The sequence below is a fragment of the Bos taurus genome, chromosome 18 (assembly GCF_002263795.3).
Source record: "Bos taurus isolate L1 Dominette 01449 registration number 42190680 breed Hereford chromosome 18, ARS-UCD2.0, whole genome shotgun sequence".
Classification (NCBI taxonomy): Eukaryota; Metazoa; Chordata; class Mammalia; order Artiodactyla; family Bovidae; genus Bos; species Bos taurus.
Genome location: NC_037345.1, coordinates 24794422 through 25007179, shown reverse-complemented (window position 1 = coordinate 25007179; position 212758 = coordinate 24794422). Strand labels below are relative to the sequence as shown.

At 46.9% G+C, this 212758-nt stretch overlaps 3 protein-coding genes and 1 non-coding gene across 11 annotated transcripts; all 4 read right to left on the bottom strand.

Annotated features, from left to right (window-relative positions):
• Positions 1–29384: 29384 nt before the first annotated feature.
• HERPUD1 (homocysteine inducible ER protein with ubiquitin like domain 1) lies at positions 29385–40812 on the bottom strand. 3 transcript variants are annotated; one of them, XM_024978471.2, is made up of 9 exons: positions 40310–40372; positions 39083–39267; positions 37344–37421; positions 37180–37254; positions 36115–36245; positions 33264–33386; positions 32366–32716; positions 30960–31065; positions 29385–30150 (listed from the first exon to the last, which is right to left on the bottom strand). In XM_024978471.2, exons 2-9 carry the CDS (start codon positions 39125–39127, stop codon positions 29986–29988), a joined length of 1074 nt encoding a protein of 357 aa, XP_024834239.1. In that variant the 5' UTR covers positions 39128–39267; positions 40310–40372; the 3' UTR covers positions 29385–29985.
• An 11641-nt stretch (positions 40813–52453) lies between these two features.
• Positions 52454–92792, bottom strand: SLC12A3 (solute carrier family 12 member 3). 4 transcript variants are annotated; one of them, XM_005218465.5, is made up of 26 exons: positions 92297–92792; positions 91702–91848; positions 90228–90303; positions 89481–89576; positions 89040–89179; positions 88540–88650; positions 87406–87517; positions 86486–86616; positions 81407–81491; positions 80315–80469; positions 79926–80033; positions 79336–79459; positions 77700–77801; positions 76642–76797; positions 75880–75979; positions 74391–74502; positions 73685–73825; positions 72562–72668; positions 70656–70738; positions 69520–69576; positions 68784–68885; positions 66581–66692; positions 63818–63904; positions 60747–60882; positions 59257–59324; positions 52454–53603 (listed from the first exon to the last, which is right to left on the bottom strand). In XM_005218465.5, the coding sequence occupies exons 1-26, from the start codon at positions 92576–92578 to the stop codon at positions 53462–53464; spliced, it is 3072 nt and encodes a 1023-aa protein (XP_005218522.1). In that variant the 5' UTR covers positions 92579–92792; the 3' UTR covers positions 52454–53461. The 4 variants fall into 4 exon arrangements, with proteins under 4 accessions (XP_005218522.1, XP_015331192.1, XP_005218521.1 ...); XM_015475706.3 differs by having other exon boundaries at positions 69520–69573; XM_005218464.5 differs by having other exon boundaries at positions 69520–69597; positions 91702–91845.
• A 3731-nt stretch (positions 92793–96523) lies between these two features.
• Positions 96524–96606, bottom strand: MIR138-2 (microRNA mir-138-2). Its single transcript, NR_031375.1, has one exon. It is a non-coding gene; the product is annotated as a microRNA mir-138-2 (primary transcript).
• Positions 96607–108186: 11580 nt separating this feature from the next.
• NUP93 (nucleoporin 93) lies at positions 108187–211143 on the bottom strand. Of its 3 annotated transcripts, none has more exons than XM_059876612.1 (22): positions 201458–211143; positions 195360–195552; positions 182958–183075; positions 145336–145398; positions 140056–140184; positions 128884–128958; positions 126651–126740; positions 125004–125143; positions 121114–121246; positions 119633–119790; positions 118436–118601; positions 117962–118055; positions 117053–117244; positions 116325–116451; positions 116137–116209; positions 115861–115905; positions 114053–114169; positions 112965–113083; positions 112135–112252; positions 111607–111690; positions 110047–110175; positions 108187–108457 (listed from the first exon to the last, which is right to left on the bottom strand). In XM_059876612.1, the coding sequence occupies exons 2-22, from the start codon at positions 195536–195538 to the stop codon at positions 108347–108349; spliced, it is 2460 nt and encodes an 819-aa protein (XP_059732595.1). In that variant the 5' UTR covers positions 195539–195552; positions 201458–211143; the 3' UTR covers positions 108187–108346. The 3 variants fall into 3 exon arrangements, with proteins under 3 accessions (XP_059732595.1, XP_005218580.1, NP_001092391.1); XM_005218523.5 differs by having other exon boundaries at positions 118472–118601; positions 211058–211143; NM_001098921.1 differs by having other exon boundaries at positions 211058–211080.
• Between the last annotated feature and the right edge of the window lie 1615 nt (positions 211144–212758).

Here is a 212758-nt window from a genome sequence, read left to right as displayed (position 1 = left end):
TGCACTTTCCTGGAGTAGAAATGAGCCCCGGGGCCTTGTGGGCTTCTGGCTGGGCTGTGGTCCACATGAGGCAGAGCTCCAAGCAAGCTCTCTGGCACTTGTGATGGTGAAAGTTTCTGTTTTGGGGAAGGAGCTGCCTGGTTATCCTCATACTGTCCTTGGGGCATCAATGTGGGGGCCTGGGCTTCCCAACCCCCTCGGGGGTGCTGTCTCGGGTACAGTGAGTCTCCCAGCTGGTGTCACTACCCACAGAGGCTTACATCCCAAGGCCTGTAATTTCCATGTTGGACTCAGGACTTGGGAACTGGTGAGACCACATTGACTCCTCTGCCAGGAGCCCTGCCTGCCAGCCTGCATGAGCGCTCCTGGTCAGCTTCCTGGGTCAGACCTTGCTTTGGACCCCAAGAGAAGAGAAACAGGCCCAAGAGAGCATTTGGAGGGGAGAGAGGAGGAAAGAACCTGGCTCAGAAGATGGTGCTGTCCCCTCAAGTCTTCCTAAACTCTAAGTAGTGTCCCTCTGCCAAGTTCCACTCTGGCCCTTGCCCCTGGCCATCTCTCCTGCTCATCAAAGTAAAGGCCAGGCCCCCTCTGCACCTTCACAGCGTGGACCCAGGCCTCCCCTCTCTCCCTCTCCTCCCTGCTACATCGACCTCCTTTCAGGTTCTTGACTCTTTCGTGTTCCCTTCTACCCCAGGGACTTTGCACATGCCAGTGTCTTCCTGTGCCATTTCCCCATTCCATTTGGCCAATGTGGCAGTGAGGGATTTTCTTCACACAGCTTCTCAGGAGCCTGGTACCTCCCAAGACTGAGATGGCAGAAAGAAACCTCTTGTATTCTAGCCTGAGGTGGGAAGAAGACATATGCTTTGAGCATCATAAAGTGGTCTGGCTGAGGCTCATCAGAGTTTCTCTTCCATGTTAAAGTCTGATTTGCTTTTTAGAGGCTCCACCCTCCCCCTCTTCCATGAGAAACTGGACCTTGGTGCCATCCCCTTACCCTCCCTGCTGTCGTCTGAATCTGAAGCCCCCACAGTCCCGTATTTCCTGCCCAACGCTGGAACCACATGGGACAGAAATGAGTGACAGCTCATGCAGGAAGCAGGTCAGGAAATGGGACTTCTGCTGGTAGCTGGGGAAGGGGGTCAAAGGCGGAGAGAAGAGAGATTGTCTGAGAGATGCTCTCTGCTGACCAAGGAGGAGGCTGGGAAACCCAGCCAGGGTAATTCTAGCTCCTGCTCCCTTCCTCTCTACCAAAGCCATATGCACAGGCAGATATTCAAAAAGACTGCAGGGCCAGCTCAACTTGTCCTGTGGGGAAGGCAGCAGAACGCGCTAGGCAGGGCCTTCTCCAAAATACCTCCTGCTCACCCCAGTAATGGTGCCTGAGATTCCGCCATTAGAGTCATGTCATGTGGACAAATATCTTACAAGGTCAGCATCAAAAGGGAACTTGGGGATCATCAGGTCTAACCCTCTCATTTTACAGGAGGGGAAAATGAGGCCCAGGGCTGGGCAGGAACCAAGCCTCAGCCTCCCAGCCCAGGGCTCTTGCTGCCACTTGAAGTGCCACTGCAAGGCCTGTGTGGACTTCCCTGGTGGTCCAGGGGATTAGAATCCGCCTGCCAATGCAGGGGACGCAGGTTTGATCCCTGGTCCAGGAAGGTCTCACATGCCGCGGGCAACCAAAGCCTGAGTGCCACAGCTGCTGGGCCAGCACTCTAGAGCCCCTCCACAAGAGAAGCCACCACAGTGAGAAGTCCGAGCACCGCAGCTGGAGAGTAGCCCCGGCTCACTGCAACTAGAGAGCCGGCACATGGCAGCGAAGACCCAGCACAACTGAAAAAAAAAAAAGATGGGTTGAGCCAGACACGATATTCTCCACTGAACCAGGAGCCAGGGTCCGTGCTCTGGCCGGGTTGTGGGTGTGCATTGCCACCTGCGGGGAATGGCACCTTGAGAGTGGGGACCCAGGACCACTAAGCTTCGATGACTGAGAGTCAGGGGCACTTGCAGCTCTGTCTGGGAAGAGTCTAGAAGGTGAGCAAGAGCCTTGGTCTCAGGAATGTGTCCCCAAACCCTCCTCTAGACCACACGTTGGAGACGCGACCTCAAAGGGCACCCATAGTGGTGACGCTCATCCACAGGAAGTTCTGGGCAGACTCAACACTGCTCCGCAGGTCACAGGCCCACGGTGAACCTCCCCGGGCACAAAGTGACCCATGGGACAGACGGCCCCATGGCCTGCAGGGCATTCATCCACATGTCCATGAAAAACTACATCCTAACCCATCCTCTCTTCCTGTCCCCCACCCCCCAAGTGGTACATCTCCCAAGTGGTCCCTCCTAGGCCCTGGGGTGGGGGCATATATGTGCTGGGACTATCGTCCCATCCACAGAGGGGATCCAAGGCCCAGGGAGCTCTCCTGCCCTCCCTACCCCCTTAACTGACATCACCAGGATCCCATTTCTCCAATCTCATTGTCTGCCCAACACAAACACAGGCAGAAGGGCCGTGAGATTAGGGAAGGATCATCTGATCCTGTTGCAGACAGACATCAGGGCCCTTTGTTTTTTTTTTTTTTTTTTAAGACATGAGATACTTTGGGGCTTATTTCTCCAGGTCTGCCAAGACCACCTACATTGGTCAATGTGGAAAAAAGTCAGTTTAATCCTGAAGTCAAAAAGAGATGCAGGGCTTTCCTGGTTGCTCAGTGGTATAGAATCCGCCTGCCAATGCAGAGACATAGATAGGTTCCATCCAAGATCTGGGAAGATCCCATATGCCTCGGGGCAAACAAAGCCCATGTGCCACCACAATTGCGCCTGTGCTCTAGAGCCCGGGAGCCACAACAGGAGAAACCACCGCAATGAGAAGCCCACGCACCCTACCAGGGAGTAGGCCCCACTCACTGCAGCTAGAGAAAAGCCAGCATAGCAACGAAGACCCAGCACAACAAAAAATAAATAAATAAAAATTAGTTTTAAAATCACAATGATTTTTAAAAGTATACTTTAAAAAAAGGAGAGAGATGCAAATTTGGCCCTGTGCTCCCATCCCCCAGAAAAGAAACTCTAGGAATTATTCCAAGTGCTTCTGTCTATATTTAGGGCACTCTGCAGAGAGACTTTTTGAGCACTCTCAAGGGATTTGCCATGCCAGCTGCTAGGCCTTTGCTCGGGCAGGCCCTTCCGGTTTATGCCCTCCCAACCCCCACCTCCCCTCACCCTTGCTTCCAACGTTCATGGTGCCTCTTCCTCGCAATCACGACTCTGGAGTCTTCTCCCTTACCAGAAGTCAGGTCACAAGTCCTGGACGAAAGGAACAGCATTTCCCCACCAATATTCTATGCTTGACATCAGAGGGACGAGGGTGGGATTTGCTGAGTCAACCACTCACCCCACTGCAGAATCCAAGAGGTTTAAGAAAATCTCCTTCCTGGAGTAGGAGGCGTGGATGGTAGGGATGGTGTCTGATCAGGCTACTCTACAAGTTCACTTGCTTTGTACACCCCCCGTTCGAGGACTCTCTGCTTCACCTACCCCCAACTCACAGGAATACCTTTGCCCTGGGGCCCCCGGTTAGGGATTGACTGTTCTAATCCTGAGGTCAGAATGGCTCCACCTGCTAGTTTATTAAAGGGAAACACCTGCCCTCAAAGTGATTCAGATAGTCGTGGTCCTTAACCTGAAGGGTGGCGAGGGACACGCCCTAGCTGCTGGTTTCCCTGGTAACTGATAAGACCCACGGTGATGTTAGTTATTCTATAAATAGTAGCCTCCTCCTCCCCTTCTGCCACATTCTGTCTAGGATAGCCAGTCACTCCAGGACCTCCTGCTTAAGATCTCCTGTCTAATAAACCATTGATGTCTCTGTTGCTGTTTCCTGGCCCGTCTTTGGTCTCAAGGCTGGGTAACTACAAGGCTCAGAGGCCTGCAGACAGCAGCCCAATAGATATATCTCCAGGGCAGTGGGGGTAGAGGGGAAGAAACCAGGTTCACTGTGAGAGGGGGCCCTCCTCAGAGCAGACAGCAACCCGCAAGCCCAGGACCCTTGACTCTTCATGCTGAGTGATGGGAGTGGTGTGCGGAGCAGTGGGCCCCAGGGACTCTTGGAGACAGCCTAGCACCAGTCATCTGAAAACAGAAGGGAGTTCCCCAGGACCTGCAGCTGGGGGATCACGTGGCTCTTCCTCTCCTGAATTCTCACTTATCCACATTCTCAACAGCTTCTTTCAGGTTTGAACGGGTATCAGGACTTCCCCGCATGGCTCACTTCCTCCACCTCTGAAATGAAACCATCGGCAAAGCCAAGTGATACGTCATCTGCTAGCCATGGATCTAACTGCATTTTTATACTCCGGAGACCAAGCGTGGCCCCTCAACCAGCAGCATTGGCACCACCTGGGAGAGAGCTTGTTGGAGATGCAGACCCTAGGCACCACGCTCGGCCCACCAAGGTAGAAACTGAGCCTGAGCCAGGAATCTGTTTTAACCACCCCTGCAGGTAATTCTGATGTAGGCCAAAGTCCAAGACCCAGAGCACTAGATAACTTTCAAATAGCCTCCTAATTTGGGGTTATGAGTTGTATAAGCCCCTTCTCTGACCACCTGGCTTTAATTCATAGCTCCAGGCACAATGAGTGGTTACATAGTCTTTTGTTTGGCTAGTTAGGTATTATCTATCACTGTCCATGCCCTCTAAGCTTTATGATTCATGAAGTCAGGAGCTATGTGGGCCTGGCCCAGAGTAAGAACGAAACAGCTGTTGTTGGAAACCCATCCATACTTACATAAAAATGCTGGGGCCACAGTCACGGACTCTGATGTGAATGTGACCCGTGACCTTGAACAAGCATCCTGGTTCTCGGCCTCTGGAGCTCCCTGTGTGCAATGAAGGACGCTTGAGGGCCACTCCTCTTATCACTTTAACACAGGTTCAGGCTGACGCCTCCCCAGTCCAGCCGTTCTGCACCAGTGGCAAACCAAGGAACGTCCTTCCACACCCCACGCCAAAGCCGTCTATGTGCTGCTACTCCTTTCTTCGGGCCTTTAAGTCTCCTTGACGTGATCTCGACCTAACTCCTGGCCTGATTTGCAAGTCCTTTACCCACCTCCCAGAAAACAACCCCTCCCTCAGCCACCCTGGGATTCCTCCCCCTGCAGGCTGCCCCCCACCCCCACTCCCACCCTGGTCCTGGAACTGCTCTTCCCTGGCCAGGACACATCTGCTTGGCACTCTCTCTGCCCCTGAAGAGCTGCTTCAAACTGATTTCTGGAAGCACTCCAGCACGCCCAAGTCTTGGTTAACAGTTTCCTAAAAAGCATGATGTCCATAGTTAGACTCAAATGCAAGAAGGGAAGTCCTCAGGAACCAGAAATAAGAGGGGGCTCCGAGAAAAGGCAGGGGAGGAGGAAAGAAGAAGGGCACTCCGGGAGACGGGGTTTATAGCTGGTTGTTAGAGGACTCTGAACTTTTCAGATTAAAAAAAAAACTAAATAATATAAATTTTTTTAAGATTTTTTAAAAAAACCTAAAGGCAATGTGCTAACCTGGATTGGGTCCTAGGACAGAAAAAGTATATCAGTGAAAAAACTTGTGAAATTCAAAGTCTGGAATGTGGTTAATAGCAACGAACCCACATTGATCTCTTAGTTATGGCAAATGGGTGATGGCCGTGAATGAGCAGGGTGAGTTTGTTTCTTTATGCTTTTCTCTGTTTTCCACCATGTGCCTACATTACAGTTGGCTGTCATTTTCACGCATGAAGAGATATTGAAGGGACTTCCCTGGTGGTCCAGTGGCTAAGACTCTGTGCTCCGAATGGAGAGGGCCTGGGTTCAATCCCTGGTCAGGGCACCAGACAATGCTTGCCGCAACTAAAACTCCTTCACGCTGCAGTGAAGATCACAGATCTCACTTGCCACCACTAAGACTGTCAATCCCATTTGCAAGACAAAATCAAACAAGCTCTGAAGGCTGCAAGATTTTTTTACATTTTGTCAGCAAACGTGACCGCTTGGATGGAAGGCTGTTAATAATATTAACACAGTACTTATCTTGCTTCATGTGATCATTCATATGCCGAGAAATATCAGTGGGCTTGACTGCAGGGCATCACCGTGATCCCACGGGCGTGTCCTGTAACGTACCTAGTGTGCACGCACCCTGTACTACCTTCTAAAATCCACAGAATTCTGGATTTGGAAAGCCATGTGGCCCTGATAGAGACGGGCAGTGGTTTGGGGATCTGTGTTACAAACACCCCTGCCCTTCCACTCAGCTTAAGAAATCTAATATTACTAAAACTGTCAACTCCCCTCCCACCCCCTGCCAGGGGTACCCCATCCATAACTTGCACGATTTTGATGATCAAGAGGACAGCCATGTTTTAGAAACACAACCAGTCACAGCAGGGGCAGTGAGAAGAACTTGGAGGTTTCAGAGGCCCATCTGTGTGGGTGGAATTCCCACCCTCCAGCCTCCCCGCCTCCCTCTACCTCTACGCACCCACCTCAACTTTCCTGAAGTGAAAGCCACAAAAAGTTGCCTGCCTGGGTGTCGGGAGGGGACTTATACAATCATGGTGGAACCATGATACTCTTCCTCTCATAGGAGAGCTTGAGCATCTGGAGGCTGAAGACAGCTACCTGGGCCGGTTTGACAGGACATTGTGGGAAAGTAGAGGGAGACTCAGAGGGGGTCCCATGGCCTGGATGGGGGCCCATCAGAACCACTGTGGTCATCTGCCTCTGGAGATGGAAGGGCCAAAGCTGACCCAGCGTTCCCAGGCTGAGAAAAAAGGAAGCTGCTGAGCAATGCCTGGGGCCCAGGTCACCCCATGGCTAATTTGCCAATGATGTGGGCACCCTCTTACTCTCTTTGGCCCTTGGTTTTCTCGCCTGTGTGATAGGGAAGTAATCCCTTGCCTTGTCCGCCTCTCTCATCTAGGAAAAGGCCTCCTGAGCCTCGCCTTCTTCATCTGTAAAATGGGGATGATAATATTGGCTACCTCCAAGGGTTGTGGCAAAGATTAAATGAGGAAATCCACATAAAGAGAAGGAATTGCGCTTGGTTACTCTCCAAAAGATGCTGCCATTGCTTTTGTCTAACAATATTCATGACGTGGTGACCATGCTTCATTCCTGGGAGAAGAGGTGGGGGACAGTGCAGAGCTCAATACACTTGGTTTCTACCTTCAAGAGGCTCAAGGTTTCTCAGATAATCCCAGACCTAAATGTAAAATGGCCCCTGAGGAGTGTCTTAAACGACAGATGCACCAGGCTGTGGTTTGGGAGTCTTAGAGAGAAAACCTCACCTAGTTAGGGTGTGGGGAGGCCCTCCCCGAGGAGAAGGAAAATCAGATGGAGCAAGGAAGAGGGAGAGGACTTCTGGACTGGGGGAACAGCATGTGCAAAAGCCCTGTGGTGGGAACAGGGCCAAGGCACGGGATGGGTAGGTGGCCAGGGACTGGGATGTCTGGGCTCAGGGAGATCTCTCCCCATCAAAAAATTGAACCAATAGGTACTTTTTTTTTAAGTGGCTCAGACAGTAAAGAATCCACCTGCAATGCAGGAGACCTGGATTCAATCCCTGAGTTGGGAAGATCACCTGGAGGAGGACATGGCAACCCACTCCAGGATTCTTGCCTAGAGAATTCCATGGACAGAGGAGCCTGGCGGGCTACAGTCCATGGGGTCGCAAAGAGTTGGACATGACTGAGTGATAAGCATAGCACATAAAGTCTCTGTTGAATTTGTCAGGCTTCCATGGAGGCACAGCGGTAAAGAACTAGCTTGCAATGCAGGAGACACTGGTTTGATCCCTGGGTCAGGAAGATCCCCTGGAGGAGGGCAAGGCAACACACTAGTATTCTTGCCTGGAGAATCCCATGGACAGAGGAGTCTGGTGGGCTACAGTCCATGGGGTTGCAAAGAGCGACTTAGTGACCAAGAAACAATTGAATTTGTTACAATATTGCTTCTGTTTTGTATGGTGTTGTTTTTTTTTTTCCCCAGGAGGAATGTGGGATCTTAGTTCCCTGACCTCTTTATCTTTAGTATCTGTGATTATCCCTTTCTTTTGTTTGAACGCAGCTGTATATTAAATAAAACCATGGAACCTGTGCCCCTTTACTGGAAGGTGATGTCTTAACCACTGGACCACCAGGGAAATCCCAAACCAATAGGCACCTTGCAACAAAAGGTTTTATTTAATACACAGCTGAGCTCAAACAAAAGAAAGGGACAATCCCAGATACTAAAGATGAGGAGGGAAATGATAGCTAAAGCTGTAATTAAGATGACCCAAAGAGATGAGCATCAGGTTGTGGGTTTGAGAGCAAACTGGGTTGGGGTTTTAACACTGTCTGAGGGAGAGAAGTGACACAAGATGGGGAGTGAAAATACTTCCTCTTGGTGAAGCGGAGACCAAATGACTTCATCCACCAAAGCAAGCCACAGGAAGTTTTGGGGTGGGTCTGAGCGGGAACAAATTGAGAACCTGAGCCCATGCACATGCCTTTCTGAAGCGTGTATGCATGTATATTACCAGCATGGTGCAGGACTTCCTGAGCTGAGAAATGGACCTACAAAGACAGGAATGAAAGAATGATGTAACCTTGGGGGTCCCTGGCAGGTCAAAGTGCAAAATTATTCTCCAAGGAAATGTAGGTGATTCAGGGAGCAGAGTCTGTCCACAGAAAAACCAAATTCCACTAAAGGTGAGCTTCTAAGAAAATAAATTTCACAAACAAAGGAAACCATTCACCCCAAGAGAGAACTAGCAAACACAGTTAATAAGAGGATTAGCACCCAAGGCTCTGATATAATAGAGCGACCTGGAAGACGCCACGCAGGAACTAACTGTTCAGTGATGAAAGAAATAGCGCCACATGAAATCATAGGACTCCACGGGGGGAGGCAAGGATGGATGGATTTGAAAAACGAAAATTTGGAAATGAACTCAAGGATGTGGAGAAAAGAGAACCCTTGCACAGTGTGGTGGGAATGTAAATTGACATAGTTCAGTTCAGTTCAGCGGCCATTCGTGTCCAACTCTTTGCTACCCCATGGATTGCAGCATGCCCCGGCTTCCCTGTCCATCACTGACTCCGGAGCTTGTTCAAACTCATGTCCATCGAGTCAGTGACACCATCCAACCATCCTAGCCTCTGTCATCCGCTTCTCCACTATGGAAAACAGTATGGAGATTCCTCTAAAGTTAAAAGTAGAACTACCATATGACCCAGCAATTCCATCTCTGGGTATTTTTTCCAAAGAAAAACACTAATTCAAAAAATATGCACCCCCATGTTCGCTGCGGTGTTATCTGCAACAGCCAAGATATGGAAGAGGTTAACTGCCAATCGACTGTTGAATGGATGAAGAAGATGTGATTTGAATATTTTTTATTGCTTCTGTTCACTGAGCACTTACTATGTGCCAGGGTCCAATGAGCCAGGCACATCTCTCAGCCTGGCCACCCCCTGCTCTGCCAGCCAACCATAGAGATTTCATGTGGGAGCAGTCATGATGTAGTAGGAACAGGGACCTGGAATATTTAGATGGTTCAGGCTCAAATTATGCTCTTCTGCTTTTCAGCTCAGGGTGAGGGAGTCCCCCTTGACTCTCTGAATTTTAGTTTCTTCAGCCATAAAATGGGGGTGTTGGCAGCATCTTCTTTGCTGGGTGATTGTGAGGATTCCACAGTTAATCTAAGTCAAGTAGCTGATTAGTAGCAAGTTCTGCAAACATTGACTTGTATTTGTATTAGGATTGGGACAGGATAGTGCTTCCTACCTCTCAGATCACCTTCTCCTCCAGTCTTGGTGCTCAGTTGCTCAGTTCTGTCAGACTCTCTGTGACCCCATGGACTGTAGCTTGTCCTTGGAATTTTCCAGGTGAGAATACTGGAGCAAGTTGTCATTTCCTACTCCAGGAGAGCTTGCCGACGCAGGGATCTTAACTGCTTCTCTTGCACCTCCTGCATTGGCAGGTGGGTTCTTTACCACTGCACCATCTGGCCCAGGTTCTGAGTTCCTCTCAATGGCCTAGTGATGTCGCTGTTGGGCAGATGAGAAACTGAGTCCTGAGTAGTTTTTTCTTCACTGCACAGCCTTGTGGGTTCAGTTCAGTTCAGACGCTCAGTCATGTCCAACTCTTTTCGACCCCTTGGACTGCAGCACACCAGGCCTCCCTGTCCATCACCAACTCCCGGAGTTTACTCAAACTCATGTCCATTGAGTCGGTGATGCCATCCAACCATCTCATCCTCTGTCATCCCCTTCTCCTCCCGCCTTCAATCTTGAAGGCCTTGTGGGAGATCCATCCCCCTTAACCCAAGGCTGCATGGGAAGGAAGGGAAGTGACCCTAGGAAAGGTGGAGGAGTCCTAGATCTCCAAACCGCTTTCTTCCTTCTTAGCTTTCACTTGATGTTTGCTGCTGCTTGAAAAGTACTTGAGTATGCTCATGCTGGGGGGTACCAGGGTGGTCACAGCAGTAGTAATAATAAGGACCAGCTGAGCCGAGTTTAATCTTAAGAATTTTACACACAGTTTTTTCACTCAAATCTCACAACCACCATATGGGCCGGTTGCTATTATCACTCTCATCCTACAGATGAGAAAACTGAGATTCAGTGAGGTTAGGTGGAGTGCCCAAGGTCACACAGCCTGCCGGGCTGCAGCCCTGATGGGAAGCTACTTGCCATAGCCTAACCATAACCAATCGCTAAATGTCAGAGCCACACAGCGGCCATGGAGTCCAGCCTCCCTGCCTTCACAGAGGGAGTAGGACACATATTCAGTTGTGTGTTGGTCAACAGAGGGGTCGATTTCAAAATCTATAGACTGATTAACTCAGCGTACAAAGAGCCAGGGACCTTCATTCTGCCCTCAGCCCAGAGAGGGCCAGGGAGCTGTGGTCAGCCTGGGAAAGCTTACCCCCCGGCACCTAGAGACCCCTTGAAGATCACAGACATGTTCTGAATGGAGACACCCATGGACTTGTTTTCCACCAGCTCTACCTGGCTGCTGGCGATGGGAGGTGGCTGCTCTGGATGCTGGGAGAACAAAGAGAAAAAAGGAAGGGTGTCATGGGGCTGGGATGAGGCCAGTGGGTGTCTTTGTCACCTCTCCACTCTTTGCCATCCTGCGCTGCTCAGGGATGCAGTGGGCAAAGCCCCGTCCTGTCCTCCCGGAGCTGAGTGCAGCTTCACCTAATATCAATCATGGTTAATTACATGTAAGCTCTGCTCCACCCATGTTTACTTTGGCTAGGTTGCATATTAACGAAATTTATTCTGTGGAAGTCTGGCCTTATTGAATTGCTTGTGATTTATTCCAGGTAATCTCTCTTAACATCTGTGGGCAACTTTGCCAGCTCTCACCCTTTGTGCTGTAGGTCTAGGATGCCTTTATCCTCCTTTTGCAGAAGGGAAACTGAAGCCCGAGGTCACACAGAGAATGAGGGGCTGGGGCAGCCCCGCTGGATCCCCCTCCCCACTAGGTCTGGGACACCCACCCGCTCTCCAACTGCTGGTGGCAGGTGCTTTCCTCACAAAAGACACAGTGGCATTCAGCATCGCCCCCTAGTGGTAGTAAAATGATCACACCGATTCCAGCACCTGGACATCCAGGTGCTGGTTTTCCGAATCCACCTTTGTTGAGCCTATTTTTGGCATGGGAGGGGCGGGGTTAGTTTTAGGACAAAACTAAGGCCTCAGAATAGTACCTTCCCCACCCCCTGAGGCCTCATACACACAGACGTGGACCCAAGCTCCAGTGTAGCCTGAGGGGCCCAGAAGGTGGATGTATTGTGTTCCAGGGGCCAAGTCTAGTGCTCAGACCTGGGTTAGAACCCAAACCTGCCACTGCCAGCCTTGCTGTGTGAGCTCCGAGCTGCTTAGCCTCTCTGAGCTCCTGTTTCTTTGTTCAGTAAGCAGGGCCAGCAGTGGGATGTGCTGAAGATAAAAGGAGGCGTCGTTTGTAAAGGTGCCTGGCCCAGAGCACACCCTCGGCCCAGGTAAATCTAGGAGACTCATTTTACCAAGAGATCTCACAACCCTGCCTCCTGCTACCCCCAAAAGACCCCGTCTGTAGGCGAGAGAAAGGGTCTTTCTAAGGTCTGAATCTTATTGGGTCTGTTGGAGAGATCAATACACTACAATATATCCGCATTAGGGGTACTTGAGGGGAGGGGTGGTGAATAGGTTGAAAAAGCTAGGTGGGGGTAGGGGATTGCAATTCCAAGCTTCTGCCCCCAAGTCGGGTGGGGAAGCCTGAGTTCTCCTGACTGCCCTTCCTCTCTGGGGGCTGGGGGCTAGTCTCAGGCTTCACCCCACCAATCCCCAACTGTGCACACCCCAGGTCTGATTCACTTGTGCAGACCTTACCTGACTTGGCCAAGGGTCGTCATGGCCCTTTGCCCTTGATATCTGGGCAGCTGGCTTGCTGGAGGCTGTCTGGACCCCCTTGGTGGTCTCCTCGTTCATGAGAAGGGATGGCAGTGGAGAGGGGTTACAGGGGGTTCTTGGCCATGGCTCAGCCTCTCTGGGATGAGGGTTTGGACTGGGCCCCACTCTGGCCTAAGTTAGATGGCTATGCTCAGGGCACGTAGAGAGAGCCCTGACCTCTGACCCTGGCCAGAGATCCTGGTCATACCCTAGCTTCAGGATCCCACCCACTGGAACCCCATGATCCTAGTCAAATGCAGCCTCTGAATCAACCACGCACTGAGTCCAGCCTCACCTGTCCCTCCGCTGGGACACTCCCTGCCCGAAGTTCAAAGTCAATCTATAGTCTTGGGATGCAAACTTTAGAGATCATTGCATTTAGCCTCCTTATGCCTTTATTGTTTTGAGCAAGATGTTGAGGCCCAGAGAAGGTAGGGGAGCTGACCAAGGTCACACAGCAGTCAGTGACAGAGCCTCTCCAGCTTGGGCTCATGCCAATGCCTGATCCTACCAAATACACACTGACCTCCTAACCTTCACCCCCTAACCTGACCCTCCACTTGGCCCTGCTCCAAACTTCACTGGAAGCAAAACCCTGGGTTCCGGTCAAACACAAACTCCCACATCTGGCTGTTTACAGCCCCTAGGGGACCTTCTCCCCAAAGAGCTTGACTTAAAAGTGAGGTCAGGAGAAAGAGGGCTGTCCTCTCTCTGGGCTACAGTATGGCAGCCCCTGCCTCGGAGCCGGGACTCTCCTTCTCAGTGGGTGCCCCCCAGAGGAGCCCTGGATGGACAGACAGATGGGTGGACAGGCAGACGCAAGCACAGAGCAATGGTAGTGGCACTTACATCCCAAGAAAGCAGGCTTGCCAACTCGGCACATGATGCCCACCTGCAAAGTGCCTTTGGGCAGGTGCGGACACTGCACAGCAGAGCTGGCGGCAGGAGAGCGGCAGGAGCAGGCAGACCCACCTGGAGTTGGTGTCCACATAACGCCATGGGATGTGATGCGCTTCTGAAGCCGAGCCTCTTGACCTCCTCTCAGGTTCAGAGGCAGACCTCCACCCAGAGTCCCCACCTTCTGCTCGTTTCCCCATCTGCACTATGTCTCCTATCTCCTTTGTACCTGGATAACTCCTGTGGCTGTTCACTCACTCAGTCATGTCCGACTCTTCGCGACCCCATGGACTGCAGCACACCAGACTTCCCTGTTCTTCACCATCTCCCTGAGTTTACTCAAACTCATGCCCATTGAGTCAGGGATGCCATCCAACCATCTCATCCTCTCTCGTCCCCTTCTCCTGCCCTCAGTCTTTCCCAGCATCAGGGTCTTTTCCAATGAGCTGGCTTTTTGCATCAGGTGACCAAAGTATAGGAGCTTCAGCTTCAGCACCAGTCCTTCCAATAAATCTTCAGGGTTGATTTCCTTTAGGATTGACTGGTTTGATCTCCTTGCAGTCCAAGGATAATTGCTTAATATTTTTTTTTAAAATCCATTCTTTTTTACTTAAATGTATGTAAAAATAAACTTTATCTCTTATTTGCAAAGAGGTCAACATATAATGATAATAAAGATATTTAATTCTTGCCAGATACTCTTGCTTGACAATGACCCTAGCTTTGAAGCATGCTATTGGATGTAAATTAAAACAGTTGAAAAAGTGAGACAGCTTCGTGGGTTTTCAAGATACTCTAGCACTGAGACCTTTTTCCTCGATGTAGTTGGAATGTGTTGTTGAGTCGCTAAGTCGTGTCTGACTCTTTGTGACCTCATGGGCTGTAGCCCGCCAGCCTCCTCTGCCCATCAGATTTCCCAGGCAAAATTACTGGAGTGGGTTGCCATTTCCTTCTCCAGGGGATCTTCCTGATCCAGGGATCAAAACCGGGTCTCCTGCATTGCCAGGAGGATTTTTAACCATCCGAGTCACCAGGAAAGACTGTGATTTGGAATATAGGGTATTTAATGCTGTATCTGTGTATCGGACGGCATTCTCTTGCATCCCCCCAGAGGTACGTGTCTCACACTTTGGTATTCTGCTTTAGAGACCACGGTATTTAGCCTCCCTTATTGAATTCTGCAAGAAGCTGAGGCCCAGAGATGGGAGGCTCAAGGCCACACAGCAGCCAGTGGGAGGGCCTCCCCACCCCGGGCTCTTGCTTCGCCCCTGCTGACCTGCCCTCCTTGGAGATTCCCAAACCTCCTCCATCACCGACAGCCTGTTTCTGGGGCAGGCACTGTCCTGGAGTGGACCCCCATCCCCTTGCCTTGAAGGGTACCACCCTTCAAGTTCTCTTTGCCATTAGAGTAGCCTGGAATCAGGTTTTGGGGGGTGTCTGGACCACTCCTGCCAGTTGGGTTCCCATGTCCTTGGCTTCCAGAGGATTAAGAGATAGGAAGGGAACAAGTCTGAATGTTTTGAGTGAATACCTGCCACACCCAGGCCTGGCAGCACACCCATCATCCCAGTGCCCCCAGCCTCCACCGCCAGCAGCTCTATGGGCCCGTGAACACATGGAGGGAGGTGCTGGCACTCACCTGGCACCTTGCAGTTGCAGCTCAGAAAGTCTGGGATGTCTAGGTCCTGCGAGGACAGGAGGCCCGGGACACACTGAGAGAAGGGTGTTCTGCCCCACTGAGCTTAACCGCACATCCTCGATGGCAACAGGAGCCAGGGTGACAACAATCGGGGCTCCTTGTGCCAACATCTCAGTCTCCATGACCACCCTCTATAGGACGCCTTCCCGGGCGCCTCGTCCTTGCCAGCCCCTCCCCTTCTGAATTCTCACCTGCACCAGTCACTGGACACATAACAGCGTTCAGCATGGATGAGCTCTTGTGCCATTCAACTTTTCAATATTAATCACATTAATTTTATAAATATAGGGGCTTCTCTGGTGGTTCAGTGGCTAAGATTCTGTGCTCCCAATGCAGGGAGCCTGTGTTTGACCTCTGGTCAGGGAACTAGATCCCACATGCCTCAACTAAGAGTTCACACGGCACAGCTAAAGATCCTGCACGCTGCAAAGATCAAAGATCAAAGACCCTAAGTGCCGCAACTAAGATCCTGTGCAGCCAAAATGGCTGTCTGAATAGTCAAAAGTCATAGAAAAGGAGATCACATCACTTGTTCATCCCCCCATCCTAGAGCAATCTTAGTGTTTGTGTTGGGGGGATGGGCTTTCCTCTCCCAAGTCTTTTTACCTTTGCACATTCATTCCACAATTATGTGCTGAGCATCTGGTCACCAGTGTGAGCCCTGGCAGGCACACAGAGGGTGGGGAACAAGATGCTGGCCACTCCTCTCACAGTTCCACGTTCCGCTGGGAGATACAGACTCCGGGGGAGACTTGGGTACAGCCGTCTCACCCCCACTTCGCAGAACCAGGAGGAGAGGTGACTATTTGCTGGATAATAACACCCGCATATCCTGAGCTCTTATTATGGATCTGCTAGGCTGTGAGCTCCCTGAGCCAGGACTGGCTGCACTGGATCTGCACATAGTAGGTGCTCGGCACACAGTAGGCCTGCAACAAGTGTTCTACTCTCTTGTTGAAGAGAGTAGAGAAGACAGGTGTTGTGCTGAGGTCTTTACATGCTTTATATTATTCAGTTCTTATGATAAACCTGTAAGGAGCTATCAAATATCTCCATTTTATAGGCAAGGGATCTGAGCTCAGAGAGGTACAGCAACATATTCTAGATGTTCAAACAGATGGACATCAGAGGCAGGACTTAAACAGTAAGGCCTGTATTCTTTTCACAGGGCTTTTACAAGTTCCCAAGCCCTGAGTGGGGGTGGGGTAGGAGCACACATCGGGAGTCAGAGACGGGGTCCAGCTGGCCCCCGACTCACTCGGTGTCACCGTGGTGGTCACTAGCTCTCTCTGAACCTCAGTTTCCTCATCTGTCAAATGGGGGAGGGATGATTGTCGCCCTTTGCAGCCAAGGAGATAATGGCGGTGGACCCCATAAGGACCCCTGTATATCGGCTTTCACTTGATAGGCACAAATTACCTCTGCGTGGGTCACAAGATGCTAAAAACATGGGCTGCCTCTGGGAGGAACTGGGTGGCTGGGAGAAGAGGGTAGGGGAATTCCATGCCTCTTGAATTCTGAGTCACATGAATGTGTTTTCCAAAAAAGAAAACCTATAACACAGTGTTTTAATCAGAGCTGGGACCAAGAATTCCCCTTCGCACTTGAGACCAAATGACCAATTCCTCCTTCTCAGAGTCCTCAGGCAGGGAGCCAGGGCTGCAAGGATGTGACGGGACCCTGTCCCCAAAGGGAGGGCTTGCCCGGCCCCCCTCTCGGGCCTTACTGATTCCCAAGGCATCTCTCTCCCTTGGGCATCAGGCCCTTGGGGGTACATACCCACAGTCACCATTAGAGTATGATGAGGAGTCGTGTGCCAGACTCACCAGACTCACCCTCACTGGCCTCACCAGAGCAGGGTCAGAGGGCAGAGATTTTGCCCAGGACACCCCAGCGCCCCAAACACGGCTGGGCCCGGGGAGCTGCATTAATTGGCTCCATTTCCCAGGAAGGGAAGACTTCCTGGTGTGCTATTGTTCTGGCTGATGCTCATTTTCCATTCCTGGGGTGGGTGGAGGGCAGTGACCGCTGGCCTGGGTGGTGACAGCTGAGGCTGTGCCTGCAGTGGAGAGAGAGGCGTGCCCATCTCTAGGGCAGCCGGCTGCTGAGGGGCCTGGCAGGGGAGCGTGAGAGGCCCGGAGATAACGGATGAGAAAGCAAAATAAAACAAATGGAACCAACCAACCAACACCAAAACCAAAGCCAAAAAAAAAAAATCTGTCTTTGAAGGAGAGGGATTAAATTAGGAATTTGGGATTCACACATTTTTGGTTACCTGATGCGAAGAACTGACTCCTTAGAAAAGACCCTGATGCTGGGAAAGATTGAAGGCGGAAGGAGAAGGGGACATCAGAGGATGAGATGGTTGGATGGCATCACTGACTCTATGGACATGAGTTTGAGCAAGCTCAGGGAGCTGGTGATGGACAGGGAAGCCTGGCATGCTGCAGTCCATGGGGTCCCAGAGTTGAACATGACTGAGCGAATGAATTGACTGACTACTCACAGTACTATATATATAGAATGGGCTTCCCTGGTTGCTCAGCTGATTATCTACCTGCAATACAGGATACCCCGGTTCGATTCCTGGGTTGGGAAGATCCCCTGGAGAAGGGATAGGCTACCCACTCCAGTATTTTTGCCTGGAGAATCCACATGGACAGAGGAGCTGGTGGGCTATAGTCCATGGGGTCGTAAAGAGTTGGACACGACTGAATGACTAAGACATATAAAATAGATAGGACTTTCCTGACGGCCCACTGGTTAAGAATCTGCCTGCCAATGCAAAGGACATGGGTTTGATCCCTGGTTCAGGAAGATTCCATGTTGCCATGGAGCAACTAAGCCTGTGCCACAACTACTGAGTCTGTGCTCTTGAACAAGAGAAGGCACCACAATGAGAAATCCAGGCACCCCAGTGAAGAGTAGCCCCCACTCACCGCAACTAGAGAAAGCCTATGCATAGCAGTGAAGACCCAGCACAGCCAAAAATAAATAAATAAAATAATAATAAACAACAAGGACCTACTGTATAGCACAGGGAACTATACTCAATATTTTGTAATAACATATAAAGGAAAAGAATCTGAAAAATAATATACGTCAATATACACATATATGTAATACATATATATGTAAAGGTAACTGAATCACTGTGCTGTACACCTGAACTCACACAGCATTTTAAGTCAACTATATTTTAATTGGAAAAATCTAGCCCTTCAAACTTAGAATCCTGCATCTTAAACTCTTAATAATCATCATAATACCAGCTATATTTTTGAGTTATATGCTTTTTTGCATGATCTCACTTAATCCTCCTTGTTTTTATCCTATAAAACACACACCATTTTGAAACGTACAGTTCAAGGATGTTCAGAACCATCACAGTGTTGGGTTTGCAAACATCACATTGCGGACCATTTTTAGCAACACACCCAATACGCAGTCGGCCCCCCAGCCCCTGGAAGCACAGATGTGCTCTGGGCCTTCTGTATAAATGGAATCATGCGTCGTGCTGATTGTGTCAGTGCAAAAAGTCAGCCCGGGGTTAGGACGGGAATATTTTTTTGGTGGAGAGAAGGGGGCGGGGGGCTTTACTGTTTGTCACAGTGTCATTGAGGGAGAAAAGTGTCTATAAACCAGACATGATGACAGCCCCGGACCTTGATTATGTATGGATATATGTAGGTCCATATGGGATTATTGGAAGGACACACACGAGATTGTTAACTTGGTCACTTGTGGTAGGGTCAAGGGCAAGGACGGGGGAGACAGTCACCCTTGAGTCCCGGGAGAATGACTCGCTCCTTCATATTCCATCACAAAGTCTGTGTCTACAGGGATGCCTAAAGAAACGGAACTTCTGAACGTGAGCAAACTACTTGAATGTGGCTCCCAGGGTGGGCTACTCATCATTGTGCAACTTGGGTAAATCACTCACCCTCTCAAAGCCTCAGTTTCTTCAACCATAAAATGGGCACATTGCACCTATCTCCTAGAGTTGGTGGGAGAATTAGAGGCGGTACTGCTTGCCTGGCCCACAGTCGGCTGTTTTCTCATCATGGCTCCTCCTCTTCCTCGTCAGACTGGGAGGAAAGCTGCTGGGCATGAATACACTCTGGTCCAGCGAGGTCTCAGTCCTCAGGGCTGGCAGGGAAGAAGCCGCCCATCACTAGGAGGTGTCTCTGAAGCTGTGCCCAGCACATAGTAGGACCTCACTACATATCTGTGGACAGAAGGACTGTGAGGAGGATGGGGGATTTGGGTTAGTCACTGCCACCACTGGGCTGACCTGGGCTGCTCTTCCTGTTAGTGAGGGTGGTGGCCCTGGATGCGGGGCAGAGCTGAAGGGCTCTAGGGTCCAGTCGCCCCTGTGATGCCCACTTGGAAGCCTCAGAATGACCTACTTCCCACAAAGCCAGGGGCGAGCCCAAGGATTAAACAGTAGCTGAACAAGCTTGGGGCTGAAAATAGGAGAGACAGCTACAGAGCACCCCTGAAAGAGACCAGAGCCCAGACTGCAGAAGAGCCAGCTGTGCCCCAGAAATTGGATGCCAGCCACTCAGGGACCCAGGCCAGCTGGGTCCCTTCCCCTATGACCCCACGAGTCCCACACCACCCACAACAGCTCTCCTTTCTGAGTCCTAGTCTTTCAGAAAGCCTCTGCACCAGGGCCACTGGGGCTATCAGGGGACGTGGGGACAGGGCAGAGAAGGACTTCAGAGGACCTCACGTGCCAGACAGAGGGGACCCGGCCTGACGAAGGCCCTGTCCGGCTACCGGCTGCCCCCTGGTGGCTGCTGGCCAGCCAGCCCCAGGCTTCCGGCCCAGCCCAGTGCCGCAACTGTAACTCGATGTGCACACATTTGTACACTTGTATCCACACACCCACCCAGATAAATCAATCTGCTGGCACACGAAAATAACCATGTGTGCATGCGCACGTGGCTGTGAACACCCCAGCCACCTACACGCAGGCTGATACCACCCCCAGCTACATCCTCCTCTGAGATGCACACGCACCCATGGGAGCCACCCAATACAGACAAACGCATGTGCTGGGATTCAAGTCTTTTCTTTTTTTTAATATTTTTTTAAACATTAAAAAAATATTTTTTTTTCCTTAAAAACATTTTTTTTTCCCATGGGCTGTATGTCACAAAGCTTTTAGTATTTCCTGGCCTCCATCATTCAACTGCCATGATTTCTGTCTTCTCTGCACAGGCTTTAGACTATTATTTACTTAACCTTTTAAATGGAATTTTTTAAGTTAAAAGTATTTCAAAAGGGAAATTCATATCCCTATTTAAGTGGAAAAATGCACTTATCTAATATATTGAAAAATAACACTGTTACCAAGATCATTAGTGGGACAGGCCCTCTAGATTAGTTCCGCACACCCGTCCAGGGGCATCTTTGCCACTTCGGGGAGGCATGATTTTGAGCTTGATAGCCCCCATGTGGTGGGCAGAGCAGTTTTATATGTCCCTGGGGGCTTATGTTATGGATGAAGAAAAGCAGGGGTTCCAGTTGTAGAGGCCCTAGGGCTCAAACCAGCCCTCTTGCCCTTGCAGCCTCTGCCCTTCCCTGGGACGACCTCTGCGGCCTCAGCCTTGCAAACACCTGTTTGCCTCCAGCGCCACCTAGCGGCGGAGTCTTGCATCAGCCCACGCAGAGACCCCCTCCGCAGCTCCCTGCCGCCCTCAGGCACCCTCTCTCTAGTCCTCCCAGTCCCCATATCCTTCCACCTGCTTCCATCATCATGGGCGCTCTGCTCCATGCCCTCACCTCCTTGCTCTGACCTTGGGTTTGCGGCTCTCAGTGGAGCAGCCTTCCCTCCTATACCCCTTGTATGTCTATCATTTCTCCTCCCTCTTTCTCCGTAAAATTCCAGCTCCTTGAACTGTAAGCCATCAGACCATACTGTTCCTCCCCTTGTGACTCCTCCAGTGGATCCCATCTCACTTTGGCTAGAACACATATTCCTTATGAAGGCCTAGGAGGCCCTATGTGACCCGTCCCCCCGCTTCTGGATCCCTTCTCCCACCATCCCCCTTCACTCAATGTCAGCCACCTGCCACCTTCTAAGACAGTGGCTTTGCCGACTTTGTTCCTGCCTCAGGGCCTTTGCACTTGCCTTTCTTGCCACTTGGACAACTCTTCCCCAAATCTTTGCTTGGTTTGCTCCAGCTCGTCATTCAGGTATCACCTCTCAGAGGCCTTCCCTGACCACTGTCTAACCACTTGACCTTCTCCAAACACACCACTCTCTAAAATATCCCTCACCCCATTATTCTTTCTTTCTATGCTTCCCCTGCCCCAATCCTTGTTGTTTTGCATCCACTGGTTTCCTTGTTTAGTCTTTGTGGTCCTGCCAGGATGTAAGCTCCATGAGGGCAGGCACACCTGCCACCAGGAAGGTCCTGAGGGCATCACTGGGTGTTGACCCCGTGACATGTGCCTGCCTGCGTGCTTGTTGGCCAGCTACGCAGCAGGAAACACAAGCTTTTGCACACTCAGGGCTGCGTGAATACAAGAGGCAGCACAAAGTCAGCTGCCGCTGGATCCCTGGGTACCACTGTGGGCAAAGTCACTCTTAGAGGTGCCAAGTTGGAGACAGCTACCATTTATCTCCCACCCCTTCCACCCTAAGGACCTGCTTCCAGTGGAGAACTTGCTTCTATCTTTTCCCACAAGCCTGCCCTGCCACTTTGGGAATAGGAAACCTTCCTGGCAAGGCACAGAGCAAAGCCTGTAAGGAGCTGCCCCCACTTGTGTTTGGTCTCAGGCAGAGCCTAGGGGGGCACCCGATTCTAAACAAGCGACACAGCCCGCTGGCAGCAACCCCCATTGGCCAGTATGGTGCCTAAGGCTGAGGAGTGGGGCCCCTAACCTCCAGAGCTGGGACCCTTTATCAGCCAGGGTTCTAGCAGAGAAACAGAATTCATAGGAGATTAATTATTTGCTTGTTTCTATCTTTCAAGGAACGGGCTTATGTGATTGTAGAGGCTGGTTGGGTGAGCCTGACATTTTAGGACAGGCCAGTAGGCTGGAAACTTGAGAAGCAGCTGATGCTGCGGGCCTCAGGCTTAATGGAAACCTCAGTTTGGCTATTCTGATCTTTTCACCTAGTTGGATGAGGCCAACTCAGATGTAGAGCATAATCGCCTTTACTTAAAGTCTGCTGATTGTAGGTGTTAATAATATCTGCAAGATAACCCCCCAGCAACACCTAGATTAGTGTTTGAATAACTGGGCCTAGCCCAGTCCACCATCTATCAGCTAGGTACCCTCACACTCTTAAACCACACTTACCTCCAGATAAAGTCAGTAACAAAGCCTTGCTTCCACTGAATATGATGTGACTATCCCGCCCATAATCCAAACACACTGATCCTTTCCCCAGGAGAGGATGCCAAGTCCTTGGTTGGACACTCTTCTCTATGAGATCTTGTAACTTAAATCCTATGATGCAGGGGGCTTCCCTGGTGGTCTGGTGGTTAGGACTCTGTGATTCCACTGCAGGGAATCCTGCTGATCCTTGGTCAGGGAATTAGGACCCCACATGCCACGTGGCTAAAGAAAGAAAACATTCTGTGATGTAAAGCTAACTATTTTTAATTCATTTCATGTTACATGACAAGGAGATAAGACAAAAATATTTACTTTATATGTACTATATATCTATCCATAATGTACAAGTTTGTGTATGAAGTTACCAACACAGCGCAACAAATTGAGGAAGAAATACTCATAATCACAGGCCTCATTTCTGCAACTGGTCACGCAGATGCAGTTGCTGTTTACAACTACTGTCTTTCACTACCCATTCCACACCCTCAGCAGCCACCTCAGCTGGTCAGGGCTGCTGGGGTGACCGAACCTTCATTTCTGAAGTCAGGGCCATTAGTAGTCCTGCCTTCATTGGATTTTCCTACAGGCAGGGTAGCCTTAGGGATCTCCTGTATTCCCATGTTCTTCCTTATCTTCATTTGTGTAGTAGCAGCCCAATCTCCTCTTGATAGTCATTTCAACCAGCCAAGCCAATAGGATAACACCCTTCTCTGCCTGTTGATTCTGGAGGCATGAGAGCCTGAAGCGGCCGGGGAGCTGAGCTCCGAGTTTGATGGAGTCATCGTTGTGTCTCCTGGAAGCGCTGCTCTCTGTTGTGGGTTGAATTGCATCCCAAGTTTGTGCCCATCCAGAACCTCGGGATGTGAACTTCTTTGGAAATAGGGTCATTGCAGGTGTAAATCCAATGGCTCAGCAGTTACTTAGAAGGGAAGGGATTTATCTGCAGCAAATAGCAGGTGCCAATTTTTCTCTTGCTCTGGGCCCCACTCAAAACAGGCAGCTTTTCAGGTCACTTGGGCCTGAAAGTAAATAAGCCAGAGTGACACACCCAAATGAGGACTACATTGCTCCAAAATCCAGAGGACAATTATATGTTGTGCCTGGTTTTTTGGCTGTAGGAGGGGCAGGATGCCAATAACTTGTCTGAAAAAACCTATCTTGACATGGACCCAACCATTGCATCACTAGAAATTTAACTGAGGTGGAAGGCCTCTGACTCTTTTTGGAATTTATTTCCCACCATTTGACAATGCAAATGTCTTAATCGTCACTACTTCTTGGTCGCTAGATGGAATTCCCATTTATCATCAGTGTTCAGCCGGTGGGATATTTTGTGGAAGGAAAAGGTGATCAAGGTCCCTGCAGACCAAATTGTAATTACATTGGGCGGCAGAGTTGATACACCCGAGGCAGGACAGTGAATGAGTATTTTTGGTCTGGCCAAGTGAAAGCAAACTGCTTCTCATGGTTTTAACTAACAGGTATTAAGGAAAAAGCACTTGTTGGATCAGTAGCTGTAAACCAGGAACCAGGGGATGTGTAATTTGCTCAAGTAATGAGACCACATGGAAAAGCAGCTGCAATTGGAGTCACCACCTCCAGTCACCAGTGAAAATCAATTTATGATCACCCATGTCCGCACATTTCAAAAAACGAAGATCATGGCATCCGGTTCCATCACTTCATGGCAAATGGATGGGGAAACAATGGAAACAGTGAGAGACTTTCTTGGGCTCTAAAATCACTGCAGATAGTGACTGCAGCCATGAAATTAAAGACACTTGCTCCTTGGAAGAAAAGCTATGACAAACCTAGACAGTATATTTAAAAACAGTATGTTAAAAGTATATCACTTTGCTGACAAAGGTCCGTATAGTCAAAGCTATGATTTTTCCAGTAAAGTACGGATGTGAGAGTTGAACCATAAAGAAGGTTGAGTGCCAAAGAATCGATGCCTTTGAACTGTGGCATTGGAGAAGACTCTTGAGAATCCCTTGGACTGCAAAGACATCAAACCAGTCAATCCTAAAGGAAATCAACCCCGAATATTCATTGGAAAGACTGATACTGAAGTTGAAGTTCCAATACTTTGGCCATCTGATGCAAAGAGCTGGCTCATTGGAAAAGACCCTAATGGTGGGAAAGATTGAAGGCAGCAACAGAAGGGGATGACAGAGGAGGAGATGGTTGAAGTGCATCACGGATGTAATGGACATGAGTTTGAGCAAGCTCTGGGAGATGGAGGACAAGGAAGCCTGGTGTGCTGCAGTCCATGGGGTTGTAAACAGTCGGACACGACAGAGTGACTGAACAACAAAAGTCATCCTCTATGACCCACCTGTCTTCTGCAGAGAATGAGGGGTGAACAGAGGTGTGGGGTCAGCACCGCCGCATCTCTTAAGTCCTTGATGGTGGCGCTGATCTCTACAGTCTTTTTCCTGGGTGCAGTCAGTTCTTGTGACTTCCACTTGGTTTTCCATAATAAGCCTCACTCCACAAGTGAGGGAACCAGTGTGGGGATTCTGCCTATTGCTAAGTAAGGCACACCTCGGAGATACTGTGGGTTCAGTCCCAGGCCCCTGCAGTAAAGCAAATATTGTAATAAAGTGAGTCATACGAACTTTTTGGTTTCCCAAAGCCCATAAAAGTTATGTTTACATTATACCGTAGTCTATTAAGTGTGGAATAACGTTATGTCTAATAAAACAGTACATACCTTAATTTAAAAATGCTGTAGGGACTTCCCTGGTCCAGTGGCTGGTTGGGCATCTGTGCTTCCAGTGCAGGGGTGGGTGTAGGTTCGATCCTGGTTGGGGGCACTAAGATCCCACATGCCACAGGGGGTGGCCAAGACATTCAAAAATAAATAAAACACATCATGCTGACAAAATATAAAATAAAAAAAAAATTAAAGTACTGTATTACTACCCTGAAGAAGGAAATGGCAACCCACTCCAGTCTTCTTGCCTGGGAAATCCCATGGAGAGAGGAGCCCGGTGGGCTACAGGTGAAAGGTGTGCCCTCTGGACCCTCCCAGGGTGGGTGAGCAGGTCTGACATGATAAATTCACACTCAACATTGCAATCTCCCTATGATGAATACCTTCTACATATACCAAGGTAGTTCTGTCATTTCAGCTTCCCTAGTGTGGGCTGCCCTTCAGTCTATGTTTCAGCCAACTTAACTATCAGAACCATTTCTCATTTTTCACGCTGAAACAAAACAGAATCTCTGCTTAATGGGAGGGAGGTGGGAGGGGGGTTCAGGATGGGGAACGCATGTACACCCATGGCTGATTCATGTCAATGTATGGCAAAAACCACTACAATATTGTGAAGTAATTAAGCTCCAATTAAAAAAAAAAAAAGAATCTGTACTCAGCGGGCTGTTAGTAAATCCAGCCTGGGCTTCCCTGGTGGCTCAGTGGCAAAGAGTCTGCCTGCCAAGGCAGGGGACATAGGTTTGATCCCTGGTGTGGGAAGACCCCATATGCCACAGGGCAACTACTGAGCCCGCAAGCCTAGAGCCTGGGCTCTACAGTAAGAGAAGCCACCACAATGGGGAGCCTCAGCACTGCAGCTGCAGGGTAGCCCCCACTCACCGCAACCAGAGAAAGCCCGCAGCAACGAAGAACGAGCATAGCCAAAAATAAACTTAAAAAAATTAACAAAAAATAAATCCATCCTGATCCAACTTGCTGTTGCTTCCACCACTAGCCCACACCCATTAATAATACCCATTCTCACCCCACCCTGGAATTGGCCGTATAAGTCGGAAAAATCATGCAGTTCTTTAGGTGTACCACACAGAGCTGTTCACTTCTTGAGACCTGCTGGGACTTGAGTCTGATAGTAGATGTAGAAGCAAAGGGAGGTGAGGGAGGTGTAGGTTTTGAGAAGACTCAGCCGCTTCTCTCAAAGGAACGCCCTCAGGGAGGCTGTTACAGTTTCTTCACCCAAAGGGTTAACTCCCTTAGAAATGGGTGAGAGAGCTTCTTCTGACAAAGATGACTTGGACCCTTTCTCTATTAGCCAGACCATAGATCCGCTTGGCTTCTGATCCCCTCCCTAGCCATCTAGAGTATTTACCTCCATTGCTCATTATGGATGTATAACGTCACTTCTCACCAAGCACCTATTTGCTGCATAGAATGCCAAACAAATTGTCCATTAACAGTAACTTAACTGCATTTCCCAGAGAAGGCAATGGCACCCCACTCCAGTACTCTTGCCTGGAAAATCCCATGGATGGAGGAGCCTAGAAGGCTGCAGTCCATGGGGTCGCTGAGGGTTGAACACGACTGAGCAACTTCACTTTCACTTTTCACTTTCATGCATTGGAGAAGGAAATGGCAACCCACTCCAGCGTTCTTGCCTGGAGAATCCCAGGGACGGAGGAGCCTGGTGGGCTGCCGTCTGTGGGGTGGCACAGAGTTGGACACGACTGAAGCGACTTGGCAGCAGCAGCAACTGCATTTCCTCAGCCGTGGCACATTTTTCAGTCCTGGGCAGGTCCACAGAAGGGAGAGGCCACAGACCACACACCCTCTTTCGAATGCACATCAGTATGTTAAATGCCCTAGGAGCCCTGCAGTGCAGGAACCCACCAGCTTGTGTCGACTTGAGGCTTCCAGGTTTACCCGGCTGTGAGATCATTTTCCTGAGGCCTCCCAGGTGGCTCAGTGGTCAAGAATCCACCTGCCAACGCAGGAGACGCCAGTTCAATCCCTGGGTGGTAAAGATCCCCCAGAGAAGGAAATGGCAATCCACTCCAGCCTTCCTGTCTGGAAAATCCCTTGGACAGAGGAGCCTGGTGGGCACAGTCCATGGGGTTGCAAAGACTTGGACACAACTGAGCGACTGAGGACGAGCTCATTTTCTGGAATGTTCCTTCTATAGAACTGGGGTTCAAGAAAACACACCCTGGAAAAGACACACTTAAAAAGCAATGACGGCCTGAGCTAACACTTGGGAATTTTTTTGGTTTATGCTTTCAGCTTTTTAATTGCTACTTAACAACAGAGACTCAAACCAACAATTTCCAAAGTATTAACAGTGGTATGCAGTACATTCTTGTGAGTGCACATTTAGTAACTGTCGTAGAAACAGTTCTGCCATATCTCACACCCATCAGAAGTCTTTAAACCTTGACTCTTGTCTGAAGGCTCCTCTCTTAATGTGGCTAGGGACAATCTGAACCCTTGTCAGCTGTCCTTAGGAGCACCTTCCTGGAACTATTCTGGGCCTGTGGAATCCAGAGTTTAACTGATGCAACAGGACACCACAGGGAGAGTGAGTGGCCTCACCACTTCAAAAGCAGGAGCCCAGCACTGCCAGCTGCCTGGGGTTCCGGGTGTCTTTTCCAAGCGATGCTGCTCCTGCTCCATAAGACGATAGGCTTCTCCACTAGGGATTTTTAAAATGACCTCGTATCAACTCTTAATGACCGCTTTGATCAATGGCCAAGTACGCCAGGATCCAGCTCCATGGTGGGCGGGGGCCTCACCTCTGCGCTCTCGTTTCGGCGGGGACCCCTCTCTGCGGCTCCTCAGTCTCCTCGCATCACCCACTTCTCACTCATAAAACTACAGAACCTCCAGTCTTGAGTTGCTTCTTCCTTCAGGCAAATATTGCCTTTGTAACTCGTTAATCATCGGTGGCTTCTGACTGGTCAGTCCTCTGGTTCCAGAGGTCTGGTGTTATTTCAAACTCTATGCTATTTTATTTTACTCCTTACATGATTATCTTGGTTAGCTTTTTAAAGCACAGTCATAGATAAAACTGGAGTCCTTTCCAGGTTGTGATAGTGGTTAAGAATCCACCTGCCAGTGTAGGAGACACCAGTTCGAACCCTGGGTTGGGAAGATCCCATGGACAGAAGAGCCTGATGGGCTACAGTCAATGGGTTGCAAAGAGTCAGACACGACTTAGTGACTGACCATGCGTGCTCACGCACAAACACATACATAAAACAGCTTTGCCTCTACCCAGCATCTGGCTATGAATTGTTCAGGGAATGTTTACTGGATGTCAATGATGTTTCCAGTCATCATTGTAAACAGTGATGTTTACATGAACATGACCAAGACTTCCCTAGTGGCGCAGTGGATAAGAATCTGCCTGTCAGTGCCGGGGACACAGGTTTGATGCCTGATTTGGGAAGGTTCCACATGCCACGGAGCAACTAAGCCCATGAACCACAACTACTGAGCCTGTGAGCTGCACTTACTGAAACCCGAAAGCTCTAGGGCCCATGAGCCGCAACTGCCGAGGCTGCATGCTGCAACTACTAAAGCCTGCGAGCCTAGAGCCTGCGCTCCACGAGAGAAGCCACCTCAGAAGAAGCCTCGCACCGCAGCGAAAAGCAGCCCCGCGAGCCTAGAGCCTGCGCTCCACGAGAGAAGCCACCTCAGGAAGAAGCCTCGCACCACAGCGAAGAGCAGCCCCGCTGCCGCAGCCAGAGAAAGCCTGTGCAAAAAAAAGCGACAAAGATCTAGTTCAGCCGTAAATAAATGATCATGACCATGACACAAGAAGCTGATTTACTTTGCTGAAAACAACAGTCCCAGGCCTTTAGCATTCTACTTACAGCATCATTCATGTGAAAAATACACAGCACTTTACTTTTCAGATTAGTCTCAAAAATACTACTTAAAGTCCAAGAGTAAAGCTCAGCATGACATGTGAGCAGGTGAAAAGTACTTAAAGCCACTAACTTTAAATCAGGGGAATTTAATGCTGATGGGTTACTATATAAGCCAATATTATTTAAATCAGGAAATGGGGAGTGCAGGGCAAACACAAGCATAATCTCAGTAAGTTGAAACTTCCATGGCTTTACCTTATCTTCTTAATCAGTACAAACAGTCCTCTTATAAAAAGAAGCAAAATATTCAGTTACTTAAAAATCGGCAGCTCAACTGCTGACCACCCAGTGACGACAGGCACAGAGTAAACAACTAAGATGACAGGAGTCTCTGCCAGGGTCATTCATAGTAAAACTTTATTGAACAGAAAATCCAGCAAAGGTTTTCACCTCTGCAAAGCTCCTCTTGGTGTAAAGTAAAGCACTGCATTTTAAAAAGCAATTATACATAAGTCTTTCCTAGAAAAGTCCTGCTAAAACATGTCTAGCAATTTCATTGATTATATAAAGTAGTACACTTAGTGTAATTTAAACATTCCAACAGGAATCAAATCGTACCAGCAGAACCGTTTCTGCGTCTATGACATCTATGTACAAACACTCATGCAGACACACACATCTGGAAAAGTTCCTCAGGCATAAACATGCGAAACTAACGCCTTCTACTTACAATGCCTATTAAACTACAACAGTATATATTAAAGCTCTTCAGAATAAAGACATGAGAAGCCTGTAGGCATTTTTTGTTCATCAATTTGTATCATGGCTTCATGTCTTACTTTCCGCTTTTGCGTAATCACAAAAGCATATCATCCTCTCTGTAGATTCTTATACTATTTCTGTGCCACTGCCACGTCCAGGTAAGGAAATCGAGCCAGAATCAGATGACCCAGTCCACTCCTGTCAAAGCCTCCAGCAGCCAGAGGGGAAACGCCGTCAGTTTGCTATGGCTGGAGGGCCCTCTGGAAGGAGAGAGGCAAAGAAAGTCTTGAAGACAAGCCAGGCTGTGCTCATAAATGAAGGGCTGGTCTGCTCGTCACCCCGTACATCCCTGTCTGGAGGGAGGTGGCTGGGATCTTCACTTTCAGGATCAGGGTCCCCCTGTAGGGAATAAACCACAAGGAGAAAACAATTAGGACTGTGACAAGCACCCAATAACATTGGGCGAGGGCAGAGTGACTCCCTGCGTCCCCGCCCATAAGCCAAGCGATGCAGGCACAACCCCAGGGATGATGTCCCACGCTGGACGGAGCTCCTCCTCCAGCCTCCACAGCACAACTGTGCTGAACACTCTCATGGTTTTCAGTATCCCTGGCCACAGTATCAAATGAAGTAACTAGATCTTCAACTATTATTAAGTTAGTAATTAAGCTTGACACTTCATTAAACATGGATATTTTTCTAATTTTGGCAGTGTTCCGAGTTAAAAAAAAAAAAAAAAAGCAACTAAAACTGGATTCTAAAAACAGATACTACAGTGTACTTTATATTAAAAAGAATCTCCTTTAGGATTGTGCATTAAATTGCCTTATAGAAATCCTATTTCTGTATGTTATTTTCCAAGAAATCTATTCTGTGAGAGACAGGCATATGTTCCCAAGTCTTAATTAGAATAACTCTCCATTAGCAGTTTCCATGGTATAATACATTGTTACTGAGCATGAACACTCAAAATAGTGAGCTTCAAAAACCATTTACATATGCCAAAATGCAAATTGCCACATAACAAAAATACCTGACAGATTTTGTGACAGTGTTTTAAAAATAGCTACTGCTCTAAGAATAAATTTGAAAAAATCTTGAAATATTTAGTCTAATAAAATGGAAAAACCACAAGGTATTTAGAGATGAAGGACTCCAGGGCCTGGCTCTTCACACCGGGCTCGCCGGGCTCCATGGGAGCTCCATACCTGGAAGTTATTGTTGGGGTCTTGATTCACAGCCTCCTGAGGACCACCATCATTCGGGAAGTTCTGAACTGGCCTCTGCCGAAATGGAAACCACCCGACGTGATGCCTTCGAAGGAAGCACATTAAGTCCATCTTAGTGAACAGAGTGAGATGTACTCAAGAATTTAAGGGCCCTCTTGATGAGATGAAGTCCCCCCGCTCCCCTCCTCTCATCAGAACAGGACCCGATTAGAAGCTTGCAACCAGACCCATCTGCAGACACATTCTAGCAGGCCAGGTGGGATGTGAGGTGCTTGATGGTCACTATGGAAACTATGCCTTTTTCATCATCGTGTGCCCAGCAGCATAAAGAGCACTTGGCACACAGTGTGTGCACGATACATACTTGCTCACCTGAACTAAACCTTACACTTGAAAACTTGAACAGAGAGGAAAAGAGGAAATACACACACAGCTGTGACTATATGTCATAACATACTAATAAGACCGAGATTTAGTCACCTAAATATATGATTCTACAGACTATAGAATTCAAAAAATTACCTAAAAGTTTTATCTGGAAAATCCACTTAAATCCAAGTATTGAAGCAAACATGACAAAATATTAACCATGATTAATACTGGGTGTGAGTACTGAATGCATTTTTCTAAATATTTCTTTTTTAAGATTTTCAAAAACTAAAACAATCCATTTTTCCTATAGAGGAAAAATGTCTTCAGTCAGTTTCACCACAAGTAAGGCTGTATCACTCCAGGCCAGGGCTTCCCCACTTTGGCACTGCCGATGTCCCAGGCTGGGTGTTTACTGAGGGGCTGAACCGTGTACTGCAGTAGTTTAGCAGCTATCAACTAGATGCCAGTAGACCACCTCCCCCCATCATCCCCGCTGTGAGAGTGAATAACGTCCCCAAATACTGCCAAATGTCTTGAGGGTAAGGGTTAGGGTTAGAGGGAGATGTAAAACCATTCTGGTTGAGAACTAGCACCATGGATACAGCCAAACGTCAGGCCGGCAACAGTTCCCTGACCCTTTAAGACTATGCCACAGCCAGTGGCCTTCATCCTAGAAGGCAGCTGTAGCCTGGTAAAAGAGAAATATGTTCTTATTCAACACAGACACAATTTTTCTTTCCATGCCTCCGTATGGAAAGAAGCCTGGCAGGTAGCTTAACTAGAGGAAAAGAAGAGAATGTTGTTCTTGTATCAACACAGATGTAATTGTATTGTCGGCAATGCACAACCAAGCCATCGATTCTTTACACTGAAAATGCCAGAATGACTTATTAAATATACCTCCTTAAATATTGACTGAAACTGCTCAGAAGAGGAAAGTCTGTACTTGGTTTGAGTCACCACATAGTGTAATTTGTAGTAGAGAGGGAATAAAAGCGAAATCATCTGCTTACAGGTACATAACCACGGTGGCCCCCATGACCATGAGGAATCGGCTCAGGGAGGAGTAGAAGTAGAGGATACTGAGAAACACGGAAAACGTAGCGGCTGAGTAGGTCCAATCCAACCAATCTCGATTTATCTCATCATCTTCTTCCACAATGGGGCCTCCTTGAGCATTCATCCGCAGATTCTGATTGGCCCCAGGGTTAACCACCACTTGTGGAGCAGCGTTCTGATTGGCGGGCTGGTTTTCAGCTGGAAACTGGTTGTGGATTGGGGCTGGAGTAGGTGCAGTGACCACAGGTATCTCTTGCGCACTTGGTGCGGGGACAAAAGCCCCTGATGCAGCAGTGGCTGCTAAGCTAAGGTAAAAACAACAGAGGCAGATACTGTTGAGACCAAGGCATCCTGAAGGCTGGTTCTCATCATCTCATTTACATCTTTTACTATTAAGAATTATAAGTAGGGATATACAAATGACAATTTTTAACTTAGCGAAGAACTTCTTTACTAGCAGTCATATTTTTAAAAGCTTTTCTGCTCCTAAGGGAAGCCACTTGGTAAATTTCATCTGGAATTAAACACCAAGGCTACCATAAAAGTACAGAGTAAAATAGTAAATTAAAAATTTCAAAAACCATTAAAGATACCACAAATTGAAAAGGAAGGAACATATTCTACATAAAGTCATCAAACCATGGATCACACACAAGCACACCTGTGTCAATACACAAGTTAGTAGTTACCATTTACACTGTTCTGCCCACAGAACCAGACACAATAGGACTTTGCAGATAATAATGAAAATACACTCATTCCTCCACTTCTAGCTTTACAGGACACATGGATGAGAGCTCCTTCCATTCCCGGGAGCCCTGGCCACACCCAGCACGGCGGGGAAACACTCACTACTGCATGTAGTACTGCCTCGCGTACATCTGCTGGAACCAGGACAGCTGCAGCCACCCGTAGGTTGTGTAACCCGAGAAACCAGGCCCCAGGCCTTGGAACGCCGGCTGGGCTGCTTCAGGCCTATGAAAGATGTTTAAAAAAAATGCTCGTTTTGAGTTGGCTTAGTATGAATCAATGAAAACCAAGTTTAAATCACAATCAGGAATTCAAAACAGAAGGAGACAGAAGACTGGGCTTTGTGACAGTTACACGTAATTTCTGGGCGAGGCACCAGTGCAGCACGATCACAGAAGGTACTGACGAAGCCCTCCTGCCACGGTCTGGATCCCACGGGAAAACAAGGGCCCTCGCCCAGCACCAGGGTCTCATGTCATCGCCCTGACGTACAACCAAGCCGGACCTTTTCAGTCTGAGTGGATCCCCACCCTTATTTTAGACTTGTGGAATCTCACTGGAGGTCTGCTGCTGCTGCTGCTAAGTCGCTTCAGTCGTGTCCGACTGTGTGTGACCCCACAGACGGCAGCCCACCAGGCTCCTCTGTCCCTGGGATTCTCCAAGCAAGAACACTGGAGTGGGTTGCCATTTCCTTCTCCAATGCATGCACACATGCAAATTTGCTTCAGTTGTGTCTGACTCTGTGCGACCCCATGGACAGCAGCCCACCAGGCTCCTCTGTCCACAGGATTCTCCAGGCAAGAATACTGGAGTGGGTTGCCATTTCTTTCTCCCACTGAAGGTCTAAACCCCACTATTCATCCTTCAGGGAGCAGCTCAAAAAAGTCACATCTCTCCAAAGCCTTTTCTGCAGGAAATACTCCCCTTCTCCTAACACCATTTCTCTCCCAACCCTAGATCTGCGATATAAAGGGGGCAGAGTTACGTGCACCATCACCCAGCCACGCTTACTGACCACTTGTGCCCTGTGAGGCCACCAGGCTGCTATCTCACTGGATCCCCAACGAGTCTGTGGAGCTCTCCAGCCACGCCATTTACAGAGGGAAGCCAGAGGACAGCTCAGGGAAGACAAAGGATCTAGATGAGGCGGCCGAACTCCTAAGTAGTAGGGCTGGATCTAAGCCCTGTTTATGTGACACCGAACTCATGCTTTTGTCATTTAGCACAGCCTGGGGCAGGGTGTGTGTGGGAGTCATCTTCCGCCTGTGAGCCCTACACAGTGAACTCCTTTGGCATCACATCACAAAATACAAACTACCAGAACTGCAGAAGACCAGGAGTAGTTGTGTGGTCATCTGTGCGGTCATCTCATATCCTTAAACAAAGGTGCAGGCACCGTCTGTCCAATAAGTATGTGTTGGATGAAATCGACAAGTTTTATGACGGTGAAATTCACAGAGATATGAGCCTCAATTTTCAAATCATACAGTCAAAGAGATGCAGTTTTAAGAGCATCTATCCAATAATGGATTCAATTATCCAACTTGTTCACTGACAACAGTATTTTAACCAAATTCCATACCCAGAGTACTTTTAAAATTGTATTCTAACACAAGTATGTCATGTACGATACTGTTTTTAATTATTTAAAGATTCAAGGTTCTAATGTATAATGCAGGGAACTATACTCAATATCCTGTGATAAACCATAGAAAATAAAAATTAAAAAAGAATGTATCTATGTGTATAACTGCGTCACTTTGCCATACAGCACAGATTGGTACAACTCTGCAAGACGACTATGAGTTCATGCTCAGTCACGTCCAACTCTTTGCTATGCTATGGACTGTAGCCCTTGGGGCTCCTCTGTCCATGGGATTTTCCAGGCAAAAATACTGGAGTGGGTTGTCATTTTCTCCTCCAGGGGATCTTCCCAATTCAGGGATCGAACCTGGATCTCCTGCACTGGCAGGTGGATTCTTTACCACTGAGCCACCTGGGAAGCCCCATGTCAATAAAAATTGCAAAAAGATACAGTGTGCGTATAGAAATGACAAAATAAAGTATTTTTGTTAGCTCTGATGAGGACACTCCAGATACACAAAGTAACTACAAGGTTTTTAGAGTTATATCCTGAAGTATATGGGGATGAACTGACAATGTCTGAGAATTATTTTTAAATACCTCAGGATAAAGGAAAGGAGGAATAGATAAGGCAAGTATGGCAAAACATTTTAATCATTACATGAAGATTCATTATACAGTTCCCTCTACTTTCATGTATATCTGAAATTTCCATTAAGAAAAAAACCAACACTTCATTCCTCAAACGCCCGACTAGCAACAATCAGGTATGGAAAACTAAGAAACAGAAGGCAGGGGACTCAGAGAGTAAGAGAATTTCAACTCATAATTAAGAAACTGTTTTTTCCCATAGGACCTTTCCTAAAAAGGTGTTCTAAGGGCTATGAAATACAAACAGCACACCATTTAGACACTTCTGGCTTTGGCTCTAAAGAAAAGCTCTAATTGCACCCCCTCTCCGAGCTCCACCAACACAGTTCCTGGCAGAGCATTTCTCAAATGATACCTTCACCTTTTGTCACCCACTGTTACGACAGACAAAGCACAGAGCCACTCAGCAAAGCGGCTGCACAGTGCTGACAACAGCTGTTCCCGCACAGCAGCACCGACTCCACCGTGAGGTCAGTGCCGTGCCAGGCACACCCCCGCAAGAGAAGGAATGCCCAGATCTGCATGATGTGGCTCTCTACTTTTTAGATGTTCCTAAAAGGCCATATATTAAGTTAAATACATAAGAGATCTTTAAAGTGAAGCCCTTATAAAGCAAAACTGTGTCCCTTTTAAAGTTCCATGACTCACAGTACAAACACAGCTTATTCGCAAGTTGATGCAACTGATGCACCTTCATGTTCTTTATGACAACACTCACCTTGAGATGCTCTCCCATCCAGAGGGAGAAGGGTTCCGAAGAACTTCCCGCTGCCTTAAACCATCGCTTGAGGAATCCCCAGGGGACTGTCCCTGATTAAGACCAGTGGGCTGCTCTGTGGATTCAGCAACCTAAGTGCAACGTGAACACAAGAACAAAAGGCCTGATGCAACTGTCTGAAATCAAGCTTCAAGGCTTCTTTTGCTGTGAATGGCTTATGCCTCAACCCTGACCTCTGAACTTGACAAAATCAAATAGACTGCAATGTTACATAAAGATATTCTGAAATTTTCTCAACACAGTATCAATACAGAGATACTAAATCTATACTTTTTTCCTGGAGTAGCTATGCTGTAGTTTCACTAAAATCTTCCAATGAAGTTATCATTGCTGAGAAAGCAATAGCTTCCTATTAATGCTCTATTCATCTTATGGTGTTAAATTTACTAAATCAAGAAATTAAATTTGACTGATAAGGCTTATAAATACAACACAGACCTGAAGTATTTCTTTTAGTATATTCAGATGTTTCAGGATGTACTGCTGTAATGCAAATTTACAGTGTATCACCACATTAGAATATTAATACAGTATATTTGAACTAACACTGTGAAATGAAAAACAAGGGACTTTAACCATTTAACATGAGTCTTTATAAAGACTGTGGTCTTCTCCTATCCCAACAAATGAAAATTTCCAAGGAAATAGTCACTTTTTTACTCTATAAATATGAATGGTTCCTTAGAAGAAATTTATTATGTGCTAAATTCATGACTGCCTTGCTAGTCTGGCGAACTGGACACCAAGCCACTATAGGTCAAACTGTGTCCCAGAAAAGAGTATACTGCAGAACTCCACTTTTCCACTACAAGACTAATAGAACAGTCTACTTCTATTACAGTAAACTCTCATTTGTATTGATAACAGTTTATTCCTGATTCTCACTGGGGAAGAGACAAAAAGAGATAAAAAGGCTCGCTTATGAGTTTAACCCAACTTCCTTTATTCTCCCTTGACAGTCTGAATGACACAAACTGCCATGCAGTCATGAAAAAGCAGACATACCTTGGCACCGGCTTCGGGCATTTTTGAAGTACTCTTCACATTGCACACCAGATGCATAACATGCCGTTTTTCCTGCTGAAAGTAATAAGGAAGTACTTTAGGACTTGAATTCAACCCGGTTAGTGCTTAAAAACATTCAAAAAGTTAATAATATTAAGTGATACCTTTGGAAGCAAGTCCCTGAGACACTGGTGATCCAACAACAGCTTCCCGGAATAAATTAACCTCTGGTCCTCTGGACGCTTATGGAAAGAAAGAGTAGCACAGGTCAGCACTTAGCCCTGCAAGTTCCCAAACAGAAGACATGGTTTTATACCAATATTTAAATGTTTTCCCCCAGCATCATAGGAGTACATTTTTCCAAAGGCCCCATATACTTTTATTTAGAAAATTCTCAATAAACTGATTTCTAACATGCAAACAAATTTAGGATGGCAAACTACATCCGGTCCACAAAGCCTATGGCAACCTACGTAACTTCTTAACTCCTAGGGAGACCGCTTTCTGCCACAAAAAGCACCAATCTGGAGTTCCTACAGCAACCAACTTCAAAACCTCCTTTGGTCTTAGAGAAGTCAAAGTTAGCCTTCACTAAAACCACAGAACACCGTCCCAAGATAACATGAAGCAGTTATAAACTTAAGTCCTCCAAGAGACTTTTCCCAACATACAAACGCAGCTAGAGAGGGGATGCTGTGGCAACACTCCACACAACCCTGTGAGATATTTAGTATGCCTATTTTAACATGGGTTAGATCTCTGGGTCAGGAAGACCCAATCCAGTATTCTTCCCTGGAGAATTCCACGGACAAGAGGAGCCTGGCAGGCTACAATCCATAGGGTAGCAACGAGTCGGACACGACCGAAGCACCTTAACAAGCAATTCTAAGGGGGGGGGAGGGGGGAGTCTAAAATTCACTGGTCCAAGGTTACCTGCTGCTAAAGTCAAGATTCCTAACCCTCTTCTCCATTCCAGTGATTTTAAAACCACAGTGGTGCCACACACACTTTTATACAGATCTCACTTTTAAAATCTATTTTTAATTCCCTTTAAAACTGGACTTAAAGGCTTCAAACGATATACACCAAAGTCAGTACACTGGAGTGCACCACCAACTTCTTAACCTACTCTTGCCAGAATAACCAACTATGCAAAATTTGGAATAAATCCATTCCTGTGAAGTAGCCAGAGATACAAAGCAAGCTGTTTAAAACAAAACAATAACAGTATCTATTTATCTGTGTAAATCAGGATTTTTTTTGACACTGGGCAAGTATAACAAACTACAGAAATATACTGAATGTTGGATTCACCATCATTCTCACCAACTGAACTTTTTAAGTAAACGCTATACGCTTGGATTTGTAAGTGTTATTGCATAAGTGGGATCCTGCATTATTAAAGCGTTCCACACTAGGAAAGGTGTGAAAACCACAGGTGCCTGTGATCTGAGGCCTGTTAAAGGCCTGAACTGACACTGGTGTCTTTACCCAGAATGCTGATTTGAAGAAAAATATATTAAGCAAACCACTATCAAAAGTAAGGCTTCTCACATTACAAAGCAAACAACGAGTATGCTTCAGCCATAATTTTTAAACACAAATTTACATACCCCAGAGACCTTTTACTTACAACTTGAGGTCCTCAGACTTATAAGAGTGATGCTCCTCACCCCGGGAAGCCCTAAAGGAAAGCTCTCTTCCAAAACACCGCCTTTCACCAAATGATGCAACAAGAGCCTACACCTGCCTCGCCAATTTGTGTACCTAATAGCCATTCTCACAGCAGCTTAACACCTGGTTTCTTGGAAGCAACTATGGTGACCTTGCAAACAGTGCCAGAATGGGAGCTTCTTAAACAAATAAGTAAATTTCAAAAGAACGGCTCAGGAGGGACACTCACACTTCCACCTTCTTGACAACACGGAGCAAAAACAACCTGACCCATGAGCCGTGGCACGTTGTAACGCTTCAGATCAGATCAGATCAGTTGCTCAGTCGTGTCCGACTCTTTGCGACCCCATGAATCGCAGCACGCCAGATAAGGAGGCACAATTTCACAATCTCGTCCTGACGTGATGCCCTCTCCTGTTTGATGGAGGCGAATTACAGCCGTGGGCAGCAAAGAACACTGCTGACACTTACATAATATTAGAGTAGAAAGTAAATACAGGAAGGTCCAGTTCATGGCTTCCATCACGTGGTGGGGAGGGAGGGCTGTCGCTAAGGGTGATGTTGACAGATGTGTCAACCAAAACAAAGCAAGGAAATCTCTGTAATTGTGGGACCAAAGTCTTTAAAACCCAGACTCGGGGAGGTTCCTTCCACCTATTTGCGTTCTAAGTCACTCTTTACCAGAAAGCGCACGAGGCTCCTCCCTGGGACTAGGCAGAGGCTGCGGAGTCCAGCTCACAGGGAGGGGCCCCCGTGGCGGAAGGTGGACGGGGAGGGGAATAGCCACGTCCTTGCTTCTGGGTGTGGGGCCTTAGGTACACACGGCCCGGCGTTCACCATGCTTCTCTATAGCCACTGGCCTAGGCTTAGCCCCTGCACTCTCCTCTCCGCAATGAGAGGCCACATCAGAAAACTCATTCTGCAGCCTTCACGTTTTCTTATTTCCTTATTTCTTTCTAACTTAATCGGATACGATCCTAACCAGGAACACGTCGCTCTGACGTTTGGGGAAAACTGAGGTTTGGAGGATAAAATTATTCACCCAAGGTCAAACTGCTGTTTCAGAGGCTTGGCTAAGGCTGGAAACCAGATCTAGGGGACGAGAAGGAGTCTGGAGAGGTATACGGCAGAGTTTGGGGGCCTAGAAGGCGACGTGACAGGGGAAGGCGCCCCGTCAGGAAGGCGGGGCGATGGCGGCCTAGAAGGAGGAAGTGACAGTCACGGGGCCAGGTCAAGGGACGCCTACGGCGGCAGGGCACTAAAAGGGGGAGACCACAGGCCTGGGAAACTGGATTTGGGGGGAGCAGCCATTGGAGGCCGGCCGGCGAAGGGAAAGGGTACGGGGAGAGGGGAGGTGGACATGGCCTCTCTAGGGGGGAGGGGCGCGAAGAGAGCTGCGAGGATGACAGCCGGGGTTGAGGGATGCTGGCAGCGGGAGTCGGGGCCCCCCTCTCACCGGGCGCTCGGGGTAGACGCGGCTCAGATGGGCCTTGAGGCGGCCCACGCTCCAGCTGCGGTCGGCGCTCAGCTCCAAGTCTCGGTGGCGCTGGTTGGGGCTCTTCACCAGGAGCGTGACGGGCTCGGGCTCAGGCTCCATGTCGGCGGCACCCCCAGACAGCAGGGAGGAAGCGTCCCAGCCGCCAGCAACCCCCGCAACGACGGTTCCAGTCTCCGGGGCGCGCGCCCCCGCCTCCCGCACCTTTTATAGACACCCCGCGCCCAGACTCTGCGGACAGAACCCTTTGTGGCTGTCGCCCATTGGCTGAGGCAGAGGCCCCTGCCCTAACGTGGCCCAATCGGCGCCCAGCTCCGTAGGCGGAAGGGCGGGCCAAGGCCCGTGCACTCGGGCTGATGCAACCCGCCGCGGTGGCGTCACCCGGAGTCGCGGCTGCGGCTGGGGACCCCGGGTTCGGAGACCATGCTGGGGTGCGTGCTCCCCGCGCGGGGCGCCTCAGCCCTGAGGACACTGGCTTGCTCCGTGGCTCGGGTTACTCAAGGCCGTTTAGGGAGGGTCGTCCCTGCAGACTCCCGGTTTGGCGGCCCCTGCAAATTGTTTCCTCACAAAGCAGCACCCCCGCCCCTTTGCCCCCAGTCCCACTTACTCTTTCCCTTCCCAGGGGTGGCCCGAGACGTCAGGCCCCCAGGGCAGGCCGCGCCACCCCGACCCTTGCCGCGGCTCAAAGAACTGCTGGGCGAACCCAGTTTGCAGCGCCCTAGGAGGGCCAGGAAGAAGGGCGGATCCTTCCTGGGTTAAGGATACAGGAATCTGAGCCAATGTGGCCTGTTCATCTGTGACCTCAGTCTTGAAAGTTACACCCCTAATGTGGGACATCATACTAATGAGTGGCAGGCAGGGCATAGTCCTGGTTAAGCTGGGGGCTGTTCGAAAAAGTCCTCAGTCTATAGGATACTAACATATGCTTCCTTGAAACGGTCTGAGGAGGGAAGGCAGGATTCTGTTATCCTAAAAAGTGACCTCAAAGACCTTGCTGCTGTAGACCCTCCCTCTCTCTGTAGGAAAAAAGGTCTTGAAAAAATAAAACTGCCATTGTGCTTAGCCCATCCTTGTTCCAATCTTGTTGGGCTATCTGTTCTGCCAGGTGTCAGAAGTTTGGCAAGGGCAAGAGAGGAACAGGAGGAACCTGGTCTGGTTGGCGGATGTAGTGCCGGGTGGGTGCAGTGCCACAAACGGGGTGGCTTAAAGGACAGAAATGCATTAAGTGTCTCACAGCTCTAGAGGCTAGAAGTCTGAGATCAAGGTGTTGGGCAGGGTTCGCTCTTCTGAAGGCAATATGGGAGAATCTCTTCCCTGCCGGCAATCGCTGGCATTTGTTGGGGTGATGCTGCATCCTCGCCATTTCTGCCTTCATGGTCACCATGTGTCATTCCTCCCCCCGCCCCCAGTGTTCATGCCCTCACATCATTTTCTTTATGCATGTCTCTGTGTCCCAGTTGCCCCCTCTTTTTTATAAGGACACCAGCCATATGGGATTAGGGTTTTACCCTAATGACCTCATTTTAATTGATCATCTGCAAAGACCCCATTTCCAAATACAATAACATACATGGGGTGGGGGTGGCGGGTGATGAAAGTGAAAGTTACTCAGTTGTGTCTGACTCTTGGAGACCCCATGGACTATACAGTCCATGGAATTCTCCAGGTCAGAATACTGAAATGGGTAGCCTTTCTCTTCTCCAGGGGATCTTCCTAATCCAGGGATCGAACCCAGGTCTCCCACACTGCAGGCGGATTCTTTACCAGCTGAGCCACAAGGGAAGCCCAAGAGTACTGGAGTGGGTAGCCTATCCCTTTTCCAGCAGATCTTCCTGACTCAGGAATCAAACTGGGGTCTCCTACATTGCATGCGGGGATTCTTTACCAACTGCGCTATCAGGGAATTGGAGGACGCTGTTCAATGCATAACAATCAGCCTTAATGTAACACAGAACAGGGGTGGTTTCCATTTCAGCAGTCTTTGTACCAAGAAGGGAAGTGGAAGGCTTTGGAGATTATTGGCCCCATGCTGAACTTCCTGTGATTGGTTTTTGTCAGCTGAGAAGGGCTCAGTCCCTTTTTCATCCAGGCAGGCTTCACCCGTGTGACACCTGTTGGGCCCTGCTCTTGGTTTAATGTCCTTCTGAAAATATTGAATAAATTTTGAAGTCCTGCATTTTCATTTTTCACCTGGTCTCACAAATTATGTAGCTGGCCCTGTTTTTCATACATCAGGATGGAAAAAAATGACTGGTTATGATCTGGTAGTCTTGCAACTAGTGAGAAGCTGACCAGTGAGGCCAGACCAGATAAGACAAGCAGAGGCCTTGGAGGAGGCAGCCAGGCAGAAGATAACAGCTTCATTGGGTAATTAATGATGCCACATAATGTGGTTTCCTGTAGCCGACAGTGAGAAGAAGCAGGTCCCCTTAAAACGGCACATCCATTTTCACTCAGTAGAAAGAAAGTAAAGGGGCGTGTTTTTTCCTAGGGAAAAGGCAAGTGGATTTCTTGATTCCCTGTTGAGTTCTCTCTCTGAGACAACAACTTGTAAAGGACTTCTGTGATTCTGCCTGTAGCACAGAATTGTTCCTCGTGTGCATGGAGGATTGGGTCTAGGACTTCCCCCACCCCATAGAAAAATCCTTTGCTGCTCTAGTCTCTTCTATAAAATGGTGTAGTATTTGCATATAACCAATGCAACATCCTCCCATATATATTTTTTCTAAAAACCTTTTGGCCATGAGGCACATAGTTCCTGACCAGGGATCAAGCCTGCAAAATTTGGAGTCTTAACCACTGGACCACCAGGGAAGTCCCATTCTCTCAATATATTTTGAATCATATCTAGATTACTTATGATACCAAATACAATGTAAATGCTATGTAAATAACTGTAAATACAATTTAAATGCTATGTAAATAGTTGCCAGAGTGGGGGCAAATTAAGTTTTGCTTTTTGGAACTTTTTGGAACTTTTTTCTTCAGAATATTTTCCATCCGTGGTTGGTTGAATTGGTGGATGTGGAACCCGTGGATACAGATGGGCAACAATATTTATAAAGACATTAAATTCAGGTCAACATGCTGGGAATAGAAAGATAAACATGAAGTGACCCTAATCTCAGTGACCTTAGAAATATAATGAGCATGATAAGACAGTGTAAAAACAGAAATAAAAGTCAACCTAAAAGTCTCACACATTGCTGAAGGACTTATGTTACACTGAGGGATTACACAGAGGAAGAAGGAGACGGGGAGACGGAAACCTGGATAGAGAGGAGGAATTTGACCTGAATTTTGAAGGATGAGTGGGATTTGAGTAAAAATAATAATGACAGGGACTTCCCTCGTGGTCCAGTAGTTAAGAATCTGTCTTGCAATGTATGGGACGTGGGTTAGATCACAGGGAGGAGAACTAAGATCCCACATGCTGTGGAGCAACTAAGCCTTAGGAACCTGTTAGGTTCCTGTGCCACAGCTATTGAGTCTACACGACACAACTAGAGAATCCATGCTCAAGGAAAGATTCTACATGCTGCAACTAAGACCTGACACAGCCACATAATAAAGATTTTTAAAATACAATGTCAGCAATTACTGATTAAGCCCAATAGGGGATTTATACACAATTTGTATGGGCAAGTAAAAGTCAGTAGTTCAACTGATGGATGAAGAGCCAAAGTGCCTATTTCAAACCCAACTTACGTCGCTTATGAGCTATGTGACCTTAGGCAAGTTACTCAACCTCCCTCTTCCTAATTGTCCTCATCTGTAAAATAGGAAGAATAATAGTGTCTCTTTCACAGAGTTGTTGTGATATTTAAATGATATAACATTGATAAGATCTTGGGAAAGAGCCAGACACTTAGCAAGTGCTCAGTTAATATTAGCTAATAATATTCAGGGAACTGCAACAAGTCCAGTCTACAGGTTTCTAAGCCTGATTGCGAAACTGAATCATCCAAGGAGCTCTTTTTTTTTTTTTTAAAGTGAAGACTCTTACAACACCAAGTATTGAAAAAATATGGAGCAATCAGAACTCTCATACATGGCTGGTAGGAGTATAAAATTATACAGTCCTTGTGAAAAATCAGTGGCAGCCACCAGGGAATTTCCCCAGAGTTTATTTTAAAATAATAATGATGATGATGTCAGCAAGAGGTAAGACTGGAAAGAATTCTTGGGACCAGCTCAGGGAAGACTGTATGTTCATCCTTGAGAGCTGGTTTTATTTTGTGGGCAGTAAGGTTTTTGAGGGGTAGAAGGCACATGACCAGAATCATGTGTGGATCCGCATCATGAGGAAGGCTGGGTTTGAGAAGAAGAGAAATCAGCGCTAGTATAGAGTTAAAAAGGAAATGTGAAAAAAGATTCGGGGGGAAAAAGACATAGCAGCAATAAGGTAGGAGGGAAAGAGGCTTGGGAACAAAGATGGGTTCATGAACAGAGCTACTGGCTAAGACAGGGGAGTGCTTACCAGGTGCTGGATACACAGCTTCCAGAACTTTGCATTTGATCCTCACAGCAACCTAATGAAGTAGAATGCTTTTGTTATTGCTATCTCACAGCTAGGGAAATGGAGGCACGGGGAGTTTAAATAACTTGATTGCGTGTGTCTGCTAAGTTGCTTCAGTTGTGTCCGTCTCTTTGTGACGCTATGGACGGACTCTAGCCTGCCAGGCTCCTCTGTCCATGAGATTCTCCAGACAAATACTGGAGTGACTTGCTATGCCCTCTTCCAGGGGAATCTTCCCAACCTAGGGATCGAACCCAAGTCTCATCTCTCCTGCATTGCCAGGCGGGTTCTTTACCACCAGTGCCACCTGGGAAGCCCAGTTAACTGCATGAAAGTGAAAGTTGCCCAGTCGAGTCCGACTCTTTGTGATCCCATGGACTATCCAGTCCATGGAATTTTCTAGACCAGAATAAAACCCAGGTCTCCCACATGGCAGGCAGATTCTTTACCAGCTGAGCCACAAGGCAAGTCCAAGAATACTGGAGTGGGTAGCCTTTCCCTTCTCCAGCGGATCTTCCCCACCCAGGAATTGAACCGGGGTCTCCTGCATTGCAGGTGAATTCTTTACCAACTGAGGTATCAGGGAAGCTAATCTGAGATTTCACAAGGTTTAAAAATGTACCTGGGATTAATTCACTTGATAAGCTAAACAGAGAATTTTCACATGACCCAGCAATTCCATTCCTAGGGATATATCCAAAGTAGTTGAAATCAGGAATTTAAACAAAAACTTGTCCATAAATATTCACAGTAGCTCCAGGTTCATGACTGTCCTGGCTGCTTGGGTTTGGCTTCAGGGCAAACAGCACTCAGGTAGGCCCTGCCCTCCAGGCCTGCATCCCGGGCAGGATCATGGCTGAACTCTGGGGTCCAGGCAACGTCAGAAGCCCACAGTTCCTCATCACAGCCACCAGTCCAGCCCTCTTCTAAATATTCTGATTGTAGTTCAGCATTTTGCTTTAAAAAGAAAAGGAAAAAACAGTGTTTATTCATCTTAAGTTTTATAGTGCCTCATCTTAAGTTTTATAACACTCAGGCCTCCAGACCCCAATTTTTTATGGGGTTTTTCATAAATAAATGGAGAAGGCAGTGGCACCCCACTCCAGTGCTCTTGCCTGGAAAATCCCATGGATGGAGGAGCCTGGAGGGCTGCAGTCCAAGGGTTCGCTGGGAGTCGGACATGACTGAGCGACTTCACTTTCACTTTTCACTTTCATGCATTGGAGAAGGAAATGGCAACCCACTCCAGTGTTCTTGCCTGGAGAATCCCAGGGACGGGGAAGCCTGGTGGGCTGCCGTCTGTGGGGTTGCACAGAGTTGGACACAACTGAAGTGACTTAGCATAGCATTCATAAATAAAAAAATCTTTCCTATACTCCAAGTAGAATTTCGACTGTGTGTTAGTTTCTTTCTTTTTTCTCTAGCAAAACCTCCAGCTTCCCCAGGCTGGTTTCAGACTAGATCTAGCACTTAAGCAAAGATGTATAAGATCACAGAGATAGCAATGTTCTTGTTTTAACGGTGGGACTTATTACTCTCCTCCATGAATTTTCTTGCTCAGCCCTCCCTTTGAACTCTGGGCTTCTCCTTTCCCAGACCATAACAAACATCTCTGTTCATTCCTCTAACTGCTTATCTCTTCCCTGGTCTGGCCACCTTTTCCTGCCCCAGGCCTAAGTCAATCACTCAGATCAGCAAGATTTTACCTGTGGGTCTGGTTCTTTATAAACAGGCTCTGGCTCTCTCCCCATGCACCTTGCCCCAATTCCCAAAACCTCCTCAGGTTAACCAACCCTACCTTTCTCTAAGACAAGACTTTTGAACATTTCCCATTGAAGGCAGCCCTTCTCCCATCTCCCCCTCCCCAGTGCTTCTTCTAAGCTGGTGTGCATCTTAGCAGCTTCTCTCTTCTCATGAGAAGGTTTCAGTTCAGTTCAGTTCAGTCGCTCAGTCGTGTCCGATTCTTTGCAACCCCATGAATCGCAGCACGCCAGGCCTCCCTGTCCATCACCAATTCCCGGAGTTCACCCAGACTCACGTCCATCGAGTCAGTGATGCCATCCAGCCATCTCATCCTCTGTCGTCCCCTTCTCCTCCTGCCCCCAATCCCTCCCAGCATCAGAGTCTTTTCCAATGAGTCAACTCTTCGCATGAGGTGGCCAAAGTACTGAAATCCCAGGGCTGATGAGGTTTACCTGACTGCAATTACAGTCTTTTGCCGTCTAGAAGTCTCTTCCAAGGTTACAAACTTCCTTTACATCCTTTGCTTTGCCCATCTCTCTCTCTCTCTCTCTTTTTTTTTTTTTTTTTGGCTGCATGGCATGCGAGATCTTAGTTCTCTGACCAGGGATCGAACCCAGGTCTCCTGCATTGGGAAAGTGGAGTTGTAACCACTGGACCGACAGGGAAGTCCCGTCCCTTGCCCATCATAATGGTTCTAGCTTCCTGATCACACTCCCTTTCATTCATATCCACTTACTTCTATCTCTGCTCTACTCTGTTCCCACTGCCCATTGGACATGATCCATTCATCCATTCATTCACTTGCCAAGCATTTACTGAGTGCCCTCCCTGTGCTAAGCTCTGTGTTGGATGCTGGGAAGCAAAGATGAGTCAGATGTGGTCACCATCAGGGCTGAAGAGCACTCACTCAGCCATCTCAGTGGTTAAGATATTCAAATACCCCCATGCCAGCCAGTAAACATGCCACGAATACCCTCCAGCTGCTCTGGTCCTCAAAGTCTTCCTGCCACCCAGTGACTAAAAGGTTCATGCCAATTGCCACCTTCACAGAGCTCACAGTCAAATGACAGACACCCTAGATTTTGCTCCAACACCTCCTGCAGAATCTCACACCTTGAAATGCACACATACTGACCACAAACTCCCCCACATTCTTCTCCATCTCTCTCTCCCACTCCCCTGAGCATCTTTTTTGTCCTCCTGCTACCAGCCCCTCAAGCGTTCTCAAATCTTGCGGCTCACTTCCAGTCTCTCCATCCACTTTGGAGCTCACGTACTTTGGTCATTCTTGGATTTTTCGCACCTTGGCCTTCCATCCTTCTTGCTTGGCCCATCCCATCACTGGAGAACAGGTCCCTAATTATTCATTCTGCACATTTGTTTTATGACCTGGTGCTTAGAAGCCTTGGCAGAGACTGGCACAAGGGCAAGTGTCCTGGGAATTTTGCACCCTTGAGATGGCAGACAATAGCTATGCCTTCCTTGTTGTTCAACTCTTTGCATGTCGTGTCCAACTCTTTGCGACCCATGGACTGCAGCACACCAGGCTTCTGTCCTTCACCGTCTCCCAGAGTTTGCTCAAATGCCTTCTGTGCTGCTTAGCAAAATTCCCCCCACATTTTGTTGATTCTCCATTACTACCTTTTCATCACTCTCTTCCTTGCATGTTAAATCTTCCCCCTCTGACCTATATTTCTCTCATTCCCACCCATGACAGAGACATTTATTGCCCAATGAATACTTCTATGGTCCTCCCCGTTTTCCAGCACTCTTGCAGCAAGGTGGTGCCATGTGAATTATTTGGCTCATGGACTTTGAGTGGAAGCAACAGGTCACTTCTGAGCAGAAGCATTTGAAAGCCAGTGCACCACCCTCCTGCTCTCTTCCCCTTCCTCAGTGAGTTGGAAGCTACTGGCTGAAGTGGTTGCCTCCCAAGATGGGAATAATCACTGGGACTTGAGGTGGACAAGAGGGCTTACCCAGCATAGGAATATTTGCAAGAGAGAAATTGATCTTTATCATATAAGCTGCTAACATTTAGAGGGTAATTTATGACTGCAGCAGAATCTAGCATTATCCTGACTGACACACCCCCTAAGACAACAACAATCTCTGCTTCTCCTCCAAGGTCCACCTTATTTTTCCTCACCGTATTGTTGTTTTTCTCCCCATTGCTGGGTCACTCAAGCACAGGTCTACATGTATATCTTCTGCTTTCCTTCCCCCTCCACCAACTGTTCCTCAGTCTGGGGTCCCTGACCCACCACCTTACTGAATTATTCTAAGGCTCCTAGTGATGCCCAGAACTGCAATTCAGCAGTGACTTTACATCTGGCAATTGGGTAACATGAGAGCCGACAGTTCTGTGCTTCTTGGACCCTGGTGCCTTCTGAGGCTCTTGGTTACCGGGGTTTTCCTCCTGCCCCACCAATGGTCTTTTCCGAAAAATTTTTATTGGAGTTTAGCTGATTCACAATGTTGTGTTAGCTTCAGGTGTGCAGCAAAGTGACTCAGTCATACTTGTATGTGTATCCAGTCTTTTTTTAAGATTTTTTCCCCATATAGGCCATTACAGAGTATTGGGTAGAGTTCCCTGTGCTATACAGTAGGCGCTTGTTATCTAATATATATATATGTGTGTGTGTGTGTGTATATGTTAATCCCATTCTCCCAATTTACCCTGCCCCTCTTTATCCTCTGGTAACGATGAGTTTGTTTTCTACGTTTGTGACTCTACTTCTGTTTTGGAAGTTCATTTGTACCTTTTTTAAAAAAAAATATTCCATTTATGTGATATCATATGCATATAATATTTGTCTTTCTGTGTCTGACTTACTTCACTCAGTGTGACAATCGCTAGGTTGCTGCAAATGGCATTATTTTGTTCCTTTTTTATGACTGAGTAATATTCCCCCACTAATGATCTTTTCTAGGCTGCTTTGTTGGCTGCCTCTTCTTCCTGCCCCTAAATGGAGCCCTTCTGAGGTCCAGCCTCTAGCCCTCTCCATTCCCTTCACACTCTTTCTTGGTGATCTCACTCAAGCTATGACTTTGATTTCCTGTCCATGAGTGTGACTCCCAAATCTACTTATGGTCTCTGCTTTCAGAGTTTCAGGCTGAAACAGTGGACACCATGAGCTCTTCCTGAGCTCCAGGACCACATTTCTGACCCCTGGGGTGTCTTCGAAACCAAACCCACCTACATGCTCATTTCCTCCAGCAGGAAGCCTAATCCCTCATCCTCCATGTGACACAGTTTGTTCTTACAGCTGCGCAGGCTCAACTTCTGGGGCCCTGTTCCATCTACACGTACATCCAGGCCATTCTCAGTTCTGGAAAATGCCATTTCTTCCTCCTCTTTCCCCTGCCCTTTGTCAATCTGAAGACTGTTGAGGCTTGCTGGCTTGCTTTGGCAGTTCTGCATATCGTCCTCTCTGGGCACCCTGCCTTCTCTCCTCCAGCCTCCTCTATCTCCTGTCTGGCCAAACTTCCTCAGGCTCAGGCTTCCTTTACCCTCAGTGGCTCCCTAGTGCCTTTGAATCAGTTCTGAGCTCCTCAGCCTCCCCATGGGGGCCTTGCACTTGAAGACCTTCTCTATCTTATTTTCTCCCAGTTCACAACTCTCTTAAACCAGGAAGAATGGTTTATTTCTTGTTCTCCAAACATACCTAGTTTGGAGAATTACAAAAGCGAGTCACATAGGAGAGTCACAAAAGAAAATGCTCTAAAGACGCAAAAGAGGGAGCAAAGACTAAAGTGGAGGGTGGAGGGAATTATTATTTTTTATTATTTATTTATTTGGCTGTACCGGATCTTAGTTGCAGCATGCGGGACCGTCAGCTTTGTTGTGGCACGTGGGATCTTTAGCTATGCCATGTGAGATCTTTAGTTGCAGCGTGTGAGATTTTTTTTTTTAGTTTCAGCATGGGAGATCTAGTTGCCTGACCAGGGGTCCAACGGGGAGCCCCTGCCTTGGGAGCATGGAGTCTTAATAGTCCCTGGGAAGTTCCCTCCACTCTCCACCTTAGTCTTTACTCTCTCTTTTCCCTCTTTTGCATCCTTAGAACATTTTCTTTTGTAACTCTCCTATAAGCTGGAGCAGAAAACACTTATCTTTTCTTGCTACTGTCTTTTAACCGTATGACATTCTGCTGTTTTGCCTCCCAGCCAGGTGGTTTTTCTTAACACTAGACCACATGGTATTTTTAGAAACTGTGTTTGTTATGGCTCCCTTTCAGGCAGGGGCACTCATGTCACGCTTGTGCTTTCGGTCATAAGTTTGACCCTCATTTCAAGTGGGCAATTACCAACAAAGCTGGTGGCTGGACTTTCCTGGGCCCCGTTTCTGTGAACACTTCGAAAGTGGCTGGTACTTTTTTTTTTTTCCTGCTCTCCTGAGCTATACACAGCTACAAGCAAAACCTGGCTGCTTTGCATGTACTTGGGGACCTCTCAGCCAGGTGGTGGTTCAGGAACGTTCCAGCTAGTCTCATCTGTGTGAAACCCACCTCGCCCTCCAAGCCACACTATAGGCCAGGTAGGTGTGTAAAAGGGAATTCAGTCCAGACGGGGCTTTCCATGTTCTTGTGAGACCCACAGCTCTCTGCCTGAGAGGGGAGCTCAGAGAGCCTATCTTACATCAGAGCCACAAGTCTGGGCAGGAACTGAAAGAGGACATGAAATCTGGAGGCTGAAATGCCAGGGGGGAAGTCAGGAGCTATCTGAGCAGTGGATCCTGGGGGAGATAAGTGAGGAGTTCCTTCTGCAGTGGCAGGGTGGCTGCTGGCAGTGTTGGGCTCCAGCTCTGATGACCACCTCTCTGTGGTTTCCCGGGCACAGTGCCAGGCTGGACTCCTCACTGACGTGGAGCATCTTATCATCCAGACACAGACACACACACAGCGGACCAAAGTCTCTTCATCTCTCAGTGCTTCACATGCCCAGCGATGACTTGGTGGTGGTGGGGGGTGTCTTCACAGCCTCTGAGCACACAGTAGGGCCGGAAGTGGTGTGCCACAGTGGGGGTGGGGGTACTGAGGAATGTGTTCTCCACCCCACCTGGTGCCCCTCACTTCCATAACACTAATCAACCACACTGGGGACTTCCCTGATGGTACGGTGGCTAAGAACCCGCCTGCCAGTGCAGGAGACACAGGTTCCATCCCTGATCTGGGAAGATTGCACATGCCTTGGAGCAACTAAGCCCCTGCGCCCTCTAGAGCCCTCAAGCCACAGCAAGAGGAGCCACCACAAAGAAAAGCCCGAGCACTGCAGCGAAGAGTAGCCCCCGCTCACCACAAGCAGAGAAAGCCGGCACAGCAACGAAGACCCTGCACAGCCCAAAGAAATACACACTTAATTAAAAAAAAAACAACACGTGGGCCAAACCAGTCAGCAGCAGGCCAGTTGGCTGGTGACAGCTGCCTCAGTCCCATTCTCTCATTTCACAGACTGCGGCTCAGAGAGGGTAAGGGGCCATATCTGAGGTCATAGTCAGTTTTGGGGGAAACACAGAAACTCAAGTCCAGGTTCCTTGGTGGCCACGCTCTGGCTCTTTCCACTCAATCTCTCTGCCCGTTGGTTTGAGGCAAGATTGAAATTCCTGGGAGACTTTTTAAAAGATTAAAGAAGACAGCTCTCTGTGCATCTTCAAGCACATGTAAGAGAAGCAAAGGGAAAAGTAAGTGACCCCTGTAAACATCCATGTGGAAATCTGGCACTGTGACCTATGGGACCAGTGGAAGCACAGAGAAAAGTTTAATCCAGGGTCGAAAAAACAATACAGTTAATTTTTCCAAAACACTCAGCGGAGTTGAGAAACAGCCTGTTCCAAAACAAATAAATTCTGTTGACTGAGTAAATGTATTTTTTATTCATTTCATTGTTTTTGACCTCACTGTTAACTCAAGACTTTTTTTTTAAACAAAGCTATTATCATTGTTCAAAATTTAGATTCCAACATGGTGAAGTGTTTTATTTAAGTTCCCAAAGTCAAAGCATTCTCTGTTCTTGGATCAGAGTCTCCTTGAGGTCAGAAGAGGGAGCAACCATTTGCCAGGAAGTGGTTTTCCATGTGGCTCTAGAAAGGCTTTGCCTCATCTGGAGTGGGAGTTGGTCCCAGTCCACTGAATGGCTCAAAGGCAGCCCCCTCTCCCTCCTTCAAGTGCTCGGCCAGGAGCTCTGTCTTTCTCAGCAAAGGATAAAGATTGTTTTGTCACACTTTTGTTTCATTGTATTTGTTCCAAGTTTCAATGTCAAATAGATTTCTTACTGTGGGTTGCCATCTAGAAAAGTTTGAAAGTCTCAGTTTACCAAAGAACCAACCAAAACACTTCAGACACATTATTGAAAGTGAAGGAAGTGAGAGGCAGTTAAATAAATTTGCATTATTATGGAGGCTCAAGGGGCCCTGTATTCCTCCTGCAAGGGTTGCAGGTGCATGTGGGGTGCCCACTCGCCTGACATTGGTATGGGGAGGCGTGTTTAGGGGGTGCTCCCAGGAAAGGTCTGTAGAAACCGCCAAGATACACATCCAGAAGTCTGTCTCAAATTTGTACACAAATCAAAGACTGAAATCTTAATTTGTTGTAATCAAGAGCAAAAGAAAACTTAAAAGGGATATGGACCCGCCAGATAGAGCAGACAACTCTATCTGCTACTTCTTTAGCCCATAAAAACAAAACCCAGAGCACAAGTCCAATGGGAGTGGGGTCCAGCCGATGTTTGAAAACCTACCAACTTCTTCCATCAGATCATCAGATACTACATGTGACAGGGTATGCCTTCTGTGCCCGTGGACAGGTAGGCATCCCCTGCGCTCAGGCTTTGGGCAGGTGCAGCCAAGCCCGAAGTTACTGGCAGTAAAAGGTGAGCACGTTCTCCTGGTTTCCTCGGATCAGGATGACTGGAGGTCTGAGGTCCTGGGACAGCGTCTCCAGCCAGGCCATGTAGAGTGAGCTCGGGCACTTCCCCTTCCTCCCTATGGGCAGGGTGCTGTGGGGCAGGAAGAAGCAGCAGATGGGAAATTAACCAGGGGCCTTCCCCATGAGGCCCAGCTCCCGGTCTGCTTCCTGAACAGCATCTCTGTTTGTTGGCCCCTTCAGTGCTCCTTCTTCCCAGCCACCCTAAGAATGACCTGTGGCTCTTCTTGAAAGCATGACTTGAAATGTAACTTCACCCACAAAGCATTTCTAAACAAAGCCATGGCTTGTGAGGCCCCTGTGATCCTGGCCCCACCAGCCTCCAAAACCTCCCCTCCCACTGCCCTCAGGCTCCCTCATACCCACACAGCCACAGAGGCTTCCTTTCCACTCCTGAAATAAACGGCCAGCTTGTTCCTGCCCCGGGGCCTTGGCACATGACATTCTTTCCACCCAGATGGCAGAGCCAGCTCCCAGCTCTTCAGCTTGGCTCCCTCGGGTCTTGGCCCAAGTGCACCTCCTTCTCGGATCACCCTCTTCAATCCCATCTCCCCCTCTTTATCATGTCACCCTGTTTCATTATCTTTGTAACACTTCACACTTGCAAATCCTCTTTTCATTTATTTGTTGTCTGTCTCCCTCCGATAGAATGTTTGGTCACGCATGGGCAGGTGGGGTCTGTCTTATTCACCTGTATGGAGAACAGTCTGAGGCTCACGGCGAGGCTCACGGATCCCACTCCTGCAGCCACTCGGATCACGCCAGCCTCGCCTCTCCAGCCACACCCCTGCCTGCAGCCACAGCAAAGTGATACGTTCATGGGTTTCAGCTGAGTGGCCTAGTCCTGGCTCCTGCCACATATGTAAGGCCTTGGGAGCAGGACTCTGCCGTCTCCCTGAACTGCCTTGTCTGAACTGCTATGCTAAGCAAATAACCACATACCCTCGGAAGGCTCTTCAGCCACATTTTCATGGCTATTTCAGGAAGCGACTTTTCCACCATCTTGAGATTCCAAAGACACCTGGTGATGACTGCCACTGCCCTGCTTGCGGCTCTTGCGGGAAGGCGGCATCATACCGATCCCGCTGGCGGTGCACAAAGCTGGGGCACCAGCATGTTACATGGGCCTGAACCTTGTTTGTTTTCCCAAAGTACACCCACAGGTACTGTTTCATCTGAACCTCAAAACTACCCAGGGGAAAAGCTGGGGGAACCGGCCAGACAGGAGGATGCTGTGCAATGCTGGGCTTCAGAGGCTGGCTCTGGGTCAGAGAAGCTGCTAGAGTCGTGGCTTGCCGCTTCCTCAGCCATGTGGCTGTGACAAAAGGCTCATTGACCCTAAGCCTCAGTTTTTGTTTCCCCAAAGTGAACACACATGATTCTGTCATAGGCTTATGAGTTCCAAAGAAGCCCCAGGTCGTGAAGGGTACTGCACAAAAGCACTGGCGTAGAGTGAGCACTTTGTGACGTCAGCAGTATTGTCACCACTTATTACCATTTGCCAGCTCGAGATGACCCAGCGGGTGAGTGGCAGAGCTGGGACATGACCCAAGGTCTTGGGATCTTCCCATCCCCATGATCCCAGCTCACTGCAACCCCTCCTCTGCTGAGAATCGACGTCCCCAAACAGCTGTCCCTTTTTTTAAAATTCCCTTCTCAAAGCTTCTTTTGGGACAAACAGTATCCTCCCTTATAAAGCAAGGTCCCCAGGATCAGGGAACACCATGGGAACAAGCACATTCCATGAAGCCAGTGTCACCTTAGTTAATAGACTGAGTTTGTGTTTTTCTGGTACCTTTCCCAGGAAAAGGGAAGTGGAAATATTGAAACCAAACTTTCCTGATTTGACAGTCACACTAAAGGCTGGAAATGCCCACTGGTAACTACTCATCGGAAAAGACCCTGATGCTGGGAAAAATTGAAGGTGGGAGGAGAAGGGGACGACAGAGGATGAGATGGCTGGATGGCATCACTGACTCAATGGACATGAGTTTAAGTAGACTCCAGGAGTTGGTGATGGACAGGGAGGCCTGGCGTGCTACAGTCCATGGGGTCACAAAGAGTCGGACACGACTGAGCGACTGAACAGAACTACTGGTATTATACGTTCTTTTCAGGGACTGCAATTAGAAATGTCTAAGGCTTGGGGGCCTAGTAACTGCACTATCCAGGGCAGGGGACCTCCATCACTCCTGCTGTGGCTTTTCAAGCCCCAACATGAAGTTCCCTCTCAGAGCAGAGCCTGTCCATCTGTCTGCCTGTCCAAAGGACAGACTCCCTTGGCACTCTCCCCCAGTGCCAGCGAATGACACGCTGTTTCTGCCCACAGGATGTGTGTGGTGTAAGCTACTAATCTTTTGAAATCAAGCTGCTCCAGAACAAAGGAGCTTTTTGCTCAGAACTGCTTCGCTTAGTCACAAGGAAAGGCAGCCTTGGATCTAACCTAGATGCAGAAAGATAACCGAGCTTCAGAACCGGCGTCTGCGGCTTCAAACCCTAGTCACCACCTGGCAGATTCTGAATCTCTCTGAGACTCAGCTTCCTCGTCTCCTAAGGGTGTGTGCTGCGGTGGGGATGGGGGTAAAACAGAGTCACTTCATAGAGTTCTGAAAATTAATAAGGCCCAGTGGATTTAGGAGTTTGGGATTAGCAGATGCAGACCATTATGTGTAGGGTGGATAAACAGCAAGGCCTTACTCTGTAGCACAGGGAACTATATTCAGTTCCCTCAGATAAACCAAAACGGAAAAGAATGTGAAACAGAATGTATATATATGTCTAACTGAATCACTTTGCTATACACCAGAAATTAACATAGCATTATAAATCAACTATACTTTAATAAAATAAATTTTTTAAAAAGTTAGGACTGCCCTTGTGGTCCAGTGGTTAAGACTCCATGCTCCCAACGCAAGGGGCACAGATTGAATCCCTGGTGGTAAACTAAGATTTCACATGCTGCTCGGTATAGCCAAAAAATAAATGAAAAAAAAAATTTTTTTATTAATAAACCCCAATGCCTTGAGTGTCACAGAGGCTCAATCAATAAAATGCACTTTGATTGCTATTATTCTATTACTATTTGTCTTTGGTGACTTCCAGGTGCCACTAGTGGTAAAGAACTTGCCTGCCAAACAGGAGACACAGGAAGCACGGGTTTGATCCCTGGGTCGGGAAGATGCCCTGGAGTAGGAAACGGCAACCCGCTCCAGTATTTTTGCCTGGAACGTTTCATGGACAGAGGAGCCAGTGGGCTACAGTTCATAGGGTTGCAAAGAGTCGGACACAACTGAAGCAACTTAGCACACACGCATTTAGCTTTGAGGAGGGAGTATTTATAAGAAAAAAGAGGGGTCTAGACCCAAAAGTTATGCCAGAAATATGTGCTTAGTGTGGTCAAGGTTGTTGGGCTAGTTACAAGGCTGGTTTATTAGTGTGCAGTTTAAGCTGAGCTCAAACAAGGACTGTTAATCAGATAAACCACTGATTAGAAGACAGCAAACAAGCCAGTTCTGCCTCAAAGCTGCTCTAGAAAACAGCCCCATGTGTGCTCTCTGATGTGCTAGAAAATGTGATTTTTGTCATTTCCTGGAGGCTTGGGAGGATTTTCTCATTCTTGGGATTTCTGGGAAATGTGGGCTCCTGGGCTCAACCCCAGACCCTGATCTAGAAGGAATTGAGGAATTTGCTGTTTTCCACACCTCCCCGCCCCCTCAATGGTTGAAGCAGGGGGCCCTCAGGGTGAACTTTTAAAGGCATGTCTCCGGGTTGGAGGAGCAAAGCAGCTGCTCGCCGTGGTGCTGGCTGGACAGCCAGGGCCCTTTCAGGCAACTGTGGCAGACGCCCTGGGGTGCACCTGTGTGCCGCTCTCTCCTCTCCCGTTTATTTGTATCAGCTAATCCCAGAAAGGCTGGGGGTGGGGATGGGTTTCCCCTGTGAGATCCAGAAGGTGGGGGAGTGGGAGGGGAGAGGTGACAGCAGGTGGTCCCTCCCCAGATGAAACTCCTCCTCTTATGGCCTGAGTCTGACTCATTTTAGTGGCAAACTTAGGGTCACAGAATGTTAGAGTGAAAGAGAATCTTGGAAATAATTAATTTAACTCTTCTCTATAATCAGGGAGGGACTTCCTTGATGGTCTAGGGGTTAAGAATCCACCCTGCAGTGCAGAGGACATGGGTTCTATCCCTGGTCAGGGAACTAAGAGCCCACATGTCTCTGGGCAACTAAGCCCAAGAGCCACGACTACAAGTCTGGGGGTCTTAACTAGAAGAGAAACTACAGAGCCCACGCGCCCTAGAGCCCGTGCACCACAACTAGAGAGAAGCCCGCACGCCACGATGGAGAACCTGGGTGCTGCAAGTGAGACTCGATGCAGCCCCAAAAATAAACATTCAAAAAAAATATATAATCAGGGAAGCTGAGGCTCAGAGAAGGAGAGTTACTGGCCCAAGGCCACACAGTGGGCTAATGGCAGAGACAAAATGCAAATCTGCTTCTCTGAACAGAGGTGGCACTCAGGAAGAGGTGCTTTGGCACACCTATGCCCCAGATGGCACATCCCAAGTACCACACCCAGGGAAAGTCGGGGAGCCATCCCAGGATGAAGGCGCTGTCACCGTCTTACTTGCTGACCCGGCCCACAACCAGGCTAACCTGGCCCTAGAAACGTTCTCTGAAAGATATTGACCAGCGGCTTGGAGATCAACTTGCTTCCCTTACACTATGGTCCCCACACCAAAGGAAACATGGAGCACTTTCTTTGTAGAAAAGATTATCTCCCCATGAGCCCCAGAAAGAACGGCTCCAGGCAGAGCCAGCTTCGGGGGCAGCCACCTGTGCGGTCACGAAGCCCCGCACTGAGACGGGTCCCAGGCTGTGTTTCACGCTCTGCTGTTACCATTCTGAAGTTCTTAATCGCCTTTGAACAAAGGGCCCCACATTCTCACTGCGCACAGCCTCACAAATTGTGTGCTCCATCCTGGTCTCAGGGTGTGAACAAACAGGTTCGGCGGCTTTCCCCGCTGTCCTGTGGAGTCTGCGGTAGCTCGCCCCAGGAAATGTCAGGGGCTCCTCTGGGCAGAGGGCTGCATTCCCTCTGAGCCGGCCTGTCCCTGAGAGAGGGGGCTGGGGGCCTGGCTGACCGTGTTCTGCCTCTTGGCCTCCATGAGGCTGTCCGCACCACTGTCACCTTCCCCTCTTCTTCCACTTATTCAGCCTGGGTCAACGGCCAGCCGAGGCGGCTCCTAACCAGACAGGGCCAGCAGCGAGAGAGGCTGGAGCAGCCCCGGCCAGGGCAGGGTTCTGATTCCACTGCCCAGACCTGGCACCAACATCAACTGGGGGTGGCTGGTGACCAAAGAGAGCTGGCCAAACAACTAGGAATCGATTTTCTTCCAGAACAAACTGGGTCCCCTTTGCCAAGCTGAGTTTGGCAGGAAAAAGCAATGGACAGGGGAAAGCAGGGGTGGGGGGAGTCGGTGAGGCTTGGGACACAGGGACCCAAGACCTCGGCGAGCTGGTGCGCTGGCGTGGGGCGTGGGGCGTGGGGCATGGGGTGGATGCAGGCCCGGTCAAGGAGTAAGAAGCCACCCAGATTGTGTTTCTATGGGCCTGGGGCCCTTCATCCTCACAGAGGAAGGCTCGGGTCCTCAGCCAGTGACCAGCCCTCTAAAGCTGACACTCTGGCCTGGGCATCAGGCTTCTCCAGCACACAGGTCACTACTTACATGACAACCAGAGCAGCATCTCGGGAATAATCCAGCAGAATCTCGTTCAGCCTCACCTGCCGCAGGGACTGGGCAAGGAAAAGCCATGTGGTCATTTCCCACGTCCCCTGAGCGATCCCCGCCAAGCCCAAGTCCACGTTCTTGAACATCTCAAACTGGGTGTGTGAATTGTCCCCCCTAAATTATGGTAGATTCTCCCACCTCCAAGAAGGTGACTGAAAGCCAAGCTTACCTCCTGGAGGAGCCCCTGGGGTGTTTTCTTCCTGACCTTATTATTGTGGGATTGTGGTGGGAAAGAGCACCTCCCGTGGGGTGGGGAGGGCTGGGTTCACATCTCAGCTCTAAGAGTTTCCGACATCGAGCAGGCACCTTGCCTCCCTGAGCTTCAGTGTCCTCAGCTGTGAAATGGGTGCTACAGTGCCCTCCCCGGGGAGCCTGGGGAAGCCTGAGTGAGACGATGCACACGAAAGCTCCAGGGGAAGCACTTGCTAAGGTGCACTCAGCAATGGTGATGGCTCGATCTCCCCTGTGACAGAGTAGGCAGGAGCCTTCTGTGGACACGACACATTACTCAGCCTTTTCTCAGGACTGGGTGACTCTGGAAGGCTCAGGGGCCGGGTCAGGGAACTCCCCAAAGCTCAGGTGGGGCTGAGCTGAGGGCGGACTCCCTCCTCCTCTCCAAGGCTTGTCTCTGAATTGTTCGGAAGTGGTGGACACTCAGGGTCTGATTGTGGATACCCCATTGGAGAGAAAGGAAAACAGAGGGCAAGTGAGTTCACCCAGATCTCACATGGGCAGCATTTGGGTGGAATCACTCTGTGTTGTGGGTTGCAGGATGTTTAGCAGCATCCCAGGCCGCTACTCGCTAAGTGACAGCGGCCATTCCTGCTGGCAGGTGACAGCCAAAACTGTCCCCAGAAATCAGCAAATGTCTCCTGAGTCCTCAGAACTACCACCATGGAACTCACAGGGAGCAGAACTGCTCTCCCCACCTTAAAATGGGCATGGCAGCCCCCGCTCTCCTTTAGGCCTGAGCAGAGTCCTGAAGATGCTGCCTGGGAAGGGCGTGGGGTCCATAGCCTAGGGGAGAAGCTCAGGCAGCTTTATGGGCCCACAAAGGACAAGCTCTACCTTGACCTTCACCATCTGCCTCATGAATTCCTTCCTGCAGGCATGGAAGAACAGGGGAAGAGAGGGAGAAGGACCCCAGGCAGTCCATTGCCATGGCCAGGGAGACTCAAAATGGACCGAGGGACCAGGTTCCCACACCAAGGATGGCTCTGAGATCAACCCCTGGGTCACTCGTCAGCCTGAGCGTGTGTGGCTTGAGGACACCTCAGAGGCTTGGTGCAGGGAGACTAGAGTTGAGGGTCAGGGGAAGGGGTTCAGGAAGCCCAGGACAGATGGGGGCACAGGCCCTGACCCAGGGGAGCACCTCGGTCAGGAGCACCCCCACCCCCACCCCAGCAAGGCCCTTCTTTCTCCCGCACCTTGATTCTATTCTTGTTAATCTCCTCATCCGAGATCTTCCAGGGGCAGTCCCGCCTCATCTCAGTGACCGTGGCCTCGTCCTTGAAGCCATCATTCAGGCGGAAGGGTGCAATCATGTCCTCAAAGCGCTTGATGCTGGGGGCAGAGAGAGCCAGTGAGACTGGGCAAGGTGCCCATGTCCAGGGGAACGGGGTCCTCAGAGGGAGATGGAGGTGGGGGCCGTGGGGACATACATTTCAGGCTGAAACCCTTTCTGATGCTGCTGTTTACACCAAGCAGCCTCTGTGTTGAATTCAGCCTTGACAGCTGCGTCTGACTTTGAACAGGACTTCCACAAGTGGTCCGTGAAGCCTGACTGGGATCCATCTCCACCCCCTGACCACTCCCGCCCCAGGGTGTTTACCGAGCACTGCTCTGTGCTATACAGCAGTGAACAAACCAGACAACATCCCCAGGCCGCACAGAGCTCGTGGTCTGCTGGGCGACAAATAAGCAGGTGGATACAGATCAGAAGACTTATGAAAGCATACGCTGAGTCCTGGGATGGGAAATACTTGGGCAGAAAGTCCTCTCTGGACCCGAGGATGCCCGTCCTTCCGAAGCTAGCTATGCACAAGGCAGGGGGTGTTGGAGCAAACAGAATGGAAGGTGCAAAGGCCCCGAGGCAGAAGTGTACTTGGGCTGCTTGAGGAGCAACAGAGAAGCCTGTGTGGATGGAGCAAGGTGAGTGCAGGCGTGAATGGGATGCCCTCAGGTAAGTCAGGGAAAGGAGGCAGCACCAGCAAAGGAAGCTGAAAGAAGGATCCCTGAAGTGGGAGGGATCCAGGAGAGGGCAGCATCTTGGATCCAAAGGGGCTGTTTCAAGAAGGACCGCTGTGTCAAATGCAGCTGTGAGGCAGAGAACGAGGAGGACAGCCGCGGGCTCTGCAGACCTGGTGGTGCAGAGGTCACGGCCCAAGCTGGAGAGAAGGATTTCAGCGGAGCTGCAGGAGGGCAGCCAGACTGGAGTGAGCTGGAGAATGAGGGAAGGGTGGGAGGAAGCAGCCACAAAGAGGGTAGCATCACTTTGGAGAAGGTTGGCTGTGCAAGGGAGGAGAGAAATGGTCCAGGAGGTGAAGGCAGATGCAAGAGGAAAGATGGGGTTTAAAGACAAGATGGGCTGGGGGGTTCTGCATGTGGCTCCCACTGTCCTCTCCATGGGGGAAGGTCTCCCCCTCCCATCTCTGTTCACGGCCATTCTCAAGGCTCTGCTCCTCCACTAGCAGAGATGGCCCTGTTCTCCTTTGCATCTGCGTCCATCTCTGCACCATTCTGATGCTTCTTGACATCCTCCCTGTACCTCAGCCAAGGTAAACCATGCAGGGCAGGGCTGCAATTTACTCACCTCTGCCCCTGTCGCTCAAGCACAGCCCTGAGAGAATGGGGGAGTCAGTATATCCATCACTGTTAACTAGTTCCTTCCTTCAAAAAAATATTTATTTATTTGGCTACTCTGGGTCTTAGTGGCAGCATGAGGGATTTTTAGTTATGGCCTGGGGGCTCTTACTTGCAGCATGTGGGATCTAGTGCCCTGACCAGGGATTGATCCCAGACCCCCTGCACTGAGAGCTCGGAGTCTTAGCCACTGGCCCACTAGGGAAGTCCCCTTTCTTTTCTTCTTGATGTCCTTCCTTCTCCAGGTAAACAAGGGCTAAAGAGGTCAGGACAGACCTTACTTTACTGAGAAGACAGAGTGCTGGAAAACCTCACTTCGACAGATTTACATAAGGCAATCCTATCATAAATGTCTTCTTTTAAGAATGTGCAACTGAATCATTAGGAAAGTAGCTTATTCCTTCTGGCCCCACAATTGAGCCCTGCTACAAATTCACACAGGAGTTTGCTTCAAGTCTGCCCACTTGCCATTGCATGGGTGAGCAGGGGAGCGGTTGCCCAGACCATTCGACATCTTCTACTCCCCAGGTGCCAGTGAGTTAACATAACATCAGGGGCTGCAGCTGCCACGCTTCCGCCTCAGGGCCTGGGGAACTTCCGTTCTGTTTGCTCCAGTGCCCCTCAGCCCCATGGAGGGGACGTGCCTCTGCCGTGGCCTCTGCAGAAGGAGCATCCTTCCAGTGGTGTATTTCGGGGCATATGATCCTGCCACTCGTGGCCATGGCCAACTGGACTAAAGGTGGCCAAGAAATAGACCTTCCGGTGACCTTTACTTTGGCTTGGCAGGAAGCAATGAGCTGGGATGGTCACAGTCCCTTTTTCAGACACTTAATTTAAGCCAATGTCCGGAGAAGGAAGGAAGCAGTCTGTAGCAGAGTTAGGACTATAGGGAAAGGTGGAGATACAGAAAGAGCTCAGAAGCTACAAGCAGGCAGAAGCCACAAATCCAGCCTTGACTGATCATTGACTCTAGGCAGGGCGCCCTGTTAAGCATGTTACATGGATCGCCTGAGACTGTGGTTCTCAAAGTGAGGTGCCTGCATCAGCACAGGAGAGCTTGTTAGAAGTGCACATTTTCAGGCCTCACCCCAGACCTAGAGACTCAGAATCTTGAGGCTGGGCCCCAGAGTTGTGTGTTCACAAACCCTACAGGTGATGCTGATGTTTGAGAACCACTCCTTTATGAAAACGATACAGGGGTTGGAGAAAATTTAGAAAATCAGAGTAGATAAATCAGCCTTTCATGAGTAGCCAGCAGCCTGAGCTTGAGAGGTGTGAAGCTGGAGACTTTCTCAGCCCCAGGGTGTGCGGGGTGGGTGGAAGGCCCCTGGCAGATGAAACACCAGCTCTGCTCTAGGAGCAGAATGGCCATGAAGAGCTTCAAAAACACTGGGTCTGTGAAAAGCATGAGTGGGAACTTTCATTGACCTTCAGCCCAGGTATTTTTCTGGCAAAGACCACAGCTCTGATATGCAAAGGACCACGGGGCAAGGGGGAAAAACTCAAACAAAAATTAACGGCTGCAAACTCTTTCTTTCCATGAGCCCAGTGTAGGCAGGGGCAGGTGAACCGGGTTGCCCTTGGTTTACCAAAGGGCCAACCCTTCTCCCTGGAACCCCCAACACAGAAAACTCACTGCTCGGCCCGTGGCTTCTGGTTGATGTCGGGAAGGACGTGAACTTCGTGGAATCCCAACCGGAACTTGCTCAGCAGAGAAATGATCCTGGAAGACAGAGGTTTTTTTTTAACGCATTCATTCCTTCAGTGAGTTTTCACTGAGCACCTGTGGAGGATATGTATGTTAGTTGCTCGGTCGTGTTTGACTCTTTGTGACCCCACGGATTGTAGCCCACTAGGCTCCATGGGACTCCCCCAGCAAGCATACTGGAGTGGGCTGCCATTTCCTTCTTTAGGGTATCTTCCCAACCCAGGGATTGAGCCTGGGTCTCCTGCATTGCAGGCGGATGCTTTACCATGTGAGCCACTAGGGAAGATATAGCAGCGAACAAAACAAACTCTGCCCTTGGGGATTTCACATTCTAGCCGACGAGGGAGGCAGACAGTAAGTGAATATTGATAAAGCAGGTCAGATGATGACAAGTGACAGGACAAAGGAACTGTCCTTAAGTCTCAGGTGGCCATCTCTGGGCTAGAGCTCCTCACATTCTAACGTCTGCGCACCTGCTGGGGAGCTTGTTACGACGCAGGTTCTGATCCAGCTGGCCTGGGTTGGGACCTGGGATTCTGCATTTCCTTTTTTTTTAATCTTTATTTTAAGATTTATTTATTTACTTTTGGCTGAGCTGGGTCTTTGTTGCTGCATGTGGGATCTTTCCGGACCAGGGATCGAACCCGTAGCCCCTGCATTGGCAAGTGGATTCCTAACCACTGAACCACCAGGGAAGCCTGGGATTCTGCATTTCTAAGAAGCTCCCAGGTGATGTGGGACTGCTGGTTCACTGGCCACACTTTGAGAAACGAGGGTGTAAGGAATGGGAGGTGAACGGTAGGAAATTCCTCAGGGTGGCTGAGGGAGCAGGTAACACATATGAGCTGAGTACAGAACCAGGAGTGGCAAGCCAGATAGCCCTGACTTTGTGTCCACAAGGAGGAAACGGCAACTGTGGTCTGAAGCAGTCAGAGGAGGCTTCACAGAGGAGGTGGCAATCTGGCTGGATGGTGAACAGTGGGTAAGACTGTTATAGACTGAAGAGGGTAGATAAGGGTGTTCACACCGGAACCACACAAGGAGGCTTCTAAACGGTACTCGTGCCTCGGCCCTAGCCCGCCCATTCCATCAGAATCCCTGGGCAGGACACGGTGTTGGTGACGCCCCAGGACTAGCCGGTGGGGAGTGAGCACCCCAGGAGGAGAGTCCAAATAAGCAAAGACATGGGGGTGCAGGGGATGGGGTGGGAGCAGCGAGGGGCTGCCTGGGACGGTGTGGAGCATGCCAGGGAACAAAAAGGAGACAAACTGCCATCGCTGGTCCCGGAACTTGGGAGTGAACTTAGGAAAGCACAGCTGGGGGCAGCACAGGGGTGGCCTGGGGTCACAAGGAAGGCAGAGGACTTGGGCTGGTCCAGAGTCAGCTGGGAGGAGAGGAGATTTCACAACCTTTGCTTGCAAGACATCCTGTGACCCCACAGTGCTGTGGCCTCGATCTGAACCAACACCCCGTGAGCCCAGCTTTGAGTGGGAGCTGGAACAGGAAGCCAAGAGGGCAAAGCAGCCTTTGCGGTGTGTTTATCTTCTGGAAAGGAGCACAGAGAAGCAGATGTTGCGTTTCCCAGGCAACATTCTCCTCCGCATTGAGGAGAAGGGCCCTCCAGTGGAGAAGCTCTCAGTGGGGGTGAGGGCAATAAGATGGGGTTGCTAGTCACCCTTAACTCATGCAGCAGGGGTCATGGGGATGTATGAGGTACTGGCATAAGACTAGGGTGGCACAGGCCATGGAGTCCTGTCCCTGGGGTGTCACAGCAGGCACTCAAGGCTGTGCAGGGTTTTCTCTCTGGCTAATTAACTGCACGGTTTGGGGCAAGCCACCCACCCCATCCTCCCCAGCCTGCCCACACCCTCCAGCAGTCCTCCGTCCTATGGCCTTCGACCTCACTTGACCTTGCTCTAAAGCAACAGGGGCCCAAATCTAGCCCACGTGTGCCACCTGCCCGACTCCTGCCACCTCCACACCTGTGTACGTGCCCGACTGTTTACTTCCGTCTCAGCTTAAGTCAACTCACATTCTCACTTAGATATGTCTTGAAAGGAAATGGCTTCACAATTTAATCAGCAAATCAGCAACCCTTGCCAGAAAGATGAGGCCAATAAAACCAGTAAACCAACATCACTCAGTTCTGGCAGATGCCATCACCTGCCCAGCACTTGAACCAGGCCGACTTCCTCTTGTTTAGACAGAGAATCAGCCATGGAGTTGGAGAATGGAGTCTCTTCTCACCAAGAGATTCCAGGGGATTTGCTGCCCTTCATCCTGGCCACTTAAGTCACCTCTGGCCTCACCAGGGGTGGCACCTGAAGCTTGGGAGTTGGGGGGTGCGGGGGCTTGGGTGGGGAGTGGGGGACGTTGCCCCGAAGGATTCTAAGCTCTGCCCTCATTTCTGAGGGGCAGGGCCTTCTCCATCCTTCATTTCACTGCAAATCTCCTGGAGATTTGTGGATTTAAAATTTACCAGCCCTCCCTGCCATGGCCAGGACTAGGACATGTGTATCTTATTAAAGGGGACAGGACACCAAAACAGCTTCTGAAATGGAGAGAAACCTCCTCCTGTCCTAAACTCTCTCACCGCTGCTGTGACCCGAGAGCCCTGAGGGGTGGAATGGGGAGTAGGGGCAGGTGTGGGCAGGCACGGGTAGCCCTGGATGGTCGGCGCTCCCCACTTACGCCTTTCTCTCCTGGTCCATCCTGTTGATCTGGCCCCCCACGAACACGCGGATCCTGCATTTGCTCCATCTCTTCTTGCGGCCGAGGAGATAGGGGATGAGGAGGGTGAGGCCTGGCAAGGAGGGTGCCATGAGTTAAGAGAAAGATGCTCTCAGGATACAGCCTTGTCTGGGTCCCGCTCCACTCTGCCTCTAGCAACCCCATCCCTTCTCTTGACCTCAGTGTACTCATCTCTATAATGAGTTTGTCAGGTGAAACCAGGGTGAGACATGGGCTCTGTGGGCTGGGGTTTACTTGAATGGCATGATGCTTTTATTTATTTTTAAAAAATCTGGGGGGCTTCCCTGGTGGCTCAGTGGTAAAGGATCTGCCTGCCAATGCAGGAGACACGGGTTTGATCCCTGATCCAGGAAGATCCCACAGGCCTTGGAGCAATAAAGCCCGTGTGCCACAACTATTGAGCCTGTGCTCTAGAGCCCGGGAGCTTCACTACTGAGGTTGCATACCCTAGAGCCAGTGCTCCGCAACAAGAGAAGCCACCACGATGAGAAGCCTGCACACCACAAGAGAGTGGCCCCTGCTCGCCACAACTAGAGAAAGACCCACACAGCAACAAAGACCCAGCATAGCCAAAAATAAAAATGCTGCTGCTGCTGCTAAGTCGCTTCAGTCGTGTCCAACTCTTCGAGACCCCGTGGACTGCAGCCCACCAGGCTCCTCCATCCATGGGGTTTTCCAGGCAAGAGTACTGGAGGGGGTGCCATTGCCTTCTCCGAAAAATAAAAATAAATTAAAAAAAAATTATTTTGGCCTTTCAGGATCTTATTTCCCAGAATCAGGGATCCAACCTGCGCCCCCTGAAGTGAAAGTGCCCACCAGGGAATTCCTGTGCACAAGGCTTTTAAATATGTGAGCCAGCATTTAGGGGGGCGGATTTAAACGAAGATCATGGCATCCGGTCCCACCACTTCATGGGAAATAGATGGGGAAACAGTGTTAGACTTTATTTTTCTGGGCTCCAAAATCACTGCAGATGGTGACTGCAGCCATGAAATTAAAAGACGCTTACTCCTTGGAAGGAAAGTTATGACCAACCTAGATAGCATATTCAAAAGCAGAGACATTACTTTGCCAACAAAGGTTCGTCTAATCAAGGCTATGGTTTTTCCTGTGATTATGTATGGATGTGAGAGTTGGACTGTGAAGAAGGCTGAGTGCCGAAGAATTGATGCTTTTGAAGTGTGGTATTGGAGAAGACTCTTGAGAGTCCCTTGGACTGCAAGGAGATCCAACCAGTCCATTCTGAAGGAGATCAGCCCTGGGATTTCTTTGGAAGGAATGATGCTGAAGCTGAAACTCCAGTACTTTGGCCACCTCGTGCAAAGAGTTGACTCATTGGAAAAGACTCTGATGCTGGGAGGGATTGGGGGCAGGAGGAGAAGGGGACGACAGAGGATGAGATGGCTGGATGGCATCACTGACTCGATGGATGTGAGTCTCAGTGAACTCTGGGAGTTGGTGATGGACAGGGAGGCCTGGCGTGCTGCGATTCATGGGGTTGCAGAGTCTGACACGACTGAGCGACTGATCTGATCTGATTTCACATGCAAATCTAGATCGCTGTCATTTATCACTGTATGATCCACACATGACTTCTCCACTCTGTGCCTCAGTTTCCTTATTTGTAAAGGGAGTTAATAATCATTTTCACCTGGGGACTGCATTAGGTTAACCTATGTAAACCCTTGGTATCAAGCATATAGTAAATGCTCAGAATATCTTCTCTGTATCTAGGACTCTATCAAGGGTGGGAACAATAAAACTGAGAGTCACAAGAAAATCAAGAGAGCATGTTTTTCTTTGGTAAGTGATGAATATGCCTACAGCTTTGCTGCGCTCCAGCTCATGTCTCCCACTTACATCACGTGCCCGTGACCCCGACGGCCTGTCCAGTCTGAAGTCCCTCCTCACACTGACCTCACCTGCTCCTTTAAGTCCCTCATTTTACAGCTGAACACAGAGGGCCACAGGAGGGACCTGGCCAGGCTCCCGTGAGGCCAGTGGTGGGCCCAGGGGCCCCATTCCTTTTAGCTGGGCCCCGAGGTCCCACCAGTGGCCTTGTCAGCGGCCAGCGAGGGAGGCCGAGAGTGGAGGTCATGGAAGGGAGGCAGCCAGGGGAGAGCCGGCATCCTGGGGCACTGACCTCCATCGTCGAACAGCCAGTAGATGTCAATGGTCTTCTTGCCCTGCTCCGACTGGAAGACTGTGCTGGCCTGCTCCTCCTGCACCAAGGCCTCGGGGTCCACTGCAGGAGCAGAGGGGCAGGTCAGGTGGGTGCGGAGCACAGGGAAAGGCCTGAGGCTGTCTGGGAACACAGCATGGGCTTGTGCACACGGTGGCCGGAAGCCCTTGCTGTGCGCATGCGCTGGGGACGCCCCCCTATGGGAGACTCCCGGGGCAGGGACCCCGGAAGAGCAGTGCTGGGATGTGCCCCGCCTCTGCTCCCAGCTTCTCTCTCCCTGGATTCTGGTTGGCTCCGGGGGTGGGACCATTCTCTTAAAAACTCCCCTGTGCCCCTCACAAATGCCCACAGGACACTCCCAGCCCCTGCACTGTTTCCCTGCTTCCCAGGGTGTTGTTGCCCCTCTGCATCGGAGCATGGCCAGGGGGCCCTTGGAGGGGCAGGACTTGGGCCCCAGAGCCTACTGGATGGTGTCCCACGATGCCTGGACTCTGAATTCTCCAGCAGGGCTGGAAATCTTTACCTTGCCCCTAGCCCCACTGCCCTACCAACTCCCTGTGACCCAATCCTAGGGGTTTCAGGTCACTGCCAAAAACAAAAATCTCCTGCCCTCGGCCGAGTTCCCCCGTGGCCCATCACTCAGTGCTCCCCAGGGTGAGAGCTCCCTGTGCCTCTGAGTTGGGGTGGGGGGACTGACCTGTGCCGGAGACAGACAGGTGGGCCCCGCCGGCCCTGGCTTCCTTGCTATCCTCTGCTGGATCAAACATAGGGTTAACTGAAAAAGAGGGGGAGCTTTGTACCCAGGCTTCTCTGGGGGCCCTCTTACCCTGGGGGAAGGTCCTGACTCTGCAGCTTCCACTGATCTGGTCTCTACCTCCCTGCACACTCCATGCACCCCCCACCAGCTTCCTGTCTGCTCAAACAAGGCATGCTCCTTCCCACCAGGTCTCAGCAGTGGGTGGGTGGCCTCAGAGCCAAGCGCCCTCTTTCCCCAGCCCTCTCCTTCTAGAAATAAGCGCCCTCCTCAGAGAGGCCCTCCTGCCCGCATTCCCCTCTGTGTGGGCTTCCTCAGGACACCTCATGAGCTATCACTGCCTGCAATGAGTCCTGGGTCCACTGCGTTTCCCCCAGAATGTCAGCTCCTCCAGGGCAGACTTGGTTTTGTTCCCTGCTGCACGCCCAGCACCTAAAGCCACCTTGGTCAGGAGTGTGGCTGCTGCTCTGCAAATTCTGGTTGTGTAAATATTCATTGAACTACCAGCTGCCAGGCACACCCTCAGCCCATCGGTGACCTGGGTGAACAAGACCCAGGCTGGCCTGCAGCATCCGCTCCTCTCAGCATCACACCCCCCACCCCCATTGTCTTTATATGTGTTATTTCTATCACGCTTCTAAAAATAACGAGTTCAGATCTATTTACATGTGGCCTTAAATGTAGCACATCTCCCTACTCTATCCCCAGCTTTCATGGCCTCTCTGTGTGTGTTTTCATGCTCTGGGGTCTTCACGTGGCTCTTCTCCCCGTCTTTTTCTCTCTCCTGTCTTAGTTCCTCTTTATCCCATCTGGTTACAAATGCTCCCATGGTGATCTGGGGAGCTGTGGTCCAGTCAAGCAAGGCCTTGAACTAGCCACATCCCCTTTCAGAACCTCAGTTTCTCCTTTTAGAAATCTGATGATTTCCATCAAAAACTGACTTCCTAGGAGTCTGTGACCTTTTATTCCTTACTAATTTCCCCCTCTCCTCCCTGAACCACTTGGGGAAAAAAATGGGTTCTAGAGCTTCCTGGGATCCTGTTGTCTTTGACAGGGGTGTCAAGAAGGGGGGTACTCACTGTGCGCCTGCATCACCTCTGAGATGTTGAGGCCCTCACGCATCCTCATGACACAGACACCGTAGTTGAGATCAAAAGCGTCGCTGGAGAGAGAGGTCATGGGGTCAACCTGCTCTCGGCCCCGCCCCCAGCCCCCAGCCCCCAGGAGGCCTGTCTAGAGCTGACCCTGCCTCCCACCATACCCTTCTCCTCTCTGGGCCTCAGTCTCCCATCTGTATAACGTGCAGGCAGGACCGGAGAGGTGGCCAGGACCCCTCTAGCTCTACTGTCTGAGGCACTGTGGATCCTGCAGACCCTCTTGGGGGAAACTGAGTCGGGCCAGTCTCGGAACCAGCCCTGTCCTCCTGATTGTTGCTGTTGCTCAGTTGCTAAGTAGTGTCTGACTGTCGACCCCATGGACTAGACTGTAGCATGCCAGGCCTCCCTGTCCTTCACTATCTCCCGGAGTTTACTCAAACTCGTGTCTATTGAGTTGGTGATGCCATCCAGCCATCTCATCCTCTGTCACCCCCTTCTCTTCCTGCCTTCAATCTTTCCCAGCATCAGGGTCTTTTCCAATGAGTCAGTTCTTCACATCAGGTGGCCATAGTATTAGAGTTTCAGCTTCAGCATCAGTCCTTCCAGTGAATATTCGGGGTTGATTTCCTTTAGGATTAACTGGTTTGATCTCCTTGCAGTCCAAGGGACTCTCAAGAGTCTTCTCCAGCACCACAGTTTGAAAGCATCACACGTGGCTCATCTTCACATCTCTACCAACAGAGGTGGGAATGGGAATTGCTACTCCCATTTGACAGATGCAAAATCTAAGTTTTAGGGAGTAACTTTTCTATGACCACACGCTAAGGAAGTGGCCAGTTCAGATCAGAATTAAATAGCTGAAGTTGGACATGCACACAGGAACGGCCTCACTCATGAAGACAGCAGTGGGCTGTCTGTATGGTATGTCTGGAAGACTCCCACCCCACAAGTATATTAACTGCCTGGTTGACAGGGTGCCCAAGAGCCCACCATCAGGGCTAATCTACTAGGCTAAGCACTGCCCTCTCTGAACTCTAATCACAAGTCTCTGGGACAGGGCCCTTTAGGCTTCAGCAGTTTGGAGTTTTGGCATATTGAAGCCACTATGTAGGGGTTCCTACAGAGCGGGTATGTACTGCCTCCTGTTGTGATTTTGCTAGAGGTGGTGAGATGCACTGCTCAGTCATACAGCTGGTTCCCAGCAGACCTGGAAGCCAGGCCCAGGTCCCCAGCACTCAGCCTCATGCTTGTTAAATGCCCCAGCACACTGCCTCTCCATACCCCATCAAGGCAGAAAAGCAGCTCAAGCAGGCATTTTCTGGACTTTGCACAGCAAGAAATGAAAGAGAATGGGTTTGGAGTTAACCCTGAAATCCCAGGGAGTTTATCCCCTGGTCCCATTCCCCAGCTTGTCACCTCCTCGGAGGCCTGGTTTCAGTGGTACCACCTCACAGCTTGAGAGCTGGGTATTTGCAGGTCTTCTGCAGCCCCCAGGTAAGCACACGATTTTCACCTAAAAACTCACATTTTTGACTTTCTGAAAAACTAGAAGACCTGGCAACACTGGGTCCTCATTTCTGCCTGGCACAATTAGCTGGAGCCAGGGAACACCTGTTCCTTTCCGTTTGCCACAGTCCCCACCGTTCCCCGATGGCCCACACCTGGCCCACTTCACTGTTACTTGCCTGTTCTCTGCCAATCTGGGTGCCTATGACCCACGGGACAGAGTGGGGGACCCTCCGTCTGTCTTTTCTTCCTCAGCTTTGAACCAGTGGACTCAGCTTCTTACAGCGCCCACTGCTTCCCCTCTCCTTCCCAAGGACCAGGAAACGCCAAAGGCCCAAGTCAAGAGGCCTCAGGCCCTGCCCCGCCTGGTGACCTCACTCACTGCAGGATGCCAATGTAGTCTTCCACCGTGGCTGGGTGAGCCGACTGCCAGTTCTTCTTGAATCCGATCACCAGAATGTTGGGCTTCATCCTCCCGAGACCTGCGGCCTGCCACAGGGTGGGGATGTGGTGACGGGTCAGGCCTCTGTTCTGTGACTAGGGTGGAGCTTGGTCTCAGCCCAGTTTCCCTCTCCGCCATGGGGTGGGGGGCTCAGGAGAAATATCTCCCAGTTCAAGGTCCTCGTTGCCTGGATACACCCATGAGAAAGGTGAAGCTATAGCCAGAGTTATTCCCTGAGGCATCTGCAAGCAGGGCTAACAGCTGGACTGTCCCATTAGTTCTGGATTATCCCAGCTACTATTTATTTATGGAATTATTTCCTGTAACAGGGCACTTGAATTTGGATGTCAAGCTTAGAGTACTCCTGGGTCACCTAATCCATACATCTTTTATATTTCTCTTTTTTTAATGTTAAATTTTTTTTTTTAATTTTTGAGGTAAAGTTTACATAACATAAAATCAACCATTTAAAAGTGTATAATTCAGTGGCATTTAATACATTTAAAATATCACACAATCATAACTTCTACCTCTGCTCCAAGTAGTTTTATAATCCCAATAGGAGACCTTGTCTGCTCTTTTTTAATCTTGAGAAATACTGGAAACTATTGAAAAGGAGTCCCCTATGTTGACTCAGAATTAACAACTGTTATTTTATCCATGCATCCCACTTTACAAATAAGAACACTGAGCAATAAAAGGAATTGCCTGAATGGAATGTTCTAGAACTTGACCCGAGTGGTGGTTTCATAGCACTAAGTGGTGTCTGCATTTGTAAACATATATCAAACTCTACACTATTTCACTTTGCTGTCTGTAGATTATATCGTTAAAAAGTCCCCAAACCACAAAATGTGTCAGCAGCTCCCACCGGTCTCCAAGGCAGTGTCCCCGGGATCCTGGGCACTTGGAGAAGGTGCCCTGAATCAGCACATCCAGAGAGGGGGAGGAAGGTGAGACTCCCATTGCAGCAAAAGGGGCTTCAACTAGCCCACCGGGGCATCCCACTTCCAGGTTGCCAAGCAAGTAGTAAGGCCTCTGGGGAAGCCCCAGGCCCACCCACCTGCATGAGAACCTGGACGCCGCTGCGGAGGTCCTCGGCGAGCACGTCGGAGTAGAAGGCTTTGATCTTCCTCTTGTTCAGCCACTTGGTGTGCCCGTTGGCGATGAGCCGGAGCTCAGGCATCCTCTGTTTGCGGGGGCCCTGTGGGTGGCAGGGACACATGACCTCAGGGGTGGCCTTTACCCTCTGACCTGAGACACAGTTCCTCTCTTGCCCTGGAGGTTGTCCCCTGGGCTCACTGCTGGTTTCCTTTACAGAATTAGGGGAAAAAAAGAGGAGGAGGAGGGCTTCCCTGTGGCTCAGCTGGTAAAGAATCTGCCTGCAATGAGGGAGACCTGGGTTCGATTCCTGGGTTGGGGAGATTCCCTGGAGAAGCGGAAGGCTACCCACTCCAGTATTCTGGCCTGAAGAATATAGTCCATAGGGTCGCAAAGAGTCAGACACATGAGGACTGAGCGACTTTCACTTTCACTTTTTCACTAGGGAGGGGGAAGGCCAGGAGGAAGATGGAGGGAGCAGGTGAGGGGCTGGGCAGTGGGGAGAAGCCAGTGACAGGGACAGGGAAGGGGAGAGAGCCTGTCCAGGCTCCACAGCCCCTCCTCCGGCCCCTACCTCACCCTACCCCACGCCCACCCTTGGGGGTGGACCCGGTGCCCAAAGGCTCCTCCAGGAACACAGCCCCACCCTCCCTGCAGGGGACACTCACCATGAGCACATGGCCACAGATCATCAGGCTGAGGTTCCGGGTGAAGGTGCCCACGAAGTCCACCAGGGCCGGGCGGAAGTTGGGGGGCCCCGTGAGCACCAGGCACTGGGGGCTGAGGAGGGGAAGGGAAAGAGCAATTAGGACAGAGTTGGGGGTGTGGATGCCAAATAGAGTTGCTCCAGGCATTGCCCCATCTCCAGGACTCCCTTCCTAAGCAGAGGAACCAGCCCGTGGTCTTCCCATCCATGACTCCTTTCCAGCTCTCTCTGTGGCCAGCCACCACACTGGGTGTTCCTTGTCCCTCCTGTCCAGGCCACCACAAGCTCCCCTGGGGCGAACCTCCCTCCTGCTGCTCCACCTACTGTCCCCGCTCCGCCCAGCACAGCATGGTGTGAGCAGAATCAAGACTGCGAGTAGGGAGGCCCCTCACTCACGAGATCACTGTGTTACTGGGTAGAAGAGGCAGCCAAGGCTCACAGTCAAGGGTCACTACCAGACTCAGTTGGAACCAGACAAAACTGGCCATTCACCAGCTGTGTGAGTTGGGGCCCATTACTTAACCTCTCCTTGCCTCAGTGTTCTCATCTGTGAATGGGGTTAGCAGTTTCATATACCTCAGAGGGTTGTGCCGACGCTGTGTAGGTCACCTAGCATAGGATTGACACCTAGATACGTCCGATCATTAACATTGTGATCTGTTGGGAAAGGGATTCTGGAGGTACAATTTCCCTCACTTAGGAGGGGAATCAGCTTTGAAGAGTACTTGGGAGAGGCTCAGCACAGTCAGCCTCACAAATTATAACATCAGAGCACCCTTACGAACAGGTGGCACTTAGAATCTGTAGGTTCTACATCTGCAGGTTCAACCAAGTGTGGTGGGGACTTCCCTGGCGGCCCAGTGGCTAAGACTCTGCACTCCTAATGCAGGGGGCCCGGGTCCACCCCTGGTTGAAGAACTAGATACCACATGCTGCAACTAAAGATTCTGCACACTGAAACAAAGATCAAAGATCCCAAGTGCTGCAAATAAGACCCCGCGTGGCCAGAAAAATATTTTTTAAAAAATCAAGCATGGAGATTGAATCTGGATGTGGGACAGTGGACAGCAAGGGCCAAAGGTACTAGGCTTTCTACGTAAGGGACCTCAGCACCTGAGGATGTTGGTATCTGGGCAGGGGATGGGAGGTGGGGCTGGATCCAGGCCCCGGTGGACACGGAGGGATGTCCGTGTTGTCTGTTTGTATCGCGCAGAGCATATTCCACTGTGGAACTTAGGTACAGAGAGGCCACTAGACTTGCTTGGGCCCCACTGGGCAGCATCTACTCTGGTCTCCTGACTGCTGGGCGATGCTTCCCGACCCTGCTCCCTCTCCGAGAAGGGGCCGTGCCCATCCTGGGTCTGCTGGTCAGGTGTCAGGTCTTGGCTGGGGATCTCCAGAGCAGGGTCAGAGCCAGCCCTGCACCCCAGGCACCCCGAGCCCGTGCTCACCGGTAGTTCTTGATGTGGTCCTCCACCTCATTGAGACCCACAGAGTAGCTCAGGGCCAGGTTGTAGGAGCCCGCCTGTACCGAGGAGCCCCAGTTCACCTCTGAGGTTAGAAGTCACGGGAGAAACCAGACATTAAGTACAAGGGAGGGAATGTTGACCTTTAGGAAGCAAACACTCATGGGAGCAGTTGACAGCCTGTAGTTCTGTTCCTAACCTTTGCACTTACAATATGGCTACACGCTCAAACATTATACATTACATCAAGCTATTGAACTCTACAAACTAGTCTCCTCCTTTGACAAACAGACCTTCACAATGACCTGGAAGGCCAAGTTCAACTTGAGAGTTCTAGGCTTTCCTGGAGTTCTTTATCTCACTCTGAGAGTGCTGTCTCCTGGGATCCTTGCCTGCCTGAGTGTAGACACCCCTGCCCCTGTGTCCAGGCTCTGACTGCCTGCCTTTCTATCAGGCAGCCCCTGGTCTGGTACGCACACCAGCAGGCCAGCCACTCTCCGGAGGTTGGACCTGAGCAGGCAATTCCAGGTCCTGGGTGTCTGGCAGGGGGTGGTGTGGGCTCTGAGTGGGCACACTCCCTGGGGGCTCCTCACCCCATGGGGAGGGATGAGGCTGGAGGACCAGAGGGAGCCCTTGGGAGCACAGACTCTGAGACAGGCCCTCTGGCTGAGCTGATGGGCAGGCTGGCTCAGCAGCCTCAGGGCGAGAAGGGGACACCTGACCCCCAGGGCCGCCTGAGACACACACCTGGCTTCTTGTAGATCACATAGAGCAGGAGGAAGAGGACCACGCCGATGGCGATGAGGGCCGCCCACCAGGTGAGGAGGAACATGATGACCACGGAGATGATCGCCCCAAACAGCGCTGCCCACTTGCTGTAGTATCGGAACGAGGGTCTCCACCCTGGTGGGGGGCACAGGGCATGGAAGTACACTCAACACTCTGGAGTCTCCCTCTGAGCCAGCACAGCTGGGCAGGGTCGGGGTGGCAATGCCCATAGTGCCCAGAGCCGGGGTCCCAGCCTTTGCCCACCCATCTTGCTTCCTGGGATTGGGCTTAGAAGCACTGATAGAGCCACACGCCTGCCTTGGTTGGCACCCTCCCACGTGAACAGGCTGTACCAAAGGACAGGCATCCGGCTCTGGCCAAATACGGCCACAGGACACCCAGCGTCAGCAACACTGCTGGCTTCCGGGGCTCGCACAGAGCCAAGGGGGTGAATGGAGGGGAAGGAGTTGATTCTGCAAGGCCCATATCTGCAGCTGTGCCAGGGCCACCACTAGTGAAAGCCACCCCACGGCACAACTCCAGGGCACCGTGGTCCACGGCCTAGGGAAAAGGTGGCTCGGGGACCAGCTTATCAGCAGTTTCAGGCCGATTGGAAAAAGTCTTCCTGGAAGACTCTTTGCTGCCATCTGCCAGAAAGTATTCATAATAAACATATAAATCTATGATGTCGTGAATGGCGCCCCCTGGAGTTGGGCAAGTGCAACCTGCAGCCTCTCTGGTGATTTTCTTCCCTCTCTTGGGAACCAGGTTCCTGACTCCCTTAAATCTGGGGGAGGAAGGCAAGAGAAAAGTCTCTGCACGCTGTAAACAGTGTATGAATCCATGCAGAATGTATGTACATTGTAAGTGCCTGATAAAGGATAGCTGTTATTATTATTATTGGAAAGTTACCTTTAATTGACTTCAGTTTGACAGATGACCTTGGTCTTCCCACCTGCATCCATGTCTTCCACGCCCCCTCTCCATACCCCAGCCCCAAGTGTCACTTCCCATGGAGAGATGAGGGCCTTGCTTACCAGGAGAGTTGGTGATGGAGGCATGGAAGCAGCTGAAGTTGATGAGGGCGTAGGAGCACAGGAAGAAGTTGGAGATGATGGGGGCGATGGTGTTGAGCTCAGCTTCAGGGACCCAAGGGAGAGAGGAGACAGTCTGTTGGGCAGCTCCATCACAGAGTCCCCAGAATCCTCCCTCTCAGGGTAAGGGAATGCCAGACGGGCCACCAAGGCTCAGTCTCAGCTTTCTCATCTGTGAAAGGGGCCCATCATTTTGTGAATCTCAAAGCCCATTGTTTCGTAACAATGGAGGATGAAGAGGAATGCAAGGGTGGATCCTGTCAGGCTACAGGATGACCCAGGACAGTGCTGTCACTTCTTTTGTGACCACAAATTGTAATAAGAAATACATCTTACAATGCAACCCAAGACACATGCCATCTGTTATCTGAAACCTTGGGGCCATATCACAGTTCCATCTGCAGTGGAAGCCTGCTCAAGACCTGACTCCTGCCCTTCCCTGTCTGGCGAGCCCCCTGCCCTGGCACCCCGGCACACTTCTGCACATGAATCCTTGTCTCAGGGCCTGCTTCTGCACGATCCCCGAACAAGACAAGCGCCTCTGTGTGCCGGGTCTTCTGTACACAAGTCCATTGAATCAGCACAAGAACCTGACCAGGAACATCTGAGATCACTGTCCTCCGTCTGAGGTCCAGTCAGAACCACCCAGATGAAAGGACATCAAATTGGAGGAGGGGGTGGACCGCAGGGTGAGCAGGAAACAAGCAACAACATCCAGGACCCCGGACCTGACCAGGTGTTTCCAGCCCTGGGTGTGGCCCTCCTGCCTCTTCATCTGGTGTAAGACCCAGTCTGGAACGTTTCCCTCGAATGGAAGTGGGGCTAGATCACTAGGCTATGTCTCCTGGGTTGGCGGTGCCGGCCTAAGTCGCAGGGATTCAGCTGTGGCAGGAAAGCGCCCCCCAGCCAGGGGAGGTTCACCAGTCACTGACCCTGGCCCCATTCCTGCTTCGGGAGGAGGGTCAGGGGTCTTCATGGCCACTGCTTTTGCTTGGTCGGGTCACCTCTCTCCTGGCAAGTTCTGCCTTGTTGGCTAAACTTCAGAAAGTACTGGGGAGTGGGCACACACGAGCGTGTGCATATATGAATGCGTGTGTGTGTGTGTACATACGTGGTCTCTTCCTGCCCATCAGCGACACACCCTCTACGCATTGTTGCTCCCATTTTGCAGACAAAGAAACCGAGGCTCTGGGAGGTGAAGTACCTTCTCCAAGGTCACTCACCTGGCACATGGCAAAGCCAGGATAGAGGTCAGTCTAGCTAACTGATTAACTGGGCTCTTTCTCCAAGGGCATCCCCTGTCTCAGACCCCAAGGGACCCAGTAGCTCAAGGTCTGAGAAATGAGGTTGGTGTAGCTTCTGCACCTACAGAGATAGTGACCCAGCTGCTTGTATCAGCTCCCGAGGAGCAATCAGTCGCTTGCCCTGTGCTCCCAGTGTTTCCTGGGGGCTGGTTCAGACCTGGGGAGGGAGGGCCCAGACGCTAGCACACAGGAGGGCAGAACCAGGGAAAGCAGGTCGGGCCCTGCCCTGTGGCCAGCCGGAGAGGTGGCGGCCCTGCGTGCCCTCGGCCACTCACCGATGATGATGAAGGCCACAGCGATGGCATAGGCCAGCAGGTAGCCACGCACCGGCTCGTTGTTCTTGCCATAGCCTTTGCCGAAGAAGCCGATGAGCGGGTACAGCTGGTCCAGGCACAGGCACTGTGGGCACAGGGCGACACGCTCACCCCTGGCCGGGACCTGCCCGTCCCCTCCCCTGCGGCCACCTGGACCCCAGCCCCTGCTTGCTCTCTCCTTGACCTCAGCAGGGCACTTCCTGGCTTCTGTCTCTGTGAAAGTGGGGGATATCCCACCTGCCTTCTGTCTCTGTGAAAGTGGGGGATCTCCCGCCCTCTCCACTTCACCACGAAGACTGAAAGGGGGCTGATCACATCGGAGGGAGACTGGGAGGGTGGGCTGCAGATGGGGTGCCAGACTGTGCAGGGAGGGTGCGGGATGGGAAAGGTGGGTGCTCTTCAAAGCTCAGTGCAGCAAGGGGGCTGCTTCCTGCAAGCCTTTGGTTTCCCAGCTCCTTTCCTTCCCATCTAGACACGAGGTCACATGACTCCTCCGACCTCTGGAGGTCACCTGGCCTCTCAGACTCTCCCGCCCCCTCCTGAGGCCTCACCTGGAAGACTTTGGCGGCAGAGACGAGACAGGCCAGGGCAGAGGAAAGGGTGGCCCCAAAGATGCCAGCTGTGATCAGGGGTGCGAAGCCTGACACCATGCTCATAGTCTGCGGGGACATGGGGTTCAGACCTCCGAGGTGAGGGGTGGGCCCAGAGCCCCCACCCGGGTCACCCCAGTCCCCATGGCAAGCAGGGGCTGTGTCTGGAAGCTTCCACCCGAGCCTGCAACCCTCACTGGGGACCCAGTGCCTGCGGGGGCAGGAACTGGGCCCGGAGCCCCTATCTGAAACTCTTTCCCCAACCTTGAGCCATCCCCCCAAGCCTTGTCTTCTCCAGCCCGTTCCAGCCTCCACCCGGCCCTCCTGGCATCCGGCGGGGCTGCGCGTGCCTGATAGTAGTTGATGAGGCCGTAGCGGCAGCTGCGCTGCTGGGCGCACTCGGTGAAGTTCCAGCCGTAGCCACAGGCCAGCCCCTCGCAGGCGCCTGAGCCGGGGGTCACCGTGTCATTCAGCCCCCCAGAGGCATCTCGAACCACACAGGAGCCTGGGGAGGAAGGAGGGTGTGGGGAGGTCTCCCTCCCTTCCTCCCTCCTCCCCTGCCACCCGGAAAATGCTGGTCACTTCTGCAGAGGGCGAGATGCTGCTGCTGGGCCAGCTCTTCCTTTACTTTGTAATAATGATAATCATTTTAGCTCTATGTGGGAGCACTTTCGACATGCCAGGCCCTGTGTTAAGCATATTAAACACTCCTGGGAAGCAGGTATTTCTATTATTTTTGTTGTTGTTGCTATTCTATAGAGGCACAAGGAGCCTAAGTGACCCAAGGTCACAGTGTCCTCCTTATGAGGGAGACCTGACTCTCAGGCCCCGAGTGGCTATGACTGGGCCACGTCCCTTGGCCATCTGTGAGCAGCTCACCTCGCAGGGTGGTTACTGAGAGCAAGAGCGTGTGTGAGGGTCTCAGTGAGAGGCGAGTGTCAACAGCCCAGGCCTGGGTCCAAAGCCCACCTCTACCACTCAGGCTGTGTGACCTTCGGCAGGTCACTTGACCTCTCTGAGCCCTTGCTTTCTCCTCCATCAAAAGGCAGAAATGACCAGTGCCTGGATTAAATGTAATAAGGCATGTAAAGGACTGAGCACATGATAATAAGTCAGTTGCTAGAATCATCTTCCTCATCCTCAGCATCACTATTTTTATTATTATTCCTAGGGTTGGAGCTTGATTTTTCCTACAGGATTTTACACTCTTGAATCTGTAACCTGAGGTTTGAAGGGATCAGAGGAGCCTCGTCTGACCCCACATCTCCACCACAAACTACCTCCCACCATAAAGATGTTCTGGTTGCCACCATGGTGCCCCCCACAAAATAAAATCCACAGCTCCACTTCCTGGTGTTGCCACGCCTTCCCGGCTCGGCCCTCCCTGTTAGAGAGCCGACTGCACCCTGTGGCCCCTCCAGCGCTCTGGGCTGTCAGCTTACCGATGGTGGCCGAGATGGCCAGGTAGGAGACAGTGGTCCAGAAAATGGCCATGAGTGTTCCCTTGGGGATGGCTACTGCAGGGTCCTGGAGGAGAGAGGGAGGGAGAGGGGGGTCAGGCAGCCCCACCCAGGCCCTGCCCTTGTCAGGCTGAGGGTGGGGCCACCACCCCTGGCCCCTCAGAGCCCTTTCCCAAGGGGCATCTAGAGATTGAGCACCCACAGAGGAGGACGGGAAAGAAAGAGGGTGGCGGCTGAGACCACACCCAGGGCCCTGGGAGCCAGAGGCAGGGAGAGGAACTCCTAGCAGTTCCTCTGGTCCCTGAGGACACCTGGCCAGTGCTTGCCCTGGGGGCGGCGAGGGGGAGGGCTCCGGAATCAGCTTGTGTGCGTGCATGAGTGCTCAGCTCTGTTTGACTCTGTGCGACCCCATGGAATTCTCCAGGCAAGAATACTGGAGTGGGTTGCCATTTCCTTCTCCAGGGGATCTTTCTGAGCCAGGGATCGAGCTCATGGCTCCCTCGTCTCCTCACTGGCAGGCAGATTTCTTATGACTGAGCCATCTGGGAAGCCCCCTGAGCCATCCTGCCTGCGGTCAGATTCAGATGATCACTGGGCAGCCTGCCTGTCCTCCCAGGCCTCGGCCCCTCCAGCCTCACAGGGATGCTGGCAAAACAAACCCATCCTTGTCAAGCTCCTAGACCAGGACCCAGCTCATCAGTTGGGTTTGCTGCGTGTAATCCCCATTATGTGTCAAGTGATTTGTTTGATTACATAGCCAGGAATATATAGACCAGGCCCCAGCTTCCTCCTTCCTCTCAGAAGAAGAACTCTGCTGGTGCTTTCCTGGCAGCAACAGCAGACGTTCACAGCCACATCACGTGCTTCTCTCTTCCAGGCGCTTCTTCAAGCACAGCTTCCTGAGAGGCGGCTGGTGGGGAAACTGAGGCCAGGGAGCCAGGAGGAGGGCCCAGTTTGCAAAGCCTTAAGCAGCTCAGCCCTGACATGTCGAGGTCCATAGCCTCAGGCCCACCCCCAGGCGGCACTGGTCCTGGGTGGAAGGATATAGGCTGGGGGTTTTACAGCAGGTTTCTGGTCTAGGTATGGACCCCAGCCTGAAGGGGAAGGCCACGTCAGCCATGGGAAGTCAACCTGCCCGCCTTCCCTGGGCCATTCTGCTCGCCACTCAGCTGGCAGATGCAGAAAGCATCAGAGGTGACATAACTTGGAGGGACCGTGACACTGTTCAAGTTCATGGACAAGTCAAAACAAAGCTGGCCATGGTCCAGCTCTCTGCCTCAAACACCGGGGGCCTGAGGTGGAACCCGTGGTCACTCTGTGATGATGAGGCCCTGAGGCCTGGCCCAAGGGAGGAGGTACAGTGGGATCTTGCCCACACAGGGCAGATGGTGTGCCCACCACAGGGAGGACCACAGTGCACTGGGGAGCAAGGTGAGGAGACGCTGCCAGAACCCCAGAAGGCCTCATGGTGGAGGGTCGACTGAGGGCACTCTGAAGGCGCTGGGTGGGGAGGAAGGGGGTGGCAGGCCAGAGAGAAGTGGGAGCAGAGGTGCCGAGCTGAGGGAGGCTGGAGTCTCTGGAGCATCCTAGCTCTGAGGTCTCTGCTCTGCAGCTGTGGTCCAGCCAGCCCTGCCCTGAGAACCAGGAGGGCTCGCTAGGTCAAGCACACAGGGTCCCTGGGCCCAAGGCCAACAGACCAGGTCAACGTCCCATCTCACCTATGATGGGATGAATAGTGTCTCCAAAAATTCACATTTATCTAGAACCTTAGAATAGGGCCTTATGTGGAAATAGCATCTTTGCAAATGCAATTAGTTAAGATGAGGTCATACGGGATGAGGTGGGTCCTCCGTCCAATGACCTGGTCCTTGTAAGAGGAGGAGAGACCACAGAGACATGCAGAGGAAAGAAGTCCACTTGAGGACAGAGGCTGAGACTGGAGGGAGGCAGCTACAAGCTGAGGAGCCCTGGGATTGTTGGAAGCCTCTAGAAGCTGGGAAAGATTAAAGGCAGGAGGAGAAGTGGTCAAAGGACGAGATGGTTGGATGGCATCCCCGACTCAATGGACATGAGTTTGAGCAAAGTCCAGGAGATGGTGAAGAACAGGGAAGCCTGGTGTGCTGCCGTCCATGGGGTCGCAAAGAGTCGGACATGACTGAACGACTGAACAACAAAAGAAGTTGGAAGAGGCAGGGAAGGATTCTTCCCTAGAGCCTTCAGAGGAGCACAGACTCTACAGACACCTTTGTTTGGACTTTTGGCTCCTAGAACTGTGTGACAATAAATTTTCCCTGTCGTCAGTCACCAAGTGGGTGGTAATGCATTATAGCACCCATGGGAAGTGAATACACGAGGCCTCCATCCCGCCCTCACATCTTGGTCTGAAGTCTCAGAGCCCAGCTCACAGGTCAGGAGTATCTGGGTCCACATCCTGCCTAGCTCTCGCTGGCTGTGCACCTTAAGACCAGTCCCTTACCCTCTCTGGGCCTCAGCAGCCTCCCTACTGAAATGAGAGTAGGCTGGCACATAGCAAGTGCACAAGCCAGCTCACCAATGTGAGCGGTGAGGTGTGAGCTGTGTGGTCACACCGCCTGGCACAGATCCCATGGCAGTCACTAGGAAGTCCCTTGTCTCGGTCCCCATCTCCCCATCAGAAAATTGACTTCATAATAACGCTTTCCTTGGCTTTAGCACAGGGTGGTTGTGAAAAGGAGACCTCCCTGATACTGTGGTCATGAGACTGCTCTGTAAGTGCTAAAGGGTTGGGGGATGCACGGGGTGAATGGAGACAATGACATCTTTGTCATCACCCCTTTAGGGCTCGGCTCCCATGTCTCCTTCTCAGGGCTCGCTGGCCACCTTAGCCCCACCGCCGCCCCAGGCATTCCCTCCCTGCTTCTCTGCTTGCTTTCTCTCCCCATCACTCAGCCACCATCAGGCAAACTACACGTTTCACTTATTTATTTGCCGATTGTCTCCCCACGAGGCATGTGAGCTCCGTGAGGGTGGGAGTCTGTGTGTTTTGTTTACTGCTGTTTACTTCCTGTCCACAAGACACTGGCATCAAACCAGGGGCTCAAAAAATACTGGGTGAGTGATGAAGTTGTGATGAAGTTGAGCCTTCGGTATTCTAGAAACTTGGCATTCCAGCTCCTCTGCCCTCTGTGTGCAGGGCCCTGGGCAAGCCCCCGAGCCTCTCAGAGCTGGGTCTGCGCCTCTGTAACGTGGGGACAGTGAAGCTAGAAGACTATGGTGGCACCAAGGGTATTATTTGTAAAGAAGGAGGCACCCGGACTTCCCTGGTGGTCCAGTGGCTAAGACTCCGAGCTCCTAATGCAGGGGGCCTGGAATTGATCCCTGGTCAGGGATCTAGATCCCACGTGCCTCAGCTAAGGCCTGGAACAGCCAAATAAATAAATTAATTTAAAAAAAAAAAAGGAAGGAGGCATTGTGCTGGCCACAAAATGACACTGACCTTGACAACTGGCCCTTGGCACTTCCTCTGGGCTGGGCACCGTGCTAGCAGATTATGTAAATTAGCATGCTGAACCCTTCCTGCCCTGTGAAGACATGGCTGTGTGAGCCCCATTTTACAGCTGGGGAAGCTGAGGCCCAGAGAGGTTTTTAAGGGACTTGCATAAAGTCCCCACGAACAGGACTACTCTTTGCTGAGGACGTGCTGTCCCAAGGAATGGGCAAGGGGCCAGAGCCAGGAGGAAAGGGCCCCTTTAGGGCGCGAAGGCATTTAAGACAGAAGAAGGTACCCCTACCACCCCTAGCTCCGAAACAGCTGCTGGGCCCTGATGACTGCACACTGGGCTGGTCAGTAATCTAAGAAGCTTGATGAAGCATCTAGATAAATCCCCAGGCTGCGATTTCTACGACAGGGCTGGGAGAGGGAACCAGGCCACTGAGCACATGCCTGCGCTCTGCCAGGAGCTCAGGACAGGCAGACCAAGCCCCTGCTGGCCGCTGCCCAGAGAAGCGAGGGAAATGGCAAACACAGCCTCCCTCTGAATTTCAGAGCCAGGCTGCATTCGAGAATGCCTCCAACGCACGATTCTTAATTCATTCAAGAACGTGATCAGGGAGCACTTTCAAGCAGACCTGGAGGTGGAGGGTGAGGGTTCCCAGCACAGAGCCAGGCTCCTCTCTCTTCATCCCCACGTGTGTACCAGCTCCTTGGTTAACCCCTGCTGGAGAGGGCTCCGCCGGCACCAGCTTCACCTCCACCCAGAAGTGTTGCTGGAGCTCCTGCCACCTCAGCCCGCACGTCTCCCCCACTTTATTACATACTCAACTTCTGCTCTTACACTTCCCGTTTGCCATATCCCACCACTATCCACTCGACAAACAGGCACCAGGCACCTAGTGCTCGCCAGACTCGCAGCTGGGAATGGGGACACAGAGCGAACCCTCAGCTCTTCAGATGCGGGGGGACAGAGACGTAAGTGGCCTGGCACCCCTACCCTAGGGGAACTGTGGCGCTGACAACAGGGCAGGGAGAGATGTCAGGATGGAGGTGTTAATCTGCAGGAGGGACAGATCTTTGCAAGGTGAAGAAACGAAGAGGGGGAGCCCCAGGTGGAGAGCACAGCAGAGGCAGCGGTGGGGAGGAGGAACAGGGGAACGGGGGCAAAGCAGTAGATCCTGAGGGCTGGGCAAGGGTCACGGAAACAGCAAAAGTTCCTGTGGGGCTGGGGCCTCCCAGCCCAAGACAAGGAGCCTGCCCGATCAGGATGGTGGAGGGCCCGGGGAGGCTGTGCCTGATTCTGTCTGAGTGTTGGAAGGTCAAGCTGGCTCAGTCTTCCCCTTAGGCTGGGAGTGCCAGGGTCAATGGAGGAGACCAGCCCATTTTGGGGGTGGCATTCAAGGCCTAGAGCGTGGTGGTGCCAGTAAACATCCTTGGAATTGAATGGGCTGAACGGGATGGATTTGGGCTGGTCTAGATTGAGTTGAGCTGAAGTTTAAAAGCTCTGGCCCTGGGGGCTCAGTGCCCAGTCCAGTAGGACATCCTGGGAGGAAGGAGCAGGAAGTGGGAGAGATGGACATCCTGCTCACCTTGAGGTCCCCAGAGATGTTGGCTCCTGCCAGGATACCTGTGGCCGAGGGGAAGAAGATGGAAAACATCCCGAAGAAGCTGCCGTCCATGCCTCTCCATTCAGGCACCAAGTTTTGGACAAAAATGTCCGCTGGAAAAATGAGGCCTGAGTCAGGGCCTCCTGGAAGGTCCGGCACCCCTTGCTGGGCCCAGCCAGGCAGGCAGGGGGCTCCCATGGCAGCTCGTGCCTCCCCGTGTAACCGAGCAGGATCCTACGAGGCCTTCCCAGAATAGACCCCTGCCCATGTCCTCTGCCTGCCTTTTGTCTGGTAGGGAAAAAACTTTAGTCAAAGAAGAAATTTAATCAGAGAAGTGAGAAGATGCAGAGAGATGGAAAACAGTCAAGTAAGACAAAATAATAATAATTTAGCCATTAAACAAAGTACCTCCTCTTTTGCCGCAAGGGCTGTAGATAATATTCTGAGCCAAATCCTTTCCAACGGTCCTGCAGCCACTGACACCCCCACCAGGTGGGAGAAGTTAACTGCGTGCTGCCCACAAGTACGTAGACCCCAGACCAGCTGGAACCAGAAGGTTGATGATGCTGACTCCCGACCCACCTCACCACCAGCCAATCAGGAGAAGGTCCTCGAGCTGGTTACACCCCCACAGCCCCCTCCCTCTCCCTGTCTTTATAAACCTTTCCCTGAAAGCCTTCAGGGAGTTTGGGTCTTTTAAGCATTAGCTGTCTTGAACTCTGCTTGGTGCCCTGCAATGAACATTGCACTTTCCATCACCACAACCAGTAGATGGGGTTTACTGCACACAGGCAAGTGGACACAAATTTGGCAAGGTAACAGAGCCCTCAGAATGGGCCAGATAGGTGGGGCAGACTGTCTCTATCTCCAGAGCCACAGGCGGGGCTCCAACCCACACGTACCTCGGTAGCTGAAGAAGCCTTTGGAGGCCTTCTCCTCGGATGGGGGGATCAGTGTCCCCACCAGATAGTTGGCGAACGAGACCATGATGACGAGGAAGAAGAGCACCTGGGCCTGGGGGGAGAGGAGCCTGGAGGTCAGACAGTCTGGCCCTGCCTGTTCAGGGAGCCCCAGCAGGGAAGAGCTTGCCCAGGTCCCTCACTCTCTCATTCATTCAACACCTATTATGCTGCAGCCAAGCTCCTGTCTTGCAGACAAATAAGGAAGGTGAATCTAGTGAATGAACGGGGGTGTTACGGGGACTGGGTTGGGGCTCCTTTAGCAGGGTGGCCTGGGAAGATGTCTTCAGGTTCCTAGAGGAGGAGGGTAAGGGAGCAGCAGCATGACAGGGGCATTAGCTTGCTGCGTTCAAGGAACTGGGAGAAGATGTGGAGTTGGAGGTCAGAGGGTGAAGGTGAGGAGGGGATACAGGGCCATGCTCGCCAAGCCTGCCGCTGAGGCCTGACTTCTCTCCCCTTGTTTCATGCTGAACCTCTGATCTGGGGCTGGGCCCAGGTTCAGAGGATGCTCACATTTCCCTAGGCCCTGTTACAGTAAGGTGTGGCCATGGACTGCGTTCCGGCCAATGGGATATGAGCAGAAGGAATATGTATAACTGCCAGGCTGGGCCGGAAAAGTAAAGGGAGGGAGGACAGGGATTTTCTCCTTTTCACCCCCTTTCCCCTTCCTGGGGCTTCCCTGGTGGCGCAGTGGGAAAAAATCTGCCTGCCAATGCAGGAGACAGAAGATTTCATCCCTGGGCTGGGAAGATCCCCTGGAGGAGGAAATGGCTGCTGGCTGGGCTGTGGCCATGGAAGTGGGGGCCGTCACGGGCCAGGCAGATGAAGGCCGCACCCCAGGGGTGGAGAGGCCACAGGATGGAAGGAGGCTGGGTACCCCCCACACACCCTGTGGCCACACACCCGAGAGAGAAACAAACAACTCTGGCTTGAGGCTCCCTTCCTTGGGGTCTCTGTCACCCGGCAGAGCTCAGGACCCGGCTGATACACACAAGAGACGGAAGCAGGAGCAGGCCCCAGGACTCCGGCTTCTGCACTTGACCTTGCCCAGACCCCTCTCCAACCTCCTGCCCTCACCTTGGACTCCCACTCCATGCCAGCAAGGGAGATGGCCAGCAGAACAGTGACGGTGACCACGCCGATGATGCGGATGTCATTGGTGGGGTCCACGATGGGCGAGCCATACTCCTGGGGGAGGGGACAGGCCAGGCTGCGTGCTGTCTCCACACACCCCACCCCTCCAGGCTCCTCCACCTTGATTTACCTCATTTATGGGTGTCTGCTTACAGGAACACACACACTCAACCCCCTTCCCTGCCAACAGGCCCTCCATAGCAACTGCTGCATGGGCCTGGCAACTTGGCCCTAAAGGCAACACGCACCCTGGAAGGTGGTTTCTGGGAATAGTCTTTATTTGCTGAGATCATCATAGTCACCTGCAGTTGTCAGACTGTGGCTTTGGTCCCTGATGGGAAAGCTGGGCAGAGAGAGGCAGGAAGGCCTGGCACAGATGGGGTGGGGGAGGATGCGGCAGGCCACCTGAGCTCCCTCTGCCCAGGCTCCCGCCCCTGCCTCACCTGGAGCAGGTCCCGCACAGTCTCTGCAAAGCCCACGGTGTGCATGGCCACGCCCACGGCATTGGCGAAAGCAAAAATGAGGCCAATGGAGCCGCCTAGCTCTGGGCCAAGACTCCGGGAGATGAGGAAGTACGTGCCACCTGTAGGGGACAGAGTCAGGAGCCATGACACAAGAGGAATTGTCTGGCTGGGATGGACTTGGGGTAGGCAGAGCTGAGGCTGGGAGGAGGTGAGCATGGGACCCAGCGGTCCATGGGGGAGGAAAGACCCAAGGCCACCCCGTGGGTGTGGAGAGACTGCCCAAAGCCTACATCTGCAACCAGAAGAAGCATTCCCCGTTTGGGCCGGGGTGGAGGGTAGGGAGTGGTTCAGAGATCTGCCCCCGGGGTGAAGACTCAGGGTCCTACCAGAGGAGGATCTGGGGGCTGGGGTGGGGCCTACCTGACTTGACCTTGCCGTTGGTGGAGATGGCGGAGATGGAGAGGCCCGTGATGGAGGTCACGGTGACCGAGAGCAGGATGATGATCCAGGTCAGGACTGTGGGGGTGGGGGTGTGATTGCCCCAAAACTCAGTCAGAGCATTTCCAGAATGAGAAGCCTGAGTCAGCCAACCGATTCACCACGGGACTTAAGTTACTTTCTTTCTCTGAGTTTCAGTGTTCTCATCTGAAAAACGGGTCTCTGTCTACCTCATGGTATATTCTGAAGAGCCAGGGAGTTGATAAGCCAACGTGTAAAGGATCTTAAGATATGGATGGGGAAGTATTTTTTTTTTAATAATAAATAATAGTAACCTCTTGCTGAGCACCTCTGGGTGCCAAACCCTCTGCCGTTTTACGCACATCAGAGGAACAGTTATTGCCACAATTTGCTAATGAGGAAACTAAGGCTCAGAGAGGTTAAATGCTTGTCCAAGGTCACACAGCATGCTACAGAACCAGCAGCTGCTCTGTCCTTAGTGAGAGGTCCTAACCCAGAAGCTCTGTGGGAGAAATTTGGCTCCAAGAGGTTGACTTCCTGAGGGCAAACTGAGCCAGGGAGAGCCCCCAGGCCTGCCGACCCACATGCAGTGCTCCTCGACCGCACTGCCCTGACCTCAGCCACTGCAGGGCCCCGGGGGCTCCATAACCCGAGTTCAAGCCTGGGAGGACCAGACCCCTTCCCCCGCATGCCAGAGGCAGCACTTACCAATGCCCGCCTGGGCGGTAATCCAGGGGAGCCGCAGATACAGAATCACACCCCAGATATTGAGCATGCAGCGGATCTGGGAGGAGAGGGGCGTCAGAGGCCACCTGGGGGCCGGGTACCCCAAGATCAAACACATACATCCCTGTCCCCAGTCATGGCCCGGCATCAAGCACCTAGGGGACACCTGGGCTCTTTCTTTGCTTCACCCACTTGAGCGGGTACCCACTTCAGTGCCTCTCTGGTTCTATGGGGCAGGGAGGGGAGGGGTACCCAGAGACCCACCTGTCCCTCCCACCACTCTCCTGCCCTCCTTCCATCGAGGCCTGAGGATGGGCGGCAAGTCTAACACCCGTCACCCCGCCCCAAGCCCAGGGTCCTGTGTCTGCCAGCCCCAGTCATGGCCCAGTGGCCAGCTGTTGGCCCACAGCCTGGCATTTAGGGAGAACTAGGCAAATGCCAGCTGAGCTGATGCCCCACATACAAGCAGAAGTCATGGCTCAGGTTGCTGTGATGTCAGCTTCCAAATTTAAAGCCAAGCTGGAGACCACAGCTGAGGCTGGAATTCCCACATGGGAGGGAGGTGGTGGTCTTTGGAGTGGGACAGGTGGCAATTACAAGTTCTGGAGATTTCTTTTTTCTTTTAGTCTTTAAAATTTTTTAATTTAATTTAAAAAATTGAGGTATAGTTGATTTACAATATTGTATTACTTTCACATGTACAACAGAGTGATCCAAAATTTTAGGCCAGGAGATGGCGAAGGCCTGCATATGTGCTGAGGTACTGAATGGGGCCCACACAAGGCTCTGAGCACCAAGGGAGGGAAGGAGGCCAGACGCTGGATCTAGGGGGAGGGGTGACCATTCAGATGGAGAAAGGCACAGCCTGCAGAGAGTTGAAAGAGTTAAGGTCAGAACCCAGGCCTCCTGCCTCCCAGAGTGGGACTAAAGCTTTCTCCTAGACCTCATGTGACCCCCTCTGTAAAGTCCCATAAAGTCTTTCAAAGCCAAATTCATTAGATTGTTTGCTGTCTCAGTGGGACCTAACACGGCAAACCATCTCCTCATCGTGGAGAATGAGAGAACAGTTGTGGAATTGTGTGTTAGGTGCTGCCCTCTCGTGGCTCTTAGGGGGAAAAAGTTTCTCCCAATAACTCCAAGGCAGGCATTGATTCATGCACTTTATATCTATTAATTTGTTTAATGCTGATCATTTCATAGATGAAGAAAGAGAGGCATGGACAGGTCACACGATGAGTGGAGCAGTCAAACAGAGATCCACCCCAGGGCCAGGCCTCAGTCTCGGGGGGTAAATGGAGGTCAGGAAACAAAAAGGGAGAGAAAATCTGAGATTGCTTTGCAGATGGGGAAACTGGGTCGTGGGTCTGCCTTGACTACTGCCTAATGAGAGTCAGAGCTGAGTTTGAATGGAGCTCTGTCTCCCCAACCCCCATCCCTGGACGTTCCATCCACTCACCATCACCCCTTTGACCCAGCCAAAGCGCACGGGCTCCTCAGGGTTCTTCTCACCATTGATACCTGCCTCATCCTCCACCAGCCCATCAGTCATCTCATGGCTGGGCCGGCTGTCAAAGGCAAGGGCATGCAGGTGGCTGCCTTCCTGCTGGGAGCCCAGAGACCACGGGTCAGGCAGGCCGGGGTCAGGACAATCCAGCTCCCTAGCTCCTCCACCATTCAGCCTCCGAGGAAGCACACCTAGTAAGCCCCCTCTCTGCTGCAGACCCTCCCTACCCCTCTTTCCTCATCTCCTTTAGGTGTGTTAAACCTCTCTAAACTACTGGGAATTCATTACTTCTCTGGGAAACCCTAGATTGCTTGCCTGGGTTGCCAAAGACTGGGCAATAAACATTACAACATGTGCCCAGAGGCTTACAGCTCCCATGCCCACATTTCACATGGGCCTCTCAGCCCACGAGGAAGACCGTTCTTGTCTTCCATGGAGACCCCTCTGTGTCCCTATGACACAGATGACAGAGCTGAGGCTTAGAGAGGTTAGGTAACCGGTCGAGGTCACACAGCAGGAAGGTCTGCTCCTCTGGGATGGTGTTTACCTTAAGGAAGGAGTGCAGGTCGGCCAGCGTGGGCCGGACCTTTCGGGGCTCACCAGGCAGGGCGCTGTTGGCATAGTGCTCGTAGGCGGGCACCACATCGATAGTGTTGTAGCCAAAGGTGCGATTGTAGAAGGTATTGCCGTGGGTCAGGTGGCTGGGGTGGCTGCTGTCATAGGCGGCCGGTGGGGGCGGTTCTTCGCCCCCCAGCAATGTGCTGATGGTGAAGCGCCCACTGCACAGAGCAGGGTCCCTGGGCGCCTCCGACACTGGCAGCTCTGCCATCGTGGGCTCTGGGCGTCAGGGGAGGGGTCCAGGGTCGACGGGGACACACAGGGTGGCTTTATAGGCTGGGTCCACAGCAGGGAGGAGACGGGGAGGTTGGCCCAAACCGCCCACAGCTGGTCAGCAAGGTCCCTGGACAGGGTGGGAGGCAGAGCACGTGCCCATTGCTGTCCTGCCCACCATCTGATCACAGAGATAGCAACTGGCCTTGGACTGGGAGCCGGGGCTGGCGCAGTCCCTGGGTCCTAGGGAGGCTCTCCTGAGTCTGGGGGCAGCAGACATCTGCAGCTGAATCCCAGGAAGGAGTGGACCCATAGGGACACTATGAGGGACCCCAGAGACAGCCTGATGACCCTCAGAAACTTGTGTCAGTTTTATTTACTTAGCATTTTGAATAGCTGAGTGGTGTGACATTTAAAACTGTGTGTGTGTGCTCACTCAGTCGTGTCCAACTCTTTGCGACCCCTTGGCCTATAGCCCACTAGGCTCCTCTCTTTATGGGATTTTCCAGGCAAGAATACTAGAATGGGTTGCCATTTCCTACTTGAGGGGATCTTCCCAACCCAGGGATCAAACCTCCATCTCTTGAATCTGCATTGGCAGGCAGAGTCCTTACTGCTGTGCCACCTGCAAAGCCCCATTTAAAACAATACACACACACATATATAAAAAGTTAGTCTCTCTTACTCAGACCCGAGTCTAATACGTCCTCCCAGAGGTATCTCAGAATGTTTACGCCCTTAGGTACCAGCAGCCCTAAGCAGAGTTCAGCAGGTCCCAGGTGTTATCTGCAGTTACCAGGGGACCAATGAGCCCCTGGGGCTTGTGGCTGCAAGACTCGTGGACACCGACCCCACGCACACCGCTTATAGGGCCACTGGGGTATGGAGCCCAAGGAGCCAGCCCTCACCCCCTACCCTGGGCCAGCCCATGAGCAACCAGCTCCCACGGCAGGCAGCGGGCCAGGCAGGCTTGTTTTGCCAGCATTCCTGAGGTCAACCTTTGAATGCACAGTGGCCATGAGGGCATCAGTCTGGTCACCAGAGACACAGAAGCCAAGGCAGGGTGGGGAGCTGAACTTTGAGTCATAGAGGATGAAACAGAAGTAGCTCAGGGTTTGAAGAGACGAGTTAGTGTGGTGGATGATGCTCTGCCAGAAAAGGACATCCCCCAGCTGCTGGGAGGAGTCTCGGCATCTGCCCCTATGGGAATAGCCTTGCCTATGGCTAAACTCCCCCGTGGAGCTCTCCTCCAATGATGGGTGTGGGATGCAGAGGCCTGGTGCCCTGCCCCCGGCTGCAAAGGCCCACCCCAGCTCCAGAGGTCCCTGGGGTCAGCTGAGGCTTTGTCTCCACAGCAGCCCGTGGCCCACTTTGCTTCTGTCCTGCTGCCTGTCTCCTCCCCACGCCAGCTGCCAGCGGGGTGAAGGCTCCGTGGTGAGGACTCCAGGGCCAGGACTCCGGGTCAGTTTTCCACCTTCCCTGCAGCCCCCACCCGACCCGCTAATTCCTCCTTCCCTCCCATAGGGCCTCAGGGCAGCGCTTACAGATCTTATCGGCCTCTCCATCAAGAGAGGCTGATTAAACTGCCACTTGACTGGTGAAAATCACAGCTGCCCAACACCCCCTCACACTGTCCCCGGAGCAGCTGTGGAAAATTCCTGATTAAGATCTCAGGAGAGGAAGTGGCCGGATTCCAGCAGCACTGGGGGCCCATGCCGAGTGAGGGGCCACCGCTTTGCTGGGTGACCTTGAGAAAACCACTTCCTCTCCCCTTTGCCATTCCCAGGCCTGGGTCAGCTGCGAGGTTCCTCCCAGCACTGGAAGCATTTGCTGTTTCAAGAAGCCTTCCCCATTGCCCTCCCCCATCCCTACATCTCTCTAGGGTGGGGTGGGGTGGGATTTAAGCAGGACCCCTCGAAAGGCCTATCAGTCGGAGAATTGAAGGGACTGTCGGAACTCTGTGCCCCAAGTCACAGACCCCCCGACCCACCCACCAAGAAGGGGGCTTCCTGCCCTTGAGTGGGCATCTATCACTTTGAGAAATGTTCACAGGGGCACTCTTCTTGATGGGGGCACAGCATGGTCACACACGACTCCTGCCTTCCAGGGGTCTGAGACCTGGGAGAGGGAGTCACAGGACCCCTGAGCAAAGCCCTGGGATGTGGCCGCGGGGGCCGTCAGGCTCCCTTCTCAGTCGTCAGTTGATCCGGGGCTCTGAGCAGGTTGCCTGGTCTTGTTGAACCTTTGCCATCAGTAGCCACGTGGAAGCGACACCCACGCCAGTGCGGCTCTCACTCACCCAGGGGCCCCTGTCCTCTCCTGCTTCTCGGAGGAGGCAGAATGGGCCAACAAAGGAACAGGAAAGACCCACTGCTGGGAAACTCCCTGGGCACAGGGGGCTGAGACGGGGAGGCAGGAGGGCCTGTGTCTTCACGGCCTCAGAGGCGCCTCAGTCTTTATGCACCAGAACCTGCATTCACAGCCTAGCCTGGCAGACGAACCAGCAAGGAGATGCAGCAACCGGCTGGTAGAACAGGGAGGCTGCCCCGGAAGAGAGGGGAGCTGGGAGGGGAGATGTAGGCAGGGATGGAGGGGGTTCAGGGACGTGGGACCCAGGAAAGCGTGATCGGTGGAAGGGACCAGCCCGTGGGATTAGAGCTCGTGGAACTGGGGGGAGGCGGAGGGGAGAAGGGGTGGTAGATGAGGCTGAAAGGGGTCCGATTATTTCTCCAGTCACACACATTTATTGAGTGCCTACTGCATACCATGCCATGTGCTAGGCAAAGGAGGTACCACAGGGAACAAGACAAAGGCCCTGCCCTCCTGGAGCTCACATTCTAGTGGGAGAGACAGACAAGCAGTACACAAGCAATCATTACAATACATTCAGTGGTAAGTGTTATGAAGAGAACATTTTTTTTGTTGTTGTTGTTTTTCTAAAGGAGGGGCATTTAGGCTTCTCTGAGAATGAGAAATTTGAGCTGAGCTCCAACAGTAATGGGGAGCCACCCGTAAGTGAGCAGATGTGAGCACAGGGGTTCCAGACAGAGGAGAGATCATGTGCAAAGGCCCTGGGAGGAGTGTGGTTGGGGCTTCCAGATGGCGAGGAGCCTAGGATGGCAGGAGCCAAGGAACCGAGGAGATGGGTTTGAGACATGGAAGCGGGGACACCAGGCCTTAAAAGCTGGGGTTAGAAGCTTCATGTTCTGTGATGAGCAGATTTATACTTCTCAAACGTCACTTTGGCCATTGTGTGGAGACTGGATGTAGGGAAGCAGAGTTAGCCCAGTGGGGCCACTGTGGGTACAGGAAAGTGGCTGGGCAGTAGCTGTGGATGACAAGGTCGTGAGAAGCACTGGGAGTCGAGACACACGCTCAAGGCAAAGCCGACAGAACCAGCACACGGATTCATGTAGGAACAGGGAGGACTCCGTGTGGGAAAGGTGGTGTCATTTCTGAGTAGGGAAACCCGGTAAGGAGGACTTGAACGCCAGGGTAGGAGCCTGGCCTTCGTCCTTGGGAAATCAATGTTCACCTGCTTCTGGAAAGCTGGTGGGGGGCATAATGAATGGTGTGTGAGCAGTGCCAGGAAGAAAAACAGGGCCAGGGAGAGCCAGGAGGGGTTATGGCAACAGTTAGGCAAGAACAGACAGCTGCCCAGCTCCGAACCCTTGACTGCACACACACTTCAGTCTCACTGAGCCTCTGACAGATGCTGACTCTGTGGCCCCCACTGGGGATTCTATGGGCCTGGGGCCCAAAGTGGGTGAGGGGTTGGCATCAGTATTCTCGGAAAGCTCTCCAGGTGGTCCTGAGGGGCAGTCAGACTGAGACCCAGTGAGTTAAAGAGAACAATCTTTCACACACAGCCTGTCCGCCCCCACCCCACCCCCATGTCCCCGTCCGCCCAGGTCCCACGAGGCTCGCCTGGAGAGGATGGGTATGATGCAACCCTGGTGTCGTGAAATAGCCGGGTAAGAGGATGCGCTGCTCGTCGGCCTGATTCACAACACCAGCTGCAGCAACGATACCAGAACTCGGGCGCGCTTCCTCCTCTGGCTGGTGCTCCGAGGCTTCAAGGCAGCGATGACGGGCCTGTGCAAACGCCCTCCCTGAGCCATGGCTGCCCTGGACCAGTGCCATGCAGATGCCTAGGGCTGCCAACAAAGGAGGCTGGGTCCCTGCCCCCCAGGGGGTGCACAGACTTGAGGTGAGGAAGTGGGGACAAACAGGAGGCAGAGCCACAGCAGAGGTGTCAGGCACCAGAAAGGTCTGGAAGCCACAGGCTGACTGCAACCTCTCCAACAACCAGAACCACGAAAACTGGGGTTTCTCTTGAGCCTTGCAAATAACTTAAGTGTGTCTACTGTAATTCTGGTCCTTCTATCCAGACAGCGTAATAGCAGTTGAACACTGAATTATCTTGAAGCTACTGGCAGCTAAAGCAAAAGGGAAACATGTTTGATGATTAAGATAGTTTCAGTATTAAAGGAACAACTCCTGGTTCCTTTTTCTTCATGGTTAGACTTACTTAAAAAAAAAAAAAATCTATTTAGCCAACATTCACTCCACAAGTAATGGCAGGTATTAATGATGTATTAGACTCAGGCCAGCTATTTTGGAGGGTACACAGAGATACTGCTCTCGAGTATCACACAGTTCATCAGAGGAGGAAACAGCCACAAACAGAGGCATAAAGGCATAAACCCCTGGATAGCACACTACAAGGCTTCATAGAAGGGATGCCTTTCTCTGGCTGGGGTGATGATGGAGCGGGACGTATGAAATACCAGTTAGAGAAAAGCAATCATTTAAGGAGGGAGAGTGCCATGTTAGCCTGGAGCTTCCTGGCAGCCAAGGCAAAAACTAGAACTATAATCAGTAGTCACTATCTGATAAAGAGTGAGATTTCATTTTCTCCCCCCCCTCTTTCCTCATAAAGAAAATAAATCTCCCTCAACCCATTATCCCCCCCAACCCAAGCTTGGAAAAGCTGCCCAAACGAGAATGGCTTGAGCGCATTCCTGCTGCATCAACACAAACTGAAGCAGTGATTCGAATAGAAACTTGGTCCTGTAGTCACAGGCATGTGACCACTCGGTCTTCAACCAATGACTCTGCCAATGTGCTCTCCAAGAGACAAATCCCATTGTTTTTCCTACCCCTAGCCTTTCACTTTTAAACACAACTTCAGTTTTTCTAACTTTCCTATAAACCTTTGTACCTTTCTTAAAAGCAATAGATGAGACACGTGGTCATTGTGCTCCATCTTGAATTCCACGGGTGCATTTCTCATTGGAATCCTCTTCAGTGGCGTCTTTTGACGCTTAGGAGTCTCTCAGAGGACCTGATCCTGGAGCTGGGACCAGGGGCCCTAGAATCATGGAACCGCTGCACAAGCTCAGGTTCCCTCCCACCACCTCCCCCAAGCTGGGCCCAGCCATAGACCCATGGGGAGAGGGGGAAGGATAGGAGGCAAAGGAGGCTGGGGCTGCCTGGCTCTGCACTACCTACCTCACGGCCTCAGACACATGGGGAGAGGGGGAAGGAGTCAAAGGAGGCCGGGGCTGCCTGGCTCTGCACCACCTACCTCACGGCCTCAGGCCTGCGTGCCTTAGTTTCATCATCTGTCAAGTGGGTAACTCTTCTCAGTCAATGAGTGTTTTGATGATCAAGAGAGGGAACTTGTGAAAGAAGCATTTCAGAAGACATTAATAAAGTTCTGCAAATATATATATATATATATATATATGTATTTTGCCCCCCACCCCTCCTCCAGCTCTTTAGCTACCAGAAAAGAAAGGTGGGGGGAAACCAACTCACCCTTGACTATTTAAGGGAATGCTTTTTAGTAAGGGCAGGTGCTAAAATTTATTAACAAACAAAACAGGGCATTAGGAGGAGTTGAGGGGAAGAGGTGCTCAGGATCAGAAGGTGGAAACCCAAAGAGAGTTGGCTTTGGTGGTTTGCATTCATCAGAACTCAAGCTTCAGCAGAGCAAACAGAGGATCCTAGAAGCCCAGGGAGACTCCTGTCATCTCTTTGCGCCTTTACCAGAGACTAGAAATAAGCTACTGACCTCCTTAATATGTATCCCAAAGGCTCTTCTGCGGGTGGTTACCCAGGGTTCAGAGGCAAGATGACACTTGCTTTGAGGCTGGGTGCAAGGGGAGTCTGTTCTCCAGATGGGGTCCCTCAGGCCTGGTGCAGGTCCCCCGGGTATGGAGCCCCCCAGCAGGAAGTTTGAGGGCTGCATGTGGAGCGGACCTCGGGCCCTCACTCCCTGGAAGCTTAGTCAGCAGCAGCACTGAGCACACTGGAGAGGCTCCTAGTGAGCCTGGTAAGACCAGTGCCCGCCACAGGTGGGCACGGGAGGCTTGGGGCAGGGGGCACTGGGAAATAGAACCCTGGATGAGGGCCCAGGGATTCAACCAGAGCTGTCAAACACTTGTGATTTACTGGGAAATGGGACACTGCCGTCCCCTCTGATCCTTTCACCCCCCTGCCACCCACCCCAACAATAACGCACTTCAACTGGTGCCATTTTTAACTGATGAACCACCACCATCAAGAACCATCCTGGACAAGTGGCTTTGACACTGGTGGGTACACAGTGGGCTAGCTGACTCAAGGGGCCGTAGGTATGGCACATGTTTTTCCTAACTAGTTAGAATTTTCATCTTCCTGTTTAGTGCATCTCTGACACTCTATGATTTATTGATAGCCTTCCTTGAGGAGTGGGGAGGGGGGAGTCCACATTTAGAGGGGCCCAGAGGCCTCCTTCACCCCCTGCTTCCAGTCAGAGCAAAGGTCTTGACCCTGTTCTTGACTCAGGACATGAAAATCACCTGGGGAGCTATAACAACCCAATCAGTACCTGGGCCCCTCCAGAGACCAATTATGTCAGAAACTCAGTGGGTAGGGGCTTGGAAATCAGTGTTTTTGAAAGCTCCCCAGGTGATTCTACGTAGCCAGGGTTGCGAATGGCAGTGCTGGGGCCGAAAGCCACAGAAAGATGTGTTGACTAAGGCTGTGCACAGCACAAAATCTGGCTTTTCTTGATAAAGATAATGCTGAATTAGGGTTTCTTAAAAATAATCTTTCACGTTGTAAACGGATTTTAAAATGTTTTCTTTTCCTGGGTAGATTCATGAATACATAAGTAGGCTATCAGCCCTTTGCTTGGGTTCCCTGCCTAAGACCAACAGACAGCTGTACAGTTACTGATTTGTACAGGTGAGTGTGTCCCCCTACCAGACCGTCCCTCATTGCTCTGCCTGATGGACCACACACCCCAGGTGCAAACCCCACATACTCACCTGTTGGACAAGGTGGATGCCCCACAATCAGGTTTCTGCTCTGCCAGGAAGGGCTGAACATAAGGCCTGCGACCTCTGGCAGGTCTCCCCACCTGGCTTCAGAAGCCCTCAACTCCCCTGAGTCCTGCTGTCTCCCCAGCTTCAAGGTCACAAGAGAGATTAACAGTAGCAGGAGATGCTGGGGCCCCAGGGGGAGCTGGAGTGGAGCTCACTGTTACCATTCTGGGCCGGCAGGATGGCCACCCCGAACCGTGCCGTCCCCCGCCCCCCCACAGCCCCCACAAGTCTGTGGGTTTGGATCCTGGTCATGCAGATGGCTCCTGCATCCCCCGGCCACAGGAAACCCTGCCTCTGATCTTTGGCCCTTTCTTGTGGCATTTCCAAAAGGCTTCCTGTTCTATTATGATGTCTGTGGGTGCACACAACTACCTCTCTTTCCCTAACCACACCATGCGGTTATGCAAGAGGGGCTGCAAATCAGTCTCAAAAATCACCACAAAGCTCTTAGCCCCAGGTCCCTGGTAGGTGCTGAAGGGCTTTAAGCTCGAGTTAGCATAGGGTGGGGGTAGGGAGTGGGGGCAGAAGAGGCCCTTTCCTGTAGGTCTCACCTCAATAAAAGGTAAGCTCCTTGAGGGCAGGCATGTCGATTCATCTCAGCTCTGTGTCTCCAGCACCTAGAATAATGCCTGAAACAGCACAGATGCTCAAACATTCGTTGAATTGCGTTATCCATTTAGCAGTCACTGAATCAATAGGAATCACAAGTTGAACTTGACATGCCAATGTCTGTCCCCTAGTAGCAAATTTTTGGCTTACTAATTTTAAGCCTGTCTTCTTGCAAAAAAAAAAAAAAAAAAAGCTATCACCGGCTTGGGGATAACTGATTCCACCCTGCACCCATGTGAAAAACCTGTTGTGAAGGGCAGAAGCCAAATGGTAGAGGAGCCCCTAGCTTCAGAGCCCCAACTAAAGGTTAGTAGCAGAGTGGCCAAAATTAACCCTGAGGCCCAGAGTGTGTCAGGCAATAGGTCAGTGATTTCTAGAAATTAACTTCACCTTCTCATTAGCCTGATGGAATAGCAATTGGACCCCTGCTTTATACCTGAGCAATCTAGTTTGCAGCAGTCAATAATCTGACCTCAGTCACATGATTACCAGATTGTGAAAGGAGGATTTTAGCCCAACTTTCTGGCCACCTCCAAGATATATGTTTCTTGAAAATGCTGGGTCTTGAGGCCTGGTGGGCTTGTTTCATCTAGGGCTCTGTGCTTGGAGAGCCTTCAAGCTCTGAACATCAGGCTGGCCCTGTAGGAGAGCGAGGCATCTGCAGCAGCCGAGGAAACTTGCCAGCCGACCTCCCCAAGGAAAAGGTCTTCCCAGCCAAGAGCAGCGCCGCCGCGCGCAGCCCCAGCTCCGGGCCTCGAGGTCCACTGTCAGTCCTCCTGCTTCCCTGCGCTCCCCGGGGCTTCTATGGAGACCTGGGGCCCCGCCCCGGGGGGGACCAGTGGCCCTAACCTGGTCCTCTTTCCTTGCCACCTGGGTGGCTTTTAGAAATATTTTAACTGAGGACTCCACTGAAAAGCCTCCAGTTCCGAGACTTGGATGAACAGGGCTATACTTCACAGCAGCGGCCAGCTCTTCACCTGGCCCTGCTCCTCGCCAGCACCCCCTCCAGGAGGTGCTGCAGAGCCCAGAAGAGAGCACGGAACCCTACACAGGGTCGGGGGCACTTGTATGAGGCCCAGATTTCCAGGTGACTCATCAGGAAGTGGGCTCCCCTAGGACGCGGGGACCAGAACAAGCTGAGGGCCCCCAGGCAAAGGGAGTAGGCTGCAGCTCTTCCTGTGGCCCCTTCAAGGAGAGAACATTCCGGCCACAAGGCAGCTGGAGCCCGTCTCTCCAGGGCTTCTCGTTAGGGCCAGGTATAGAGATGAAGACCCCGACCTCCTTAGCATTTGCACATCCCCAGACAGAAGCCCAGCCTCCAGACCCTGAAAACCCCTCCAGGTCAGAAACACAGCCAGATATTACTCGAGAAAGTAGGAGACACCTGTCCCATGACCAGGCCCAAGTCTCTCCCCTCACCAGACCCATCCTGTATCCCCTCCCCCAAGGCCAATAACTGGCTCTCAACCCCCATTTAAAATTCTTTCCACTGAGCACCCAACACCAATGGTCACAGACTTTCAACAGCTCCCAGCCCCAGAATGCATGCCACACGCGGGTCACCACCCATATGCTCTGGATGGTTTAGGTCCCACCACACTTCCAGCTTGACCCTCCTCAGACCTCTAGCCAGAGGACTTAACTCCAAAGCTGGTGGGGGGACAGCCAGACCTCGGAGCTGCAAGTCCTGTACTTACAGAAACCCCTGGGGGCTTCGCAGATCCAGGGGCCCGGCAGGCCTCAGCCCTCCTTGCAGGGAGTGGAGGAGGGGCCCGGCGAGGTCACCCCAGAGACGGGGAAGAGGCATTTTGGCTGCCTTCTGAGGAGCCCCAGGCTGCGCCTCAGCTAAGGACATCCCCAGGAAGGGAGCCTGAGAGTGGTTCCTGCTCCACTGAAGGACTGAACAAAGGGGGCAAAATTCCGGAAATTTACTGGCTACACACAGGGGTGGTGATGAAGGAACCATCCTAAACACAGTAAATGCAGAAGTTACTGGAAGGAGCATGAGAACACACACACCAACTCTCTCCCACCCCGTCCCTTCCCCCAACAAACACCACACAGACCGACAGTGTCAGCAAAGCAAAGACGAAAGGAAAATGATCAGCCAACTAAACAAGGCAAAACATTCTCCCCCCGTGCATTTCTCATCAGCTACTGATCAACTGAGCAAAGGCTGTACTTTGCCTCTTTGCGCCCTTTATAAAATACACACTTGAAATTCCTGGTGGAAGAATACCCAGTAGAGGCTAGTAGCTGAGGTCAAGGGGGGCCCACACACATCCGACTGTCAGCCGGGCTCTTCAGAACTGAATTCTTGTTTCCGCCCTTTCTCAGGTGGTGCAATGATATAAGAATCCACCTGCCAATGCAGATGTCAGAGATGTGGGTTCGACCCCTGGGAGGGGAAGATCCCCTGGAGGAAACGGCAACCCACTCCAGTATTCTTGTCTGGAGCATCCCATGGATAGAGGAGCCTGGTGAGCTACAGTCCATGGGGTCACAGAGTTGGACATGACTGAAGTGACTTAGCACGCATGCACGCCCTTTCTCAAGTAACTGCATAGCTGTCATTTCCGCTGCCCACAGAGGCACAAACAGTGCAACAAATCAGGGCAATCAATTTAGCTGGAGAGCTCCCGGCAGCCTGTGCCAAGCCTGGAAGCCTCTGCACAGCAGATGCCAGCAGAGGCAAGCCTGAATAGGGTAGCCAGATAAAACTGGGACAAACTTAGAGAACTATTCGTTGTTTATCTGAAATTCAAATGTGACGAGGTAGCCTGTATTTTTATTGGCTAAATCTGATGCAGGGGGCCTGGTGAAGGGGCCTAGGCCGGCTCTGCTGGGGCCACCCAAGAGGCTATACAATGTGTCTGTTTCTCTGTTAGAAGTCCCCTCTGGGATCATGGCTCTGCCACTTCCTGCTCAAACAGAAGCCACTGTCTGAGGCAACTCTTTCATCCTCCCCAGAATCTCAAGGATCCCAAAGGCAAAGGCAACAGGGAGGATAGATAGTGTGCCAATGCAGTGCTGGGTTTCTGCCCATCTCTCAACCTTTATTTTTTAAGATTTGACCTTTACTACTGTTAAGAGTGAATCAAACATCCACCCCCTTCTTCTCAACATTTCCCTGCAAACTGTGCAGCTCCACAAGTTTCCTTCTTTCAAGGATCAGCCTTGGTCTCTCTGACCCCAGGAGACACTCCCCTCTACCTTCTTTCAGGCTGAATGCCTATTAGAGGCCCCTGAGTCTGAATCCAGGCACGTGGAGCTGGGACAGAGGATGTGGGCAGGGGGCTGGTACAGGAGACGGAAGCAAAGGACCTGCTTGTTCAAACCTTTGCTAAACTAGGTGGGTGCTAAACGAGATTCCCCAGAGAGGGCACATGGAAGCTATTTCAAAAATCAAGGTTAGGACAGAAAAAGTTTCCTCCTTTCCTGGGCTAGCAATTTAGAACTGATAGTATTTCTACTAAGGTGGTTCTGGACAAAAAAAGATAGATCCCACCGAGACTTCTGAATGGATGGGGACTTGATTACCGTGGCCATCCCCAGCTCCGAGCACAGCCCGGCACGTGCAGGGCTATAACAGCTGAAGGGAACTAAGGTGGACACATCAATACACGGGGCCTGTTTGGCCAGATCCTCAATTAGAGCCAGTCACAAGGCAAGGAGAAGTACAGATCATCTGAAATTAATGTTCACAACATTTTAGGTAGTGGTTTTACGTTTTTTTTCCACCAACCTTTTTAGTTAGAAACAAGCAGTAAGAAGACAGATTTGGTTCCCTCCTGTCCCTGTCCTGTGAGGGATACCAGTATACTATGCAGCGGTCAGAAGATGGGCTGGAGGCAAGTGATGTCTCAATTCCACCTAAAAGAACGAAGACTGGGGGGACATCAGGGACCTCAACACAGCCTCATTGCCTCATTTCCCTCCAGGGAGCTACATGATTTCTGTTTAATGAGTCGCTGACTTCTTCCTGATATTCTGAAAGGCAGGCACAAAAGGTTTTTTTTTTTTTTTTTTACTAATACTAAATGAGCATCTTGAATGATACCTTAAAGTGCATATTTCCATTAGGAATTTTATAACATTTTTTCCCAGTTTGCTGGACAGAAGTCTCAGTCTCCATGACTGACTGAGGCTAAGTGAGAGTCCAGTCAGGCTGGGGCCTGCCAGCACTTTGGCAGGCCTGGGACAACGCCCCAGCCTGGGGTTTTATGCAGTATTTGGCATGCTCAATCACCTCCTGAGTGGTGTGATGTGAACTACCGAATGAGCTGGACAAAGATTCTGACGCCTAATGGAGAAGCATGGACTGTGGAGATCCATGTAAAGCAGTAGGGCACTGGCACATCTGCACGGAATGGCTTAATTGAATATTAAACAGAGCGGGCAGGGGTGAGAAGCCAAAGAGGAGATAGTCCACAATTTTTTCCCCTCTGTATCAGCAACTGTGGGATTCTGTGGGAAAGTCTATAGTACTGTGCTTAAAGTAACTTAAACCCTAGACTTTAAAGTCATTCATCAAAATAACAACAGGAGTGATGAACCCAAATGATTCACTCTGAGAGCACACTACTCCCACTCCGGTTTTCCCTTAGAAGTCAGGTGGCCAGGGCTGTTTAAAAAAAAAAATTCAAAGGAACAGAATCTTTGTAATTAAATCTTGAGGCCTCTGAAAAGGCCCTAGACCAAGTGAGTACTTCCCTTTGAGTGTCTCAGTGAGTTTATTATAAGCCATTTGGAGGCAAGCACTAACCCCATCAAGTTCCAAGTGCCCTTGATTTTGTTAGAAAGATTGGAATCTCATCCGGGGAAGGCGACAGACTCCCAGGCCACTTTCTCTGTTTCTCTAGAATAATGGTGAAATCACAGGCCAGTATCAAGGGAGAGGATTTAGTTCCGTGACCGACTGAGGATGGCTTTTAACCTAATAACCTGTTACAGGACCATGAATTCTGAGCACAAGCTGTAACCATGGGTACACGGTAACCTGTTGATGCAGTGGCCTTGCAAACTCAGCCTCCTGTCTCCTGCATCTCTGCACCCAGCTTTATTTTACCACAGAATCAGTCAATAGGACAAGCACTGGGGTGTGCTCCAGGAGCCTGGCCCTCCTGGAATAAGAAGAGTTATCTTATTTCTCCTGTAAGTGTCTCTTGCTAGGCAGGCCCTCAAATTCCAACCAGGGACTGCATTCATCTCAATTCCACACAGCTTCCCCATCAGGGCAGTTTTCCCCTTCCTTCTGTCCAAAGGTGAAGGACCTCACCCCCCTATGCAGGGCTCCCATGCAGCTCTCCTGTCTGGAGCCCGCAGAACTGCATGATGCAAAGAAAGGTAAATCCACAATTAATTCTCATGATGTAAATGATGAACAAGAGAAGAACTAGGGAGTAAATACATATTTAAATTCCTTGTACCTTGTGTCCTTTATGGTAATGTTACATTTCTATCTACAAGATCTAGCATTAAAAAAAAAAAAAAAATCAGAACTCTTAAGTCACATTTATGAAAAGTCCTCAGAGAACTCTTTTAAGGCACTGTTAAAGCAAATTGTTTGCTTTGTTTAAAATATAAATCACTGCCTATAAAGAGGGTACAACTTGCTAAATCAAGTCTCCTGCAGAGCCTGTCGAGACTTTCTTAGTAAAGCTCAACTGAAGGTGAATAGATGCGAGCTGAGGAGGGAGACAGCCCCTCAGGCTACATCCTTGATAGATATAACGGGATCCGACTGCGGAGCAGCAGATGGCCCCAGTATCTATAGACGAGCTCCTTACTACAAGCAAAGGCAACAATTTGTATTTACAGGATTATGAGGGTAACTGTGCCCTGTGAGGAGTTTTCTCTCTAGAAGCAAAAGGTACCTTGGGAGACTCTGGGGACTTTAACACTCTCCCCCTGGGAGAGCTGCTGCAGGAGCAGTCCATAAAGCCAGCAGAGCCGACCACACCCGATCCTGTAGCCCCAGCTGGCACATCAGGTACATTCATCCTCCCGTTCTCTCCAGCTTAGCCCAAGGCCTTGGAAGGAACAGGGCCACCGATGGGGGACAACCTTGCTCAGGGACCACATACCGATGGTACTGATGCCCAGTGGAATGAGACCCATGAGCTGACCTGGCCAACTGGCTTTATGAATGGAGACAGGGAGAGGAGGCTGTCCAAGGAGAGGAACCAACTGGCAGAGAAGAGAGAAGAGGTGCTGAGAAGTCCTCTTAAAGAGGGGCACGCACAAGGCCAAGCAGGCGCCTTGCTGTGGAGCAGACAGAGGGAGAAACGGCCAGGTCTGCCCTGCCTTGAGCTCCAGCTGAGACCCTGACAATGTTCACCCATCAGACTATGGGTCTCCAGGACTATGTTTTCATCTCCAGGGGGATTTCAGCAGAACAGCAAACATTAATCCTGGCATCAGGGCAGATAATTTGGAGGATGGTCTTGGAGAAACACCAACAACCTTAGATATGTGGATGATATCACTCTAATGGAAGAAAATGAAGAGGAACTAAAGAGCCTCTTGATGAGGGTGAAGAAGGAGAGTGAAAATGCTTAAAACTAAATATTTAAAAAAACTAAGATCATGGCATCCTTCCCCATTACTTCATGGCAAATAGAAGGGGAAAAGGTGGAAGCAGTGATAGATTTCCTCTTCTTGGGCTCTAAAGTCACTGTGGATGGTGACTGGAGTCATGAAATCAGAAGATGACTGCTTTTTGGCAGAAAAGCGATGACAAACCTAGACAGTGTGCTGAAAAGCAGAGACATTACTTTGCCAATAAAGGGCCGTATAGTCAAGGCTATGGTCTTCCCGGTGGTCACATATGGTTGTGAGACCTGGACCATAAGGAAGGCAGAATGCCAAAGAACTGGTGCCTTCGAACTGTGGTGCTGGAGAAGACTCCTCAGAGTCCCTTGGACAGCAATGAGATCAAACCAGTCAACTTAAAAGGAAATCAACCTTGAATACTCATTGGAAGGACTGATGCTGAAGCTGAAGCTCCAGTATTTTGGTAATCTGATATGAACAGCCACCTCTTTGGAGAAGTCCCTGATGCTGGGAAAGATTGAGGGCAGAGGGAGAAGAGGATGCGAAGGCTGGATGGCATTACCGATGCAATGCACATGAACTTGGGCAAACTCTGGGCTATGGTGAGGCAGGCCTGGTGTGCTGCAGTCCATGGGGTCACAAAGAGCCAGACACGACTGAGCGACTGAACAACAACAATGACTTGGACCTCAAGGCACAACTTGGGGAGATAAGAGGGAGGAGGATGAGGAGTGCCTGCTATTTCACACACAAATCTTAACTCACCCAAGGCTGAGGCTGGCTCTCACATTCAAATAAAAATGTGAAAAGCTAACTGTCACCCTGCTGTAGGGAATGTTATATCTAAATAAAAGCAACTCCCAAAGGCTTCATTTCCTTGCTCATTTTGGCTCAATTTTTAATCATATCAGGTCGACTTTAACCAACTCCTGGATGCCTATACAAGTCTGTCATTTTCTGGCCCAAGCACTAGTGAGGACAATTCCTCCCACACAAATAAAAATTTCAACAAAATTGCAAAAGGGGGAGAAAAAAAACAGTGAAATTAAAAGAATGTGAAAAAAAATACAAATCAAAGAAATTTATTGGTGTTGACAAAAATACATAATACAGAAAAATGAAACAAAACAAACACAACAGAAACAAAACCAGAAACACCCCCCAACCCTGGAGGGCCCTGAAGTACTGACAGCAAGCATCCCCGTGAGCCCCTCAGAACATCACACTTAATTCATGAGGACCTCCATCTGCACCAGCCTCGCGTTGGTATCCCCAGATGTCCTGTAGGGTATCATCCCAGCAAAGGTGATCAGGGCTCGGGCTTGGCTGCGGAGTTGCTGAGAGAAAGGGGAAGAAGAGAAGGAACCCAGTTAAGTTTTGGGTCAGGGCACTGTCCTGGGAACCAGCACTCCATCCTTCCATTTTCTCCCCTCGGTGGTGTAATGACAGATACCCAGTGGGTGGATGACCATCCTGCCCTCCACTGTCACGTTCCTCCAGTGTGGTGCAGAGTTAGCAAAGGTGGGCCGCCAGGCCCCCAGTTCCAAAGCCCTTTTACTTAGCAGAAGATGGATGGGTCTGCCAGGCAAGCCGCCCCATTTGAGCAGCTGCTCCTGGCTCTGTGCTTCAGACTGCCTGCTCCACTTTTCCGAACCTCTCCCTCCCCTGACTGGTGAAGACCCGAGTTTCTAGGAGCCCATGAAGCGCCTGCACTGCCCATTCCAGGTCCTTCCTCTCCTGCGTCATCCCCTTTCCTCCCTTTCACCCGTTCAATCTCTCTCTCTAAGGGAAGTGAGTAGCCCTCTTTTCTCAGGCAACAGTATTTATGAGATTCCTGGATTGCTCCAGGAGGGAAAAAAATTTTAACTCAGGTGTTTCCAATATTAGAAATAACAACCTTTACTCTGATTTCCAAGTGATAAATTACTGAATAAAGAAAAATGAAATCTCAGAGAACAGCTTCAGGTTGCCCATATCGAGCTGTACTGGATGCTTAGAGAAGAAAGGAAACCACGGCTAGGATAGAAAGGGTGGCGGGGGTGGGGGTGGGTTTTCTGGACTAGTAACGAGACTTAAAAGGAAAATTCAAGGGTCACTTACTAGGCCTCTTAAGGACCATTCAAGAAGCAAGCTGAAAGGCAGGTGCCTTTTCCCTGATATGTGAAGTAAACTGGCAAGTCTAGGTGGAGGTTCTGACAATGACAGGACCTGTGGGGGTCATAGGTGAGAGAGGCCACAGACATCCTTGGAGGCAAGAGATGGATTTTCAAGGCTCTGGTTTCTTGACTGCCAAAAGCAGGTATGGTTATTACACACCATACTGAGAGCCTCATTAAATGTTAAGTGGAAATGTTAAGGGAAAGGTAATTCTAAAATACCACCAGTTTTAATATTTTAATGGGTCAAACACTTTTTCCTTTTTGTCAAATCAACTGTACAGCATATGCTGTTTGGGTCCAGGGGTTCTATCTGCCTGGACTCTGTGTGACCCAGGTAATGCTGGAGGCCCACAGGCAGTCGAAGGGGCACTGGCCCAGGTGTCAGACAGACCTGGCTTCCAGACACAGCAACTGTTGACCAAAAGTACGGTTTTCATGGAAGTGCTGAACCGAGACTCATAAAATGACCGTATATTTTAAAGTGGGCAGGAATTCTTATGGAATCAATATAAACTAGTATTTTGATTGATTTTTTTAAGACCTGATATTCACTGACTTGGAACATCATTATTTTTTAGCTTGAGAAGAGGAGCAACCCTAGTAACGTTCAATTTCTTCTGGAAGCGCTCAACATAAGCTTTACCCAGATGCCAGGTAGTAAAGAAACAAGCACTTTAGGTCATGAGCAATGGTCTCATGAGGAGCAACTGAAGGCAAACCAGAAAGGTGGTTCTCAGCGATGGCTGTGGCCAACGCTGGGATCTTACAGAGTCACGGTCCTCGATGACTCGCTGAGGCCTGGTTGCTGAGGATGGACTTGTCCCCTTGAGCCTCTTAAACTGTGTGAACAAGATGTTCATGGTGGCGAGAAGCACTTCTGAGAGGTTGTGCCTGATCTGCAGAGAGAGACATAAGGAAGTAAGAAGAAAGAACCCAGCCCTGGGGCCAAAGACAGGCTGGGGTAGTGGGGGCCGGTGCTCCAGGAAGGCTGGGTCACGCCATATCCCCACAGTTGCCAGCTGGTGTATTACACAGCCACCAAAAAGGAGCCGAAGGCACTGGAATGTCAAGCGTGAAAGCAAAGCCCAGGCAACACTATTCAGAAGGTCAGATTGGTCATTCTTCTGCCCTCTGCTCCCTTCTTTATGCGGGGGAGTGAGCAGAGAGCATGCTAACTAGGTCTGGCCAGCAGAGGGATTAGCAGAAGTCCGCATCTGAACATCAGGAGGTAGGGACGCACACGCTGGCTCTTCAGTCCCCATCACTGCCCACCGTCTCAGACCCACCACAGTCTCCCTGGGACTTGCACAACTTGAGCAGAGTCCTTGGGAGTGTCTACGAGGACAGGCCCTGGTACCCCACTTCAGTTTATAAAACAATGGATGATGTAACCAGGGGTCGGCAAGAAACAACAAAAGGAGGAACAGCTAGGGGCAGAATTATAGTAGGTGTGAAGGGAAGGTTGGCAAGAGGCAAGACCTCTTAACTGTCTATACCATAGGAGGGAGCCACCCCATATGTGGAAGCTGGCCTTCTTCCTCTAGAACAGACACATGCTTCCATAAAAGGAATGTGCTCATTGAGTAATGGTTTTAAATCAGAACACTGTTAGGAACACCCTGGGACCAGGCAGCTGGTTCTAGAGAAGAATCTTACTCTAGCCACACACAGGAATAACCAGGGGAGTTCTGGGCTGCAGGCTCAGATCAGAGAAACCAGAATTTCTGGGCCTCGGCATGAGGATTTTTTTTAAAGGTCTCTGAGCAATTCCAGTGTGCAGCCCAGCTGAGTAGCCTTGAGCTAGGCAGTGGCAACATGCTAGAAACCCTGCAGAGAGAGGAGCTCTTGGGTTCCTGGGCTGAATACTGAGACCATGGTCATTGCATCTGCTTCTTGAGACAAAACTTCTCTGCTTCTTCAGAAAAGGGAAATAAGGAAATGAATCACAATGTATGTTTCATGCACCCGAAGGAACTACTTAATATAAGATCAGAGTTAAGCACTGACACACCCTCTAGAACAAGTAGATAATAAACACTCAAGCCAGATTTCATAGAATCAGTAAGAAACCTGTTTCTCCCAAGGATATGTCTGATCACTAGAGTCAGAGTATTTTCTGAGTCAGGAATTCAGACAATAACCTGATGGGTATATGTGTACTCACAGGAAAACCAGTCCCGGATTCCTGAAACTGGACTTGTCTTAGAAAATTCAGTCTGGATGGTGACTGTACTAGGACTCTTAAGAGTTATTGGCTACATTAAAACAAAAGCTTTCAGTAAAGTGCGGAAAAAAGAATTTCGTAATTCAGGAAGAGAAGGACTCACCTCATCACTGAAATTTCTGAAGGCAGCCACTCTCTCTTCCACACTTTCCTGATTCAGGGGCACCAGCTTCAAGCGATCAATTATCTGTTTAACACAAAAGCCATCAGCCCCATATGATACAATCATCACAGTCATTCCATTTCTTCAAACACATGTCAGCATCTAACATGTTCATAGGTGGCTTCTTAGTAGGAAATTCTACTCCCCTTGTTCAAAGGCTTTGATTCCAACTTGCTGACTGACTCAATTCCTATCCTTGTTTTCCGAGGCAGTTTTTACAATTCAGAGACTTCAAATTATTTTGAGAAATCCCTCTGTTTTTAGATTAAAGAAGAAAGGAAAAGAAAAAAGGGAAAAAAAAAGAACAACATAGAAATCCCTTTTAAATTGCCAGGATCTTACTTGTCCTTTTTCACTTAACAGGCATACTGGTGACATTTCCTTTGTTTTAAATGAATCCCACAAAATGTTTTGATTTTTCAAGGGCATACATTAAGCAGGACTTCAAACACCCCTCCTGAAACTTACATCAAAGGCTCTGTCAATATGCCCACTGTGATACTCGTCAAAAAAGGTGATCAAGTCCAACAGAAGATAGAATGTGGAGTCCACAAATTTATTTGCACTGATTCCCTGAGCCCTATACCTGAAGGAGAAAAAAGAGGGAAGGGAGGCAGAGGTATATTAGGAATTTCTGTGCAATCTGTAATTTGAGGACAACATCTAAAAAATGTCAAAACCTCTCAGGCTCTCTACATGAGGTGAACTAAGGAGTGGAAAATAGTGTCTCTTTTATAATGGCCGAGCATATGACGGTGGATTTGACAGAGATCCACCTATAAACGTTCTGTATGAAGTCCAGTTCTCCAGCTTTGGCCGCCATCTCAGCAAGCACCCTGACCCAGTTCTCAGGCAGATCTGGAGAGGGCACAAAAAGTAATGACTGCTGCCCAGCCAGGGAGTCACACTGGTTGGAGTACACCTCCACTCATGGGAAGAGGGGAGATTCTGAATCACTGGCCACTACACCTCGAAGAATCCCCCATCCACCCATCAATCTATCACTAGCTTTGTTACCAAATCCCTTTGAGATGGCTGCTAATGGCGCAGAGATGAGTATAATGCCTAGAATTAAACTGCAGGATTAGAATGCTGAGATATTCTTATATCCCCTTCTTTCTGGCAAAAATGTTTACCAAGTGACAGCTGGTTATGATGGTTATTAAGAACTCTCAAAACTGTCAGTGCCGGTGGGACAGTGGAGACCCTCTTAGGGACTGTGTGACGTCACAGTGAAGCTAAGACACACCTGGGTGGGGGCTGAGAGCCCGGGGCCCCGGGAGCTTCTTCGGCCTTACCGTTCTGCGATGGAGAGGGCCATGTTCTTCAGCCGCTCCTTGTTGGACTGTGGTGCGCTGATCTGGGGCACAATGGGGCTAAGCAGTTTGTTCATCAGCTCCAGCACCTTGTCAGCATTCTGTTTAGTTTTTTTTTAAATTAAAGAAGGAATTCATTAAAAATAATCAATAAGAAGAAAAAAACTAAATTACCAAGACAAAGAGGGAACTTTTTGTTCTGCATCTTGACCTGGGTGATGATGACACAGACATATACCTGTGGAAAATCCATTAAGCTGTTATGTATACTAAGTATCTACACCTTTTCTATTTTTTCACTAGACCTCAGTCTCAGTAGAGGACTTCGCTGACGGCTCAGCGGTAAAGAATCTGCCTGCAATGCAAGAGACCTGGGTTCTATCTCTGGGTGGGGAGATCCCCTGGAGAAGGAAATGGCAAGCCACTCCAGTATTCTGGCCTAGAGAACTTCATGGACAGAGGAGCCTAGTGGGCTACAGTCCATGGGGTCACAGAGTTGGATACAACTGAGCAACTAACACTTTCCCTTTACTTTCAGTCTCAATATTTTTAAATTAAAAAAAATGAAATATAATCCTATTTTGCCCACTTCAGAGAATGCAATCTTCTCCAGGCTACAGTTACTAGTATTCCCCAAATGTTCTAATGCAGAACTCCTAACTCCAGGGCTCTCAGCACGCCTTGGCTGTGGTTTTGTTCCCAAACATCCATCCGTCCCCAGTGGGTCTGCGGCTGCTTGGCGGATGAGCACCAGGCACTTTCACCAGCAGCTTTACTGTCCAAGCATGATGGAGGTTCATTCTGCTGCCAAGTGAGACTACAGCTCAATGCCCGCAGGACAGCCTTTCAATATATTGTGCTCTCGTCTGGCCAGAAACACCTTATGGGCAGAAATAATTCTGTAAAATGGGAATTTCACCCTGACCGGATCATTAACTGCCTAAGCATTAGGAGACAATGCCTCAGCAGACAGAGGGGTACAATAACAGCACCGTGGAAATGGTTCTGCATTTAATGCAGCAAGGCTGACAGATCTATTAGGTGCAGAGGCGAGAAAAGGACACATTTACCTTGGCAAGGTCGTAAAGCTTTGCTGCTTCTTCAAACAGTCCTTTATTTTCTGCCACGGAAGCAACTTTGTTGATAATAGGCTTTGTGTCACTGGTAAACTTATCTATGACTCCAGGCTGACAAGACAAATTATGGAAGGGAGGAAGAGAGGAACAGAGGGACAAAGCTGTCATTTTAAACACAGAGAAGCAATCGGGAATCTGAAAACTAACTGAAAATGCTTGCTCTGGGCAATGCATACATTTTCATCAGCCAGACTCTGGCTTTCCTGAAGATATAAGGGCCTATTAAACATATGAAAAGGACCAAGATGAGTACCCATGAAGAGGCAGACTCACAGGCAGCCCAGAGGAGTCAGCAGTAAGACTCCATGCTTTCTCATTTTGTAAAATGACCTAGTGAGTATGTGAAATCATCAATGATTTTAATTTTGCAAATGACCCTAGTGGGAGCAAAAAAATCAGGAGGCTCAGAGAAAATATCTGAAAGATTTTGGATCTGCTTTATAAGACAGACAGCAAAAGAAACCCATTCTTGAAAAAAATACACGGCAAGTGGTGCCAGGATACTAAAAACAACAACAAAAAAATCTGCATCATCACTCAACAGCAACCAAATGGTCAAGAGAGTATGAAACAGGCCTTAGGTAACACAAAGAGAGAGGACAGACTCCATGACGTCTGATTGGCTGCCTGGTTCTTCATTAGCCCTGGACCGAGTCAGGGGACCGACCTTCTCTGCCACCCTGGCAGCACAGGAGGTCAGTGAAGAGCATGGGCTCTGGGGTCAAGAAGGACTGGGTTCCAATTCCAGCTCATTTTCTTACTAGCTGTGTGACCTTGAAGACAAAAATTAACCTCTCTTGTCTCCACTTCCTCCCTTGAAAAACAGATAATAGTTCCGACTCTGTGGGGTTCTTGTGACCATTAGGTGAGAACATATTCATCGAGCATTCAGCACAGGGCCTGGCAGCTGTCACTGCTCCATAAGCATGGCCATCATCACATCATCACCAGTAGAGCCACTGGTCTTCCTGAGCTGGATGGTGTAAGCAGCGTGAGCTCATTTCAAGATTTCTGGGTCTAAACCACCCATTTTTGTAAGCAGGGAAGTGAGTCCCTGAGAGAGGCACAAGGAGCCCCGAGGCGGGTCAGGAGGAGCCTCCATGCCAGGGCCCCTGCCCGTCCACACGGCCCCGAGAGGGGTCCCGAGTGGGGTCAGGAGAGGCCACCACGCCAGGGCCCCTGCCCGTCCACACGGCTCCCAGTGGGGTCAGGAGGGGCCTCCCCGCCAGGGCCCCTGTCCGTCCACACAGCCCAGTAGCCATGATGGGTCTCAGGGAATTGCGGAGGCTCATGGGAGCAGCTGCATCTGTGGGGTCAGTGCAGAGTTCTGAGCCCTTGAAAACTACCTTTGGAGAGAGGTCAAGTGCATCTCTAATTTCCCATCTGGGGAGAGCAGCGTAGTGATCAATTTCTTTCTTGCATCTTTTCTGAGCCAAGAATGGCAGAAATGTAGCCTTCTCAGATGAAAAAATGGCAGGTGTAAACAGATGAGTATTCTGAACATAATTTAAAAAGCTATCTTACCACAGATTTACATATTTCAAGGAGAAATGTAAATGTGTCTAACATCAAGGTCATCACTTGGGACCTGTAATTTTTATTCTTTGTTTTTTAACACTAAGCAACTTCATTCAGATCTGCATCTTTAGTACCTTGCATCCTAAAACCTAACTGTAATTTTTTGGACAACTGTAAATCTCCACCTGCAAACTAACACATCTCCAGGGGTGTCTTTAACCCACCTTTCTGCTTCCATCATTCTCCAGTTTCCCAAGAATCATATCGAACTGCAGAGACAAAAAATGTTTACCCAGTTTACTGGATGAGGATATACACATAATCCACAATTCTTTGGAGATGAGAGAGGACTAGGGGAGGTGGAAGAAGTCTCGAGGACACTGAGACTGAATCAACATTTTCAGAAACCAAAGAATACTCTAAAGCTCCCTGCCTCCCCCCAACCCACACTGAGGTGATCAGCATGAGAACCGATATACTGGAAAGGTTAGGAGATATACCTCTCGACTTTCTATCACCAGCTCGCTCACACAGCGCAGAAACATGTTTTCTCCTTGACTATCCTTCTCATCCCTAGGAGGAGACAAAAACTGGTTTCTGAAGGTGCGACTTTAAGGTCTCTAATCATCATTCTCATAACGGCAGAAACCAAAATCAGCTGAAGTAAATGGTCAAAAGCCAGTCTCACCTGAGAAAGTAAAAGTACTGGAGGGCCTCTCTCGGGTCTGTGGACTCAAACTTCCGGGTGTAGAGCATGAGCAGCCGCACAAAGTTCAGCCTCCGCATGCAGGGAGGGTCACCGGGCTCATGGCTGACTGCACGGGGCGGCGAGGACAGAACTGGTCACAACCACACAACCAGGAACTACAGGAACCAAGCCCAAAGACCCAGTGGCACCTACTCCCGCAGCACAGCCAACGTCTGGCAGTGCGAGCTCAGCCCAGTGCCTTCACCACCGCTCTGGAGTTCGGCCCAAGCACAGAGCAGAGACAATGGCATTTTGTAGTGAATCATAGTATGCTGGTCTCTGAATGAAAAGGTGGCAACAACCGACCATTACGAAATGTGCTGCGCTATGAGGAAACTGCAGCCCTCGGACACGTCTCCTCTCCCTCCTGACTACCGCTCCCTGCCAGCAGGCATACCTGATGGCTGGTGGGCCTTCCAGTGTCTCCAACTAGAGCCCCAGTGGGAACCAGTCTCACTGGGTTTATACATTGAACTCCCCAGGGAATCTGAATGGAGGAGGGAGAGGCAAGACCCCTCACACTGATCATCCCAGAGGCCCAACTGTCTACAACACTCTAACGACGACTGGCTGTTTGCTGTATCCCTGTCGGTCGCAGTTCTGCGTTCACTGTCACCTGACGGGGGATGTGTCATGTTGTGGAGGTGTGAGGGCCAGCAAGTACTCACGGAGCTGAGCACTCTGTCCTGAGGATTTTAAAAGCAGCTTCAGCTCAAAGAGCACCAGCGCCACGTGGACAGCGTGGCAGCGCAGCCGCTCCATGCGGAAGAGAAAGGCAATGGCGGCTTCAAACTGCGCCGTCAGGAACAGCACTTGGAAGTAGAGGAAGGGCTGCTGGTTCACCGTGAAGTGGGACTCGCCTGAGGGAGAGGAGGGAGAGCTGACTCAGAAGGAGTGAGTCGGAGGAGCAGCCGACCGGCAGCCCCGGTGCTCAGAGGGCGGGATGAAAGCACCAGCCTGAGCCGGAATGGACTTGGGCTCTGGACACAGCGGACGCCACTCCAGCTTTGCCCTGCTTCCCCAGCCTCCTGACCTCCCAACACAACTGGAGAGTGGGGGGCCCGTGTTGTAAAACCTGGACTACTTGCATTAGGTGGGAAAGAAACAGAGAGTAGGACCTTAAAATAGAATGCAAAAGGATCTGTTTATATACTGTGTCCTGATGAGTCACTCAATAAGGAGAGGAATGATTTCCAAGCTGCAGTTTCCTCAGATTCACGGCATTTAGCGTTGCTGACCACCAGTGGGAACTTTCTCTCAGTGCTCAGATGCAGTCACTTTGAGGTCCCTGAGGCAGCCGCAGCCAGGTCCTCCTATGTCTCTTCCTGAGCCAGTGTCCACCAGAGCCGTTCAAAGAACTGTCAGTGACTATGTCAGCCACGTCCACTACCTAAGGCCATGGGTGCGGCCTCTACTCGAATCTGAAATAATTGTTTTGTTGTGCTGTGTTTTGAAGGATCATGGGGTTTTGAAGGAGACACAGAGTTCAGAGATGAAGGATTTTCTCAGAAAGAAGCTAACCAGTGACCTTAGGTGGATGAGACAGACAGAAGGCATTTATGCTCAGGGGATCTTACCATAGTCTTCCAACAGCTGTTTCTGGAACTGAGAGAGAGTGAGCCTGTCCTGTGGGGAGCTGGTGCCATCGTCATCGAAACACACCTGGTTCAACTAAACCCCCAAAAGAAACACAGGCATTGGTACCAACGGCACCCTACTCCAGTACTCTCGCCTGGGAAATCCCATGGATGGAGGAGCCTGGTGGGCTACAGTCCACTGGGTCGCAAAGAGTCGGATAGGACTGAGCGACTTCACTTTCACTTTCACCTTGAGCCAGGAGCGAACTCAGAGCTGTCTGAGCTCAAGGCTCAAGGCTATGCGAATGGCTGTTACTGGTTGGGAATAGTGCACAATAAAAACTGGGCCAGGAGACAGGAAAACCACTAGTGCAGTCAGCTTCCTGGCATCACACATTAACAGGACAATCTGTGTGCAGAGCGTAAGCAGGGGGAAGGGGCAAACACCCTGCTGGGCAAGGGGGGCACGCCTGCCTTCAGCCACAGATAGTCCTCGGTTTTGTCGGCCACCTCGCTCTGGTTGTCTGTGACGTCGCATCTGCCGATGATACAGTACACGGCCCGTTTGTAGGGGTCTGTGTTGTTCCTGAGGGCCCTGCGGTAATGCAGTCGGAGCTTGTTCTCCGTAGCTGGGGACAATCTGAAGACACAAGGGAACAGACACAGGCTGAAGATCCTCAAAGGCACCTGAAAGCACCAGTTCAACCACACAACAACAAGGTTATGAAGCCTTCCTCCATGGAGGGGAACAGGCACTGTCCCACCCAAATCCCCGGGGACCATCACTTTAACCTGACTTGCAGCTCCCAGGACTTGCGTCTCTGCCTGCTGGCTTCCTCCAGTGATGGCCTTCAGGACAGAAGGCCTGCGGAATTGACCCCCCAGCCCCCCACCCTCAGTAGCCTGCAAACAGTGATGAACAAGACTGAGTCAGTCCTTTAACTGCCTCAGCTCCCTCTGGCCTCTCCACTCCCTTAACCCTGTGACATCACCTCCCAAATAAACTTCCTGCACTCAAATCCTTGCCTCGGGGTCTCCTGGTAAACCTAGGACATGGTCCCTACTTTACACTCTGATATGAGCAAGACAGGACTTATGTTTACCACACTCTCTGGAGATGGACACTGCTAAAAAAGTAATCCTGGTTTTCCACACGTGTAACTGGGGTAACTACCACTATTTCTTCTATATACATGCACATATATTTAAACTAGGTCTGAATGTGAATTTAAGTCCAACTACATTAACAAAAACCAAATAAAAACTAATGCTTTGTAGTTCCTTAATGTAAGAGGAAAAAACAAAAACAAAAAACACCTTAGTGAAGTAATTCAATGGTTATATCTCAAGTGTGCTAATGTCTAATTCTGGCCTTCGAGCTACGAGGTGCATGACAACATATTTTCATCCGGATCAACCAGAAAACCACCAACAGTGAACAAGTGAAGTGTAATACAATAGTTTCATTTTATAAAGCATTTCTGATGTGCCTAGGACTTTATAAGTCTACAGAATGGGGCTCTTGAATTCTTCATGCTTTCCAAAGTTCATTTTTCTCCCAAGCAGAAACTTATTTGGAGCCATGCGCAAGGAAGACAGAGCAGCGCCAGAGCGGACCACCCTGTTGATCCCATGTGGCTTCTTCTGGACCCGGCACCTCATTCACCGTACCTTCTGTCCTTGCTGTTCATGTACTCCTGGAACCAAGTTTTGAACTCTCCCAGTTGGTGCTGGGCTCGGTTGACCACCTGTGAAGCGGCAAGCAGGTCTCCGCAGCGCATGCAGTAATAAATTAACGCCCACACAGGATGGCCTTCCACCTCTCCATCCTAAAAAGGAAAGGTGCTCAAGTAGACAGGCAAACAAAAGCTAACTGATGGCTTTCGATGTGCTGGTCCTCAGCTAAGCCTCTTCTTGTATTAAGTCATTCAATCTCGCAACTCCACTAGGTAGGGACCCTGAATGGCTTCCCCCTCTCTGTTTTACAAACCAGGAAACTGAGGCATGGGGCTGTTAAATAAGTTTTTCCATGGCAAGCTAGTAAGCGCCAGTCTAGCCTAGAGCCTTTTCTGTACAGCACCATGTGTTCCACATGAATCAAAGCCAGATGGGGGGTTCTCCATGGAACCCCAGGATTCACAGCGAAGGGGCGACATGTTCTGTGATGATTTACAGACATGCACTCTTGCCACCCCAACAAGTAAGGGCTAAAGCCATTCACTTACCAATAGGAGACTATCGTCATATTAAGAGTTTCACTGTGCTTAGCACTGGGGATGTAGAAAGCAGGTCTGATCCTACCCTCTGAGCAAGAGCATCTCTCCTGAAAGTGGCTGTGTCCCCAGACTGTGCAGCAGCCCTGTGGTTATTCCTCCCTCTGCTCCTCCCCGACTCCTCCAGAAATGTGGACCTCAGACTTCTCTTCTTGGCCCCTCCACCCTCCCCTCAGCAGGACTCCTTCTAAGACTCAGATCTGATTGTGTCACTTCCTCACTTAAACCCCTATGAGCTGTTTGTACCTTAAGTTCTTAGCCTGGCGCTCCCCAAGCTGGCCCCGCCCTGACACACACCCAGTGGGCCAAGTGCTCCATCCTGCCTCGATCTGTTTGTTCTCACTGCTCCCTCCCCTCGAAAACCCTATCCGAGACTGCTGGCTGGCGAGCCCCTTCTCTTCAAGCACTAGTGTGAGCCTCACTTCCCGCAGGAAGCCAGCCTCCTGTGTATTCCACCAACCTCGGTACAAAGATCTGGTTCAGCACTCTGCACACAGCAGGTATCTGAACTGAGCTGAGAAGAAAGGTACTTTCTAGGAACCATATCTAACTCTGTTCTGTCAGCTATTTGAGCCAACAATCTCAGAAGTCATCCCTGACTCTGCGGCTCACACCCATAGCCAAATTCTTCCACAGTCCTACTGGGTCCACTTTCAAAACATGTCCAGAAAACAATGACATCAACCCCCTGCACCCTCCTCCACCGTCATCCCCCAGACTCCGGAGCCACCAGCCTTTCCAGGTCTCCTAGTTTCTCTTCCTGCCCCCTCGGGTCTCTTCTTCATATAGCAGTTTCCACACACAGCCTCATTTCAGCTGAAAATGCCTATCTGAGAGGCTGATCTGGAGGAGTAACTGATCACATAAAGGTGCTAGTACCTGAAGGCCAGGCAAGGGAGCTGGAAGTTTAATGTTCAGGAAACTTCGAACCAACTGGTAAGTCCCCGGCACTCCGCCCAGCTGGGCCTGATGCAAGTTTCCAAAGACAGTCACAAGGGTGTAATTCTTATAACTGGAAAAAATTTGAAGGCACAAAAAAGGGAGGGGGGTTTGAAAACACATATTACACGTATCTGTGTCCATACCCACAACATTAGACTGTGAACTCCACGTGACAGGGCCTGGACTTCAACTGAACACAGAAGAGGAAACAGAAGTGCATGCTTAATGACACAAGCTACATTATTGATTTGGTGGGTGGTGGATCTCCATGAAGACTTATCATTGTGGATGCTCAAAAGAATTCCTGGAGCCACATAATTGTGGATTTCAAATGCAGAAAGGGCTGCTGTGCAGAAAAATAAGTGCTCTGGCTCACAGCCTAATGCTCTAATGGGATCTTCTCAAACTTTTTATTTTGAAAAATTTTAAACCTACAAAAAACTAAAGAATAGTTTGACGAGTGCTCATACGCCCTTTACTTACATTCGTCAGTTGTTAATTACATGCATGCTCTTCTCTCTCTCACACATACATTTTATCTGAACCATGTGAAAATGTTATAGAAATACAGAAATCAGGGGCTACCTCATCTGTAAATATTTTGCCATGTACCTCCTAATTAGGACATTCTCCTACCTAACTTCAATATTATCATGCTATCAAGAAATTTAACATTAATGTACTGTTACTGTCTAAAATATAACACATATTCACATATCTTAATGTCACTTATAGTTTGTTTTTTTTAAATCCAGGAGCCAATCCAGGGAATGCATAAAATTAAGTTGTCATGCCACTTTCATTTCCCTTAATCAAGGATAATTCTACTTTTTTTTCATGACACTGACCTTTTGAGAAGAATCTAGGCTAGCTACCTGCTGTAATGTCCCACAAGCTGAATAGTTTCTCATGACTTGGTCCAGGTTCAGCTTTTTTGCTGATGCTGGTACTGCCACAGTGAGGCAGGTAACACCATTTTGCTCCATTCTTGGTAACATTTAATTTGATCACTTGGTTAAAGGTATGGTCTGCCATACTTCACTGCTGAAGCACCTTCTTTCCCCTCTGAAATTAGTAAGTACTCTGTGGGGTACCACTTGGAGGTCATGTGAATATTCTGTTCACCAACAATCTTTCACCCCATAGTTTCCACTGATGGTCTTTGCTGAGCCCACTGTCACACTGGTGTCTGCAAACGATTTTCTATCACTCCCTCTTTATTTGCTAGCATGCTTAAAATCCTTTATAACGTTTTAAATTGTTTTCGTATTAGGATTAAATGGTTTGAGTTACAGATACTCAAAAATGGGGTTAATATAATGAAAAACTTTCAGGTGCTTTATATGCACTAAAATGTTCAACATCAGATTAAGTATAATAGCAGACTGAGACACACACACACACACTTCTCAGAGAAAAATGACTAAATGTCAATTACAGAAAACAGACTCATCAGAAATTGAGGTAGTTTTAAAAAATGATACTGACAAAAAATTTTACAAGCAAACTATATAAAACCATATATTGTACACATTGGGATTATAAGCTGTGTAAAAGATAAATATCAAACAAAATATTCATAAGTCCCAAAAAGGCGGTGGGGGGTGGGTGTGGAGGTGGCGGTAAGGAAATACAAGGTACCAGGAGCGCCTGCATGTGAGAGGGGGGACTGCTCCTTTTTTCAGGTCCTCTTTTTGGCATCTTTCAAAATTTCTATAATAATCATGTAGTATTTTTATGATGAAAAATAAACATAATTTGATTTAACAAATATGAGTTCTCTATCATGGGAGTATTTAAAAGCAGAGGTTGGAAAAGAGATTAGAGAAGAGCCCCGTAGCAACTGGGACAAACAATGCCCACTATGTCTCTTCCAACTTGAATGAAGACAACCTACACGCTGGAAATGGCCTAGACTCCTTGAGAAACAGCCTAAATTCCTTGGGAGCTAAGAAATGCTACCTTGCTTCAAATTTGAAATACTCAAAAAATAATTTGGGACCAGGCCTGCTTTGCCATCTGGTGTATTACATCACTTGAAATACCGTATGTTGGGACTCCCCTGGTGGTCCAGTGGTTAAGACTTCGCCTTCCAATGAAAGGGGTGCAGGATCAATCCCTGGGCAGCTAAGACCCCACATGCTTCGAGGCCAAAAAACCAAAACATAAAACAGAAGCAATGCTGCAACAAATTCAATAAAGATGTTTAAAATGGTCCACATCAAAAAAATCTTAAAAAAAAAAAGAAAAGAAATACTGTATGTTATCCTCTCAGTGGATTAGTACCAGCAAAAATATTTTTTTAAGTGAGTACAGTTATCTGAAATACTCCCTTTATCAAAAGGGACAACAAATCCTTAAAAAAGATGCCAAGAGAGAGATGCTGTTAGAAAAAGAAAATAAGCATATAACAGTTGTACACAGGGAACTCCCCAATAGCTCCAAGCACTGCTAACGGAATTAATGGAATAAGATCACTCTAAAAAAACTAAATGAAAAGAATAGTAGAAGAATTGGGATGGCTTACATATATAAAATCCCAAACTGCAACCTGGTACCTCTGGTGGTCAAGCACCAACAGTGAGAATTAGGCTTACTGAAGAAAAAGCAGTCATATACTTAATCCTTAAAAAAAAAAAAAACCCTAATATTTTTTATACACTGTGAGAAATTTTTTGACTCATATTTTGCTAACTTGTAGCAAATAAATACCACTATATATATTAGTTTTTTCACGGCTGCAGACTTAACAAAACTTACATTATAAAAATTGAGTGAAAGCCTGATATAATACTTTATGAACTCTTTGCGCCTGTGCCAGAAAAAATGAAAGACCATTTGGAGTTTCAGATTTTTCTTAACAAAAGAATGGAGGCTAGTGAGTTTAATGTATCTGACGGTGTTTATCTTGTGTAGCTATTAAATAATTAATTTAGTATTTGGTATAAAAATCTGTTCTCTCTCTGCCATACCAAGTCTTGAATTACTCTTCCTAATGGAGTATTATTTTGTTGACAGAGGGTGACCACACAACAAGGCCACTGGCAGCTGCATGGGTGCAGAGGCAAAAAGCTGCTATTGAGCAAGTGTATTCAGCTTGGCTTTCTCTTCTCCAGCCAACAGAGAGAGGCCCAGCTCCCTGTCTCTGGGATAAAGAGGGTCTACTGCATACTCATGACAATACCTGCTGGTCAATTCAGAGCTAGGAGTGTCCACAGGGCGTGGATGAATGGCACGGGCCCTACCAACTAGGGGGACAACAGTCAAGGCACAAGGGCACAGCCGCAAACCCCTCTGTGACCAACTCCAATTAGTGAGGAGGTGGCAAAAACCTAGGCATAAATCAGAGGCATTAGCAGCTGAGAAGGATCTGAACTCACAGGATTAACCAAACACAGCCAGAAGGAAAACAAAGGCTCAAGGGGCTTTCCTAAGGTTTGGAGGTGGTAAAATGCTGGGTGGGAAAAATAAAATGTTGAGAGAAAACCAAGAGCCTGAGGAGTAATGGCTGAACCCCGCGAGGGCCCAGGATCCTGACCCAAGGCATTGTGCCCTAATAACCCTGTGTCTGTACTGAGGGACGCAGGGTGGAGAAAGACAGAGAAAAGCCTAACAGGGCTCAGGGCTCCCACTCACGTGGTTTTACATCTGTGCAGAGACAGTTCCCATAGAGAAGTGCTCCTAAAAACAGCACAGCATCTCTCAGACTTGCTCAACCTTGTTTAAATCACACCAGCTCCAGAGCACTTAGCTAGAGGACCACTTCAAACGGGAACGGCTGCCTTCAGGGGATTTTAAAGGCGGCCTCTGTGCTGCCGCTGCCTCACCTCTGTTCCAGGTACCCCAAGGCCTGCCTGACAAACTCCATGCGCACTTCCACGCTGTTGCGGCTCTTCAGGGCGTCAGTCGCTGGCACCAACAACACATCTGTCATTTGTTTCACCATGGCCCACATGTCGGAGATGTTCTGCACAGAAACGACACTGCATGTGACAACGCTGTGGGGCTGGGCAAGCAGCCTGGTTCTTCGCGGTGCTCTGACATGGAGGGGGCTGAGGTTAACGTCTTGTCTGCAGCCCTCAGGCTCAAGCCCAGCAAAGAAGATGGGCCTCGGCCTGGCCAGTGGCCAGGCTCTCATCTTCCCGTAAGCAGCCCCCGTCCTGAGTGGGTTTTCAGATCAATTACTATTCCAGGTCTGACATAACCACCTATATAATTGAGACCACATATAACAAGAACACTAAATCTCAGTGGGTTATCCCTTAAGAGAGAGTGAACACATTTATAATCGTCCAGAGCTCTAGGATCTTAAACTCAAATAGCTGCATGTCAGTCCTTACAAGGTCATTTGAGTTTTTTAAGACTTAAAATAAGAGTTTAACCTAAATAATACAGGTTTTGTCCTCCCGGAGGCTCTCCAGGGGGTCCCTGCTCTTACCCTGTTTTGTCAGCAGCATGGCCTCTCATTTTCCTGCCTACTCACTCCCCTCAAAAGGCACCTCCAGTGCAGCCTCCTAGAAGAGGCACGGGTGTGCTTGCCTGTGTGTAACCACAGTACAGACGGACTCTTACATCCCAGAACGCTCCTGGTTGTAAACTTTGCCTTAAAAGTGTGCTCCCTGAACCCTTTGCAATGTTAGAAAGTTAAGAATCTCTGGAAGGCAGTAGCAGTTGGAGAAAAAGCAGGTATACACTTTTTCCAAAGGAAAAGAGAAAATCCCATTTTCATTGTTTCTTGGAAATGTTAAAAAACTGTAGAAAATCCATCTAAATGTGACTCTTTCTAGGTGGTGAGAGAGTAGATAAATTCTTAATTTCTTCTTTAGATTGGTTTTATAATCTTACACTTTATTATTGGGGAAAAAAAAAAGTTGGCTGCCCTGTGAAGGAAAAATGTGTTTAAGTGCTTGCTTCCGTTACAGACTTCCTTCCTTTTCTCATTCTTCCTGGCCACCTACCAATCTATCCATCCCCTTTTTTGATTTTGATTTTTTCCCTGCAGTGAGAGAAACTGGGCCAAGAATAAGAATTGAGGGGCAGGAATGAAGAGGGGGGAGTCAGAGAGAAACAAAACCAGCAGCATATGAAAAATTCTTGTAAAGACCCCACCTGAGTCAAGTTCAAGGGGCTCACAGTACAAAAATCACATCACCTTTACAATTCACATCTCATGAAAGAGCCCTGTCTGTCTTAGCAGGGAAACTGACAGGGTGGAGCTGGAGCCTGACAGGACTTCAAAGCAAACACAGCCTGGCTGGGCCTTTTGAAGATGCATTAAAGATACATAAATTTATATATATACGCCATAAAAAAAAACCACCTCAAAATTACTTAAAATAAAACTCTGAAGAACAGTTAACTTCATCTTCCAAGGCATAGAATTTCTCTCTAGCACACTTCTGCCAAATCAGCAAGCTGCTAATCCCATCAGACACCCGACCCCACGTGTCTCCCTGGCTGGCTATAGGTGCTACCTTATCATCCAGCTCTGTGACGGAAGCACAGAGGTCCAGGAGGTTAGGCTGCAGGTGTCCATTTACGATCTTCTCGTTATAGATATAAATCTGAAAGAAAGAGCAGAGTAAATGGCACAAATTCCATTTTCACCTCTCCTTTTCAGAACCCCTTGAAGGAGTTCTGAAACCAACTTCTGCCCAGTGGTCAGAAGCTTTGGCCAACCTTTCCTTCCTCACGGTGGCTGAACTATCCACACTGCCTGGAGGGCAAGGCCTCTGGCTAGCTGCTCAGTCCTGTGTCCGAGTCTCGCGCAGCAGCATGAACACACACCAGAGCTAACTGCTCCCCCAGCCCTCCTAACCTGGGAAGCGGGACCAGGGTGGCCCTGGGGGAGGAGCACCACGTGCAGTTCTGTGCTGCTCTGCCCCAGCAGACCCTCGGGCCCAGAGAGCAAGGACCAAAGTGGAAGACGGGACAGCGGAAGGTCTCTAGCTGCTGTTTCCTAGGAATCTGAGCAGAGTCTGGTCACCTTTCTGTCAACAGGACAGAATGGCCCCAGCCCAGGCTGCAGCCCTCCACACGTGTTAGAAGAGCACTTCTGCCCATTTGCAGTACCTATTTCTCTCATCGAGAATCTAGGCTCCTTAGTAAAATTTTCTCAAGAAAAAGGAACTATGTGATGTTTAAGGAATGGAAAAGCCAATATTACTCTGGACTTTGTTTCTAAAGAACCAACACAGTGATGGTGAAAACTAGTAAGTTCTACTCTTTGCATTCTGAAATCCTGCTCTGCTGAGGACTGAACTAGGTAGTGATTTTAGACAAAACAGGACCCTGTCGAACCCTGCCCTCTGCTCTCAATGGGGGAGAGCAGCACGTAGCCTCTGGAGCATTATAAAGACAAGGTGGTGTTTATTCACTCGACGAGCATTTCTGAGGGGCCTTCCCTTGGGTACTGTGTTCAGCATGGGATATAAAGGTTCTCTCTCCACTGGGGGGACTGCCATGTAAACAGACATGACATTACGGAGTCCTGAGTGCTAGAAAACCTTAGTCTTATAAAGCTTTAGTCTTCACAGACACAGAAGACCCATGGTTTCTCTCCTTAGAAGCCTGTAATTTCATTAGGCCTGAATTCTGGAGATGTCTGTGACAATGATAGTCAGTCATATAATCAAAGTGAAATTTTAAAAAAGGTAGATGGAGTGTGGGAGAGCTAAAAATTGGAGAATAAATATTAGTAAAACATGAGGGAGTTGGAAGAAGGTGGACTTGTGTGTGCAAAGCTGACACAACTTGCACAGTGCTTTGAGGGAAGAATATGTTGGTGCCACTGTGGCCCTCAGCATTACCCACTTCCTTTCTTCCACCGAGTCTCAGGTCGGGTGGGTGGAGGGCCACAGTGGCACCAACATATTCTCCCCTCATAGCACTGTGGAAGTTGGTCACAAATGAACAGATGTTCCTTGATGACTTCTGGTGCAGGACATTTAAAGGGGGTGGAAGCCCACCACCTGCAATTCAAGAAACAAGACTGTTTCTTTTCTTTTTTTTTTTTTTAAGACTGTTTCTCCTTCATGATACTTTGTGCGGGAAATCAGCAAACCAGAATAAAGTACACAAGGCTGGTACAGCTTCACTCAAAAGGTCAATTCCAGGTATGTACTGTCTTGAGGGCAGTTTCGTGTAGTTTTTACACCCTGTGCTTTAACAGAGTGTCTCAATCTATATTTACACTATTGCATGGTCATGATACACAACCAGAATCACAACACCCCAAATACTACGAGCTTCTCCAGGACAGTAATATCCAGTAATGGTGGGTACCATTATGCTTACCCAGGCAGAAAAATATTTAGAAAATTTCTTTCTACAACAAGGGAGGGAGCAGGGTTTCTGATAATACCATTTGCCAACCAGGTGATCAGTTAATACAGAACTCCATTTACTCAGCAGTGCAATTACTCAGAGCTTTACTGTACATGGACTGTTGCCAAATGCAAAATGAGATGGCTTGGTCAGTGTGTGAGGCAGATTTCAATTTCCCTAAATCAAACCTGAGTCATTCTATTACCCAATTTCATAGACTTCTCCAGGGACCTAAATGGTAAAATATTAACAAGTCCTCTGAATGAAAACCCAACTTGCTTTTAGGGTCTGACTTTCACATGAAGTCTGTGTTCTCTTTCACTCTCCAGAGGGCTCACGGAAGATTTTCCTGGATTTGATCTTCCTTGAGAACATGCTTACCTGCCGGGCGTAGGCCATTTCGATGCTGTCTAGAGAGCTTCGACCAGGGGGTCCTGCATCACTGATGTAACTTGGCTGCAGAGAAATACACATTCAGAATTGGTTCAGAACAGCATTCAATCATGCAAAGGAAAAAAAAATCATAAACATCTGTTTGTCTTTAACGGAGCTGTGAGGAGTCTGTTTCCTAGTCAGACTTCCTGAAAACAGTGATTTTGGGGGTTTCAATAGAAGGAGACTCTCTTATCATGAACACATAAGGGAGCAGGCACAGGACCCAATGAACTCAATAACAGGAGGCTGACGAAGCTGCAGAGACATCTCAATAACTGTTTCTGTCTTTGAAACATTTGGTTTCAATCCCAAGCTCCCACTTCACCTCATCTTCCTCGTCCATGTCTTTATACCAGTGAGGCTGCGGTGTATGTGGGTCTCCTGTTTCCATCAATCACATTAAACAGCTGAGGAAATGGAGATTATAGGGTCACAATACTGAGGTTCAGACATTTCCTATCTAGAGTCCACACTAAGGCAACAGCTACTGATGAACTTTCTGCATCTGAAGATACAAAGTCAGTCTAAGTTGAGTCATTTATTTATCTATTCATTCATTCAGTAAACATCTGTTAAGTGTCTGCCTGCCACATGCACAGCATGAACGCACCCATCCCCACAGGGATGACAGGAAGACAACCCACAGAGGCTGCCCACAAAGAGCTTCTGATGGGGAAAGTCAGACACCAACACATGGGAAGGTTTATTGGTCTTTTTAGAGAAAGATTAAAGTTAATCTTTAGCTAAGTTTATTCCCTACTGTAAACAAAAATGGATCAAAAATAGATATGCTCCAATTAGGTACATCAGGCATATTCTTAAACTTCCAAATTAGTTTGTACTGTACTGCAGCAGAGATCAAATTCTTCTCTCATTTAAAAAAAAAAAAAAAAAAAATCAATGCTCTATTCTCTAAAATCTAAAACAAAGCAGTTTTAAAGTAGGCTTTGTGGGAGCAGATGGAAGATAGCAGCAAAACCTCCCAGCACCACCAAGGCTGGCAGAAGGTTACCAGTGTGAGCATACGCTGGGGTAGGACAGGGAGGAAGGAGGGCCGGGAGGCAGAAAGGCGGGATGTAAAGCTTCAGCTTCTGGAATGGACACCTGGGTTCCAGGAGGAACACTCCACTCCCTGGTTTTGGGGTCCAGGGCCAAGCACATTCCTTTGGAGCCTCAGTTTCTCATCTGAGAAACCAATGAAGGGGCTGTCCTAGACAGTCTCGAGAAGTCCTCCCAGCTCAGATTTTCTGCAGTCACTAGGATTAAAGGAGCTATAAATAGCTTACTATTCAAAATATTGAATTTGGTCTCACTACAGTACAGCAAAAACCAGCATATTGGAAATTTAAGAATATAACTAACACCTAGCAGAACACACCTAATTTTGATCCATATTTATTTACAGTAGGGACGAAACTTAGCTAAAGGTTAACTTTGCTCTTTCTAAAAAAAGACTAAGAAACTCTTGCATATGTTGGCCTCGAATTCTCCCTATCAGATGGTAAGCTGAGTAAATGCTGCCGCTTGGCTGACTCAATGAACATTTCACATCCCTACCTCTTACCTCTAGTCGCTGCCACTTCCCCCTCTGGCATATGGCATTTTAGATATAACATATCTAATTGTGTGTTGGTAAATGTTTAACAACTGGCTTGGGGAAGCGGACTTAATTTGTAGCATTTGCTGGTTTCTTTAGTGTAGATACTCCCATGCTGGCAGAATTCAAGCTATTCCAAGTGATATCAACTAGATAGTAAGTTTTCTGAAAATCTGACAATAGGTCCTCATGAGCTAAACCCTACACACTACCCTTTCCAGCCTCCACTGCAGCTGGGAGTGGCCATGCACCACCCTGGTTCTGGCCAGTGAAGTGGAAGCACAAGCCTGGCAGTACATTCAGGCAAAGTGTAGCTTCTGCTTTTCCTGACAGAGGGGAAAAAGAGCCTGGCATGGCCTTTAGCATTCTAACCTGAACGCAAACAGCATGCCTAGAGCAGCGGCAATCATCTTGTGAGCCTGAAGGAGCTGTGCTAAAAAATGTTGGTGTACAGAGACAAAGACGTGTCTCTGATGGCACCACAGAGCAAGTGAATTAAGGCCCACTCTTTCCACACCTGCAGACTTGTTAGGTGAGAAAAATAAATTCTTCTTCAAGCTACATTAACTCAAGTTTTCAGTTATTCACAGCAGAATGCATTCCTATCTGAAATGACTGAAAACCATCAGGTTACAGTGACAACAGCCACACTTTCTGAGCAACTCCTATACACCAAGCAGTCTTAATTTTCGTGTATTAACTCCACAACCCTATGAGAGACATACTTTTACGATGTCAGTTTTACAGAGAAAGATACCTAAGGGCACAGAAAGCAACTTGCCCGAGGACATGCCAGTAAGAAGTAGCAAAGCCATGGTGTGCATCCACAGTCTGGGGCCACGCTGCCTGTGGGTAGTCCGGGGCAACTGTCCAAGGATGGCCACTGAAGAACACGTCAGCAGTGGTTTAGAAAGCCTGGCCCCACTGCTCACTAGCTACGTGATCTTGACTGAGTACACTGATTCTTTGGGGCCTGGGCTTCTTTAGCTGTAGCAATGATACAGGGGAAGCAATGATATTTACGTTATAGATGAAAAGATTAAATGGGAAGAAAACATTACCTACTTCACAAGGAGTAAGTAGGAACAAGTAGAAAGAACTCACTGTCCAACATCTGACCAGTAAACGCTAACGGCTATCACATTAAATAAAAAGTAAACCACAAGGAACCTGGGAATAAACCCAACACTGAACAACGGATAGATATGGACACTACAGAAACATAACCTACAATATTGTACTTTCTGCTGGCTGGAAATTCTCATCTCATTTTTCTACAATGAGCATGTGTTCCTTGTATGAACAGAACTCCCACTAGCTCATTTTCTACTTCTGAGTGTTGCCAGCAACACTGTGACAAAGACTGTTCTATAACACAGTCATCTTTCTGGAACAGAACTAACTCTCTGAAAGCTGATGATCCCCAAGTCTTTGAAAGAACAGAGCACTAAGGTTGTTAATTCCAGTGACCTAACTGGGGGGAATAAACAGGGATGAAAGGGAGAAACGGCACTAAATACTTCTGCAAGGACACAATTGTTTCAGCTAAATATACATAAACAGCCTTGAGAAATATTTTCCGGTACTACTAGAAACCTAATTCTAAAAATTATCCACTTAAAAAGTAGTTGGTTTTCAGCCCGCAAATTTCCATTTAAATGAATTTTGCTTAATATGCTTGTTTTCAAACATAGCTTTCCTTCATTTGCCCTTGGCGGAGCCTCTATTTCACCACACACAAAGTCAATTATCCACCAACAGGATGTGGACACGCACGTGCCTGAGGAGAGGAACCAGCAAACATTCACAGGAATCTCAAAGCCAGGGGTTGCTGGAGGGCTGGGAAAGTGGACTCCGGTGGCTGTGTGGGGAAACATTTCAAACTTTTCAGGTTTGCCTAACTGGATCACAGTGGGGATACCAGGATCATGGAGTTAGAGACCAGGAAAGCGGGGAAGATGGGAGGGCAGGGCCAGGACGACAGCAAAGGGTTCACCTAGGAGTCTGGAGACACTGCGGAGAAATAGCATCTCTGGGAGCACAGACATGAAAAGGGTTTTCTCAGCATACATGGTGTTCCCAAAACAGTCATTTTCTTTTCTTTTTTAAAATCAGACTTTAAACTTTATTTTGTATTGGGGAATAGCTGATTTACAATGCTGTGGTATTTTCAGGTGAACAGTGAAAGGACTCAGCTATACACATACAAGTATCCATTCTCCCCCAAACCCCCCCTCCCATCCAGGTTGCCACATGACATGGGGCAGAGTTCCATGTGCTACACAGTAGATCCTTGTTGGTTATCCATTCTAAATAAAGCAGTGTGTACATGTTGATCCCAAACTCCCTATCTCTTCCCCCCATTATCCCTCCTCTGGCAACCATAAGTTGTTTTCTAAGACTCTGAGTCTGATTTGTAAATGAGTTCATTTGTATCATTTCTTTTTAGGTTCCACATATAAGGGATGTCATACGATAAAAGAGCCATTTTCTAAGAGAGCATTCCAGAACTGGGAGGATATGGCTGGAGTGGCAGGGGGTTAACTGTAAGCTTTTATCAAGAAGCTATTTTTGTACATAACCTATCCAGGGATAAATAAACCTCTTTTTCCAAGGAGGGAACATTCTAGACAGAAAAAAAGGAACGTAACTAGCACTCACTTTTAGCAAAATAAGTACAGAGTAAAAAGAAAACGTGATGATACTATTGAAGGAGGAGAGTTTTTAACTTCCAAATGGAAGGTTTTGGCTTTACATAAACAAAACAGAACCAAAGTAATTAATGTACAGTAGTTGGCTATAAACTCTGTACATAGAAGCTCAGTACTACTAGGACAAAAACACCAACTGGGGACCAGAAGACCCAGGTTCTAAATGCAACCCAACTGTGTGACTTTGGGTAATGACATCGAACTTCTCTGGGGCAAAGCTCTTCATGGATAAAATGGGAGGAACACTTGGGTCATTTATACAATGAAATTCATTACAGCCACTAAAAAATGGCAGGCACCTACACATACTAACCAAGAAAAAGCTCCAAAATAAGTTAAAAAACAAAACATAATGCTAAGTTGTAGTATCTATTATATAAAATGCTGCCATCTATGGAGAAGATAATAAACTGACTGGATGGACATATATGTATAAACGTGCACATAAAGACATAAGAGGGAATGAAAGGACAGAATATCAGAGGTTATGTTGGGTTTGGGGTGGAGGAGAGCGGCTGAATTTTTACAAGGACATTCAACCATTGGAACGCTGTGCAAGAAGATGTTCACGTGTGATACGGCTTGATATTAAAATGAGTTGGTTCTTTAAACTTCTTTTTGAAAGAGCAGCGAAGCACTTTCCATACTTGAAATTCTATTCAAATTCCAGTATGTGGAACAAAACCAGCCCTTTGGGAAACTACCAGGGAGCCATACAATACAGCTTGGAATCATCTAGTTTGGGGTTTTTAAATTCAAACATTGACAGTCAATATTTTTGCTGTATTCCACCAAATCTAACTATCTATTATAAGATATCATGTTTATGTACTAAGAAAGAACTCTTGCCTGGAAAATCCCATGGGCAGAGGAGCCTGGTAGGCTGTAGTCCATGGGGTCCCAAAGAGTCAGACACGACTGAGCGACTTCACTTTCACTTTTCACTTTCATGCACTAGAGAAGGAAATGGCAAGCCACTCCAGTGTTCTTGCCTGGAGAATCCCAGGGACGGGGGAGCCTGGTGGGCTGCTGTCTATGGGGTCGCACAGAATCGGACACGACTGAAGTGACTTAGCAGCAGCAGCAAGAAAGAAAAATGCTGACAATTAAACTATACCATTGATTTAGGACATATCTTGATTTCAGAGATGCTAAAATATAGAAAAGATGTGTAGCTGGGAGCTGATGGTATTAAGTCAGTTATCTAAATTAGAGACTACATTCAACATATACCATTCATTATCAGTAACGATTAAGCTACAGCAGCTTCTTTATCAAGGCTCCTGCTTGAGAAGCTGAGTCATTTCCCACGTAATACAATAAAGCACTAACCACTGACTGTGTCTAACACCAATACAGCCATGACACACTGAGGCTAGATAAAAACTAACTTTTAAATACTGTTTTAAATGTTGGCTGAGACATATCAAGGATTCTCAACACTGCTCCCAGCCTGTGTGCTGTCACGCAAGCAGCACAGACTGGGGGTGTTCTTCCCCACAGGCCAGACAAAAGGTCTGGGGCATGGGGGTTCTTAGCCAGGAGTCTCTTTCTTGCTTTAAAGCCTATCATTTTTACTGAAACCAAAACTTGGAACATTAACAATCTTTCAATTCCTACTTCCTTTAAAAATTATATCTTTTTCTTCAATGATATTCTAAAGAAATTAATTTCCCAAATTGAATTTTGCTATTGAAGCATCATTTTCCTTATTAAAACTTGCCAGGAACAGATATTACTAATGTGTTGCTGCTCTTCTGTTATCAGAAGGCTTGAGGGAAAAATGTTTTAGGAATCACCATCTCCTAGTTCATTTTTGTTTAAAAAATTAAAAAAAGCCTCAAGCCTCTTTTCATATTAAATTAAATTAGCCAAATTTGGACATTTTCCTTCAATGTAAAGTCAGCTCCAAAAGACTGGAAGCCTCTTCTTAGCTAATGACTCTCTAGATTCCAACAATCTTATTCTTCAAAATAAAGTACCCAGAAAAGAATGGTTTAGATGGCAAGTCATACTTTAATTATTTCCTGTACTTATGAGATATTTGTCATTCTCAGAAACACTTCATAAATCAAGGGACAGTTAAAAAGGGATTCATTTTAGAATAATAAAAATAAACTTAACAATGTGTGCATGGATATGTGCTAAGTCGCTTCAGTCATGTCCGACTCTGCAACCCCATGGACTGTGGTGCACCAGGCTCCTCTGTCCATGGGATTCTCCAGGCAAGAATACTGGAGTGGGTTGCCATGCCCTCTCTCCAGGGGATCTTCCTAACCCAGGGACTGAACCCATGTCTCTTAAGTCTCCTGCATTGGGAGGCAGGTCTTTACCACTAGTCCCACCTGGGTAGCTTACCAAATACCAACCACCACCATGAACACTGCTGGGATGTGCTAAGCGTGCGCTCTATGCAGGCTCTGGGCCAGGTACCTTACACACGCGCTATGTTCCTTCCAACCATTCTTCAAGAGAGGCCTTTTACAACAAGGATGAGAACAATGTGGTTCCCAGGGGAGGCCCGGGAACTCAGACCTGCTGAATTCCAAAGCCTGCCTCTGTGGTTTCCTACAGAGAGGGCAGAGAAAGTGCCTGCCCAAGTGGAGCTAATACCACCTTTCCATCTTTTGGAAGAAAATTATATGGGAAAAACACATGGTTCTTCCACACATCCACCAGAATGGTTGAACTGAAAAAGGCAAAAAATACCAAGTGTGGCAAAGATAAGGAACAAAGAATTCTCACAGTGCTGGTGGGAGGGACCGTGAGACACCATTCCGGAAAACCGCTGGGCAGCATCCGCTGAGGCTGAACACGTGCACCCTGTGTGCCAGCAACGCCCTCTCACATGTGCCCCACGCGTGTGCACATGTACGTTCACCGACAGGTCCAAGAATGCCCTCACTAGCACTCGGTATAAAAGCTGAGAACTGTAAACTATTCAAACGTGCATCCACATCAGAATGGATAAATACTGCAGTCATACTATCTGGCCATGAGAATGAACAGCTTTCAACTACATGTAATGGTACACAGAATGTTAAGCAAAAGAAGCCAGACACAAGCGCACATACACCATGACTCCACTTACACAGAGTTTAAAAACAGGCAAAATTAGTCCATGGCATTAGAAGTCAGGACAGTGTTTCTCTTGGTGGTTGTGGTGAGGGGTCGTGAATGAAAAAGCACGGGGGGCGGGGATGCTAGGGGGATGGCAGTGTGGTTTCTTCATCCGGGTGTGTTTCATTTTTGGTAACTCATGAGCGATATACTTAGAATGTGTGCATTTTTTTCTATATGTATGTCATACTTCAGGGGAAAAGTTCAAAACAGCAACAAACAATAAAACCTACGAGGGTTCCAGAAATGGCAATTCCCTGGATAACCTGAAGAGAGAACCATCTGCATTATTTGCCAGCTTTTTCAGCAAAGCTATCCACTCTGCTAGGTGTCACCACAGAGAGCAGCAGAAGTATCAATATAAGAGGGAGGACTCGAGGTCAAGGAAGAAGTGTCTACTAAATAGACTAGTCTATTTTTAAGACAAGAGCAATCAAGAAAGAATACCTCATTAGCAGCTTATAATTACTTCCAAATCCCAATACAGACCACAACCTATTAACACAGTTTTAAAAAATGAAGTTTATAAAACCATGAGCTGTTCTACTTCTCTGCCTAGACTTATAAGAAATTGAGAAACATCAGGCTGCCCAAGGATTTTCTACATTAGCTCTTTTTTTTTCCCCAAGACTCTGCTCTTCTCTGAAGTCTCTGAGTCTAAGAAATGTGGAACAAGGTCCTTAATGAGTAATTTCCTAAGATAAATGACTTTAGCATCTATTTATTTGGGGGCTAATTTAATAGAAAAACTTGATTTTAAACCAGGAGCAAATCTGTAGACACAGGATGTGTAACGTTATCATGCAGGCATGACACTGCCAAGCTACCCACCTTTGACCCAGACCTCAATAGGACGATGGTCCAAATGTCAACAGTCCCCGGTCTCACCTAGCATAGCACAAGTTTCACTGAGCCTTAGGTATCCAATCTCTTATGAGAAAAGAACGTCAGCTAGTCAAAACAACTTCAGAGGAAGCGCTGGTAATATTACTTGAAATGTCTAATGCTATAATTTTTATAAGTTTTAATAATTTTTTGACATAATTTTTAACTTGCACATCCAAACTGTCTGAAACTACTTTTTGAGTTTTTTTTTTTAATGTGGACCATTTTTAAAGTCTTTTATGAATTTGTTACAATACTGCTTCTGTTTTACGTAATGGCTTTTTTTGGCCTTGAAACACATGGAATCTTAGCTCTGGAACCAGGGATCGAACCAGCACCCCTTTCATTGAAAAGCACCATGGAAGTGCCCTGAAATTACTTAACTTTTAATCAATAGTAAAGGACAGTCATTATGGGAGAGGGGCTTTACATTATCACTAATCTTCCCAATAATCCCATTCTACTAATGAAGACACTAAATGTTTGCAGGGTTAAATAACTTGAATATTTAATATATAAGTAATAACTTGGATGCCATATCAGAACTAGTCTGTGGTGAAGCTAGGGTTAGAACCCCAAAGTCATCCTCTCCCCAACACTGGTGTGGTGAATATATGGTCACAGTTCCCACAGGCCAAGGGCAGACATCACTAATCAAGCAAGACATACTTTCCTGCTGATCCCAAGATGCAGCCTCAAAATCCCTCTCAGGAAAGATCTCCAGGATAAGTAAGAGATAAACCCCATGTAACATACCCATTCTAAAACCACACATCCCTAATACTCTGGTTGGCACAAAGTTAGCTAAGGCCAAAGGATTTATTTACCAAATATTTTTGGAGCATCGAATATGTTCCAGGCACTCATCTAGGCATTGGTGATATGAGTAAATACAGCAAACAAAAATCCTTACCTTCCTGGAGCTTAAATTCTTCTGGGAGAAACAGACAATAAGCAATATAAAGACATCACACACACACACAGTGATTTTAAGTGGTTTAAAGTGAGGAAGTGCTAAAAATAAAAATATAGCAAGAAAAAGGGGATATAGGGAGGGTTGAATGGGGAGAGCTTGGTTTGGATTTCAGATGTAAAGGTCCTGGAAGGCCTCACCGAGATGGCACTGGGTAATATTTGAAGGAAGTGAGGAGGACAGGCATGCAGTGATTTTGGGGAAGAGCCTTTTAGGCACAAGGAACAGGAAGCCCAGATGATCTAAGGCAGAAGCAGCAAGAGCAATGGGGAGAGCAGAATAATGTGAGCTGGGAGAGGCAGCAAGACCAGGTCAGAGACGGATTGGGAAGTCAGGGCGAAGACTCTGGCTTTCACTCCAAACGAGACGAGTGTCACTGGAGGACCCTGAGAAGAGGTCTGACATGATCTAGTCTGTGTTTAACAGCATTGCTCTGGCTACTGAGAAGACTGCACGAGGGCAGAAGCAGGGAGACCAGTGTGGTTGACAGCCTCTAAGATGGCTCCCAGTAATCCCCACGCCCTGGGATCCAAGTTCTCATTTAATCCTCTCTCCTTGAGTGTAGGCTGATTTTAGTAATTTACTTTGATCAGAGAGGCGACAGAATATAACTTTCAAGATTAAGTCATGGAAAGACTGTAGTTTCTCTCAGGGGCCCTTGAACTCTTCCTTGGATCCTTCACTCTTGCCCCAGGAGAGGAACACTACCATGCTGTGAGCAGCACAAAAGAGACCCACACAACAAGGAACTCACACCCCTAGCCAAGAGCCAGACAGGACCTGAGGCTTGTCAGGAAGCACATGAGTGAGCCTGGCACTGGATCCTCTTCGAGTTGAGCCCTGCGAGGAGTGTAGCCTTAGCCAATATCCTGACCACCAGGGCCAGGACATCCCAAACCAGAAACACTCAGCTAAGCTAAACACTTGTTTTCAGCTACTATGGTTTGGACTGATTGATTACACAGCAACAGATAATGGAAAAACTAGTTAGGAGATCGGTCCAATAATCTGAACAAGAGATGCTGGTTGACTTGGCCCCAAATGCTAAAAGCAGAGGTGGTAAGAAGTGGTTGGGGAGGGGGATTCGGGATGGGAGGGGGGACATATGTATACCCATGGCTGATTCATGTCAATGTATGGCAAAAACCTCCACAATATTGTAAAGTAATTAGCCTCCAATTAAAATAAATAAATTTTTTAAAAAAGTGGTTGAACTCTGGGTATATACTGAGAGGAGGGTTAAGTGGATTTGTCACCATGTCTGAGAGTCTAGGTAAGAGAAGGGTAGGATAAAAATGAATCTGAGATGTTGGATCTCAGCAAGTGAAAAACTGGAACTGCCCTTTATAAAGATGATAAACTCTGTGAGAAAAGCGGGGAGGGAGTTGGAGGCAGTTGCTACCACGACTCAATTCTAAACATGTTAAGCTGATGGCTCTGAGACACCTGAGTAGCCAAGAAGGCCACTAGAACAAATGAGTCTGGGAGGATTTGGGGCGGTGATGTGAATTTGAGTCTTCAAGTACAGAGAAGGTATTTAATACATAAGCCCAGAAGAGACCAACAGGGCAGTGATTAATGAAGAATCAGGAACACGTCAAGGATGGAGCCCTGGGACAGGAGTTTGAGGACAATTTAGCACAAGAGGTTGAGCAGAAGCAGCCAGCCATGCTGGAGGAATCCAGGCAAATGTGGGCATCTAGAAGGCGATGAAGAAAGGGCTTCCAGAGGAAGACAGGGACCAGCTGTTCCAGGCCAGCCAGCGGTCAAGCAGATAAGCATTTTCTGACCTCACATTTTTAATAATGGTTTATTTTCTGGATTCAACTCACCTCGCTTTCTTGAGTAAAGTCAAGGGCATCTTCTCCTGATGCCAGCAGGGTGTGGAGAATTCGCTGCTTCACTTGTTCCCACTCGACCAGCATTGACTCTCGATGGTACTCCTCAGCCATACCAAAGGTCTGGGGGAGAGAAGAAGAGAGAGAGGACCCGAGTGAGAAAACAAAGAACACAGTTTCCCTTAACGTGCAACAGAAATTCAAAACCCGCTAGATCTGCCATCTTTCCATAATCAGAGCAAAGGCAAGCTATTTCAAATTATCCTTAAAGAACTGAGAGCTGTGTGCAAACATGCCCTATTTCATCAAGTCTAACACATGAAAACCAGTTTTTTAATTGTGGTAAAACGTACTTAACCATAAAGCTTACGATTTTAACCACTTTACCGTGCAGTTCAATGGCGTTAAGTTCATTCATATGGCTGTGCAAACATCACCACCATGTATCTCCAGAATGCTCATTGTGCAAAGATGAAATTCTGCACCCATTAAACAATACCTCCATTCCCATCATTTCCCAGACACAGGCAACCACCATTCTACTTCTGTCTCTAGGATTCTGACACATCTAGGTACCTCATAGAAGTGCAATCATACAGTATTTGTCTTTTTGTGTCTGGCTTATTTCACTTAGCATAATGCCTCAGGTTCATCTATGTTGTAGTGTATGCAGCCTCCTTCCGTGTTAAGGCTGAATAATACTCCACTGTACTTATACACCACATTTTGTTTATCCATGCCTCTATCCATGCACACGTGAGTTGCTGCCAACTTTTGGTTAATATGAATCATGCTTTTGTGAAACTGGGTGTACAAATATCTCTTCAAGTTCCTGCTTTCAATTCTTTGGGATACATGTCCAGAAATGAAATTGCTGGATCACATGGTCATCCTATGTTTAATTTTTTGAGCGACTGCATATGTTTTCAATGAGGCTACACTTTTTCATTCCCACCAACAGTGCACAATAGTTCCAATTTCTCTACATCCTCTCCAATATCATTTTCTGGTTTTTTTGACTGTAGCCATGCTAATGGGTGTGAGGTGACCAGGTGATAACTCCTGGTTTTGATCTGCATTTCCTCTAATGAGCAGTAATGCTGAATTTTTTTCTTACGTGCTTATTAAGATAAATATCTTCTTAAAACCTTAACCCTCTGAAATCAGGCTACATATTACGATTGATAGCATGTCAAAAGCTTAAATCGAAGTACTGTTTTTTAAAGTACTTTTTCTGTGCCGTACATAAAATAACGACGGATTGTAAGTCAATGGTATCTTAAGATTTAATGAGCCTCTAAGATGAGACAGAAACAAAAGATTTTCTCAATGTCTTATCTTTTTTAAAGAAACAGTAATATTTTCACAGGAGAAAGCAAATCAGTAAAGAACACACACACACACACACACACACACACACACACACACACACACCTAGAGCCATCTACAATTAGGTTTCCTATCAGTCTACTTGGGCTTCCCTGGTGGCTCAGAGGCTAAAGCGTCTGCATCAGTCTACTCAAAGTCACTCTTGAAATCTCTGGCAAACCTCACTCCTATTTGCTAGTGACACTGCAGGTTGCCAAAGCAAATGCACTCAGGAAAAAAAAAAAAAAAGAAGGAAAACAGAAAAGAAGGGAGGGAGAAAGGAAGGGAAAAACAAGCAGCAACAACAACCCCCCTCCGAAAAAAAGAAAAAAAAAAAACCCCTTGAAAACTAAAACAAAACCCTCTGAGGGGGAGACTAAAGCAACTTATAGGGACATACTGAATCATAACCATTCTTAGCCTATGATTCTTTAATTGGCAAACCAGGTTTCCCATAAGCTTGAGCCCACATTTCAAAAAGCCATTTCATTTACAATCAGATTGGCATCCAGTTAGGCAGCACCGAGGGAATGAGTATTAGTAATGCCTGCTTTATTTCTGGCAACAAAGATAATTTATATACTGATAATATCCATATATATGAGCTCTGGGAAACTCTACGAAAAATCGTATACTCTTTTTACAAATGTGGTGTTTGCATATGGATCAGTATTTATTAAAACATGAAAAAGACAGCAGACAGCCACAAAAATGATTAGGAAGAGGGTTGGCACATCCTGCAAATTTGATTTGGTCCATCTATCAGTGTATTCCTAACATGTACTCTGAAGACAGAAGAAATGATAATCAAAAACTTTAAAAATAGACTTTCACTTGGTTTTCTTCTGAGAGTCAGGAAGAAAAGACCATTCCAGTTAGCCTGGATTGAAAAAAAAATACCTAGAGAAAAATCATTTTCTCTTGCTACATTAGGGACCTTAAACATGAAAGCTATGCTTTTTGAACAGAGAGAAGGATGTTGGACAGAAAGATGGGGGAGAGGGGAGGGGAAGGGGCTACCCAGAAATGCTGTACGTGTTGAACCACATTTCTTCTAAACCTCTTCCTGTTTAGCGATCAACCACCTCCTCAACCTTGCACCTGTCGGAGTAAGGGAAAACAGAGAGCTATGCGGCAGGTGGACCAGGGTGGGCTGAAATAAAGAGGTGGCGAGCTGGCATACCATACAGCTTTCCAAATTTGCAACAGGAAGTGAAGCAAGTGAAGCGCTGACTAAGCTGTGGCACTGACCCAACACACTAGGGCATCACATGCATATTTTTTAAGGCTAAGTCCTCCGGCTGGTGAAGGATGGCAAAGCAGTAAAGACAACTGAAGAGAACACAATCTGTCTCAGAGACACTGTTGATGAGGACGGCAGGGGCAGACTTCCAGCATCATGTAAGGGTCAGAGCCATAACAGTGGGAATCAACCATCCCATGTTAATCAAGCTGCCCACCTGTGTGCCAAGAACTGCTTCAGGAACACAGGAAGTACTCTGAAAATTGGCAGCTTTCTGGGCTCCAGTCCTCAGAATATGTATGAGAAGTACGCCAGGCTACTCATTTAGAAACAGCCCCACAACCTGAACAAACAGCACTGTCATTCCATTCATCATTAGTGTGATAAGGAGCTTCAAATAAAAATAAATGGCCCAACATTAAAATTCTCTTCTCTTGACCATGCCACCCCCAGCTTATCTTAATTACATTAGAGATAATGGAACATCCAATTTGTGGGCTAATCAGGGATGATCAGCTGCCCATCTGCCCTCTTCCAGCCTATTCCCTTTAGACTCACATCTGACCACTGGATTAGGTGCAAAGAAGAATGTCAACTAAGAGAGCTAATCAGAGAGAATCAACAGAGCTAAGAACTAAGAGGAAGGAGGACAGGGAGGGTCTGAAGTGAGGTGAGAGACAAGAAGGAAAGAAACTCAAGGGAAGAGAAGAGGGATAAGGAAGGGTATGGAAGGGTATGCAGAGGTCTACAAATTAAAAGGGAAGACAAACCACAGAAAATGACAAAGCAGGGAGAAACTGTTACAAACCAGATCTGAATCTTTCAAGTTATGTGGGGAAATAGATCTCTTCAAACACGGTTAAGAAAGGCAGGCACAGAAAGAACTGGGCAACTGAATTAAGAACAGGTGGGGAGCACTCGAGCCCCATTTTCATAAAGGGAAGAGGGCAATATGCTTTGACTTCACACCCGCTTATTATTGAGCTGTTGCTGGCTTTTAGAAACTCTACATATGTTCTGATAATGTTGTTCTGTTTTTGCTGGGATGCACCAAATGGGAAAAGATAGGACACATTTGTGGTTTTGTAGCTTGTTTTCTTGGCATTTTAGCAGGACATTGGCAAGTTATTCAAACGTGAAATTACCACCAAAATGCCAGGAAGCGGCTCACCTTTGTTTGAAAATGATTCTTGCTCAGTGGCAGCCTTCCTGTATCCAGACAGGTGAAAGGTCCCCCCTCAGGGCCAGCTCCCAACACCGGAACACCTCCCTCACAAACACATATGCACACATTTTGCACTGTGGTATGTCACTTAAATGTTTTGGCTGGCGGCACATTTAGTCTCAGTATGGCACAACGTTCAGAGACTGCCAATTTCAGAAACACATTCCGCAGGGTAAAAGGATTAATAAGGCTCGGTGGCATTCAACAATCCTAATTTAATTTCATTGGTCCTGTACAGCAGGAGAAATCAATGTTGGTGAATAACTCATTCCAAGTGTGAACAAAAAGGAAAAAAACCTTAAAAAAATTTTTTTTCAATTCTGGATCAAGTGAATCTCTCTATTTCTAGGAATAAGTACTATTGCCAACAATATAATTAATTAAATTTTAGGGAATTTTACTCTGATAATTAAGCATACCAGTCATTCAAATAATGTCTTTGAAACATATTCTTATCAATTAGAGCTGGAAAGCTCCCGTGCTGCCCTGTCTCACTCACATCAGCCCTAATGAGACACTTACACCTGTATGGAGTATTTAATAAAGCATACCGAGAAGCAGCAATTTTTTTTTACTCTCTTATTTTTTGAACCATATAAATACACAAATGTACTTCATGTGATCTATGGGCTACAGAAGTAAACAGCAGAACAGAGGTCCCTTCACTCCTACTCGTCCTTGCAGATACAGAGACTGCTTTCAGACTAACCCGAAACCCCCAGCCTCCTTCCTGGGAAAAGTTGCATCTTTAGAACCAACTTCACATACTCACTAAGCTGCTGCTTCCTCCTTCCCCAAAAGACCCAGGGGCTTGAAAATCTCTTACTCCATAATGGAAGGTTTTGGAAAGGTTTTGATCTTTTCATCCTTGTTAAACAATTGAAGATAACTCACATGTTAGTAAAGTAAATGATCTTTGAGTATCTTGTGGGAATGCTCGTTGCAAAATATTGCTGCCCATGTCATGGGTGTTCTGGCTGACTTATGTACTATCCTCTTGAACATCAAGATGTTTTTGCTTGTTCAAAAGAGTTTGGAGAAATTGCTAATTTAAAAGGTGTTGTAGAAGGTCAAATTTTATGACAAAAGGAAAATAAATTAGGGAAAATTATCAAGGATCATAACTGCTTTTCTGAATTGCTGGTTCAGTAGAAACCAAAATGCCATTTATACTATAACAATGAGACCAAAGAACTATCTTGTTCTCCCATTTCAAGATTAACTTAATGGTCAACTGCCCAGCCCAATGTTTCAGATGCAGTCACTGTATACACCAGAGTTACAAGCATGGTATTTTCCTCAAAAATGGTTACTGTAAAACTCCCCCTGGTGAACTACCAGGAGAGCTGGGCCTGGGACAGAGAATCCAGCTTCTAGAACCTGTACACCCCAGCATACATGCTGCCCTCACAACAGCATACATCTATGCATGTCTTACCCTCTTCCGGGACTCTTCGATGGCAGACAGCAGGGCATTGTCTTTTTCATTCTTTAGGAAGCCCTGGGAAGGAGGAGAGAAATGATACAACTTAGGTCAAAATTAATGAAATTAACCTTTAAAGAATCAAAGGCACACTGCAGGAAGAAGAAGAAAAAAAAACAACCATAGGGACATCTATTACCCTGCTTACCTTCACCCTCAACAAATGCTCTCAACTGGAAAATGTTACACTACAGTTTTGGCTATGCAGCCGGTCACAGTGCCTGTAACTGTTCTGGTCTACAATTTCTTCCTAATATTGAGGACACCATCAGCCATCCTTCTGTTTGGGTGTTTTTCACTTGTTTATCAGTGGTTGGGATACTTGCAAAACCATTTATTTACACACTTCTTCTGGGGTTATGCTACGTGTGCCCCCTATTTCAGGCCAGATGACATATACTGTTTGTTTAACACAGCTGGGGGGAAGGGGAGCTGACCCACAAGGCTGGTTTTACATGCACAGGGAGAAATGTTTGTAAAATACAACTTCACGGTAACACAAGAGACCTAGTTTTACATTGTGCTCCCCCTATTTACTACTTGCATGGGTGACTTGATTTTAGACAAGTCACCCAGATTCTCTAAGCTGTAGTTTACTCAGATGTAAAATGAAAATTAAAGGAGATAATGTAATCAAGTGCTTTGCCCAAGGCTCAAAACATGTAGTTCTAGCATTAGGACGGATTAGATCTAGATCTGCTGGTGACATTAAAGCAAGATGCCCAGGGTGACTTCCTTGCCGCTACTGTCTTCATTGCTCAACCTGAGATCCTGGGGAGGAGAAGGGAGAGCTGCAGACACAGTGGGCTTCCATGCTGATCTCTAGGCTAGTACCTGGCCCTTCACAGAGGAGTGAACCTCACGGCTGGGATGTGGGGGCCAAGGAGGAACAAGGAAGACAATCCATTAACTAATAGTTGGAGATCAAAGCTTTAGTTGTAATGAAAGAACTGCCATCATCCTATACATTAGGTCCACCTGTACTATGGAATTCAAGGTACCTGCGCATCAGCAACACTGTGGGTGTATTCATGTGTTCAAAATCATGTTTCTTTTTTTTTCAGAATCGTGCTTTTACTGTTCTTATTTTGGGAACTCTTTGGGGAACTATAATACAAAACAGAATTAAGCTAAAAGTTTCATGCTAAATTTTAAAACATTGATAGTTTTCTTGAAAACTTACTGTCGTGATTAATTGATTAACTGATCACTTATTTATATCTCAACAATTGTAATGTTTTAATATATTTTGTTCAAACAGTCCCAGATACAAGGCTATGATTCTTAAATTAAGAAAAAAACAAAAACAAAACAGGGGTGGGGGCTAGATAAGACTGGAGACATATATTTAAATAAAATATGACTGATCTTTGTACAAGTCTCCACATCTGTCGTCACATCCCAACCTGGGCTAAGCACTGGAATGGACAACGGCCAGCAGATCTGGGAGCAGTTCTCTTGTTGGCGTCTCCAGGGCAGGCAGTCCCGAGGCAGCACTCAGGCTGCTCCAAACATCTACACTGACATTTGGGGGAGGTGGTCGGGTAGAGAGAAGGAAGCACTGGCCACTTGCCTACTAATATAATGGCCTCAGTAAGCCAGAGCACGTAAAACCTGGCACCCCATGGAATCCATTCAGGAGAGGGCAGCTTGTCATCACATGCTTGTTTCTGACCATTGCAAGGGAGCCAGACGTGAAATGATGGGAAGGATTTTAATGGACCTTGTTCATACCCTTCACAGTGAATGATTATATCAAGTAAACAAATCTTTATTATGATTCCCTTTTCCTGAGACGGTCTTCAACGGCAACAGCCAAAGGCTTTAGTGTCACAGTTTATAAACAAAGCTATAGAACTATTATCTTCGATTGCTGTTTTGAACAAAGGGCAGGCATGGTTTGTGCTTTGTTGCACTGTTTCATGCTGCTAATGATCAGGGTGGTGGTGATAACCACTGCCTGACAGGCCTGGTTTCAATTTTTTCTTTTTGGTTGGGGTGGGAGGGGCTGTGCCAGCTGCCCCACCTCCTCTCTGGGCTTCTCTGCTCTTCCCAGTGACCAGCCATCTCATTCTTTCAGCTGCATCCATGTCTGTCTATAACCCACATACACACAATTCAAACACAAATGCAAAGCAATAATCAGACATTTGTTTAAAAGCAACATAATAGTCCGTAAGAAACACAATTTCAAAACTTCTAAGAAATGAAATTTCAAGTAGTGGTTAAGAAACAAAAAAGAAGGAAAAAAAGGCATTATTGGAGGGGGTGCAGATTACTCTCTTCTTATAACCCTATCTTCCAAAAATCTCACTAAATAAATTAAATGAAGCATTTGTGCGTGAGAATCAAATTACAGATACCACCTACATATGAACAAAGACCACGAGCCACGATGAACCTCAACAATAGGGGCTGTTGAGCCAAGTTTACAAAATACACGGATTTTGAATTTTATTTTTTCATCCTTTATTCACTTCTAAAATGAAATGTTAAAATATTTTAATATATTTTATTTTTAAAAACAATGTATCAGTGACCTAACTTTTGAAAAGAATCTTAAACGATTACCCAGTCAGAATAGTGCTGGGATCTGTGCGCCATCTAGTGGCAGTTAGATTCTTGTAAAGAACATATGTCTTAAGGAAAAATAACAAATTAAAGAACTAATAAGCTGGGCAAGAAAACACCTGCCTCAGTCCAAGTTTCCATGGGTCTCTTCTTCCACCTCCCTTTTCCATGTGCGTGTTTCCTGCTCCCGTGAGGCACCTTTCAGAGATATATTTCTAAAGCTTATAAGAAAATGGCTTTTCTACAGAGGTGAGCTGGGGCGTGAACAGTGTCACTAGGAGATGCCTTCTCTCCACGGGCGGAGCTCCCTGCCACACTGAAGATTCCTGGTCAAAGAGAAGGCCCGACAGCTCACTTCCTACTTGGAGACGCCAGCTGTGTAACTGGAACCCTCAGAGATTCTCATCATTAATTTCCCCTCTTTTTGTCAACAAGTGCTTTTTTAATTGCTCAGTCTCCAACCCTTCTACTGCTGACCCCCTCAATAAAGAACATTCCATAAACATCTGCAGGCCTGCTAAGTAAGATAACTACTCCTGACTTCCCATCTATATATGTTCCTCTCTGCCAGAGTCCTGGAAACAGACCCTTTTCTAACTGGCTCCTTGAATGGGTTTTGGTTTCAAGCTTTCTGTAACATATAATAGCTTCTATTCAGGAAGCAATTAGGGGCCAGACACTGCTCCAAGCAATTCAAAGACATTATTGCTAATCTTTTAACAATATGAAAGAATAGACATCCATTCTCCCTCCCTTCCCAACCACATTTTACAGGTAACAGATTTCAGCATTCAACTAACACTGATAAAGGGTTCCCAACCAAGAAGAGGCAGGGGAAGAATTCAAACACAGCTCAAACTCTCAAAAGACCAACTGCTTCTGAAATACTGAGGGAATACTTCTAAAATTTAGAAAATAAAAATAAAATTTCCTTTTATCTCTAAAAGGATGGAGTCCAGGAGGGGAGCAAAATATCCTTATATTTGTTTCCTTCATCAATTACCAATTCCCCTTTATAGATGATGAAGTTAAAGGCTTTGAGAATACCAATTCTTACACCAGTACTAGTGAGAGCAAACACTTACATGGGTATGGTTATTACTCTGTCCTAAGTGTGTGCTGCACATATTTGGTTCTAGTCTTCACTTTTAACCCAATGCTCAAATGACTCTCAATAGTACTTAACTGGATAATCCTATAAAGTATCAATATGTTCTTAATATAGGTTTAAAAGTTGAAAGGGCTTTTGAGATGGTTTCCAGAGCTTCCATCAACTCTGAAACATTATGGTTCCATATTAAGATAACCTCGTTCGTAAGGAGTCAAGTTCAGACTCGGAATCCAAATTTTCTGACCCCTTTTCTACCTTTTTCCACTCTACCATGCAAGTTAGGATGAGATAAACAGCTATTTTATGCTTGCATATTTACCCTTCCCCTTCCCTACCTCACACAGGTGAGGAATGAAACAATAAATGTCAAGTTTGGGGCATTTCTTTAGAATAGTGTTTTTCAAAACATGCGTCAAAACTCTTAATTGGGTTATGAAATTAGCGTTTTAAAAATGAAATAAAATGCAACAGAGATATATGGTATGGATAGATGCTGTCTTGTGAAGCTTTCAATGATATATACTTATTTGTATGTAGAAGGGGTCATGGTGTTACATGTGTTTCTCACTATGGATCACAGACAAAAGATGGAGAAATCACCGTTCTAGACTGTCCACGGTATAGTGTCCCAAAATACTGCTTTTACTGCTGTGGAACAATAACCACTGTACATCTGCACGAGTAGTATCTCCAGCCACGTGCTCCATCTTTAACAGAGGACGTGGGCTGTCTTGCAACACATACTGGCTGAGAACAATCTAGAATGCTGCTGCAAGGTAAGCCAAGTCTCCTATCAAAAGTGTAGTCACATCTCAGGGACCTGGCAGGCCAAACTGGCTTTTAAATGGCTCAGGTTGAAAAAGACAAGCATGAAAAACTGCCTTATTTTAATCACCACGCAGACTCTGGGTTTCAGAATATAAATGACTGTCGAAAAAGCAAGTGGGCAAAGGATGTTTGTTTTTGTCAAGTGGCCAAATTCTCTTCATTTATTTGCTTTCCAAAAGTAAAACGGTTAAGAAATAAGGGTCTCTGTGAGAAAAATTTTAGTATCCCCTTTAGCCAGGGAAATGTGACAGCAAAAAAAGAGCTTGCGTTGATGCCTTCACAGGCCTTTGCTTCCCACCAACAAGTAAGCGGTTTGTCGAAGAGTTACGTAAACGGTTTGAAGTAAAGAACACATAGATTTCCTGATCATTAAAAAATAAAACAAAAAAGAAAATAATTAGTCTAAGTTGGCCCCACAAAACAAAAGCCAGTTTACATGGTGCTCAAAACATGAAAGACCACTCTAGGCCTCTCTCCCTTCAACAGACCGACTGGCAATCTCCGGTCAGAATGTAAAGTGAGGCAGCCACAGCAGGCCTGGTTTTCTATCAGAAGGTATCTGACACGAGACACACACTGATGAGTGCTACAAAAAATCTCTCTTCTCTCATGGAATACACACAAAGTTAAAGGAAGTCAATAACCAACATCCCAAATCCAAATAATATTAACACAATTAAGCAGTGACCATACTTAGTGGTCACTGTGGTTGGAAAAAAAACATTGCCAAGATACAAGCAAGAGCTAGGAAGGCAATGGAGAAGGAAAGAAAAATAAGCAGGGCAAAAAATAAACTTAAGAAACAGAATAATCAAGAGAGTCTATTCCAAGATGAAACAAGAATTTCAATAAGCACTACAAGTATTCCTGAGAACTTTGGATAGTGAAATGGAAACGTGTCCACTTTCTGTCAAGACTGCTGTACCCATTATTTTGCTTCAGCTCATTCTGAACAAAATATCACTCCCTTAACCTCTCCCAAACCTTCTTGCCAATTTCTGAATGAACGATCTCTTCTGAAGTCTTCTCTTGTAAAATTTTTACAAAGGCAAAACTGTTACTTAAGGAGAAAGTGAGGAAGGACAAAGCAAGATCCTGTTTTCAGACAAGCAGCAGAAACCCTGCCAGCACTCTGCCGCTGGGCTTATCAGATGGTGTGGACACGCTTTTCATTAGCTCCCTTTGTGGTGCCTACAGAGAACGCCTCAAGGAATTTTTCAGGTGCAAAGAGATATTCACTACTGATAAAGTCCAAAAGACGAACAGAGAAATTTGAAATGGGGGGCATTTTTCAAAATTTGGGGAACTTTCATTTTGTTTTATAGCATGGTTGGTTATTTTAGGAGATCAATATTTAATGCATTAAAACAAGAAGATATAAAAGCCCACGAGAGACCAAACTCCTTTTGTAAGAAATACAGACTAAACAGCAAATCCAAGCTTTATTCACCAATTCAGATATTTACAGTAGGTTTCACCGCTTGTTTTCTACGAAAAATTTAATATTTTAAATTGTTCACAAATTGTATTAATATTTTTCAGATCGCATTAGAAAGAAATACATATATGTACATATATTTGTTTTTCCAAGAAATACCCCTGCAGAAACAGTGCTAAGATCTGCCACTGTCAACTGTAATACATTTTTAATGCTGTTGTATGATTTCTCACTGTGCATTTATGCAAAAGCCTAGCCACCCTCATTCAGCAGGTAGCAGCAGATGCTGCAAGAGTGGCTCTGGTGTTTGTTCCCCCATTTGCCAGATCAGCAGACCCACTGGCCCACAGGCAGCTCTGCAGCCACAGGTGGCAGACCTCGGTGCTGTGTGAGCACCAGGCCATCTGTCACTCCTTAGGCTGCAGGGTCCCATTTCGTACATGGTTTCTGCTGCTGGGCTAAACAAAGGGTCACACAACTATGTGCTGGATTTGGGTCCATGAAGGCGAAGCAAATCACTTGCTCCCATGTAATTCAAATTGGTTTACAAGATGGTCTACAGGTTCTCACAGGCTGAAGAGAACTCAACATGTGCAGAGAGACTGTAAACCCAAGAATACACAGCTCTGAGCATGCTTCCTCCTGGGCCCACTTGGGGCCTTATGGCAGCACTCTGATGCAAGTGTACTGGCTGGCCTGGTCTCTTTCAGGCATGTCAGTATCACCGTGACACAAATCCATCTCACTTGTGTCCTCTGGAAGAGTCACAGGCCTCTGAGAGAACCACTCATATAAGTCTGTCTAATAGCTTTTTGTGGCTCCTTCCCTATTACCCTATCCATTGCACAAGAGAACAGAAAGAAGAGGGAGGAGGTGGAAAGGGAGAGAGAGGGGGAACAGGAAGGGGAGTTGAGGGAGGAAAAGGAATGAGGCCCTCAGGCCTACCGCTTCAAGAATTAGCCTTCCTGTTTCAGGAGAGGGAGGAGGAAAGATGGGCAAGGGGAAAAATGGAGGAGGAAGGGAAGAAGGGAGAGGTGGGGGTGGAAGAAAAGGAGAAGGGAAAGGGGAAGAGGGGGAGGAAGGGGAGGAGGGGGAGGAAGGAAGGGCAGAGGAGGAGGCAGAAATAACTATCATAAAACAAACACCCAACTTCCGAGATATTCAGCACTGGGTAAAGAAAGCATGTGAGAGGTAGGACTCACTCTGATCCAGAAGGGAAGTCACCTCTGAGAAGGAGACACGGCATTCCTGTGGGGCACTAGTGAGGGGTGCACGGATGCTTGCACACTTTCCTTGCCAACAAAGCGTAGGCACACTTTCCTTGCCAACAAAGCGTAGGCAGGCAACTACTCTAGACGCCTCTTCTGGTTCTGCACCAAGGCTTCAAGCTGGGGTTGCTTATTGGCACATCTGGTTGCTGTACTTGGAGGATAAGGCCAAGGTTAAGGTCTGCATTCCAGTGAGAGCCATGTAAGTCTCTTGTGCTCCTGCTTAAAAACCAGTTCTGTCCCTTTTAGGGGGCCCAAGCCATCCCCGTTATCTACCTCTGGTCATCCGGGAAAGGGAAGCGTCCAGGTCAGGTACTGGGAGACTCTCTGGGGTAGGGGGCAAGCAGTAAGGGCATAATATGAACGAGTGAAATAAAACATGATGGCCATTTAGTCAGCTAGGGGGGAAATGTTTTTCAGCAGAAATCCCCTCTCCTCCCAAATGCAGCAGAGCCCTGCAATAACCTTTCAGGGTTGTGTAAGCAGCTCTCCCCGGCTGGTCACAGGAGGCCTGTGGAGAGGATGTGACTTGCTTGGCGCAGATTCCCACATCTCACTGCTTCCAGAAAACAAGCCAGAGCCCGCACCTCAGCGATGCCGCAGGATATGCCCTGCAGTAGTCGCTGGGCCTCTGCTGCGCCCCCACCTCCACTCCTGGGAAGGAGGGGGCCGAAAAGTAAGAACACTAAAAACCAAGGCAGGGAGGGAGCGGGGAGGCCAGCCAGCCAAGTGCTCTCAGACTCGGAGGTGGCCCCATGGGAGAGAGTAAGGACAGCAGCTCTGAGCAGGTTCTCTCCTCTGCCTGCCCCTCAAACCCGGACCCTGGCTCCAAACCAGCATACCTGTTAGAGCAACCCTTCGAAGTCACAAGAACAGGGAGGATTCTAAAGAGGAAACTTTTCAATCTAGCTTTGTGAGTGGAATAAACTGTGTGCCAAAGTATGCCCAGCTGAAGAACCCTCTCCTCACCCAAAGACTAGATCTAAAAAATATTAATCCCATAGCCACTCTTAGGTGATGGAAAGATAAGATAAGGAGGATATATTAAAGGATGATAAAAATGTTTTAATGTGTCTTTGGGGAACGGATTTCCATCTTGGAGATGGATTAGTCCACGTTCAAAGAACTTTAGGTACTAAAACTGCTCTGCAGTATGAAATGGGAATGTATCAGTCATGGCCTTTATCATGGCCAAAGTCCCTTCCCACTGTCCTCCCGCTCCCAACCCAAACTTAAAAGAACTTATTAAAAGAATCCTGTATTATATATATAAAAAAATACAGGTTGCCTGCTTTGTCAGATCTAGTGTCTTTTCTCCTTGGCAACAAAGTAAGGCTCGGGGGCTATGAGAAGGACAGGCAGCAGAGGGTGTGTCTCTGAGGCAGTCAGGTGGCAGCTGAGTCGTGTTTGCCAGGCTAGTTTCCACTGTGCTCAAGATTAAGTCTGAGTTCTACTTAGCAAGCGCAAGGAGCGCCCTTAGCGAAGACAATGTTTGGGAACCACGTGTCATATTAATTCCCTGCTGGTACACGGTGTCAGTCATTCACACTGCAGTCGAAAATCCCAGCTCCTCCTGCTATGCAGCACTGCTTATGCTGATGGGATCGGAGCGCTGATCATCATGGCTGTCACAGAGAAGGGAGGTTTGGTTCTGCTGCAGTTTCTTCTCATTCAGAAATTCTTTTTCAAAAATGTATTTGTTGGGAAACCACTAACAGACTTTCTCTTTTATAACTTCCCATTGCCTTAGATGGAATCTGTCATGGTACCCCATTTGCCTCCAGTACTTGGGGTTTCACACACTCTCTAAAACCTTAAGTTTGGAAGCGTTTTGACTTTACCCTGTCAGACCTGAGGGAATACTGCAGGATGCACTCACCATTGTCACTGCGGGTACAGAAAACACCAAACACTGCTTAGCTAAAACGGCAAATGCGAGCAAACAGGAGGGGAGAGAGCAAGACCATTCTTCAAACACAAATTGCCTAAAATAGACAGGGAGGTAAAACCTTTCACCCAGCCTATGCATACTAGGAGAAGAGGGGCAACCCTGCCCCATGGTACCCCTCACACCTGGAGAACAAGAAGTGATCTTCTGGGAGGATACATCAGAATGCCCGTGCCCATGCCAGGAGACAAGTACTTCACCCTGCATGCCAAATCAACAGAATGTACCTAAAAGCTCAACCTGTAGGATTTACCTTGTTTTAACTGTTTGTTTATAAATGTGTATCGTCTACATCAAAGGATCGGAGGACTCCAAGCAGAGCTCCATAAAGCTATTTCCGACGAGACCGAGAAGGAACATCTCTGGGAGAAGGTTGCTTTGCTGCAAGCTCAATCCATTAGATCCATCACCAACCAGTAAGCCCACAAGAGAAACAGTCAAATGCAGGCAGATGCACAGCATAGATTATGAGTCTGATGGCCTGGATTCAGGCAAAATTGACTGCTTTCCAGACGTATGACCTTGAGCAAGTTGTTTAATGGCAGTCAACCTTGTTTTACTTAACTGTAAGGATGAGCTGATTATAGTACATAAACTCTAAAGCCAGTTCCAGAAATTCTAACTCCATGAAAGGTGGGAACAGGTAAGAAATTGGCATCGTCATGACTGTAGCTCACTTCCAAAATAATCCATACCTTAAACTACAAAAGAAATACAGCAAACTTCGTTTTCGAAGGCAGTTGACATACATTTCATACTTAAACTAATCAAAGCCCACAGAGAGCTAGAAAGAAAATCAGAATCAAAGACAAATAACGTTTTTTCCACAGGAATGCCAGTTTCATCTTGCCATAAAGGAGAAGCATACTGTCTTGTTTTCTGAAAAACCATCCTATACTGAAAGGAGTACATTTTCCCAATTAAAAAAAAGAAGAAAGCACAAAGCAAGGAAATTCAGAAGTCTTAACAAAATACTTATTTAAATTTTTGTTTTATCCATATTTGCTACCAATTTCTTAAAAGCAGCAATCGGAAGCTATCTAGATACAAGTGCTAATTAAGTCTTTACTTCAGGAAAATCTCAAAATTTCTACCGTTTAACAGAGTAAAAAGTAACTGTAAACTGGCAAGGTAGTGCTGCTAGAGCCATCTTCAGACTTGACTGAACGAAGATGACCCGTGCGGCCCACCTCTTCTCACAGGGCTCCTGGGGACGCCATTTTCCTCCTTCCTCACTGCCATCTTAGTGCCACAAACGTCTCTTAGCGGGCTGGCCAACAAGCTAGCTTATCTACATTATGGCACTGCCAGAGCATTCAAAGGTTTGATAGAAACATATTTTTTGCAGCAGAAAGAACAGCCTCTGACTCTCTACTACCAGCCAGGCTAAAATTTCCACATTAAAGAGATTTAGGAATCGCCTACAAGTACCAGAAATGCAAGCCTCTCCCCAGTAGCCACTCTTGAGTAGACCATGGAGCAGACCATGGTGAAGGTAAAGAAAATGGAAAGCAGCTGGGTCTCTGCTATGTCCTCAGAGTACCTGGTACACAGCTTACATAAAGCCAGGGAAAGAAAATAAGACCAGCATCTTTAACTAAGTTTTACTTTAAAAATGTCAAGGGAAGGCTTTGTGATACCCTTTATGTCATCCAACCAAACATTTATGCAGGCAAAGATGCAGTTAAGAGGAGTTCTAATTTGCTGTCCTCCAAGTCTTTTATTTCAAAGTGCAAGCCTTGTAAAAACCAAAGGAAAAGAATCCCTTTGCATTCTACTATATACAGTAAACAATTAATATATTAAATGTCTCTTTCAGGGTTAGTAAAATTATATTGAGATCTAGGCTCTTACGCGACAAGCATAAGATTAATGCAAGATTTACGGAATCTTTATGGGATTCTAAAGAGGGCTTAGGAAAACTGAGCCTTCCAATTTCAATGAAAAGACTGATGTGAAAATCCTCCTCTCCCCTAGTTTCAAAAACATCTCCTAATTAGAGAAAACAGCATTCAGTGAAGAAGATGAACAACAGCTACTGCAACAAGACTTGGAAGAACAGCTGGCTTTATAAATTTGGTATCAAGTTAAAAGATACCTAGTTCTGTGAAGATTCAACTCCTGAAACAGCTACTAAAGTATTCTGAACAAATTCTTCATGGCACAGTTTACTGTAAAATACACTTACTATAAATTCTTCAGGGTTAAGTGCCTTTGAAAACATAAACACACAAATCAAAGTTAAAATCCACTTGTTTCCTCTTAGTAACAGCATAAAGGAACAAAGGAAAAGCCGAGTCAAATCCAATTAATTTTAAGAATCAAGATTTCTAAGCTTATAATCACAAACAAGAGTTTTCCACAAGTAGCTTTGAAGTCAACTATTAATTAAACAGAAGGCACTAAAAATTGTCCCCATTAATGGGAGTGAAAGCCCTCCATCATCTACTGATCTTTTAAGGACAAAATCTTCTTTTGTTAAAACATTTTCCCTATATATTTTAATCAGCCATTATAGATCATTAACATTGGAAGCATTTTCTTAAAAAAGAAAAAAAAAAAAAACAACCAACCAACAATAAAACCCCTAAAATCCAGCAATTTTCTTCATAAATGGAAAACCAATTGTAAAAGACAGTGAAAAGAAGCCGGAACTCTCATTAACTTAAATTACCAATGAATACTTAATTAAAAGCATGTATTAAAACCACTTACAAAACCTATATTTCAAGTACACATATATATCAATATATATCACCCTTGGTTTCCAACACATACATAAAAAATACATCTAACAATCTCTGTTTTATACCTTTAATATTTGCAGTGTTCATTTTAAAGTCTATTTTGTCCATTCAACCAAAGACAAATTTTCAACTTCTCACTGCTAAATGAGTATGAGAAATACTTACTGTAGACAAAAGGATTCCATTTTCTTTCTGGGAATGCTCTCCACCCTCCTACAGAACTCTTCTGTGCAGTGTGCAATTGCATTTTTTGACTTTTACAGTAACAAAGCTCGCGTGCCACAGAACCTAATGTAAATGAAATGGCCCTGCAGCTGCCTTCAGAACTCAGCTCACCTCAACCATGATACAGCTAATTGTTAAAAATGGTGGCTGAGACATTTTCCATACATTAAATTAAGGAGCTCTGATGAAGGCACTGGCATCCTCCCACTTCAGACAAAGGAAAATAATTTGCAACTGTACCAAGGCACGGATAATTGAGTCATTTCCTATACTGGGTCAGTGTTAGAGGTTTCCTCCATCTTTACAAAATGCAAACCACAGCTCATTGTCTCATCCCAGAAATCAATTCATTGCAATGCTGCACTGGGTCACAGTTTTAAAGCAATCTTAGTCCTGGGTAAATCTACACCTCCAACACGGAGACAAGTGAAATTCTCACAGTTCCTCTCTTCCCTGGGCTGTTCTCTTCTATTCCTCACTTGACAGTGCCTCAAGTCTTCCTATTGTTAAGAGTACAGAAAGTCCCACACCTCTGAAGGAAGCTAAATCTCTTAACTAGGTGAGCAATTTCCAAGTCCATGCTTTGCAAAGAAGTCCAGACCCTATGGGTCCCATGACACAAATACATTCCTTGGGATAAAAAGCTATGTATTGTTGGCTTTCTTTTTTGGTGGTGGTGGTGGGGGGTTGTTTTTAAGGGAAGACAAGACAATCAAGCTGCTTTTTAATGCTGAATCAAAAGCATTTTATCTCTGATATTAGTCAAGGTATTAACAGTGGTACAAGCAACAAACCTTTATGGTTTTACCACCCTCCAGATAAGGCTTAGAGGACTCGGAAAGTTTTTCATTTCACTTATACAAATCATGATCTCTGCACCAAAAATTGGAAATATACTTGAAGTGTTCATATCACACTCTTCTGAGGACAAATTTGGGATAGGAAAAGTCACTATCTCAATTCAAATCACCTACATTTGATAACACTTAAGAATCCACATCTTTGATGCTGTATTTAATTTTCATTTAAAGTCTTATGCCAAAGCACTACTTGTGAGATAATTCCACATACCTTGAATAGTACTTTTTCCCTATAACAAAATATAAATGACTGAATTCCTTGGTAAACCATGCTCCCCCCCCCACACACACACTCTCTCTCTCATCTACAAACCCAAATGATTTGATTTTAGCATAGAAAAATTCTATTTTAATTATTTTATCTCATGTAAGAATTCTACACTTCACATGGATCTCTTCAAAAAAATCCTAAAGAAAGTCCATACTACTTACTACTTAAAGATGAAGTCTGCAAAAATCCTAAATAATCGACTATTTAAATCTTTAAGTGAATGCTTATCTGCCCCACCCAACAGATTTTTTTTTTTAAAGAAAAACGTTAGAATGACAAGGCACAAATCTGAATAATTCCCAGGAGAATCAAGTACTTTTTCTATCAAATGAGTTAAATGCTTCTGAATTCATCTCAAAAATTTAAACAAACCAAGATCTTATCTTTCAGAGGTATTGCAACAACATGCTATTAATGTATTTACTATGGCACATTAATCTTTTTTTAAGGTGCATTAATCTTAATTTCTCTATGAAACACAGGCAATCCTACCTGCAGCTCTCCAATTTAAGGAGTTTCTCCAATTTAAGGAGACCGGTCGACATTGTTGGTCACTGCAGCTCTTCCATACCTTCTATGTGGGATGAGCTCTGTCGGAACCAGTGCTCAAGTTTTCCCCACTCCAAACAGCCAGAAATGAGCAGGGGGAGGAGAGGAGAGCGAGACACAGGGAAGAGAGAAAGAAGAGAGAGTACGAAGAAAAAGGAAAGGATAGCACCCTGCAAATGCTGATATGACTGAAGCACTGAAGAGTCTAATTAGACAATGAGATTGCAGGGTCCCCTTAAAAAGGGTGCTCGCAGTCCCCGGGGCAGAGCATCATCACCCGTGTTGCCCCACACAAATTCAGAGAAGTCAGCTATCAGTTTGAAAGCACAAACTGATGGGAGTAACAGTTTATAGGTTACAGAAGGGTATTTTATTGTTAACGGACTGTACCAAGTTAAGATTTAAGAGGGGGAGAGACAACATGTAGGCAAGGAATGCTATGATACTTTTTTTTTTTTTTGACCCAAGCCACTGCAATTACTCTGATGTGAATTTTTGATGACTTCCGACATCTTGCATGGTTAATACTCGCTTCAGCTGTCATGTTTGGTTAATGTGGAAAATGCATTTGCTGCATTGTGATGCAGTGCTGTGGCCACAGATTGTAACACCAGTTGTGAAGCTGGTCCCTTAACTGAGCAGCAGGAATTTGCACATGCCATGATGCTAAAATAAATGGTAGTTAAAAGCTTTTATACAGTAGCAGGCAGATTCTGCCATTTTAGCCTGCAGAACGTGTAGTTTCTACCTCCACAAGCATCTCAGCTCACTGCGCCCTCATCAATTGCACTGTCCTTCAAACAGAACGGTAAATTCACCATCTTATATGTTTGGCCTCTCAGTAGTTAAAAGATTTCAATACTGTTTAAATAACTATTCAGATTAATTATAGCTTTGAACAGAACCGAGGTTATTTGCATTTCAGGAATATACAGCCAAAGAAACTGTCAGTGACACAGGAAAATGCAGACCTTTTATTAACATATGCTCAGCTCAACTGTCACTTCTCTGTACAACATTTAGGGGAAAATATATGATGTGTAAATAATGAATATTTCCATACTACCATAATGGTTTTTTTTAAATGTTTCTCAGAAAGGGATTTTTTTCCTCCTTAGGTTTTAATGTATTATCTGAGACTTAAAGACTATCTCAAAATACTAACGTGTTTTTTATTGTCACTAAAAGAAATTTAATGCAGCAAACAACTGTGCAATTACAGGAAAGCTTGTGCAAAAGCAGAGATGAAACTGCACTGAGAACCAGGCACGAGAGGCCAGTAAGGTAGTGGTCCATCATTACAGTGCAGATTGCAAAAGAAAAATCCTTCTTTTCTGCAAGAGAAAGATCCTTCCACCTTCAAAAACAAAACCCACAAACCCTACGACTGCAACTGTGTTGGCTGCAAAACTAACACCTATACTGCAGAACGTGAAGGACAGGCACAGGATTTGCCAAGTTTACAACATCTTTATACAAATATTAACTTGGCTACTTAGCATCTAGAATTTGGCTACTTAAGGTTCTTATTCATCTGTAACAATCATTTCAGTATTTTAAAAAAGCAGAACCAAGTTACAGACTTTGTTTTTTAAAAGAAAAACAACTAATATAATCAACTTGTATTTCTTACATCTGAACTTTTGCCAATTAAATGCTCAGAGTTAAGGTGTTTCAGACGTTTCTGCCTTGAAAAAAAGAAAACTAAACGGAAAAAGAATGAACATAAGAACACACTGGTGTCTGCACAGTGAATAACAATGAAAGAACTTATGTTACTAACATAAAAACGAACCCATGATTTCCTTTGTTTTATTCATTGTGATAGCACCAAATGCATAATTTGGAGGTGCATGTGTTAACAAGAGCTGTAAAACTGAAGAGCTTTCTAGTTCTGTTTCTTCTCCCAACTTAAAATTAACTGTACCAACAACGCTATTTGGTGCCATAGCAGATGTCACAGTAGTTGTAGCTAACATTCAACAATTCAAGGTTTTTTGTTTCAGACCCAATACAAGGTACCACTAACGGCTCAGAAACCACATAAGCAAGGAGCGGGGGAGAGAGGGAACGTGTGTTGGGGGTAGCTTTGAAATTAACCAGGCTCAGCTTATGCTCCAATTACTGAACAAAAGACAATCCTGGGGGACCTCTCTCTGAACCAGTGCAAGAAGCAAACTCTTTTGTTTCTGATCAAATAAATACAGCATTGGAGCATAGTGGATATGCAGCAAGAGGAGTCTCTGCCTGGGGATGGAAGGGGCAAGAGAAAAAAAGAACTCAGAGACCCCAGTGTGGTTACAGTCAAACCATTTCAGTGATGGTTAAAACCTATTCCTGAGGGAGACATCTAAAGTTCACTACAGGAGACTGAGAAAACCCCCTTCATTACTTAAAAAACCCCATGTCATTAGAGCCACATTTTTCCATGCCACTGTGGCCAAAGAAATAAACTAAGAGGATACACCTTGTTGCTAGAGTAAACTGTGAGCCAGTTCAGCCTCAATCTGTGAGTATCCCAAGGAGACCAGATGAGCTGCACGGTATCTTGAATGCAAAGGACCTCAGAGTAGAGACTACTGAGAAATGTTAAGTGATCTGCCTCAGACCCCAAGCCCATGTAAGTATGGGGAGGTCGCTAAAACTCTGAAAAGACGACCCCTGACAAAGGAAGTACTTTTCCAACTGCTGTGTCAGTAGATGAAGTAATCCATTCCTAAATGCCTATTTGGTAGTCCACTGTTTAATTCTGTGTTTTGGCTTTATACAGCCCTCAGCATAAAAACTAAAAGAGAAAATGGTAGGCAACTAGTGGACTCAGTACTTATTAATACAACAGTCGTAAATGGGTGTGCTTATTTCACAAATGCAGAGACGATGTAGGATTCTTCCTACCAAAGGGGATCGATATGATCTTTTCAAAATCCTCTGTATACTGCAACATTCTGAAATACAATGGCACCTAACTTGTACATCAGATACACATACACTCTGTGTGAAAAATGCAGACAACCCAAAGTGTAAAAACAGATGGATCTTACTACCACAATGACCAAAGTGCATTCAGGTCTTTATGCATTTGAAAGATCTCCAAATTTCTGGTGAGGGCTCAAATTTTTAAACACTATTCCATACAAATTTCCAATGAAGTATGCCTTCAGATAGTTCCTTAGAATTCACTGTAATGAGAATCTTTAATAGAAAAGTTTCGAGTTCATTGTTTTTATTTCCATCTCTCTATAGATTCTCCCAGTTAGTCCATTAAGTAACTTCTTAGCAAAGTACAGGTACAGGACCAAGAAAGAGAGAAGAAAATTTCCAAAAATAGTAGCAACACTTCCTCCAACCTCAGATAGCCATATTCCAAAGTCTCTGATTTTCTCCCTCATGCAGTTAACTGGTTTTAAAGATCTGAGTAGGAAAAAATAAAAAATAAAAAGGAGGGAAAAAGTAGCTCTAATTTCCTTAGGCCTGTGTTTGAAACACAAGAAGGATGAGGAGACTTTTTTTTAAGAGGTGGCATTAGTACGCCTTTTTTTTTTTTTTAAACCTGTTACCATTAATAAAGAAAATTACAGAACAGAAAAAGGAAGCCACTGAAATTCTGTGGTTCAATTAGAATTATGATAATCACTCAGTGAAATTATCATGTTCAAGCATACAACTGTAATGCTTTAAAGTACATTAACAACATGTAGGGTTTCACGCAGAAATCAAACTATTACAGAATCCTGATGAGCTCTGTTCTCCCTTCTACTGGGCTGCTGGGAAGATCAAGTAATATCACTGGAGGGCAAGTGCTTTTAAGAGTTAAAAATGAGAGACCATGTGAGGTCAGGCAAGCACTGTCCCCGATTCTAGCCTTCTGAGGCGCACAGGCTCCCAGTTCGCTTCCTGGCCGCCCCCACCGACCTCCTCCCGGCTCCCCCTCCCTGCTGAGACCTTGGTCCCTGGCCCCATGCTATACGTTTCCCCTTCTGTACAGTAGCTTGTACTGCCACAACTCTTACCTCTAGACCAGTGACTCTGGAAAATTCTGGCTGGAGTAAGTTTCTGAGCAGTGTTTCTTATCCTATCTTCAAATGTTTCAGGGGCATTTCCATGAAGATGCCTTGCCAGAACATAGAAAACTGAAACCAAATCTCAGCTCCCAATCTAGTTAACTTTCCTAATTTCTCAGCCTTGACCAATAGTGCCCATCCTTCTTGTGCCACAAACCTCAAGTGATTTCTGAACATCCTTCTTAAGCCCATCAGATGTTTTATTCCAGATGTTTCTCACACACCTTTTCCTCTCTGTTTTTTCGGCCACCAACCTGGTCCTGGCCACCATCACTGTGCCTGGATTGCTGCAATCACCTCTGAACAACACTGCAGCAGGTATCCTTCCCCTCGCCCAGCCAACTTCCACAAGTGTTTCCACACCTTCCCTCCTTTCCTGTTGACACTTACCTGCTCCAAAACTTTCAACAGCATGTACTGCCGACACTCTGCTGCTTGGTAGTCACCCCTTTCACATCTGTTCCTCCTACACTGACAGAGTTTATTTTTTAGCACATAGCTTCTATTCTCACCTCCCTGACTTTGTTCAGGTTATTACTTTGATATCCTCTTTCACTTCCACGAGCTAAGCCCATTTAATCTTGCAAGGCCTACTGAGATCGTGACTGTTCCAGGGGATTTTCCCCAATCACCCTAGAATTCATTCATCATTACCCCTTTTCTCTCCTCTGAGCTCCCTATGGCATTTAGAGTCTCATGTGATTCCTATTTAGTTTTGCCAGTCATTTTACACAGTCTTGGACAGTTTGACCCTATAATAGGAATGTTAGTCTTGGCTCTCCAGGTAGAGAACAATGAGCTTCCAGAGGGAAGCATCCAGAATTTAGGTTTATTCTAATTGTCATCAGTGCCTACCATACGGCACTCCTTAATGGGCACTCAACAAAACCACTTCATTGATTTTTATTAGTGTTCACTAGGCCCCACCCAGGGAGATGGAGGTATCTACTTAAAGGGGAGCTAAATATTACTTTACTTATTGTTCGTTCTTTTAAATCTCTTCAGCTCCCTGAGATAATTGCAGCCTTAGGTACTAAGACAGATGCTGAGATGGTTCTTGGCCAATGTGCAGAGGCACCAAACTCATCTTTGTGACTAAGCAATATTATCAACAGTGTTCAATCCCCAAAGTCGGCTTCCTTCTCAGTTGCATCCAGAGCCAAGGAGGTTCCGGGAAAATGAGATGGTCCTGGCCCAAAGTCAGTGGTGTGGCATTCACAGCTGATCTGTCCTGACAAATCAGCTGAGAATGAAAAAGCAATCTGCTAATTTTATCAATGACATTTCACCTTGAGTACTGAGTGCAGACTACTAGATTTAGGCAGTCATTAAAGAATCAGAGGATCTCTGCTCATCTTATTTAGCAGGAAAATAAGGTTCATTATCTGTTGTTCAAATGCAAACTTGTCTGCCTAGGGCTCAAGAAACAACAGGAAAAAGAAAGCTCTCCTTTCTATTGCCCCACAGCAGGGTTCTGCCTCCATAAGCTTACCAGGGGGACAAAGTTAGGACTGGGCCAGAAACTCAAGGCAGGTAGGTGAAGGTAATTTCAGAAGCTAGGCTTCCACTTTAAGTACGTTTTAAGGAAGCAGTTTCTCAGTAAGTGTGGTTATTAATGGGAAGGGGCTGAAGTGGGAGGAGGCAGCATCTCTCCTCAAATATACCTCCGGGAAAATTCACTGCAATCCCAAGTTCCAGAAATTCAGAATGGGAGTTCTCTTGTCAGTTTGGGTCTGGCTGTCTGTCTGTCTCATAAACACACACACAAACAAATACATTCCCAGCATCTAATCAAGTCTTAGTATTCAGATAAAGGGAACAAGTGATTCTGGCAAGAACTTGGAGATTATATGAAGAAGTTCTACCTTAATAACAACAAATGAAATAATAAATAAAAACTTATCTTCATCACAGTCATGAAATTTCAGGGGCAGTTCATTTCCCTGTGGCATAGATTAAGAAAACAAGGAAACAGAGCGTCACAGGTCCAGGCCCTGGGTTCAGGCCTGAGCTCCTCGCTCTCAGGGTTCTCTACACAGCACTATGACACCGTATCAACACAACCTGGCGAGGGGTGTGCTTGATGAAATCCGACCTCAGGGAATCTGAAGTTCTTCCATGGACGATGATGGTGGATACAAAAGAACAGCTTCTGGCTTGCTAGTTCTTGTTACCAACGTACTTTACACAACAGATGTATTTCTTACCAGGTTGATTGTAAATAGAATTCTTTTAAACAACTTCTATTTTAAATTCAGTAGGGAAGCAGTTATCTCAAGGAATACTAAAGCTAAGTACCACCCCAAGAGTTCTTTAATAAATGCAGATATTCAGATTTTGGATTTGCTTACTAAAGCAGGGCCCATCATATTACTATTATTTTAGATAAAAGACATTACAACCTCAATTTTCATGCAGTTTTTTTTTTTTTTTTGCTGTATATATCTACTGTTTCTGTTATTAACTGGAAAACACTGATGAGGCCAGAAACTGATTTAAAAAAAAAATACACTCCTCAATAGAAAGAAAAGGATTACTAAAATTACTCAGTCCTCAAGGATTCCAACAAGGCAACATTTAAGTATTTCATTATCTGGTCTGAGTTTCAAAATCTACTGACATATAAAATATTAGTCCTGAAATCTAAGAAAAATTTTATAAGAAAATAACCAGAGTTAAAAATTACATGCAAAATAACAACAAAATGAAGTGTTCCTGTGAAGCTACCTGTATATTATTCTAACTTAATCTAGTTAAGCCTTATGGGTTAAATGCCCTGTAAAGCTACCTACAGAGGATTTCCTAAATCTAGTGGAAAGCATTCTGAAGTTGGAGTCAAAAGAACTGTGTTCTAAGTAACCCTACACTACTTATTCACATCATGCCTCAGTTTCCTCATCTGTAAAATGGGAAAATGCCACCAAACCTATATGATGAACAGTATGTTTATCTTCACCAGCTAATACAAGAGGATTATTCTTCAAAGCAAAGAGAAGATGTTTCAAATGATTTCTAAGACACACAGGCTGCAAATTTTAATATATTTTTAAAATATGCAGACTGATTTAGACATTTCCAAGGAAATACTTATTCTGACTCTGCTTTCTTTCATGGCATCTGTTGTTACTAGCAGCTAAGGAAAAGTAAAATCTAATGTCATTAACAGTCGACCGAAGATCTTCAGCACTCACTCAATGCAGGAGGGGCTCACAGAGAGAAACAAATGAAAAGGTAAATAAAATGAGGATGAAAGAAGCTGAGGTGAAAGGCAGAGAAAATCAGGTTAATGAGTATAAACAAGAAGTCCATCTTTCATCTCTCCTAGCTCCTACTGATGGCAGAGGGTGTATTTAATCTGCTGAGAGACCAGATTTAAGGCCTCCCTTTGGTATAGTCCATCCATGAATTATTAACGTTAGCAGAAGCAATAGCACATCCGCTCACAGCGATCATAGAGGAAAGTGATGATTAACCAAGACGGGATTATTAATCCCTCCACTTCCTGTTCCTCCATCCCCGTCTCTTCTTCATCCCCCACTGCACTCTCACTGCTTTTTAGGCAGTGTATATTAAGCTACAGCTTCGGAATCAGAGTTAATTCCTTCACGGTGAAAAAATAATGAATGACCGATTACAAGTAATAGACTTTTAACATATATAAGTTTTTAAACATATTTTATTGACCACTGTGCCCTTCACAGAACAAGAATAAAAACAAGGGTGATGGGGCTTCCAAGGGTGGAGGGCCAGTGGTTAAGAATCCACCTTGCAATGCAAGGAACATGGATGTGACCCCTGGTCCAGGAAGATCCCACCCACATGCTGAGAAGCAACTGGGCTGGGCACCACAACTACTGAGCCCGTGCTCCAGAGCCCAGGAGCCACAACTAGAGAGTCCACATGCTGCGACTACTGAGCCCGTGCACCTAGAGCCTGTGCTCTGCGACGGAGAGTATTCCCTGCTCATCGCAACTACAGGAAGCCCGCCATACAGCAAAACAGACCCACCACAGTCATAAATAAATAATTTTTTTTAAAAAAGAACAAACAAAAACAAACAAACAAAAAACCCAATGGTGATTTCTAATTCTTTATGGTCTCAAACACTTAGATGATAAATATACTGCTTTGCAGGCTGAAAGTTCAGGGTTAGTCCACAGGTGGACCAAGTGTAACAGTTGGCAGAGATGGCTAGAAAAGAAGGGGTCACTTATTCTAGGCTTCTGTAATAGCATAACCCAGTGGATCTCAAGCTGGAGGGCTTGTTAGAACAGATTCTGGGGCCCACCTCCAGAGATCTGGATTCCTTAGGTCTGCGGTGGGACCTAAGAGTGAACATTTCTAACAAGTTCCTAGGTGATGCTGAAGCTGTTGGTCTGGACACCACACTTTAGAATCACTGACCAAGAGCTTCTTTCCTGTTGCCAAATGCATTAAGGGCATGAGAGGAACAGAGAAGGAAATTAGAACCTGAGGGAGAAGATTAATACAAATACAAAGATGAGATATGCAGCTCCTTTCCCTTCCTAACCCCTAGTGAAAAACCTGGAGGCCTAAAGGGCTCCTCAGTGTCTGAGGCTCCAAAATAAACCCCATTTCCACAACATTCCCTCTCCCCAAAATATGAGATAGCAGGATGGATAAGTTAACACATGGTGAGGAACACATATGAAGCTGAGAACTAGATTAATTTATAACTCCATTCCTAAAACATGTGAAACAAAATCAAATATGCCCTTTTCCTTGGTCATTTTCTTCCCCATCCTTCCCTCTAGGATTTGGCTTTAATGCATGATCAATCCTCAAAACACAAGGAAGTTGTAATAGCCTTACCCAAAACAGCTATGTACTGTAACAGAAAACTTGTATACATCTTCAATGTCAAGCTGAGTTAGGCACCAAAAGAAAAAAAAAAAAAGAAAGACCAAAAGAAAAAGTAGATTAGCAGAGGCTTTAGCGCTTTACAGCATCCATTAACAGAGCAAAATAAGAACAGGTTAGCCAGATGGATAAACTCTACTCCACCTCTTTGGGGTTTGCGAACGCAGAAAACCCAAGTAATGATAGCACATGAGGAAGAGCAAGGCCTGGCTCCCACAGAACCAGCTTCTCCACACCAGCTCAACCCCGCACCCAGACTCACTCTACAGAGTACATGGCGTGGGTGGGTGCACGCTGCCAGGCTGCAGGAACCATTCTAACAGCCATGATTTCACAGCTGCTACTTGACTGGAAAAAAGGAGGTACGCTCCCATTAGCAATGGCTGCTCCGGATGCCAGCCAGTCTAAAAGGCCGGGGGTGGAGTGTAGACAGAGAAAGAGAGATGCAAAGGACAGAAGGAAAAAAGCAAGAATGGAAGGAAGAAAGGAGAAAAGACAAAAAGAACAGACAAAAAGAATGGAAGAAGAGACAATAGTCCAAAGGAAGGAAAGAAAAAGGGAGGGTGAACCAGAAAGCAAAAAACTGGCAAAAACTAAAAATTTCTCCCTTGACTTGTTCTGAACCCTGACCATCTAGTCCAGCTAAAGTTCCAAATACAACTTTTGCTCCGGTTTGCCACTTAGCATTTGCTTGGCACCAGTGACCTACTCAGACAGCACAAACCAGGCTGACAGGCTCTAGTGCAACAAATCTCAAGAATCCCTGGGCCGTTTCACACAAAGGGCATCTATAAACTATGTCAGCAGCAGTTACTCTTCTGTTCAGTATCACTTCTTCTTTCAAAGTATATCTCAGATGGAAGCAGTGAGGTTTGTCACCAGTCTATAGTATTGCTCTTCTAAGTAGCATTTTTGTCTCTACAACTGATTTAGTTAACCAGCAAATCTTTCATGTGGAAAGGAATACATGGAAATGTCACTTCAAAGAAAGCAAGTAAAAAAAAGTCCAGGGGGAAAGACAGAACCAAAACATCAAGAAATTTGACCAGTGGCAAAAGAACTAGCTTAACATTTTGCAGAAAAATAAAATAATAATAATGATAATGTGGAATTTACCCAATCATCCATCCCTTGAGGCTTTCCTCAGCAAGGCATGATATGAAGCATCTGGATTCAAGTTCCACCTTTGATAGTAACTAATCAATCCTGATCTTGATTTCTTCCCTTTCTAAATAAAGATGATGCCAACATCCATTCACCTCACCTCAAACACGGCAGAAAGGAATAAGACAGTGATGGACAAAGCCCATTGCAAAGTATTATACAAATGGAAGGATTGTTGTGCTGTGTCCCTCAAAGCTCACATAAAATTACTAGTCCGCTACCTCCCCCTTGATCTTCCAAATCAGGACAAAGTCATAAGACTTCTCAATAACTATTTTTCCCAATGGTTTGAGAGGGACAGTGAAATGACATAACGATCATTCATGAAATCTGTATCAGATCTCTATTCACACAATAGAAAACCTTTTCTGTCACAGAATAAAGGAAAAGACTGTATATTACTTTATAGGAATTGACCAATGGCCTGATGAGGGCCATTCTTATAGTCTACCTCTAACATGTTTCATGAAACAATTCCTCACTGCCCTGTTAAAATAAATCAATTTTCCTTGTCATTTTCAAAGATGTTTCACAGCTTAAAGTACCTGGTCCAAACAATTCAACACTCCCCAAACAGTGGCAGTCAAGAAAGTGCACTATGGAGCCATTTCCCAAGTACTCTGAACTAAGCACATTTTGCTTTTGTAATTAGATGGAAAAGTCCATTTCCCCTTTTAATGCCACTGAGTTCTCATTCATACCCTTAAAATCCCAAATTTAATGGTTTCTTGTCATCTAATTCCCTCAGCCCTCATTTACCCTCAATTCCAGTCAAGAGGTGTTCAGGTTATGAAAAGGAGGGTAAAAGTCTTTCACAGACATTGACTACTTCTCTTCCAACCATTGTGAGCCCAGCTTCCTCCATAAGCAAGACACTGTAACCGCCTCTCAGCTATACTCTATTTTCAACTTTGCATGGGGAGAGTGGCACTGGGCACGTGCTGAGGACCACTCACAAGGAAGCGCCTGCTTAGCTGGGACCCACTCTGGTGTACCACCATGCCCGCCCAGTTCCCTGCTGGTCTTCTCAAGATTCTGTTATGCTAGTCGGCGTTTATTTCTAAGAACCGGTTAGTCCAGAGGGTATCAATTTGCATGACTTCAGGTGAATGTCAACTCCTCACTTTTGTGTTGACTCCTAGAAAAGCCTGATTTTGCTATGCAGAAATTCTTTACCGTATTCTGGAGCACACATACCAAGTGGAGGGCTTTGCCTGTGTCTTTAAAGACCAAACACATATAATACCCTTAGACAGCCAAATCATATTACGAGATGTAAGATTTCAACATTCCGGCACACTGCCAGAACTTAATGGCCAGTCAGACGCTAAGTAAGGAAATGGGTCTGCATTAAACCTACAAAGAAGTCAACAATCAATAGTTCAGGACTACAGTAAAAATCTGATGTGCCCTTTAAATTGCTTCTAGCATCATCCTTCTAACTCCAGCTCAGCTTCAGAAGCAAAACAAAACAAAGATGATCAAGCAAGAAGCTGAACACAACCTATTTTCACAAGCACAAAGCGCTGGCATTTTAAAACTAAAAGCTGCTCCAGGATTTCACAGAAATCCTTTACAGTGTACCTGTAGGGCAGCAAACCTGAGAAATAACAGGCTGGGCTTTGGACAGTAAATTAAACTGACAGCTCAGCAAGCAGAAAACTATGGCAAAAAAGCCAGCACCTGGAGATAAATGGAGGAAGCAGGTTTGGCCTTCCTGAAAACTCAACCCCCCCACCCCAAACCAGCAGGGGTTTGTATTACAGTTTAGAAAGCACATTCTAGCTTCTCCCTCAATCAACATTATTTTACTACTGAGCTTATCTAAATAAGAGAGATGCCCACCATATCCATTCTCTATGAGCTTTACACTCTTTATTTTGCTCTAAATGAGCACTCAGTTATACTATTTCCTATTTCTACCACGAATAGTCTTCAAAATACCCTGAAAATTCACTCCTATGCTAAAAGAGCCTTAGTCTACAAATGAAATTTGAAATCTCATGGAATAAGGGCAAGGACTGAACTCAAACTGACAGAAGGGAGTTCAAGTCTGGCACACACAGCCTCTTAGGCCTCAGGCTCTTCCTTGGTGAAATGGGGTTAATGTCACCACCTCAGAGGGTTACTGGAAGGACTGAATGAGGAAACCCAGAAACTGCTCAGTACAGTATCTGAACACAATACACGTTTAGTTAGTCTTCAGCTCTGCCTCCTTGACTTTAGCTGGGATAAAACAAGACAGAAGTTCAAACTTGTCTTTGGTGCCATGTTTTACCGTACAGCAAGGAACGCTTAAAAAGAAAGGAAGGAAGGGAGGCAGGAAAGGCGGAAAGAAGAAAACACACCCACTGAAACCAGAACTGCCCAAGTACAGCTGAAGAAGCGCCCATCCACAGCTCCCAGTCTGTAGCAGATAACTACAAAAACTGAGAATTAGCATTTAGAAATTTTTATAGCAACCTGACAAGAGTAGCTTTATGTCTACTGACTTTAATTAAAAAAAAACAAAAACAAAAACAAAACAACCAAGGCTTCCAGGAATTCCTTGGTCTAGCAGTCCACTGGTTAGGGCTCCGTGCCTTTCACTGCCGAGGGCCTGGGTTCAATCCTCGGTCAGGGAACTAAGATCCCAGAAGCTGCATGGAGTGGCCAAAAAACGCAAAACAAACATAAAACCAAAACCTAAGTCTCATATTCTGTATGTCTTTTACTTCACTTTTTCTAGTAATTCATATAACTTATTTTATCTCAGTCTGGGATAAATTGGGAAAGAAGAAAAAAGAAAGTTGAGAAGCATGGATTCTATTAGCACCTTTTCAGTTCAACACCCATCACTCTATTCCTTCAAAACAAGCGCATGTGGGACCTCATCACAGAACCAAGTGCGACTAGTGAAGGCCTTAAACCTTCAAGGACCCACCCAGCACTGCTCCGTTAGAGGCTGCTTCTGCTGAGAAAGACGGACACGTTCTGTGGATAACAGAGAACCTAATAAGAAATGAGAAAGCACTCCCAGATAATATCATACACGTATATTTCGGTACCTTGAGCAAATCAAGCATATAACCTTCCATGGTTGTTTCCACCTGTCCCTAAGAGAGCAACAGCTTTTCCAAATAGACAATTTTTTTTTCATTAGAAAAAGGAGGAATGGAGAAAACTGTGCACTTGTGCCATTCAAAGAAAGAAATCAAATCAGGTAGCAATAATAAAAATCAGCCAGTGGATCCATACTCCCACTTACATTCTGCTGACCTAATCCTCCCCTTTGTGTTATAAACTAAATGAATGGTTGGGGCTAGTTGTAAATGTGTTTTGTAAGACAAGAGGTTTTTTTGTACAGTTTCTTGGAAGCTGTGTCACGCCCAGCCCTGCTCAGCTGATTCTGCCGCAGTGCTTCAAGTGCTGCGGCTTTCTGAAAAGCACAGGCAGGATTCTGCTGATGGCATCTCAGCCTCACCGCCACTCCATGGTGAGAAGCAGGGATTCGCCTTTCTGTCCTCCAAGATAATTAAAGCCGCACATGCACTGCTGCCGATTGTTAGTGTCGCAGACCAGGAGAGTGGGGGACGCACCCAATCTCTCCACATCTGAAGTGCAAGATGGAAGCCAACCATTTGAGAGACCGGAAAATGCTCCCCTCCCCCGAAAAAAAGCAATACACACTGGTTCTGAGAGCTCTGCAGCAAAAGAAATTCTAAGTACAGGTCTCGTCAGCAGAGGATGATGCCCATCCTACCCACCCCCGGCTTCTTTTCCTGGTCCCCGCCAAAAAACAGACAGAAGCAAAACCACGGGACTCTGTCTCAGATGCGGAATTTTAGTGGAGACGGGGAGAACCTGACCCGGAAGTTCAATGACTAGGGAAGCCACGTTTTGCAACCACCACCAATGGAAGGGGCCAGATCACACTGCCGGCCTGGAAAGCCTCGGATTGAACATTCCGAAATGGAAATAAGAGATCACAGGGCGCTGTGGCAAGCAGATCCGAGTGGCACCCAGGGTCAAGATGTGCCATCTGAGAACGACAGGCTGGTCTACAGTAAGTGTGTTCAGTATCTGACTAGGTTTTAACCCCCATTTAAATCAAACAGTTCAGCCCGTTTCTAGTTCCTGAAACCAAGCAATTTAAAGATACCAGACTGAAGATGACAATATATGTTTCCTATCTCCAGAGTTCTGGCATCAATAGGTATCGGCAGGTTAAGAGAAGGTGGTAAAGAGGGAGGAGATGACTCAATTCCAGTTCAAAGGCACCAGTGCCTGGCCAACACTTGAAGTGCTCTATTAAATTGTTAGATAAATATTTTAGCCATGGGCTTCTTCCAAAATACTCTTACAGAACCATTCCAACTTCTTTCTTCTTTAAGTTGGTAATTGATATTCCTCTGCTCACTACAGGATATAAGAAACCTCTGAGAAGACAAAAAAGCCTGTCATTTCCTCCCTGTTCAGAATGCATTCAGCATCCATTTACTTGTTTGTTCTGAAAGCCCTGCATTCAGGAGTAAGTGTGAATGGATAAGTAAAAAGGCTGAAATCTTATATCCCTGGCTAACATAAAAGCAGTTTTTCACATTTTCCACAGATGATGCTTCTAACACCCACTTTTATTACCATTTTTAATTCCATTTACAGGACACTTTAATGTAATTGCATACTTTGCCACCAGACCATGATGTCTACCTTTCCCCTTATCAAAAACAGGCAGGAAAATTAAGTCATTTCAGTACTTTCCACAGCACTCTGCATTAGCCCACCTAATTATAAACACAAAACAGGATGGCACATTAACCTGCCTCTGCAAAGACACTATTTTTTCCTTTTTACATGTTTACCGGCTTTTACCAGCTCTGAGATTTATTCCGGGTCAGGGTTTAATGACAAGGAACAGCAAATATGCTCATTAAGTGGGGGTGATGTGGGCGCTGCAGTGTTTCCACGAGATGAAGCCTAGCAGGGCTACCGCCTTGAACAAGAGCACAGGGAGAGACGCACCTGGTCCACATGCACCTCGGCCCCTACAACTGAATTTTAGCCTAAAATATACCCGGTATTTGTTCTAGGAAAGAGTTTCTCTCTCTACTAACAGGCTTTGGATCCACTGGGAATTGGATTCATTTGCTAGTGAACCCAAGAGTATTACCCATAGGTTGTTTCAAGTCCAGGACAGAGAGTTGTTATAAGGTGGAAAGGGCAAGATTCAAATATCCATTAAAGTCCTCTAAAAATTCAAAAGAAAGGTTAGCGTGAACGTCCCACTGACTCTCTTAGGAGCAAGAGGACTATAACAAAGGTTAATAAACACAAATGCTTAACTAAATAAATATCTTCACACTGTCAGATTCCATGCAATGGTCTCTTACATTTTTATATTAATATTATGTGAAAACATTTAAGAGCAAAGTCTTATTCCCTCAGAGTCCATCAATTCAAAATTCTGAATCATCCAATATTGGGCAAGATAACCATTATGTGCAGAAAAGACTGCTCAAGTATATTTAAGAGCAGAAACAATAATGCAGGTAGGTTATGTTTTGTCTACTTTAAACCATTTCTTAGAATTGTTATACAAATTTCAGTATGCAAACAGATGCAACTCTTATGAATGAACCTCATCTCTTCCTTAATTTACTAAAGCAGTTTTGGTAAGACCTCTGAAGGAATGATGCTAAAGCTGAAACTCCAGTACTTTGGCCACCTCATGCAAAGAGTTGACTCATTGGAAAAGACTCTGATGCTGGGAGGGATTGGGGGCAGGAGGAGAAGGGGACGACAGAGGATGAGATGGCTGGATGGCATCACCGACTTGATGGACGTGAGTCTCAGTGAACTCCGGGAGTTGGTGATGGACAGGGAGGCCTGGAGTGCTGCGATTCATGGGGTTGCAGAGTCGGACACGACTGAGCGACTGAACTGAACTGAACTCTTTGGTACACGCACTTAGCAGTTTCAATTTCTAGAACGATGCAAATGACAATGATTTACATTTCTTTAAAAATAATTCCAGATTTAAAGGAAGTCAAGAGATACCTGGAGTAACAGGCAAATTTGGCCTTGGAGTAAACAATGAAGCAGGGCAAAGGCTAACAGAGTTCTGCCAAGAGAATGCACTGGTCATAGCAAACACCCTCTTCCAACAACACAAAAGACGACTCTACACATGGACATCCCCAGATGGTCAATACCGAAATCAGATTGATTGTATTCTTTGCAGCCAAGGCGGAATAGCTCTATACAGTAAAAAAAAAAAAAAAAAAAGACTGGGACTGACTGTGGCTCAGATCATGAACTCCTTATTGCAAAATTCAAACTTAAATTGAAGAAAGTAGGGAAAACCACTAGACCATTCAGGTATGCTAAGTCGCTTCAGTCGTGTCTGACTCTGCAACCCCATAGACGGCAGCCCACCAGGCTCCCCCGTCCCTGGGATTCTCCAGGCAAGAACACTGGAGTGGGTTGCCATTTCCTTTTCCAATGCATGAAAATGAAAAGTGAAAGTGAAGTCGCTCAGTTGTGTCTGACTCTTAGCGACCCCATGGACTACAGCCCACCAGGCTCCTCTGTCCATGGGATTTTCCAGGCAAGAGTACTGGAGTGGGGTGCCATCGCCTTCTCTGACACCATTCAGGTATGACCTAAATCAAATCCCTTACGATTATACAGTGGAAGTCACAAATAGATTCAAGAGATTAGATCTGACAGAGTGCCTGAGGAACTATGGACAGAGGTTCATGATACTGTGACATTGTACAGGAGGCAGTGATCAAGACCATCCCCAAGAAAAAGAAATGCAAAAAGGCGAAATGGTTGTCTGAGGAGGCCTTAAATATAGCTGAGGAAAGAAGAGAAGCAAAGGGCAAAGGAGAAAAGGAAAGGTATACCCATTTGAATGCAGAGTTCCAAAGAACAGAGAGAGATAAGAAAGCCTTTCTCAGTGATCAATTCAAAGTAAAGAGAGGAAAACAACAGAATGGGAAAGACTAGAGATCTCTTCAAGAAAATCAGTGATACCAAGGGAACATTTCATGCAAAGATGGGCACAATAAAGGATGGAAATGGTATGGACCTAACAGAAGCAGAAGATATTAAGATGAGGTGGCAAGAATACACAGAAGAACTATACAAAAAAGATCTTCATGACCCAGATAACCACAATGGTGTGATCACTCACCTAGAGCCAGATATCCTGGAATGTGAAGTCAAGTGGGCCTCAGAAAGCATCACTATGAACAAAGCTACTGGAGGTGATGGAACTCCCGCTGAGCTATTTCAAATCCTAAAAGATGATGCTGTGAAAGTGCTGCACTCAATATGCCAGCAAATTTGGAAAACTCAGCAGTGGCCCCAGGACTGGAAAAGGTCAGTTTTCATTCCAATCCCTAAGAAAGGCAATGCCAAAGAATGCTCAAACTACCGCACAACTGCACTAATCTTACACGCTAGCAAAATAATGCTCAAAATTCTCCAAGCCAGGCTTCAATAGTACATGAACCATGAAATTCCAGATGTTCAAGGCGGATTCAGAAAAGTCAGAGGAACAAGAGATCAAATTGCCAACATCTGCTGGATCATCAAAAAGCAAGAGAGTTTCAGAAAAACATCTATTTCTGCTTTATTGACTATGCCAAAGCCTTTGACGGTGTGAATCACAACCAACCATGGAAAATTCTTAAAGAGATGGGAATACCAGACCACTTTACCTGTCTCCTGAGAAATCTGTATGCAGGTCAAGAAGCAGCATTTAGAACCGAACATGGAACAGCAGACTGGTTTCAAATAGGAAAAGGAGTCAAGGTTGTATATTGTCACCCTGCTTATTTAACTTATATGCAGAGTACATCATGTGAAATGCCAGGCTGGATGAAGCACAAGCTGGAATCAAGATGCCAGGAGAAATATCAATAACCTCAGATATGCAGATGACACCACCCTTATGGCAGAAAGTGAAGAACTAAAGAGCCTCTTGATGAAAGTGAAAGAGAGTGAAAAAGTTGGCTTAAAACTCAACATTCAGAAAACTAAGATCATGGCATCCAGCCCCATCACTTCATGGCAAATAGATGGAGAAACAATGGAAACAGTGAGTGACTTTATTTTTTTGGGCTCCAAAATCACTGCAGATGGTGACTGAATCCATGAAATTAAAAGATGCTTGCTCCTTGGAAGAAAAGCTATGACCAACCTAGACAGCATATTAAAAAGCAGACACAGTACTTTGCCGACAAACGTCCGTCTAGTCAAGGCTATGGTTTTTCCAGTAGTCATGTATGGATGTGAGAGTTGGACTATAAAGAAAGCTGAGTGTCCAAGAACTGACACTTTTGAACTGTGGAGTTGGAGAAGACTCTTGAGAGTCCCTTGGGCTGCAAGGAGATCAAACCAGTCAATCCTAAAGGAAATCAGTTCTGAATATTCACTGGAAGGACTGATGTTGAAGCTGAAACTCCAATACTTTGGCCACCTGATGTGAAGAACTGACTCATTGGAAAAGACCCTGATGCTGAGAAAGATTGAAGGCAGGAGGAGAAGGGGACAACAGAGGATGAGATGGTTAGATGGCATCACCGACTCGATGAACATGAGTTTGAGCAGGCTTTGGGAGCTGGTGATGGACAGGGAAGCATGGTGTGCTGCAGTCTATGGGGTGGCAAAGCGTCGGACACGACTGAGCGGCTGAACTGACTGAAGATACTGTTCGCCCATTCAGAATGCCCCTTCTCTCAACTAATTCAAGCTAGGAAAAGCTTACTGCATTCTCCCCTCAGTATTAATATTTTGCCAGTACTAATCCTGAAGAACTGCTATTAGCATACTAATCATTCTAGGTAAGTCTGACCCTCTTTTCAACAAACTGCCATAGGATTTCTGGAACCAATTCCCTACCAACAACTTGCCAGTACTACAAACACACAATTATTAATAGCATTCAACCACTTTTCCTCTTAGCTGTTATATATAGCTGCATTTAATCAGCAGTACCTTAATTCTGAAGGTATAAAATTAAAAGATAAACCTCGAAAATAACAATTTAGGTGATATGGGATTATAACACCAGTGATTTGTTTTATACTTAACCAAAGCCATTTAGTTTCTTCTGGTTATTTACACGATAAGCTAACAGTGGTTTGAGCATAACTCTACATTTCCAAGGACAGAAAAAGGAAGGACATAATGAATATTTTACTATAGATACAGTGTGGTAAGCAGAACAAGTTTTTAACAAATCAATTATTATTGCATCATTAGTTTTATATGTGATACATCAGTTCCCTGACTCATTTTCTTACAGCTATTTTCCTCTCTTTTTAGGACTTTTTTTTCTCTTTACTTATACAGGACAGATTTCCATTTGGAAATTTAGCAGACTATGAAGATCTTTAGTTCTGTATAGGGTTTCTTGTGTATAGAAGGGGCTGTATTTTCATTTATCAAGATTTAAACTGGCTGCTAAGTCAATTCCAATAACATAATCTAGGTTGCTGTTTACTTTGTGGGGGACCATTCAGAAAGTTTTATTTTTTTCCTAAGCAGTAAAGCCAACATGCTACATTTGGAGGCCATGGGAAGAGAGATCTGAGACTATGAAAGAGGTAGCATCTAAGGAAGGCCTTAAGAGTGTCAGACTGAAAGGGGGCTCAGACATTTTCAGAGGTGCTACTCCACGCTAAAGCATGGTGGTGAGCAAAGGCCTAAAGTATAAACGGAAAGCAGGGCGGTTGGTAGCCTGGTTGGCCGAAGGAGAAACCTCTTTCTCACCCCCAGTACTCCCTCCCCTCCTAGATTTAATGCTACCTGTCCTTACCCCGAAAACTAAAGTACTTAAAACTATTTTAAAAAATCAGGCTGTTTCTAGCAGTCAGCCTCACCTTTCAAAGGCCTAAAAGAGAGCTGAGGGTGAGATCAGATACTTGATTGAGCTTTGCAGTCCCTGGAACAACTAGCAATAGACGCCTTATCCTGACACTCCGTCCAGCTGTGAAACACAGAATGTTTCATTTCAGTTAATTTATAGTTTTACATTTTCTGGCACTGTTAATACAGTGGGTTAAAGTAGCTATGTCTAAGTCCTAACTCCTGGTACCAGTGAATGTGATCCTATTTGGAAATGGGGTCTCTGCAAATGTAATTACGATAAGGATCTCTAGCTGAGATCATCTTGGATTTAGGGTGGGCCCTAAATCCAATGGCTGGTGTTCTTAGAAGGGAGAAGTGGATTGACACACATGAGGAAAGAAAGAAAAAAAACCTATGAAGATGGAGGCAGACTGTGCCTCTGCTGTCACAGGTCAAGGGGAGTCAGGAGCCACCAGAAGCTAGAAGAGGAAGGAGTCTCCCCTAGTGCCTTCGGAGGGCCTTGCCAACACCCTGATTTCAAAGTTCTGAGCTCCAGAACAGTGAGAGAATGAATTTCTAATGTTTTAGGCCACTAAGTTTGTGGTAATTTGTTATGGCAGCAATATGAATCTAAGTAAGTTTAGCAATAATATTATATTTTGGTCTATTGCCATTTGGAAATATTGCAGGCTAATGCCAAGAAACTGCAGCTCCCATTTTTATGGCCAGCCCAGGTTATTTCTGCACAGCTTTCTTAAAAAATACATGTAATCTAGTGAAAAAGCCCAGAACACAACTGAACTGTGTAACTGTGTACTTTATTACTATATAATACATATCATCCATGGTACATTAGGTCTGTTCAGACCACAGTAAAAATGTGCAGTCTACCCTCAGTACTTTTTCTTCCAAAGACAGAAGTGAGCAAGAGGATCTCTGTGAGACGGACAGTACTTACAAGCACCACAAAGTCACTCAGAATAGAGCAGTAGCTGCTTTAGTACCACATCCTGTTAACAATTATTGCTCTTCATCTCTATTACAGCAAATGTGTAGGCCTTCTTTATGAACATTTCCAAAAATTAAGTCAATAAACATTTTTTAAAATTTCACTAGTATCATTCAAACATATATTTAAGTGGGTTTATTTAAATATGTTACCTTTGCTGGCCACAGCAATTTAAAAATGCATTCTCAGTGCATGCCAAGATGACTGATTATGATAAACAACAAAAAACTTGTATTAATTTCAAGCTCCATTAGAAAGAGAAGGAAATACAATCAATGTTTACCAAACAGAAAAGGACAATCTATTCATGGGAAAATGCCTTTTCAAGCTTATAAGTAATGCAAACATTGGACAATACAAAGTCTTGGGCAGAATCTACCAAAGGCTCCTTCAGCATTTCCTTTTATGAAAATATATACTGACATAATAAATTCACTCTGACTGATACTCAGTATATGAGATTAGGGTGTGTTCTTATCTCAGAACTGCATAGTTGGAAAACATGACATTCATATACAAAAACTGATCAGATTTATACTATGTGAATCATTTCAATAAAGCTGGTAAGAAAAATAAGTGAGAATAAAGTGTCCATCAAAAAGTATATCTGGTTTTTCAAACTTAAAATGTCCAAATTAACTCTTCCTGGATAATCAATACATGAAGAGAAGAATTAAAAGGAGGATCACTCCTGTGAAGGGGGGAGGCTGGCTTGGCTCCTATATCTGATTACTACACAGGAAGTCAGAAAAGGACATGATACTATATCCTGCACAGGAAGTTAAGGCATAGGTCAACGGAGCCACACAATGCAACTTAAGACTTCAAATCTCTATCAACCACTAGCTCAAATTAGGCCAAAGACTCAGTCCTTTGAAAGTTAAATTTTCTTCTTTAAAAGGCTTTGCTGGCAAGAAGATGAAGTCAACAGAGGATTTTATTTTGAAACTAGTTAGTCTTAAATCTTTGTCTTAAAACTAGTTAGTCTTTGCAGGTCTAGATGATCAATTCCCAAATAATCAAAACTTATCTTAGAGCAACCAACTCACATTTTTAAAAATATTCCAGAATAGCTCAACTGAGAGGTTAAATTCCAAAATGGAAGCATCCTTCCTCTCAAAGTTCAAAGGTTCACAGCAGGGGCAGGACCAAAACTCTTAGCCATGCTTATTTCAAATTAAGAAACTTTCTCTGATGTGACCAAGCATGCACTGCTAGGAAGCCACCTAATGGGGCTGTTGAAGGACAGTGTTCACACATAAAGTAGAAGGTTAGAATAAATCATTATTACCTAATACATCTGTAAACCTGTCATTAATCCCTCAGAGCAAAAAACGTAACACATCAAAGGGAATTCATGAACTGCCTCACTAAACATTGCTGGGTACTCCAAATACGCATTACAAATATGCCAAAGAAAGTCAAAAAAGCAGTTTTTAAAATAAACAACTTATCTGGCATCTTAAACATTAAAAACAACTCAAATAACAACCTTTCAGTAAGTGCCATCTCTTTCCACACTATTTGGATACTCCCCTAAATACATGGTGATTATTCAAATTATTTGAACTATATCCCATTCAACCACCTTGATCCTGTTGTAAGTACTGGGTTGGTCAAAGAGCTCATTTGGGCATTTCCATAGATGTTATGGGAAAACCCGAATGATCTTTTTGGCCACCCCCAATATTTGTTTACCGGGCATCAAGCAAAATAGAAGGTGGAGAGAGGAACAGTTAAAACTTAAAAAAAAGAGGCAATTATACATGCCATTTTAAAATTACATGGAAATAAGAAAGCATCTGTAACGTGAGAGGCAAATATAATTTAGCATATAAAACTGGGAAAAACTGAATTTTCATAGTCTGGGAACACATCAATAACACAGAAAATAACGAACATCTGTAGTTATTCAACTCTCAACTCAAAAGTCTAGGGTTTTAGGTTTCTGAAGTGGAATAAATGCAGTAGCACTGTGGCCATTAGATGGATTAAAACAGTTCTTGAGAAGGATGGTGGGGTGAAGTGTTTCAAATTGAGCCCAAATAATAATAGATCCATTCATACTAGGATTTGCCTCTGTAGGACCTGCATCCTTTTATCTCAAAGGTAAGTCAATGACAAAAATGGTATCCTACCATCCCTTCACTCTAACACAAATCAGTGCTCCAATTCCTCAAAACTAAATGGATCACAAGATTTTTTCTTAACAATTTTGGACACACACTCACACAGCCACTAGTTTCTGATTAGATTAAAATAGCAATCAATTGTGCCAGTGGCATGCTAGGTTAAATGAGACTGGAGTGCTCTATTAGGCCATTTCCTGGTGCCACTAATGGAGCCAAATACTTCCTAGAAATCGATAAGTGGGTTTCAGTAAATAGTACTTAAGTTTTTCCCAGCTCTTTGCCAATGCATACAAGCAAGATGCAGAAAAGAAATGTGGAAGAGGAATAGTAAAACTATTTGAGATCTAGCAAAGAAAGCAAGAGAAACTTACAACTAATGTCTCTGTCCCTTGGATTAAGCCCAAAGAAGGAAGACAAATCTGTGCTCGTAATTACAATAATTTAAAAAGTGCAGGTCGGAACTGCTTCCCTAAATTCAGTCTTGCAGAGCACTGTGAAAATAATCCAATGTTCCTCCAAATCTGAGCCTCTCATTCTCTTAATATTTGAAGAAGAAAATTAACAAAGAAATATGGAATTACTAAACCAGCTGGTGAACAAAGGGTCAGGGCCTTCAGCTGGGGTTGCATGCTCAGGGTTTCACTGCACCAGTCCTGGTGCCTGGCATCCCTTACCTGAATGTCTGTATCCTTCACAGGCTCAAGGGGCTCGAAAGTGGTGGCTGCACTCAGACTCTCCAATCGCTGTGAGATGTGGGATATGTCAAGTCCCCGAGACCCAAGGAGAACTGACCTATATGAGGATACAGGGCAGGGAGAAAAAAAGAATTAGGACATCTAATGTACTTCCTAAAATATTAAAGAGTATTTTTAGTATAAAACATCTTATACGCTGCATGAATACTTTTGTATGGTTGCTTTATACCTTTCCAAAAACATCTACCACCTGGTATAACAGATACAACGTTGCATTTTTTAGTAAGAGTTCTGATCATGCCTAAATTAGAGTGAGGGACCTATATAGGATAAAATGATAGCATATCAATAAAATCATAGGCTAAACTGCTTCAAATATTTTACAGTGAAGAAAACTGTGAGGTGGGTATTATTCTCAATCACCATTTTCCAGATGGGGGGACCAAAGTGCAAAGAGGTTAACCAACTTATTCAAAATCACAAAGCCAGGAAACAGCAGAGCCAGGTCACCAAACTCCACACCACAAACTCTTAACCAGCACGCTATATTTACAGCCTCTGTACAGACAGATGTAGTGAACCTCAAAATTTTAGAAGCTTAAGGAGTAACCTAGTTCAAACTTCATTCATTAAGGAAACTAAAAGTCCAGGGCAATCAATAACCTGCAAAGGGCAGTAAAACCAGAATTCAAGGCCAATTCTCCAAAGATTCTCTTCAAAAGCCAAACATCATGTAAAGTGCATCTTCAAGTTCCCCCTCTGTTGCCCAGTCTAACACGTGACTAATAAATGCTTTTCAAGGGAAATGAGAATAATACAGCTGGATTTATGTCTACTCACTTGAGTAATGTGACAATGGAGACCAAAAATAATTATAGAGTCTCACTAATATCCAGAACACTTTCTAGAAGAAAGAAACCTAGGAAGATTAAGTTGTTTAGACTGTTACTTTTGGATTACGGTTTAATACCTCAACATTCCACTGACAAAGTCTCCGCTCATTCTGAGTAATTCAGAAGAAGTGAGACCACCTGGCAGCACCAGTAACCCTAATACCTATGGGTGTTACACTGAAGAAGACCAACTCTGAACACACTTATTGGAGAAATGAAAGGACTTCTCAAGCCTATTTCCACTGTACTAAGTACCACTAATGGTACTAAGTGCTACTAACAGATGATGTGCACCCAGAGGACTCCCCACTGTAGATTTTTGTCTCTTCTATCAGAATGGTCAGCTCTGATGCCATCCCTGGCCTGCCCTCCAGGCTATCATTTCAAACAGATAATCTTGCCTCTCTCTTCTAACAATCCTTGACAGCTAACTTCCTAATACACTGGTTCCCAGTCTTGGTTGCACATTAGAATCACCTAGACAACTTCCCTCCCAGTGATTCTGATAATGCTGGGTGAAGATTGGAGACTGGGTATCAATATAATGCTCTCCTTCCTTTTTTAGTAACAGCTTTACTGAGATATTATTCATATATCACACAATTCACCCACTTAAGTGTATAATTTCATGGGTTTCCGTGTATTCACAGGGTTGTACATCCATCACCACAATTTATTTTAGAACATTTTCATCCCCCTCCCCCCTCCTAATTTTCCAACAACCCATCAGCAGTCATGGGAATGTAAGATGCCCATGTCTCCACAAATCTCTCCCCAGCCTCTGGCAACCAGTAATTTATTTTCCATCTCTCTAACTTCTCCTATTCTGGACATTTTCTATAAATGGAATTATAAAATATGTAGCTGTTTGTGACTGGCTTCTTCCACTTAGCGTATTTTCAAGGTTGATCCATGTTGCAGCATGTATCAGTACTTTATTTCCTTTTATTATTGTACAGTACTCCATTATATGAATATGCTATATCTTATAGTTATGAACATATCCATTCATCAGTTGAAGGACAGCTAGGTTGTTTCTACTTAAAAATGCTGCCATGAACATTCACGTACAAAATTCTTTTTCTTTTTTTTTTTTAATATTTATTTGGCTGCACTGGGTCTTGGTTATCTTAGTTGTAGCATGTGGGATTTAGTTCCCTGACCAGGGATTGAACCCAGGCTCCCTGCACTGGGAGCACAGAGTCTTAGTCGCTGGACCATCACGGAAATCCTTGTACAAGTTTTTACATTAATTTATGTTTTCATTTCTCGTGAGTATATACCTAGGAGAGGAACTGCTAGATTATATATTAACTCCTTGTTTAACCTTCTGAAGAACTGTCAGATTATTTTCCAAAGCAGTTACACTATTTCATATTCCCATAAGCAATGTACGAGGGTTCCAACTTTTTCCATATCTTTTGCCAATACCTGTTATTACCTTTTTGATTGCAGCCATCTTAGTGAACTCCCCCTTTTAAACTATTATAGGAAAAATCTTAATATTTTATTATAAAATAACAAACCTTGTACATATTGCTGTTGTTTAGTTGCCAAGCCATATCCAACTCTTTGCCACCCCATGGACTGCAGCATGCCAGGCCTCCCTGTCCCTCACCATCTCCCGGAGTTTGCCCAAGTTCATGTCTGTTCCATCGGCAGTACCATCCAGCCATCTCATCCTTTGACGCCCCCTTCTCCATCTGCTCTCAATCTTTTCCAGCATCAGGGACTTTTCGAATGAGTCAGCTGTTTGCATCAGGTGACCAAAATACTGGTACCTATTACTGCTTCAAAAATTAGCATGTCGTAGGAAAGTTTATTTCATCTACATCCCCACCCACTTTCCTCTCGCTACCACCCAGATTATTTCAAAAGAAATTCAAGATATTTCTCCAATTACTTAAAATTATTTTTAAGATTTGTGTTTGTTTGAATAGAACACAAATTAGTTCTCTACTTGCAAATAACTGATATGCCTCCAAGTGTCTTTTCATCCACATAGGCTGCCCCGTCTCATTTTTTTTCTTACAATTGCTTTGTTTGGAGACTCTAGTTCATTTGTCCCGTAGAGCAACACTACTCAAACTTGAAACGTGCATGTGAATCACCTGGGAAACTTGTTAATATGCAGATCGTTTCAGCAGGTCTGAGAGTAAGTATGAGCGTCTCCATTTCTAAAAAGCTCACGGCTGATGCTTATGCTGTTGATCTATGGGCCACACTCAGAGTAGCAAGGATGTAGTTCCCCACATAAAGGTTTTACTGACTGCATCCCCATGATGTAATTTAGCAGGGTCCTTTGGCCTCTCCTATCCAATTTCCTGTAAATTGAAGGTAAGTGCTGACAGTCGGATCAGATTCATGTGGCATTATTTTATTTTTTTGGTTCGATTACTTCAGACTTTTATCAAGAGGTATGTAACGTCTGATTACCTCTTTTTGGAATGTTACCAGACGCTGATGATCACTGCTGAGATTCATTAATTCCTCAGAGGTTGCAAAATGGTGGTATTCTATCTTTATTAGCTGGAATATTTCCCCTCAGAGACGCTCTTCATCAACTGTGTGGTTACTCTGAATAACGAGTTGATTCTCTAGCATCCTCCAAAGGTGACTGATGAGTCTTGCTTTAGTATCATTATGAACTCATGAATTTAAGCATATTTGATGTGTTTCACTCCACGCAGTTATTATCTTTATCATGCTCAAAATCATCTCATCTGTGGTTAATAGAAGTCTTTTCAAGTTGGTTTCTGAGATCTTTTCACATGACTCAAGTGGACCTTCATAACTTCCTTGCCATCTGGTATAAGTTCATCTTACACAGACCTGGAATTGGTCAACTCTCCAAAGAGCCCCAGTTACTTTTTATTAAGAAATGGATTTTTAGAGCATACTCTCTGGGCACTAGGACTGCTACACTGTTTCTAAGCCTTCAACAGGCAGAGCTAGAAACAGAGTTTTTAATTTTGTTTCAGCTTCCTTAAGATAAATTATATCATGAGTTCATACTGACGCTTTAAATTCAAAATTAAAAACCTACAGTTTTGGGTTAAGCTCATAGACGGAGGAGCCTAGTGGGCCACAGTCCATGGGGTCGCTAAGAGTCAGACAAGACTCAGCGACTTCACTTTCACTTTTCACTTTCATGCATTGGAGAAGGAAATGGCAACCCACTCCAGTGTTCTTGCCTGGAGAATCCCAGGGATGGGGGAGCCTCGTGGGCTGCCGTCTACGGGGTTGCACAGAGTTGGAGACGACTGAAGCGACTTAGCAGCAGCAGCAGCATAGATTTTCTATCTGCATCTCTCCCTTCTCTTATACCAAAAGTCCTAGTTCTCAACATCACCACCCTAACTATCTACTTGCTTTATCCTACGCTATATACACAACAATCTCAAAACAACAGTATTAATCCCTCCACCAACAATATCATTATTGACGACTGATTAAGATATTACTTGGAAATGTTCCTCTCTGAATGGTTGTGTCATCAACTGAATGAGCATTTATTTTTCTTCTGTAGGAATTTTTTGAGATTTGTTTTACAGTTATGCAAAATATTTAAACCATTCCAAAGTCCAAAAAAAAAGTCCCTGTCTTCTCCATCTTATTTTTTCCCTTTTCCTATAGGTAACCGTCTGTGTTAATCACATCTTTTTACTTTCTGTTATTTGCTGCTTTGACATCTGGGGTCTTGCTGCTACTGGAGGGACTGCCTCTCTCAGGTTTGCTAATCCTAGAGGCCTGCAAGCACATATAACATATGCATACTAATCAATCCAGAGCCCATACCTCAACCACCTCCTTCACTGGGACACTATCCTCTTCCCTAATCATCTCAGGGCTAGGTACCAAACAACCAGAGACAGCACTTTTACCCTAGAGCCCACTGAAGTGATTCAAACTAGCCAATCCTAAGCCTGCTCATCATGCCTTCTTACAGAAACCACAGTAAAGGCTTTTGCCCACGTGTTCCCCTTACTTCATTTGCCCCGACTGACCTCAGTGCTTCCTCAGTGGCCCTGCATAGCATGCTCTGCCTCCTGTTTCTGGAAAAATGTGAGTAGAAACTTCTTCCCTCATGACAGTCATATCCCTGTCTTCATGTCTTAGCATACTTTATTATAGCAAACCTTCAGTTCAGTTCAGTTCACTCAGTCGTGTCCGACTCTTTGCAACCTCATGAATTGCAGGCCAGGCCTCCCTGTCCATCACCAACTCCCGGAGTTCACTCAGACTCACGTCCATCGAGTCGGTGATGCCATCCAGCCATCTCATCCTCTGTCGTCCCCTTCTCCTCCTGCTCCCAATCCCTCCCAGCATCAGAGTCTTTTCCAATGAGTCAACTCTTCGCATGAGGTGGTCAAAGTACTGGAGTTTCAGCTTTAGCATCATTCCTTCCAAAGAACACCCAGGGCTGATCTCCTTTATAATGGACTGGTTGGATCTCCTTGCAGTCCAAGGGACTCTCAAGAGTCAAATACTTATATACATTTGTGTTTTCTACTTTTTGCAAACAGTTTTACTGAGACATAATCCACATACTATTTAATCATCCACTGAAAACGTGTAATTCAGACACATGTGTATGTATGACTGAATCACTTTTGCTGCACTCCTGAAACTAGTAACATTTTTAATCAACTATAATATAAAGTAAAAATTAAAAATAAATTTAAAAAAATGGCAGAATGTTGATATGATGGGTGATGGGTACCTGGGAGTTTACTATACTGTTTTCTCTACTCTTACGAATGTTTTAACATTTTCATAATAAAAGGGTTAAAAAGAAGTGTGATGGGGTGGGTGGGAGGAAATCTCAAAAAAAAAAAAAAAAAAAAGTGGTTTTTAATATATTCACAGATTTGTGCAACCAACACTACAATTAATTTTAGAAATCTTTTCATTACCCAGAAAAGAAACTCCTTACCCAGAGCAGTCACTCCCCAGGCCCCCTAATCTATCACTCCCTTGACAACCTCTAATCTACTCTCTGTTTCTATGTATTTGCCTACCCTGCACGTTGCATGTAAATGGTACTATACAGTATATAGTCTTTTGTGACTGGCTTCTTTCACTTAGCATGTTTTTTCAAGGTTCATCCATGGTGGAGTATGTATTAGTAGTTTATTCTTTTTTATTGCCAAATAGTATTCCATTATATGGATATACCACTTTTCATTTATCAATTTTTCAGTCGTTAGGCATTTGGATTGTTTCCCCTTTTTGGCAACTACAAGTAATGCTGCTATGAACACTCATGTACAGGTTTCTGTGTGGACCACTGTTTTCCTTCCTGCTGGGTATACGCCTGGGAGTGGAACTGCTCATGTATATGGAAACTCTATATTTAACCTTTTGAGGAACTGCTAGATGGTTTTGTAAACTCTGCACCACTTTACATTCCTACTGACAGTATATGAGGGTTTCAATATTTTCCACATTCTTTCCATTTGTTATTACCTATCTTTTTGACTACAGCCATCCTAGCGGGGGTGAAGTGGTATCTTTCTGTGGTTTTGATCTGCAACTCCCTGATGGTTAGTGAACTGAATATCTTTTCATTTGTTTACTGGACATGAACAGACCTTCTTTGGAGAAACGCCTATTCAGACCCGCTAATCTTAAAGCTGGGGTGTCTTCTGGTGCAGCCACTATGTAAAACAGTAAGGAGGTTTCTCAAAAGAAAAATGCTAAAACAGAACTACCGTATGATCCAGCGACTTCACTTGGAATATATACTCGGCAAAAATGAAAACACTAATTCAAAAAGATACATGTATCCAATGTTCATAGCAGCACAGTAGCCAAGATATGGAAGCAACTCAAGTGCCATCCACAGATGATAAAGAAAATGTGGTGTATATGTATGTGTGTATATATATATACACACACACACACAATGGACTGTTATTCACTCATAAAAAAGAATGAAAATTTGCATTTGCAGCAACATGGACGGACTGAGAAAGCATTATACTTAGTGAAATTAGAAACAAATATTGTATGACATCACTTATATATGATATCTAAAAAATAATACAAATGTAATTAAAAAATAATACAAATATAATCTAAAAAATAATACAAACAAATGTATCAAAAACAGAAACAGACAGACAGAGAAAACAAATGGTTAGCAGAGAGGAGAGGGAGAGGGGGAGGAGCACATTAGATACGGGATTAAGAGACACAAACTACTACACATAAAACAGATAAGGAACAAGGATACACTGTAGAGCACAGGGAATTATAGCCATTGTCTTTTAACAACTTTCAATGGATGATAACCTGTAAAAACACTGAGTCACAATGCTGTCCATCTGCAACTAATATTGTAAATCAATACTACTTCAAAACAGAGTTGTCTTTTTATTATTGAGTTGTAAGAGATTTTAATACATTCTGGATGTAAGTCCCTTATCCAATATATAATATACAAACATTTTCTCCCCATTCTGTGGGTTATTTTCTTCCCTGATAGTGTCCCTTAAATCACAAAAGCTTTTTAATTTTGATGAAGTTCAGTTTATTTTTGATTCTGTCACTTGCGCTTTTGGTTTCATATCCAAAAAGGCTCTGTCCAACCTAAGGTCAGGAAGATTTATGCCTATGTTTTCCTCTAAGAGTTTTAAAATTTTAAAGACAAATACCGTATGATTTCACTTATATGCAGAATCTCAAAACCAAATCAAGTGAACAAACATAACAAAACAGAAACAGACTCATAGATTCAAAGAACAGGTGGTTGCCAGAGGGGAGGGAGGTAGGGGGAACGAGTGAAATGCAGGGAGGGAGATCAGGAGGTACAAACTTCCAATTATAAAATAAATGCGTCACTGGAATGAAATGCACAGAATGGGAAATACAGTCAATAATACTGTAATAACTTTGTATGGTGAGATGGTAACTAGACTTATGTGATCATTCTATAAAGAAATATCGAATCACTGTTATACCTGGAATTAACAAAGTGCTCTAGCTCAATTATACTTCAATTAAAAAAAAAGATTGTTGTGGCCATTCTAGGTTCCTTGAATTTCTATACAAATTTTAGGATCAATTTATAAGTTGCTGCAAAAAAGCCACCTGGGATTTTGATAGGAATTGCACTTAATCCATAGATCAATTTGGGGAATGTTAACATCTTAATGAGATGAAGTTTTCCAATCCACACACATGGACTTTCCTTCACCTGCTTTCTTAAATAACGGAGAAGGCAATGGCACCCCACTGCAGTACTCTTGCCTGGAAAATTCCGTGGACGGAGGAGCCTGGTAGGCTGCAGTCCATGGGGTCCCGAAAAGTCGGACATGACCAAGTGACTTCACTTTGACTTTTCATTTTCATGCACTGGAGAAGGAAATGGCAACCCACTCCAGTGTTTGTGCCTGGAGAATCCCAGGGACGGCGGAGCCTGGTGGGCTGCTGTCTATGGGGTCGCACAGAGTTGGACACGACTGAAGCAACTTAGCAGCAGCAGCAGCAGCAGCATACACGTTCCTCCACCTTTCATGTTTATTTTACTTAGCAACATGGCCTGGAGACACTCCATCCAATGAGTGTATATTCTCATTCCTTTCTGCTACTGCTATGTACATGCACCACATTTATTCAACCAGTCCCATATTGATGGATACTGGAATTGTTTCTAACTTTTGCTATTACAACCAATGCTGCAAAGAATATCCTTGTGCACACATCTTTTTGTACTTTTGCCAGTGTATCTTTGGGAGAGATCTTCAGAAGTGTGACAGCTGGGTCAAGAGTAAATTCACTAGCTACTGCCAAATTCTGTCCCACCGGCACTCTATCCCCACCAGTGATACGTGAGAATGTATTCAGAGGCCAGAGATTTAAAGGCATACCAGGGTTGGGAACCTTGAAATTTAAAAATTAGCTATGAAAATTATGAGGAAAAGTCATCGAGGTGGCTGGTGCCCAGAGGAAGTGTGCAGTTCACGGACTGTGCAGTGCATTCACAGGAGCCCTGATTGGGGTGGGGAGCTGGGGGTGGAGGGAGGGACCATAAAGGAGGCAGGCAATCTGGGGTAGGGATGATGTTACTAATACCAACAAAGGCTGTTTCACCTTCTCAGGGCGGAAAAACCCAAAGGTTCCCTGCCCCAATTTTTACAAGCCAGAGAGCCTCTCCTGAGCAGAAAGCCAGAGAAGCTGGAGTCAAACAGTCCAGTCCCAGGAGAACAAGAAGACAAAAGCTGTTCTCAGAAGAAAGTCCAGAGGCCTGGGTTAGTCCCATCTGTCAGATACTGACTGAAAATCCTGGACAGCTCACTTGTCCAAGCTTCCTTTTTCTCCTGCTAACATGTAGAGGAAAGCCCTCCCTCTCTCACCTCTCAGGGCTGTGAAGACCAGTTGGGAGAACGCCCATGATAAGCCTTCGGGAACTGAACATGCCTCACAAACAAGAGGGATTCGCACTGCCCAAGCTGGGTTGGAGTTCTGGCGTGATTACCTGCTCTCTGACTCCTCAATATAAAAAGGAGACAGTCACACTTATTTCAAAGGGTTATTTTATTTCACAGGAAAGTACATAATGCATGTAAAGTACTTGGCACAGCGTCTGACAAACAATAAGTGCTTTAAAAGGTAGGTTAGTAGTATGAGCACAGAAAATGTTATAATCTGCTGTTTAACTCTGGGCAAATAAAAGTGTATACATGTTTTGCCTGATCATGGGGAAAACTGTGAAAGAACAAGCAAGTTAATGGCATTGATCACCTTGTAGGTAAAGTTAGGCAGAGAGAGTGATTGCCGACTTTTTCTTTGTATCCGAGGTTGTTTGGTTTCTGAGCTGAATGGAAAAATTCAATGAGGCATCGCCCGTGGGAAAAGAGGGGGATGTAATTGACGATGTGTACCCAGACTGGGGTTCACAGCTACTGATAACATTCTATGTCTTAACTGCGCAATGTGCACAGCGGTATTCATTCACTTTACTACTATTTACACCATGAGTCGGCAAACTTAACTCCGTAAAAGGCAGACAGCAAGTACTTCAGGCTTTGCCGGCCATACAGTCTGTCATTACTACTCAACTCGGCTACTGTAGCACAAAGGCAGCACAGACAATACACAAACAAGTACGTGTGGCTGTGTTCCAACAAAACATTAACAGGCAGCAAGTTGTATTTGGCTCCTGGGTCTTAGTCTGCCAACCCCTGATTTATACCTTCATATACGTTATGCATATTCTTTTATGTGTGAAGAAATTTAACAATTTAAAAATATCACACACACATGCAAAAAAGCAATCAAATCTGTTCCCTAAAATGAAAAATCCAACACAGTTTATTTAAACAAATGCATTTCAACACAGAACAATTCAATCTTAAATCTACAATCCAATCTTAACTAAAATCTTGAAGACAGAAATTTCTTTCAAAATTTATTTCATGTAAGAAAATTTTCCCTATTCACTTCTTTCCTCTGCCCTCATCCTGTACTAAAATATTCACATCATACTTTATGTCTCTGCCTATCACAGAGATGGAAAAATACAGTCATCAGCCCTTTGGTTTCTTTTTAAGCACCTGCCCCACCCTATACCCATTCTTTCAACGTTCCAAATTCCTCCCCACTAAAATGATGAATTTAAGGTAGAAAGAAATGAGGAAGAATGGAAATTTACAAGAAAGAGAGCATGACTGATAATTGTTACCAAGAAAACATTTTCCCTTTTCGCTCTTAATAGGCTGTAAAGCTGATGCAATTAAATTATAACTATAGCAACTCAGCTGGCATCACAGTCCTTTCACTCCAGCAGCATCTTTTCACATAAGCAAAGCCTGCATGCTCGAGCCCCGGGGTAACTGCAGGCAGCCAGGAGCTGCAGCAGCAGGAGCCTGCAGGGAGGGTAAGTTAGTGGAAACGTCTGAAGGCTGGTTGGGGTGTTGGGCAATAGTGTAGGGGAGCAAGGATGGATAATAAAAAATCCCCCCCAGGGTTCCCCTGATGTGCCTTTACCAATACCAACAGAACCAAGAAAACTTAGTATTTTAAAAAAATAAAATTCTGGGGAGGCCTACATAAGGATTTCTACAACATCCTTACCAATTCAGCATGGCAGCCAAAACATTCAGATCTCAAGATGAGTTGAAAAAAGAAAATGTGGCCGTTATACTCATCCTGGTGACATTCACTATGTATCCAAACAATGTCCCCACCTTAATACCGGCACTTATGTCTTTCTCAAGTTTAAGGAATGAAGACTGAGCAGATGACTGACAATTCCCATGATGCATTTTCCACAGAGAATCTCAGCCACTTTCCAGACCCAGCAAGGTCACCAGTAACAACACCTCTCCATCCTCCCATGACCCTTCCATCAGGCCTAAAGGAGCACACACTCTGGAGTCAACCTCACTGGGTCTGAATGCTGACTCACTACTCACCAGCTGTGTGATCCGAGAGAGTTATTGCCCTCTCTGAGCCTTAGCTGCTCAACTGTAATACAGGGGTCACAGTCCTACTATTTATTGTGAAAGTGAAAGTATTAGTCACTCAGTCGTGTCCGACTCTTTGTGACCCCACGGACTACAGCCAGCCAGGCTCCTCTGTCCATTGAATTCTCCAGGCAAGAACACTGGAGTGGGTTGCCATTTTATTGTGAGAGCTAAGCAAAATCTTACTGATGTACGGTAAGTAATCAATAAACACATTTGTTATGGAAAGTGGCAAGATTTTTTTTCTGCCTCACTAAAGAATAAGCTCCTTGAGGGCAAGGACCATGTCTAATTCATGGTTGTAGCCGAGAGAGTCCAGGCCTGGCACAGTGGGGATCCCAAACATATGTCTGTAGAATCAACAACCCAATGCATGCTGCATGGCAGCAGCAGCCACCGGTCAACAGTCAATCTGCACTTTTCCCCCGCTGCACCTTCTCGGGGCTCATTCACTTTCCTCTTCTACAATCAACTGGCAGGCACTACATTTCCAAGGTCTTTTAGAAGCAGCCTATGGGGTCACTGACAATAAGCAGACAGAATCACTACTCACGTGGATGGCTTCTCATCACTAACTGCTCATCAATTTCTTCCAAGTGCTCTTAAAAATGGTGCCCATCACTTCGTGCTCTCTGGCTTTTAAGGGAACACTTATCTGTGTGACCCACATTTACCAATATACTATGTGAACCATTTATGACCCAACAGTCAGTGAACCCAAGCAGGAAAATGACTGGGACGCTTCTGCACGGCAAAGCTCTACACCCTTTCTCACCCTGATCATCTCTGCCTGTGACAGGGGCTCACAGCTTGGTCAGGCAGACAGGCTGGAAAAGCCAGGAAGGTGGGAGACAAAGCGGTGCTGTTGACCTGTTTACGAAACCTCTCTCGAATTCCTGAGGATCTGGCGTGTATCTGAATTTTACAGACTGCAGCCACATTCAAGGCAGGAAAGAAGAAACAGATCCTGCCCCCGAGCTCCCCAGTGCCAGTGCTCCCTCCCCAGCAGTACTCACGCCTTGACATCTGCTGTCTCCTGGGACGTGCGTGTGAGGGTACGGGAACGCAGACGCTCGCCCGCCTGCTGGATCTCCTGCAGGTTCCGTTCCACATGGGGAAGCTCTGAGATGCCCTCGGTCTCCGCGGCAAGCTGTTCAGCTTGCTGAAGGAGCTCACCAAACCCCTCAGTATCCATTGGGGATGCAGATCCTAGGTGGGGGAGAAGAAAGAAGAGACCCAAGTCAAGGGACGGATAGGCGTCACACACTGCCTGAACCTGTCACAAGCTCAACAAAACACTGGGACTTTTTGAAAACAGACAAGGAGACAGGTCCTCAACAAGCAGGGTTTGTTCCTGAACGTAGCCCAAGAACAACAGGTCTGACAGAAAATGAGTCAGACTGAGAAGAAATAGATCATTTCTGTCCAAATTGACAGCCCCAAGATTGATTTCTGCCACCAGAACAAAAGCAAAGATATTAAGGCACAGACTAGAATTCCTGTCTCCCTCCACAGACTCAGAGCTGACAGGGCATGGAAGCCATGGGCATCCTCTGAGAGGCCCAAAGAACCCTCACCTGTGCCTCCTTCCGCCCGCTTGAGACAGGAAAACGCCCCGCCTGCAGAGGGCCGGGCAATTAGGCCCTTACCTTATATGATTCCCAACAACTGTGAGGATCTTGAGAAGACAAAGAAGCAACGTCAGTCCACAGAGCTCAGTCCTGTGCCCAGAACAGTCTCTGCGGCAACGAGGCAGAACTGAGGCCAGAAGAAGACAGGCTTCTGACTGATCCCTGTTAGTCTCACACCTGCTCCTTTGCTAACATAAAAGACAGGGTTTTAAAATTCATGTCCAAGTCTCCACTCATTCTTTTTTAGCTTCACCCCTGAGAGCAGAGATTCATCTCTGCTTGTTATATATGACACTCAGAATATTAGACTTGTTAATACATCTACTACTTTCAGAAATACCACTGCAACTGATAATTATACAATAGGAGCTGGCTTCTAGATGATGAATATTATTAGTAAGATCACCTGTTTCTCCAACAACTGAGAAAAGCGCTTTGAACAGTGTTGATATTTAATGCACATTATACATTTATTAATCTTCTATATACTTCACCATCCTAGTATAAGGTTCATGACCAAGGAGTTTTAACTACTACCCCTACTGAAATCAACAAAGATAAACAGTATTAACATCATTTAAAAAAATTTCACTGCTAAAAGGTTAACAAAATTATTATTTATTAATAAAGAACAAGTCTTTCAAAAGTAGCTTTTGTTGATTATAATTTTCCTCTTTGTTCCAAAGGCTTGGCCTCTATTGTACTTTTGAAATCCCTTGGTCTAGAAGTATAGTTACAATGTTAATGTAATATACAATTTCGTCTCAGCTATGAAGCTCAGGTTAATGTTAAAAGGGCATGGTTTCCACCATAAATCCACAGCAAGAGAATAAGGAGTTTTAAAAATGAACATTAAAGGACATTAACTTTAAAGGCAAGGGCACAAGGTTAAAACAAAAACAGCTCAGCTGGAATAAACATGGAAACATTTCTATATTCTTTATGAAGTGCCAAGCTGACTTTAATATTTAGATGAAAAGTCATGTACACTATAACTCTTTATCTAAAGTTTCTAGATATTCGTGGTCGTTTTTTGATTTTTGTTTTTTTTACCTAATGGAATCAGGCTGTAACTGGCCATCTCTACCTGTGGGAAAATGCAGATTACAGAGTAAGAGGTACTTTCTGGGACAGAAGAATAAAGAAATAGAATATTATTACACAACGGCTCCTGCCTGATGGAGAAATGTTTTTCCTTCAGAAACCTACAAGGCCAATGACATTCTATGAAGTGTCAGAAACATGGTCTCTCACCACAAAGAGGAAAGAAAAGAAACATGCTGCCTCTTCCCCCACATTTTTTTTACTCTAAGATAAAAATAATTTGTCAAACAGAGCCAAGGAGAAGAAAACACTTTTTTTCCTTCATAAGGAAAATTTTGGAACTCCTTGAATAAAACACTGAATGAAACAAAACTTTATGTTTAAAAAAAAGCAGAGAAAAGAAAATACATCCAATATCTCACATAACATTTCCATATCAGAGAAATTCAGACAAAGGAAATGCTCAACCTCTCAAATGACTTATCCATACAAAGACTTAAAGTGATGCATTTGAGGGTAAGTAATAAATGTAAAATAAAAGTCATGCTTTAGTTCAATATGGTCCAATAAATATGATTCATCAAAGTTAATGAAGAATTATTCTGACCACAGTAAAATAAAGGCTGAATCTCTGAACAACATCCTAAACTTCAGTCAATTCAGTTCAGTCACTCATTCGTGTCCAACTCTTTGTGACCCCGTGGACTGCAGCACGCCAAGCCTTCCTGTCTATCACCAACTCCCAGAGCTTACTCAAACTCATGTCCATCGAGTCGATGATGCCACCCAACCATCTCATCCTCTGTCATCCCCTTCTCCTCTTGCCTTAGATCCTTCCCAGCATCAGGGTCTTTTCCAATGAGTCAGTTCTTCGCATCAGGTGGCCAAAGTACTGGAGTTTCAGCTTTAGCATCAGTCCTTCCAATGAATACTCAGACTGATTTCTTTTAGGATTGACTGGTCTGATCTCCTTGCAGTTCAAGGGACTCTCAAGAGTCTTCTCCAACACGATAGTTCAAAGGCATCAATTCTTCGGTGCTCAGCTTTCTTTATGGTCCAATTCTCACATCCATACGTGACTACTGGAAAAACCATAGCTTTGACTAGACAGACGTTTGTCGGCAAAGTAATGTCTCTGCTTTTTAATATGCTGTCTAGGTTGGTCATAGCTTTTCTTCCAAGGAGCAAGCATGTTTTAATTTCACGGCTGCAGTCACCATCTGCAGTGATTTTGGAGCCCAAGAAAATAAAGTCCGCCACTGTTTCCCCATCTATTTGCCATGAAGTGATGGAACCAGATGCCATGATCTTAGTTTTCTGAATGCTGAGTTTTAAGCCAGCTTTTAAACTCTCCTCTTTCACTTCACGAAGATGCTCTTTAGTAGTTCTTCGCTTTCTGCCATCCTAAACTTAACATGCCCCAAACTGAGCTTTAACCTCTCGTCTATAAAACCTGCTCCCTGGCCTTCTCAGTGTGGAGACCCCATCAGTCACTTGGGTCAAAATCCTTAAGTTCAGTTCATTGCTCAGTCGTGTCTGACTCTTTGCGACCCCATGAATTGCAGCACGCCAGGCATCCCTGTCCACCACCAACTCCCAGAGTTTACCCAAACTCATGTCCATCAAGTCGGTGATGCCATCCAGCCATCTCACCCTCTGTCGTCCCCTTCTCCTCCTGCCCCCAATCCCTCCCAGCATTAGAGTCTTTTCCAATGAGTCAACTTTTTGCATGAGGTGGCCAAAGTATTGGAGTTTCAGCTTTAGCATCAGTCCTTCCAAAGAACACCCAGGACTGATCTCCTTTAGGTTGGATCTCCTTGCAGTTCAAGTGACTCTCAAGAGTCTTCTCTAAAAGTCCTTAAAGCTCTCCCCAACTCACATCCCACATGAGATAGGCCAACAAAGCCTTTCAATCTACCTTCAAAGTGCACCCAGGATCTACCTCTTCCCACCACCTTCCCCATCCAAGTCACCTGGACTTGGCTCCCTGGCTTAAGCCCTTGACTCCTGCACTCTCAACCTGACAACTAGTGGTCCTTTAAAGGTCTGATCACATCCATCCTCTGTTTAAAACTCTTGTGTTAACACAGAGTGAAGCTCAGTGAAGCAACCCACCTCTTTTCTCCTCTGAGACTCGTCTCCAGCCCCATCCCTCCTCCTTTTCTGCACCCCACTCATTCCGGGCCTCCGTGCTGCTCCCCTATGAGTCAAACACCATCCTGTCCTTTTTCTGTACCTTAGCTCTCTCAACTGTCACCGTGCCTTTGATGCCAACCTGGGCTTCCCTGGTGGCTCAGATGGTAAAGAATCACCTGCAGGGTGGGAGACCTTGGTTTGATCCCTTGGTTGGGAAGATCCCCTGGAGAAGGGAACAGCTATTCACTGCGGTATTTTTGCCTGGAGAATTCCATGGACAGAGGAGCCTGGCAGGCTACGGTGCATGGGGTCACAAAGAGTCAGACACAACTGAGAGACTTTCACTTCACTTCATTTCATAGGACAAAATATTTAAGAGTGCAGCCTGCTACCACCCTGAGCACTCCCCCATCTCCCTATGGTCTGTCATCCCAGCCACAATGTAAACCGCACAAGGACGGCGATTTTTGCCTGTTTTGTTCACTGAGGTTCACCCAGTCCCTAGAACAGTGCCTGGCACATAGTAGGTGCTCATCTGTTGAATGAATAGTAGGAGTTTTGTTCTTCCATTTATGGAGACTGTTTTTCTTGAAGACTTCCTATACATTCTTGCCAAATCCACTGGCAAGCACAGACCAGAGCAAAAACATTCTCTTCCAACTACCAACTGATACTTAACATTTCCGAGGCTGCACAGCATAAGGCAGTGACAGTATAAATGGCATGAATTCAGATCACACTTGGTCCAGACAAGTGCTTTCCCTCTAAATACCCAGACAAAAACCCAGTGGTATTTTAGAAGAAATAGCCCAGTTTTCAGGTGAACAAATTCCAAACTAAGCAAATAATACATAGAATTGTGCTATACAACTTCAAAGTAGAAAATAAGCTTGTTTCATGTCTGTCTGAAAGAAGACAGTAATGTATATAATACTATATTTGGGAAAAACTGGATTTGTCCTGCATTATAACTCAACCAATGGAAACTGATTTATCAAAAAATGCTATTAAAGTTTCCAAGTCTATACTTTTATGCAGTCATCATCCTGTTTCATTAAAATTTTTAAATGCATGGTTAATTTAACAAGTTTAAAGACAATTTTTAACCTTTGTGCAAAAATAAATATCAAATTAGCCACAAAATATAAGGGGTTAAATATCGGTATCATTTGATCCAAGATATTGAAAACTGATCAGGAAAATAACCTCACAAGCTTAGTCCAACAGAGAGAACTAAAATGGGATGGGGAAGAGGGAGTTGTCAGGGTGAAGTCCAAGCTCTGTGTTGGGGAAATCTGGTCAGGACACACGCAGAGACTGGATGTCAGCTGCATGGCGGGAAGCTGTGGAGGAGGGAGCCACTCCACGGGAAGAAGCCACTGAGAACCCACACATGTGGGCTGTGGCACAGCCAAGGCAGCAAAACCGGGGCTGGATGGGAGAAGACCAGCAAGGACAGCTCATGGCACTGGGGCCCCTCTCTGTCATAGGACTCCGTGCCTGACTGCGAGGGCCCCTGGAAACACTGAAAGGCCCTTCAGAGAGCACAGCAGGGTACGAGGGCTCTGAGCAACAACCTGCTCTCTGTGCCTCTGGGAAGAAGTCCTCCAACGACTTCCTCAAATACCCGGTGAAGTTTAAAATGAAGGGCAAACTTATCACTGCTGTCAGAAGGCAAGACTGGTTGCCCTTTGCGGGGCAGGGGTAGAGAGAAAGGAGGCTTCTGGGGGTTGGTAATTTTCTTACACTTGGTGCTGCTTAATAGTGTGTTCAATTTGAGCAAGACTCATCGTTTACGCACATTCTGATTGTGCATCACACTTGAGTAAAAAGTTCCCCTCCAAAACGAAAGGCAATGACCCACTGGTGAATGCTTCTTAAGTGGAAGTTCCCCAGTTCAGACCTCTTCACCACACCTAGAAGATGCTGAGAAAATTAACTAGAGGAAAAAATTAAAGCCTGCAGCTTTAGAGAGACAGCTCCTATTCAGAGCTAAAGCCAAGGACTGGGCAGATTTCCATTTCCTCAAATTAGTTAGCATTCACCTGTCCTTCAGTGTCCAAAAAAATGCCCCTTCTATGCACATAAACATTCTTAACAAAGAGAAAAAAAAAATCTCCAAATTGCATATAGGATGAAATAAACTTAAAAAAAAAAGGGTAAAGCAAAAATGCATCAAATAATTTTGGTCTACTTGCTATTAACATGTGTCTTAATTATGAAAAATATGGTCATTTCCACATAATATAACCATGTTAAATATTTAATCAAGTCAGAAAATAGTAGCGTAGTATAATACATACATTTGGTCTTCGTCCCCAAGTTCCCGGCACAAAGCTTCTATAACCCCTGGAATGTCCTGAAGTTCTGAGTCTTCTGTAACTCACAATGAACCCTTTTAAGCACACCTGAATTTATGCAAATGAGGTAACTTGGAGATGCTATTCTAGGCGGCCTCAGGATGGGGCCAGTCACCAGGAAGACCAGGTTGGAACTTTCGGCCCTACCCACCAACCTCTGGCAAGGGGAAGCAAGGGCTGCAGATTAAGCTCTATAGAAACTCCTGAACAATGAGATTTGCTGAGTTTCTGGGTTGGTGAATCACCTACATGCTGGGACAATGGTTCCAGGGGAACAGGAATGGTACCCAGGTTCCACAGAGACAAAAGCTCCTGGGCTAAAGACTCATCTGGACCCCATCTTATGTACCTCTGCACTTGGCCATTCATCCTTCATGACAAACTGGTGAGCGTTAAATAAATGTTTCTCTGATTTCTGTGAACTGCTCTAGTGAACCAGTTAAACCTAGAGGTGGGGGTGGCGGATACAAGAGCCTCTGATCTGTAGCCAGTTGGTCATAAGTACAGATAACAATCTAGGAAAGACTAAGGGTAGGTGGAGAAGGGGGTGATAGAGGATGAGAAGGTTGGACGGCATCACCAACTCAATGGACATGAGTCTGAGCAAACTCGGGGGAGACTGGGAAGTCTGGTGTGCTGTAGTGCATAGGATCGCTAAGAGTCGGACATGACTTAGTGACTAAACAACAACAACCCTTGCAGCTACTCAGCTCCACTTTAAAGCAGTTAACAGGTAAATAAGTATGGAGGTGCTCTAATAAAACTTTAATCACGGCCACTTGAATATGAATTTTATAAAATTTTCACATGTCATGAAATAGTCTTTAGATTTCTTCCCCCACAATGACTTAAAGACATAAAAAATAAAAACTCTTCTCAGTTTCTTTGGCCCATAGCTAGGAGTTTGCCAACCCCTAGTTTGCCGAGGATATTTGAGCTAGACCTGCTAAGTGCTTACTGGCCTGCTTCAGTGTCCTGCCAGACCTCCCCTCCCTAGGCCTCAGCAGGGACAATAGTTACAGAGACTGAGTGACACAACCGGCCTGCTGTCCCTTCCCTTCCCTCTTTAAGCTGTGTGTTTGGAGAGTACATCTGGGAGAAGAAATCTGTTTTGTAAATGACGAGTTGTGTCCAGTAAAAACACACAGAATGTGTTCTGACCGACCACATAGTGCTAGTGGGAACGCACTGCCCTGTTCAGGTATACGGCAACATACTGAACGACCCAAGTGAATTTTTCCTTTTCCTTATAACCCACAATCCAAACAGCCTAGCTATCCAAGAAACACCAAGGGCTGAGAAAGAGATGAAAGGATAAAGACAAGGCCATCCATTTTTATTTCAGCATTAAAGGACTCTCAATTCAGTGAGGTGCATGGGGAGAAGATGCCAGCTACTTTCCCTGCAGAATGTCAAAGTACTCAAACAATACTTTATTAGCACTCACCATGGAATTCTAATTTTACCATACACCCAAATATTATCTCTTTCAACTACAAAGATCCTGCAATCTAATATAAACGCACATTTAGCACTGCTGTACATTTTCTGGATGTTGTCAAAGGAGGATTTCATATACATGAGGGGAAATAACTGATGCTGCAGTTTATACCTTTTTTCTCTAAAATATACAATAACAATATTATTACTTCTTTCAATTATTTTTAAAAGTTTTGACAGTAATAAAAAAAATATTTTGAAAGGAACTGGTAAACAGGAGAAGACTGAACTTTGAGCCCACACACCTGGTTCAAATCTAGAAGGTTCACTTACTAGCTGAAGGGGGGGTTGACCTACCCTGGGATAGAATCCCAATCTCCCCCACAATTTCCTCGTCTCTAAAGGGGAGAGGACAATGCCTACCTATTTCAAAGAGCTGATGACACACAGGAAGTATTTTTATTAACTCTTGTGGTTTATGTCATTATAAAATGGTATTTTAGCTTCTTTCCAAAGTTGCCAATTTGGCAATATTTTGTCAATTGCAAACATCTCTGCTTCAAAAAAATCTAGTAAATATATGATACTAAATTATGACTTATTTAACCACAGCTTCTTATCATTCAGCAAGAACTTCTGGGAGACAGCCGCAATTTTTACATGTACAATTTTTAAATTCCCCACTATCAAATATGGTTTTAATTATAAATCCAAATTTCTACAATGAAAGTGTGACTCAAATGAAATTTAGCATTGAATTTGAAGTGGAAATCTTGCCCTTAAACCTTCTTATTAGACTGCAGTAGGATTAAAACACAAGAACAGTGTTCAATGTTCAACACCAAGATTAATGAGGAAAGCCTCACAGGAAGTGTCAAAAGTTGAAGACTGGCTCTGTCCTCTTCTTCCGAATACATAAACTATGGTTAAATGACAACAGCACTCCGCTTTATGCTCTGTCAGCTGTCAATTACAACAATAGCCAAAAGAAAATTACACCCGACACCTCTAGAAGACTAGGAAAAAAATGATTAAAAAACTGTTTTCAGATAATTTTTTATAGTCTTGTGAAACGAAGTAAAAGAGTTAGACCTAATCATTATTCAGAAGGTAGACACTGGAGAAAGAACTAAAATAAATTACCCCAGACAGAAGAGAAATTAAAGACCTGGTGATTCATTACAAGTATGGGCCTGGATGATTCAGTCAGGAGTGTGTAGTGTCAGCTTTCCTGATACATAAAATAACACTTGTATTATTTCATTTCAAGGAGCCAAGAGAAGCAGAAACCAAATACCCACACGGCCCACTTCCTGACACACTCTCACAGTGGAAGGCTTGGGGTAGAACGTAGACCCCATCCTGGCTTTGCCCCACATCAGCCCTCTGACCCTGGGATCTGCCCTTCCTCACCTCCGGATCCCAGCTTCACCACCAATGAGATGAAGGGGTTGGCCTGGGTGATCTCTAAGGTCTTGCCCACCATGAAGAATCTACAGATGTGAGATATTTTAATTGTCTCTAAACAGAGGATGAGATGGTTGGATGGCGTCCCTGACTTGATGGACATGAGTTTGAGCAAGCTCCAGGAGTTGGTGATGGACAGGGAAGCCTGGTGTGCTGCAGTCCATGGGGCTGCAAAGAGTTAGACATGCCTGAGCAACTGGACTGACTGAAACCCAATGAACGTGTTCTTGGAAGGAGCAGCCCCAACTCAGTGGTGATGAAAAGTATCTGTATGTAGAATCTTGGGAACATAAACCAGGGCAGATCACCAAGCCTACACCAAAAAGGCTTTGGCTCTCCTCTCTAAACTAAGGATTCTCAGCTGGGGGCGGCTTTGCCCCCTGAGGAGCTCTGGCACTATGGAGAGGCATTTCTGGTTGTCACAACTGAGAAAGAGACCACATGCTACTGACATCTAGATGGCCGAGGCCAGGGGTGCAACGCACAGCACAGCTTCCACAACAAAGAATTATTCAGCCTAAAATATCAACAGTGTCAAGGCTGAGAAACCTTGCAGGAAACTAAAGAAGGCTTCTTGTCCTGAGGGCTACTACACTAACATCAAAGGCACCCGGAACCTCTGGAAATATATGCATGCATCTTAAAAAATATACAAGAAAAGCACTACAGCTGTTACCAGATTCTAACAGAAGTCTGAGTCCCCTTCTCACTCCGCCCCAAATAATCTTAAAACACTGTATAATTCAGAATTATACCATTTGGGTTTTTCATGGTGGTATATTCATATGCCAGCATATCACACAGCACTGGAGAAGATCAAACCACAGCTACATGGAACAGGGATAAATGGAACTACAGCAGCCACATACCAAAAAGGACATATTTCATGATTCCATTTCCATGGATTTTAAGACAGAAAAAACTAATCTATGGTGCTAGAAATCAGAACACTGGTTGTGGGGGCGGGGTGCGGGTGCGCGGTTAAGGGGAACAGGGAATGACTGGGAGGAAGGACATCAGAACTCTCCTGTCAGCGCAGACTGAAACGCGTCCCTCCAAAAGTCACTGTGAAAGGCACTCAGTCGTGTCTGACTCTGAGACAACCACGGACCATGGAATTCTCCAGGCCAGAATACTGGAGGGGGCAGCCCTTCCCTTCTCCAGGGGATCTTCCCAGGAGATTGAATTCAGGTCTCCCGCATTGCAGGCGGATTCTTTACCAACTGAGCTATCAGGGAAGCCCATAAAAGTCATTATGCTGAAGTCCTAACGTGAAAATATATTGAGAAGTGGTCTCTGGGAGGTAATTAGGTTTAGAGGAGGTCATGAAGAGGGCATCCTCAGGATGGGACTGGTACACTACTAAGAAGAGACACCAGAAAGCTGCTTCCTCTATCTCCTACCCCCACTCCACACACACATTCACCCAGAAAGTACACGTGAGCACACTAGGGATGGTGGCCACCTATGAGCCAGGAAGAGAGAGGGCCCTCACCAGAACCCATCACGTGGCACCCCAGTCTCAGATTTCCAGCCTCCAGAGCTGTGGAAAAACAAACTTCTGTTGTTTACACCACTCAGGCCATGGTAATATGGCAGCCCAGGCGAAGACATCGGGGTACTGGAAATATTCTATATTTCAAAATGGGTGATGGTCACAAGATTGAATAACTATGTACAAGTTCATAAGCTATACTAAATATATATTAACTGTGTATATAATATATATATTGAAGCTTGTTCACAGATAGTATTTAGAAGACATAGCAAGAAACTAAGCATTACCTTGAGAAAGAGAGCAAAGCTAAGATTTGAGAGATTTCTACTTTTCATTTTATACCCTCTGTCAATCTGAATTCTTTTCCATAAGTGAATGTGACCCTTTCTAATTTTTACTAACTTGTTCATCTGAAAACTGCTCTGAACTCCCTGTCTCAGTGTTTGTCTCATCACTGCCCCGCACCCTCGATGGCAATGAATGTCAACTCCACACGCCCACCCTGCTTCTTGCACTCGCACTCCAACCCAGGAGTTTCGAGGCACTGCCTGTGCACGTCCACTCAATCCCATAACCGTCACACCCCGCACGTCTCCAAATGCAGTTATTCACCACCGCTGCCGCCACCAGCTGTCTTCCCAAAGCCCTCCACCTGTCCCCTGGCTGCTCTCTCAGGTTCTAACTCATCCTTCTCCTTGCATCTGTGCATGGATTGTTTATTTATAGGTATTCTCCACTCTCTAGACTCAGAAACCATAACAGATTTTGATACACTTTTGAGAGACAACAAGGAGGTATTACACATTATCCAAACTATTGCTACTCCCTAACAAAATCTCAGGAAACCAGCACTACAGATTTAGATGACATGACATCCCTCCAAATCCCTCATTACCTAAACAGATTAACCAGCAAGGGATACTGTATTTTTACAGCGTCTTCTGTTGCTTTTTCTTTTTCCAGCTTTACTGATATGTAACTGACCCACCATACTGTATCATTTTAAGCACACAATGTGATGATGTGATAGACACACATACTGTGAGATCATTACCACAAGAAGGCTAGTCTAACTGTTGCTTCCATCTTTGTCACCATCACTCTTGGCCAGACTTCCTGCCCTTTAAGCCCAGTTCTTGCTGGATGCCAGTTCCAGTCCCTCCCAATGCCTACCACTTGCTCACTGCGACCACATCCATCTTTCCACCATCACTTTCCCTCTGTTGCTCCTGCACAAAAGCCCTCAATACATCCCACTCATGGGATCCAGACAAGGCACTGTTTTTGCAGAAACCCTGTGTGCGAGCAACGTGATCCGCTCTGTCTCTGACCATCTTCACCCACTCCCTGCTCTGTGCTCGTGCCCCATTTTTCACAGCCAGGAACATCTACTCGCCTTCCACCACCCCCGGACCCAGCTAGGAACTGCACCCTCTAACTGGGCGACTTTGGGTAGTTAACCACTCCTTCTGCGCCTGGCCTATGAAGTGGAAACATAGTTGTACCTTCCTCACCTGCCACACAATAACCACTCAAACATCAGCCACCGTTACCACCAATTCAAGTCCTACCTGCCAAATGGTGTTCCCCCACACAGGTCCCACAGCAACCCCCCCTCAATTCCTCTCGATTCCATTTTTCTATTTGTCGTGCATGTTTCCATGTAGCCAATAGTCTGTTTCTGTGCTCCACGGGGTTTCTGTAGCCTCATTTCACTCTGGAGCTTTCACCGAGCTATTTTTCATCTACATCTAGTTGTTTATTTGTTTCTATGGGAGGACAGGCATTAGGACCTGTTAGTCCAACACCCTGCTAACTTCATTCTCCTCATTTGCCTTGTTATTGTCTATTTGTATCTAGATTCCTTCTTTCCCAAACAGCTTAAAATTTAAAGTATTCTGAAGCGTTACCAATTAAAAAAAAAAAAAAAGCCTTCGACTACAATTCCCACCAGTGGCCATTTGTCTTCCAGATGGCTACAGACCTCTCTGAATCCATTCACATACATGTGGGCATCCAAGAGAAACACACACACACACTCTTGAACAGGCGGTATCAGGAAATTCAATGTCGCCTTTCCCCAGGAACTCAATCCAAGGACCTCGGCGGTCTATCTGGGCCCAGGCAAGGAGCCTCATCTGTCAACACAAAGGTGACTTCCGTATCTCTATGTCTAGCCGAGCTCTCTCCCTGGGCCAATATTTCCAACTGTCCACCTCACATCTACACCTGGCTGACCAGTGGGTGCCTCAAGCTACACATCATCCCAAATGCTTCACTCCTCCCGCTTCCTAGCTGCCACTGCAACTGCCACCATCACCACCTCCTCCTCCTCCACTTCCAGTCTCTCTAACCTCATTCTTTTCTCCTGATCACCTTAACAATCTAAGCCTTCTCGTTCCTCTAACCCACCCTCCCCTCACCCAGAAAGGTTAATTCTTTCTGAAATGTTCCCCTGCCTTTGCACTTGACCCACTAAGGCCACCTTCCATCCACTACATGCAAAGAATGGGCACAGCCACCCTTACCATCCTCATCTCTTACTGTCTGCTCCCCACAGATACCCCAGCAGTTCGCTACTCTTTGGGGTGCCTCATGCTGTTCCCTCCCTTCATACCCCAGGACATGCAGGTGCACACTCTGCTAGAACACAAACCTACCCTGTCACACTCTTAGGTAGCTTGCAAAGTGAACCAGGAGAGTCCTAACTACCTCAAACCGCTCCCAAACGATTCTGAACCTTCAATTACTATTTTCCTGGACAGCTGGAAAAATGGTGATGATTTCTCCCTGAGTCTGTCTCCTCCACGTGGAGAATTCTGGTAGGATAAGGTCCACAGACTGATCAGCTCTGAATTTTCAGTTGCTAAGTTTGGCACAAAAAAGGTACCAAATCAATGTTTGCCGAATGAAAGTGGCCAGTTCCCTGAGGACCTGTACCTCAGGTACTCACCCCCGGATCTTAGCTCTGACCCCTCCCTCTCAGTGGCATGTCTTTCTTTCTCTCCACCTTATTTTCCCCTTCAGCCCGTCAGGAAGCAGGTGCAGACATTCAAGTTCACTATCTTGAATCTCCAATATTCCCACCTCAAGGTATTTGCACTGGCTGTTTTCCTCCAGGAATGCGCTTGCCCTAGATATTACCCTCTCAGATTTCAATCAGGTCTCTGTTCAGATATCCTTGTCCTCTTTTTAAAAGGGCCCTGCCACCACATGCTATCCCTGTAGGCTCACCACTGGTGCTGTGCCCCACAGAAACAGCAACTCAGTGAGTGCAGGCCTATCTCAGGCACCACTGGATCCCCAAATCTTTATTGGTGTCAGGAACATGGCCTTATTTCCTGTGTTGAGCACATACTGTGTAGCAGGTCTAGGTGCTGGAGATACAGCAAGGAACAAAAGAGATAAAAATTCCCCCTTCATGTTCCCAAGGGGAAAAATAAACAATACATTAGATAAACAAGAAAAATATAACAACAACAACAAAATTGATAAAGGAAGACAGGAAGTGGGAAAAGTCTCACTAGGTGACTTGCAAATAAAAATCTGAGAGAAATGAGGGAGCAAACCATGTGAATACTGAATTGCAAGCCCAAAGGTTCTGAGGCTGAAGAATGTCTGCCATGTGCAAAGAGTGGGGAGCAGAAACTAAAGTGCGAAAAGTAACAGTGGATCAGATTATAGCTCCCTGTAAGGACTTCATCATTTGTTTGTTTTTTCTTTTTGTTTTTTTGGTCATGCAGCACAGCCTGTGGGATCCTAGTTCCCAGACCAGGGATGGAACCTGGGCCTGAGACTCAAGTCCCAACCACTGGACCACCAGAAGATTCCCAAGAGTTTATCTTAAAATGAGATGGGGACCCATTGGAGGGCTTTATGATCTGCCTTGCAGGGATCCTTTTATCTGCTGTGCTGAAAACAGGGGTTAGGGCAGAAGCCAGGAGAACAGATGGGAGACTATTTCAATAATCCAGGAGAGAGGTGATGGTGACTGGGCCAAAGGCACTGGACGTGAAAAAGCAGTCAAGGATAACTCAAAGGTTGTTGATCAGTCTCTTATGTTCCTGAGAAGAGAAAAAAATAGCAAGAAGAGCAGTCTGGGAAGAGAGGTGGACGGGAGCTTGATAGCGCTGTCCTGACATGTTCAGTCTGAGTTCCGAACCGTAGGCAGCTGCATATAGGTGAAGGGAGAGGCCCAGGCTGGAGATATTCAGGTGGGATCTGTTAGCCTAATAAACAGGTATTTAGAATGATAGCCTTGAGTGACATCACCAGGAATGAAAAATAAAAATGTTCCAAACACAAATTCACAAAGAAGAATAACTGAAAAGATACGATGCCTAAGGACACCCTCTCACCCTTCAAACAGAACAAAAAGGTGACCCTTGCTGAAAGACATTTTGGTCAAAACAAAACCTCTTTCGCATACCCGGCAGAGGGACAAACCAGGACCAACTCTGTCAATGGGTCGTCCAAACTTTGAACAAAGACCCCTGCGGTCCGCCCCGTAATTTTTCAAAAATGAGACCCAGTAAATGTAGGTATTGCCTTTGTAAAAGATGGGGTGCTGTGGGCCCAGAGAAAGTGAGGGCCACGTCCAGGTTCTAATCACTAGCATCTCCCGGCACTGGAAGGAGCATTCTGCTGGATGCAGACGGAGGAGATAGGCCACGGCTCACAGGGTTGTCAATCTCCTGGGAGGGCACCGCCTCCCGACTGGGTCCATCCATCCCTGAGGGGCGAGCGAGCTGGCAGGGCGCGGTCAGGAAGGTAATCAGGCAGATGGGTGCGGGGAGGGGCATCGACACAGACAAGGGTGGACTCGCAGGGCAGGGTTGGACGTGGGGGCGTGGCGAGCCCGCAGAGCGCTGGAGTGGGACATGAGGGCCGCCAGGAGGCCGCGGCCTCGTGTTCGGAAGGAGGGCAGATAGAAGACACCGCAGGCGCACCCCGACGCTATAATCAGGGGCGGTTCGACAGGGCGCTGTGTAGCCGGGGTGAGGCATGCCGGCTGACAGGCGAACGGGAAGCGTGGGCAGCACGGTTCTGAACATGTGGACCGGGCTCCGCCCAGCCTCGAGGACCTGGATTCAAGGATACGCCGCGTGTCAGAAGGACGGGGCCACAAACACCCTTACCTGGCGCAGCAGCAGCCGTATCCCCCTCGCAGGTCCCGGCTGGAGAACGCGGCCGCCGCTCCTCGCGCCGCTCGTCCGCGCTTCCTGATTGGCCGAGGCCGGCCCTCCCAGAAGCCCCCGCGCGGCGCGCCTCCAAATGAACTTTATGGAGACCCGTGGAAGAGGACACGGACACGGGGCGGGGCCTTCGACTGAGCTGTCACTCCCCACACTCCCTCGGCCACTCCCCTCACCCTTCCCACGTGGTTAGAGTCAACTCGGGCGCAAGAAAGCGGTCGCACAATGACCTGCGCGGATTTCTTACCCTTTATTGAGCACCATCCAAGTGCCAAGCACTATTCTAGGCACTGGGGGCACAGTAGTGACCACGACAGGCAAGGTCCCTGCTCTAATGGAGTTCTCAAGGTGGTGGGGAAAATGAAAGTGAGTCGCTCAGTCGTGTCTGACTCTTTGCGACCCCATGGACTGTAGAGTCCATGGAATTCTCCAGGCCAGAATATTGGAGGTAGCCTTTCTCTTCTCCAGGGGATCTTTCCCAACCCAGGGATCGAACCCGGGTCTCCCGCATTGCAGGCGCATTCTTTACCAGTTGAGCCACTAGGGAAGCCCGTGGTGGGGGAAATAAAATTTAATAAATGACTGCCAGTTTGTAAGGAAGGCAATGGCGAAACAAGCAGGGTAACAGGAGAGAGAATGCCTGTGTGGTCAGAGAGGGCCTCTCGGAGAAGGTGATCACTGAGCTGAAACTTAAATGAAGAGAAAGGGTCAGCCTTGCATAGCCTTGGCTGCAGAACATTCCGAGTAGAGGGAACAAATCTGAAGGTTCCACGGGGAAACACCTGGTGTTTGAAGAATAGAAAGAAGAGGGGTATGCCTGGTAGAAGATGATAGAGCACAGGTCGGGTAAGACTCACAGCTGGGGGGGCCAGACTTTGCAGATCCTTCAGGCTGCAGCGAGAAAGTGTAAGTTATTCCTCATGCAAGTGGAAGCCACTGGAGGGTTTCATGCTGAGTTCTGACATGAGCTGGTTTACTTTTGTAGACAATCCCTCTAGTCCTTTTTGGGGGAGAATGGACAATAGGCAGCAGGGAGGAGCTGTGAGGCTACTTCTGTGTTTAAGACATAAAGCAGAGGACTTCCCTGGTCCTCAGGTGGTTATAAATCCACCTGCCAAAGCAGGGGACACGAGTTTGATCCCTGCTTCAGGAAGATTCCACATGCCCCAGGGCAACTAAGCACCACAACTACCGAGCCCAAGCAGCACAGCTACAGAGTAGCCGCCTCTTGCTGCAACTAGAGAAAGCCTGCCCATGGCAATGAAGACTCAGTGCAGCCAAAAATAAATAAATAAATAAAATGAAAAAAAGAAAGACAAGAGAGTGGAACTACGATTGTTGCAGTGCCCAGTCATGCAACACAATTAGTCCTTATTATCTGATGAGGAAGTGGGTACAGAAAGAGTGTATTTCAATGTAACATGTAAGGATGCTAAGGGAGTTTAACCCAGTCTGGTGGGTTGAAAGGAGCCTTCCCCTGGGGGTGGGTGGAGTGACACCTTAACTGAGCTGTAAAGATGAACAGGGCTCAGACTGGCAAAGAAAGAAGGGAGCTTTTTCCTCGCCAAGGGAATAGAATAAGCAAAGGTGGAGAGGAAAGAAATAGTGTCTGCCCACCCTCTCCATATATTACCTCTCAATTCT

What these genes read in the sequence shown, in the direction of transcription:
- HERPUD1 (XM_024978471.2), bottom strand. Translation starts at nt 39,127, where the DNA reads ATGGGTCAGGTTGTTTTTGCTCCGTGTTGTCAAGAAGGTGGAAGT. An exon ending in GTTGTCAAGAAGGTGGAAGT is followed by an intron (nt 37,422 to 39,082) that starts GTGAGTGTCCCT and finishes TCTTTCCATAAG; the next exon opens with CGTCCAGAGGACCAGAGGTT. An exon ending in ACCCCAACAATAACTTCCAG is followed by an intron (nt 30,151 to 30,959) that starts GTATGGAGCTCC and finishes TATTCCCTACAG; the next exon opens with GGGGACCCTGATCCTGAAAG.
- SLC12A3 (NM_001206178.1), bottom strand. Translation starts at nt 92,578, where the DNA reads ATGGCAGAGCTGCCAGTGTCGGAGGCGCCCAGGGACCCTGCTCTGTGC. An exon ending in CTGTGCGGGACCTGCTCCAG is followed by an intron (nt 88,651 to 89,039) that starts GTGAGGCAGGGG and finishes CCCCTCCCCCAG; the next exon opens with GAGTATGGCTCGCCCATCGT. An exon ending in TGTGGCCTTCATCATCATCG is followed by an intron (nt 77,802 to 79,335) that starts GTGAGTGGCCGA and finishes GGGTCCCTGAAG; the next exon opens with CTGAGCTCAACACCATCGCC.
- NUP93 (XM_059876612.1), bottom strand. Translation starts at nt 195,538, where the DNA reads ATGGATACTGAGGGGTTTGGTGAGCTCCTTCAGCAAGCTGAACAGCTT. An exon ending in TGAAGGATACAGACATTCAG is followed by an intron (nt 145,399 to 182,957) that starts GTAAGGGATGCC and finishes CCTCCTTCCCAG; the next exon opens with GGCTTCCTAAAGAATGAAAA. An exon ending in TCATCGAGGACCGTGACTCT is followed by an intron (nt 108,458 to 110,046) that starts GTAAGATCCCAG and finishes CCTTTCTCTCAG; the next exon opens with CAACTCCGCAGCCAAGCCCG.